Source organism: Astatotilapia calliptera, chromosome 8 (assembly GCF_964374335.1).
Source record: "Astatotilapia calliptera chromosome 8, fAstCal68.1, whole genome shotgun sequence".
Lineage (NCBI taxonomy): Eukaryota > Metazoa > Chordata > Actinopteri > Cichliformes > Cichlidae > Astatotilapia > Astatotilapia calliptera.
The window spans coordinates 4,351,297-4,576,864 of record NC_137429.1 but is presented as its reverse complement, the minus strand read 5'-3'; the positions used below and the strand labels follow the sequence as shown (position 1 = coordinate 4,576,864).

The window sequence follows — 225,568 nt, the reverse complement described above, 5'->3', positions numbered from 1 at the left end:
AAATAAGTCCAGCTAAGACAAAGACTGTTTGCGGAGCGATCGGGGGTGAAAGGAGTTAGAGACGCCTCACTGAAAGCCAAGCCTGGGTGCTTTTGAGCGAAGCGGCGCTAGCTAGCCGAGCTAGCTAGCCGGCTAGCAGCAACATCGTGAGAAATCTGTTGCTAATATGGGATGTTTTGACAAAACGAGCAGATATTTGACGTTTACACACCTACATTCTCACCTGAAAACCGGTCGATCGGCGGCCGCCTCACATGTTTCTTTCCCCACATATGAGGGGAAAGAGACACATACCGGTGGCTAGCTAGCTCCGCGTTAGCCACCACCAAACAACTCAGTTAGTTTTTCCTCATCGACCAGCATCATCGGCCCATATAAACGAAAAATAAATCCAGTGTGAAACAGTCGCTTGGCGAGCGATCGGGTGGTTTAGCGAGTGTCAGCCTCTTAAGTTTAAGACAAGCCCGGCTGCTTTTTAAGCGATGCGGCGCTAGCTACCCAGCTAGCGTCAGTACACAGGAACTACTTCCGGTAGTTATACAAAATAAAAGCGTCCACAGGGACACAGCGGCCGCCTCGCATTACTCCCGACATACCACTAGGGTGAGCCAGCACACCACAAATGAAGTTTTCTTGTTCTCCATTCATTTCAATGGGAAAAAACTTGCATTAAAATATTCATATTTAAAAAACTATAGAAGTAATAAACACCAAAAGTCATAGCAACTCATTCCAGCTCCAGCCGCACACAATGATATATCATATGTGAACCTTGTCTCAAAACTGTGGGGCGAGTTAAGGTCCAAAATTTCAGGCGGAAAAAGAATAATAATAATAATAACTAGAAAGCGAAAATTTCTGAAGAAATTTTAAGTGTGCCTATGCCGCCGCTAATCAGTATAGTTTGCCATTCAAACGGCTACAGAGAGCAAAACTCAGCAGAGCAGCCATTCTCCACCATTAACTATGGTAAAACCAAACACCGCTCGCGCCTCACAGATGACAGCTTACAGTTTTGTGTAAAGATGAGGTGACTTCGTACAGCCCCAATTTGTAGACGCTGTGCGCAGAGGTTCATAAGCAGACGCGACAATGTTTGCATGAACACACTTTGAAGCATTACGTTATGGACCACTTTTCACACATAGTTGCTGTACCCACACACCCGGCTGTAGTTTTTCATCTCACAGCCCGACACATACAAAAAAAAAAAAAAAAAAAAAAGCAGAGAGAGCACAGACTTTACACCTGAGAGGCGTGATTGCAGATATCGCTGAGGTGGGTCCACTTATTTTTAAACAAAACCAATGCAGTTCGCCACTGACAGTGCTTACCTTTGCACATCACAGTAAACACTGAACCAAGATGGCGCCCACGCGAACGAGAAATCTGAACTACGGTGTCCTGCAGAGGACAAATGGTCAAAATTGCTAAAATTTACAACATATATGCAGCTCAACAGCGACACCTTGTGACTTATTCCAGTCACTACCTTAAATATACATAACGTCTTACCTGACATTCAGTTCACCGGACACTCATACCGAATCACCAGCCCATATAAATGAAAAATAAGTCCAGCAGTCAACCAAGAGTCATCACGAAAGACTAGGGGTGACAGGAGAGCGTGAGCGGGCCTGGGTGTCAGCCAGCCCAGCCTGGGTGTCAGCCAGCCCGACCTGGGTGGCAGCCAAGCCGCGCTAGCCAGCTAGCCGGCTAGCTGCCATGCGGCGGTGAAACGAGAGCGTGAGCCGGCCTGGATATCAGTCAGCCCGGCCTGGGTGTCAGCCAAGCCGCCCTAGCCAGCTAGCCGACTAGCTGCCATGCGGCGCTAGCAGTAACATCGTGAGAGATATGGGACTTCTTGATAAAATATGGGACTTCTTGATAAAACGAGCAGATATTTGAAGTTTACACCCCTACATTATCGCCTGAAAATAGGGGAGGCTGTCATAAAGTTCAACATCAGTAACTTAGCGCGCACAGCTGTATAGAAACTCCGTGGTGCTAGCTAGCACGCAGTACAGTTATTGTAACTGTCAGCACAACGAAAATAAACTACACCTAAACTCGGTTTATATCTGACCCAAATAGAGTGCAGTTAATAACGTCTTACCTGAAATTCAGTTCACCAGCCGCCTGCTTCTCCTGCATTGGGTTCCCCTTATCCACGATTGAGCTCCGCGTTAGCCACCACCGGTCGATCGGTGGCCGCCTCGCATGTTTCTTTCCCCGCATACGAGGGGAAGAGACATATACCGGTGGCTAACGCGGAGCTAGCTAGCCACCGGTATATGAACAACTCAGTTATTTTTTCCACATCGACCAGCATCATCGGCCCATATAAACGAAAAATAAGTCCAGCTAATACAAAGACTGTTTGCGGAGCGATCGGGGGTGAAAGGAGTTAGAGACGCCTCACTGAAAGCCAAGCCTGGGTGCTTTTGAGCGAAGCGGCGCTAGCTAGCCGAGCTAGCTAGCCGGCTAGCCGGCCGGCCGAACTAGCTAGCCGGCTAGCAGCAACATCGTGAGAAATCTGTTGCTAATATGGGATGTTTTGACAAAACGAGCAGATATTTGACGTTTACACACCTACATTCTCACCTGAAAACCGGTCGATCGGCGGCCGCCTCGCATGTTTCTTTCCCCACATATGAGGGGAAAGAGACACATACCGGTGGCTAGCTAGCTCCGCGTTAGCCACCACCAAACAACTCAGTTAGTTTTTCCTCATCGACCAGCATCATCGGCCCATATAAGCGAAAAATAAGTCCAGCTAAGACAAAGACTGTTTGCGGAGCTATCGGGGATGAAAGGAGTTAGAGACGCCTCACTGAAAGCCAAACCTGGGTGCTTTTGAGTGAAGCGGCGCAACATCGTGAAAAATCTGTTGCCAATATGGGATGTTTTGACAAAACGAGCAGATATTTGACGTTTACACACCCACATTCTCACCTGAAAATATCTTAAAAGTTTACTTTGTGACCTAGAAACACAAATAAGAGGAATATATTAAACCAAGTGGCAGCCGCCATTGTTTGACTGGTAGAGGCGTGCTTTGAATTGTGGGATATGCAGTTTTCCACCAAGCATACACCCTTGCCGTTACCGTAACTATTCAATGCTTCGTGCAACCTTAAGAATTCCAATGGTTCCTGAAAGCACCGACGCTGTGCGCGCCGTTGATATTGTCGTCATTATGGTAATCCAAATACGGGGACATACCACTAGAGTGAGCCAACACACCACAAATTAAGTGAGTGAGCAAACACACCACAAAGTAAGTTAAGTTTCACTTTCGTTCGTTCCCATTCATTCCAATGGGCAAAAACTTGCATTAAAATATTCATATTTAAAAAACTATAGAAGTAATAAACACCAAAAGGCATAGCAACTCATTCCTGATCCAGCCGCACAAAATGATATAACATATATGAAGCTTGTGTCAAAACTGTGGGATGAGTTACGGTCCAAAATTTCAGGCGGAAAAAGAATAATAATAATAATAAATCCGAGCAATAGTAATAAGTGTGCCTTCGCATAGGCACACTTAATAACTAGAAAGCGAAAATTTCTGAAGAAATTTTAAGTGTGCCTATGCCGCCGCTAATCAGTATAGTTTGCCATTCAAACAGCTACAGAGAGCAAAACTCAGCAGAGCAGCCATTCTCCACCATGAACTATGGTAAAACCAAACACCGCTCGCGCCTCACAGATGACAGCTTACAGTTTTGTGTAAAGATGAGGTGACTTCGTACAGCCCCAATTTGTAGACGCTGTGCGCAGAGGTTCATAAGCAGACCCAACAATGTTTGCATGAACACACTTTGAAGCATTACGTTATGGACCACTTTTCACACATAGTTGCTGTACCCACACAGCCGGCTGTAGCTTTTCATCTCACAGCCCGACACATACACAAAAAAAAAAAAAAAAAAAAAGCAGAGAGAGCACAGACTTTACACCTGAGAGGCGTGATTGCAGATGCCGCTGAGGTGGGTCCACCTCCCCTGCAGCGGCACTGCAGACCACGCCCTGCCACACACATCAAACACCTAAAATAAATATTTATGCACTTTTCATTCACTTTTTGTTTTTTGTTATTTTTACACAGTGTTCTGAATGATTAACAATGGTCTACAGCCAATCTTGTGTATTATTATACAAACTTTGGTTGTAAGATTCAGATAACTATTTAATAAAAGCTAAATATTTTATATGAGAGTAAGAAAGAAAAGTATATCTTTGTCTCATACTCTCATCAGACAATACATGAACCTCTCAATAAACAAAATATATGCTCAGCTTAAATGACAAACCGCTATTTTACACAGTGGAACACTTATTTTTAAACAAAACCAATGCAGTTCGCCACTGACAGTGCTTACCTTTGCACATCACAGTAAACACTGAACCAAGATGGCGCCCACGCGAACGAGAAATCTGAACTACGGTGTCCTGCAGAGGACAAATGGTCAAAATTGCTAAAATTTACAACATATATACAGCTCAACAGCGACACCTTGTGACTTATTCCAGTCACTACCTTACATATACATAACGTCTTACCTGACATTCAGTTCACCGGACACTCATACTGAATCACCAGCCCATATAAATGAAAAATAAGTCCAGCAGCCAACCAAGAGTCATCACGAAAGACTAGGGGTGACACGACAGCGTGAGCGGGCCTGGGTGTCAGCCAGCCCAGCCTGGGTGTCAGCCAGCCCGACCTGGGTGGCAGCCAAGCCGCGCTAGCCAGCTAGCCGGCTAGCTGCCATGCGGCGGTGAAACGAGAGCGTGAGCCGGCCTGGGTATCAGTCAGCCCGGCCTGGGTGTCAGCCAAGCCGCCCTAGCCAGCTAGCCGACTAGCTGCCATGCGGCGCTAGCAGTAACATCGTGAGAGATATGGGACTTCTTGATAAAATATGGGACTTCTTGATAAAACGAGCAGATATTTTAAGTTTACACCCCTACATTATCGCCTGAAAATAGGGGAGGCTGTCATAAAGTTCAACATCAGTAACTTAGCGCGCACAGCTGTATAGAAACTCCGTGGTGCTAGCTAGCACGCAGTACAGTTATTGTAACTGTCAGCACAACGAAAATAAACTACACCTAAACTCGGTTTATATCTGACCCAAATAGAGTGCAGTTAATAACGTCTTACCTGAAATTCAGTTCACCAGCCGCCTGCTTCTCCTGCATTGGGTTCCCCTTATCCACGATTGAGCTCCGCGTTAGCCACCACCGGTCGATCGGTGTTTCTTTCCCCGCATACGAGGGGAAGAGACATATACCGGTGGCTAACGCGGAGCTAGCTAGCCACCGGTATATGAACAACTCAGTTATTTTTTCCACATCGACCAGCATCATCGGCCCATATAAACAAAAAATAAGTCCAGCTAAGACAAAGACTGTTTGCGGAGCGATCGGGGGTGAAAGGAGTTAGAGACGCCTCACTGAAAGCCAAGCCTGGGTGCTTTTGAGCGAAGCGGCGCTAGCTAGCCGAGCTAGCTAGCCGGCTAGCAGCAACATCGTGAGAAATCTGTTGCTAATATGGGATGTTTTGACAAAACGAGCAGATATTTGACGTTTACACACCTACATTCTCACCTGAAAACCGGTTGATCGGCGGCCGCCTCACATGTTTCTTTCCCCACATATGAGGGGAAAGAGACACATACCGGTGGCTAGCTAGCTCCGCGTTAGCCACCACCAAACAACTCAGTTAGTTTTTCCTCATCGACCAGCATCATCGGCCCATATAAACGAAAAATAAGTCCAGTGTGAAACAGTCGCTTGGCGAGCGATCGGGTGGTTTAGCGAGTGTCAGCCTCTTAAGTTTAAGACAAGCCCGGCTGCTTTTTAAGCGACGCGGCGCTAGCTACCCAGCTAGCGTCAGTACATAGGAACTACTTCCGGTAGTTATACAAAATAAAAGCGTCCACAGGGACACAGCGGCCGCCTCGCATTACTCCCGACATACCACTAGAGTGAGCCAGCACACCACAAATGAAGATTTCTTGTTCTCCATTCATTTCAATGGGAAAAAACTTGCATTAAAATATTCATATTTAAAAAACTATAGAAGTAATAAACACCAAAAGTCATAGCAACTCATTCCAGCTCCAGCCGCACACAATGATATATCATATGTGAACCTTGTCTCAAAACTGTGGGGGGAGTTAAGGTCCAAAATTTCAGGCGGAAAAAGAATAATAATAACTAGAAAAATTTGCATTTCCTGCGAAAATGCAGTGTGGATGCTTTAAGCTGAAGCTGTATGCAAAAAGTAGCTGAAAAAGCTGAAAAGTTGCAGAAATTGTAAAAACTTTGCAGAAGCAAAAGAAGTTTGCTAAAATGGAATAACTTAGCAGAACTGCAATATCTTAGAGGAAACATAATACTTGGCAGAAATACAACAGCATAGCAGAACTTAGCAGAAATATTGTAACTTACCAGAAACATAACTTCTCAAAAATACAAGAATTTAGGAGAAATAGTATAAGATAACAGAAAGAATATATTTAGCCAAAAATACTTAAACATTACAGAAACACTATGATTTAGAAAAATAGTACAACAGAGCAGAAATATTGTGATTTACCAGAGACACTGTGATGAACTATGAACATTGTAATTTTAAATTAAGACTATGTTTTAGCACAAATATTATAATTTGGCAGAAATACTATAATTTAGCAGAAATACTATGTTTTAGCACAAATCCTATAAAAAGCAGAAATACTATAATTTAGCAGAAATACTATATTAAGCACAAATCCTATAAAAAGCAGAAATACTATATTAAGCACAAATTCTATAAAAAGCAGAAATACTATATTAAGCACAAATCCTTTAAAAAGCAGAAATAGTATATTAAGCACAAATCCTATAAAAAGCAGAAATACTATATCAAGCACAAATCCTATAAAAAGCAGAAATAGTATATTAAGCACAAATCCTATAAAAAGCAGAAATACTATATTAAGCACAAATCTTATAAAATAGCAGAAATAGTCTGATTTAGCACAATAGTAATAACTTAAACAGAAAAATTGGAAAAGCAAAATGGACAGCTGAAAAAATGCTGAACGTCCTGAAGGTCCCTCAACTATACTTGTTAAATGACAAAAATCTGCAAAAAAATCTATAACAGCCACACAATCACAAATATCTACACATAAGGAAACACACATGCACAGAGAGACACACACACAAGATCAAATTCAGTCACCCAGTCTAAATATATTGAATTTGAATCTTACAATGAGATCATCCCATTAAAAGGCTTTCTCTCTCTCTCTCTCTCTCTCCCTGTCACACACAGACACACACACACACACACACAGGGAGAGAGAAGTAAGTTTCTAGGTCAGCCTGGGAGCTGCTGAATTTGAATCCACCAATCAGAGAGGCTGTGCACTTTTCCCCACCAAAACGGGTGCTTCTGTTTACACACGCAGCACAGAGAGAGACACTGGATTATTGCAGTCTATTTCTCATAGTGACGACTCCCCTCAAACAAATGACCATAATTTCCTAACCGTAGGGGCTAGAACGGTCATTCTTACACCGTTTTGTTCAGAAGAGATGGGGGAATCTTCAAGTGTTAACAATTTATCATTAAAATGTGAATTTTTAGAGATATATGACATGGATGACTTGTTGACTTAGAAGCCACGAATTCCCCAATATGCAAATTTGAATGCCTGAGGCCACATATATGATTGGCTGGCTGGGAAGCTGTGCAGGCCCTGATTTGTGGATTTGAATTCCTCAGCCCTCAGATATGATTGGCTGGCTTAGAAGCCACGAAGGCCCCAATATGCAAATTTGAATGCCTCAGGACACTTATATGATTGGCTGGGAAACCGTGCAGGCCCTGATTTGAAAATTTGAATGTCTCAGTCCTCACAGAGGATTGGCTGCCTGGGGACCTGGCAGAAATATATAGAAATAGTATGATTAAGCATAAATACTACATTTAGTAGAAATACGATGTTTTAGCACAAATACTATAAAAAGCAGAAATACTATAATTTAGCAGAAATACCATATTAAGCACAAATCATATAAAAAGCAGAAATACTATATTAAGCACAAATCTTATGAAATAGCAGAAACAGTATGATTTAGCATAAATACTACATTTAGTAGAAATACTATGTTTTAGCACAAATAGTATAAAAAGCAGAAATATTATAATTTAGCACAAATAGTATAAAAAGCAGAAATATTATAATTTAGCACAAATAGTATAAAAAGCAGAAATACTACATTTAGTAGAAATGCTATGTTTTAGCACAAATACTATAAAAAGCAGAAATGCTATAATTTAGTAGAAATACTATATTAAGCACAAATCCTATAAAAAGCAGAAATACTATATTAGGCACAAATCCTATAAAAAGCAGAAATACTATGTTAGGCACAAATCCTATAAAAAGCAGAAATACTATATTTAGCAGAAATACTATATTAGGCACAAATCCTATGAAAAGCAGAAATATTACTATTCTGCTAAATCATACTAACTTACAAAATTACAAATATGGAGGCATATTGGAACACAAATGCACAGAGGGACACACAAACACAGGCTCTAATCCAGTCAACCAGTCTAACTATATTCAATTTAAATCCTACAATGACATGCTGCCAAATAAGGGCAGGGTCCTCTCTCTCCCACTAAACACACACACACACACACACACACACACACACACACACACACACACACACACACACACACACACACACACACACACACACAGAGGGAGAGAGCTGCCGAATTTAAATCCACCAATCAGAGTGGCTGTTTACGTTTTCCCGCCAAAACAGGTGCATCTTTTTACACACGCAGCAGCACAGAGAGGCACAGGATTATTGCAGCCTATTTCTCATAGTGAGGATTCCCCTCAAACAAATGACCATAATTTCCTAACCATAGGGGCTAGAGCGGTCATTCTTACACCGTTTTGTTCAGAAGAGATGGGGGAATCTTCAAGTGTTGACAATTTATCATTAAAATATGAATTTTTAGAGATATATGACATGGATGACTTGTTGACTTAGAAGCCACGAATTCCCCAATATGCAAATTTGAATACCTGGAGCCCACATACATGATTGGCTGGCTGGGAAGCTGTGCAGGCCCTGATTTGTGGATTTGAATTCCTCAGCCCTCAGATATGATTGGCTGGCTTAGAAGCCATGAAGGCCCCAATATGCAAATTTGAATGCCTCAGGACACATATATGATTGGCTGGGAAGCCGTGCAGGCCCTGATTTGAAAATTTGAATTTCTCAGTCCTCACAGAGGATTGGCTGCCTGGGGACCTGGCAGAAATATATAGAAATACTATGATTAAGCATAAATACTACATTTAGTAGAAATACTATGTTTTAGCACAAATACTATAAAAAGCAGAAATACTATAATTTAGCAGAAATACTATATTAAGCACAAATCCTATAAAAAGCAGAAATAGGATGATTAAGCATAAACACTACATTTAGTAGAAATACTATGCTTGAGCAAAAATCCTATAAAAAGCAGAAATACTATATTAGGCACAAATCCCATAAAAAGCAGAAATAGTATGATTAAGCATAAATACTACATTTAGTAGAAATACTATGTTTTAGCACAAATAGTATAAAAAGCAGAAATATTGTAATTTAGCAGAAATACTATATTAGGCACAAATCTTATAAAATAGCAGAAATAGTATTATTTAGCACAATAGTAATAAGTTAAACAGAAAAACTGGAAAAGCAAAATGGACAGCTGAAAAAATGCTGAACATGCTGAGGGTCCCTCAAATATACTTGTTAAATGAAAAAATCAGCAAAAAAATGCACAGGGAGAGAGAAGTAAGTTTCTAGGTCAGCCTGGGAGCTGCTGAATTTGAATCCACCAATCAGAGAGCCTGTGTACTTTTTCCCGCCAAAACATGTGCCTCTTTTTACACACGCAGCACAGAGAGGCACAGGATTATTGCAGCCTATTTCTCATAGTGAGGACTCCCCTCAAACAAATGACCATAATTTCCAAACCGTAGGGGCTAGAGCGGTCATTCTTACACCGTTTTGTTCAGAAGAGATGGGGGAATCTTCCAGTGTTTACAATTTATCATTAAAATATGAATTATTAAAGATATTTGACTTGTAATGCACCATAACTGAGTAGAGCGAAGCAAAAACTGCCTTGACTTGCCCTCAAACAACGCTTTCTAACTCGAAATCTATTTGGAGTATCGATATCATTCTTTCACCGTAAGAGACAGCAGGCTTTGGTGAACAATCATGGAAATTTTCAGGTCTCTGTGGAAATCCAACAAAAAGTTATGACGAGAGAAAAAAGTGGTTCATTTCCACAGTTTGAAATCTGAAGAAATCTGAGCGAAGGACGAATTTCCTACCCTCAAACAAGTCCAACTCATTTCAGAACGGTAATAGGTGAGAAAGAAATTCTTGAATTGTGAGCGTCAGGGGTGTCTGAAGATATTCGGGGACAAGCCTCATGTCTTAACTTTGCTTCGTTAAGGAGATATGACGATTCGAATATGCCTCTCATTACAGAAATCCAGCGGTGATTTTGAACAAGCTCTCCATTCACTTTATATGGAGAGTTTTCTGACCTTGTGTTAGTCTGAGGAGATTTGCAAAAATTCTATAAATCCCACAACAATGATGGTGACATTTTCTGAAAGCCAGCAAAAATACCTACGTTTTGATGTATAATTTGTGGAAGTTGAGTGAAAATTGAGCAAGTAGCAAGAAGTTGTTCGGACATGAAGTGAAAATTGCAAAACCTTCAGTGACACACTGGAAGCCAAGAGCATAGCAACCATAACAACGCATGTATTTTGTGAAAAATCACAATTGTGCAACTGAAAACTTTAAGAGGCATAAAAGTAAAATGGTAAAAGATTTGAAAAAGCTGAATCATACATCAATAGCCCAATAATTTGTGAACATTTTAAAGTTTGAATGGTTGTTCTAGGTGAAAGTATGAGGAAGTAGTTAAGTTTCAAAAACAAGCAAAATTTAGCAGAATTTTGGAAGTTTCCCATTCATTTCAATGGGACAAATTAAAGGAAAAAAGTGGAATATTTTAAAAAGTATAATAGCAAAAAATAGCAAAAATCATAGCGATCATTAGCAGAAATAGCAGAATAGTTTAAAATTTGAACGGTGAAAATCGGCTGAAAATTGTGGAAGTAGTTAAGTGCCAAAAAGTGTACGGAAGCAACTGGAATAATAAAGTATAAAGAACTAGAAAAATTTGCATTTCCTGCGAAAATGCAGTGTGGATGCTTAAAGCTGAAGCTGTATGCAAAAAGTAGCTGAAAAAGCTGAAAAGTTGCAGAAATTGTAAAAACTTTGCAGAAGCAAAAGAAGTTTGCTAAAATGGAATAACTTAGCAGAACTGCAATATCTTAGAGGAAACATAATACTTGGCAGAAATACAATAGCATAGCAGAATTTAGCAGAAATATTGTAACTTACCAGAAACATGATAACTTCTCAAAAATACAAGAATTTAGGAGAAATAGTATAAGATAACAGAAAGAATATATTTAGCCAAAAATACTTAAACATTACAGAAACACTATGATTTAGAAAAATAGTACAACAGAGCAGAAATATTGTGATTTACCAGAGACACTGTGATGAACTATGAATATTGTAATTTTAAATTAAGACTATGTTTTAGCACAAATATTATAATTTGGCAGAAATACTATAATTTAGCAGAAATACTATATTAAGCACAAATCCTATAAAAAGCAGAAATGGTATGATTAAGCATAAATACTACATTTAGTAGAAATACTTTGTTTTAGCACAAATCCCATAAAAAGCAGAAATAATGTACTATGATTTAGTAGAAAGACTAGAATTAATCAGAAATACTAAATTTAGCAGAAATACTATATTAAGCACAAATCTTATAAAAAGCAGAAATACTATATTAAGCACAAATCCTATAAAAGCAGAAATAGTATATTAAGCACAAATCTTATAAAATAGCAGAAATAGTGTGATTTAGCACAATAGTAATAAGTTTAACAGAAAAATTGGAAAAGCAAAATGGACAGCTGAAAAAATGCTGAACATGCTGAGGTTCCCTCAAATATACTTGTTAAATGACAAAAATCAGCAAAAAAATTTATGACTGCCACACAATTACAAATATGTACACATGAGGAAACACACATGCACAGAGAGACACACACACAAGATCCAATTCAGTCAACCAGTCTAAATATATTGAATTTGAATCTTACAATGGGATCATCCCATTAAAAGGCTTTCTCTCTCTCTCTCTCTCTCTGTCACACACACACACAAACACACACACACACACACACACACACACACACACACACACACACACACACACACACACACACACACACACAGGGAGAGAGAAGTAAGTTTCTAGGTCAGCCTGGGAGCTGGTGAATTTGAATCCACCAATCAGAGAGGCTGTGCACTTTTCCCCACCAAAACAGGTGCATCTGTTTACACACGCAGCAGCACAGAGAGACACAGGATTTTTGCAGTCTATTTCTCATAGTGACGACTCCCCTCAAACAAATGACCGTAATTTCCTAACCGTAGGGGCTAGAACGGTCATTCTTACACCGTTTTGTTCAGAAGAGATGGGGGAATCTTCAAGTGTTGACAATTTAATATTAAAATATGAATTTTTAGAGATATATGACATGGATGACTTGTTGACTTAGAAGCCACGAATTCCCCAATATGCAAATTTGAATGCCTGAGACCACATATGTGATTGGCTGGCTGGGAAGCCGTGTAGGCCCTGATTTGTGGATTTGAATTCCTCAGCCCTCAGATATGATTGGCTGGCTTAGAAGCCACGAAGGCCCCAATATGCAAATTTGAATGCCTCAGGACACTTATTTGATTGGCTGGGAAACTGTGCAGGCCCTGATTTGAAAATTTGAATGTCTCAGTCCTCACAGAGGATTGGCTGCCTGGGGACCTGGCAGAAATATATAGAAATACTATTATTAAGCATAAATACTACATTTAGTAGAAATACTATGTTTTAGCACAAATACTATAAAAAGAAGAAAAACTATAATTTAGCAGAAATACTATATTAAGCACAAATCCTATAAAAAGCAGAAATACTATAATTTAGAACAAATAGTATAAAAAGCAGAAATACTATAATTTAGCAGAAATACTATGTTAGGCACAAATCCTATAAAAAGCAGAAATACTATAATTTAGCAGAAATACTATGTTAGGCACAAATCCTATAAAAAGCAGAAATACTATAATTTAGCAGAAATACTATATTAGGCATAAATCCTATGAAAAGCAGAAATAGGATGATTAAGCATAAACACTATATTTAGCAGAAATACTATGTTTGAGCAAAAATCCTATAAAAAGCAGAAATACTATATTAGGCACAAATCCCATAAAAAGCAGAAATAGTATGATTAAGCATAAATACTACATTTAGTAGAAATACTATGTTTTAGCACAAATAGTATAAAAAGCAGAAATATTGTAATTTAGCAGAAATACTATATTAGGCACAAATCTTATAAAATAGCAGAAATAGTATTATTTAGCACAATAGTAATAAGTTAAACAGAAAAATTGGAAAAGCAAAATGGACAGCTGAAAAAATGCTGAACATGCTGAGGGTCCCTCAAATATACTTGTTAAATGAAAAAATCAGCAAAAAAATGCACAGGGAGAGAGAAGTAAGTTTCTAGGTCAGCCTGGGAGCTGCCGAATTTGAATCCACCAATCAGAGAGCCTGTGTACTTTTTCCCGCCAAAACATGTGCCTCTTTTTACACACGCAGCACAGAGAGGCACAGGATTATTGCAGCCTATTTCTCATAGTGAGGACTCCCCTCAAACAAATGACCATAATTTCCAAACCGTAGGGGCTAGAGCGGTCATTCTTACACCGTTTTGTTCAGAAGAGATGGGGGAATCTTCCAGTGTTTACAATTTATCATTAAAATATGAATTATTAAAGATATTTGACTTGTAATGCACCATAACTGAGTAGAGCGAAGCAAAAACTGCCTTGACTTGCCCTCAAACAACGCTTTCTAACTCTAAATCTATTTGGAGTATCGATATCATTCTTTCACCGTAAGAGACAGCAGGCTTTGGTGAACAATCATGGAAATTTTCAGGTCTCTGTGGAAATCCAACAAAAAGTTATGACGAGAGAAAAAAGTGGTTCATTTCCACAGTTTGAAATCTGAAGAAATCTGAGCGAAGGACGAATTTCCTACCCTCAAACAAGTCCAACTCATTTCAGAACGGTAATAGGTGAGAAAGAAATTCTTGAATTGTGAGCGTCAGGGGTGTCTGAAGATATTCGGGGACAAGCCTCATGTCTTAACTTTGCTTCGTTAAGGAGATATGACGATTCGAATATGCCTCTCATTACAGAAATCCAGCGGTGATTTTGAACAAGCTCTCCATTCACTTTATATGGAGAGTTTTCTGACCTTGTGTTAGTCTGAGGAGATTTGCAAAAATTCTATAAATCCCACAACAATGATGGTGACATTTTCTGAAAGCCAGCAAAAATACCTACGTTTTGATGTATAATTTGTGGAAGTTGAGTGAAAATTGAGCAAGTAGCAGGAAGTTGTTCGGACATGAAGTGAAAATTGCAAAACCTTCAGTGGCACACTGGAAGCCAAGAGCATAGCAACCATAACAACACATGTATTTTGTGAAAAATCACAATTTTGCAACTCAAAACTTTAAGAGGCATAAAAGTAAAACAGTAAAAGATTTGAAAAAGCTGAATCATACCTGAATAGCCCAATAATTTGTGAACATTTTAAAATTTGAATGGTTGTTCTAGGTGAAAATATGAGGAAGTAGTTAAGTTTCAAAAACAAGCAAATTTTAGCAGAATTGCTGAAGTTTCCCATTCATTTCAATGGGACAAATTAAAGGAAAAAAGCTTAATATTTTAAAAAGTATAATAGTTAAAAATACCAAAAGTCATAGCGCACATTAGCAGAAGAAGCAGAATAGTTTAAAATTTGAACGGTGAAAATCGGCTGAAAATTGTGGAAGTAGTTAAGTGCCAAAAAGTGTACGGAAGCAACTAGAATAAAGTATAAAGAATAAAGAGAAACAGGAACTCAATAGTGTGGATGCTTAAAGCATCCACACAATAAAGAGAAACAGGAACTCAATAGTGTGGATGCTTAAAGCATCCACACAACTAGAAAAATTTGCATTTCCTGCGAAAATGCAGTGTGGATGCTTTAAAGCTGAAGCTGTATGCAAAAAGTAGCTGAAAAAGCTGAAAAGTTGCAGAAATTGTAAAAACTTTGCAGAAGCAAAAGAAGTTTGCTAAAATGGAATAACTTAGCAGAACTGCAATATCTTAGAGGAAACATAATACTTGGCAGAAATACAATAGCATAGCAGAATTTAGCAGAAATATTGTAACTTACCAGAAACATGATAACTTCTCAAAAATACAAGAATTTAGGAGAAATAGTATAAGATAACAGAAAGAATATATTTAGCCAAAAATACTTAAACATTACAGAAACACTATGATTTAGAAAAATAGTACAACAGAGCAGAAATATTGTGATTTACCAGAGACACTGTGATGAACTATGAATATTGTAATTTTAAATTGAGACTATGTTTTAGCACAAATATTATAATTTGGCAGAAATACTATAATTTAGCAGAAATACTATATTAAGCACAAATCCTATAAAAAGCAGAAATGGTATGATTAAGCATAAATACTACATTTAGTAGAAATACTTTGTTTTAGCACAAATCCCATAAAAAGCAGAAATACTGTACTATGATTTAGTAGAAAAACTATAATTAATCAGAAATACTAAATTTAGCAGAAATACTATATTAAGCACAAATCCTATGAAAAGCAGAAATAGTATGATTAAGTATAAATACTACATTTAGCAGAAATACTATATTAAGCACAAATCTTATAAAATAGCAGAAATGCTATGATTTAGCACAATAGTAATAAGTTAAACAGAAAAATTGGAAAAGCAAAATGGACAGCTGAAAAAATGCTGAACATGCTGAGGGTCCCTCAAATATACTTGTTAAATGACAAAAATCTGCAAAAAAATTTATTACAGCCACACAATCACAAATATGTACACATGAGGAAACACACATGCACATAGAGACCCACACACAAGATCCAATTCAGTCAACCAGTCTAAATATATTGAATTTAAATCTTAGAATGAGATCATCCCATTAAAAGCCTCTCTCTCTCTCTCTCTCTCTCTCTCTCTCTCTCTCTGTCACAGACACACACACACACACACACACACACACACACACAGGGAGAGAGGACTAAGTTTCTAGGTTAGCCTGGGAACTGCTGAATTTGAATCCACCAATCAGAGAGCCTGTGCACTTTTCCCCACCAAAACAGGTGCATCTGTTTACACACACAGCAGCACAGAGAGACACAGGATTTTTGCAGTCTATTTCTCATAGTGACGACTCCCTCAAACAACTGACCGTAATTTCCTAACCGTAGGGGCTAGAACGGTCATTCTTACACCGTTTTGTTCAGAAGAGGTGGGGGAATCCTCAAGTGTTGACAATTTAATATTAAAATATGAATTTTTAGAGATATATGACATGGATGACTTGTTGACTTAGAAGCCACGAATTCCCCAATATGCAAATTTGAATGCCTGAGACCACATATGTGATTGGCTGGCTGGGAAGCCGTGCAGGCCCTGATTTGTGGATTTGAATTCCTCAGCCCTCAGATATGATTGGCTGGCTTAGAAGCCACGAAGGCCCCAATATGCAAATTTGAATGCCTCAGGACACTTATTTGATTGGCTGGGAAACTGTGCAGGCCCTGATTTGAAAATTTGAATGTCTCAGTCCTCACAGAGGATTGGCTGCCTGGGGACCTGGCAGAAATATATAGAAATACTATTATTAAGCATAAATACTACATTTAGTAGAAATACTATGTTTTAGCACAAATACTATAAAAAGAAGAAAAACTATAATTTAGCAGAAATACTATATTAAGCACAAATCCTATGAAAAGCAGAAATACTATAATTTAGAACAAATAGTATAAAAAGCAGAAATACTATAATTTAGCAGAAATACTATGTTAGGCACAAATCCTATAAAAAGCAGAAATACTATAATTTAGCAGAAATACTATGTTAGGCACAAATCCTATAAAAAGCAGAAATACTATAATTTAGCAGAAATACTATATTAGGCATAAATCCTATGAAAAGCAGAAATACTATGATTTAGCAGAATAGTAATAACTTATTGAAAAAAAAATGCACAGAGGGACACACAAACACAGGCTCTAATCCAGTCAACCAGTCTAACTATGTTCAATTTAAATCCTACAATGACATGCTGCCAAATAAGGGCAGGGTCCTCTCTCTCCCACTAAACACACACACACACACACACACACACACAGGGAGAGAGGACTAAGTTTCTAGGTCAGCCTGGGAACTGCTGAATTTGAATCCACCAATCAGAGAGGCTGTTTACGTTTTCCCGCCAAAACAGGTGCATCTTTTTACACACGCAGCACAGAGACATAGACCTGCTTCTTTCAGTTTATTTCACATAGTGAGGATTCCCCTCAAACAAATGACCATAATTTCCTAACCATAGCGGCTAGAGCGGTCATTCTTACACCGTTTTGTTCAGAAGAGATGGGGGAATCTTCAAGTGTTGACAATTTATCATTAAAATATGAATTTTTAGAGATATATGACATGGATGACTTGTTGACTTAGAAGCCACGAATTCCCCAATATGCAAATTTGAATACCTGGAGCCCACATACATGATTGGCTGGCTGGGAAGCTGTGCAGGCCCTGATTTGTGGATTTGAATTCCTCAGCCCTCAGATATGATTGGCTGGCTTAGAAGCCATGAAGGCCCCAATATGCAAATTTGAATGCCTCAGGACACATATATGATTGGCTGGGAAACCGTGCAGGCCCTGATTTGAAAATTTGAATGTCTAAGTCCTCACAGAGGATTGGCTGCCTGGGGACCTGGCAGAAATATATAGAAATATATAGAAATACTATGATTAAGCATAAATACTACATTTAGTAGAAATACTATGTTTTAGCACAAATACTATAAAAAGCAGAAATACTATAATTTAGCAGAAATACTATATTAAGCACAAATCCTATAAAAAGCAGAAATGGTATGATTAAGCATAAATACTACATTTAGTAGAAATACTTTGTTTTAGCACAAATCCCATAAAAAGCAGAAATACTGTACTATGATTTAGTAGAAAGACTATAATTAATCAGAAATACTAAATTTAGCAGAAATACTATATTAAGCACAAATCCTCTGAAAAGCAGAAATAGTATGATTAAGCATAAATACTACATTTAGCAGAAATACTATATTAAGCACAAATCTTATAAAAAGCAGAAATACTATATTAAGCACAAATCCTATAAAAGCAGAAATAGTATATTAAGCACAAATCTTATAAAATAGCAGAAATAGTGTGATTTAGCACAATAGTAATAACTTAAACAGAAAATTTGGAAAAGCAAAATGGACAGCTGAAAAAATGCTGAACATGCTGAGGTTCCCTCAAATATACTTGTTAAATGACAAAAATCAGCAAAAAAATTTATGACTGCCACACAATTACAAATATGTACACATGAGGAAACACACATGCACAGAGAGACCCACACACAAGATCCAATTCAGTCAACCAGTCTAAATATATTGAATTTGAATCTTACAATGGGATCATCCCATTAAAAGGCTTTCTCTCTCTCTCTCTCTCTCTCTCTGTCACACACAAACACACACACACACACACACACACACACACACACACACACACACAGGGAGAGAGAAGTAAGTTTCTAGGTCAGCCTGGGAGCTGGTGAATTTGAATCCACCAATCAGAGAGGCTGTGCACTTTTCCCCACCAAAACAGGTGCATCTGTTTACACACGCAGCAGCACAGAGAGACACAGGATTTTTGCAGTCTATTTCTCATAGTGACGACTCCCCTCAAACAAATGACCGTAATTTCCTAACCGTAGGGGCTAGAACGGTCATTCTTACACCGTTTTGTTCAGAAGAGATGGGGGAATCTTCAAGTGTTGACAATTTAATATTAAAATATGAATTTTTAGAGATATATGACATGGATGACTTGTTGACTTAGAAGCCACGAATTCCCCAATATGCAAATTTGAATGCCTGAGACCACATATGTGATTGGCTGGCTGGGAAGCCGTGCAGGCCCTGATTTGTGGATTTGAATTCCTCAGCCCTCAGATATGATTGGCTGGCTTAGAAGCCACGAAGGCCCCAATATGCAAATTTGAATGCCTCAGGACACTTATTTGATTGGCTGGGAAACTGTGCAGGCCCTGATTTGAAAATTTGAATGTCTCAGTCCTCACAGAGGATTGGCTGCCTGGGGACCTGGCAGAAATATATAGAAATACTATTATTAAGCATAAATACTACATTTAGTAGAAATACTATGTTTTAGCACAAATACTATAAAAAGCAGAAATACTATAATTTAGCAGAAATACTATATTAAGCACAAATCCTATAAAAAGCAGAAATAGGATGATTAAGCATAAACACTACATTTAGTAGAAATATTATGTTTGAGCAAAAATCCTATAAAAAGCAGAAATACTATATTAGGCACAAATCCCATAAAAAGCAGAAATAGTATGATTAAGCATAAATACTACATTTAGTAGAAATACTATGTTTTAGCACAAATAGTATAAAAAGCAGAAATATTGTAATTTAGCAGAAATACTATATTAGGCACAAATCTTATAAAATAGCAGAAATAGTATTATTTAGCACAATAGTAATAAGTTAAACAGAAAAATTGGAAAAGCAAAATGGACAGCTGAAAAAATGCTGAACATGCTGAGGGTCCCTCAAATATACTTGTTAAATGAAAAAATCAGCAAAAAAATGCACAGGGAGAGAGAAGTAAGTTTCTAGGTCAGCCTGGGAGCTGCTGAATTTGAATCCACCAATCAGAGAGCCTGTGTACTTTTTCCCGCCAAAACATGTGCCTCTTTTTACACACGCAGCACAGAGAGGCACAGGATTATTGCAGCCTATTTCTCATAGTGAGGACTCCCCTCAAACAAATGACCATAATTTCCAAACCGTAGGGGCTAGAGCGGTCATTCTTACACCGTTTTGTTCAGAAGAGATGGGGGAATCTTCCAGTGTTTACAATTTATCATTAAAATATGAATTATTAAAGATATTTGACTTGTAATGCACCATAACTGAGTAGAGCGAAGCAAAAACTGCCTTGACTTGCCCTCAAACAACGCTTTCTAACTCAAAATCTATTTGGAGTATCGATATCATTCTTTCACCGTAAGAGACAGCAGGCTTTGGTGAACAATCATGGAAATTTTCAGGTCTCTGTGGAAATCCAACAAAAAGTTATGACGAGAGAAAAAAGTGGTTCATTTCCACAGTTTGAAATCTGAAGAAATCTGAGCGAAGGACGAATTTCCTACCCTCAAACAAGTCCAACTCATTTCAGAACGGTAATAGGTGAGAAAGAAATTCTTGAATTGTGAGCGTCAGGGGTGTCTGAAGATATTCGGGGACAAGCCTCATGTCTTAACTTTGCTTCGTTAAGGAGATATGACGATTCGAATATGCCTCTCATTACAGAAATCCAGCGGTGATTTTGAACAAGCTCTCCATTCACTTTATATGGAGAGTTTTCTGACCTTGTGTTAGTCTGAGGAGATTTGCAAAAATTCTATAAATCCCACAACAATGATGGTGACATTTTCTGAAAGCCAGCAAAAATACCTACGTTTTGATGTATAATTTGTGGAAGTTGAGTGAAAATTGAGCAAGTAGCAGGAAGTTGTTCGGACATGAAGTGAAAATTGCAAAACCTTCAGTGGCACACTGGAAGCCAAGAGCATAGCAACCATAACAACGCATGTATTTTGTGAAAAATCACAATTTTGCAACTCAAAACTTTAAGAGGCATAAAAGTAAAACAGTAGAAGATTTGAAAAAGCTGAATCATACCTGAATAGCCCAATAATTTGTGAACATTTTAAAATTTGAATGGTTGTTCTAGGTGAAAATATGAGGAAGTAGTTAAGTTTCAAAAACAAGCAAATTTTAGCAGAATTGCTGAAGTTTCCCATTCATTTCAATGGGACAAATTAAAGGAAAAAAGCTTAATATTTTAAAAAGTATAATAGTTAAAAATACCAAAAGTCATAGCGCACATTAGCAGAAGAAGCAGAATAGTTTAAAATTTGAACGGTGAAAATCGGCTGAAAATTGTGGAAGTAGTTAAGTGCCAAAAAGTGTACGGAAGCAACTAGAATAATAATAATAACTAGAAAAATTTGCATTTCCTGCGAAAATGCAGTGTGGATGCTTAAAGCTGAAGCTGTATGCAAAAAGTAGCTGAAAAAGCTAAAAAGTTGCAGAAATTGTAAAAACTTTGCAGAAGCAAAAGAAGTTTGCTAAAATGGAATAACTTAGAAAAACTGCAATATCTTAGAGGAAACATAATACTTGGCAGAAATACAATAGCATAGCAGAATTTAGCAGAAATATTGTAACTTACCAGAAACATGATAACTTCTCAAAAATACAAGAATTTAGGAGAAATAGTATAAGATAACAGAAAGAATATATTTAGCCAAAAATACTTAAACATTACAGAAACACTATGATTTAGAAAAATAGTACAACAGAGCAGAAATATTGTGATTTACCAGAGACACTGTGATGAACTATGAATATTGTAATTTTAAATTAAGACTATGTTTTAGCACAAATATTATAATTTGGCAGAAATACTATAATTTAGCAGAAATACTATATTAAGCACAAATCCTATAAAAAGCAGAAATGGTATGATTAAGCATAAATACTACATTTAGTAGAAATACTTTGTTTTAGCACAAATCCCATAAAAAGCAGAAATACTGTACTATGATTTAGTAGAAAGACTATAATTAATCAGAAATACTAAATTTAGCAGAAATACTATATTAAGCACAAATCCTATGAAAAGCAGAAATAGTATGATTAAGCATAAATACTACATTTAGCAGAAATACTATATTAAGCACAAATCTTATAAAAAGCAGAAATACTATATTAAGCACAAATCCTATAAAAGCAGAAATAGTATATTAAGCACAAATCTTATAAAATAGCAGAAATAGTGTGATTTAGCACAATAGTAATAAGTTAAACAGAAAAATTGGAAATGCAAAATGGACAGCTGAAAAAATGCTGAACATGCTGAGGTTCCCTCAAATATACTTGTTAAATGACAAAAATCAGCAAAAGAATTTATGACTGCCACACAATTACAAATATGTACACATGAGGAAACACACATGCACAGAGAGACACACACACAAGATCCAATTCAGTCAACCAGTCTAAATATATTGAATTTGAATCTTACAATGGGATCATCCCATTAAAAGGCTTTCTCTCTCTCTCTCTCTCTCTCTGTCACACACACACACACACACACACACACACACACACACACACACACACACACACACACACACACACACACACACACACACAGGGAGAGAGAAGTAAGTTTCTAGGTCAGCCTGGGAGCTGGTGAATTTGAATCCACCAATCAGAGAGGCTGTGCACTTTTCCCCACCAAAACAGGTGCATCTGTTTACACACGCAGCAGCACAGAGAGACACAGGATTTTTGCAGTCTATTTCTCATAGTGACGACTCCCCTCAAACAAATGACCATAATTTCCTAACCGTAGGGGCTAGAACGGTCATTCTTACACCGTTTTGTTCAGAAGAGATGGGGGAATCTTCAAGTGTTGACAATTTAATATTAAAATATGAATTTTTAGAGATATATGACATGGATGACTTGTTGACTTAGAAGCCACGAATTCCCCAATATGCAAATTTGAATGCCTGAGACCACATATGTGATTGGCTGGCTGGGAAGCCGTGCAGGCCCTGATTTGTGGATTTGAATTCCTCAGCCCTCAGATATGATTGGCTGGCTTAGAAGCCACGAAGGCCCCAATATGCAAATTTGAATGCCTCAGGACACTTATTTGATTGGCTGGGAAACTGTGCAGGCCCTGATTTGAAAATTTGAATGTCTCAGTCCTCACAGAGGATTGGCTGCCTGGGGACCTGGCAGAAATATATAGAAATACTATTATTAAGCATAAATACTACATTTAGTAGAAATACTATGTTTTAGCACAAATACTATAAAAAGAAGAAAAACTATAATTTAGCAGAAATACTATATTAAGCACAAATCCTATAAAAAGCAGAAATACTATAATTTAGAACAAATAGTATAAAAAGCAGAAATACTATAATTTAGCAGAAATACTATGTTAGGCACAAATCCTATAAAAAGCAGAAATACTATAATTTAGCAGAAATACTATATTAGGCATAAATCCTATGAAAAGCAGAAATAGTATGATTTAGCAGAAATACTGTATTTAGCACAAGTACCGAAAAGTACCAGAAATACTATGATTTAGCAGAATAGTAATAACTTATTGAAACACAAATGCACAGAGGGACACACAAACACAGGCTCTAATCCAGCCAACCAGTCTAACTATATTCAATTTAAATCCTACAATGACATGCTGCCAAATAAGGGCAGGGTCCTCTCTCTCCCACTAAACACACACACACACACACACACACACACACACACACACACACACACACACACACACACACACACACACAGAGGGAGAGAGCTGCCGAATTTAAATCCACCAATCAGAGTGGCTGTTTACGTTTTCCCGCCAAAACAGGTGCATCTTTTTACACACGCAGCAGCACAGAGAGGCACAGGATTATTGCAGCCTATTTCTCATAGTGAGGACTCCCCTCAAACAAATGACCATAATTTCCTAACCGTAGGGGCTAGAGCGGTCATTCTTACACCGTTTTGTTCAGAAGAGATGGGGGAATCTTCCAGTGTTAACAATTTATCATTAAAATGTGAATTTTTAGAGATATATGACATGGATGACTTGTTGACTTAGAAGCCACGAATTCCCCAATATGCAAATATGAATGCCTGAGACCACATATATGATTGGCTGGCTGGGAAGCCGTGCAGGCCCTGATTTGTGGATTTGAATTCCTCAGCCCTCAGATATGATTGGCTGGCTTAGAAGCCATGAAGGCCCCAATATGCAAATTTGAATGCCTCAGGACACATATATGATTGGCTGGGAAGCCGTGCAGGCCCTGATTTGAAAATTTGAATTTCTCAGTCCTCACAGAGGATTGGCTGCCTGGGGACCTGGCAGAAATATATAGAAATGCTATGATTAAGCATGAATACTACATTTAGTAGAAATACTATGTTTTAGCACAAATACTATAAAAAGCAGAAATACTATAATTTAGCAGAAATACTATATTAAGCACAAATCCTATAAAAAGCAGAAATAGGATGATTAAGCATAAACACTACATTTAGTAGAAATACTATGTTTGAGCAAAAATCCTATAAAAAGCAGAAATACTATATTAGGCACAAATCCCATAAAAAGCAGAAATAGTATGATTAAGCATAAATACTACATTTAGTAGAAATACTATGTTTTAGCACAAATAGTATAAAAAGCAGAAATATTGTAATTTAGCAGAAATACTATATTAGGCACAAATCTTATAAAATAGCAGAAATAGTATTATTTAGCACAATAGTAATAAGTTAAACAGAAAAATTGGAAAAGCAAAATGGACAGCTGAAAAAATGCTGAACATGCTGAGGGTCCCTCAAATATACTTGTTAAATGAAAAAATCAGCAAAAAAATGCACAGGGAGAGAGAAGTAAGTTTCTAGGTCAGCCTGGGAGCTGCTGAATTTGAATCCACCAATCAGAGAGCCTGTGTACTTTTTCCCGCCAAAACATGTGCCTCTTTTTACACACGCAGCACAGAGAGGCACAGGATTATTGCAGCCTATTTCTCATAGTGAGGACTCCCCTCAAACAAATGACCATAATTTCCAAACCGTAGGGGCTAGAGCGGTCATTCTTACACCGTTTTGTTCAGAAGAGATGGGGGAATCTTCCAGTGTTAACAATTTATCATTAAAATATGAATTATTAAAGATATTTGACTTGTAATGCACCATAACTGAGTAGAGCGAAGCAAAAACTGCCTTGACTTGCCCTCAAACAACGCTTTCTAACTCGAAATCTATTTGGAGTATCGATATCATTCTTTCACCGTAAGAGACAGCAGGCTTTGGTGAACAATCATGGAAATTTTCAGGTCTCTGTGGAAATCCAACAAAAAGTTATGACGAGAGAAAAAAGTGGTTCATTTCCACAGTTTGAAATCTGAAGAAATCTGAGCGAAGGACGAATTTCCTACCCTCAAACAAGTCCAACTCATTTCAGAACGGTAATAGGTGAGAAAGAAATTCTTGAATTGTGAGCGTCAGGGGTGTCTGAAGATATTCGGGGACAAGCCTCATGTCTTAACTTTGCTTCGTTAAGGAGATATGACGATTCGAATATGCCTCTCATTACAGAAATCCAGCGGTGATTTTGAACAAGCTCTCCATTGACTTTATATGGAGAGTTTTCTGACCTTGTGTTAGTCTGAGGAGATTTGCAAAAATTCTATAAATCCCACAACAATGATGGTGACATTTTCTGAAAGCCAGCAAAAATACCTACGTTTTGATGTATAATTTGTGGAAGTTGAGTGAAAATTGAGCAAGTAGCAGGAAGTTGTTCGGACATGAAGTGAAAATTGCAAAACCTTCAGTGGCACACTGGAAGCCAAGAGCATAGCAACCATAACAACACATGTATTTTGTGAAAAATCACAATTTTGCAACTCAAAACTTTAAGAGGCATAAAAGTAAAACAGTAGAAGATTTGAAAAAGCTGAATCATACCTGAATAGCCCAATAATTTGTGAACATTTTAAAATTTGAATGGTTGTTCTAGGTGAAAATATGAGGAAGTAGTTAAGTTTCAAAAACAAGCAAATTTTAGCAGAATTGCTGAAGTTTCCCATTCATTTCAATGGGACAAATTAAAGGAAAAAAGCTTAATATTTTAAAAAGTATAATAGTTAAAAATACCAAAAGTCATAGCGCACATTAGCAGAAGAAGCAGAATAGTTTAAAATTTGAACGGTGAAAATCGGCTGAAAATTGTGGAAGTAGTTAAGTGCCAAAAAGTGTACGGAAGCAACTAGAATAAAGTATAAAGAATAAAGAGAAACAGGAACTCAATAGTGTGGATGCTTAAAGCATCCACACAACTAGAAAAATTTGCATTTCCTGCGAAAATGCAGTGTGGATGCTTAAAGCTGAAGCTGTATGCAAAAAGTAGCTGAAAAAGCTGAAAAGTTGCAGAAATTGTAAAAACTTTGCAGAAGCAAAAGAAGTTTGCTAAAATGGAATAACTTAGCAGAACTGCAATATCTTAGAGGAAACATAATACTTGGCAGAAATACAATAGCATAGCAGAATTTAGCAGAAATATTGTAACTTACCAGAAACATGATAACTTCTCAAAAATACAAGAATTTAGGAGAAATAGTATAAGATAACAGAAAGAATATATTTAGCCAAAAATACTTAAACATTACAGAAACACTATGATTTAGAAAAATAGTACAACAGAGCAGAAATATTGTGATTTACCAGAGACACTGTGATGAACTATGAATATTGTAATTTTAAATTAAGACTATGTTTTAGCACAAATATTATAATTTGGCAGAAATACTATAATTTAGCAGAAATACTATATTAAGCACAAATCCTATAAAAAGCAGAAATGGCATGATTAAGCACAAATACTACATTTAGTAGAAATACTTTGTTTTAGCACAAATCCCATAAAAAGCAGAAATACTGTACTATGATTTAGTAGAAAAACTATAATTAATCAGAAATACTAAATTTAGCAGAAATACTATATTAAGCACAAATACTATGAAAAGCAGAAATAGTATATTAAGCACAAATCTTATAAAATAGCAGAAATGCTATGATTTAGCACAATAGTAATAAGTTAAACAGAAAAATTGGAAAAGCAAAATGGACAGCTGAAAAAATGCTGAACATGCTGAGGGTCCCTCAAATATACTTGTTAAATGACAAAAATCTGCAAAAAAATTTATTACAGCCACACAATCACAAATATGTACACATGAGGAAACACACATGCACATAGAGACCCACACACAAGATCCAATTCAGTCAACCAGTCTAAATATATTGAATTTAAATCTTAGAATGAGATCATCCCATTAAAAGCCTCTCTCTCTCTCTCTCTCTCTCTCTCTCTCTCTCTCTGTCACAGACACACACACACACACACACACACACACACACACACACACACACACACACACACACACACACACACACACACACACACACACACACACAGGGAGAGAGGACTAAGTTTCTAGGTCAGCCTGGGAACTGCTGAATTTGAATCCACCAATCAGAGAGCCTGTGCACTTTTCCCCACCAAAACAGGTGCATCTGTTTACACACGCAGCAGCACAGAGAGACACAGGATTTTTGCAGTCTATTTCTCATAGTGACGACTCCTCTCAAACAAATGACCGTAATTTCCTAACCGTAGGGGCTAGAACGGTCATTCTTACACCGTTTTGTTCAGAAGAGATGGGGGAATCTTCAAGTGTTGACAATTTAATATTAAAATATGAATTTTTAGAGATATATGACATGGATGACTTGTTGACTTAGAAGCCACGAATTCCCCAATATGCAAATTTGAATGCCTGAGACCACATATGTGATTGGCTGGCTGGGAAGCCGTGCAGGCCCTGATTTGTGGATTTGAATTCCTCAGCCCTCAGATATGATTGGCTGGCTTAGAAGCCACGAAGGCCCCAATATGCAAATTTGAATGCCTCAGGACACTTATTTGATTGGCTGGGAAACTGTGCAGGCCCTGATTTGAAAATTTGAATGTCTCAGTCCTCACAGAGGATTGGCTGCCTGGGGACCTGGCAGAAATATATAGAAATACTATTATTAAGCATAAATACTACATTTAGTAGAAATACTATGTTTTAGCACAAATACTATAAAAAGCAGAAATACTATAATTTAGCAGAAATACTATATTAAGCACAAATCCTATAAAAAGCAGAAATAGGATGATTAAGCATAAACACTACATTTAGTAGAAATATTATGTTTGAGCAAAAATCCTATAAAAAGCAGAAATACTATATTAGGCACAAATCCCATAAAAAGCAGAAATAGTATGATTAAGCATAAATACTACATTTAGTAGAAATACTATGTTTTAGCACAAATACTATAAAAAGCAGAAATACTATAATTTAGCAGAAATACTATATTAGGCACAAATCTTATAAAATAGCAGAAATAGTATTATTTAGCACAATAGTAATAAGTTAAACAGAAAAATTGGAAAAGCAAAATGGACAGCTGAAAAAATGCTGAACATGCTGAGGGTCCCTCAAATATACTTGTTAAATGAAAAAATCAGCAAAAAAATGCACAGGGAGAGAGAAGTAAGTTTCTAGGTCAGCCTGGGAGCTGCTGAATTTGAATCCACCAATCAGAGAGCCTGTGTACTTTTTCCCGCCAAAACATGTGCCTCTTTTTACACACGCAGCACAGAGAGGCACAGGATTATTGCAGCCTATTTCTCATAGTGAGGACTCCCCTCAAACAAATGACCATAATTTCCAAACCGTAGGGGCTAGAGCGGTCATTCTTACACCGTTTTGTTCAGAAGAGATGGGGGAATCTTCCAGTGTTTACAATTTATCATTAAAATATGAATTATTAAAGATATTTGACTTGTAATGCACCATAACTGAGTAGAGCGAAGCAAAAACTGCCTTGACTTGCCCTCAAACAACGCTTTCTAACTCGAAATCTATTTGGAGTATCGATATCATTCTTTCACCGTAAGAGACAGCAGGCTTTGGTGAACAATCATGGAAATTTTCAGGTCTCTGTGGAAATCCAACAAAAAGTTATGACGAGAGAAAAAAGTGGTTCATTTCCACAGTTTGAAATCTGAAGAAATCTGAGCGAAGGACGAATTTCCTACCCTCAAACAAGTCCAACTCATTTCAGAACGGTAATAGGTGAGAAAGAAATTCTTGAATTGTGAGCGTCAGGGGTGTCTGAAGATATTCGGGGACAAGCCTCATGTCTTAACTTTGCTTCGTTAAGGAGATATGACGATTCGAATATGCCTCTCATTACAGAAATCCAGCGGTGATTTTGAACAAGCTCTCCATTCACTTTATATGGAGAGTTTTCTGACCTTGTGTTAGTCTGAGGAGATTTGCAAAAATTCTATAAATCCCACAACAATGATGGTGACATTTTCTGAAAGCCAGCAAAAATACCTACGTTTTGATGTATAATTTGTGGAAGTTGAGTGAAAATTGAGCAAGTAGCAGGAAGTTGTTCGGACATGAAGTGAAAATTGCAAAACCTTCAGTGGCACACTGGAAGCCAAGAGCATAGCAACCATAACAACGCATGTATTTTGTGAAAAATCACAATTTTGCAACTCAAAACTTTAAGAGGCATAAAAGTAAAACAGTAGAAGATTTGAAAAAGCTGAATCATACCTGAATAGCCCAATAATTTGTGAACATTTTAAAATTTGAATGGTTGTTCTAGGTGAAAATATGAGGAAGTAGTTAAGTTTCAAAAACAAGCAAATTTTAGCAGAATTGCTGAAGTTTCCCATTCATTTCAATGGGACAAATTAAAGGAAAAAAGCTTAATATTTTAAAAAGTATAATAGTTAAAAATACCAAAAGTCATAGCGCACATTAGCAGAAGAAGCAGAATAGTTTAAAATTTGAACGGTGAAAATCGGCTGAAAATTGTGGAAGTAGTTAAGTGCCAAAAAGTGTACGGAAGCAACTAGAATAAAGTATAAAGAATAAAGAGAAACAGGAACTCAATAGTGTGGATGCTTAAAGCATCCACACAACTAGAAAGATTTGCATTTCCTGCGAAAATGCAGTGTGGATGCTTTAAAGCTGAAGCTGTATGCAAAAACTAGCTGAAAAAGCTGAAAAGTTGCAGAAATTGTAAAAACTTTGCAGAAGCAAAGGAACTTTGCTAAAATGGAATAACTTAGCAGAACTGCAATATCTTAGAGGAAACATAATACTTGGCAGAAATACAATAGCATAGCAGAACTTAGCAGAAATATTGTAACTTACCAGAAACATGATAACTTCTCAAAAATACAAGAATTTAGGAGAAATAGTATAAGATAACAGAAAGAATATATTTAGCCAAAAATACTTAAGCATTACAGAAACACTATGATTTAGAAAAATAGTACAACAGAGCAGAAATACTGTGATTTACCAGAGACACTGTGATGAACTATGAATATTGTAATTTTAAATCAATACTATGTTTTAGCACAAATACTATAATTTGACAGAAATACTATATTTAGCACAAATCTTATAAAATAGCAGAAATAGTATGATTTAGCACAATAGTAATAACTTAAACAGAAAAATTGGAAAAGCAAAATGGACAGCTGAAAAAATGCTGAACATGCTAAGGGTCCCTCAAATATACTTGTTAAATGAAAAAAATTGGCAAAAAAAAATATAACAGCCACACAATCACAAATATGGACACATATGGAAACACACATGCACAGAGAGAGACACACACAAGATCCAATTCAGTCAACCAGTCTAAATATATTGAATTTGAATCTTACAATGAGATCATCCCATAAAAAGGCTTCCTCTCTCTCTCTCTCTCACACTCACTCACTCACTCACTCACTCACACACACAGAGAGAAGTAAGTTTCTAGCTCAGTCAAGCAGCCTTGGAGCTGCTGAATTTGAATCCACCAATCAGAGAGCCTGTGCACTTTTTCCCGCCAAAACAGGTGCACGCAGCACAGAGAGACACAGGATTTTTGCAGTCTATTTCTCATAATGACGACTCCCCTCAAATAAATGACCATAATTTCCTAACCGTAGGGGCTAGAACGGTCATTCTTACACCGTTTTGTTCAGAAGAGATGGGGGAATCTTAAAGTGTTGACAATTTATCATTAAAATATGAATTATTAAAGATAATTGACTTCTAATGCACCATAACTGAGTAGAGCAAAGCAAAAACTGCCTTGACTTGCCCTCAAACAACGCTTTCTAACTCTAAATCTATTTGGAGTATCAATATCATTCTTTCACCGTAAGAGACAGCAGGCTTTGGTGAACAATCATGGAAATTTTCAGGTCTCTGTGGAAATCCATTAAAAAGATATGACGAGAGAAAAAAGTGGTTCATTTCCAGAGTTTGAAATCTGAAGAAATCTGAGCGAAGGACAAAGTTCCTACCCTCAAACAAGTCTAACTCATTTCAGAACGGTAATAGGTGAGAAAATAATTCTTGAATTGTGAGCGTCAGGAGTGTCTGAAGATATACTGGGACAAGCCTTATGTCTTAACTTTGCTTCGTTAAGGAGATATGACGATTCGAATATGCCTCTCATTACAGAAATCAAGCGGTGATTTTGAACAAGCTCTCCATTGACTTTCTATGGAGAGTTTTGCGACTTTGTGTTGGTCTGAGGAGATTTGCCAAAATTCTATAAATCCCACAACAATGATAGTGACATTTTCGGAAACCCATCAAAAATACCTACGTTTTGATGTATAATTTGTGGAAGTTGAGTGAAGATTGAGCAAGTAGCAAGAAGTTGTTCGGACATGAAGAGAAGACTGCAAAACCTTCAGTGGCACACTGGAAGCCAAGTGCACAGCAACCATAACAACGCATGTATTTTGTGAAAAATCACAATTTTGCAACTCAAAACTTTAAGAGGCATAAAAGTAAAACGGTAAAAGATTTGAAAAAGCTGAATCATACATGAATAGCCCAATAATTTGAGAACATTTTAAAGTTTGAATGGTTGTTCTACGTGAAAATATGAGGAAGTAGTTAAGTTTCAGAAACAAGCAAATTTTAGCAGAATTGCAGAAGTTTCCCATTCATTTCAATGGGACAAATTAAGCTTAATATTTTAAAAAGTATAATAGTGAAAAATACCAAAAGACATAGCAGGAATTAGCAGAAATAGCAGAATATTTTAAAATTTGAACGTTGAAAATCGGCTGAAAATTGTGGAAGTAGTTAAGTGCCAAAAAGTGTACGGAAGTCCCAAGAGGAACTCAATAGTGTGGATGCTTAAAGCATCCACACAATAAAGAATAAAGAGAAACAGGAACTCAATAGTGTGGATGCTTAAAGCATCCACACAATAATAATAATAATAATAAATCCGAGCAATAGTAATAAGTGTGCCTTCGCATAGGCACACTTAATAATAAATCCGAGCAATAGTAATAAGTGTGCCTTCGCATAGGCACACTTAATAAACTCGTGAGAACACAAATCTAACATTCAATAAACATTCCTTTGACAAACTTTAAGGGGATTTTTTTTAATGTATACTGTTACAAACTTGCATGTTCATGTGTTTGTTTTGTGCAGGTGTTATATCTTTTTATGTTAATTCAGCTGTGCCAGGGCCCTGCTCCGATTGGTGCGTGGATACACCACCCCGATGTGACTGGTTCCAGCTGGAGGACCCGCCCATTAAAAGGAGGCTGGAGCGCTACAGCGGAAGAGGTCCTCGCGTTTCTCCTCATAACCAAGCGGTGTTCCTGTGGCAGCCGCTGGCTGCAGTGCGCTTAAAAGTTGTGGAAGTGGAGTGGGTAGCCTCTGTCTTTATTTTTGACTTTGTTTTGGTAAGGTCAGGGGTGCAGGATTTGTGTAGATTTGTTTTGTTTATTGTTTTGGCCTTGGCTCACCCTGAAGTGTTGACACTCCCGTTTTGTTGTTCCTTTTTTCCACATTGTAAATAAATCACATTATAACGACGGATTTGTTTCATGTGGCTGCTTAGGTCTTGGGGGGGGGGGAGAGACTGCCTCACTCATGTTTTTGCCTGGCCCTAGACAGGTCGTAACAATACCATTTATTTTTCAGATAGAGACATCCATAAGTTTAGGAATGAACACACTGTGAATTTGAACCAGTGATTATTATTATGAATGAAAGGTTTTAATAATATAGGCTTTGTTAAAGCCACAACAGCAACAACTGGGAATAAATTTCCACATTCCATGACTGTGTTTTGATTTGATGCATCACTGACATCATCAAAAAAGCCTAGAAGTTTTCTTTATATCTTTTAAAACACAAGCAGTCTTTGTGCATGTTATTCAAACAGGTAACCTGCACAGCAACAAGTAAATCATTGTAAACATGTGAGAAGAAAAACGAACTCCATGGACTCCAAACTGCTCTTTATTTTAAGGGTGAGGGGAGGAAGACGGGACAAAAGACACACTGTGGAAGAGAGCCAGAGATTAAGAATGATTCAATGCAGAGAGGTCTGTTAACACAATGCATCATGGGAATCCCCCAGCAGCCTAGGCCACTTGCAGCATAACTAATGGAGTGTTCAGGGTAAATGGCCTGCATTTGTAGCGCTTTTCTAGTCCATAGGACCCCAAAGCGCTTTACACTACATTCAGTCATTCACCCATTCACACACAGGCGATAGCAAGCTACATTGTAGCCACAGCTGCCCTGGGGCACACTGACAGAGGCGAGGCTGCCGGACACAGGCGCCACCGGGCCCTCTGACCACCACCACCAGTAGTATCTTGCCATGCAGCCAGGATGCAGCCTGGGATTGAACCACCGACCTTCTGATTAGTCGCTGACCTGCTCTGCCACCTGAGCTACAGCCACCTGATCAGCCCTATATGCTTTAGCAAAAAGAAAAGTTTTAAGGCTAATCTTAAAAGTAGAGATAGTATCTGTGTCCTGAATCCAAATTGGAAGCTGGTTCCACAAAAAAGGAGCCTGAAAACAGGGGTGTCCAACTCCAGTCCTTGAGAGCTACTGTATTGCAGCTTTTACGCGCATCCTTGTTCTGACACACCTGAATCAAATGAATACTTGTTATTAGGCTTTTGCCCAACTTGATGGCATGCTGAAGAGGTAATCCAACCATTTTATTCAGCTGTGTTGGAGTAGGGAGGCATCTAAAAATGCAGGACAGTAGCTCTCCAGGACTGGAGTTGGACATTCCTGCTCTAGGAACTACAAGTTGGGGCCTGATTATTCAAGACCTTATATGTGAGGAGCAGGATTTTGAATTTGATTCTAGATTTAAGAGGGAGCCAATGAAGGGAAGCCAATATAGAATAAATCTGCTCTCTCCTTCTAGTCCCTGTATGTACAAGTGCTTCAGCATTTTGGATCAACTGAAGGTTTTCCAGGGATTTTTTAGGGCATCCTGATAATAACAAATTACAGTCGTCCAGCCTAAAAATAAATCCATGAACTATTTTTCTGGAATGACTCTGAGAAAGGATATTGTACGGTTAGGGGTTTTAAAGATATTAGTGATATTGGGAAAATGGAAGAAAGCAATCCTACAGATTTGTTTAATATGTGCATTTAAAAAACATATCCTGGTCAAAAATGGCTCAAAGGTTCACAGTGTGAGAAACCATATCTCCAAGATGTATAGGGCTGAGTACAATAATTAACCTTAATGTGTAAAGAGGACTCTCCATTTACATTAACAAATTGGAGTCTATCAGATAGGTATGATTCAAACCACTGCATTGCAGTACCTTTAATACCTTTAAAATGTCATAATCTAATCTCTGCTCTAATAAAATGTTATGGTTGAAGGTAATGAACACGGCACTGAGGTCAAGCAGGACACGCACAGAGATATGTCCACTGTAAGAAGCCATATGACGATCATTTGTAACCTTCACTAAAGCCGTTTCTGTGCTTTGATGAGCTCTGAAACCTGACTGAAACTCTTCAGTTCCTCTGCAGATGATGAGCTGGCTAAGACAGCTGGGTCAGTGATGGCTATTTAAGTAACAGTTTAACCACTGCCACCTTGAAGGCCTGTGGTACAATTATTAGAGATAGGTTGATAATATTTAAGATTGAAACATTAATTAATGCTCTAAATAAATATCAATGGTACTGAGAGTAGCTGTACATAATGTCACGTCTGTAAAACGATTGTGGTTATTATTGAGCTGATTGGTGGTGTCGTTGGGAAAATGTCTTTATGTTGCAGAAAGACAGGGGTACAAGACCAGGCTTTTCATTTTAAGATGTGAGGTAACCATCTTGAACACATCATATTGAACACAAGGTATTTCTTTCATTTTTTTAAATGATCAATATGACATATGGGCAATTTATCAATGTATTCCTTTAACAAATTGGAGCTTTAGTAGCACGTGGAAGAGCCATACACAGCCACAACAGCCTGGCACCTCCTCCTAATGCTTCCTTTCACCAGCTTGGTCACACGCTGCTGTGGGATGGCATCTGTCGTGTTGTGTTTTGTTGTGAAAAGACAAAAGTGCTCAAAGTATAAGTGTTCAAAATTTATTATTAAATAGTTGTTATTTCAAGTTAATTCTACGATTCCTAAAAAGACCTTTTCTGTCGTTCAAGGAATCCTAGAGACAAATGATGCCGCACCCAAATAGTAAACAGTTTATTATGTGCCATAAAAACTCAATACCAATGTGCTTGGTCAGAAAGTCGAGAGAAGACCGTGGCTTTAGACTTGGCTCCTCCTATTTGTCTTGGATTTTTCCCTCAGGTCATATTACGCCCTGTATGGCGTGAACTTTTCACTGTAATATTAAGGCAACTCTTCCCACTTCACCATGGCAACCATCTCTTGTCCTCTGGTCAGACCTGAGAGAGAGGACTTATATAGGATTTATGGAGGATTTATAGAACACTGGAATAGCAATTGCTGGTAATGTTAATGTTCAGCAATAGTCTGGCAGGATCAACAAGACAATTATGTTGCTATAATGTGCAAAACCAGAGTTACAAATGATTAAGGTATAAAGAAATATTACAAGATCTGACCTAATAAATCAGCTGATGATTAACAGAACTGATATTCATTCCCTGTAGCAAAGGCCATCTGTGGTAAAATTCAAGTAATTTATTTTCTAAGAATTGAAGTTCACTTCTTTAATATATAAGTACAATATTGCAATCTTTAGCTCTAAAGAAAAAAATCAAATCAGGATTTCTAAATTCGTTAAAAACTAATAAGGCACCATTTAAATGTTGCTGATAGATTTCAGTGACAGGGATATTGCTTGAACCAAGGTCCATTGTCACAGTCCTACATTTTGACCCTCCAACATTTACATGCTGTTCTATTGCAATGCATTAAAACAGCAGAAGCCAACATGGGGCTAAGAAATTCACAGTTGCAGGAACCCAAAGTGCAATTATTTCAAAATAAAAAAAAACTGAGGAAAAAATCTGAAAACGCTTTCAGTTCATTCTATTTTGTATATTGACACTTCTTAGAACAATTACACATCACACTCTGATGTTTTTTGTTTTGGGTTTAGTGTCATTAAATCCAGCATTTTAATTTATGTGCATGTTTTCAGTTTCTGTTACTAATATTCTAAGCTTTAAAATAATCTATTAGACTTGCAAGGTTAGATTGCCCCCCCTAGTGTCTAGTCCGAGTCTCAGTCACATTTCCCACCTCAGCACAGTCATGCAGCTCATGTACTTTGGAGGCAGGGCTGGACTGGGACAAAAAATCGGCCCGGGCATTTTGACTAGAGACCGGCCCACCAAAAATGTGCCGTCATTCAGGGGTAAAACCAAAGGATTCTGGGAACTTGTGGCAAGAGGTACTAGCGCATGCAGGCTTTCAATTGAACTCAGTTACACAGCGATAAAAAGAAACACAAAAAATGGCAAGAAGCTGTTGTATTATTAACTGCAATAGCCGGTGTTGTGCCAAAAAGTTATTGCTCGTATTTAAATTGCTATAAGTAACTTGTTGGGCTATAATATGTGAAACATATGTCAAATGCATCCCTCATGGATGACATAAAGTCATCTCTCTCTCCTGCTCTTCTGTCTCCTCTGTCACGGACTTCTCCACTTTAGATGATAAATCAGCCTGGTGCAACATGTAAGGATTGGCACAATTTGTTAAGATTTTGAGGACTTTGAGAAACTAACCTTAGCATAAAATAAAATTTACTATCAGTAACTTCATAGCACCCGCCCAGCAGTATATAAGCTCCGTCATGCTAGCTAGTACGCAGTACCAGTTATTCTAAGCGACTGTAAAAAGTCAGCACAACGAAAACAAACTACAACTAAACTTGGTTTATATCTGACACAGATGGACTGCAGGTCATAACTTCTTGCCTGAAGTTCAGTTCCTCTGCCACTATGACCGGCGGCCGCCTCGGTCTCTCCTCCTCTTGCCTCCCCTTTCCATACCGATGGCCAGTCCAGCTATGTTTGGAGGTCATTCCAGCTGCCATGTTGATCCCTTCTGTTCCATAGATGATGTTTAGCTGCGTCAAAATGCTGGAGACTTTGGTTTTTCTGGAATGTTGCTGATTTTTTTTCCATGTTGTCCCGTCTTGAAATGTACTTCATCAGTACATGTCGTCCTCCCTCCTTTTTTCTGAAAAAGGACAGACTTCATAACACCACTAAAATAATTCAGCATATTCAGGAGAGGCAAGAGCTGCAGCTTGAGCTGGGGCTTTTTTGGTGGTTGTGAAGGAATCTTCATCGTATAGGCTATACAGTACATAAAATCAACCCCATCTGATTTCAATGCCACCCTAGAAAATGTATCTAGATCTGCCCCTGGTTTGCTATACAATGTAGCAATGAGCTGATACAACCTTGAGTTCTGGCATTCCAACTTTGCTACCAACCTAAACATTGTTGCAGACCAAAGTGTTCACACTTCTAGTTGAGGTTGTGGCTTCACTCACCAAACAACTACTCACACCAGCTCTCAAGTGGGTGATCTTTGAACACCCGTTTGTTTGCTGTTAAGGTTTAATGTTAGGGGGAATACCTGCTTTCATTGCAAGGGATAAAGCAGTGCTAAATGGAGTCACTGAATTGAATCTCACCACAGTATTGGCGCTGCTTTCGATAAATATATAATGGCTTCCTGTGTGGTACATAGCATCTAAGAAGTACGTCCAGTATTACAGCACGAATTAGCAGTTATCATATCCACTTATAGTTTATGGATGGAGCTTGATAACCAAACCTCCTAGGCTCAGATGCCACCACAATGATACCACCCATAGGTGAGTGAAGTCCTGTTGTGAAGTCTTAAGGTAACGTTTTTGATCCTGACATCTTGAGCTTTTGGAAGGCTGTGAAACCACAAGCTCATTGACTAACAACTTGATTGGCTAGTTGTTAGACTGGACAATCCTACTTTTTCACACCTGTGATGACCATAATTTGCTAATGAGAAGCTCAATATGACCTGAAACTGGAGACTAACACATGGAAATCATTACAAGGGTATTTACTGAGGTAACAGAGAGGGAGCTGAGGGCAGTTTTCCTGCAACTATAAGGGTCCCTGCTGGTCATTAAATAGAATGCAGGTTTAAGGCACTTCTGTATTGGCTTCATCCATCTTTTGTGCTATATATGGCAGTGATGAGTGAAAATCTAAGCCAGAGGCTTCAACATGCAGACTCCACATATCAAAGGACTGTTGTTAGAGTGTGATGGAAACTCACCACCACGGGACCACTGATCGTGGTTCCACGTCCATACCCAGACTGATTAAAGTGTTTCTAAAGGCACAAAGACCTAGATAATGCTAGTCAGATGGTTTTAATATTGTGGTAGGTCTTAAAGCTTTGTCTCTAGAATTCAAATTTGGCTGCAAACAGACATTTCCAAAACGTATATTTTGTTATGAACTTCACTTTGTTTATTTTTTTTATTCCACACTCAAAGGAACCAACAAATAGTCAGTGAGCCACAATTTAAAACACAGACACATTTTATGAATAAAAACCAGACTGGGTTTTTGTTAAAATTGTTACATGGTAGACAAAATTCAGAAAATATGAAATAAATAAAAGTGAAACAAACAATCAGACAAAATGTTTTGTCGGCTTCCAGACGTTTCTCCACAGTCTCAGTTAACAATATTCACATTTGACATCAATACTGTTGATAAATGAACACAAAGTAAGTTAATAGGTGACATTATCAATACGTCTAAATGAGTGTACAAGTGTGCATGTCCACAAACGCATGCAGGTGTTTACAGGTTAACTGGCAAAATGATCAATCAATTAAAAAAAAAAACTTTTTTTTTAGTTTTGTGTTGACCTGCAGGTCACATAAATGCTATATAAACCAAGGTTATGGGGGTGGAAACGTCTGCAATATCATCAGTAGGGTAATATGTGATTAAAGCTAACTCTTGTTTCTACTTTTAAGATCAACTGACGTGACAATAAAGTACACCTTCTTCTTCTTCTTCTTCAAAGATACAAAAACGACAAAGAAACAGAAGTTGTGAGTAGGCGAATACGTCGACTTGTAGACCAACTGTTCCACTTAAAAAAAATCTACACCTACAAACCACAGAGCCATGCCGTCCCTCTGCTTCCCACCACCATGCATCACATTTAGTTTGCACTAACACAGAGGTCAGACAAAATCCAGTACACGACATCTCTAGTACAATGCATGCTCTCATGTTTTCACGAGTAATTTTTTGCAGATTTGTTAACATTGCATGTTATTTGTTGAGTAACTAGCACAGGTGAACGTAAAAACAAACAAACAAACAAACAACCCCCCCCCCAAAAAAAAAAAAAAAAAAAAAACAACCAACAAAAAACAAAAACAGGTCAAAAGTTGTTTCTCTGTATAAAGAAAATATGGTTTGAAGAAAATATTGAGATAAACACACTGCCAAGTTTAGCTCGGTCAGAGGTTCCCAACTTTTTTGGTTGCATATTTCTACTTTTTAAAAACATTTTAGCTTGTCTGAACAGTTTATTTAATTCCTCAAGAAATAAAACAAAGAGTTAACATCAACACGCTAACACTCTCACAGTGGCTAAACAAAATGCTGACATTATTATTGTAGAGCAGGACAATTTAAAAAATAAATTATTGTATAACATTCTGTTTCATGATGATCGGGTGGTTTTGTTTATTTTCAACTAAATTATATTTAAATTCAGGGGGAAAAAATTAATCTAAAGCTTTGCTAGTTACTACATGAAGATAGTGTGGCTAGCTCGATGCTAACAAGAACTTAAAAGCTAATTAGCTTAACACAGAGGTGACAGTTAACAATAAAATTGATATTTCCAAAAGAATCTTCTGATTGTGTGTTTTTTAAATAAAAATGTGTTAAACCCATTACACTGAATAATTAGAATTCTAACTTTGGCTTTAAAATGCTAATATCTACTAAACAAACTTTCAATTGGCAGTTTTATCATTAAAAATGTTTCTTCTTGTTTCATAAATCCCGTGTATCTTTTTCCTTTATAGCAGTAGCTAGCCCAAACTCCCACCCTACCAGTCTGTGATATATTTAGTTCTATTTACAATATTTTTATATTTTAACTTAGCTGAATTAAAAATTTAATGAATTAAAAGATAAAATTTTGTTGCATTAATGGGAAGCTAACGACACTAGCAAAATATCTGCGATGATGCTTTTTTTTTTTTTTCAGGTTTCTGTACTTGAACGTTTGCCAAGTAATCACCTCTTTTGTCATTTTAAATACCAACATTTCCAGTCTATAAACTGACTGATACTCCTAAGCTCTTGGGCTAAAAGCAACATTGAAAGAAAGTTAAAAAAAAAAAAATCAAGTTGGGAACCACCAAACTGCAACCATGGTGAGACCAAACCGGGGTTCACAAGGGTACGTTAAGTGCTTTAAATATTGGTTACACACACTTAAAAGTGGGGCCATTGTAGGTAGCGTCAGCATGCAGGTCAAGGAGAAAAGAAGCTGCCACAATACAATAAGTTTGACATCAAATTAATTGCCAAGTGCATTTTTGGAGTTTTACTAAGATACGAGCAAAAAAAAAAAAAAAAAAAAAAGGGAAACCAGCTTGGACTGGACTTCCTGTCGTCCACACCACCACAACAGAAATGTAAAACCTCCAGGAGTGTGAGAGATTGTGGTTGGATTGAGCTGGAACGCAATGGCACAAAGAAAGCAGCAATTTGTAAAATTTACATATAATAACGCCAAGGGTAGTGTTTCCGTTTGGTTCGCCTCTTACGGAAACACCAACAATAAAAACCAGGATAAAAAGACCACAGTATACATGATACCTCAGATACGTGCCTCCTGGCTTTTTTAAGGTATGAGAGGCACATTATGATAAGAGGGGAGTACAACTGTGCACAACACAGGTCAAAGGCACAACACTGGACAAAAACGAAGGGAATCAACACCCAAGGTGTTTCGAATGGGCCAAGAAAACCACAAGGGAGGAAACAAAAGTGCTTCTGAATGACATGTTTGGGCATTTTTAGCAGTATTTTTAGCAAGTCTAAGGTACCATTTTTCCCCAATGCAATAAATTATTTTTCCCCATGCTTGGTACAACATAATTGCATCAAATAAATTCTTTATACAAAGGATGGATTACCAAAGGGGTCAATGCCAGTAATAGGTGTCTGCGATAATGACAGAGCGCTCCTCAGCTTTGATTAAAATGTGAACAACATGATTCTCAGTTTTCCTTCTGATATGTGCAAATATGGCTCAAACTTTGCATCAAGTTGCTCACATGAACGAGCTGCATTTACCCCAGATGGTGAAATGATTAGTCACTGACAGAATAAAATAAATATAATAATTAATTAACAAATGTGAGTCACTGATGGAGCAGAAATAGAATATCGCTTTTCAGTGTGAGAATTAGGTGCATTTCTTCATCACCTGTTAGTAAAATTGATTTTCTTGCTCATAAGCAAATGAACGAATACTGGCTGAAGAGTTACTGATTATTTGAGTAAAAAGGATTGAAAATAGGCTCAAAGGTGAGAGGTGGGCCATCTGAAGCCAAAATGTAAGAAGTGAGATGTGTGACCAAGAAGAAGAAAAAGGTATTTTGCTATTTTATTGGATTTTTCTTTTTAAAATAAATGTGACTAATTACCCAATTTTGATAAGGCCCATGAACCCATTTTGAACCATCTGGACTCCAGAAATGTTTTAAAATTTTCATTATGTGATAAACTACAAATTAAGAAAGCACCGATCCAGTTCCAAACCAAACTATATTCAATTTACATAAATATGAAAAAGAAAAAGCAGAAAACTGAAAGATCAGTTGTCCTTTCTGCTTGATAAGTGACTTGATATCCAATTGTCAGATTAAAGGGGACCTACTGTGCTACAGTGGTGGGTTCTATCATCAAGCTGAGTTAAAGTTTCATGAAATGAGGTGAGCTTATGTACAAGTAATCCCAGGGAGCCAAAAGTTCAGTTTGTCTTTACGAGAGGCAGCCAATCAGACTAGAGTCCAGGATCCGGGAGCTAAAGGAGCTTGTTTCAGTTCAATGATGAGCTAAGCAGCTGAACCAAGGCCCAAATGTAGGACAAATAAGGATTAGTCTGAAATGTGACTGATGCAGAGCTCAAGAATAAAACTCTAGAGCTAAAATGGCCAAAACAGATCCCCGTTTATTTTCTGTCAACTGACAAATCACCGTTTTCGCTTTAGTACGAGCCACTTCACTTGCACATGTGCACAGATTAAGGCTTGACTTATACTTCTGCATTACAATTTTGCTAAGCTGTTGTTAGCATTCACAGCTAGTGTGGTTTCTTTCTATGCCACTAATAGTTTACTAAAAAAATTTAAAAAAGCAGGCAACTGACACTGAATTATTCAGGCAGGTTACTTGCTCCTAGATTAGCCCTGTAACCCCCATAACCCCATTATATGCATTACCTTTGCAAAAGTAATATACTCTATTATTCACCACCAAGCAGCTGTTACAGTGTGGAAGTATAAATCAAGCTCACATCCTGGCCTGTGTACAGAAGATTTCTATGTTGTTGCAGTGTTTTTGAAAGTGTCAAAAACAGCACAATAACATATCAACATAATGTTAAGCACAAGAACAACACACATTAGCCAAACTACTAAGGCTTCGCTCTCGAGCTCATGAAAACTGAACTCACTTCCCGGCTGGCAGCGTTGTTTACACAGCGTATAAAACTCAGGTATCTCAGGGCTTTAAGCGGTGAGCGGTACAGTTTAGCTTGCGCCACGGTTGCTACAAGTGCTGCAGAGTGTAAGACAACACAGTCATTTTGGTGTGGCAACAAGAGGCAGCTGCAAAGTGAGTGAATATTGGCAAAGAGAATAGCACGAGGCCCGAGAGGAGAGGGGTGCTTCAGGGTTTTGAGGCAGCATACAGTCTGGCCACAGTCCAACCTCCGCCACGCTTTACTTGGACAAATGACAATGACAGTAGTTTTCCTTATCCCTAATTACAATTTTAAGATATGCAATAGTTTAAAGTTGGATATTTAAGAGAAAACTTACCGGTGTTATCTTCTTTTTTCTTTGAGGAACACTACAGAAAACGTGCAGCTGAAAAACTGGTGATATTTCAGGATGAACAGAAAGCAGAGAGGCACTGCATACACAAATTCACACCCGTGTAAGCGGGTGGGAAAACTGATATTTTCTCCATTGTTTAAATAGACTCAACCACCAGAATATGTAAATATATCACAACTATGATACAGAAATCAATAATTACACCATTTGCATTCAATTTTTCATATAATTTCATCATGTAGCCTATATAGATTTATATAGATTCCTCACATGCCTTGACAAATTGTACACTAGTGTAGGTAAGTCCGTTTTTTAGTCATGTATGTTCTTTTCTTACAGATCAAAAGGAGCCACTGGAGACTTCTTGGTTCGCGGAAAAGATGCCGCTCCAGGTTAGCTCATAATGAGTGATCGGTCCGTGCATCATCCGCCTGCGACTGCTCCGTCTCGGGCTCCACCTGCAGAGGAGTCGATGCTCTCTCGGTCAGTAAGTGGAGTGTTTTCATTCCTTTATGTCCTTTGAGAGTCCTGAGGAGGTTTCTGCTAAATCAACAGAGCCAGATGTGTAAGACAAGAGGAAATATCCCGTCTGATAACGATGATGGAGATCCAGAATCGAGGTGGAGATGGAGACGATGATTCCTGGTAGCTCTGTCCGTCCAACTGAGAACAACAAGAGGCTAATATCAGCGTCGTAGCCTGCGCTCCTGTCACACTGTCCAACAAAAAGCTGCAACGAGGAAAAGCCCTGAACCTGTCGTCTCTCTTCCAAAGTGAAGAAGGAGAGACGAGACGACAAGCCAGGGTCACGTTGCAGCACTGAAGGATTGTGGGGGATGCCAACAGCACCCGCTGTGGAAAGGCACACCAGAGGAGAAGGGAAGGGGCGGATGATCATGATGATGACAGTAAAAGGTGGAAGGGGGTTTATGAAAAGTGAAGAAAATGTTCGACAACAACGTGGTTGTTGCTGATAAACTGTTGTTAAGCTCAGGATCTCTTCACATCCGCGAGCCTCGCTCCTGAAGGATCTGCGAAAGGCAGACAGGAAAAAGACCACTTTCAAACATTTAAACAAGACGTTTAAGAAAAAGCAAGAAAAAAAAACAACACTTTGAATTTTGAGGGTTTTTTGCAATAAAAAGGCAGTGTTAGCAAACCCTTTTTCCAGATGAAGTCACAGGATAAAAGTAATTTAGTACACTAATTAAACTGATATAAAAAGCAGTGGTGTTCAGGTTCCTGCACAGACAGCATTCTCAAATCTTTGCTTTTTCCCTTCAGAAACTATGTGTCACATTTGCTGAGACATTTAGGAGAACAAAGAGAAGGTCAGACAGACTGAAATGTTGTAATCCAGTAAATATTTCAGCAGTCAGTGTGCTGTACTCCACTTTTTACAACTTTCCACTCTCTATGCCATCGCTTTATCCAGTACACTATAGTATTTTTACTGATATATTTAACATATTTTTAAAATAATTTAATCCTCTGTTGAGCCAGTTGTAACAAAATTTCATTCCTTGCATACTTTTTCATAATGAATGCAGATGCAGAATCACTGCTTGGGGTTTTCGTCCAGCTAAAATCTGTCCAAAACAAACAATTAGTCAAAGCAATCTGAGTTTCCTTTTAGCATTAGCTTCCCTTTTTCAGCCAGAGCATAGGAAATTATTTAAATTGTTATTCGCTGAGGGAAAAGCCTGGACACCATAATTATGGATGTGAAACTGAGGATGCAGCACGCCAGTATCCTGATACAGATTTGTAAATCTGAATCATACCCTGCTTTATCACCTATTTTTGTCTAAAACAGGAACTAATTTTCAAAAAAAAGCAGCATGTTGGATTTAATAAAATATGAAACTAATGATTAACAGCATTAGATTACTTGGAAAGTTAGTGGATCAAGTGAGAAGTAGAAATCGTTTCCCGAAAGACTTGTATACAACGTAGACTACAGGAGTGGCCCCCTGCTGGTCATTTGCAAGAGTGCATGTTATAAAAAAAAAGTTTATAATGAATACTTGGTCGATAATGCTTTATAGTTGAGAAAACATGCTTTCATTGATAAATAACATCTGGTAAACCAACTCAGTTCCATAAAAAAAGACACAAGAGGAATGAATGAAATCCGAGTCTTTGCACTGATTTCATGGATATGATCGCATACATGAAAATAATCTTGCAGATCTTGTTAACTCACTGTTAAGCAGGTAAGAACTACGAAGATAAGCGATACCAAATGATTTGAACACAACAGCAGCGGGTCAGTAAAGTTCAGAAGGTTCTTGACTTTTGTGGCATCCTGGCTGCCAGCACACAGACTATTTCTAGCTGAGCTCATCCATACGGTTATATTTAGCTCCTGTATCTGTTGTAGCGTAAGCTTCCACATTAAGTATTTAATACAGCACAATAAACTGAGCTACGGTAAAAGTATAACATGAACTTTCCACCAAGTGAAGGTCTCAAACTTCAGAAAATGCATTTTTCATACAGATGCATTTTGACTTTCAGAGAGGCTGCTTGTGAAAAACACCCAAATGAGCAGAAGCCACATGAGATGGTAAGGTCCACTCTACCCAGTCTTATCCAGCATGGACTGGTTTATGGTCCAACAGTCAAATATTTTCATTAGGAAGGTTCCTCACTGAGTCAAGTAAAATGGAAGTATAATTAAATTCTACAAACACTAAGGAAGGTGCTTCAGTGCTACCTTTATTACCCATGTTGTATCTACTGTAGTTCGGGTTAAGCACTTGAATTGAGAGGGGGAGGATTACACAATTCAGTTGACCAAACCGAAAAATATGAGATTTTACACACTGAACCTAAAATAAAGGCAGAAGTTATACTGGCGCATCTCTTCAGCAGGAAGTGAAAATAAACTATTCAAGTTTTATGTCATGAAACATGTCTAGAATGGATGTTTTAAATTAAGTTCCCAGCACATAACTTTAATCTCTTAGACAACACTGTGAGTAGCTTTTGTCTCTGGGTTTAGTCAAGGATGGTTTCAGGCCTGAAGAGAAAACTGTGGATGTAAAGCGCTACAGACCAAGGTGGAGCAGTGTGGACGTTGTATGTAAACAAGATAATAATTATAAAAATATGTTTCTTATTATTTTGCTGTAGCCAGCTTTTAAAAAAATTATTTCTGTTAGTTCTTAGTTCTGTTACCACAGGATGGGCTAAGAATCTTGCCCTGGTATTGAAAATAGCATCGATTATGGATCATTTTCCAGGGTATCGGAATTAAATTTGAAATTCAAGTATGGACCCTAAACCATCAGGTCACCGTGCTGAGACTGACTGATGTTGACCGAGCCCAGGTTGTTGGCATCCTGGATGCTGGCAGCATGCCGGAGAGAAAAGAATCAACAGCACATCCAGACACCTGTGTAGGCTGTATCTCGCAATAAGTGTCTTGCATACAGCTTTACTGCACTGCCGGTCGTTAACATCCATTTAAAAACACAAACGTATTGTGGGATGCATTTAATTCCACTTAATAAGCTGTTTCACTCCCTGTTCTTTAAGATTACAAACTAGATAATGAAGTAATAATTTTCCACCAGTGATCCTCTTTTATATGAAACATTTCATGGGGTGACGTATCCACGATGCGCTCATTTTTTGCCCATCTTTGGGGCACTGTGGTTTTAACACAGCAGACTCACATCAACAACATCTGGCCACATTATTAAGGAGTCTAGCGTCAGAGCAGTTAGCTTCTCTCTGAGCTCATTAAAACCTCTTCAGATCTTTTAGTGACCTTGTGACATTTTCTATCGAGTCATGGGAAACTTATGGGCAAAAGGAAGTAGGATTTAGTGTTTTGGACGATTCAAGTGCAGCTTTGGTTCCTACACATGGATCCTGTAGCTTCTGTGGCTTATAAACTGGGTTTTAATACACAAACACGGTCCTTCGCTGCAGTTTGCAGGAGATGTTCAGACAGCCTGAACAACGGTATGAAATGTCGACTTACCTTGGCCTTCTCGGTGGGCTCAATGACGATGCCATTAGTGGAGTTGTTGAGTTCCCGGGAAACTACACACAGAAATTCAGCCTGGTCCTCATTGCCATAGTTATATGAGGAGCCGATGCTTATAAGCTGAGGGCGGAGATGGGCAAAGAAACAAAAGATCCGGAGTTAAAAGAGAGCCTACTTTTCCAAGACGTTTCACACTCTGCACCTTTTCAGTCAATAACTTGTGTTTTTTCCATTTAATTTAGTTCTACTATGCTATTTACTTTTGGTTGTTGTCGTTTTAGAGAAACTGTTGAAAATGTCAGAAAAACAACAACAACATAAAAAAAAAAAACAACCCCTAATCAAACAAAGAAATATTCATTATATAAAAAAACAAAACAAAAAAACAACTGAATGATTTTAAGTTTTCCTATTTTGAATACTCAGCCTGAAAAAAGGGATTAGATACAATTAATAAATGACATTTTATTTGCCAATATAGACTTACAGCGATATTTCAGCACATATATCACTGCATTTCTGTAGTCTGTTCATGACCTCTTTCTTTGCCCTACAGCAAGGATGGCCACCCTGCAACTCAGCTCCTGTGACTCACTCTCGCTTTGACAAAAGACTTGATGGATATCATTTTGGAATTTTAACTTTTTATTTATTTAACTTACCCTGGCTACGGTTTCCAAAGATGTTAAAATCACTGGGGAAACTCAAAAACAAAACAAATCAGCAGTCTGTGGACAAGCAGGTGTGCCTTTACAGCCAAAGCCGCTGGCTTATGCTTTGTTTATGGTGACCACATTGGCTTTGTTGAGCACCAACTGTGACATGCCGGTGCTTGAGGGTGGTTGAAGATTAAACATTTGCCCCTAGCAACTGGAGGATGCCAAGGGTTTGCCAATCGGTCTCTAGACGAGTGTGACTGAGGCCTTCAGGTTATTTTTCACAAACATGGATAGAGCTCAAAGTTTCCTGCAGAGCTTCATAGCAACTGCTTCACAGTAGGCCTAAAAGTGCTACTAGTTCTGTCATGTTTGTTGGTAATTTAAAAAAGGCAAATGAGTTGTGTTATTTTAGCTCTTTAAATTTAATAAATGCAACAAATGTGGTATTTTCTATTAAAGTTAAAAGTACCAAATAGTCATAATCAGACCTTTGCGGAGTAGTCACATGTGGCAATGACTAGAATTATTTACAGCTATTACTAATGTCAGGGGTTTAATTCATACTTACTTTCATTATAAGGCTCAAAGATCTTTTTTTTTTTTTTTTTTGTCTTTTGAAGATCAAAAAATTGATACAGGTTCATATTGATAATACATGATTACTAATATAGAGGAAACTACAAGGTGACAGAGTCTGAATGCATACAGATTCAGGTCAAGACCAAATGAAGTACTTTTAGTATCCATTCCTGCTCATGATTAAAACATTTTGTGCCCCAGTCTTTCCTGTGTGGAAATAAATACCTGACAATGTGCTGGCATACATCTCAGGGCAAGCGGAGCTTAAAACTGCAGCGTCGAATCAACTAAAGCGTGAACTAAAAGATGACATATATTTTAAAAGCTGCATTTTCTGCACCTGCTCAAACTTCCAACCGTCCGACATAGTTGAGACCATCTGCGTGAGTTCCTCCTCTTGGCACTGTAGTACTCGATACACATGCTTCACAGGGCCCTGAGGGACACAGCAAAGGCACGCAGAGCATTACTGAAAAAGCATCAACAATCTGCAGGCAGGCACACATTTTGTTTGAACACTTTACAAGTTACCTGGGTTATATTTGCACTGGAAGAAAGTCAGCCACTAAGACTTATTTTGGTTTCGTTTTGTTTACCTGAGATGTCCGGTTCTCGTTGTCCCGTATCCTCTCTTTCACCAGCCTCACCAGGGAAGCAATGTTGTAGAACTCGGCTTCCTCCAGAACGCCTGAAACACAAATCGAATGAATGTGTTATTTGGTGTCTGAGATGCTGCTCACTGACAGCTCTGCATTATGCTTTTGCTTTTTACCTTCTTCTGCCAGATTCTTATCCATAATCAGTTTTCCATGCCGAAGGTAATTCAGGATAGGGCCAAAGTACGTGGGGTCTCTGTCGATTAGATATGCTCCTGTCTCGTCCTGCAAGAATTAACAGGTTCCAAGGAGCAAGTTCCATGTTAACAGAGGAGCAAGTTCCATGTTTTGTTTTGTTTATTTCTATTAAATTTCCATATTTTTTTTCTTTAACGTTGAAGTTCGTTAATGTAAAATTTGCCATTTTTCGTGTAATTTTTTCTCGCAAATGTGGGACTAATTTAGAAAATTTAAATTTTTAAAACTGAAGCGTATCGTCCTTGTGCTTTTACCTGCAGTAGTCTATAAACATTTTGTACAGGGCAGATGGGTACTACTGTGGAAATTGATTTTTCACTTTTTAATTTGTGCTTTTACAGTTTAGTGTTCACGGTTTTTGTGTTCTTGCGTCCCTTTGCTGTGTGAACCTGTGTTGTATGTATTTGTGTTTTTCTGGCGTCCCACTCACCTTGTCAGAGTCCAGGTCCGGGTCTTCCTGACACAGGCGGAACAGGAAAGATTTGGGGTCCCTGCACAGCGTCTGTTTGGTGGTAATGAAGTAGGTACCACCGACGTTAAGCCGGACCCAGCGGGAGCCCGGCTTGTCCACTGGCTCGGACGGGGAGCTGGGATTGCTCTTCACCGGGAACCCAAACACCGACCTTCCGCCGCCGCCGCTACAGCCTGACACCCCACCCGGGCTGAGCTGGCTGCTCCGCGGCGGAACAATGAGGGTGGGCGACGCCAGGCGCACCGAGCCCCGGATGTCGCGGTGCTCGGGCTGCTCTATGGTGCCAGCACCGGTAGGTTCCACAACATGCAGCTCAGCCATGTTTCCTCTCCGTCTGAAGAACCAGTCGCACAGCCGCACGGTGAGCTAACGACACACTGCGGGGAAACAGCCTCCCTGAACCGCCTGGTAAACACACCGAGGATATTTTTCTCCTTCTGACGGGCTGCCTGCTCTCATCGGGGCGTTGCTGCTCGTAGTCGACCGCCTCCACCTCCAGGCCAAGAGATTAGGACACAAAAACGACTATGAGAGGCTGCACAACAGGAGCAGCATCGCGTTTAACCGTTTCTCCAAAAGCTAAATTGGTCATTCTCATCTATTCAAATGTTAACCAGAGAAAAGGCATTTCTTCCGGGTTGTAACGTGATTACTGTTTACTTCCGCCGTGTCACAGCTTTTCAAAATAAAAGCGAATTCAGCATGCAGAATTATCAAATCAAAAATCAAATCAAATCACTTTTATTGTCACATCACATGTGCAGGCACACTGGCACAGCACATGCGAGTGAAATTCTTGTGTGCGAGCCCCACAAGCAACAGAGATGTGCAAACACAACAACACAAACGAGCAAAATACAAGAATGGCCAACCTGAAACTAATAAATATATGTACAATATATAATAGTGTATGCATTTCTGGATGTGTATACTAAATATTTTCCTACGTGTGTGTGTGTGTGTGTGTGTGTGTGTGTGTGTGTATACACATTTTTACAAATTAAATAGTAAAAAAAAAAAAAAAATAATAATAATAATAATAATAATAATAATAATAATAAAATATACAGAGTTGAATATGTGCAAAACAAGTGGCATTTATATACAGTATGGAGTGCATAATGTTAAAGTTCCAGTAGTGAAGCTGAGGTGTCTATGACGTGTTCAGCAGTCTGATGGCCTGGTGGAAGAAGCTGTCTCTCATCTGCTGGTACAGGACCGGATGCTGCAGAACCTCCTTCCTGATGGAAGCAGTCTGAACAGTTTATGGCTGGGGTGACTGGAGTCCTTGATGATCCTCCCCGCTTTCCTCAGGCAGCGCTTCCTGTAGATGTCTTGGAGGGAGGGAAGCTCACCTCCAATTATCCGTTCAGAGCACCGCACTACTCTCTGGAGAGCTTTGCAGTTGTAGGCGGTGCTGTTGCCATACCAGGTGGTGATGCATCCAGTGAGGATGCTCTCAATGGCACAGTGATAGAAGGTCCTGAGGATGCGGGGGCTCATGCCGAATCTTTTCAGTCTCCTGAGAAAGAAGAGGCGCTGCTGCGCCTTCTTCACTGTTTTGTTTGTGTGTACTGACCACGTAAGATCCTCAGCCAGATGTACTCCAAGGAACCGGAAGCTGCTCACTCTCTCCACAGCAGCGCCGTTGATGGTGATGGGGGTGTGTACTTCTCTGCACCTCCGGAAGTCCACTATCAACTCCTTTGTCTTTGCGACGTTGAGGGTGAGATGGTTGTCTTGACACCAGTGGGTCAGGGCGCTGACCTCCTCCCTGTAAGCCGTCTCATCACCGTTGGTGATAAGACCCACCACTGTAGTGTCGTCCGCAAATTATTTATTATTATAGAATTATTAGGCAAATTATTTATTTTCCTTGAACGGGCATAAACAACAGAATATCGCTTTAAATTCTGTTATGTAAAGGAAGGAGACCTTAGCCGTAATTATATACAAACCAATCATATGTGCAAGAATGGGGCTTTTATGAACATTTTTTGCTGCTTTAAAAAGGAGCAATATTAAATATGAAATCTAAGGTTAAACTCGGAAACTATATTTAAATAGTTATGAAACAATCACAAAGTACAAATGAAAGCCCTAAAGAGTTAAATTTTTAACTTGAACCTCTCATTTACTCTCTTAATTGCTATGGAAGCACTAAAGGTGTACTTGGTAAGGTGGAAATAATTAGGATGGGGTGGACAAAAACAATGTGGGAAACTGGAAACAAATACAAATCTTAACATGACATGACTATATACACATACGTGTTATATGTACTATTTTCATTTTATGAACGTTTTTTCTGTAATGATAAGTGGAGTATTTCTGATTCATAGAAGACCAAGGTTTCTTTGTGTAAACACGATGTCAAATTAAACTTGGAGCGCAACTAGAGTCCAAGTCTGTCAAACAAATGAGAGAAAAGGAACTGAAATGGAAAAACCACATGAACCACACAGGATTTGTAATGACCTTTAAGCAACCATTCAGGACTTTTTTTTCTTTCTTTTTTTTTTTTTACAGTAAAACAAAGACATGGCTTGTTTTTTTTTTCTGCTGGGAGTGCTTTTACTGCTCACTCAGCAAACTAGCTTTCATGGGAAAAAAAGGAATTGAGATTATGAGATATGGATGAAGTCCATGGGAGTGAGGGAGAAAGAGGTTCTCATAGTGTTGATGATGGTATTAACTTCGGCTAATCTTGAATGGTATGGGACAAGGGGTGAAATGACTCCTCAACACACTGTTACTACCAGCAAGGCACATATCACAAAAACTCATTTCACATGTAGCTAAAGGCATTTCCTGAAGGTCAAGGAGTGATGCGTCCTCGTCGGGGATTCGAACCCCGATGTCCCGCGTGACAAACGGGGAGAGTCATCACTATACATTTATATAACAGCGCCACAAGACCATAGTGGACAAAAATATATTGCATCCGTAGTGGTTTAGGACTCCCATAGAGAATGAATATGAAACAGTTGAGGGCCGTTTAGTAAATCTAGTGTTAAGTAAACAATTCAAGCGAATATGTCCTAAAGTGTACGTGATGCAGTAAGAAAAAGAACAGCGTCACGTCCATTAGTAGCAGTCCTCGTTAGTATAGTGGTGAGTATCCCCGCCTGTCACGCGGGAGACCGGGGTTCGATTCCCCGACGGGGAGGCATTGCATTTTCGTTCTTGGAAATGTTAAAAGTTAGACTGCACATGATGGGAACGCCCCATATACAGAAAGGCACCATCAAATAAAATGTATTATTATTATTATAAGACATCCTAGATCTGAATGAATGAAATATTCTTATTAAATACTATGTTCTTTATACAGTTGAATGTACTGACAACAAAATCACACAAATCACATTTCCTTTTCACTCTTGGAAATGGTAAAAATTACACTGCACACCATAGGTCGTCAACTATTTTGATGTTTCAGGGGTTCCTTTAAGACGCTAAGGAGTAAAACAATATTAACACTCATGACAGTTACTGATCTTTTCTAAACTCTAAACTTTAATATTCTGGCGCTGTTGAGAGTTTATCTATTATACGTCAATTATGTTTGTTTTGGAGGGTTTGTTTTTACGTTGAGGCGTCTACTCATTGTAGTCTCTTTGCCCGCTGTTATTTACACGTTAAATTCGATACACAGAAACACGCGTGCACAACTTGAAACGTATAGTGGACATTATTGTGGCCACTATTTTATTATTATTATTACCATTATTATTTCTGTCTGGAAATGGACCAGTTTGAAATGATGAATTACAGATGAGTGTAAACGGTTTTATAATGCCCTCAATGACTCTTTTAACCACTTATCATATCAATATCATTACAATCCAACGATTTCTGATTTTGAGGTTTTTTGTTTGTTTTATTTGCTTTTTCGTTGATGGTAGAGAACTCTACGTTGAGGTATCTAGTCATTCTAGTCTCTTTGCCCGCTGTTTACACGTTTGATACACATAAACAGCCGTGCACAACTTAAGGTATCGAAACGGGGAAACAGCGACACTATCCCATAGTGGACATCATTGTGGCCAGGATCGGTACTGCAACATGAAATTCGCTGAGCACCTTCCTCGTTAGTATAGTGGTGAGTATCCCCGCCTGTCACGCGGGAGACCGGGGTTCGATTCCCCGACGGGGAGACATTTCCTTTTCACTCTTGGAAATGGTAAAAATTACACTGCACACCATAGGTCGTCAACTATTTTGATGTTTCAGGGGTTCCTTTAAGACGCTAAGGAGTAAAACAATATTAACACTCATGACAGTTACTGATCTTTTCTAAACTCTAAACTTTAATATTCTGGCGCTGTTGAGAGTTTATCTATTATACGTCAATTATGTTTGTTTTGGAGGGTTTGTTTTTACGTTGAGGCGTCTACTCATTGTAGTCTCTTTGCCCGCTGTTATTTACACGTTAAATTCGATACACAGAAACACGCGTGCACAACTTAAAACGTATAGTGGACATTATTGTGGCCACTATTTTATTATTATTATTACCATTATAATTTCTGTCTGGAAATAGACCAGTTTGAAATGATAAATTACAGATGTGTGTAAACGGTTTTATAATGCCCTCAATGACTCTTTTAACCACTATCATATCAATATCATTACAATCCGACGATTTCTGATTTTGGGGTTTTTTGTTTGTTCTTTTTGCTTTTTTCGTTGATGGTAGAGAACTCTACGTTGAGGTATCTAGTCATTCTAGTCTCTCTGCCCGCTGTTTACACGTTTGATACACATAAACAGCCGTGCACAACTTAAGGTATCAAAACGGGGAAATAGCGACACTATCCCATAGTGGATATTATTGTGGCCAGGATCGATACTGCAACATGAAGAATATTCTGCACCTTCCTCGTTAGTATAGTGGTGAGTATCCCCGCCTGTCACGCGGGAGACCGGGGTTCGATTCCCCGACGGGGAGGCATTTCCTTTTCGTTCTTGGAAATGTTAAAAGTTAGACTGCACATGATGAGAAAGTCCCATATACACTGCTCAAAAAATAAAGGGAACACAAAAATAAGACATCTGAATGAAGGGGAGGCATTGCGTTTTCCTTCTTAGAGATGTTAGTCAGACTGGACACCACTGGAAAGGTTCTCAACTATTTTAATGTTTCAGGGTTTCCTTTAACAGACTAAGTAATAAAATAATATTAACACTCATGACAGTTAGTGATCTTTTCTAAACTGTAGCCTCAAAACTCCTCCTGGACAACGCTTGGAGTGCTCAGGTAGGATAGAAAATTGCTAAGTGCTAAAGAGTCAAAGTAACAGAGCATAAAACACAGAAAAACATGAAGGAGATTTTCCTGGCCTGGTCGTTTTATAGCAGATAACCTTAAAAATATTCTGCAGTAGAACAAAAACTGAAGAAAACCACGAATCAACATATAAACATTATGCTGCTGAAGTGAAGCAGAGCAAAGTTACAGAGGTTTGATTAGAGACACAGCTAAGCATTCTGCAATTTCGCATAATTTTAAAAAGTTTAAATTTCCTCAGTACTGAACAGCAGAACTGAGACTTTCTTGTGGGAAGTCAGTTAAATTAAAAACAAAAACACAGCGGCGGACAGCGCTGTACATAACGGTAGACTTGTGCGTAATAAGCAAGCGAATAATGCAGAAAACAGAGATTTTTAAATGGGGTACACTGAAGTACACTGAGAAAGGAAGAGAGCTGTGCATGAAGCGTCATTTTACCATGGTGGAAGCAAAACAGCAAAGAAGGAATACATGACGATGTCTATGTGAAGCGAAATATGAAGCGTAGTTTGGATCTTCTTTTGCTGCTGGTTCAGTCAAATTTGGTTGGAGAGAGACAAAGCCTACAGCTGCAGAATCTAGCACAAAAAAGATAAACACAAAGCGCGGACCGCCAAAGCAACAGAATCTGTGAGCTGTCGGCTTTCAGCCATGACGGCGTTTGGGTGAGGAATCACTGATTCCGATGCGTAGGCGGTCTGCACTTTGTGTTTGTGTCTTTGTGCAGAATCCATGTACCTGCTCTCATTTCCGTTTTCAGCTGTTTGGTGGTTGTTGAAATGAGTGTAAACGGTTTTATAATGCCCTCAATGACTCTTTTAACCACTTATCATATCAATATCATTACACTCCAACGATTTCTGATTTTGAGGTTTTTTGTTTGTTTTATTTGCTTTTTCGTTGATGGTAGAGAACTCTATGTTGAGGTATCTAGTCATTCTAGTCTCTTTGCCCGCTGTTTACACGTTTGATACACATAAACAGCCGTGCACAACTTAAGGTATCGAAACGGGGAAACAGCGACACTATCCCATAGTGGACATTATTGTGGCCAGGGTCGGTACTGCAACATGAAAGTTGCTGAGCACCTTCCTCGTTAGTATAGTGGTGAGTATCCCCGCCTGTCACGCGGGAGACCGGGGTTCGATTCCCCGACGGGGAGGCATTTCTTTTTCGTTACACTTCACACCATGGGAAAGTCCCATGTACACTCAAAAAATAAAGGGAACACAAAAATAAGACATCCTACATCTGAATGAATGAATGAAATGATCTTACTAAATACTATGTTATTTACATAGTTGAATGTGCTGACAACAAAGTCACACAAAAATTATCAATGAAAATCAAATTTAGCAACCCATGGAGGTCTGGATTAGGAGTAACACTGAAAATTAAAGTGGAAAAACACACTAAAGGCCGGTCCAACTTTGATGTAATGTCCTTAAAACAAGTCAAAATGAGGCTCAGTGGTGTGTGTGTGGCCTACACGTGCTTGTATAGAATTATGTTTCTTTTGGAGGGTTTTTTGCTTCTTTCGTTGATGGCAGAGAACTCTACATCGAGGCTTCAATTTAATACACATAAATAGGTCTGCACAACCTAACGTATCAAAACGGGGAAACAGCGACACTATCCCATAGTGGACATTATTGTGACCAGGATCGGTACTGCAACATATAGATCATTGAACACCTTCCTCGTTAGTGGTGAGTATCCCCCCCTTCACGCAAGAGACCGGGGTTCGATTCCCCGACGGGGAGGCATTACGTTTTTCATTGTTCTGTTTGTTAACGTTTTCGATCATGTAAACAATACACAGGTACATTTAGGAAATTCATCATTTTCCCTTTCTTTATAGTTCAAGAAGGTCATATCTTTATAACTCTTTGTGAACTGCTTTATGTTTGGACATAGCTTCAATTCCATATTCAAACTGTTCCACAGTTTCGCTCCATGCACAGAAACACAAAAGCTTTTTCTGGTAGTTCGTACCTTCACTTTTTTGAAGTTACAAAAACCCCTTAAATTATAACTTACTTCTTTCCAAAAAACATACTCTGAATATTACCTGGCAGTTGGTATTTGTTGCTTTGAATAGAATTTGTTTATTTTTTGCTTTGAATAGAATTTGTGCAGTTTGGAATTTCACTGGATCAGCAAATTTCACCATTTCAGATTGCAAGAATAGTGAGTTTATATGATCCTTATAACCTGCATTGTGGAAGATTTGAACTGCTTTTTTTTTTTGAAGAGTAAAAAGTGAATGTAATGCAGTTTTATAGTTATTGCCCCAGACCTCTGCACAATAGCTTAAGTATGGTGAATCCAGTGAACAGTAGAGAATATGAAGTGATGTCCCGTCTTATACCCGTTTTGCCTTGTTTAGGATTGCAATGCTTCTTGATACTTTGGAATGAATATATCTTACGTGAGCTCTCCAGTTAAGTTTTTCATCTATTATTACCCCCAGAAATTTATTTTCACTGACTCTTTCAATATCAACACCATTTATTTATTTAAACTACTATTTCCAAATAACATAATTTTAGTTTTATTCAAATTTAATGATAGTTTGTTTTTATCAAGCCAGAACTTCACTTTACTTATTTCATTAGTCATATCATCCAATAAATGTTGCAGATCATCACCAGAGCAGAAGATGTTTGTATCGTCAGCAAAGAGTACCATTTTTAATACTTTGGACACTTTACAAATGTCATTAATGTATAAGTTGAAGAATTTTGGGCCCAAAACTGACCATTGTGGTATACCACAAGCAATGTCCATACTAGAGATGGACCGATCCGATATTACATATCGGTATCGGTCCGATACTGACCTAAATTACTGGATCGGATATCGGAGAAAAATAAAAAATGTAATCCGATCCATTAAATATCACGAAAGCAGCTCACATAACTTGCGACACGCCATAACTCACCTCAGAACGTTAGCACGTCGGAGCAGTATGCATCACGTGATAGAGCGGCTGTGGCATGCGGGACTGGTCTGGATAGCATTTGGAGCTTCGCTACCAACCCAGCATTTCATCTCCGACAAAGTTATCCCCGAGAGAAGTAAAGCAAGTGTGTAAGTCCATCTCTGAATGTTTGTAAAGCATTCCTGCGTTAAGCTTAACAAGCGACTGCCTCTTCTTGCTGCTACTTCAATCATGAAACTGCTTAATGATCAGCTGATCGGCTTTTCTGTCGCGAGTCCATCTCTCTTGTTTGTTTTTGGCCCACTTTGCACCAGAAAGAGGAAACCAGCAGCTGAACAACAGCAGCACGTTTAAGCTTGATAAGCTGTTGTTAGAATTTATTTAATATTACTTTCTACACCAGGATCTTTTTCTACGTAGCTGACGCTGGTAACTGTGCAGGGGCGGATCTAGCAAAGTTTAGCCAGGGGGGCCGATAGGGCATTAACAGGGAAAAGGGGGCACAAAGACATACTTTTCTTTCTTATTCTCATTTAAAATGTCTAGCATTTAATAAATAATTATCTGACACCCAAAGTTTTAATTTGATGTAAAATGAATAGAAGTCAATTACTGTATATAGTGACTATTAAGTCTAATATATATACCCTAGTAAGCTATAGTACTTTTTCCTTTGGGAAGGTATCATTTGTGCAGTCTGCAATTTTGTTGAAGAAAGAAGTTGAATCTATTTAATATTTCTTGAAAAATAATTGATTTCTGTGCATTTTTTTTCACACTGCATCAAATTAAGGTTGATTACGTCGATTAAGCATCATGAGGTGGAGCGTGAGGGGTGGTTCCCTATTTTTTTATTTTTTTATTTTTGTTGTTGCTGGGAGTTGGAACCCTATTAGTTAGGTTGCTTAATATTTACGCTAAGTACTCTTTAAAATACCAGAATAGGGAGGATGGTGTAGGTTTAAGTTTATTAGATTGATCAGTATTGCTGAAATATGAAAAAAAAAATTGTAACATACAGGTATAACAGAATAGCTTTAGTGTAGGTGTTGTTTTAAACTTGAGTATGAACTTATACAAAATGCAGCAATCGTGGATATTATTGTGGCCAGGATCGATACTGCAACATAAAGGGTGTCAGGCACCTTCCTCGTTAGTATAGTGGTGAGTATCCCCGCCTGTCACGCGGGAGACCGGGGTTCGATTCCCCGACGGGGAGGCATTACATTTTCATTCTTGGAAAATGTTAAAAGTTAGACTGCACATGATGGGAAAGCCTCATAAACACGGCTCAAAAAACATAAACGGAACATATAAACAAGAACAGATCTTCATCTGCCACTCATCTTGTTGTTCTTTCTGCTTGCCTTATCACTATGGACCACAGAGCTTTCAGTTGCTCTGCTGCTCGGCTCTGGAGCTCACTTCCTTTAGCCTTAAGAAATATAGATTCCCTTCCCTTATTTAAGTCAAAACCTACTTGTTTAAACTGACTTACTCGCTTTAATACAGATTTAACTGTCAAATCGTGTTTTTTTGTTTTTGTTTTGTTTTTGTTTTTTTGTTGTTTGTGGTTGTATTTTCCTGTTTTTTGTATTTTAATTTATTAGAATCTATTTTAATCTACTGTTTTATTGATGTCGTTTTCTCTTTGTAAGGTGACCTTGGGTTTTAGAAAGGCACCCTCAAATAAAATTTATTATTATTATTATTATTATTATTATTATAAGACATCCTAGATCTGAATTAATGAAATATTCTTTTTTTTTCCTTTAATGAAATATTCTTATTAAATACTATGTTCTTTATATAGTTGAATGTGCTGACAACAAAATCACACTAAAAATTGCAATGGAAATCAAATTTAGCAACCCATGGAGGTCTTGATTAGGAGTCACACTCAAAATTAAAGTGGAAAAACACACTACAGGCTGATCCAACTTTGATGTAATGTCCTTAAAACAAGTCAAAATGAGGCTCAGTGATGTGTGTGTGTAGCTTCCACGTGCCTGTATGACCTCCCTACAACACCTGGGCATGCTCCTGATGAGGTGGCGGATGATCTCCTGAAGAGATCTCCTCCCAGACCTGGATTAAAGCATCCGCCAACTCCACCACAGTCTGTGGTCCAACGTGGCGTTGGTGGATGGAGTGAAACATGATGTCCCAGATGTGCTACCTTCATGTTTTTAGGTTTTTTTTTCACAGACTCAAAACTTTTCCAAGAACAGAGCTTTGAGTTTTCAAGTAGAATAGAAAAGTGCTATATAAGAACTAGTCCATTACCATTTACCTTACCCTTTACCATAAACTGTTTCCCATTCATTCTCTATGGGAGTGCTATATTTTTGTCCACTTTAGTCTTCTGGCGCTGTTGTGATTAATAAATGATACGTTAAATATGTTTGGTTTGGAGGGGGTGAGGGGGGTTGCCTCTTTCGTTGATGGCAAAGAACTCTACGTTGAGGCGTCAATTTAATACACACAAATAGGTCTGCACAACCTAACGTATCAAAACGGGGAAACAGCGACAACATCCCATAGTGGACATTATTGTGGCCAGGATCGGTACTGCAACATAAAAGTCGTTGGGCATCTTCCTCGTTAGTATAGTGGTGAGTATCCCCGCCTGTCACGCGGGAGACCGGGGTTCGATTCCCCGACGGGGAGGCATTACATTTTCATTTTCACAAATGTTAGTCAGATTGGACACCATTGAGCAGGTCCTCAACTACCTTGAAAAAGTAGACAATGTTTGTATCCATCTTTCTGTTCAGTATCAATAGTCCTAAACCATTTATGCTGCACTGACCCCTTTCCAAGGTTGGCTCTAGGATTTGGTGGTCCTAAACAAGATTTTATATGTAGCCCCAAAACTCTTCACGCACAGCACTTTGAGTGCTCAGGTAGAATAGAAAAGTGCTATATAAGAACCAGTCCATTTACCATTTAGATCCACCAAATCACGCACACTGCTTTTAACTAGATGAAGACAAACACATACACACAAACTAGAAACAGCAAAGACCCCAGTACCTACCTCTGAAGATACAGTTATGTCGGAGAAAGCTAAAGAAGCCTGTGGTGCCTCAGTATAGTCCTCAGCTATGTTCGGGGAGGGAGTAGATGACTCTGAAGTTTTGGATGATGTCAGCAGTCATGTCAGCTGTGGTAGATGTGCTTGTTGTATCAGAAGAAGGTCCAAAATACTCCAGTAATGACCCTGAGAATTTTATACATTAGATTATTATTTTATACATAGGGTGGATGAAATTAAATAGGTACATTATATGAATTAGGTCTATACTTTAACCACAAAACAAATGCATTTTAATATGCAAATGAGCCATGAATATTAGTATGTTCAAATAGGATCTAAAATTAAATATAGTTAGAAAGTTAATGTTTACCTGGAAGAATTTGTGACAATTTGAGCATTTCATAGGTTTATATGAAATGTAAGTAACAAACAAAAGCTAGCTATTATAAATTATAAATGATGCTGCACTTCTACTTAAGTTGGCAAGAAAATAGCAAGTAAAGCTTGTTCTAATAAAAAACACATTATGAATGAATAATAAACATATAATAAATGCATGACGTTCTAGCCACTGCTTGCAGTTGAAAATTACTGTGGCTATATTTAATTTCATTTGTTCAAAATTAATAGCTTACTCTAAGTTGTAAAACAACACAAACAACAAACGAACAAACATATACACGCACAGACACACATACAAAATAGCTAAGTAAGTAAGTAGCTTACAACTAAAACTAGCCATACAATCAAACAGATTATTTGGTTATTAATTTTGTTTACAATTCCTCTTGGGTAGGCTAGCAAGCTGACAAAAACGAGCATGTTCTCAGAAACAAATGATTCAGACTCTTCAATGATTACGTCAGCAGACCGGGTTCATATTAACTGTGGCAGTTAAATATGTTCAAACATAACTTTGACGTAGGAAACAAAACTGTCAAATTCATTCAGGTAGACTCAAAAATAAATCCATACATACCTTTTTTGTCTATCTCGAAAAAAAAAGAAAGAAAAAATATATATATACATATATATATATATGTGTGTGTGTGTGTTTTCGTCCTTGAGGCCCACTCCTAATTTTTTTAGTAGCCATCTATGAAACTTTGGGCTAATCTGTATCGAGATGTAGAGTTATGATGGCGCTGTTCTGATCTTGCTCAATTACGTAGACGCTAGAGCTAACCGGAAGTTAGTCGGGAGATACTTGGGATTTAAAATCTCCCCATGTAAACTACACAGATATTTAACAGGTGCTGATAGGCTTATTTAGCGTTGTGTGAACTCATCTGACAAGGGCTTAAATGTAGCAGAACTTTTATTTACATGTAAAAGCGCTTCAACCACAGTGCGTGCTAGCAACACAGAAAATCATGCCCCACCTCCTAGTGGTTGTGACCCTAAACAACCACATAGACTGCATTGATGCATGCGCAATTGTCCAGGTAAAGAAATCTCAAAAAACTTGGTTCTGTTCCTATTTGGTTATGACGGTTTGCATATTAATGATCAGGAGACTGACCTCACAGCCCATTGTTCGTCAGTGGTGCTTGTTTCAGTCATTATGCTAATGTATTGTTTATAAGGTTGGGGAAACCTGCATTCAGCTGGATACTGACGAAGTCCCTTGGGTGAGTGACGAAACGTTTCTCCCACTGAAAACAAAACTGCAGATGAACAGAACCAACTTTTGGGGTTTCTTTCAGTAAGTCTCAGAAAATCAGTTTGGTTTCAGGAGAGGTTTCATGTTTCCTTTTTCTGTTATAGACTAAATTTTCCGGAAGAGGCCAAATCAAACAGAAAAACACGAAACTACTGAATCCATGTGCGTGGTTAAAAATTTCTTTGGGACCATAATCTTTTCTTATGAGGGCATACATACGGTCATATCATTCAGCAGAGGTCTGTACAGGATTTTGGCGGATTTGAGGATTAGCACTGCCTTGTGAACTTGTAGGCCTACTTACAGGTTATCAGTTTATGGTAACTTTAAGGTATCAATCCGTTTATCATTTTTTTGCTCCTCATCCACATCAACGTCATGTTTAACGATTAACTGATACTGTGAATGTAAGCGACAGCGATTTACAGCCCGAAAAGTTACATAAATATAAAATAATTACGAATCATGTGATCTTTGCTTAAAGTGGTGATTATTAAGTGATTATTAAAGGCAACGTGTTGCATTTTTCCTCGAGTTTGATTGAGGAGAAATCATCCTTTCAGGACGGCCAGGTGAACCACGCCCTGACAGCGGCGATGAGGATGGTGATGAAGGAATATCTGGTCACACAGCTGGAGCACCTCCAGTGACAGAAGCTCTGGTTCTACATTCAGCCCACAATGCCCATGGTGGAGGAAGTCTCTTTGGTCGTGGATCTCCGCTTCTGCGTGAAAGAAGTACACACGACCCCATGATATTTTAGTGAACTAGAGACCCTAATATTTGATTTACTTCCATTAGTTAAAGAATTAAATTGTTAGTGCGTTTATTAAAATAAATTATGTTTTCTGCTGTTTTCACATTATCATAAACAATAGGTTGATTTATATTAATTTTTCAATAACAGATACTAAAACTAAAGCTAGTTCCTCTTATTTTATTTTAATTAGTTTTTTTTAGTTCACAAAACTTATACATAAGCAGACATCTACCCGGGTTCAAGTACAGTAACAAAAGCAGTATTGTGATTTTAGAGAAAATGCCTGTTTTATGATTGATAGATTTTTGCCAAATTGATTTTTAAAAGTAGTTATTATATTCCTATTTGTATTACAATTTGACTTTCAGCCCCAGCATTAAGATATTATTAACCTATTAACCTAATCTTATTTGAAATATTATTTTTGTAAGATTTTGAAACTTCTGCATTATCAGTGTGATTTTTTTCCTTCCTGACAAACATGAAGGAAGTAATGTTTGAAGAAGTAATGTTTGTTAACTCCTCCCAGAGACATTCATCTCGCACAATACATTTCATAAGCAATACTTTGCACAAAAGAGCCAAAATGTTACAATTTTTAACTAATATATGTGAAATTATATTTAATTTATTCTTTTATTTGTCAGAATATTCAATATACACTCCGGTTTAAATAAATAAATGCATAATTTTCTGGCTATTTTTGTATGGTCAGGCGTCACTGACCTGTAGGGGTCAGTGTGGCGCCGTCACTGCGCTGTTGGAGAAGAAGAAGAATTTGATAGTAGTGGGCGCGTTTGCTATCTGACCCGGTGTACGCTGCAGAAAGGCGAGTGCCAGGTAGAGTGATGACTTCAGACTCTAGTTAAACCTGTAACGGGGCTTCATGTTACTGAGTTACGTTATTGTTTGCTTTTATGGCATTTCATGTTTCATTTGGCTCAGAGAGCTACTAGATACCATCCCCCTCTGTAGCAGGCTAACTAGCCAGCTAGCGTAAACAACTGTTAGCTCTGCATCACCACTGAAAGACAGGATGTCATAAACATACAGCCGTTAAACCCTCAACTAAGCTTCAGCTGATATTTGTCAGTGTGAGCCGGCAGCTCTGATGTTCATATCCATTGTGACCGCCTGAGCTAAATTCTTTCTCTTTCTTTCTGCCCTCTCCTACAAAATAAAACCTCTTTGTCGTTATAGCAGCTGCTGGAGCCATGAGCGAGTTCAGGATCCACCACGACGTGAACGAACTGCTCAGCCTCCTTCATGTGCGAGGCGGCGACGGAGCAGAGGGCTACATAGACCTGCTCCAGAAACACAGGACCCCCTATGTCACCACCACAGTGTCCGCGCACAGTGCCAAGGTGGGCTATACTGTACTCCACTGTGTTTAACTGCAGTGCTTTTCATGGCTCATCAGTTGATAATTTAGTTTTTAATTTGCATCTGTCCTCTTATCAGACACCCAGTCAGACTGTGTTTTTCTGCACTTGGCACCATAGTAATGTTTGTTAACTCCTCCCAGAGACATTCATCTCGCAATTAACTTTAGCAAAATTTCCAAATGCATCATTATGACCAGTAGTCCTTCCAGATTTCACATGTACTAATGAGTACAGGGAGTTTGGTGAGGAGGCAGAAGGAGTACTTTAAGATAATTATGAATGAAGAAAATGAGGAGAGAGAATGATGGGATAGATGGGGGACAGGTAGGAAATCAGGAAGTGCAGAGGATTAGTAAGGAGTAAGTGAAGGCAACAATGGATGGATCAAGGTATGTCATCTGAACCAAGGCTCTTGGTTCAGATGACATACCTGACATCCCAATGACAGAGTATTGAAGTTAATCTTGTAGCGTGAAAGGATGCCTGGGGAATGGAACGTATGGCTTCATACCAAGAAAGAGCAGTACAGATGGGATGCTTGTTTTGAGAATGTTGATGGAGAAGTATAGAGAAGTTCAGAAAGAACTGAACTGTGTGTTTTTGTAGATCTAGAGACCGTATATGATAAGGTACTAAGAGAGAATTTGTGGTAATGCATGAGGAAGTCAGGATTGGTTGAGAAGTCTGTCAGGGATGTAATCCCACCACCACCTTGAGCCCCTTTCTTGTTTGCAGTGGCCATCACTTCATCACTTCCCTAACGCTAAAGTTTTCTAACTTACTCTAAGTAGTTAAATACCCAATGTTCACAACAGATATGTTTCTTTGAATATTTTCTTCATATTGCATGTTGTGTCACTTTCAGGTCAAGTTAGCAGAGTTTTCTAAAACCCCGGAGGATTTCTTGAGGAAATATGAGGAGCTTAAGTCCAAAAATGTTCGGAACCTCGACCCTTTGGTGTATCTGCTCTCCAAACTCTGTGAGGACAAAGAGGTAACGCCTCATTTACATGCTGCTTTTCATCCGGTTCTTTTTGTCATTGAGTCCAAATATTTCTATACTTCCTGATCTAAAATCACAATTATTTCCTTATTATTAATGTTGAAAAGTAGTTTAAAAAATGTAATCTACTCTATGAACTAAGAAACTTGCTGATTTATGTCCCTCCATCAGAGAGTTGGTTGATAAAATACTTGAATCTAATTTTGCATCCCTGCCTTGATATTTTTTTTGCAGACCCTCCAGTTTCTGCAGCAGAATGCTAAAGAGAGGTCGGAGTCTTCAGCAAACACCACCTCAACCACAACAACCAGTTACTCTCTGCCTCAAACCAGCACCAAAATGTCCATGCAGGAGCTGGACGAGCTGCGTAAGAAGCTTGGCAATGTAACAGCGAGCTCCAACGCTCCTCTGGTGAGCATCTCTTACCTTCAGATCATGTTACTGGTCTGAAGGTTAGATTAGCCTGTGAAACTCTACAGGACAGCTTGGAGCTAAAATAAGTTCAGCTAGAAACGTAATCAAGATAGGATGTATTTATTGGTTTATTTTATATGTGGAAACAGGTTCAGACAATTTTTGTTCTTTGGCTCTGTGTGATGTCAAAGAGAGCACAAAGTTCCAACCACCTGCTTGTCAAATAATTTATGAGGGGCAATCACTCAGAGGAAAGTGGGTGTGAAGATGGAGGCGCTAAAACAGTTTGGTTCAAATGGTTAATGAGCTGTGAAGCTGCACAAAGGCCCAGTATAAGATAAAGAAGGCTTATTTTGGACTGTGAGTCATACAAAGCTACTCTCTGGAGTCCTACAATGAAGATGAGTTGGAGGTTCACAGAGATGGTCCTTTTTAAGTTTCAGAATTTTTGTTCATAGAGCTATTCAGGTTTCTTCTTCTTAAAGTAGATCAGATCAGAGATGGCGAATCTCTGGTTAATAAGGGAGATAAAGAGGTTAAAAGAAGCTCTCATTCACATTAGATTCGCAGTGTACTTCACATAGGAGTGATTAGACATGCACAAGATTTGTTTTTGGCCACTTGGGCTCAGCAGAAAGAACATCACAGCTAACTAACCTGAATTTGCCTCATTGCATGTACTTTATTTGTAATGAAAAACTTCATTTCAGGCTTGGTGTGAATCCACCATAAGGATGTGACAGGGAACAAAAACTAAACAGTGAACTAACATCATGAAGCTGTAGATCAGGTATAATAATAACATGTTATCATATAAAGGTTACCTGCAGTATGTCACTGTTTACAGAAACATCTGCTGGCATTTTTTTGTGAATAAAAAGCTGCCTTGATCAATAGTTTAATCTGAAGGTTAGAAGGGCCAGTCTATTGCTATTGATAAAAATTACATTAAATTTCACTCAGTTTACCATCTGCTGCTTTTAAATCCTGAGTTTCTTTGTTTTTGGAATTCGCCTACAGCCGGCTGAAGTCACACGGAAGATGCTGAGGGACAAACACAACAAGAAGAACCCCACCCAGCCCAACCCCGTCTTCCCCAATTGGGTGTATGATCGTCCAGCTCTCATCGGAGACTTCATCACCAGCCCCACCCCTCAAGGAGAACCAGCTGTTCCTGTTGGTAAGTTGGTAAATTTACACATTCACCTGTGCAGCATGGAGTCTGAATATAGTCCCCCTGTGCGTATTGATGTGGTTACTGTCCGTGGTCAGGTACGCTGCCTCTGGGGACGCAGGAACAAGCTCTGGTGGAGGATCTGCTGTTTGTGCTGATTGGAGTCGACGGGCGAGACATCACCGCTCAGCCGGTGCTGGGGCGGCAGAACCGCTCCTTCATCGTTGATCCAACACTGGACATGTCTGTCAAAGAGCTGGTCAACAGAATATTACCGGTCGCTTCGTACTACTCAACTATAACACGGTAAGAGCGTAGACTGTGCCCGGTATGAGCTACTGCTAACAGGCTTAAGTTCACAAATGCACATAATCACTAATGAGTTTTCCAGATGAACTACTGGGACCCTCAAGGTTGATGCAATGCAAAAGAAAAACCCAACAGCATCTCTTGTAACTAAAATATTTATTTCACATCAGCTTTGAGTTTTTAGAATAACCTTGAATGGAAGCTTCAGTTACGTGACTGCAGTTAACAAAGCTGAGTGACTCAGCTGGCACTCAAAAAATCCACACCTCTGACCTTAAGCTTTATTAAACTATAAATGGATATACAAAGAAAAGAGAAGAAAATCATACTGTAAAGTTTTTAGGTTATTACATGAGGAAATTTGCTTTAGAGATCAAACAGTTTTTGTAGCTGTAAAGTTGGGAATTTTAACATTAAAGTCTTTTTTCAGCCCTCCAGATTTCTGCATGGGTAAAATTTCCAAATGTCTTAAAATGTGCTGCAGGCACAGGATAATGCAGATTTTTTTGCATTATCTTTGAAAGGTTTATTTATATATATTATTTAGACATCTGATCCTATGTATGATTTATATGTGCGCCTTAAACACAAAGTATATATTTTAATTGTTTATCTGTTGAAACCTTTTATCTATTTTCTGTTGCTCTTTCGCATTAAATTCATATTTAATGATCGATATCAATGGGAGTCTCAGTGATTTAGAGCTTGAAAAAAGTGACATAAATATCAAATAATTCAGAATCATATGATCTTTGCTTAAAGGGTCTAAAAGAGATTATATGTTATAAGATAATTAAAGGTGACGTGTTGCATTTGCCCTCCAGGTTCATTGAGGAGAAGTCATCCTTCGAGTACGGCCAGGTGAACCACGCCCTGACAGCGGCAATGAGGACGCTGATGAAGGAATATCTCATCCTGGTCACTCAGCTGGAGCATCTCCAGCGGCAGGGCCTGCTGTCCCTGCAGAAGCTCTGGTTCTACATCCAGCCCACCATGCGCACCATGGAGATACTGTCATCAATCGGTAAGAAACTGAAGATAACACATGGTCGTTGTTTGCAGGCATGATGAATTAAAAGTTGTCAAAGAAACATGGAAAGAAGGATGAGTTAGGGGCGCAGTGATCAGGAGTTGCTGGAGTTCTGGCACCATCCTGGTGCAAAAGGAGGACAAAATGCAAACCAGAGGGTGGAGAAAGTCTCTTGAGAATAGAGTGCTACTTCTCCTTTGCCAAAGTGGACTTGATTTAGATTCCTAACTTAAAGTTGTTTATCTCTGCTTCTGCATACCAGCACAGTTTATTGAATTACAAGCCCTAAAATTTCATCTGCTTCTAAACTGTCTTCAGATGTTGTTTAAAATAAGCTTAAAATGTTTAAACATATGTTTAACAAAGCAAATATTAAGAAAAAATGTTGATCTGTTGTAGAGATATAGAGCTGAATTTGCAGATTAGTGGTGAGGAGGAGTTCTGAATGTTTTCACTTTATAAACGTTAGTTTGTGGGTCACAGATCGTAGAAGACGTGCAGTCTAAGCTTCTTTAAATGAGCACCAGAGAGTTAATTTGACTGGAAGGTGATCTGACCCACTTTAGAAGAGAACATGGCACATCAAACTGGGTCTAGATTAACCAACGCTGAACACAAACAACACTGAACACTTTGAAAATGCCTGATTAGTGTGGAATCTCACCTATTATAAAACAGATATTTAGTTAAATTATGCTTTCTGTTGTGTTCACAGCGTCCTCCGTGGACAAAGGAGAGTGTATGGGAGGGTCCACGTTGAGCCTTCTCCATGACAGAACCTTCAATTACACCGGTGACAGCCAGGCTCAGGAGCTGTGTCTGTACCTCACCAAAGCAGCCAGCGTCCCGTACTTTGAGATCCTGGAGAAGTGGATCTACAGGGGCATCATCAAGGATCCGTACAGGTTCAGCTGCTCCCAGAGTTTCAACTCTGAAAAATGTGTGTTGTAAAATGTAAAGCTCATATTTTGTGACTCCACAGTGAGTTCATGGTGGAGGAGCACGAGCTGCAAAAGGAGAAGATTCAGGAAGACTACAATGACAAGTACTGGGATCAGAGATACACCATTGTGCAGCATCGGATTCCCTCCTTTCTACAGAAGATGGCAGACAAAATACTAAGCACAGGTAAAAATAGAACATTTAAGACTTGTTGAACATAAAATGGGAATCCTTTCGGCGATGTTGAGACGTGCTATCGTGCAGGGAAATATCTCAATGTGGTGCGGGAGTGCGGGCGGGACGTGACGTGTCCTGATGCTAAGGAGGTGCTATACACCCTGAAGGAGAGGGCCTACGTGGAGCAGATAGAGAAAGCCTACAATTACGCCAGCAAAGTGCTTCTGGACTTCCTCATGGAAGAGAAGGAGCTGGTCTCACGTCTGAGGTGAATATTTAATGGTTATTGGATATTTTGTGGTGAGAAGATAGGATGAGATGCTGTGTGACCAGTTTGTTCTGTTATATTTGACACACACACACACAATTATTGTCAAGATTAAAACTGTAAATTTTGAAGTCAGCGTCTAGTGTTAGGGCTGGGCTATTTCTGTAGCTTCCAGTGATTATGAAAACAAGATAACTGGGATGAGGCGGTTACTGTTTGCATCCATTTTTGTTTCAAATCGCTTGTTTTGTCTCGTTATAATAACTCAAATATACCTTTTGCCTTCGCCGTGGTGCATTTTCAGCCCAGATTTAGTCACAGTTTAGTTCAGCTTATGCTAAGATGACTAAAACTGATACTTTGGTCAAAAAAAGATCCCTCTAGAAAACACAAGTCTTAAACAGAGGTTCTGCTGGGTCTCTATTGTACTTTGTGTGGTTACTGCAAAGGTTTCTATAGATGCTCAAGTTTTAATGACTTAAAATACAAGTGGTTAGATTTGATCTTAATCTAAATGTAAATAAATTTTCGACTCATTCCTGCTTGCTGCGGATATCACTGCTAGAGCAGATGACTATTATATGCTGCTACTGTCTTTTATTCAATTGCACAATACTATGTCAATTTTTCACTTGTTTTTCACTTTCACTAGTTACTTCATTAGAGTTATTTGATATTATATTCTGCACTATCCTACTGTATATTACTGTATACTACTATTCTTATTGTATATATTGTATATCTTATAACTCTGTTCCTCTGTCCCTCTTGCTGCATTCAGCATGTGTATGACAAAAGAATTTCTTATCTCATCTTTTTATACTGTATATGATTTCAGTAATTTTTACAAATGTACGAGATTTAAGTGTAAACAATTTAAATCTGTCACATTTGTAAAAATGTAAACAAGCAGTTAAGACGGCTTTAATTTAAACCTGCTCTGTAAAACCAACCAGCAGGTGAAAAGTTCACTTTTCTTTATGTTTAAGCTTGTTAAACAGTCTGATGAAGGATTTCTTCCTTCATCATTCATGCGTTTTCTTTACTTGTGGTACCAAGACAAAATTACCATAGTGACATTAACGTTAGTCTGTTTGCTTTTGATGTGAAGTCAAAGCCAGTCGAACTTCCTGATGCACTTTTGTTTTGTGTTTTTTATTTTATGTTATGTTTAAGCCTATGATTATTTTATGAAGTGGTTTGACCATTTTCAAATGTCTGTTCTCTCTTGTGTCAGATCAATCAAGCACTACTTCCTGATGGACAAAGGAGATTTCTTTGTGCACTTCATGGACCTGACGGAGGAGGAGATGAAGAAGCCGGTGGATGACATCGTTCCTCCCAGACTGGAGGCTCTCCTGGAGCTGGCTCTGAGGATGAGCACGGCCAACACGGACCCTTTCAAGGATGACCTGAAGGTGGGGGAAGGCGTGTCTGTTTAGTTTGGATTGTAAAATGTGAACAATTAGCTGGTCTGACCTTCCTCGCCTGTCTCCACAGATCGACTTAATGCCTCACGATGTCATCACTCAGCTGCTGCGAGTGCTGGCCATCGAGACCAAACAAGAGAAGGCCATCATCAACGCTGATCCGCCAGACGTGGCCCTCAGCGGGCTCGAGGCCTTCTCCTTCGACTACATTGTCAAATGGCCGCTCTCGCTCATCATCAACAGGTTCAGAGCTCCAGTGGATCTTACTCTAGATAAATACATCTGAAGATATTTATTAATCTGTGAATTGTGATAAAATATAAAAAAAATACAAGCTGTAAAATAAAAAAAAATAAAAAATGAGATGGTTAAAACAAAAAAAGACAAAAAAAATATTGGTTTTAGTTTGACTAAATTAAATTTGTTAAAAGTGGGAAATCACAAAACCAACCTGTTTATTTAGAAGAGCTAATGTTTGCATTATTTATCCAGGAAAGCACTGACGAGGTACCAGATGTTGTTCAGACACATGTTTTACTGCAAACATGTTGAGCGGCTGCTGTGCAACGTTTGGATCAGCAACAAAGACTTCAGGCAGTACTCCTTACACTCTGCCAAATGGTGAGCCGCCACGAATCTGAGGTGACTTCCTGTAAAAGTTTCAACCAGTAGAACGTTCTTACCTTTTGTTCTTACCACCTGTGTGCAGGTTCGCTACCGCGTTCGCCCTCCGACAGCGAATGCTCAACTTTGTGCAGAACATTCAGTACTACATGATGTTTGAGGTGATGGAGCCCACCTGGCACGTCATGGAGAACAACCTGAAAATGGTGAGTGATTGAAGAAGGACCCCTGAGGAGCACTGAGAAGGAGACGTGCTGGTTTCAGGGAAAATGTGATCTTAAGTTATTTTTCTTTTCTTCTTTCTGCAGGCTTCAAACATCGATGATGTGCTTTGTCATCACACCAGCTTCCTGGACAACTGCCTAAAGGACTGCATGCTGACCAACCCCGAGCTGCTCAGGATCTTCTCCAAGCTCATGTCTGTCTGCGTCATGTTCACAAACTGCATGCAGGTATTTCCACGACTGCATAAAACCAGAGATAATGAAGTCACAGCCTCAATAATGTAGTATTTGATTACAGCACTCTTTAATTTACTTTAGTTTCATGAATCAATGTATTTAAGCTTAAACCCTGCAAAAAACTGCTGCACACACATTTTTAAATTGAAGCGCTCATAGTTTGAATTTCATTCAAAGAGCCACGTCTGCCTTTAAGCTGTTTAGACACGGTGGATAATAAAGTCTGCAGACTTCTGTTAAAATGTGAAGTTTTTGTGTGGGTAAATAGGAGAAGAGATCACTCTTGATCTCGTCAGACTATAACAAATATTCCCACATGCTTTTTGGAGACTTGATGAAACCCAGACATGTGAAGAATATGAGATAGCTTTTTGCAAATCTAGTTTGGGCACCTGCAGCTTTTCTGTGACCATCGACTCAGAGCCTAAAAATCTGGATGCAGAATTGCACAAAAGCCTCAGCAGGCATGTTGCGTTGATAAAAATGTTGTGGTTATTGTGCAGCATTTACGGGACCTACACTGTACTCAGATTGTTGTTCATTTTCATAGTCGGATAAATGTTCATTTTTCCTTTTATTTGAACATCGTTTTACAGCTCTGCTATAACTAAGCCTCGAAAAACCTGAAAATTAAACAAACAGATGTGTTTTTGCCCTTTTTTCTCCTCCTCTGCTGATGAAGCGTTTCACACAGAGCATGAGGCTGGAGCGCCTCTCCATGGAGCAGGGGACGATGGATGAGCCCTCCGCTCAGAGCGAGCAGGCCGACGAGCCAGAGAAAAAGAGGCTGACCACGAAGGTACAAAGCATCCATCACCACAGCCTCCCCTCTGAGAAACACGTACTGAATAGAGAGGCTGTAAACCTTACTAAATCAGGCTTTGTTCATTCATCCTCCTAAAATTTTCATTATATGATTGTTTGTCGTCCTTTCCTCTTGGCTGCTGCTTCAGTTTTTAGCTGATCACGCAGACTCCCTCCAGACCGACGCCAGCTTCGAAGCCACCATCAGCAAGTTTGACAGCAACTTCAGCATGCTGCTGCTGGACCTGCTGGACAAGCTGAGCATCTACAGCACCAACGACTGCGAGCACAGCATGATCAGCATCATTTACAGGTACGCCTGTCAGCATTACAGAGGACGTTTGTAATAGGCTTTAAATTTTTTTCTTCATACCATCACACAGGCTCAAAGCAGTTGCTGCACTATTCATTTGCATGGAAATGAAGCTGAATGTCAATTTTCTCTTTGCATTCACTAACAGTTGTTAACATTTAATAACCAGAACAGTTTTGTAGGTGGCTTTTGTTAAGATAGCATCTTTTAGACTCCTATCCTGCTCCAATGGGGATTAAAAAAATATCCTGCCCATTTAAAAACAAAGGTTCTGGGTCATGTGATCACCTTAAAGGTTCTTATCATAATTTTCTTTAAAAATAGTTAAAAAAAATATTGTATGAACTAACTACAGAGTTTGAAAAGACATCTACTCTGGGTTTATGTCTGTATTGTGTCGAAGAGACATCAGGTGATGTTGCACTTCTTTTGTAATACCACTTTGCACCACAAGATGGTGCAGTGAGTCACCGTTGCCTAGCGTAGTTCTTCGGACACGTACAACTATAATTTGATCTTCAGTGGGCCGGACGACTGAACCTTCCCCTCAGTGTAGAAAAGTTTAAATGTATTTTGAAAGCATGAATCAAACAGAGCTGCTGAGCATAAAACTCAGGTTTCATCTTCCTGCAGAAAAGCTGCTGTTTTAAATCAGTCAGTAAAGGTCCTGGGGTTAACTCTCAAATATATGTGTAATATTACAGGAAGCAGCTCATTATCTGGATTTTTAACAAGAATTAAAAACTTAATTTACTGTGTTTATTTAACTTTCTATCGATTTATTTACTCTGGAAAATGCTAAAGACGGAGTAAAAACAGGATGTTAGAGCACACGCTTATTTAAAAAAATGCAGAATATCGAAAGCTAACAGCAGCACACATCTGAAGGCTCAACAATAATTACAGAAGGTACCTTAAATTTATACTTAAGCTTTCACCACCAGGGGACAGCGTTTACAAATCATAAGATTTGCTTTCTCTGGACCTCGGCTGTAAATATGAATCTGGTTTAAAAAAAAGTTTTTCCTCACTGCAACATCTTCTGATATAAAATCATATTACACAAAAGTTCAGCCCAACACTAGTTCAACTTCAGGTCATGTCTCTTTAACACGATACATAGGGCTTATGAACTTAAAGGCAAAATAGTTATTTCTTTGCATCTTGTTGATATCATCAGTTAAATTTTTAAAAACAGAAATGTACCTTAAAGTACCATTTAAACACTTTTCAGTGATAACATCTGCTTTTTTGAGGAATAGCAAATTTGTTGGACTGTAATAAAATGAATTTTATTTGAAACAAAAGGTGCATCATTACATTTCCTCTGATGACTCCTCAGGCTGGACTTTAACGGCTTCTACACTGAGCGGCTGGAGAGGATGGCCATCGAGCGCAGTCAGAAGGCAGCAGCGTAGCCTGTCGTCGCTTCGTGTGAATATGCAAAAATAAAAGTTTCATCATACCTGCTCATCAGTCCAACCGCCCAGACAGTCACGATTCAAAGAGCTAAGACGTGTATGTTTGTTCATATATATACATGACATTTCTGTATGACCTGTAGAGTCATTCATGTCTGCAGTGTCATTTTAGTGCTTCAGCTCTGAAAATGTGAGTCGTCACTATTTATGGGTAACTTATTGTACCTGTAAATTTATGAAAATGTATGTTTGTATTGAACTTAATTAAAACAAAAATGTACTGAATAATTTTGGTCTCTTGACCCCTGCCTTAACTGGTTTTTATCTGCAGTGAGCAACAAAGAAACCAGTATGAACACTCCTTGATGATGTTAGCCAGAGAAACATGAGTCATACAGGAAGTGTGATAACTTCACAATAAAACCTTCTGTGGAAATTTTTGTTACAAATCTAGAATAGATTTAAAATGTCTGAATAACTCATCATTCAGTGTTTCAAAAAGTCAAAAAACTAGTGTCAAAAAAGTAAAACAAAAAAAAACAGACAATCATTTTTTTTTTCTGATTAACTTTGTGGATCAGAAAAAACACCCTTCAGATGTTTTTGAGCTAAAAACTTTCTTCAGTCAACTCAACATGTTTTCTTACTCTTGGTACGTTATTTGAACTTTTTAATATGTCATACATTAAAAGGTAAAATAAAAATAAATCAGGTGATGTTTAGATTTATGATTGTTGAAGATTTTCTAAGGTTTAGTTAAAAAATTTGACCTTCTTTGCGAAAACCAGGACCAAAACATTATATATATATATATAGATAGATAGATAGATAGATAGATAGATATTATACTTTTAAAACAGTCCTAACTGCATGGGGATTAACAGAAATGTCTGTGAATACAGAGAATATACTGTAAATTTAGAGAATTTTCCATATTGGGGTCGACAGAAATGACTGTAAGGGAAATAATCTCAATTCACTGGTGTCTGAACTTTTTGAAAAGCTTTATTCGGTTTATGCTGACCCAAGTTATTAATCATAGCTTAAAGGTCTCATAGTTTTTATGATAATAAGATTAACATTTTTAGTTTAAATCTTAAGCTGTTGTTTCCACGTATACATGACTCCCACGTGTCATACTACAGTACGATGTATGATTTCTACATCTACACATATTTTGGGTGTTCCCACTGTGCTTGCTCATAGGGAGTTGTCTGGGGATTTCTTACCTTACACCTTAAAGCCACCTGAGGCAACTGCGATTTGGCGACACATAAATAAAATTTGACTTTATTTTTTAAAGCTTTATTACACCGGAAGTGTAGCCACAGTTGGCTTAACGTTGGGTATCCGGTAAGTCTGCGGGGCGGAGATAAGAACGAAGCTCGGGGGAGTCGCTGCCTGGAAGCGGCTGATTCACGACGGAGTAACGGGAGGTGATCGGCTGGGCCCGAGCAGAGCGCATCATGATGGGAGAGGACTTGTTCTTACTGTGGCTCACATGCGGTAAGACTTTTAACTCCAACAAAGTTTTACGAAGAGCAACAGGCTGCCGCTAAATCAGCAGAAAAGTGAATGAAGTCTGGCAGAGAAGCTTCGAACTATTAATAGGCGAGCAGAAGTTTATGTGGTTTAAAAAGGGTTTAAAGTCCCTGTAAAAGAAAACATATGGTTCAGTTTATAACAGTATTTCCCTCTTTATTTACGCAAATGTTGTTTTTCTTTAACCAATTTACTGTTTTATTTACAAGTTATGTTGCTTTACTAATAAATATTAACGCTCTTAAAAGATCTGATGTGCCTTTAAAATACAGAGGAGGAAACATGAAACAATTAGATCATCTGAGGTGATGGATAGGTAGACACGTGTGGTCTTAGATATGTTTGCCCTTTATTTAAGAAGAAATTTGAGATTTAAAATCTATTAGTAAGAAAGTCATGACCAAGAAAAACGATTTGATCAAGCTGAGGCAGGTTTAGTAAAACAACTGCATTAATAAAAACCCCTCGCTAATGTTTCCCTTTCTTTAAGTGTAAAAACAAGTATATTCTAAAAATGTTCAACAGGGGATATTATTTCTAGTTAAATTATTATTATTATTTTATATGAAATTTTATAAAAATCACATAATTATCCTGGCATAAGAAAAAATGCTTTTTAAAAAGAGCAAGTGAATTCAGTTTAAAATACCGGGAGGTCTTCAAAATAAAACACACAGAAGAACATGATAAAAATCAGCACAAAGCAAAAGAAAATCTAAATAATTCTTAAAATATGATCATTAAATAAAATAAGATTTTAATATGATTAAGCCAAAAATATAAATACGTAGGACCTGGAAATTAAGTCAAATAATGGAAATAAAATAACTTCAGTTTTGCCTAATTTTTAGTTGAGAAAAGTTTTTTTGCCATCAGTCGCTGTGAGGTGAGGCAGGTAGATGATACTAAACGTAAATATTGTGCTTCTGAAATGCAAAGACGACAATAGAAGAGGATCTAAAATCGATCCTTGAGGGATGCCACATTTAATGCAACAGTTTCTGTCACAGCTGTGGCATTTTTTGTTTTTAGGATTCAAAGAGCTCGTCTAGATCTGGAAACTATTTTAGCTTTCTATACTTTTTCACTTGTTTGCAGTAAAGCTGGCATCACAACATCAGCTTTTAATGATCTCACTGCAGTTTACACTTTTAAAGACCAATCAGGTCTGGCCCCCAGTTACACATGTATGTGTAATTACATTAAAACAAAAAACAGTCAAATCAAAAATTTCTGATTTGGAAGAAGTGCAACTCATCCACTTAACACACTGTACTGCAATAGCTACACGCTCTTCTTCTTATTCAGCTATTTATCAATAAGTGACTTATATGTATATAAATCATGTATATATTGTATATATTGTCTGTCTATGTTACTGTTTATACTGGAGCACTGTAACCAAAATAATTTCCCCTAGGGATCAATAAAGGATTCTGATTCTGAAATAAATTTTACACCCAGTCCAAGTGTCACAATCTGAAGCCAAAGTCATTGTTTCACTAAACAGATACCTGGATGTTTGATCTGTTTTCAGAATATTCACTGGAGAAAACGTAAAAAAAAAAGGGCACGTTAGGCAATATTTAAAGGGTCCGTTTCTGGGTCATTTCTAACTTTTGGACTGATGGCCTCATATTAAACATAAGCACTGTTGCAGATTTTACTAAAAGCTGCAAAGCAACTCCACGCCCGAACACTTCCGCCACCATGATTATCTTCTCCTGTATGCTCTAGATTTTGTTATGGGGTGACTCCCACAGAGCTCAAATGAGTGAAACCTAGATGCATGCACTGATGCAGTCAGATGTGAGCAGATGTTGCAGACTCTGTATTCTTGAATGCTTCTTTTTACATCAGACAGTCTGTTTTTGGGCTGAATTTGCCTAAATTTGCTTGGCATCTGCACTACTCCTTCATGATCATATACAGACAGTGACTCAGTGTTTGTGGTGTGTAGTTTGTATCGTGCACAGCTCGGGGACGTTGTCTCACGTGGAGCGTTACGAGGTGGTCCGACCTCAGAGACTCCAGGAGAGACACAGGAGGAGCCTTCAGGACCACCCGCAGGTACTGACGCCTCAGCTGCACATCACCGGTGCTCTCTCTAAAATATTTCTCATGTGATTCATTATTAAAAATAGTGGAATCTGCATACGTTACTGAGTATCGTTGTGCTGGTTTTTCCATGTCAGATAGGAATATTCTTCCAATAGTTCTCTGACATCAAGCTGATCTTTATTGTGTTAATGCATATTGTAAGCATCCTTTAATTTTGTGTTTTTAAGTCATTTTGGATGAGATTAGCGACACCCGGGACTGAAAAACCAACCTCTGTGTTCTCAGCATTTCAACATGTTTTCCTAATAACAGCTAATTTATCAGTGCAGTTTCACTAGCTGCTTTGCAGATTAAAAATGTGCAAACTATGTGTTATCATAAATCAGAAGCACATGTTTGGGTGCAGGACTTTTACCTGCACAGGTATTTTCCTTCCTTGCCTTTTTTCCCACAAGTGAAAGATGTTCAGGAGGTTAAACGCCGCCCTGTGACTTGTGCACGTTTCTCTGCAGCTTTATCCTGATACAGTTCGGTACGAGTTGGCCATCGAAGGGAGAAATCACACAATTCTTCTGGAAAAAAACAGGTGAGTTTCATTTCTGCTCAGCAAATGCAAATATTATATATATGTTATTATATATAAATACATGAAAATGAATTTCAATTTTATAGGAACCTTATTGGGAGAGACTACACTGAAACACATTATACTGAAGATGGCAAACGGGTGACAACATCACCGAAACAAGTGCGTTTTAACTTTATTTAAATGATTAAGTAAAATCTTGTTTGTTCAATCTCAAATGATATGTTTTTCACTTTTTGCAACATAAAAAATGTTTAAAAAATTTGACTTATTTATGTAAAATAGCCTCGAGTCCTGTTTTAAAGGAGAAGGAGCTGTTTCAAAAACTTTTTATTGCCCCAGAAATGATAAAAATCGAACATTTTAGACTTCTAATTGTGATTTTTATGGAAGCAAAAACAAAGAATCTCTGCGTGAGCGATGTCTGTACCAGCCGGCCTCACTGACCGATCCGTGTTTTTAGGATCATTGCTACTATCACGGTCACATCGAAGGCATGGATGACTCCTCGGTGAGCGTGGGGATTTGTTCTGGCATGAGGTAAGAGAGCAGCGATAGATATTTTTACAACATAGGACTTCCTGTTTTATCACTTACATCATCTGTAGAGAAAGTTTCTCAGGTTCTTGAGAAACGCCTTGCTTCATATTTAGCAACCTGGTTGTTTTTCTGCTCGTCGCATTGCTGCTCTGTGCCCGGGTACCGCCGTTTCACCCTTAATGCCCCTTAACGACCCATTACGTCTGTTTGAAAGCTTTTATGTTTTTATAAGGATCAAAGTCACATCTCTTCTGTTCTTGGCAGACGAATAAAGTTATTTCTTTAATGTCGATGTGCAGTGGCTTCCTGAGAGCCCGGCAGCAGGTTTACCTGATCGAGCCTCTGGGGCAGACGGACGATGGCGATCATGCCGTTTACAGACAGGAGCACCTGAAAATCAGCGGCAGGCCCAGCTGTGGCTATTCATCCAACACCACCCTACTCTACGACCAGGACCAGGGCCCTCAGGTCGCTGGACTCTTCAGGTCCAGATCATGGGTATGCTCTAGTGCCAGTGTAGTTTTCTTTCACCTTCATATAATACAAAAGTTTTTATAACACTGAAGGAACCACAGCTAGAAGATAGGCACGTTTTCCTCAGTGAATTTTAAGAAAGCAGATCAAACATCCATCCCATGAATGATACTAATGTTCAGATTGGCTGTAAAATCGAAACTTGACCCCGAGGAGGTCAGCTGGGACCTTTCCTTTACTTAGTTTGATTTTTGTGTGCGTGTTTGTGAATTCCAGCCACTGTTCTGTTACATACGATGAGTCAGGGTTCGTCTTGGGACAGAAATGATCGTTCAGACGTCTCCTGATATCGAGAACAGATGAACACACATGTTCATCCTGTGTGTTCATCCCATCTCGAGGATCTTCTCTCGCACAGAGCTTTGCAAACCTTACTTTAAAGTCTGCTCTGCGGATAAGGAAACACGGTCCGTCTCTGCACCGTCAGCTAGCAGCTCAGCTCTGCCTGAGCTCCACCGGGTAGCAGAAACACCATTAATAGTTAGATTTCTCCAAATAGAAGGGGTCACGCCGATGAAGTCAGTTAGAACCTCTGTGTAAATATATTTGGAATGCAGGACTTGAATTCATTCGCTCACATTTTTATTTGCAGAGGAGTGGTCCTCTTTTATTGTCCCCTTGTTCCATTTTAATGTGTGTAGATGTGTAGTAAAAGCACATAAGTGAGTAAATAATCAATAAATAATGAGGTTGATGTGTCATGTTGGCGTGTATTTCACACTTTTTTTTGTGTTTCCTTTCAGAAATCGAATCCCACGCCGGGTCCTCAGAGGTTTGTCGAGCTGTATGTTGTGGTGGACAACGCTGAGGTAATAACGTCTCACTTTAAATAAAACTTCACCCTCATTGCTGAGTAAATCTGACACATTCGCCTCCTTTTCTCCTGCAGTATAAAAAATATGGAAGCAATACTGAATCCCGTATCCTCGGAGTCGTGAATCACATCGATAAGGTGAGTTTGCGTCCAGCTGTTTAAGATGTTTGACGTGTCTTAGCACATCTGTTCCTGACGGTCTCCTCCTCCGCCCGCAGCTGTATCGGCGTCTGAACATCCGCGTCCTGCTGGTGGGGTTGGAGATTTGGTCGAACAAAGACCTCATCGACGTCAGCCACAGTTCAGAAGCCACGCTGGACAAGTTCCTGGCGTGGCGTCAGGACGACCTCCTGCTGAGGGTGAAGCACGACAACGCCCAGTTTGTGACGTGAGGATTGACATTTGTGCAGATGTTTTAATTGCAGTGATGCCGCCGGCTTGACCTGACGGTGCGTTTTTGTCTTTAACAGCTGGAGAGATTTTGACGGAGAAACAGTCGGACTGGCAAATAAGTTCGCCATGTGCACCGGAAACTCAGGAGGCGTGAATCAGGTGGGAGTAATGGCGTCTGACTCTCGTTCATCAGGATGGACGATGGAGGTGATACTGATTCCTTTTTCTCCTTCAGGATCACCATGAAAACCCAATAGGCCTCGCCTCCACTATCGCCCATGAGATGGGACATAACTTTGGCCTTTCCCACGACGCTCCAGACTGCACGTGCGGTTCCACCTTCAGCGGGAAGGATTGTGTCATGGCAGAAAAGCTCAGGTAAAAATGCAGACCAGAGCAGATGTAGAATTTTTTGCATCTGCAAACATTTTCCCATTTGTAAACCGTTAAAATCAGAGCAGGGGTGCGCTGAACCTTAAGCTGAGCCCAGATCTCCTTGTTCCTCCCACAGGGCAGGAAATCAAATGTTCCCGGAGTTGTTCAGCAGCTGCAGTCTTTCTCAGCTCGCTGAATTCCTGGAGCGAGCTCAGCCCAGCTGCCTGCAAAAGCCCACCTCCTCCAGGATCATCGCCGTGGGCCCCCGCTGCGGCAACGGCATGATGGAGCCCGGAGAGGAGTGCGACTGTGGCACGGTGGAGGTAACCCCAGCTACGTTTAAATATGTCCTTTGCTGAAGGGAGATGCTATTTAGGTTCTTCCATTTTATCCCACTGCTGTGGTTTCCTGTCTGAGGTTAGGGCAGGTAGCGTGTGCAGAGCTGCAGCCTTAAAGAGTTCAAATTTAAAATAGCTTTCTAGTGTGCTCACACCTCATCAGAAGGGGGAGAATTCCTGGGTGAGGTCACTGCCTTCATCGCTGCAGCCATGTTTGAGGATCAAGTGTGTGCACAGAAACAAACGTTGTGTGTCTTTGTGTTTTTTGCAGGAATGCAACAATCCCTGCTGCGATGCCTCGACTTGTCGGTTGACTGCAGGATCCCAGTGTGCTCACGGACAGTGCTGTGAGAAGTGTCAGGTACTGAAGCTGCTCTGCTCCCTTCTAATGTGGCTTTATATTAATCTGTACCTACACAGTATAAGACGCCTCATTCCAAAGCACGTTGCATCTAAACAAAGGTGCAGAAAACAACCTAAATTTGAATGTAGATTCAGAGCGTCAGCGTGCTGCGAGGACATTAATACTAATCACAGGTCCAGCTGTGATTAATCGAGTTCTCGATGAAGTTTAAAACTCTCTGGAGACAAAAATACGTTCAGCATGTGTTTTAAATTATTCCCTGACACATTTTTGGAATCTGGCTCTGAAGCCGGTCTGTGATTTGATAACTAACAGAGCTCACATTCACAAAAACATCCGAGTCTCAAATTTAGCGACGTGTTGGCTGAAAACGTCAAACCCCAGACTCTCTTTTCTCCTCAGAGTAATTTCCAAATAAAGCTGTGGGAGATGCTTTTCACTCAGCAATTTCCCGGGCTTTCTCCAGAATTTTAAGAACATTATGTATACAGTTTATCCCAAATATCAATGCAACACACAGCTGTGTGTGTGTGTGTGTGCTGCTAATCTCTGCACACATCAGCTGGATTCTGAACGAAGCTGCTATGTTTTTCTCAACTCCTGCTCTGCCTAATGCAATGACACATTTTGTAAAGCACACCAGAATAAATAATGATAATTCGAGCCATATGTGCAGCTTCTCTGCCATGTGTCACAGATAGTTGCCAACTTTAGTGAGGTAGTGAAAGTTGTCAATGATTTGAACTTCCAGAATCTGTAAAACATGCAGTGCATGGAGCAGCTCAGCCACAGAAACCCACGAAGCTCCCAGCACACCTCTTTTGTGCTGAGCTGGCTCCCACCGGGGACGTTTTATGGAAAAACAGTCATTAACGTCACTGTGTCACAAAAACGATTGCACACACCAGCAGCTAGTTTCTCAGTAGGTGGTTCTGGATGTTGTAATGAGTAAGATTTTTCTCCTGGGAACATTAATCCTCTTATCTACATTGAGTAGATACTGAAATATCTTTTTTATATAACTGAGAAATATTGATGTGCTATATTTTAAAAAAAAAGTCAGGCACTGTCAAAGTATGCCATGTTTTGCAAAAATATTTCAAAAGATATCTTCATGAAGGCCTTGGAGGACGATCAGAGGCTCGCCTTCTGGTAACTGCTGAGATATTTTACTGAAAATTTGCAGGAAAGTCAGCGCGTCACTAAAATAGATCAAGATTAATACTCAGGATTATGAATATTTCAGAATTTTTTGACAATCTGTCCAGTAAATGAAATGAATGCCGATTTTCTGTTGTAGCTGTTGGGATATAACAATCCCCATTCTCTGTGAAGTTCAGGACCTTTCCTAAAGACACACCCCGCCTCTGGCTAATAAATGTAAGGTTACTCTTACACCCGCTGTTCAGCACTAACAGGAAAGGGAGGATAACACCCTGCTGTTTCAGTTTTTTATAACTCACCACATCCTTCCTCAACTGACAGTTTCAAGGCCTGGAACAATGCTACAAAAACCTACAAGCGAATTATTGTCCAGATCTGGTACATACAGAAGGTCAAAACACTAAAATATTATTTTTGTTCAGTTGAAGTCATCTGGGAGCGTGTGCAGGCAGTCAGCCGGGACCTGCGACCTGCCCGAGTTCTGCACCGGACTGTCGTCGGATTGTCCTGAAGACAGCTTCGAGATGAACGGCAAGCCCTGCTACAAAACGCTCCAGGGCAGCGGCACTGTCCAGGGATACTGCTACAACGGCCAGTGTCCCACCCAGGAGCATCACTGCTGGAGGCTTTTTGGACCAGGTACGCTCAGCATGCTGCTATCGAAGACATCAGCTGCTGGTTTGGGAAGTCCCAGTTTGAGGCTCTTTTGCTTTCTTGGCTGATATCTGCACGCTCAGTTAGAAAGGTGCACCTCAGGGTTTGTATATAAAAATGTGACTTTGGTTTTTGGCTGTGCATTTTGAAGCCTCGCTGACCATATCCAGACACGAGGATGGAGCACGAGGTTATCACCTGGTGGTTAGCAAGCTGCACGCTTAAACTGTACAGCTTGTGATTCCATTAAAAAAAGTCCTGAAAGGCTCCAACAGCACAGACACAGAGAACAGGTTGAGCTCAGTGGCTCGGGTTAGCGTAGGTGAGCTCTAACAGGCTGCCTGTGAACCAAAGCACCACACCGCTGACTCTGAGGCTTAACAGCATCCTAATGAATGAGTTATTTAAAAATAATCATCCAGCCTGCAGCTGTTACACCGAAACATGCAAAAATGCTCCAGTAAAGTTGGACATTTTAACAAGGGAAGTCTTTGGGAACTGACTGGCTTTTGGGGCCTCAAGTGGCCATGAGGGGAACTGCAGGCCTTAGCTTGTCCCCCGCCCCACCCTCCGGCGTTACTTCTTGGTTCGTTTAGGGATAAATCAGCACTGTTTTGAGTAGATGAGATAAGCCTCAAGGAGCTTTTAGCCATTGGTCTACAAACATTTAGATTTTACTGTCATGTGGTGGAAATAACTTTAAGATATCTGTCCAACTAAATATTTAATACATTTTGTTATGTAAGCGATTGCAAAGAAAGTCTCATAAGAGGTTTGTAAATACAGTCCATTGATAAAAGGCAAGACTAACACATTAGATCAGTACTTTTCTGGCCATTTTGATGAGTTCAGCAGCGTGCAGTTAAGGCGCCTCGTCACTTTAGTTATATTTAACTCTGACATCGATCCCACTCTGGCATCTCTGGACGCTTAGAATTTAAAAACGCTGCTGAACCCATGTGCTCAGAGGTGCATTAGTATAGCAAACGCAAGGATGTAGAGTCTCAGACCGACAATAAATGACAGATTAACATGAAGCTTTCCTTCTGTGCCTTCTTCCAGGGGCCCAGGTGGCACCAGATTTATGTTTCAACCTGAACCAGCGTGGCGAGGAAGGCGCTAACTGTGGGAAGAACAAATTCGGCTTCATTCGTTGTGCTCCACAGTACGTGTCACCATCTGTCATTCACCCTGAATTCAGAGTGATGAAGAAGCACCACAAAGCTCTGGATTAATGCTTTTGTTTTGTGTAGGGATGTTAAGTGCGGATCGATGTTTTGTGAGGAAGGAGGCGAGTCTATCACAGGGAAACGGGCAAGCTACAACACAATGTACGGCAAAGAGTGCAAACTCGCCGTGGACGACGATAAGAGGAGAAACCTGGACATGGTGCCGAGTGGCACGAAATGTGCGCCGGATAAGGTAAAACTGTCACAGGGAGACACATTGCAGGACGATTAATTTTCTTTGAATATTTTGGCCGTTTTACTCAGAATCAAACGTTTGTGCTCAGGTTTGCCTCAATAACAGATGTGTGGATGTGTCAGCCTACGGGAAGAGGGAGGACTGTGCAAAGAAGTGCAACAACAACGGAGTAAGTTCAAAATCAGAGAACTAACCGTAATTTTCACACCATTAAACATGAACCTTCACCTCATCCCCTCACCTGAAACAACATCTGGTGTTAAACTGAACCCGAGCTCCATGTTTGCCCTGAGTTTAGTCTGTCAGGCGACATACAGGCAGCCATAAACTTAGATGTTTTAATGAGGGATGTAGAAGAAACAGCAGAGAGCAGACGGGGCAGGAACAATAGCAGCTTCAGAGCCAAAAATTATTAAAAAAGAGATGAAAAAGCAGCGAGAGAGAAAGAAAGAGCTGTTATTACCAAATAAGTCAAACTAAAAGTGGTGCTAGGTATGAGAAAAGAGATGAGGAATGCACTGTTTATGTTGTTTTAGCCATCACAGCAGACTAAAACTGGACAAATGCAGCTAGTCTCAAGGAATGTAACAGCCTCCTAACGACGGGGGAAGAAACTATAAATGACTTTAAACACTGACTGAATAAAATGAAGAAACGATCAGATAAAAAACTGCAAACGCCTTTCAAACACGATCCAAACCAGTCGCGTTGAACATGAGCTCCACTTCCACGACTCGTGTTTTTAATCATTTAACTGCTTTTTATCCGCAGGTGTGTAATCACAGGAACGAGTGCCACTGTAATCCCGGCTGGGCTCCTCCCAAATGCAACGTCCAGTACGCGGATTTACCTCAAGGTACAGACGCTGCGGTGCATTTAACGTTCACGATAAACTATGAAGCACGACGTTTAGAGATGTTCATCTGCTGTTGTAATCTACAGGCTCAATGAGACTTTCAGATGAAAACAGGTCACAGCTGCTTGTTGAATCATTTTTCCAGTGAATAAGAAACATGAGTGATTCATTATGAGAGCCTCCCAGCACTGACCCCGTTTGCTCTAATTTAGTTTCAACACTCTTTTGTAGAAGACTTGGTTGTCTCTGCTTCATGTGCAGAATGTATTTACATTCTGCACATGAAGCTTGAACTTGAGTTGCGCCTCATGATTGTGCAACTTTCTGTCCACATAGTACCAAAGAAAAGGGGAAGAAGAGACTCTAAAACACACTTTCCTCTGAACAAAACAAAAAATTTAGTGAAACTAAAGCTAATTAAGAAAATAAGAGGATGACATAACTTCCTCTGAACACTGCTCTTGTTGTTTGTGTGGAAAATTCCTTTTACATAACATTTTCATGTTGCTCTTAGAAAATAACATTTTCAGATTTGATAGTCTAATCGTTCTGCAAAATCAGAAGCTGGTAAGTTGTTAAAACGGGAAAAAGATGCTTCGTATTGAGTTTTTAGCCACAGTTCAAGAGCTTCCTCACGATTTAGTTGTAAAATTTAAACTAAAATCTTCATTTTTATTTGTTACTTAAAAGCCGTGATCAGAAAATTTTGCTCCTGAGGCCAAAGAAAAAGCAAAAACCGCGACTGGTTTAAATTTAGCTTTTAGATAATCTTCAATCGCTTCTTCCAGCGTGGCTGCCGTTTGTAAAACGCTCCGTGGAAATCCTGCTCCGACCACTTTCAGGAGCTCTTTTGTGATTTCACCCTGGGCCACAAACTGTTCGTGTCGAGGATCATTGTTACTCAGAGAGCTGGGAGCAAACAGCTGTTTTCAGAGAGCAAGAACTGTGACCCAAGTGTGGTCGCTGTGGTCGTTCAACATGAAGTTCTGCAGTAATGAAATGAGGGGATTAGGATTCCTGCATCCTCATTCAACCATTAAACCAACCGACATGAAACCCAGACTAAATATTTACTTACTGAACGAGCCAAAGAAAAGCTCGAGTTCAAGTGGAGAGATCAGGACTTAGACGGGGCAAAGACACACAACATAGTGCAGTGGTTTGGTGCAGTCACCTAACTAGCGAAAGATCCATGGTTTGACCCCGGGAGCAGAAACGGATGCCTTTGGGAATCTATCTGGAACAGCATCTGGTGTAAAACCACACCAGATACCCACTGGTGAGGAAGGGAGCAGCCCAAAGTAGCTGGAGAAGTTGGTCCAGAGTGCACAAGGAGCCGACCTTGAAGGGAAGATCGGACAAATATAAATCGGGTCTGGTTTTTGCTTTTAACGAGAGCTCTAGCAGAACTTTAAGACCCTTTGTTAGAGCTTAAATTAAACTGAACAAAATGAAAACGTGACCCAGTTTTATTGCTCAGAAGATGACCAGATTTCATCATCTGACTCAATGACTCCAGGAGCTCTGTGGCTAACGGAGAGAGTCAATATGAGCCAAAGTCTCTGAGGGACGTTTCCAGCACCTTGTTGAATCTATGCCATGAAGGACTAACGCAGTTCTGAAGGCAATGCTGTTCAGAATTTAATTGCACTTAGACATAAAGAGTGCAAAAAAGGACGCATCAGTACTTAAGTGCAGTTTTACGTTTCCTCTGCCTGCAGATCAGGTTGGGCTGATAGCCGGTGTGTGCGCAGCAGTCTCCATCCTGCTGGTCGTCACTCTGCTGATTGCTGGGCTGATGTGCTGTAAGAAGGACGACATGGAGCGCTACATCGCTACAAGGTAGTTTTCCCCCTCTGCGGTCTGGACTCTTCATCTTTTCCTTCTTCTTCCCGGCTAAATAAATAAATGTTGTCTTCACAGGAAAGTGCATTCAGCTGAAGGGAAGCTGAACCCGTCGTTCCAAGAAGGAAGTGGTAAAGAAAGACCTCAGATCAGTCAGCCCACCTTCATGGAGACCACAGCAAAACAGGCCTGCACCCCTCTGATGGGTCGAGTGACCCCCTGCAGACCCGCCCCACAGGTACGCCGAGCAGCCAGGTGTACGCAGGTCTCAGTTTTACTGTGAAATGCTGACAAACCGCTTTTTGTTTTCCAGCCACCGCTGAAACCGTCTTCATCGTCAGTCACGTCGGAAACTGAGCCGGTAAGACTTTTGTTTTTAAAGACATAATGCAAAATGAAGATCGCAGCAACTTGAGCGTCTATTAAAGCTTAAAAATGAAACTATGTTAAATAACATGCATAAAGGAGACCTGCCATCTTTTTTCCTTACTTTCTGCCCTGTGTAATATTATAATGAGATCACCGTGGTTACAAGCTAAAAGCTCAGGCTTCATTTTTTTTGTGTGACTCATTACCTCACTCAATCTTATCTTTATGAGGGGCAGCCAATCAGAAGAAACTGTCAGCTGTTTCTTTGCTGGTATCGTGTAGACTGAGCCCAGCTTTAAACTCAGCTTTTTTGGATGTAGTTTAGTCTACAGTGTTGAGCTGTTTAATGAAAACAGCTTAGGATTGTTGATTTTTGCAGACTTTACTGGAACAGCCAGTCACAGAGGACTGATAAACATCAGTGTAGCTCTGTGGCTTTATGAAATAATGTCATTGTTGATTTTTGGTTTCCATGTGATCAAACTTGGACTTTAATGTTCATTAGGAGCCTGTAAAGTGTCAGCATCTGCTCTAAATCCCAGTTAAATAACAGTCTTCTTCCTTTTCACCACAGATGAAACCTCTACCTCCATCTAAACCTTTACCAACTCTGAATAAAACACAGGTGAGCGCCAAGGCAGAGAATTTTAAACACTTTTCCCCAGGACGTCATATAAAGGTCACTCGTTTTATTTATTTTCATTGATTCATTCATATTTAGATGTTCTTTCTGGGGATCAATAGGGATCAACTGGTCTGCCCAAACATTTTCCAGCTCTACGTTTTTTATTTTTGGACTTACTCGAGTAGCTTTGCATGATTCACAACTCAAAATAATCCTTATGCATGTCACACTGGGCCTTCGTGAAGCTAGAGCTCATCAGCTGTCTCAAACAAACCGATTGGGTGCCTCTTTAAAAACAGAGTTGGAATACGTGACAATATAAGGGATCTCCATGACATCATGCAGAGCCATCATTATTTGAAACTTTAGTTTAACATGAGCATCCACCCCGATGACAGGAAGCAGTGTTGAGGTGCAGAAGTTGCTAATTTGCTTTCATAAATTCACCTAAGAATCATTTTTTGTTTTTCAGAACAAAGCAGTGAAACCAACCCCTCCTCCCGTACCTCCGGTCAAGCCCAGCCCTTCGCCGGCAACCAGAATAAAGCCTTTCGCGCCTCCTCCGCCCCCAGCGAAGCCTCGTGTTCACAGACTCGCATGAAATCCTCATCAAGAGTATCGACTTGTACCAAAGCAGAGACATCCAGGGTGTAGTTTTACTTTTTAAAAGCGAGTGACTCGCCGACGCTCGGCTCTGTGGAAAAGTTTACGCTTCAAAGCCGGTAAAGATGTTGTGCAGACCGAGGCTCCACCAGCTGAGAGTATCTTTAATGACACGAGACCAACAGCTGCACAGCTGCTGTGGAAAAGTCTGATTTTTTTTTTCTTGGCTGTTTTCTGGTGGTGGGGTTCGTTCTAAATTAACTGCTGCTGCAGTTTTCCTCCTGTGTAACGCGTGTAAAGCACTTTTATAAGATATTGTTTTACAGTATTTATTTAATGAGTGTTTAAGGGACTGCATGAAAATGATTAGGCAGTTATCTTTTTCGTGAATGGTAATGTGTTCAGTTTGTAGCTTGTTTGGGACACTCACACACTCTGTGCCTCTACAAGCAGCTCTAATCAGTATTTTTTATAAGATAATGTGAAAAAGTGTCCATGTCAAAGGGTCACTTGTCCTGATACCTGCACAGAACTGAGCTTGCAGCTCCACTGTGATATAAAGAGATCTGAATGTTGCTGGGACTCATTTAGGACGTAATTAAACAGGAGCAAAGCAAAACTAAGCAACTAGTCTGAACATAATAAGAAAGAAAATCCTAATTATATGTCAAAGGTCTCTAAATCATGGGCCACCCTGCATTGTTAAAATTGCACAGGCATAATGTCAGAGTACTTTTAACATTTTTTACAGCATTGGGGAAACTCAAGCTTCAGAGGTGAACATTTATAAGACAGTTTGCCACTTTTTCCAGTCTTTGTGCACAAATTTGCTTGTAGACTTTCTTTTTTGTAAAGTAAAAAATTTATTCTCTTAAATTTGGTACGTTTTCTTGTAAATTTGACTTTTTTTCAACAAATTTTAGTGGCCCTAATACGCCCTGTTAGGTTCATGTCCGTGTGGCCATGCAGAATCAAAGACGGCTGCTGTGTAACACAGTAAATCAGACCGTTGACTGATGGTGTATACTAATACAATACCTGATCACCAACAAATAGAAGTGATCAACTTTCCTATTACTTACCTGATGGAGATTTGTGTGAGACGGCAAACGCCTGTTGCTTACTCAGCAGTAAAAACACAACAAACAAAAGAATCTGTAACTTCATAATGAATGTGAAAACAGCTGCAGCTCCAGTAAAAGAACAATGGGCAGGAGCTCGGGCAGCTCTCAGCCTAACTAGCCTGAGTGTATTCAGCAGTGAAAACTCATCTCAAGCAGACTGCATGTGAGTAAAGAGCTGGAGGCATTTTAGGAGACAGTCAGGAAATGTATGGGAGAATTCTTCAGCAGCAAATATGCCGGCAATGTTTCACTTCCAGTTAAAAAGATTTTTGAAAGTATATTTTAGGGAAAGTTTGCAAAGTTTTAAACTGTTTTTATCAAATTTGATCAGTCGTGTAATTTCTATGTCCTGGTGAGCAAAATGATAGGTTTAGGGAGGAACTCTGAGTCCAGCAGCCTGAAAGAAAAACAAAATAACCTCCAAAATATCAGAAAGAGGTAGAAGAATCTAACTGCGAGTGACAACAGCCAGTCTGTAAACCTGTTACTAATCCCAACATGTTTCTAAGTGGTGTGAAATGTTGATTCGAGTGGTTTTGTAATGCCGTTATTCAAAATTTTAACGATGTGCTACCCTTTATTTTATTTAAATGCTGGACTCAAAACTTTTTGAACCAACCACGAGACAGCGTTCGTCTGCATCCTTAATTGTTCTTATTTAAATTCTTCTTTGGAGACCAGCTTGTAAAAATAGCCAAATGAACAGCTGAGACCAAAAACAGAGCGACTGGTGAGGTTTCACTAATAGCTGCACGCAAACGCAGCCTCAAATGTTTTTTACCTGTTGGTTTGTGATTGTTGTGCCTTTTTTTTCTTTTAAATTAAACAAAGTTCCAGTTGATACTGAGAGATCAATGGGAAACTGTATTTTTTTCCTTCTTTTTTGGATTTTTGACTTTCATGCAGTCCCTACAGTGCCTTCGCAGCCATTTTGTGCCTTCTACAAAGTGTTTTTTTTACATTACTTTGCACTGTACTTGAAGGTACGTCCGTTACGTGGCCTCTGTGTGTTACTGTGGTTCAGCTTTAAACCTTTTTAAGCTCCATTGTTCGTTCAGTCCCACAGAGGTGGGGAATGGGTGGATGTAATGGAGCCTTGAGGAGAAATTACTGTTTTGTTTGTTTTCTCTTAAACTGCACTGATATTTTTCTAGGAAGAGTTGTGAAGGTTTCATATGTTGAACTGCAAAGTAGTCATTAATCCAAAACTACAGCGTATGATTTCACATGATAACGGTCCTCTTTAATTGTAATCAGTTGCGTATGATCAGATGTAAAAACTTGAATTCCCATGAAGCGCTTTCTGTTGCAATGAATAAAGTGCACTTTATTTCGACAGTGTGATCATGTTGCATCAGCTGACTGTGTAATTCATTGGTGTGGTCCAAAACATGAGAGGGAAATTACATCCGTTACATTGGATTTGTTTTCCTTGTGTAACATTTAATTAACTGACCGAGCAGCCTTCTATTGTTCTTCCCCAGCAAACAGTGTCTTTACTGGTCTCTAATGAGCGGCTAAAGGAAGCAGGTCTGAGAGGCAGCTGCGAGGACTCAGACTTTATCGTCTGAGTTTCCTGTTTGGCATCCAGACATTTTTTTTTTTTTTATGTCTTCTGTTAACTGAAATGCTGCTCACTTTTCTTTGGAGAAACAAGAACTTTCACTGTGAATCAATAAAAGGCTCAAGTGACGTCTTACTGCAGCACAGAAAACACAAACATCCATGCTGGACCCCCTCTTCCCTTCTGAACTTCCCTAATTCTTGGAAGCCTTCCTCGGGTTCAATCACCTCCCAGAGGTGCTCTGCTGGACTGAGATCAGGCGACTGGAGGCCATTCAAGTACAGCGAACGATCTGAGGTTCAGGATGCTGCAGTAGCAATCGGAAGACAGGTACACTGCGGTCAGTAAGCTGAGGGGTTTAAATGATGCTCACCATTAAACCAGCAGCATCCTAAACTGTTCATACAATGTATATTATGCTGTTGTCTCATTAGAGTGAGCCTGTGGGAACTGTAGCCTCAGTTTCCTGCTCTTAGCTGACAGGAGTGATGCTCGTGGGGCCTCCTGCTGCTGTAGCCCATCAGCTTCAAGGTCTGATGTGTGCATTCAGAGATGCTCTTCTGCATACACTGACTGTAATGAGTCGTTATTTGAGTTTCTGCCTCCTTCCTATCAGCTCGAAGAAGCCAGGCCATTCTCCACCGGCTTCTGACATCAGCGAGGCTTTTTCTCCCCATAGACCTCCCACACGCTGGACATTTTCCACTTTCAGACCAATTTCTGTAAACTCGGGGATGGTTGTGTGGGAAAATTGCAGCAGATCAGCAGTTTCTGAAATATTTAGGCCACAACGTTTGGCAGCAAGCACTCTTCCCCATTCAGATCCTCAGTTTGAACTTCAGCAAGTTGTCTTGACCGTGTCTACATGCGATATGCGTGCGATTGGCTGATTGCAGGTTTACACGTACAAGCAGAGCAGGACTCAAAAACAAAAACGGAGGGGTAAGTGAGCAGTTCACCCTCTGGATTTTTGTTATGAAAGGGGAAGATATCCATAGAAGCAAACCTAAACGTGCTTATTTCTGCTTTAAACCATTTTAACATGGGAGTCGGCCTCAAGTGGCCATGAAAGGAGCTGGAAGGCGTTTATTCTGTTGAGATCAAACACTGATGTTCTGTGATACCAGCTCTGGCAAAGGTGTTTGATGGAGTTGAGGTCAGGACTCTGACCTCAGGACCTCCACACCAAACCGGCAACCCTCTCGCTTTTGTCCAAACTATCATAGTAGCTGAAGCAGCAAACTGCAGGACGAAGACAAGAGAAGCATAAATATGACTCTCTGCTAGACAAACTCCCACAAATATTTAATGTCAGATGTGTAAATCTCACTGTAAAAAGGGGGGGAAATGTGACTTTAAGCTCTGCTGTAAATCAGATATGGGAGTCGAGCCTGGAGGAATGTGGGACTGAGTAGAGGGGGCGGGTGCTGGTGGTGGTTTCTCTCCGAGAGCTCGTCTGATTCACTCTGATTCACGGCTAATAAAACAACAGTTAACAATGAGCGTGGCTTGTTTGGCAGCAGAACGTTTCGCCTGTGCTTGCTGCCCACTTAACGAGCGCATTCTGCACGAGTTGATACGCGATGACGAAGCCTTCTCTTCAAAGAGATCCGGGCGTCGACTCAACCCTGCAGCCAGCTGTGTGTTTACTCTGCTTTGAGCTCATTTTGCAGGACGAAACCACAACACTTTCTAGGGTAACATACTTCAGAGTGACCTCCGTGTGGTCTCCCAAACCACGTTTACGTTTCCTGCCTATAACTATTTTAAACTCGGGGTAAAATAACAGAATATTACTAATAACAGCGTATTAGTCCTAAACGTTTCAGTGTGCAGAGATAAGATTGTAATCTAAGCCTATCCGGAGGCCGACAGCTGTGACCTGGCATGACTTTTCGTGCTTGTAACACTTCTGACAAATCACTTCCTGACGTGTGCTAAAACAGTTGATGCTGAGCCAGAAACACTTAAACCAGGTCATGAGAAGAAGAGTGAATAAGATGATCATCTGCACTGACTCACTCTTAAAAAACTCAGATAAAATTATTGAATACCCGAGTCAAGTTATCTCGAATGATACCAACTTCCCCTTTTTTGATACCGACCAAAAAAAAAAAGTCCTCTATTGAGTCACGATTACAGAGCAGTGACCGCACTGAGTGCAATCAAACTGTTTGCATTAAGCTTGTTTGTTATGAAGTCCTGAGAAACACCGATAGAACACTAACGTGTACAGGAAGTCCTGTCAGGACGTTTCCTTCCTTTTATCAGTGATGCTGCAATTAGAGAAATGGACAAGCAGTAAAAAGCAGCTCAACTCTCGATGAGTCAAATCTGAGGACAAATTAGTCAGCTTAAACGTAAAAGCACAACATTACAGTTAGTGAGCTACATGCTGTCACAGTGTCACAGCCAATGACCCACTATGACCATGATTACTGTGACTAGAGACTCAAGTTTCAGCACAAACAAATACGATCCGCCCTCCTCCTCGCGGAGGAGCAGCACATCTGGGAAGCATTTTCAGTCCGTGGTTACAAAAAGCAAATAATATGGACGCTGCTACGTCAGCGGGGACCACCAGAAGAATCCCAGCAGTACAAAAAAGGGAAAGAAATTAGCAGGAAATTAAATCCGTACATGTAAAAACAAAAACAGAATAATACAATTGAACACAAAACTAATCAACTGATCCTAAGTCTGGCAGCCAAAGCCCTCAGAGGAAAAAGGCATTGTACATTTCTCGTAAATTCCATATTCATCTTGTTAATATTTTTTAAAGCTGATAAGTTTAAGCCTGTCTACAGTTTGGGACCACCTGCATCATGCTTCTGATTTAATCAGTGTGTCACGTCTGTCGTCACAGATGCACTTTAGGAGTACTCATCGGATTCCCAAAATCCAGCTTGTTTCACTGCTGTGATCGCTGCGTGATGTATTCGAGGGGCGGTTAAGTGAATCGTGTCGAGGTTGGCTGCTCAAAGTGTCTTGAGAGCAGTGCTGTTGTGATTTGGCGCTATAAAGTTGAACTGAATAGATCAGATTAAACCACAAATTGGATGAAATTATAAACCTCTGCAAGAGTGCGAGGCAGAGGAGCTGAGACAAACCCAAACAAATATAAACTACCGCAGATGGAAATAACAACCTTCTTGTTATGTTGGGTTCAGCCCGCAATCAAGTGTTTGGCCGGGCTCCAGCTTTTCCTCACCGAGTAACTGAAAGAAGCATCGACACAGGAATCGTGCCAAAGTGATTTATTTTATTTCCAGGTAAACATTTGATCTTCATACAATTACATTTCTAAAAAGTGAACATACTTAAACCAGCAGACGGAAACAAAACTCAAATGGAAAGAAACAAACGGAGTTATTTAAATACAAAACAAAAAGAAAATATTATTTTAGCCATTGCACTTTAACTTCATAAATACAAGAAAGTTCATTTCTCTCTCTGGCCCAAAGAAACACGACGTACAGCACATTCAACCCATCGCTCACGGGTTCGATCGCTCCGATTAGAGGAAGCCCGACCGCGTTGCACCAACGTTGTTGCATTCCTGTCATTATGGGATGTCAGAGAGAAACGACTCGTGTTTGTGGTGAGAGCTGAAACGATTAGCCGGCTAGTCTTTATTTGTTTTTCAAGCAAATTAGCCCGAGACGTTCTCGGCTTCCTGTTACTCAGATCTGAGAAAGCGGAGAAACAGGAAGCGTTTCTTCAGCACCATCAATATACCGTGTAACATTATAATAATCACTGCTTTACTCATGGATGAATCAATTCTGGACTTTTAAAAAATAAGGACAAAAACCCCTAATTTTTGACAGATTGATTGTTATGAGGGGAAAACTCGAGCTGAGACTCGCAGACAATCCAAACAAACTAAATGCATCCGATTTGTTTTTATTTCCTGAATGACAGACTCTGGCAGATGACATTATTTGTTATCACTGAAAGGCTCCAAATGTAACTTTCTCACTGTCAGTAACTTCAGTCGTGACCTCCTACAGGAACGAATGAAAGTAAGAGCAGCTCTGGTTCTGTTTACACCAGTTTTACCTTTTGGTTCTCAAACTGTGGAGTGGGTCCAACTGGTGGGACGCAGAGCATCAGACTATCCCACTGAGCCGACGGCTAATGAAATAAAATTGAACCTGGATCCTGTTTTCTTTACCTGATAAACGTGTTGAGGTGTGCGATGTGACTCAGTGAAGGCTTGAGCTTTACACATGCAATTATTTAAAAATAGAAGAAATGATTTCCACACTCACCCCTGCAAGCCTGAGCCGGATAAGAGGGTAAGATTACTCATTTGTTTTACATTTCCTCATTTTTTGAATGACAGACTCTGGTGGATGGCACATTTGTTATCACTGACTATCACTCATTGAGAATCCTTAAAAATCTCTCTTAATAAAAAGTCTGAATATAAAACTGTTCAAAAACGGCACTGACATTTGAGATGGTTTTCTTTTTGGCCGTATTTGATAAAGAAAAAGATAAATTATCATCTCAGAGAGATCAGAAACACTTGATTTATTTTCTTTTGAATAAATAATTTGACTTTAATCTGTCAAAAATACACCAACAAGGTTTTAGACTTTCAGATCTTTCAAATCCATAATAAGATGAGCAGAATTACCCAATAAATCATGATGTGCACAAAATATTTGTTTTCAGCCTTGACAGGGAGACAAAGATATCAGATCTGCAGTGAAAAAGATTTTTCATGTTTTTGTTAACCGAGCTTTCACTGGACTCGAGAAAACCTAAACTCCCAGACAGACGGGCATCACGAGGCTTTTGCAGAAAATTAAACGTGTTCACTGATTTGGAGGAATAACGGCAATTTCACTCAGAGATGCAAACACGGCCGCTGTGCTGAAGACGGCCCAGATCATCTTAAAGTGGGAGGTCGGCCAAGTGTAAATCGTGCTATTTATTCTTAATCATCATGAATATGCAATTTATTTTCTGCAACGGTGACTAAATGTGCAAAGGTTCCTGTGCGAACTTTACTGACATGCTGCTCGGCAGGTAACCTCGTCGATATAAATTGCTCTTTGGAAACGTGCACTTTTAGATTTACATTTTAATCTGAAAATCTGAAAAGAACTTCCTCTGGAGCAGCTCATGCGTGCAGCACAAAGCAAGCCTCGCCATCCTTCACCGTCCCATTAAATCTGCCTCCGCCCTGCAGCCCTCTGGTCTCCTAACCCCGTCCTCTTCTTCTGCAGTGGTTTTACGGCACAGTCTGAACACGAGCCCCACCACCTGCTCGTCTTGATGCAGAATTGATTACAGGATTACTCAGATTTCTGTGGAAACTACGGACTGATCGTTTCAGCTCTGCACGACTATGAATTTAGCGTACATTATTTGCACCCGAACGAGACGAGAAAACCCCGCCTTACATCCATGACGGTTAAAAAGACACACATACAATATACACATCGTATTAACATAATGGCCAGCCATGGGATTTCTGCCTGTAACACTTGTTTTTTAAAAACGTACATACAGAGAATTCAACACGCGCCCTCAAACGTTTCTAGTAAATCAATCAAACCGACGCTGACAGTTTCTGCTCGCTTTAAATTCTGCAACATTTTTGGCAGCTGGGAACGTTTCACCTCTTCACAGAGAGGACACATGGGAGTATCAAAGTGCTCTTTGCTTGATTCTTATTTCCTCCCCACACCCGCCTTCCAGCGACCCCCGACACCTTCCTGCGTTTCCCGTTCATGCCACGGGGTCAAACGAGTTCCCACGTTCCTGTCGAACGCTCTCCCACCTGACTGATCCACGTCAAGCCCTCAAATGTGGTGCTATAGTTTGCTCCATTTTTGCAGTGATAGTAAGTGTGATGAATATTGTGCAGCATAAAGAAAAGAAGAGAGAGAGAGACAGCTTCATTGTTTTGTCATAAAAAACAAGCTCAATAATCAAACCTTCCACCATGTGAGACGATGGGAGGAGACGGACGCCGCTGAGCATGCGTGAACTCAGCTTTTTTTTTTTTCTTTAAAGATGAGCAGGAAAGTCGTTTTCACGAGAAAATCCCGAGTCCATGTACAAACTGTACTACTGTACTGTTAGACGCCGCTCAGCCGCGTTATCAGCTCACAGTCCTTAGTGTTACTCAGGCGGGGGGTGGAAGGTGGACTTTACGAATTTTGCTTTTTTAGTTTTGTTGTTAAAGTTTCGTATTTCGTCCAGCTCCAGTCTTGGTCCTTGAAAGATGGAAATGGAGGCGTTAGTAAAAGACAACCGAGAATATGTAACGTGCTGAAGTGCAAATATATCTTAATTTCTGAGTTTTTAATAAGTTTTGGATGTTAGTTGCAAACAGTCTCGTTTTACAGAGTTTTGATAACGCTTCACAACAATCATCATTAATAAAAGATAATATGACACCTTAGTTTACAGTTAAATATTATTATAATTAAAAACCTAATATTTGTTAACAATTAATGGTCTAACATTTTGACTTTACAGTCTTTGATAAAACTTTACTAAAAATGGTTAAAAAAAAAATCACTGCTAACATAAGTTGGAAGTGGCAACTTTAAAGAGAGATGCACCATGTTGGGTGTGCTCTGTCCCAATTGTTGCAAGGCTTCAGATCACACCTGGAGCATTTTAGAGTGAGGTCTTTTATTTTGAAAAGCTTTTCTCTGTGTGACCTGCTCTATTGAACTTCAAACAACTTCTGTTGAGAAGCTGCCACTGGAGTGTTTCTGAAACACGCGGCAGCACATTAGTTAGAATTGCCGGCATTAATGCGAGTTGGCGGGATAAGCTTCAGCGCCTGCGTTAGAGCTGAAATGCGACCCAGCGGCGCCCCGTGCAATCTCACGGTTAGGCGTGAGACCAGTCGGACTATAAACGCTACATGTGTTTCATGGAACTGACGCTAAAGGAAACCTGAAGCATAACTTGCAGTACTGTGTTGAGAGTGCCGTTTAGAGTGACCCCGTGAAATGCACGGCTCACTGCACGCATTCATGACCATGACCGGCTTCCACCTGGTGCACTGCGGTGCGTTTCAGAAGCAGCGTTCTGTACTGCATCTCTGAAAATAACCTCAGATCTCAAGATGCATACAGAAACTACAGAGAGAATTTCAAAATAAAAGACCCCTGCTTCCAAAATGCTCCTGGTGTGACGTGAAGACCAGTGAAGAACGGAAGAACACCTGGTGAAGTGCATCATGTTGTGCTCAAACTGAGCTGTTTGTGATGAGCTTGGAACAAAAGTGACTTTTACTGAAAGACGTTATTAAAGTATTGATCAAATTTTGGAGTCAAATGTCAGATTTATGAGTATAAATCAAGCATTATGGCTTCGAATGAACAGCAGTACTTGGTAATGAGAACAGCCTCAAATAATTGATTATCAGCTAGGATAACTCAATATATAACTAAAACATGAAGACATGAATAAATATGATTAATAGCATCCCTACCGTTTAAATAACTATCAATTTAACTATGATTTGTTTTTAAATGTTGGTTATTATAAAGTGTTAGCTTGTCATCATCTTTAATAACTGATAAAAATATAATTCAAAATGTATAATATATATTTATCACGCTAATAAATATTACTATATAATATACAGGAAACTGAAAACTCTGTGTGATTCTGTTTTCTTATCACATCTGCAAGCTTAAAAGAAACAAAAAGTTCCTTCCTTCATGACAAGACTAAAAAAAATAAATAAATAAAAATAAAAAAATAAAAAAAAGAACAGCGAGGTCCTGTCCTGTTCTCCTAAATTAGATTAAAGACATGCTGACAGGCCTCAGGTCCTTCACAGATGCAGATAGGAGACGCCTAGTGCGTCTAGTTTCCCAAAGGGAAAATAAAAATAAATTAAGACTTTATGGCTGATTTAAATGCAGCCCTCTCCAATAACAAACAAACCTTAAAAGCAGCAGATAAAAAGCAGCAAACTCACCACTATGCTGTTGGCCTGTTCGTCAGCAGCTTCCTGCATCAGGCTGGTCAGCTGACTGAGGTACTTCTGGTTCTCCTGCAGGAGTCGTGGGGCAGCATCACTGAAGGAAACGCACACAATTCAGACACAATTCAGTCACATGACGCCTCCTTCATATGCACAATGTGTTTACTATCTTGCAACAGAAAGAAGAACGCCCAAGGGCAAAACACAAAGCACTGGCCTACAAACTATATATATGGCAGTATGTTCATGCTTCAGTCATGTGCACAGTTATTATTATACTAACAGTTTAGCTAACACAGGCTGGAAATGTAATGAAGAGAACAGGCTGAAATAATATTTAGAAAAATGAAAAAGATAATGTACCAACTACGAGCATTCTGAAAACACTTTTCCAAATGCAATGCTCCAATGCACAGGATCTTCCTCAGGCATGCGTCTTTTTTAATGCTTCATAAAAACAAAACTATTATGACTCAATTATTGTGCATATTCCAGGTCCCAAAAACTAAGTCCAGCTTTTGCCTGCAGTCCAGCTTGTACAGCTCCCTGCTGGTGAGCTCTCCTCCCAGGTCTGGCAGGTGCTGCAGCTCTGTTTTTTGAGTCATGTGGGTCATTTGAATCATTCTTCATCTTTCTTTGAAGATTATCTGGGAAAAGCCAGCTGGGTGGAGACCTCAGACCTCTAATAAAGGTAGACCTAGGAATAACTCAGGATCGCCCCAGGTGGAATTGGAAAATGTTGCTGGGGAAAAGAACCTCTGGCAGGAATACATGCTTAGTCAGCTGCCAACAAGCCCAAACTTTAAAAGCAGAAGGAAAAAAAAGAAGGATGGAGGGATTTCATGACACACGAGTCATTCCTGGAACTGTGACAGACATATGACAGGAACAAAGATTGCCTGTGGCGTCTTAACTCCTGGGAATCTTCTGTTGCATTGCACAGCTAGTCACAACCTTTAGAGTGTCGCGTTTTTAGAGCTTTTCCAACGCTTCAAAATGACCTGGTGTGCCAAATAAGTGCCAAAACGATCCATTAATAAACAGTTCATAGGGCTTAAAGACCTGAAACAACCATGACCCCCAACCAGCCAGCAACTGGTAAGAGAGACTGAATAAAGCTTCAGTCTCTCTGGAACATCAACAGGGAGTTGATGCACCAGTTAGGAAGGATTCACACGTTCACTTTGGACTAGAGATGGCACGATACCACTTTTTTATGTCCGATACCGATACCGATATCATAAATTTGGATATCTGCCGATACCGATATGAATCCGATATAGTGTTTTTTAATCAACAAAACTGTTTTTTAAAATATCTTGCTGCATTTTGCAAGTCTGCAAGTTCATACTCAAGTTTAAAACAACAACTACACTAAAGCTATTCTGTTATACCTGTATACAAAAAAAATATTTCATAGTTCAGCAATACTGATCAATCTAAAAAACTTAGACCTACACCATCCTCCCTATTCTGGTATTTTAAAGAGTACTTAGCGTAAATATTAAGCAACCTAACTAATAGGGTTCCAACTCCCAGCAACAACAAAAATAAATAAATAAAAAATAGGGAACCACCCCTCACGCGCCACCTCATGATGCTTAATCGACGTAATCAACCTTAATTTGATGCAGTGTGAAAAAAAATGCACAGAAATCAATTATTTTTCAAGAAATATTAAATAGATTCAACATCTTTCTTCAACAAAATTGCAGACTGCACAGATGGTACCTTCCCAAAGGAAAAAGTACTGTAGCTTACTAGGGTATATATATTAGACTTAATAGTCACTATATACAGTAATTGACTTCTATTCATTTTACATCAGATTAAAACTTTGGGTGTAAGATTCAGATAAATATTAAATAATTAAAAGCGAGACATTTTAAATGAGAATAAGAAAAAAGTATGTCTTTGTGCCCCCTTTTCCCTGTTAATGCCCTATCGGCCCCCCTGGCTAAACTTTGCTAGATGCGCCCCTGCACAGTTACCAGCGTCAGCTACGTAGAAAAAGATCCTCGAGTAGAAAGTAATATTAAATACATTCTAACAACAGCTTATCAAGCTTAAACGTGCTGCTGTTGTTCAGCCGCTGGTTTCCTCTTTCTGGTGCAAAGTGGGCCAAAAACAAAGACGGACTCGCGACAGAAAAGCCGATCAGCTGATCATTTAAGCAGTTTCACGATTGAAGTAGCAGCCGGAGAGCGAGAGGCAGTCGCTCGTTAAGCTTAACGCAGGAATGCTTTACAAACATTCAGAGATGGACTTACACACTTGCTTTACTTCTCTCGGGGATAACTTTGTCGGAGATGAAATGCCGGGTTGCTAGCGAAGCTCCAAATGCTATCCAGACCACCGACAGGTCCCGCATGCCACAGCCGCTCTATCACGTGATGCATACTGCTCTGACATGCTAACGTTCTGAGGTGAGTTACGGCGTGTTGCAAGTTTTGTGAGGTGCTTTCGTGATATTTAATGGATCGGATTACATTTTTTATTTTTCTCCGATATCCGATCCAGTCATTTAGGTCAGTATCGGACCGATACCGATACGTAATATCGGATCGGTCCATCTCTACTTTGGACATGGCGATCTGATCGACTGCATTGATTCAAGCTCCAGCACCACAGCTGGTTAGCTTCAGGTTACTTTAGCTGTACCCATGGGCAGATATGACCTGCACTCAGCGAGTCATCCATCCTCAAATGCAGTTAAAAAAATAAAAAATAAAAAATCAGACAACAATATGAGACATAATGAGGAAAACATACCAACATCATGTAGGAAATGAAAGATATGATTAATAGCTACTGGAACAAAGCTGTTTGTATCGTTCTCTTCTCAGTTTGAGACCGACCGAGTCCAGCTGTGGCTCAACAATCAGCCCGTCAGACCACTCAACAATTTGGCTGAGTGAGTCAAATCATGACCATTTGTCGAGAGAGGAAGATGTCTGTGAAGTCTTTTGTTTTATGTGAGATTTCCTGTATATGAACAGGAAATTACTAAGCTGTTTTTATTCACATATACACATCCACATTCACAAACAGGTACCTCACCGTGTCGACACTTCCTTAGTAATTTGGCACCAAGTGAAATAAACTACCAGCTGTTATCAATGCTGAAGGTGCTTCTGCTGAATTCTATGTTAAAGGAGTGTGAACATCTCACTTGTAGAGCTGACCCCAGTCCCAACACGGCTGAGTGGACGTTACCTGTCATTTGGCCCTGGTAGGGAGGTCAGGGGGTGCGGGGAGCTGACGGGCTGTGCCGACTGGGACCACTGAGAAACCTGCAGCAGGTTGGACGACTCGGGACTGGCTGCTATCGAGCTCCGTGACGAGTTCTGAGCCTGAAGGAGAGACAGAAACACACCGTTACAGGCAGCAGTAAAAAACACACCTCCCCTCTCCTACAGCAGGAATGCAGGCGGCACACCCTACCGCTCACTCTGTGTTTGGTACTTTATAGCAGCTGAGTCTGAGGAGATCACAGAAAGTACAACAAAGCTCACCACCACTGGGTCTGACAACTGCAGAAAAGGGAATCAGAAAATGAATAAGTGAACTTAACCTATTCCAGGATATTACCAGGATCCAGCTCCAGCAATTAGAGGACTTCCTTTTTTCTTTTCTTATACACCAGTACACTAAATTTATCTGAGCTGGATGCTGATCAGACAAAACTTCTGATATTCTGTAGAATCAGAGAAAAGCTGATGACATTTTATTCTTAGTTGTACATAAATAGTTTTATCCAGCAGTTACACAACTTCCCCCACTTCTTTGCATCATGCCCCACACTACATTTCAAAGACAAATGAAGTCACAAACTTGGAAAAAGTAGACCGGGCTGCTAACGACTGATGTAGATTTACTCACGCAGGCGATCTTAAGTAAGTGCCAGAACTCCCTCTGTCTCTTGATCTGCATCTGCATCACGGTGTTGTCAGCGTCCTTGATGTTCTCCAGAGTTTTGTCAATCCGGGGAAACAAGTCAATGATCTTCTGTTTGCTGATCAGGATTTTACTGTTGGGGTGAGACAAATCAGGGAAAACATAAATGATGTTTTCCACCGTCACTGTGACTCTTTAGACAGACTCAGTGTAGACCTCACACCGGGGATGGATTCAAGTTCTGGAGTAATTTATGCTCCAAAAGTTTCCTCCTCAGCAGGGAGGGAGTAACTGAAAATTCAGGGGGTAAAGTCTGCAGCTTAAACTTTCCTTAATACCAGCAGACGTTTTATGTGTTTAAGAGCCGTCACTTCTTTATAAATCAGTGGGTTAATCTAGGCCCTGTCCTCACATACACGGGATTTTCATCTACACATAAACATTATTTCATGTCACTGAACTTTAGATAAACTCCTTCCAGGGTCAAGATTTCTATAATCTCTATTTCTGTGCTTACTTGTGGGCGAGGAACATGAAGACTTTTCTTGCAATATCAAGGGTGTGCACTGTGTTGTTGTTTGCAGGCTTTTGACTGGTCAACATGAATCTATGAATTGGGGTTATAGTGTCACCTTTTGCTTTGGCGGCACTTGATACTGTTATTTGCATTTTCATGTGGATGGAGATGAGTAGGAAAACATCTGAACCTGTGGATTCAGCATTAACCTGCCCTGAGAGAACATATAAGTTCCTCGAGATAGGTTAAAAAAATAAAATAAAAAATAAAAAAAGTACTACAAATATGCATTACTAGTACCGTGGCACTTAAGAACAAATAAAAGTGTATGAGACCACAGATAATTAACAGTAATCAGAGGTGTAAAGCTCAGGGTGAAATCAAACTGTCAAGCATGGGTGGACCCTCACCTGAGGTGTGTGAACAGATCTTTGAGGACTTTGTCTTGGTTCTGGACTGTCTGGATGATGGCCTTCACCATCTCAGAGCTGTCGCAGCTCACATCAGAGTCAGGTACTAACCAAAGGGGGTGGGGGGGGGAGTTTAAACAACACCTCAGTTTAAAGAATGGATTAATTTCTCTTCTGATTTCAGAGTTTTAAATGATCCATTCAACGTTTCTTACCTTTGCATTTCATCTTCAGTTGCTTGTAAAGTTCGATTGCCTTTTCTTCCCTGCAAAAAATTATTTCATCACATTAAAATGTTCTTCTTTGAATTCTGAAGCTAAGCTCATGATCAGATTACTCTCTGAAGTTGCATGTTTAAAAACACCACTGGTATCCTCTCCATATGTGTTGAAGACAGGCACTGGTCAGAACTTTCACAGCAGCACCAAGGACGGTTTTTAATTTAAAGTGGCACGCTTTCAATCCAGTGCATGACGTGACAGCAATTCACAGGATTTACAAAAGAAAAAGTAGTAAACTTTTACCCAACAGCAAACTAGTTTGATCGACTAAAATGTAGAGCAAAGTCTTTTCCCTGTGGAGTGAAGCAAGATGCATACATCCAGGTGAGGTTACACCAACACTTCAGCACTTCATTAAGCTGTATGAAACTTCAGCCACATCCCTTATCTTCACTGCGATTATGTTTCTTTATTAACTTGGTGATATGTTGAGGTCTGGCCTACATGGGGGTTTCTGCTGTATCATTTACTGAAGGAGGACAGCGAGGCTGTGGTGAACCGGGTCTTTAGACCCTATGTTACTAAAAAGAGGAAGAGCACCGAGCCTATCATTATGTCTCTACTGTCAACAGTCAACACCAGGATCAGAAACTTTCCCACAGAGCCAAGGCTAACCTGGTGAAAACACATTTTTTAAAGAAGGGGCACTTTAAGCTTTCACTGTGCACAGCTGCACATAACTGCAATGACCCCAGTTAGAGTTCAGCTGGGGCTCGTTACTGCATCTGGTACTTCCTAACGTGCGTTCAGACCAAATGTGTTCAAAACACACAAATATTTCCTTCCCACAGTCGACAGGAGAACAAGGAGGAGTACAACCAACGGCTGGAATCAAGTTACAGTCACATATTTTCAGCAGTTACCACAAAATGCAATAATTTCACTCACTTTTCTCCAAAGCAATCTCCTTTTTCCTTTTCCCTGCTACTATCTTATAAAAAAAATTCGAATAACACAGCTCTGTCCACAAATGGAGCCAACAAGCTTGGCCTTCGTTTATTATCAGCAATGGCGTCTGGAGAATCTACAGACACGATTACACTCATGTACAGAAGGAAAAGACAATGAGAGGGCTTGGAGGAAAATAAATGAAATCCTAGGACTTCATGCTTATTCCCACTGAGTCAGGAGAGTCCACTCTGTGAGAGATTCTGAGGTGGCAGGCTTTGATGACACAGCATGAAGTGGATTTTTCACTGAAGTTGGATATTTGAGCTGTGGATGGGGATTTGCCTCCATTTACATCACCTGACATGTATTCTCATTAACGTTGCTACAGACTTTGTAGTCCTGCATAAACTTCACTTTATGTTTGGCTGAACATGGTTGAAATGATGATGTTATCTCCGGGTTAACCTGTTTTAATTAATTTATTTGTTTATTTTTAGTATAAATAAAAGATTTTAAGCCAATTTTAAACACTGCCTCTCTGCTCCCGACCTCATCTTTATAAATTTTGATGTGACAAGCTTAGTGTCTTCGCATCAGCAAAGCTTTTATTTTGGAGGCATTTTTCCAACCGTAGAGAAACGTCCGCCAGCTGATGGTCAGTCAACATCGAACTGTTTGCTGTACCTTTTCTCTGCGCGTGTTCTCAAGATCTCAAAGTAAATGAACTTTTTCACTGACAAAAATCTGCCAAGCTCATGGTGGCGTGGTTAAAGGTCTAAAGTTGCCTCACAGCAAGAAGGTTCGTGACTCAAACTTCCTGGTCAGCTTCTCATTCTTCACCTTCTTGCCTTTTTAAGTGCTGTTTACACATTTTCCCTGTGCCTGCATGCTTTTTCTCCACAGTCCAAGTTTATTAGTGTTTTCTTTTACTGGACTTGGGTGTAGACCGTGGAGCTCACGTGCCCCCTTTATATGAGTCAGCACAGCTTTTTTTACTGAGATAAAGTCTCACATCATGACTGGCTCTAAAACTCTGAAGTCTAAGGAGCTTGGAAAGAAAAGCGACTGGATTTATTTAAAGGAGAAATAAAAGAAGTCCTTAAATTACCATGGTGATGACTGAGAACTTACACAGTGATCTAAAGTCAAAACTTTAATTTATACTGCTTTGAATCGCTACAGAGTCTTTGTAAAGTGATCCTTTGTCATTTCTGCATGTAGATGTGCATTTTCTCTCTTTAGAGATGCAACATGTGGTTACATCTCTACGAAGGTGGATGTAAGGTTACAGTGTAAGTTATAGCACAGGACATCAGAACAGGTTGTGGTTACAATATACCTACAGTACAGATTTAACGCAGACGTAAAAATTTGCTTGTAAATAGTCTGACTTTTAATACATTGCTGTTAGGAAATACTGTCATCATGGGGTTCGTTTAGATTAACACGTCACCGTCTTTTGCTGCCTATGAGGAAATTCCAAGCTAGTATAAAGTCACAAGCTTTACACAAACTTTTGTGGAATGACTAAAACTTCCTAAAACGAAATAAAACGAATAAAAGTTGCCGCAATGACAAAGACCGGGAAACTTCCACTAACTAGATAAAGGTAATGAACGTATGCAGGGCTTTTGTTTTTCCCCAGTTATTTCGTCAGTTATAAGCGCACAGCTCAGAAACAAACGTGCATGTTGATAGAGGATTTTTAGAGACAAAAAAATCGGAGTAAACACGTTAAAAAAGTTACTGGGGAAAAAAAAGGAGAACACATAAAAATATGAAGATTTCTGTATAATTAAATATAGATGTCAGTTTCCTTTATGATCACTGTGGTAAGGCAATTGGGAGCATCGCACTGAAATAAAACATATTTGTCCTTCACGTGTTAAATGCCTTTCAGCATTAGTAATGTGTCCCATATTCTTTCACACAATTGTCCTCTTTGTCCCACATTTATTTGTTGCGATCTCGACCTCTTAGTCATGAAGGAAGGTTTTTTCTTCCCTCAATGTTATACATCTGTTTGTTCGTCCAAACAGAGCTGGAAACCTTCTGGAAAAATTCTCCATCATGACATTTATGCACACCACACAACCATCCTTACAAACTGGTGACTGAGTGGACTGTAAACAGGCAAGAAGCCGGGAGTCAAATTTAGATGCATTTCCATGTGCTCTGTACACAAGTCCAAAGCATGTTGCAAACATTCAAAGTACATCAGTATACAGTCAAAGTGTGTGTCATATTTGAAATATTTAGTGTGCATGTAAATGTATTCATGATGTAGGATTGTTTTTGGCACCGTCCGGTCATTTCCTCAGGTGAAGCGGGGACAACCAAAGTGTCAAAATCATCTGTAGACACCATTATGCACACCAACCAAAAAGAATCAAAGGCCAACAAGTGACTGTTACTTATGTCTTTTAAATTAGGTGAAATGTGGGATTTAGATGGCTCTTGATAAATGTCCACAGATTAAATCATCTCAGGTTAAACCCTTTTAATACTCACAGCTGCTCCATCTTGTCTCCTTGGCGTCGGGCATATGGGCTCCTCTGTAGTTCTACTATCTCAGAGTGCAGAGCCATGATCTCATCATCCAAATGGCTCACCTCTGCCACCTGCAGGACAGACAACGGATCAACCAAAGGCTGCTTTCGGAAGCCTTTGCACTGGTAAACATCACAGTGATTCCTACACGTGTTCTTTATTAAACTGAATTTAATACATTTATCCAGGCAAATGTTTTCATTAGCAAAGTGCTTCGAACTGAGCCTCCTCAGTGACTGTGATCCTGCAGATGAACATCAACTCCACCATCTTGGACTGCAGTAGGTGAAGGTAGTCCTTGTTCTGGTCTGCAGCCCTCACTGTAGGTCAGGGGATCACCTAAGAAGTGACTTTGGAACCAGAAGAACTACTCTCACCAGCTGCAGTCCAAAATGAGAGCAACCTGGTAAACCTACTGCAGTAAACCAGTAGGAAAAAACAAAAAACATGAAAGAGCCTGGACTAGCTGGTTAGCAACTACCAGTCTGTATCTTATTTTTAAGAGATGAGTTACCTGAGCAAAAGCTGCAGCTCTTTCTTCGTTCTCCTGCCAGGCTTTCAGCATCTTTTCTGAGGCTTTGGACAAATCAGACAAATGTGAGCTCACCGAGCACCCTACAACATGTTTACTGAAACAAAGAGCAAACAGCTGCCAGCAAACACTCACATATGCCATAATGCATCTGATCGCTGTATTTTTCCAAGTCATATTGGATGCTACTCTTGAAGAAATCCAGCTTAGCTTTGAGCTGCTGCGAGAAGCCGAACATGCTGTTTTTACACCTGGTCAGGTTGGTGTTGTAGCGGAGGAGGCTCAACCTTGAGGGGGAAGGAGGAGATGGTAAAATCAGAAAGCTCCAAGAGGAAGGCGGAGGACTGAAGAAGACAGGCTGACAGTCCAGCCACAGCTAAAGCTTCCAGAGGAGCAACAGTCACAAGCACCAGAGTGTGAGGAGCAACACAACAGAAAGTTGAATTCAAACTAGGACTCGGGAAGAATTACACTGGAAAATAAGCAGAGCTGAAGGGTGTGTACGACACTACAACTATATTCAGCTGACAACTAAATCATTGCTCTAAATATTCAACCAACAGTTAAATGTTGGAATAAAATTTACAGAAAATGTTTAGATGGGTTTCTTCAGGGCTCAACTTTAAGGCTTCGAGGTAAAAATAATAAAACCTGGACCAACAAATGCAATTACTAAAACTATTAAATGTTTTTTTTTTGTTTACAAAAACTTGCAGATAAATAAGGAGATGCTGGGATTCCTAGCTACTAAGCAGAAGTCGTGAGTGTAACAAAGAGAAATGATTTAAATAGCATAAACAGAATTGAGAACTGGTTTCAGTTTTGAACCCGTTTTAAGTGAGCCACCGTGCTGAGACTCGGTGCCCAGCGCCTTATCACTTTCTTTCATAAATGTTGGTGTGTCACATTTCAAAACAATGATGTCAGCCTAATAACAGTTGGCTTTTTGTACACATGAGTCACCAGGAAGTTAATTTCTTTCCTGCTCCATTTCTACACTTTGTCCACACTCAGAAAATAATGCAGGTATCTAAAGCCTGTGTAAGTGTGCTGCTGGATAAGAGCAGAAATCATAATCTATTTTATTTTGGTTAATCTTGATTAGTAATTAGGATTACTTCATAACTTAGTCCACAAAAATATCTTTTTAAAGGAGATTTCTTGGAACTCAATTTAAATAATAATAAAAAAACACCACATAAAAACCATAATTTTGACCGTACGGCCCATCCTTTGAGGGCAACCACCGACAGACGGGAGCAACATGTGGCCCAAACGGCAGTAGGCTCACGTGCACTGAAAAACCAACATAGTAGCCACATTGAGAGAAACAAGGAACCAAGAGTCAACCAATACCTCACACAGCACGTACAGAAGTGGATTATGCAAGAGTAAAAGGAATCTGGATGCAACCATTAATGGTCCACTCACACGTTCACGCACAGTACCCTTATACCACTTTCAGTTCTTCTGCTTCTGCTTTTTTGTTCTGGCTGGTGCTGAACATAATTGTTTAAAATTATGAACTAAAATTAAAGTCTAATATAAACAGAGCTACTGATGCACTACTGATACTGATGAAGTATGGTGTCTTTTCATCCGTAGCAAACACAGAGTATTATTTCCTCCTCAGAAAAGAAAAACTAATATTATTAATTTGATATGAAACTAATATCGGTCGTTTTATTTCTGTGTTTGACAATAACTATTCTTCACCAAAACCACAACATCTGGTTGTACGCTGCTAGGATGTAACATAAAACACTCTTAATGAAAAAGCTCAACTTACACTGTTTAATATTTAAATAGCACAGACGCATAAAGCTGATGTTATTTCTGAATCCTGTCATGGATTCACATTGTAAACCATGATCTGGGCTAAAGCACATCACACACGATTGTTATGGGACTCACATGGCAGCTCTCTGCCCCTGGAAAAGTCTGCTGTAGTCATCTTTCAGGCCACAGATGTAGCTCACAGCTTCACCCCACACCTTCTTCATCACCACCAAAGGCAGCTGCGTCTTGGCATCTTGCACTGGGAAAATAAAAACCATGAAAGTTTTTATACAGAGCAGAAGAGAGCCAACACTGTCATGTAACAGTCCTTTTCATTTCAGAAACTGGAGTCACTTCATATGAACTCACCAATGGTGTTGACTTTCTCAGGCAGACGTCTGGCACTGAAGGGGCCGGTGTACTTGGTGATGCTCTTATCAAACAGGTAGACAATGTAGCTGTCCCACCCTCTCTACACAGGAGGAAAGAAAACCATTACAAAGATCTCAAGTAGTGTTTTTACAACTCAAGAGAGTGACTTCAAGTCTCTCAGAATAGATGCAGTTAGAGGAAAATGAGTCATGATTATTGATAGATGTAGATTTTTCTAAACACCGTTGCTTGATGTTGTATATGCTCCAATAAGCAAACCAAAACATAGCACAGGTTGTTTTTTGCTTTTTTTTTTTTGCAGGTAACAGAACGTAATCATGCATGGGTAAAACAAACAATCAAGATTTTCAGCCCTGTGATTTGTGACAGATCGAACTGATTTACAGGTGCTGAAGCAGACACTTATAGGTGTCATATAGTGACGTAAACAAAACCCTAGCAAACCCCACAGTGATTCAAGACTACATCATGTGATATTTATATATTCATGTTGCTGTGATCGTATGGATTATTTATTTATTTAATTAAAAAAAACTTTCGTAAAGCCACTGGTGTCACAGGCCTGAAATACTTTCAGTTTAGTGACCCTCCACCACTGGTACTGCTGTTGGTGCACAGATAAAACACAGCTACATAACATTAAGTGAACAGATGGACAACACGGCCCTTTGTCACGGACACCCGATGTAGGAGAGACAGGATCAGGCCAATGGATGTATCCCAAAATATAAAGACAGCATGGCCAGGGATAACAATCAGTGAGGAACACCGCCAATAAGCTGCAACTTTAGCTCCTTGGATAACAAGATGAAGATGATGATGATTTTTTAATTCATCAAAAAACTCAAAGCTGTTATGTATGATTATTTTAATAATAAGTTATTGTACATCATCACGTGTGATTTTAGATTTAAAATCCTTTCATTCATCTAAACAGTGGTTAAATCAACGCACCACTCCATCCAGGACACACTGTGCAGCGGGCTTCCTGGGGTCCAGTGACACTCCCGTCTCCTGCAGCAGTTCCTGGTTCACCACCTCGATCTTGGTCTCAGCTTCGATGCGCTTCTGCAGACTGTGGAGACTCTCGTCAGGAGTTAGCTGGAAGGAGTGGACCTGCGCTGTGGTCATGTTCAGGATGTGGACGACCTGAAAACAGAAAACCCGTCAGTATAAACTAAACTACTTCGTGATCTATCATTTTCTGCAGTATGTATCGCGGTACATGGGCCAGCAGAGGGCTGCAAGAATCTAATTATTCTTAATATTGATTAACTGCTGCCTCACCAAAGAGCTGGAATTAATTTATTACTAAAAACTGGCAGATGGGGAGGGCTGTGACAGCCAAGGCCAGCCAGTTCATTTTTATAAAGATTTCAAGTTGTTAAATGTTATGTTTGGTGAAAGCTCTAATGTGTAGCATAAACTGGAAATACTGGAATTCTTATTAACAACCCTCACTCATCCCAACACACTTACACCACTTTCCCACAAGAAGACAAAAGAAACCAGAACATGGATTTGGAGAATTGCTACACAAACAGTACAATACATGTGTGTGCTTGTGTTTTGACAGCATTACTCCACTGAGACTTTTGGCCTCTGTTATGTCACAGAGAAGATGCTTTTAAATGAGGTGGGATTACAGGATTGTGTCAGATATGGGGAAGAATATAAAATCTCCACAGCACTGAAACATTCGAGATTTTGTTGCAAAACCAAACTGAACAAGAACCCAGTGGTCACTGTGAATGAGGCCTGGAGCTCCTTTGCGTAGAAGCAGCTCATCACTAATCACATATTTACGGTAGAGTAGCGAGAAGGAAACCAGAACAAGTGAAATCCTCTGGTCTGGTTTATCTACCTGCACAGTTTATAATGACGTTTGTGAAGGACAATGTACAGACTCTGCATCACCTCATCAATACTGTTCCTAAGTCAGTTTTTCCCTATTACAGGAACTGAGACACTAAGTGGGAGAAAGTAAAGGATGGGTATATAAAAATATGGGTAATCCTGAGCACAGAAAAACAAAAACAAACATTTCCCCATTGGCAAAAAAACAAAAAACAAACAAACAATCAAGGTTTCTATTTCAATATTTCTAACAAGACAACAGAAGTTTCCAGACCAAACTCCCTTAAAAAAGGTTGGCATAGAGTTAATCCCAAGAAGATCCGAGTCCTCAAGTATGGGTCTAAATATGTACATCACAAGTTTGCAAGCTTTACTATCAACATTTATCGCCACAAATCTGTAAAGACCTGTAAAACATATTCAAATGACTAAATAACCTTTGAACATGACTTGTACTTCTATATCTATAATAAGTTTTTCTGGAATTTGAAACATCATCAATAATCAATATTGTTTAGTTTTAAAATTATTTCTGATACTAACAAAACAGAAAAAAATGTGACAGATTTTTAAAAAACGCTGCGTATCTCTTAGCATGTTTAGGCCTCCTTTAAATGTCACTTTGGATTTTACCTGTGTTTGTGTAAACTGCAAAAACCTGCCGTGTGGGTGGTGACCGTTAAGTTACGTACAGGTGACCCATGTTGAATGTGACGTGCGGAACAAATGCAAACAGAGAGCATAACAATAAAAAGAATTTCGATTTATAATAAATCTTAAAAAGAAAAATAGATGACAATAATTCCTGTATGAGTGACAATGATGGTGCACAGCTTCTTTCTTTCAGATTGGCCCACCAAACATACAAACGCTACAATCAGTCCAGTGAGATTAGCAGTAAAATGCCTAAAAGTAGTGAAAGCTTCGGTGGCAGCTTTAGTATTGCTTGTCTTTATAATTTTAAGATGAGAAAAATAAAACACTAAAACTTTCTAGGGCACTGCGTGTCATTGCAAATTACTGACTGAAGAGCCAGCTCTTCCAGTGCCTCACCTTCATAATCAGTATCTGATCAAGGAGTTCAAAGCACAGGGGTTTCTTGGTTTCATGGTTCACTTGGCCTCCTCTGTGCACTGGATCCCACTTTAACATCAGCTGAAGCAGCGCCTCCATCGGCTCCAACAGCGTCCTGTACAAAACCGGTTAAAACATTTAAAACAGGTCTTCAGGGAGGGTAATTAACAACAACCACAGTTCACATGCTCTCGGCTATTTTGCGTTCCATTTAAATTACTATAGCACAACACCATGAAGAAACTAATTTGTCCTCACAGGAGACAAACAGCTCAATAAAATAAGGAAATGTCTCAGTAAAAATGATTGCAGCTGACCTGCTGAGATTGTTGGGGTAGGGGAGATGTGTGGAGAACTTGACTTCTCCGTTTAGTTCTTCTACTGCCATGATGTCTTTTGGACCTTTATTCCTCACTTTGCTGGCCCTGAAGACAAGATCAGAAAGGATCAATACCAAATTCTTTCAATACAAAGTACTAGAAGTACTTAGAAGATGCAGTTCTCAATGTACCTCAGTCGAATTAAAGCACAAACATGTGATGTAGAATAAAATCTGACGTGAGAACAGAGCTGGGCTCCTGCATACTCTACTCAGACATCTGACTCATCTAATTTCCAGTAGCGCATACATTAGTGACACAGACTAGGATCAACTTACCACTGCACAGGTTGCAGGTTGTGTAGGAATGGACGGAAACCGCAACTGCACTCGAAGATCATTGTTCCGAAGCTCCAATAGTCCACAGTCACAGTGTACGGTTTATTCTCAAAGAGCTCAGGAGCCTGGAGAGAGGAAAAAAAACAACAACAGTGTTTCGTGTTTTCATAAAACACGAAGTGATCTTTTTTAAAGACTTATTTGGCATTTCCATCCTTTATGTGACAGTAGAGTCGACAGGAGAGTAGAAAAGGGTGGAAGGAATGACCCACAAGAAATGATCTCAACGTGAATCCACGGCCCTGCAGCAGCCGTGGGTCAGCCACTCATCCAGGTAAACTGTAGTGGAGCCCAGAACCTGCAAATTGGCTATTTTTTTTAATATATATATTAATACAGTCATTTTTATGTATTTAATGAAGCCATCCAAAGTGTTATCTTTTGTATTTACACCCTCAATATTATTTCAGAGTTACAGGCTGACTTTGTACGTAGGGGTGAGTTGAAATGTTACCATTTTTATTAGTTTTTAACTTTTTGAGCCTTCATGACATCTTTTTCAGAGAAAGAAACAAGATGTAAAAATATACATAAAAAATAAAATAAATAAACTGCCACTATATCAGGTTAACATCTGATCCAAGTATCACAATCTATAATGCTACAATCTTGGTTTTTTTTCCATAGCCACCTTTGAGCATCAGTATCATGAGATGCCATCATATCTGTAAGAAAACTGCACCAATTCAATGTTTATGACACAGACAAGAGACGAGCATTGCCACCCTGGATGTATGTTATGTTTTCTGATAGTTCACTGGAGAAAAATGAGTTTTTTAAGGGTTATATCACCATGTGGTTGGTCAACAAGTTACATCATATGACAGGTCTGCTTTTTCACCTACAGGCTTGTCTTCTAGCCATGATGTGTTCTAAGTCAAGATAATTTTCTGATATAGTCATATTCAATTATTTAACACTCCTGAATGTAGCCCGTGGCTATGAGCTGAAAAAAAAAACAATACAGGTGTTCACATTTTTAATTTATTAAAAAACTTTTAGTCCTAAAAAGGTTTTTCACAATTCTTTCAGCAAATCAAAGGGCCTAAAATTATAGAGCTAGTGTCTCGAGATCAATATACTGATGTTATTACAGAAATCAAGCTGCCTATAAAGAGGTGAGGTGGGAGGCACAGATTGATTTTTCAGAATGACCCTGTTCAGTCATTTCTATAAAAAGGTAGAAAGTAAAGTCAAGGATTTAAAATCTATAATTACTATAACACATAGCACATAACATACACTATCTGAGGATAAATAAATGTTTGCTTTAAGTGTTTACCAGGTACTGAAGTGTGCCAACGAATGAAGTGCACAGACTCCCCTGGTCCAGGTCTTTAGCATAGCCCAAGTCGATAATCTTGTGAACCAACTGCAGAATAAAAAAATAAATTAAAAAAAGAGTATATTTCAGATGAGCAGTCAAACAGAGCGGGCTGTGAATGAGAGGGAGACGGGTCTTAATGTGGACATACAAGGAGCAAAGATAGTGAAGGTAGAGGAGTTTAAATACCTGGGGTCAACCATCCAAGAAAAACACACAGTGCACAAGAGAGGTGAAGAAGAGAATGGAGTGGGTGGAGATGGGTGTCAGGGAGGGTTTGTTTACAAGATGGTAGTGAGACCTGCTGTGATGTCTCAAGACTGTGACACTGACAAAAAGACAGGAGGGCGAGGCGAAGATGTTAAGAGCGACCAGGATAGACAGGATTAGAAACAAGTACATCAGAGGACAGCTCAGAGTTTGAGAGGCAAGGCTGACAAGGGATAGTAGATATATTGGATAAAGGATCCTGAAGATGGAGCTGCCAGGCAGGAGGAAAAGAGGAGGACGTCAGACAAGATTCATGGATGTGGTGAAGGAGGACATGTAGAGGGTTGGTGTGACAGGAGAAGATGCTAAAGATGATATGGAGGCAGATCTTCAGTGGCGACTCTTAAAGAGAGCAGCTGAAAGAAGAAGTAGTCAAACAGAGCAGTCAAAAAAAGGGAAGAGTAGCTGGTTTACCTTCCCGTTGATGTCTTGTAGCACAATGTTTTCCGGTTTAAGATCTCTGTGTATGATCTTGTTTTCATGGAGATACTGGATACCGGATCCTGGAGCAGAAGTCAGACTTAATCAAAGCCAATGACATGTTAAAAGAAGAAATGTCTGAATGAATAAGCCGAACAATGCACATACCAACATCATTAAGTAATGAAAGCACTTCACTTTCTTTCAGACCGCAGCAGTTTTCAGGTTTGCTCAGCACCTGCAAATCAGGAAAAAGAAATCCTATCAGAGCTGCGGTATTTTTTAGAACATGTGACCAAAGGGTGAGAAATGTTCTGAAATTAAGAAGTCTGATATGATGTGCTTATTTTCAAATTCTATTTATCTTTGTGTGTGTACTTAATGAAATGTATGTCTTATATAACTCACTTTAAACAATCTTGTTGAAAAGTGCTATATAGATAACATCAGCTAACTTCCCACTATCACTCCATATATTACCTTCTATATATTGGTCACTGTGTGCAGTGGCCTCTATATTTCACACTTTTGATTTTACTTTATGTGAAATTCAGGAGTGGGACCACACTCCAAACACTACCTGCCTCACACACCTGTTTATCATCCTCTTTTATAGGTGCCAGGCTCTGGTCTTGCTCACTGTTTCTCATTAATCTGTTGCCTTTGTTATCTTTAAACATTTTTTTTTTCATTATATTTTGAGTTGTGGTCAGGGCTTGTGAAATATGACCCTGGTCAGTGACTTAAATCCACATACCAATAAAGGCTTCTGATCCTTACTTTTAGCCTGAATTTATTCACATTTTGTCACACTGGAGCCACAGAAAGCACGCTGAATTTCCTACTAAAAGCTTGTTCGCTGTGCACCCATGACTCCCCACAAAACTATCATTGGACAGAAAATATTACAGCTCTCTGGCAAAGTCTGCTGCATATTTTTTCTGATTTCTAAACTCTCCAAATAATATCAATCCCATCTAAATGACCCCCCCCCCCTCACCTTCCTCAGGTCTCCTCTGGAGCAGTACTCCATGGCCAGCAGTGGAAGATCATTTAAGGCTATGGGCTCCACCTCCTCTGGGACCTCCTGGGCTGTCACGATATTGATATGATTTAACCTGAGTGAGAGATATGGAACCACATTACTTTTTAAAGACATCCAGACAGACTTCTGCACAGTCATCCACTGTCTGCATAACAGTGCAACTCATTCTTGCATCTGCAAGCCTGTGGGTTTCACAAATTGATTAATAACTACCAATAACTGTGAAGAAGATCACACTGTATAAAGCCAGAGTTCTCAGAAGGCCCACAACAAGGAACAAGGAAAGAAAGCTCTAGTGCAAACTTAATTTTATCTGTTCACACATTGTGTCATGCTGTCTGCTTGTTAAGTCTAACGTCATTCACCATTTCCTTGTGTAAAACTTCCTTCAGCTCCAGATTGCTCCAGCTACAGATTAGTTAGGCTAATATAAGCACATTATCACCATGGAGATGTCAGATGAGGGTTGAATCACTTTTGTTTGTTGCCAGATCAAAGCGGACATCTCAAATGATTTAATATTCTTGGTAATAAATATCCTAAAAGCAGACTTATTAATTTTTCAATCTGCACTCTTCTTCTTTCGGCTGCTCCCATTAGGGATCAACACAGCAGATCATCTGTCTCTATCTAAAACTATCCCTCATCTTTTTCTCTCACACCAACCGTCTGCACGTCTTCCTTCATTACATCCATATCTCTCTGTGGTCTTGCTCTTTTCCTCCTGCCTGGCAGCTCCACCTTCAACATCCTTTTTTCCAATATATCCTCTATCCCTCCTCTGCACATGTCCAATCCATCTCAGCCTCGCCTCTAACTTTGTCTTCAAACTGCTCAACCTGAGCTGTCCCTCTGATGTACTCTACTCTAATCCTGCCTTTAACATCTTCCTGTCTTTGCTTTGTTAGCTGTAATTCCTTCAGTGTAAAACAGACTTGGAAGCAAATGAGGATCAGGCTACATCAACAACACAATACATTTAAATTCCTTTGATGCACAGCTTGAGCTGCTGTAAATACTGCACACCTTCATCCTGCAGTGTTAACGAAAACCAGCTTAGCAGGTTTCATATCCAAAAGGTGATCCTCAGCAAAGAATCTGTATCACACTTGGAGCGTACTGCAATTACATGAATCAGACAAAATGTGGTGCTTAAAGTGAATTATACACCAAAACTTTGAGCATAACCTGATATGGAAGCCAAAAAATTAGTCCAGCCAGCTTTGCAAGGTGTGTCGCGTTCACTGTCGCAAAGCTGGCTCTCTTTTTACCTGGTTAGATCACCATGGTAACAATGCTCACTATGGTTATAAGCTGAACATATACCCTTGAGTTTCGGTTTAAAACTCAGCTTACAGCACCACATTTTCACAGATTTTCCAATTTTCAATATGATGAGTATGATACAGATTAGTTTTAGAGTATTAGTATGCAACTTGCTGAGCTGTATTTCATTGACATCACTGAAAAAAAATAGCATGTATTTATTTGATGATGGAGATAATGCATAAATATATTTTTATGCTTTATAAACATCTGCTCATACATCTGTTTTACAATTCAAGAACACAGATTATTCTATTTTACTTTAATGTTGACACAAAATAAAATAATTTCCACAACAGCCGTGACTGTTATGAACACCCTCATTTTGCAATAATGTGTTTTTAACCTTCTAAGACCTAAAGTGCACATTAGAAATATGTGCGCAAAGAAAGGCTCTTGCAGACACTCCACAGGTCAGGCTTGGTAGTCATGATTTGCAAGTGACTTGGATTAAAGTAAGGATGTGAGCGCCTCACTGTCTCGGATGAGCCCACCCTGGATCCAGTGTAGGACATAGTCAGAACAACTGGAGATACACCAGAATGCAGGAGGGCCAAAACCCCATTCTAGATATTCTGCCAGGGTTTACTTCCCTTGCCTCTTGGGAGCAGTGCCATTTATCCACAACTGGGGTAATATATATTAACTTCTCTCTTGTCCTATTTGCACAACCAGTGATGCATTTTGCCACTTTATTTTTAGTATTCTTTCTAGATCTTTATCCCACACTCATCTAACAACATCTGACTTTAGTAGCCATCGCTTCATTGGTCAAGAGGAATGAAATTTATTCTGGCTAAATCATCACTGCGATCTTCATTATCTCTGACTGGGTTTTCAGGTTTTGTCAAGCCAGGTAACAAGAAAGCTGAACTTGATTCAAATGGCACTTTTGTGTCACCTTTATGACACTAAGAAGTGTTACATACAGATGTGACACGTTTAAATAAAAGCCACTAAGGAAGGAAAATAATAAAAAATAAATACCAACTTTTTCATGATCTGGATCTCTCTGCCCCATCTGTCCCTATTCCTTGGTGTAAGCTCCAGGCGACACATTTTTATAGCCAGTTTTTCGTGTGTTTGCTGCAAAACAGACAGCAGACATCACATTATTATACAAATACAGTCAAGGAAAAGCAGGTGGTGATTACTTCAAAACAGGCCATTTCAATTTCCAGCACCCATATCCTCCTTTCCTAAGTTACGTATAGGGTTAGGAACTCTCCTGGCTGGACACTCACCATATGCTGATAGAGGTAAACATGGGCAAAGCCTCCCATGCCCAGCCTCTCTTTCAGTTCCCAGTCCCCCAAGTTCTGGTTCTGCCTGAAGGGAGGTCTCTCCATTGTTGTTCACGCAGCCTGTACCGGAGTGTGGGAATTATATTTGAGTCACGCGACAGAAACACAGCAGACCCTGTCAGTTTATTAAGTGACTGCGCTGTTTGGATTATCACATAAACCTATCAAACAAAGGGGCAGGGCTACATACTGGAATGGCTGCTAGGCTAATGTCAGCGCGATGATTTAGCAGGAAAAACGCTACCACTGACGTTTTGTGGCAGTGTGACACAAGTGGGCTGCCTACTCATAGACAAGACATACCCAACTCAATATACCAGACAACAAGATACACATTTGTTTTTCATATTTGTCAACAAACAAGCAGCTAGCTAACAGCATAGCCAGCCAGCCAGCCAACGGTAGCCCTACTAGGAAATAGACGGAGCCGGCTATTAGCTTCCTTGCGTTAGAATATGAAGGCTTCTCGGCGCTTTTTGACACTTACCTGTGGTTTCTATGGAAGTGTCATGAGCCGTGTGCAGTAGAAAGGTGTAACTGGAGTGTGTCTTGTTTTCAGGTCAACGCAGCACCGCGACACTGGACTTCCCCACATAAACGTCACCAGAAAGCCCGGCTGTGTCTCTTGAAAATGAAACGAGGGTGCGTTCAAAAACACAACGCCCACTGCGTTCAAAACACTGTCAAGACTGTGTAAAAGCGGCATTGTGTTTATTTTAAGTCGTGTGTTTTTATTCTGGGGTCCAATAGAGTTTTGTTGATTCATAGTTAAACAAAATACATATTTATACTGCCCCAGAGTCTGCTATGCAGCTCCCCCTGTCCAGCATCTCCCCGAACAGCTCCTGGCTCTTAAAGCCCGCCCCATTAATGCCCACTTTTTCCTGATTGGCAGATTTTGCGGAAGCCTACAGTGGAGTGCTTGTGAAATTACTTTTAAAATAATACTGCCATATTGGTCATTCTTCCAGTTATATTAGCTGACTACTGATACATGTGCAAGGTGTTCATTAGTCTGATCTCAAATTATCTGTGACCAAAATCTCTGAGTTACGTTTTTTAGCACTAGAAAGGTGTCTGGTAAGAATATACAACCAATGAAGGTTGGATGGACAGAAACATTGTGATTTAATAAATATTCCAGCTGTAAGTGAGACAGTTGTTTTATGAGGCTTACACCTGGTGCCAGAACTAAAACCTGACATAAACCCAGGCAGGTCCAGCTGTGGCTGTGTGACCAGTCTTATTCTACCAGCCGTTCTTTGGACCACACATGAAGGACGGTTTTCTTTATTTTGTTTTATTTTTGTGTATATGAGGATTTTTTGTTTGTTTTTTGCGTATGTTACTGGGCCAGACCCAATCTGCTTTGTGAGTAAGCTGAGGACACTCAGATTCCTCAGCTGCAGAATTAAAACATTAATTTGAATCTTGTGCATTAGAGTGGAACTTGGACCAAAATGGCAAACTCCCCCAAGAGCCCCAAATGTGTACTTTGTGACCAGCTGGTTTTAATAACACTTAAACCCCTGTGAAAAGAGGGGTTGCATAGACTGTTAATAAAAGATGGCAACTGGCTAGATTTTTCAGTCATTTTCCCCTGGAGATGTGTTAATAGAGGCAAAAAACAGTACATTTTAGCTGATAACAGTATAATCAGCTCCTTGTGCACACCAGCGATGGATCTAATACCATAATTAAGATAAAAAGTACATCAACATAAACTCTACTCATTGTGTAAAAGAATCACCTGTTTTAGTGCTGTATTATATTAATGGGTCATTCAAACTCATATATTAACATGTACGCTGTCTTTTAATACTGCAGCTGGTCAAGGTGGAGCAAATTTTTAAAGCACTCTATTTTATAAGCACATGTTTTTGAAGTCTCACATGTGAAATTTGTACAGAAGCATTCAACTAATGCACACGACTAAAGCGCTTAAGTACGGCACTTTACATTCCACGCAATGATGTTCACACGTGCAGTAAACCTTTCAAAACACTTTTATTTTATCTCCTATGCTTCTCAAAGTGAGAAGCTCACAAACAACATTTCCTTGGTGAGTTATAACAAGGCAGTGACACATGTAGCTCACTGTATGTATAGCATAAAATGAACATCGCCTTATCTGCACCAGTCTAAAAAACACTGAGACGGATCAGACCAGACCTCTACATGTAAAAAGATTCGTATGAGCTGGCTCAAGTCTCTAAAACACGACAGCATACAACAGCATTAAATATAGCCATTCCCTTCATTCACATTGATTAAAAACAAAAAGAGAGAAATGACCATGAGCTCAAGGACAGGAAAAAATGCTGACCTACCTTATATATTAAGCCTTCTTTTAATACTCTAATCATAATATAAATGAAAGCAGGCCGTAATATCTCATGCTTTATTTACATTCAGAAATGAGGCTGTGATGTACAAGTGCACGCTGAAGAGACAGTTTGAGCTGCAGATATCCTACGTCTGTGAACACGGTGCAACACTTTGACATGAGTATCACGCAGGCGTCATCAAGGGGAACCAGGCATTTCTATGCTAACCAGTGCCATGGAGGACCAGCTGCTGCTCTGTGATGTATGTGAGTGGTGAGAACACATGGAGAGAGGCGGTGGGAAGGGGAAAACTTTGAGATACAGTGAAGACTCTAAACTTCTTTAAATCTGTACTGCATATAAAGCCACAGACGATTAAGTGACTGCTCTCGCTGTTGTTGGTTTGGCTTTGGCACTTTATGGATCGCACTTCAGTGCAGCTCTTTATATCCCCCAAACAGTCGGTTAATAAATGGTGAAACTGATCTGGCCACAGAGTTGGCAATAGTATGGAGGCTATGTGCACCGATAACTGCATTAACGATAGCAAAACACAGCAGCTGATAGAGGAGTTCGACCTCAGTAAAGTAACATTGAGCTAATATTTGAGGTCAAAGCTGGCCTAGGACACTCTTGTGAAAGAGATTTTATGAGTTTAAGATTCACCACCAACCGGTTGCAGCAGATAGCCGCCCCTCCCTATGCTCTTCTCCCTCTAAGTTTCTTCCTGTTAAAAGGGAGTTTTTCCTTGCCACGTTTGCCAGTTTTTCCTTTCCACTGTTGTTGTGATTTGGTACTATATAACTAACATTGAATCAAACCGAGTTTAATTCTTAGTTACCTTTCAACTATTAAACTCTTTTGAATGTCAGCACTGTTTTTGTTGATTGAATGAAAGGCTGCCCGGGTTAAGGCATCAGATGAGGCATGCAGCTGATATGTTGCTTGGTTAAGGGTTAATTTTGGTTTAAATCTGGTGCCAGAACCAGTTTAGGATCAGTTGGGTGACCGCCCAGGGCCCTGCTGCTCTAACAGGTCAAATCATGTTGTCATTTATATTTAAAAATATAAATGTTTTTGCATCGAGTCTGTGGAGCCCTAAAACTTGAAAAAGATGATATTTATTGTTATGTTGTGCAGACAGCAGTGCTGGATTACCAAAATTAGGTTGAATGGGCCACTGCCCCAAGAGTCCCCAAACCCACGAGCTTCCAGGTGTTTCATTATTATACTCATATATTGGAGAATTTGCACCATTAACAGGGTAATCTGGCCTCTAAGCAAAAAATGGAGAGCTTCTGATTGAATTTCTGATCAACCATTTGAGGGCATATCATAAAATATTAGCATAAAGGTACGAAAAAGCTATTGAAAACTCTTCCCTCTAAAACCCAAAGAGATTTCCAAAGCAGAAAATCCTCACATTTAAAAAGTGAAATTTCCTTCAGCTCTCCTGTTATTTGAGCCTAGACATCAGAAGCAGCAGTTGACAGAGAAAACAGAAATTTGAATACATCTTTATAAAAATAGCACAAAATTCATGTGCAGTTTGGCTGCTTGTTATGAGACACGTACGATGTCAACACAGACTCACACACAAAAAACATTTACTTTTAGGGTAACATAGATAACAGTTTCTTGTGTATGCAATAACAAGAGATGTAGGTTTTCAAGATAAAATCTGACAAGTGTTTTCACATTTTATCTGTGTAGACCTATTATGCTTTTCCTTAATTTACTGTTATTTATATTCTGTTTGAATGATAGATGCTCATATCAAACACGGACATAGTTTCAAAATATTTCGGCCATTATTTGTATAAATCAACCAAATCCAAAGTGGCTGCTGATACTCTTAACTCTGTGATTCCTAATGAGGTGATCTGAGCACAGAAGCCCCGCCCACCTGCTGTGGCATAAAGTGTTACGACAGGCAACCAATAAGGAGGAAGGTATCCTCTGTCTAAAACTGTTTTATTTTCAGACAGAAGATGCCTTCCTCCCCAAGGGCCCAGTATCAGCTAAACCAGGATTATTGTTGAGCTCTGGATCATGCAAAGCTACGCTAGTTAAGTCTAAGACTGAAGATATATAGCTTTAAATGAGCAGAATAGGTCAGTGTTAAGGTACTCATTGTAAGTCTGGCTGCTTATTGACAGTTTGGCCACATAACAGACAGCAAACATTACTAATAACACACAAGTATAAAGTCTGTAAAGTTACACGAAATGTACAGGAGGTCAGTTATGGCAACAATATACACATAAAACCTTTTAATACCACCAGCGCGCAAAGGTGCAGACAAGAGAAGCAGGCAATGAGCTTTAAATGAAATAAGCTGCTGAAAATTGGGCATAAATGTCTTTAAACTGCTTCTTCTGTCTTACAAAAAGCCCCCAAAGCAAGTAAAAGTGTCACATAAGACAAAGAAAAGACATAAAGGCTGATGACTTCTGGGGAGGATGCTGCCTTAAAATGACTCACATGACAGTCAATAACCAAAAATTCTGGGTAGATTCAGCTTTACGCTGCAGGTATCTACATGATTAACAGACTTACACCGTGACACGCTCAGGTTTTCTGAACTATTTAACTTCTGAATAGCCTGAATATTCAATCATCTGTTCTAGAAACTGTACAGCTTTAAACAACACATTTGGCGCTGGATAAAAGTCAGATGGTCTGGAAGGCTCTCTGCAGCCTTTCACATAAGCACACACTCCCAAAACACACTCAGACTTGACATCCGTAGTTACAATACAAACAGGTCCTATCTCATTTAGCCCTGCAATACCCGCCCCCACCAACCTGCTCAGGCGAGCGGGTGACGCCGTGCATATTCACTGCAGGTGCAGCAGGTGTGATTATGGCTGAAAGAACATGGGTGAATGCTGACAGCTCTCCCTGCTGGTTGGACGCTGGCACTGCAGCTGCTCAAGGTGTCGTTTTAAAGCCTGAGTAATAAATGGCTGTGCATTAATAATGCTATGAAGTGTATATGGCTACCAAACATTATGTGGTTCCATAATTAGATCAGTCCGCCCACACACAAACACATAATCACACTCACTCCTGAATAAGGAGTTTCTTTGTCTTCTTCTTTTTTACATTCTGTTTTCATTCTTTTTTCCATGCATCTTTTACAACAGTATCAGCCCTGATCCAGTTTGAATCGTGCCATTAGCTCATGGCAAACAATGAGACATTATAAGAGAGAGAAGCCGTGGCACTCAGAGTCCCCGGAGAGATACGAGCCAATCGTTTTGTTGCATCACACATATTAACGGTAAAGTTTTGCTGCTGTTTCAGCTGTATCCTGGCAGGAGGTTTATCTTCTATGTATTGTAGAAAAATGTGTGAGCACTTGCAGTGCTATTCAGTGCTCTGTTAGGATAATCAAAGACTTTTGTTTTTGTTTTTGCACTTTTGGATTGAGCCCTTTTTGAAGTGAAGTGTAAAGTCGCCAAACTTTTGAAGCATTTTTTCAAAATGAGATTTGACTAAATATCCAGTTTTTCTGTCTCTGTGACGCAATTATTAAATTTAAAGCCCTTTATCCTTTCATTTAGATTGCAGAGCTGATCTGGGGGAGTTATTCCACTTTCTGTTAATACTCCTGTAGAGAAATTTGATGCGATTCAGGAAGGAATGCAGAAGGGGCACTCTTGAGAAAGTCCTTAATGAATTAGAGGTAAAATTAATATGTACACTTGCTTCTAGACAAAGGAAAATACAAAACACACTTCTTTTAGTTTTTAGAAATATAGTACAGATAACATGTCTGCAAATAAAATATGCTTCCAATTTATTTTTCCAGAAAGACTAAAACTGTCAATTAACTGCTGATATTTTGCTAACGCATGCTGATTGGTGGGACAAGGATTCACCACAGGCACGCTGCAGTCACTCTAGTCTGACGGCACCCATTTTAGAGGCTTCCTGTTTGAAATCAAATTCACAGATTCCATAAAGTGACTCAGGGTAGTTTTTACATCTCTAATAAAAAATAATAATAAGATAAAAATAGTAAAAAACTGAACTATAGATTAATCTCTTCTTTCAAAAACATAACAATAACAAATGTTTACACCACAAAATTTGCTGTTTTGGCCTCCGTAGATCCCCAATCATCATGGATTATCTCACAAGTGCCCCTATGAAACAGGAAGTGCAGAGACTATGAGTTCAAGTATTTAGAAGATCTTTGGATCTGCAAAATTTCATCGGTGTTGTGGCGAGTTTATCTACCGTACTCTTCATCGTAGAAAAGAGGAGAGTACTTTTCTTGGCTTATGGTATTGACAGCGTAAGTCTATGGTGGGTTAAACAGAGATGTTAACAGTGTTGGGTAGAAGGAGTGTAACTGTTAAACCTAATATTTTGACTGGTTTCTTTAAAAGTCCAGTTGATGCGTCTCAGAGACCACTAAATCAGAGTTAAGGCTCTCTCCCTAATTCATTTTATTTGGGGGGATTAATTAAACTGCCCGGGGGGGTGTTACCAAGCTGGCTGCTGACTCTCAAAGAACCTCGAGCATGATCTGTCTTTGGAGTAGTTCCCACTGGAGATTAAATCCTCACAAGAATTTTCTTTTTACACTAAAATCCTGCAAAAAACTCCCCCTTACTAATCTTTGATAGACTTATTTTGATAATATTCATAAAGTTTGTAAGAAAAAATAAAATAATGTGATTACCAAGTAGCGATTTCCAGACTTGTGTGTGTGTATACCCAATGCAGCTTCTCATGAGTGTGCTGAATATATTGTAAATATACTGTCATATATACTACAATATATGGTGCGTTATATACAACATATCCTGGATGTTTACAAAGAGATATTTCATCATACACTTGACATACACATGAAGTTCAACACCAACAAATGACTGTAAAATACTGTAAAAATATCGAAAAACAAAGAACATTCAGGGTCTGTCCAGTGAGTCGGGTTTATAAGTACAGATGAAGATTACACGTGTTGGGTATGGCACTGGCATGAGGAGAGTGACTGAACGAACCTGCTCCCCACCCCTCACCGAGAGCAGCTTCTCCGCTCTCAGATTTTTGCCTTCAAAGTAGTAAAAAGCCCTAAAAGAAGCAGTGCTGGATGCAGGCATGCGGATCACTGCAGAAAACAACATTCGGCCAAGAAAGAGAACATAAGCACATCACAGGACAGAAGCAAAAAGCAAGAGATGCTCGAGTTCAAGTAGAGCAAAAAAAAAAGAAAAAGACCTCTTTCTCTTTGTGTCATGCAGTGTTTGGCTGCATATCAGGAGGACTGTGAACTCCTGCTGACGTCGTCACCTCTAGTTGGCCGTCAGCGGCTAGAGAAAGGAGGAAAGACGAGCTGTACGCAGCGGCCACGTCGCATACTGCAGCCACACACTTATTTAACTGGAAACCACCTTCAGCGAAACATACAGGAGCTGAAAGCTGGAATTTGCAGCTCCTGTGTGGAATGTGAACACACCGTGGTGGAAAAAAAAGGAGCTGGAATGTAATGGCTCCGTAGACCTGGTGATGTTTCCTAAGTTTTTTGTTTTTTTTAATTATTATTACAGCGCTTCACCTCAAGAGCAGCGGCAGAAATTCAACAGAAATCAAATCATCAGTCGTCTATAATGTGATGACAATTCAAAGTGTGTGTAAACATGTTTGGTCCCAAAAAACGGAGTGTAAGGTCAAGAAAAAAGGTGTGAGAACGCGGCCGGAGGTGCCTTGAAAGAACAAAAGGGGAAGAAAAAAGGAAAGGATGCTGGATGTAGGTCCCTGTGCGCTGCCCCGTCCGATCCGTAAGCAGCCTCTCTGCCTCACAGTCTGCTGCGGCACCCAGCGTACGTTCTCAAAGACACCTCGTCTGCAGATCCGTGACCTCCCAGCGCTCCCTCCCACCTCCTGCACTAGCCTGTCTGCCAGTCACAGGATCTGCACCTCCTCGGTTAGATGAGAAGATTGGGGTGCCGGGTAGGGCCTCGTGTTTTGGGGGAAGGCGTGGGTTAGACCCTCACTCCTGCTCCCCCCTTCAAGCAGAGCTCCAAACAAAACCTCTGCAGGGAGACAGCCTGCCGCTGGCAGTGCAACGCCGTGCCGCTCCCGGCGCCCCCGCCTCGTCTCACTTCTTGACGGCCTGTCGGTAGCTGTGTCTCTGGCCTTCCTGCCGCTGCTTGCTGCTGCAGCCGCTGGCTTTGCTGCTGTTGCCGCCGTCCCTGGTGCTGCTGGCCAGGCTGGCCTGGCTGCTGTCCTGCAGCGTGGGGCTGGAGTGAGCCCTCTGCAGCCCGTTGTCCTCCAGAAGCTGAGACTCGAATACAGACAGGTCTTCCTCGCCGCTTCGGATTTTAGCTCGCAGCAACATGACGTAGGTCCCGTACCGCGTTTTCTATAAAAAAAGAAAAGAAGAAAATCTAAATTTAAGGCGAGACAGTTTCATGTAAATACTCGATTCCTCATTCGTGAATCCAGCTCACCTCAAAGTCCAGGTACTCATCTCGCTGGCGGTATTCTTCCAGCTCGCGTCCTTTCACCTTGCGGTCAGGTGGATAAGAGCGCAGCTCAGCCAGTTCAGTGGAGATGGCTCTGAATCGAGCTTCATGGGACCTGACCTGCTCCTCCTGAGAGCACAGAGTTAAAACCAAGATTATGAGAGGAAAAACTTAAAACCCTGACCCAGAGGTGGAACTGATTTCCTGGTTGAGCATTTTATTGGCATGGTTTGGGTCTACTTGTATTTTTTTCTATTGCCACCGTAAAACAAGGGAAGTGCTTTCATACCCCTGTTGTTTCTCACAGACAGTAATTATAAAGTTACGTTTTCCACCTGTGAAAGGTGAAGACAGCGTACAGTCTGCTCCTGTATTTGTGAACTAAGGTTTAACTAAGAGACCATGTGACTCCACGTGGAGTTCTTAAGCTTTTGTACAATCAGACTTTTCTTTTTCTACAACTTCAAGAGTCGCCCCCTGCTGGTCATTAATGGAGGCTTAGGCCACTTTAAACCACTTAAACAGAAGCTACGCCCATCTTTTATTTACTTTGATATACTCAGAGTGGAATCAGCCACCTGTCAGACTCATTAAAGTTAGGATACCTCGGACAGTTTCGACATCGTCCCCGGCAGGAGTGGCCGGCTGAACTTCTTCTGCGAGCCGATGGCTGCTGGAAAAGGAGGAGATGAGAACATGGCGGCCACTGTGTTGATCCGTGTGATCCAAGACTGCATCTGCTCCGCGTTCCTGAGATGATTAACACAGACGCACACACACGATTAATTACAAACTCCAAAACACATACAGTACAAATGCTTCTCCTCTGCGATGCCCGCTCACATCCGCTCATGGCTGGTTTACAACATCAAAGGGATAATTATCAGAGAAAGCAGCGCTGCTGTTAACAAAGAAATTATTTTGGAGCCAATTAACAGATGAGAGAGAGAAAAAAGTCCTGTTTTACATTAACAGGCCCATTAAGAGCCCGAGTAATATCAGATCGAATCAGACAGCATCGCTTAAATCATCAGGGAGAGACGGGCGGAGAGAGAGACGAGGAGAGGAGAAAGGCGCAGAGAGGGGTACAGTATCTGGGACAAATGCAAGCTGCAACTGGAGCACAGAGCCGGTCCTCCTGGGGCCTGAAACATGTGGCCAATCATGTGCCACTTCCTGGATCCTGCTAAGACACACACACACAGACACACACCTTCACCTTCATCGCGCATCCTCTCCATGTATCACTAATCTGTAAGCACATGAGTGCTGCTGAGGGTGGACATTCAGCTGTTATCAGCAGCACTATATGGCCAGAAATATGTGGACACCATAGTATTGTGAACCGAAACAGCCTCTACTCATGCCATCGGTTCAATAACCCCAAATCCCAGCTTTGGTTTTGTAGGATGGTTGGATTTTACTGATTAATTTTAAAGTGCATCTGGGTCAGAGCAGAAATGTTGACTCCTTTTAAGCCAGTGCACAGCCTTATTCTTCAGGTGGATCTTTCTGTCTGTTCCAAAAGGCTGGGCAAGGGTGTAATCAGGGTCCCCGGCTTTAAAAGGACCTACCTGAGGAGCAAAGGCTTGAAGAATGATTTGCCTCATAAAACACACCTTTACTGACTTCTATTTTATGTGATACTGCATTTGAGTTTCCTTTTAATCATGTTTTATAGCCCTTTTTACCATTTATGTATTGTTTTCGATTGGCACTTATCTTCACTGTGCAGGGTTTGCGACACCTCTCGCACTATGGTAGCTGGAATAGACTCCAGAATTAATCACGTAAGTTCATGACTTTATGCAGTTCAGATTTCCACGTGACATGAAGTGAAACAGAACAAAGGCTGAAAGCAAGTTCAGGCTTGCAGCTTGAGCTGTGCTGTGTCACATACCAAACCTCCTCCCCCCTCTGGAATATCAGCGCAGCTCTTTGCTTGCATCGCTTCCTGCAGAGTCAACCCCTCCACCACCCCAACATCCACCAGTATCTGTTCATGTGGGCTCATGTAGTTAAAAACAGGGGTGTCCACATACTTTTGATTGTTCAGTGTAACATTGCCAGAGACGGCAAGTCAGCACTAAGAGAAGAGTGGAATAAAACATGGGTGTTTCTTATTTGTTCTTTTTTTTAGCTGTCTGAATTTTCTGCTCTGCTGCAGATGTTGCACAGCTGTCCACGCTGCTCAGCGTGGGAGCTATAAATCGTACAGCGTGTGCGTTTGTTCAAGCTCAGCGAGAAGAGCATAAAGAGACTCACGGCGCTTGGAAGAGATACACCCTCCAGTCCGCCGTCCGCAGGTAAAACACGTTGGGTCTCTTGCTGTAGTCTGAAGCTTTCATTGCCAGAGAGTGATGGATGGACACGGCGTTCTTCAGGTCCTCATCAGAGAGCTGCTTATCGGGCCTGTACTCCCCCTGGAACGACAGGTATAAAGGAGAATGGTGTGTTGCAGTGCAAACGCTCATTAAAGATGCTGACTATGATCATATTTTATTGGAGGAGTGGGTGACGCTTATACACATTTACATGAAGCAACTGATATTGCTCTGAATGTGAGCTCTGTAGGCGTCTCTCATCAGGTTTTTTTTTAAATTTTAGAATAGAATAGAATAGAATAGAATAGCCTTTATTGTCATTGTACAGAGTACAACGAAATTGGAGTGCCACTCCCTTGGTGCAAGTTTCAATAATAAATATAAATGTAAAATATAAAAAGTACAAAAAAAACAATCGTAAGTACTCAAACAATAGTATGTACAATATATACAGGATAGCAGCATTAATATGATGACAGTATGAATAGCAGCATAATATAATGACAGTGACGATATGGAATAGGTTCAGTTTTATTAGTTTTATTATTTTATTAGTTTTATTAATTTTGAATTTTTAGTCTAGTTTTAATTAGTTCCTTATTATTATTTATTTCCTACATATTTTTATTTATTATGGTTAGTTTTGCATGTACACAATCACCATTCGATTTAGTTTTGATTTTCTTTAAAGGTCTAGTTTTCTTTTCTTTTCTTTTTAAATTTCTGGTAAACAATATGTGTTTTAACTTTTAGTTTTAATTTTTTAAGTTTAGTTAATTATTAAAAAATCGTTCAACAGTAAGAATAAAAATATAAAATATATATTTGATACCTTATTTGAGTTGAAGATATTTTGGTTTCATGACAGACGTATACGTTTTCGTTAAGGAAGAACAAAGCTGTGGACATAAACTTCTCAAATTATTTTTAATTTGATAAAAAAAAGTTATTTTTTAAATATTACTTGACTCATACCTCAGCTAACTTTAAAGGCTTGAGTTTTGACAGTTCTCATATCTAAAGTGAAGCACTAGTGGAAGATTTTTTTACCACGACAAAGTCTGAAACAATTTAATTTAACTTAAAAACATCTAAATTAATTATTTTGATTCGAATGCATACGTCTACAAATCACAGGGTAATCAATAACCAAAATATACTGACAAAGTGTCACGTTCTCCATTAAGTTTTTATTTGATAAAGCGGATCTCACAAAGGTTTATTAGATGTTATTGTATTTATTTATGCTCACATTCACCCCTACAGCCAACATTTACCCACCAATTAAGCTAACATCCATGTTTCTAGGAGAACAAACAAACTCAATACCTGGCTGCTGGATTTGAGCCTGAAATCTTCTTGCTGTGGGTTTGAACCACCGCACCGCCCTAGGCCTAAACGTGCTAATGGATATTATTCCTCCACATCACATATGTGACCTTTATAAAAAGTAAATATTTCCACACTTTTAGTTCTATAACAATGGCATGAAAACATAATTAATAGCTCTGCATATAGCATAATTAGTCACATGTCAAAAAAGTGTTTAATTACAAGTTTATGTTATTGTCTAAAAAAATAATAACTCTATAAAGCATTATTATCACTTTGACCTTCAAATTAGTCTATTGATCTTGAAGGAGAGGTCAAAGGTCACTGTAAATCCTTACACAGGACTTGTGTTGACGACACACACCACAAGAATCATGAGCCTTGAATTAACCTTGAAGACCTTAGTGAAAAAACCTCCGTAAAAATAAAGTTCAGTTATTATTTTAGAGAACAGAGCCACAGCATCCCTACAGGCACAATTTTCTCTGCATTCAGGGGGAATTTGGAGCAGCAGTGGCCTGTTATGTTGGCAGAGGTTACCCAGGCCCACCGCCGCTCCGTATGGGTCCTCTGCACGGTGCCAAGGCCCGGCCTGCACGAGGACATTATGTCACAGCAACATGTATTCGTGTAAACAGGAAGTAGGCACCAAAACGTGACTCTAAAGGACAGATTGCTTCTTGAGCTGTCAGTGCAAAGCTGCTGCTTTTTTCATTGCTGATATTTTGCTTAAATAAATCAATAAATCATCTTAAGAGCTCGTTTGCAGGCAGGCAGGTAACATTTGGTGCAGAACTTTTTTGTTGTTGTTGGGTTTCTAAAGAGACGTTCACCGCAGGGATAAAGATCCACCTTCTGTTAAAAATCTGCTGCTGGCATGAAAGTAAGACAGGATGTTTATGGAGATGCAGTCAACCGTTCTTTAAAAGGTTGAATAATGAATATCAAACAGTGGCTGTTGCAAATTGTTTCTCACTCAGCCCTTTAGATTTTATTTATTTATTTAGTTAGTTTTTATAACTAAACATATGTCTACTGTGTGAAACTTACTTTTTGCAGGTAGAGGATTAGCCCTTTAAGGATGGCATAGAAAGTCTTCCACCCTCTCTTCCCTCTCGGTGCTGCGAGGAGCAGAAAACATTAAATGTTAATTACAGACTTCCAGTCATAGATACAAAGTTACATCGTGCTCTTAGCTTTGCAGCACTAAGTCAGAGGTGCATCCAGGAAACCTTCAATCAAAACTGCACATGTAACCCAGTGTCGTCTGCTCCCAGATAGTCCACACATTAGGGTATAATCTGGGCCACTTATGGCACTTGATTTTGTTTCGTTGTTTGGGCTAGCTGTGGCCTAAAGGTCATGAGGTGGGCTCGACTTGAGTTACAGGAACTTTTGGGGAGAGCTGACACACCTAACATTTAACCCTTATACTGTGAACACACAACACAGAAAACTGCCAGTCTGGGGCACACTTGTTGCTATCTGTGTTGTAGTGGCTGTCCGCATAATTAAATCCAACACACAGACTTCCCTGCCAGAACATCACAGTTATCAGTCTCACATTCATCTGGTCTATTACTGACATATTTGAAAATCTTGTTTGTGCCACTCTCATAAACATCTTTATGACTGCGTGCTACAAAGTGCTTCATGCAACACGCCTCATTCACACCCATTCATGCAAGCCCGTTTTTCCATGCCTTTTCTTACTTGGTGATTTCTATCTAACATTCACACACATTGACACTCTGATGGATGCATCGGAGAGCATCCATCAGGGGTTATTATCCAGTCTGCGTGCCAAAGGATACTTGGCACGCAGACTGGAGCAGCCTGGGATTGAACCACAGCTCCAGCCACCCCACATTACCCACACTTAGCTGAAAGTAATGCACTCTAATCACTAATCTGTGATTTCCCTCAACTAAATCTGGTGTATAATTTATATATTATATTGTATTTTTGGTGTTTTTCACTGTAGTGAGAGGCCCCAGTCCTATCTCATCTCATATGGATTTGATTTGTGTTTTGAGGGCCCACCCATATTTGATTTGACCTATTTATCTAGTTTTAAATATTTTTTACCTTTATTTAACCAGAAAGTGACTGACCGAGTGCTCAGTGTTGAAATAGGTGGCATTACGCTAGCATATTATTAAATGGTGGGAGTAAGCAGAGATCCAGGAGAAAACCCAGGTAAACATAAAAGCCTCCTGCCGAGGCAAAGGTGCAAACTGCTGATATGTTGACATGTTTTAGTGCCTAGACCTAACCAATATCAGGTGCCTTCAACACAATTCAGAGAAGTTGATAGGGATGCAGGTGGACACAGCCATGACCTGCCGGATCACTGACAACTGTGATCTGACAGACATCTGCATCACCCGCAGAAATTCTCAGACTCTGTGGGGTGTGTCAACAGGGGTGAGGAGACTGGAAACTGGTGAACTCCACTGTTTTCGAGTGGTGCAGTAATAACAACCTCCTCCTGAAACGTAGCCTATATTAAAGAGATATGCCTCCAAAAATCTGCCACTAAGCTCTGCCAGATCCCTGCACTGAAAATGTAGCAGACTCTACTTTTTGAGGAAGCTTAGATGTTTTAATGTATGCAGTAAATTGTCATCAAACTGAGTGTTTTCAGCAGCAGGCTCATTCAACTCAGTAAGGTACAAAAAGACTAGTGTCTGTCCAGGTGGAGGACGCTTGCACTGGACAACGCACACCCTAATTCTCATGTTCATACTCTTCCCTACAGGGAGAGCCTAAACCTAACCAACTGGTTTTGGAGTGAAAACCTATCTAATGTGGAACCTGGTGCATCAAGGCACCAGCACCAACGACTAGCAGCAAAGTACATGCTTTGGGGGGAAATCGCACTTAAACGGAGGTCAATATTGGTTACTTTTTATGTATATATATTCATAATATGTGCAAATGATTTCATCTGATTGTGACTCATTAATGAAGCGAATAACGGAGGTCTTTGCTTTCTGTATTTCCTCAGATCAATTCATTGTTTTAAATTCAAATACCAGCCTAAATGTTGTTGAATAATAAAGCTTATTTTAAAGACATTTGAGTGATTAATGTGACATTTAATGCTGGTTGTTTTTCTTGGAATTAAAGCATTAAAATCCCAAATCCTCAGCATGTGTTAGTCTGTGCCGTTGAAGAAAAACCATCTCGCTTTGGAGTACAAACACTCCACACAGGATGTGCTCTACATGACATGACCTACAGTTTCACTTATGATGCTCTGGGCAGCAGCCAAATGTTTCAAAGCATTGTCTAAATCTGAACTTTGTAACTCGTACTTCTCTTTCCGTCTGAGTCGGCGTGGACTTTGCGAACCAGGAATCCGTTCTTGTACAGCAGCATTCCGGTGGGCTGCAACTCATCCGACAGGGGCTTCCCGCTGCTGCCTACCCTCTTCATCGATCTGGAGGAGTTGGAGTCACACAGGCTGTCCCCGAGCTCTGAAAACGACTTCCGCAGCTCTTCCTCATCCCTATGAGGAGAAAAAAAACAGTTCAGACTCCATGGTGATCAACACTTATGTGTCATGTCTCATTAGCATCGCGAATAAACACATCATCATGCATCCTGTCCATTTGCCTCACACTCAGCACAGGACATGAGGTCCGGAGATTTCACACACGTACACATGAGTAATATCGCTGTCCGCTGCTGGTGTCTTGGCACAGCTTCTGCTCTTCAAGACATTTACAAAGCATCATCTTGCTGGGGGAAACCAGAGCGAACAAAGTTTTCTTCAAAGCTTTAATTGTGTGTTTTCCTCTCGCGTTCTCGCTGTGCTCCTGTTCTCCTCAGAACAGAAGTCCACTCTCCTTGATCAAAAAATACCACAGGAAAAGAGTGACACCATCTATCTTGCTCCTGCTTTGAGGTGAAAAACAGGGGCATCTTTACCCAGAGGGACAGCTGCTCTCAGAGATGCCGACACATCACACAGAGGATGCTACAAAACGCTGAGGCTTTAAAGGCTCCTCAAAAAGCTAAGAAAGCATAAACCCTTATTCTGTTTTTAAAATGTAAAAATCTCATCAAGCTGCAAAGTCATTCAAATTCAAGATTGAGCATCAAAGATTTTTTTACACTTAATCTCTGGAAGACTGCATCTTTGTTCTTAAAAAAAAAAGATTTTCATTCAGTTTTTGCTGTTTAGTATTATTCATATCACCCTATTGTTTGGCTGAAAACACCCTTAAATAACAGATTTCTTTTCAATCAGTTAAAAATAAATGTTAGTGCAAAATATTTAACAAATAATTACGTTAAGAAACTGAAGTTTCCTTGCTATACAAGTCTGAGAACAATTTTTCTGTTACTAAAAATAAAATTCCAATTGTATCATTCTTCTTCTTCTTTTTCAAACTGTATATAAAAGATGACCCTAGTGGTGTCACTCACTGATGTCAGCAACTTCAAGTCTCAGCATCAGCATTTTACCTGCTGCCAAGCTGAAGTTGGAGCTAATTAGCTTGCTTTTCAAATTGCATCCATGAACTGTAAAACAAAGAGGGAAGAAATATCTGGTATTTTTGTCACAGACCAAAAAAACTACACATATGCACTCATTAAAATGAGAATACAGACTTTTTGGACTGATCTCTGCCACACAGCAGCCATATTTCTTGTTAGATAACTGCTATAAAACTGTTAGATATGTTGGGTTTTCTCTTTCATCCCTCCCTTGTGTCCCTTTGCATGTTTTTCTTCCTCCTCTCGCTGCACAGATCAGCTGTTTTCCTACTAAGTCACACACAACTTTCCTCTAAGATCGTGGGCTGTTTGTTATCTTTGCACTCCCTCTCACCCACAACCCCTTTCCAATTAGTTTTCTTTCTTTTTTACTGCTTCTGCACCTTCTGTCATTACACAATCATTATTTCATCTGCACGATCACGCAGATACGCACTACAGCCTCACAGTGCACACAGACATAAAGGACTCACACACACACACACACACACACACACACACAGGTGTGCACATATAATAATATCGCTCATATAAGTTAATGTGCACACGTGATCACACAACACCAAGCACCACTCGGATCTATGTATTTGCACTTTAATGGAAACTCTCACCACACACTTTCTTACACCCAATGGAAGTGTGTTTTTTCTCATTCACACACAGCGCTCAACATTAGCTACACACACACACACACAACTATGGGCACACTAAGGTTTATCACATGGAATGTGCATGGTGCTGGCTCCATGTGACCTCAGGCAGATATTATTTTATTACAAGAGACTCATAGACCTGTCACAGCTACAGATGTGCTCTCAGCCTGCTATAACCCCAGGCAAAGGGGAGGAGCAATTTTAATACATAAAAATGCTAATTTTACAATCACAGGGTAGATTTCTAATAGTTACATCATTTATAGGTAGCAAAAAGTTTTGTTCTGTCAGTGTATATGGCCCAAATGTTCATGACCCCTCGTTCTTCCACGCTTTTTTTAGTGCACTCTCTGAATACCAAGGTTGCTCATTTGTTCTCAGGGCCGACCTCAATTTTGGACTAAATGAAGAAATGCAGGAACAGCTCTGTTGGCAATCCACAAATATAATTAAACAGTACGTGTGCGATTTCGGACTTTGAGATGCATGGTGTTTCCTTCATCCTTCACCGTAAGGAATATACTTTCTACTCTCGTCTTGATTATTTCCTAGTCAGCAGCTCACTGCTGAGTGACACTTCAGGCACTGAGATAAACCCTATAGCTGTCAGAGATCATGCTCCTGTGTTTTTTTTTAATTCAAATAAATAAAGAGGTCACCAAGTAAAAACTAGAGATTTAAAGATGAAGGTTTTATTAAATATTTTTAAAAAGAGTGGGCTTTATATTTAGACTGCCTGGATCATGAGCATCTGTTCTCTGGGAAACAGGGGAAGCTGTGATGAGAGGTAAAATAATTTCATTCACATCATAAAAAAGAAAAGAGAAAACAAATATATTCAGGAATGAAAAGAAATCATCAAATCCTTAGAAGAAGCATACGTGTTGTCGCAAAATATGTAAAGCAACACTAACTTAAATGAAATTTCTAGCTAACCAGTTAAAACTAAAGAAAGATTGAATAAAGACTTAAACTGGGTCTGGGAAAACAGTATATGTGTCACGGTCCTGGGTCGTTTAACCCAGTGCTTTGAGCTTTCTTATATTTTGATATTCATTGTTTATGTTTAAGTCTTAGTTATCTTAAGCTTGTTTTATTTTGCCTGGGTTGCCCTGTTATAGATCATTGTTTATTAGATTCCCCGTGTTTAAGTCTCCCTCACCTTTCATGTGTCATCAGGTTCGCGATGCCATGTCTGCATCTCGTTATGTTTCCTGTTTTATTTTGAAGAGGCTGGTTGTCCCATGTTCATTGTGTTTAGTTTCACTTCCCCTGTGGCGTCATTATGTTCATTCCAGTCAGTCTGCTTCCCCGTGTGTTTCCACTTCCCCTGATCACCTCCTGTGTGTATTTAGTCTGTGTGTTTTCATTCATTCCTTGTCTGGTCGTCTGCTATGTTCATGTCATGTTTCTGGGTTTTTCCCCATGTATCCGTGCCAGATGTTCACTTTAAGGTTATTTTTCCATGTTTAATCTTAGTTCACCCAGTCTAGGTTATTGTTTAGTTTCGCCTTTGCCCTTTTATTTTTGTATTGTTCAACCAGCCTTAAATAAGCAGCTCGTACTTAGTTAAATCAAAGTTTCCTTTTGCGTGTCTGCACTCAGGTCCTCCTTCTCGCTCCACATAGTCAGCCAGACTGTAACAATGTGACCCTGAAACAATAAACAGCACTTTCAGGGACATTTACAAATCTTTATATTCACCAGAGATAAAGCCACCTAAAAACGAAATCGATCACTTTCTCGACAACATAACGCTTCTGAAATCATCAGATCAAACGCTAGCATTGGATTCACTGCTGACATCAGGTGAACTCCAGGAAGCCCTGAAAAGTATGCCCAATAATAAGGCTCCAGGTGCAGATGGATTTCTAGCAGAGGTCTATTCTGGACAATTCTGGCAGCAGTATTCTGAAGAACATCGCAGGAAATCAAGGAACATGGCGGACTACCACCAAATATGAATTCTGCCAACACTAGTCTCCTGCTAAAACCAGGCAAAGACCCTGTATTTCCCACCAGCTGTCGCCCAAACCCTTTATTAACGTTGACCTTAAAAGAGTCTGGACAGCACTCTCAAAGAGATTAGAGACATAACCCCCCTCATAATATATCCTGACCAAACCGGTTTCATAAAAGGTAGGCACTTATCAACAAGTACACCTAGATTACTTAATCTGATAGACTATTCATGTAGTAAAAACACTGAAACTACAATATTGTCTCTAGATGCAGAACATCCTCCAGCTTCTGTCTTCAAAGGGGCACCAGGGTCTGCTTCACTGTTAGCATAAAATGCAAGAACGTAGATAAGTAATAATAAATCTATATTTGGATGATGTGTTACTTTTTCTTCAGGATTCACAAACCACTTTCTCTGAGAAAATGACATTAATAAACTCTTTCTAAAGAGTTTCAGATTATTCGATGAATTAAACATTGAGGGGCTGTGCTGACGGCAGCTGTGGGTCGTCTGCACCATGCCGCCGCCCCTCACTTTGCCCTTTTTCCGTCCCCCGGTCTTGTCCGTTACGGTTGTAATAATACAAAGTACAAAATCCTATTAAAGTTCCAATAAAATATGACAATTATAACAAATGCCAGGCTTGTAAACATATTTATTTCTGCTGTAAATTTGGGCCCTTTAACACTGGAGTCTATAGAGACTTCCTACAGGAACCAGCCTGAGCTGCAGGTTTTGGTGCTTAGAGGTTTGGTCCATATTTCTCTAGTCCACATTACTATATGTTTATTATTGCCAAGGATGAAAGCAAAGGGTCTCTTGCCTCTTGCTGCCCTACAGAACTCACTGAAGCCCATTGGGGTATACACATACTCATAGAACTGGGGTTACATCAGTAACAACGACTTTTCTAGCGGCACTTTTATGCAGAATATTTTCCCATGGCCGTCATTCCCAAATGGACAGCTTATAATATCTCAAGCACACATTTAAATTGGAACCATTTTCCATATAAATAACCCGTCTTTTCATTTAACTGCTCATGTTACTTTAATGAAGTTTTAATAATTATTATTATTTAATAATAATTTTCATCCAAACCTTTAGAAACACCTCAAATGTAGACCAAATTTATTGTAAAACTGGAAGCACTGTGTTGTCTCAGAGTGTTGTATCATACACCAGGCTTACTCCACCCTTTATTAAAATGAGTTTATGGGCTCGGAGTGTTTTTGGTGGATTTGAAGTTTTGGTGCAGGGTGCACATCGCTCATTAGGAACAGGCCTTGAGGAGCCATCTCTGTAAATGAGAAACCTGAGAAGCTGCTGAGTCGTCGACTGCAGCTTCATTTCTTTCTAACTACCCTCGTGTGAAATGTGTTTCTGAGCACTGAACTTCCCAGAAAAAAAAGAGTCTCAGTCTGATTAACAACTGAACTCTTCACCCAAAAAGATCAGGTCTGTTTACTACCCACCAACCTTTTTTAAAATGTGTTATTTGGTTTTCTTTTACTGCTTTAAGACATTTTTCTGTTTCATTTTATTTTCTAATCTACTTTTTTCATGTATACCTCTTTTCTTTTAAACATACTGTATTTATGTTTGTATTTACTTATGTTCCAGTTAAACAAATAGTATATAGTCTGTATCGTCTTTCCTATATTTAAAAAAAAAAATTTATTCAAAAAGGGCTAGAAGTTATCCAAATAAAATACTTAAAAAATGTAATTCAACCCTTTTTTGAACAAAAACAATAATTTTATTTTCTTTTTAAAAATATTTTTATATACACATTTTATTTTATTTTGAACAGAATTCCTACAGTTTGCCTCTCGTCTTGTGTGTCATTTGTTTCTAATTCTAATACAATTTATTTTGAATTTTCCTATTTTTAATTCCTCATTTGACAGGTTAGAATATTTTTTGCCAGTATGAAAAAAACTAACTTTTTATGGTCATATTCACTTTTGTTGTTGTTATTTTTTTTGTTTATCGTTGTTCATGACAGACAATTACTATTTTCTAAATATTCAGTTTGTAAACAAACCCAACAATGCATGTTGCTACAGCAGCGATAATCCCATTCTCTTCTAAATAATCCTTGACAATGCACTGCATGCATCTTTTGGTGTTTTAAGTGGATTTGTCACATTAAAGAGATGATAGATGCTTTAGGCTGCAGCAGTGAGCCTCTCTGCATCCACCCAGCAAGGTAATATGGCAATTCCACTTGTTACCTCACCAGGCGGCACCCATGCAAAAGTTCAGCCTGAAAATAGAAAATGGCTGTGTGCCGAACCCCCCCGAGACCACGCTATGAGTAACCAACAGTACATAACAGCAGTTAACCCCATGCAGGAGCCGGAGAGAGAAAGAGAAGCAGAGACGGAGCCAATGAGCATGTAGCCTGTTGCCTGGTAACTGCTGGCCTGCCTGAATCCGTCTCCACACAGAGACAAAGTGGAAAGATGGAGAGAGAGAGGTGGAGGGGGGTGGATGAGTGGAGGAGAAAGATAGAGGAGTGACAGAGACGGAGGGGGGAGAAAAGACAAAGCTGATCGTTCTCAGATGGCAGAACATTTAACATGAGTGAGAAAGAAGGTGAGAAAGAAGAGAGGAGAGGAAAAGATGAAAGGGAAAACGGGAGACAAAGGATAGGGCTGAGGGCAGAGATGAAAGGAAAGAAACACAACAGAAGGTAAAAAGATGACAAGAAGAGGAATTCTGGCGAAGAATGGAAAATTTAAGGAAACAAAGCAAATATAGTAATAACAGTGAAGGAAAAAGAAGTCCAGGAGAGGAGGTGAGGAACAGAGAGGGTAAGAAAAAAAGGAAATACAGCAGTACTGTATTTAAGAAGGAAAATACAACAGAGGTCAGCAAAGGAAGGACAAAAGAAGGGCAACATGAAAGATGAATGAATGAAGACAGAAACAAAAACAAAGGGAAAGAACAAAAGGCAGAGATGAAGAGATGACAAGAAACGGAACAGGAAAACTGAAGAAAGGAAAATAAATAAAAAACTATAACAAAGGGAAAAAAGTCTAAAAGGAGGAGGAGTCAGAGGTAAAGGGAAGACATGAAATTAGAAAGGGAAGGAAGGAAAAGGAAAGAGATCTGCTGTGTTTCACTGACTATGAGTCACTGTACCAAAACACTCCAAACACAGTCAAGTGAAAAAGGACAATAATTCATAAAAAACACTCTTATAGACGGCAAAGCATTTCCTCATTCACACAGGCTTTAAATTACCTGTGCAATACCCTCAGACAAAGTCTTATTTTGAAAAGATGGGACTGACCATAAATGAGTTTTTGTAGCCTCTTCATTCTTTTCTACTTTGACAGACAGACATTGACAGACACATGCAGTCCTTCCTGCAGCGCCCCCGGTGTGTGGATGTCTGCATTTACAGCTTGTTTACATTTTTTTTAAATAAAAAAAATTAAGTGGTAGGTATTCCCCACTCCAGATGGGACAAATACATGAAATGAGTTGGAGATAAAACGACTTTTTGCATTAATAAAAGTGTATTATACTCCCCAATTCAAATTCAAGGCCTTTAAAAAGTTTTATTCCACTACCAAAAAGTCTTCACTTTCATGCAAGAGAAGCTTTTTTTTAAGTGTATAAAAGGAAAAAGCGGGAGGAGACAAAGGCTTTCTCAGGTTCTGAGCCTAAACTGTTAGAGTAAACAAGACGCCTGGAATTACAGACATATTTCATTCAGTATCACAGCATCAGGTGTATGCAGGTGAGCGGTGACGGCTGCAGACAATAATAAGACACGATGATTAGAGCCAGCGAGGACATAGGAAAGCTGAGATTAACAGAATAAAAGGAATAATAGAACAGGAAGGTCTCATCTCCCTGCCTCACTTCATGTACAGCATGCTTCATTCCCCCGGCTCATTATATCCTACTATCCTGCCATTCTTTTCTATCCAGGGATCCACTTCCCCCCATATCTCCGACTTGTTGCGTCTCCCTTTCACAGCACAATGCCCACCGCCTCTCCCTCTGCTCTCTATCCACCCCCGCTACTGAATGAGGAACCATGTGTATACGTCTGTGTTGTATCTGTGAGCGAGCGAGTGAAGAACATGTGGGTGCATCCAACTGCACCGCTGAGAGTGGCCATGTGCACGTCTCTCTCTGCGGGGGTGTGAAATAACATCCATTGCAAAAGAAAAGAAAAACAGAATAGAGCACAAACACACACCTGTGATGGGACACTAGATTTCACATAATCGCAGCGAGTGGTTTGTTTTAGAGTGTGAATATCACGCGCAGAGAAGGGTTTTATTTTAAAATAAGGGAGTAAATTAGTAAATCGATACTGGAACAAGCTAAATATAGAAAAGAACTGCAAACACACAAACCAGCCTGTATAAGAACAAACAGGAACAAGGTTCTGCCCCCAGGGCTCGATCATTACGCTGTGAGCTCAGTAAGCAGCTTTAAAAGGTGTCACTGTAGCTCAGGAGGTCATCTGCTTATTGGAAGGTTGGTGGTTCGATACCTGGCTGCTCCGGTCTGCGTGCCAAAGTATCCTTGGGCAAGATACTAAACCCAAGTTGCTCTCTGATGCATCCATCCGAGAGTGAATGTTAGAAAGCACTTAGGTAGAAAAAGAATGGGAAATGTGTTTATATAAATGAGGCATATTTACAGGTAGAAAAGCACTATATAAGAACCAGTCCATTTATCAAAAGCACAGAGATAATCGGATATAATCCTAATTCGGACACACCCATGGCTCATGAGCTAGTTTTATCCTAAAAGTGTGTTAACAGAAATTCCAAATCTTTCCAGGGATGGCAGGTTGGGAAACTTTGATGTTATTTATGTTATTTTTATTTGTGTTGTTGCGGGTCCAGCGACAAACTCTCCACAAAAGATGGTCTGATTGTGAAGCTAGTGATGGTGTGCTTTAAGCCTGCATTCTTTCTAATGGCCAGCAGGGGGCTCTCAGCTTTGTCAATCAGTGACCTCAGGAAACACTTTCCTGATGAGTTTATGATATTAGTCACTATTTTTAAGAATTAGCAAGTAAAACATGCTTTTGATGTTGCTCCTTGTCACACCTGGTTTAAAAAATGCTGACCATGTTTATATGAAAAGGTCATTTCATGCCCGTCTTATGCAGTTGTGGTCACAAGTCCATGATTATGAATGTCATGGTAGTTTTGGGCTTTTAATGATTTCTTGGAGTGCTTGTATGGCAGAGTTTAAAAAAACAAGAACTGGGTGCATGAGTTTGAATTCATTTTTGATTTTGTCTAATCTACACAGGCTCAAATATATACGTGGAGGCCCAGTAACATGTGGCTAAATGTCCCTTAGCAACAGCATTCATGTCCATTATGAGTGGATGTAAACTTCTGTATGTATTGATAGGTCTGTGCAGGAGCACAGAGATTCACAGATGGTGCAGAGGGAGATTGCTGCAAACATTTAGAAAAGATCCATGAATATTAAGTTTCTTGCTTCGCTTTCTTCTGTTTGCATTCAAGGGTTAAAGAGGCAATTTTTCTTTTATTTTTGATCAGCGACACTTTTATCATTTAGGACAAGACTGCAGCGACTTCAGCTCACCTTAAGTATAATGCTTGAGTTCCCAGAAATGTAAATAAGCACACAGCCACACGGACCTTAACATCTGCAACACATCTGTTTGGCCCTAATATGTGATGTAAACAGAGTATACTGATTAGAATGAGGGTAATGCTCAGTGAAAGTAAATGTGATTCTATCCAGCTTGCTGATTATGCTAATGCAACAGCTAGTATTCCTGTGCAGACATGTGGCTTTTTCTTCATTTTTATAGCGCTGACAATCTCGGTCTGTTGTGAAGGCTTCTCCTCTTCCTGCCTTTGAGGAAGAGTTGTTAAATATCTATTAGACCCAAGTTCAACATGAACAACTCAGTTGCATTTGTGACCGCAGAGCAATGCAGACACACCAGCTTACAATGACATGGATTCAGAGCTGTAAAATAAATAAAAATTTGGTTAATTTTAAGTTTAACCGCAGTTTGAAGGTTACCAATCAATGAGCCAGGCTCCGAGAAAGATTCCTGAATATTAAGGCGGATGAATCTTGTCCATAAGTGTCAGAATTCCAAAGCAGATTCCATTGCAAAGATCTCTGCCGGCTAAAGCATTAAAAATGAACAACAGACTTCTGTGGGCTGAATCTCTTCATCTGTAACCGGTTTTGTTTGGAGGTGGATTCTCCTTCGCTCTGTGGTGTTTACGTGTCTAAAAATGACATCTCTTCTATCCCAGCGAGGCCTCCTGTGCGGTGGCAGTGTTTAAATAGCTGTCTATATGTCAGCGGAGATGTTTGAACTGGATTGCCTGCCTCTCTGCGGATCTCCTCCGCAATCTGCTCCTCTGACCACTTTTGTTCGGCTGCTTCGGGAGCGCTGCAGCTGCTATTTTTGGAAAGGTAGTGGGAGGCTGTGGTCGCACCTTTGTACAGGATGCAGGTAAAGAGACGTTGAAATGGAGCTGCCTTGTTCTCGTTCTCTTTTGAATTTTTTTTCTTTTGCTTTTCATGCATCCAAAATGCAACATGTTCACAAGCATACATGTGATTTCTGCCTATACATGGTAAATGGTAAATGGCCTGCATTTGTATAGCGCTTTTCTAGTCCATAGGACCCCAAAGCGCTTTACACTACATTCAGTCATCCACCCATTCACACACACATTCACACACTGGCGATAGCAAGCTACATTGTAGCCACAGCTGCCCTGGGGCGCACTGACAGAGGCGAGGCTGCCGGACACAGGCGCCACCGGGCCCTCTGACCACCACCAGTAGGCAAACACGGGGTTAGTATCTTGCCCAAGGATATTTGGCATGCAGCCAGGATGCAGCCTGGGATCGAACCACCGACCTTCTGATTAGTGGCTGACCTGCTCTGCAACCTGAGCTACAGCCACCCCACACATACACTAATGTGTGCATTTTATCTGCCTGTCACTGTGTGTGTTTGCTGCCGAGAGAATGCAGGGAGGAAAGAGCATCGTGGTAGCTATGGAGTCGTATCCATGGTGCCGTAACTATGGCAACAAAGCTTGGAAAGCTGGCGACTTAATTGGCATCTCTGAGGCGCCGTGGAGCTGTGATCCAGAATAGCAACCCTTGACACACTAATGTTTCCTTCACATGCCAAACAACACTAGCGTCATCACTGAGGATGCAAACAAGTTGATCAATATCCCGTATTGTTTCCTGCCCTCCAGTCTGTGTGTGAGAATAAAAAGCACAGAATGTATGGAAGACTCAAACTACCAAAATCGAAATTGGAAAAGCCAATAAATAAAGAATAAAAATAAAAAACAAAAGAAGTTGTTAATTCATTTTAAAAACATGGAATAAATTCATATTAATTTTGTGTCTTAAATTAGATTTTTTCCACATTTGTTTTTATCATTTCAATTTTATTAATACAAATATTTTTGTAACTTTCTAAACGTAATTATTTTCTGTCTTTCCATTATTTTCTCCAAATTGATTTATCTATGAATTTCCTTTGTTTCTTTTTTGTTTTGAGGCCTTGTATGGAGGCCCAGTATGGGGGCCTAAAGCTGCCAATATGAAAAAAATAAACAACTACATAAATGGTTATTTGTAAACAAAATAAGAAAAGAAATGAAGATGTGAGTTAAAAATAAGACTCTACTTTATTTATTCATTAGTATTTAGCTCAAAGATAAATGACTTACTAAAAAAATGACAGGCCATTACATGTATCAGAAACAATAAACAAAACAAATTATACATGATAATATTATTATTGATTTATATTGATTTATATTTTTGTATTAAAAATATAAGCTAAAAGGATATCTTTAAAATAGTTTAAATAAATAAACTAATGTTCAATTTATTCAATTTATCAACACAATAATAAAGTTAATAATAAGGTCATTTGTTTTTAAAAAATGATTATTTTTTTATATTATTTATTATTTTATTATTCTTTCATGCATTTACATCTGCACAGAAGACATCACCGACAGCTTAGCTCCCCATTTGAGGCAACCAATAAATAAATAGGTAATTATAAAAAAATTGCACATCAGTAAATTTAATCATATCAATTCCAAATATACTGAAATACTGAATGATTTATTAACCAATTTATATATTTCTTTATTTTTTAAAAATTGGGTACATTTGGTCCTCCACAGATGGGAAACCATAATGAATTAAAAACAGCTTAAGATAATAATATTTACATTAGGTCAATTTAAAAAGACTTACAATGTCCACTGCAGCTTCTGGTTCTTGATTGAGTTGTAGAGAGCCTGTAGAGGAAACAAGAAAATCACATTTAGGAAAAATATTAGCAGTGTACAGGTGGACAATTGATCAGATAATGCAGCGCGCGAGTAAAACACATAGGCAGGTTTGTGGTGGTTTTCTGTGAAAACTGCACAGTAAGCAAGCTGGCTTTATTCAATAAACTGTGGTCAGAGAAATGGCATCCCTTTTCATGCTGCTCAAACTTCCCTTTGCATGAGCTTTACTCATTTTCTTAGCCACACAATCCATCGATCATCCAATCAGTCAGCCACCATCACCACTGCATCAGTAACAAAGCCATTATTCGCCAAGCACCCAGGCCTTTCAATGAATGGACGGGCAAATCAATCAGCCAATAAATAATTTAGACATATGCATCGACCCACATGGAGGAAATTTAAGTTACAGTCTGGGAGCAAAAAGCATAACAAAGACATTAGATCACCGCAACTAACCAGGCCTTCAGTATTTGTAATGTGATGAGTGGAATTTCTCTTTTTATTGGAAAGAGTTTGTACCAAACTCAACATAATGAAACTTGTTGGGAAAGAGGAGCATAGGCAATGCGAACAAATAAAATCCAATAAACCCAAATAAATTATAAGCACATATTTCAAATGTTTACTGGTTACAATTTTTCTTATTTTTTTATTGTTGTAAAAAACAAAATTCTTGACTAAATAATTTTATTTACTCACATAATAAGTGACACGCAAACTCTTTCTACACAAACAGGAGTTGAGCACAGGTATTTTAACTGTAATGACATCACATCAAGTAACCAACTATCAATGGGCCAAAATGACTCATTTGTAGGATTTATGCACCTGTAACACCTTATATAAGCATGGCATCAATTTAACTAATTTATATCCACTAAGTGTTCATCATGATACATCATTATCCATAATGAAGGTGCCTAGCAACCATCTAACAATGAGCTAAAATCACAGACAAACAGTACCCTAGCAGGGACTCACACTTCTGATTTGCACTGGGGATGTGTCATGGGTTTGAAATGTGGTTATGTTTATTTTTCATTCTGCTCCCTCTACCCTGTTATCAGTTTTACTTCCCGTCTCTGCTTTTATCTTTTATTGTCGCTCCTTTTTTCAATTAGTCAGTGTAAATACACAAACTGTGTAGCTCTTCCCATTTTCTTCCCCAGTCTTTATTCATAGTTCCTTCAGGAAGACTTTCATTAGCTTACTTTCTTATTTTAATGGGCTCCTAAAATAAGGGCAGGAATTTTAACATGTCTTATTTAATCCATTTTAGGTATCTAGTGAATGTATGCGAGTACGCGTTAAAATAGAGAAATGTTATTAAAGCTTGGTGTTACTCAAAAAAGGCTTCTAGGTTTTCTCAAATTTGTCAGACCTTTGACGCCCCTGCTAACTGTTTATCTGAAAACTTCTGTTTCTTCCTGATTACATTTTTGGGTTTAGGATTTTACATTTCCTGGATTTAGGTCCTTTTCCTTCCTGATAAATGTGATAAATCAAAGCAAAAATTGTAGAGAAAAAAAATCCAGAGAAGTGTTTTGTATCCGTTTGCTTGCTGATTCTCCACATCCTTTGCACCAGTTATCATTTTTAGGTCATTACTTCCTCTCACAGCAAACACAGTCTTTTACTTATATTATCATCATGATCAGCACAAGATGAAAACAAAAAACAGAGGCAAAGATGGGTTTTAATGAGGGATGCGGTCAGCTGCTGCTTCTCTGATCTGAGAGTCGGCACATTTGGCTTTAGTTTCCTCAAAATCTGTAGTGACAGTCAGGACCATTAGACACTTCTCCTTCAGCTCCCCACACACCTCAATGACATCGGCCTCGGCCAGCTGAATGTGACACATAGCAGCTTAGTTTCACAGCCGGGCTGCTGCAGAGGAGCGGGGTCAGAGGAGGCAGCAGGAGGCCATCGGGCTGTAGAGTTTAAGGCAGTGAGTGCAGCTGAAAGACAGATGTGCCGGCTGAGGTGATGGAGAGGACACTTACGGGCAGTTCATCTCTGAATTCCTCGTGGATCAATACCACGCGTCTTCTTAAGAAACCTCAAACTAAAACCAGTTTCATTACACATATTAAGCCGCTGGTTGTCACTCACGTTTTAGACTTTCAACCTAAACCGACTTAATGATGGTGTTTGATTCAGTGATCTAATCAGATTCATTCGCAGCTTTGAAACTGGGCCTAATCACAAATACTTCCAGAGTGCCATGAATATTGATGACCACCCAGAGGAGACCGTTACAGATTTAGGTCTGTTTTGCTCCTGCTGCTGTAAAACTCTCGAGTTATGTTTCAAACTTAACTGCGCTCATGCATTTTAATAATCACGACAGACAGGGAAGATCTTCCTGGGATGCCCGAGTAGGAGACAAACTGCTACGGTAGCAAAAATCCGACCAACATCAAATATTAACAGTGAATTTGTAAGCAGTAAAAGTGCAGTGATGTGACTGCAGAAGTTTACGTGTACAACTGAGGAAAACTGCTTGTTTTCAAAAGATTCAAAATGCTGACAACAAAAGGACATGCATGTGTCATTCCCATGGTTACAAAATACTAAAAATTAGAGGTTTCAATCACTCAACAAAGAGTTTTGTTGGTTTTGTCCTTAGCCAGTAATAGAGCCAGGTTTGGACTTTCTTATTAAAAAGTAAAATGATTCTGTTTTTCTCAAAGATCTGGATCAGAGGTATTTCATATCAATATTTCACTTCTGATGAGCTTTTAAATCTTATTCAGTAACATATAAGGCTGTTATCTACCCTCTCATTTGGTTCTGAATAAGTGTAGTATGGTGAAAAGGAGATTTGAAAGTATTTTTCATTATAATATCCCAAGATTTCTCATTTAGGGTCACGCTTGTAGAACTTTTAGTGAGTAAATCTGAAGAAATTTCAAAAATAGCCTGGAGCTTCAAGTATGCGTAATATTCTACATTTGCCTCCACTTCAGCATAGCTCTGATTTGCATGCTGCATGTGCAGAAACTGTGTCACAGCTGAGTCTATTTGGTGAGTTATTTCTGAAGAATATGTTTTATTTGTATTTCCCCTGATTGTAAATCCTGAGGGATCGACGGTGTTGAGAGTCATTGAGTCTGAAGGCTTACTCAGACAAAGATGGATGCTCGTCACCTTCACCTACTTGCTCCATCAACGTCACCAAGTGGCAACAGATGAGAGCCATTAGCCTTGAGTGATGGCGTTAAGCGGCGCCCTGTACTGAGCCATGCTATACGTGCTGTCGGGTCTGGCAGAAATCCAGCCGCCTTCATCAACCGCTCTGCACTCCACATGTATACAAGCAGCACAGGTGGTAAATCAAACAGTAAACACACGCTCTCTCAGATATAGGGGTACAATAAAAGGCCGTTTCTGTCCCTACAGGTGCAATCTGCATAAATATACACACTCTGTAGGTAATTGCCAGACCTTCTCAGGGCAAAAAAAGGACACACACATATTTCTTACCATTTCAAGTACATATTTGAACACTTTGCTTTAGATTTAAAGGTGTAATATCAGGAGGCGACGTATAGAAATAGGCATAAAATCCTTGATATCTATTTGGATAACTTCTAGTACAGTTTGAGCTGTCTGTACGACTAAAAAAAGTCGTATGCAACTAAAAGTTTATGAATGAATAAGAACAAAAATATATCTAAAAAAAAATAATAGGAATCCCTGGGCCAAATGCAGTCCATCCTTTAATCCATCCATTAAGGTACAAACCACAAGGGTACAAGTAAGTACGCCAGTCAAGGGTGCAATGGGAGTATCTTAGAGGCTATAGCGAAGTTTTACCCCGTCAGATATACAATTAGCTAGGCTTTTATCAGCTTTCATAAACTGGATTTTTTCATCCAGCTCATATATCATGAGAAAAACAGAAAAAATACTTGAAATAATAAATAAAGACATACATTCCTGGGTACCCACGTGCCCAATTTTGGACATCAAGGTGCAAAACTGTCATCAAAAGTTCAGGATTTCTGTGAGTTCCAAACAATCTGGGTACAGTTAAATAAGCTGCTGTGCTCGAAATGTATAATCAGCAAGGCTGCTATAAACTAGCCAGTGTTCGTCTATCGGCCCTGATTGAGCTTCCTGTCATCGACTTTCTGAGAAAATTAGACTTCATTTTAGATTGTTATTAACCCCAGATAGAGTAAATAATTTCTTTCTGAGAACAGTTTAATAGAACAAAAGTTATATATTCGAATTGTCTGAACTGACGGTTAGGATTGAGGTCTTGGACCATCAAGTATAATTACATACGAAGCCCTACATAGCCAAGCTCTTGTTTATATAATATACCTGCTGAGACCTTATTCCAGCGACCTCTCTAACAGCTGATTGGGGCCCTTTAAATGTTTCACTTTCTTACTTTAAATCGAGCTTTTGCAGCTGCAGAATTAATCAGATTTCAAACAACTGCTTAAAATGTATTTTATAGGTTAACTGTAACGACTCCCACTTTCAGACCATTTCTTCTGCTTAAACATGTGTGTGCATGTACTCTATGTTCACATCCTTAATGTGTTTTCTCAAATCTGCTATGTTTGAAAGACAAATAAAGTTATTACCGATATTTGCTGTACAGTGCAGGTTTAGGCTGTAAACAGATGTGTGGCTTTGAATGGCACTGAGCACTTGTGACATGAGCATGAAATGGAAAAATGATTCATCTCTTTTGTGCTGCAGAATACATCATTTTAAATGAACAGCATGGTTTTAAGTACCTTCCTCCTCTTTCTGGCCTGTGGGTGGTTCTGTCCGTCCTGAGCTTTGCCCAACAGGTCTGGGAATACCAGGGGTTTGAGTGAACGCGAGCGCGGGGTTCTGGGATACCGGAACGGGTCCATCATCCGGAAGTCCCTGCCGTATCGCACGGTGCAAAGAGAGCGTGAGCGCAGGCGCCCCGCCGAGTGCAAGCTGTTGACACCAATCATGGTGACGGATTACACAGAAGTGTCTGAAGATCAGTAGAAACCAACCCAGATGATTCAATTCTTATTTTTAAGTCTTGCAGAAACCACGCTTCTTAAAAAATAAAAAGAGTAAAAAAGTTGATCCGAGTGTGAAATGAGGTGCTGGATGGAGTCCAGTAGACGCCGCGAGTGCCAACAGACAGCTGGGAGCGAATTCAGCTATTACAGATAGCAGCCGGCGATCAGCAGAGGCCGCGGAGGGAGGCAACACATCATCAAGCTGCTGTCAAGTGAGTCAACAGCATCGGCAGACCGTGCTCTCAGCAGGCATCAAGCCCCAACGGTCTCATCCCTGGATGTCTTGATCAACACTCGCCAGGCCCACCTGATGCTGAATTATTGATAAGACAGCCATGTATTATATATCCTGTGAGGAGGAAACCAGGCTCCCTGATGCAGGTGAGAAGCAGTCACAACTTTTACCTGGATTGTCTTTTAAAGATTGAAGGGAAAGCTGCACCAAGGACATAAAGTGCCTCTCTCTGCAGCAAACAAGACAGTGGCAGCAGGTTACAGGCATGAATCCTTAAACATGCACTCAAAAAACAAAACAAAAAAAACCACACACACAAAAGAAACCAAAGCTGACACTCTCACAGATGGCAGAGGTGAGAACGGACAGCCAGCGTGAAACAGATGGGCGCAAAATGTGGAAAATGTGGAGGTAGAAAACACACGAGGAGCTCTTTCTGCTCACGGGAACGCAAACACACTACAACAGAGGGAGACAGAGAGGGATGCGAGGGAGGGAGAGGGGGGGACGGCCGCCCTCGGACTTCAGAGCAGGGATTCCAAAGAGAGCCCTCGATTTCGTCACAAGTCCGGAGAAGCGATACAAACAGAATAAAATTCAGAATTCAGAATCGAGGGGCAGAAACGCAGCGGGGAGAAGACGGCACGGTCCTGTTGCTCCCGCTGTAAAATGGATACCGTCGGTTCAACAGTCACAGTGCCGACTCTCAGGTTTTCTCTCACTTCTTCCTCCTGCTCTGTCCATGAGTAGAGGTCCGCTGTCATCCTTTACTCCTTCATCCCCCCCTCCCCTCCAACTCTGCCGTCTGCGATCCACTTCTCTCAGTCAGTATTTTCTTTCACACTCTCTTCGCGCTGGTTTTAGCCTCTTCCCACCGCACATTCGGCGGGTGTGGGTGTCTGAGTGGAAAAAAACGCAGCTCTCCTGCTGCTGATGTCTTTCATGCCTTCCTTATCTTTCTTTGTTGAGTCCCAATTTTAGTCCTTTTCATCCAATGCTTTCCTTCTTCCCTTCTCCCCGCTGCTGCTGCCGCTGCTGCCACTGCCGCTGGAGGAGGTGGAGGAGGAGGAGGAGAGGAAGGCTGGCTGCCTGAATCGCAGAGCGAAAAAGACACTGATAGGGACAGTGCTCTCTCTCTCTCTCTCTCTCTGCCTCTCCCTCGCTCTTGCTTCATCAATGCGTACCTCCCTCCCTCCTTCTCTCAGTCATCACCAGCAAATCACAGTCTTCCTACTGCCTCTTCCATGCGTACACGCTAGCAGGCGAGGTCATACACAAAGACACCTTTTTAAAAATATGTTTGGTCTGGCAATTAGTATGCAGTGGTGGTAAGGTGAGAGAAAAGAGGAACAGGTGCACAAAACAGTGAGGAGTTCAGGATTTTTAAGAAAAATAATTATTTGGCTCCGCGTCCTTGAAATCAGCATTAATAACAGGGGATTCGAGCATCACGACCTCTGCCTTTGAAAGCTGCTCAATCCACAAAGCACCAGACCTCCTCAGCTCCTCCTACAGGTGCTGCGCCCACAGGAAAATCAGTTAAGGCTCGGCCACCATGCGCTCCAACGAGCCTGGCTCCCGGTGTCTTGGTATGCACCAGGCTTCTTGAATCCTTGTTCACAAGTGTTCCCTTGAATCCTGGGAACACTTGTGTACGCCCTCCACCATGTTAAGCTTGTGATTCATTGATACTGAGGAGCTGGGCACTCAAGTAGTAGTAGTGCTACCTTTCCTCTTCAAAAACAGCGAATGGAGATGGTTCAACATCTGAACGTGACGCCTCCTGCATGCCTCCCAGATAAGGTGCCGGTCCTAGATCAGGAGTGGGGGGAACTCTCGGCCTCAAGGGCCGGTGTGCTGCAGGTTTTAGATATAACCCTAGGTGAGAACACCTCAATCAAATGATTAATTCATTACCAGGCCTCTGGAGGGCTTCAAGACATGTTGAGGAGGTCATTTAGCCATTTAAATCAGCTGTGTTGGATCAAGGACACATCTAAAACCTGCAGAACACCGGCCCTTGAGGCCTGGAGTTCCCCCACCCCTGTCCTAAATGGAGGAGACCCAGGGTATGCCGACGGTATGCCTCGGAAGATTATGTCTTGGCTTCAGTGTCCCAGAAGAGCATCAGCTTAGACCGGTTAGCAAAATAGCAGGAAACTGATGGATGGATAGAAATACTTCTTTTATGTCTATCCATGAACATCAAGAACCCCACAGAACAGACTTTCTCTGATATATAAATAATAAGAGTTACTCAAACTTTATCATGGCCAAAGTTCCAATAATGAGGTCAGTGAATGTATAAACAATCCCTGCAAATCAGGTACGTTCTTATATATATATATATATATATATATATATATATATATATCAGATATTAAGCCATCATCGTGTTGCCTAGCAACCACCTACCAATGAGCTAAATGGGCTCATTTTTAACATTTATGCACCTGCAACACTCGTTCACTTGGATCCAGTGTTCCTCACTTCACCTGTCAGTGGTCGTAATGTTATTCCTGATGCTGGTTCAGCATTTCGAAGTCATTGTCACAGTTAACTGCCAAACGTCCCTGCTTTCAGGAAAACTAACCTCAGCTAACATAAAATATTTAAAGCAACCAAACATAACCTTTGCAGTAACCCCAAAAGTGCCACATCAGGAGGCAAGTGACAACTACAAGTGATCTCCGAAGGCCTAAAAAAGACAAACATAAACCATACTGTTTTTAGGCCAAGTGAAAGTAGAAAAGAAAAAGGAGGTGACACAGAAAACTGAGGATCTGACTAAAACCTTTGCTTAAAAGACAAATTAATTAAGCGCTTCCTAAAGACAGATTTGTCAACTGAAGTACGCACTTCAAACAGGGAACAGGGAAACAAAGGGGAAGATGACGCCGACATTAGCATAAGGAAACTAAGCACAAATATAACCATATGTTACAATTTACAGTAAGACAGTTTTCATGCAACCGAACTTCAATGTGAGTATTTTTTTTGCCTCTTTATCATTCAACCTAAATTCATCCCTGGCCTTACTCAGTCAAGGGCACAGAGCGGGCTAGCAGGCAGAATACTGGGTCAGTAATTACCTTTTTACAGGTTGTCATCTGGCTTACATACGGCCCGATCTGCTAGATTTATTGTGGTGATTGCAGCCTGATTCAGGTAACTAAGCAGCCAAAACAGTTGGGATTGAGGGCGTCCACTGTTGGAGTGAGGTTTTACAAAAGACTGTACAATAGTCAAGATATGGAAGCAGAATGGGTGAGAGAGTGGGTCCCATGCCTGGGAAGAGGGATGTGGAGTCAGATTGGGATGATCCCCATTCATGGGGATTACAGAAACCCCGACAAATGGGTGCAAAATCTCTGGTATGGAGACAAATGCTTGCCAGCATAGAAAGTAAACCCAAGAATTGCACCTGATAAAAAAAAAAAGAGCTGCCATTGGTTCGGTAACATTAGACGATGTGCAAATATCCATCTGTTTTCTTCTGCTTATCCAATTGAGGGTCGTGGGGGGCGGGGCTTATTATAGCTCCCATAGGGTGAGAGGTGGTATGACCTGGACTGGTTGCTTTCCTGTCGCAGAGTCAACAAAGACAGACAGACAATCACTTGCACCCAGATAGACACCTATGAGAATTTAAAATCACCAGTTAACCTAACCCCACTATCTGCATGTCTTTGGATTACGGGAGAAAGCCAGAGTACTCGGAGAGAACCCACCCAAACATGGAGAGAACATGAAAACTTGCACAGACTCCAGACAAACTCCTGGACGAATCCATGGTGGATTCGAACCCAGGATTTTCTTGTTGTGTAGGTCAGACGCCATGCTGCCCAGATTGTAAATAAACAGGAAAAATGAGCTTCCTGTAAAGAATGGCTGAGCTCACAGTTAGGATAAGGAGCTCAGAGATTCAGAGGGATACAGATGAGCTGGTTCAAAAATCTCCTGGACGCTCAACTGGAAGGAGGCCCTGAGAACTGGAAGTGCTGCTGGGCAGAAGGACGACTGGAATATCTGCTTAGTGTGCTGCCACTGTGACTTCACATAAACCAAAGATAATCAATGGATGAATGCATGAATGGATGGCTGATTTGCTGGGTTGAACGTACCCTAGGACTAGATTTTTTAGGCAGTGGTCACAGCCCTAATCTATTTGTGTTTTAGATTATTACTGAGTTTGAGAAGACTGGAGCATCTGGCACAACAGATTAGCACCACCGTGCTTCACATCGCAACAGTCAGGTATACAAACTTAGGTTCTGATGGACAGGTTTGTTAGACAGCTTGCATTCGCCGCCAGAAAGACAGGTAAGAAAATATTGGATGAAACGGTTGTGTTTGTTGTTTTAAATACTTAATGCGCTGTGTCCTCCTGCCCTTCTCTACCTCATGCTCTCTGTTAAATTTAAAATTTTACAATAAAACTCTTACTTTTGCTGTGGTTGTTTCTCTTCTTATACCAAGCATGAACAAAGATGGACACAAATAAAAAAAGACTGTTCCTCTCTCATGACCAGCATCTGTCTTTTGACATCAGGGTGGACATTTTGGTGAGCTGAGATGTGAGTGGTGTCCCTCGGGCGCCTGCAGCTCGATCAGGAGGAAGAGGAATGGTAGGAGCTCCGGGGGAGCAGAGCTAACCTTTGCCTGCAGAAAGCAAGCACCCTGCATCAAAACAACAGCCTGCTGCAGGAGGAGGTAAAAGCTTCTATATTTTCTCTTTGCAGACCTCCTTCTGACTATTATCCATTCTTTTTGCTGTATATGGTTGGGAGCAACTTGAGAAAACCATCAACCTTGAATTACTCCAGTGAAGGCGGGTCTTGTCAGGTGACTTTACGCTAAAGAAGAAGGGAACGCCTGCTTACCGAAAGCAAACCAAACTGTGTAAACATCTAAACAAATGTGGTATTTTTAGTTACCTTATCCCCTCCTCACCGTTTCTCCTGCCTGCTGTCAGTCTCCCCCTCTCCTTCTCTCCTTCTCTCACTCAATATTTCACATCCTGTCTAAATCTCTCCTTCTGTCCCTCACGGAGAGTCCAGACAGCTCAGGGAGAGGGGGAGCGCTTCCTCAGCCACATGCCTCCTCTGACCTAAGCAGCTGTCTCTTCTTTACACTCTGCCTTTCTTTTTTCCCACTTCATCTTTCTCTACCCCTTTTCCCTCAGCAGCGCTACATTTCAAAGTTATTTTTGGAGTAAAAACTGTGAGAGATTTGTACCGATCAGTGTGTCTTTGCTGTCGAATGTGAGGCTGAGTGTGGCAGGTGTTGGCAAAAGGAACATTCGTTTATCCCGGACGTTACGAGCTTGAAAACATTGTCTTGTTTTTCTTGATTTACCAGGGGGGGTTGACAAATATCCGTAAGATTACAAGAGATCTATTCAGCTCATTTCCAGCGATATATTTTTATTTTTGGACCCGACAAGCTGTTTTCACTCATATCCTTTTAAGCCAACTGTCTCCTGATTGGCTGCCCCTCACAAACAGAAGAACAGCAGGTGGGGTGGGGCTTCTGAGATCCAATAAACTGTGCAAAGCTAAGTGTTTGTAGCAGTCTGAAGCCCGAGCTTTTGCCTCACATGGACTACTTGCACACACGCAGACCTCAGTGGAAGCTTTGGTCGTGTTTAATTTGAATATGAGCCATAACAGAAGTATGTATATGACAGATAAATAAGCTCAGCAGAGCCAGTTAAATATACAGAACCTGTCCAGTAGTGGATTTTTGTTCAGTTTCCGAAACCAAATATCAGAAAGAGAAAATGATTGCATGCACAATTTACCATGAAAATGCTGCTTAACTCCACTGTCTGCTGAGCTGTGATGCTATTCTGCACCACAAACTATGTGACAGCAGCATTTCTAATCAAATTACCCCACATTCTTTTTCTGCACAATGCTGCTCACTGGAAGCTGTTGTCTTCGCTCTTCTGTCTAAAGCCTGTAATGAAAGTGGAACAAGGGTTCCCTCCTCGTGAAATCAGCTGCAAAATCAACTAAATGAATTAATTTAGTTGATTTTAAGCGATCTGGGGGCTGCAAATGTTCTGCCCGAACAATAATGCCTGCTTGGCCTGACATGAGTGTGATGGGTGTCATGGAGTATAAGTTTAAGTTGTACTTTGCTGTTTATCTCAGCTGATACACTCTTGCAAAAGAGGGTTATTTTTAACATCAAGAGTCGCTGTTTCCTGCTTAAATAAAGGTGAAAATTTTAATTAATCTTAATTAATGTTGCTTTATATTTAACAAAATAAGAAATGAAACTGACCCACACCTGGCTAATAGCAAAAAGCAGATGTGCTTCTCTGTTATTCTTGATTGACCTTCCAAATCCCCCTTAAAATCACAGTCAAATCATAAATCATGTGATCATGTGGTCGTAAGTTAAGTTTTCATAAGCTTATATTTTCTGTCATATGTTTTTTAAATTACCAGAATATAAGATTATATTGTATTTAGCAGGTTTCAGGTAAATATCTGTTGCACAGGTATACAGTGGCTTGCAAAAGTATTCGGCCACCTTGAACTTTTCCACATTTTGTCACATTACAGCTACAAACATGAATCTATTTTATTGGAATTCCAGGTGAAAGACCAACACAAAGTGGTGCACACGTGAGAAGTGGAACGGAAATCATACATGATTCCAAACATTTTTTACAAATAAATAACTGCAAAGTGGGGTGTGCGTAATTATTCAGCCCCCTGAGTCAATACTTTATTGAACCACCTTTTGCTGCAATTCCAGCTGCCAGTCTTTTAGGGTCTGTCTCTACCAGCTTCGCACATCTACAGACTGAAATCTTTGCCCATTCTTCTTTGCAAAACAGCTCCAGCTCAGTCAGATTAGATGCACAGCGTTTGTGAACAGCAGTTTTCAGATCTTGCCACAGATTCTCGACTGGATTTAGATCTGGACTTTGACTGGGCCGTTCTAACACATGGATATGTTTTGTTTTAAACCGTTCCATTGTTGCCCTGGCTTTATGTTTAGGGTCGTTGTCCTGCTGGAAGGTGAACCTCCGCCCCAGTCTCAAGTCTTTTGCAGACTCCAAGAGGTTTTCTTCCAAGATTGTCCTGTATTTGGCTCCATCCATCTTCCCATCAACTCTGACCAGCTTCCCTGTCCCTGCTGAAGAGAAGCCCCCCCAGAGCATGATGCTGCCACCACCATATTTGACAGTGGGGATGGTGTGTTCAGAGTGATGTGCAGTGTTAGTTTTCCGCCACACATAGCATTTTGCATTGAGGACAAAAAGTTCCATTTTGGTCTCATCTGACCAGAGCAGCTTCTTCCACATATTTGCTGTGTCCCCCACATGGCTTGTGGCAAACTGCAAACGGGACTTCTTATGGTTTTCTTTCTTATGGTTTTCTGTTAACAATGGCTTTCTTCTTGCCACTCTTCCATAAAGGCCAACATAGTTGTCCTATGGACAGATTCCCCCACCTGAGCTGTAGATCTTTGCAGAGACCGGCAGCTGGAATTGCAGCAAAAGCTGGTTCTACAAAGTATTGACTCAGGGGGCTGAATAATTACACACACCCCACTTTGCAGTTATTTATTTGTAAAAAATGTTTGGAATCATGTATGATTTTCATTCCACTTCTCACGTGTGCACCACTTTGTGTTGGTCTTTCACGTGGAATTCCAATAAAATAGATTCATGTTTGTAGCTGTAATGTGACAAAATGTGGAAAAGTTCAAGGGGGCTGAATACTTTTGCAAGCCACTGTATCTTGTCAATAACATAAGCTAAGGTCAACTGTTTGCAATCTTGCTATATGTACAGCAGGTATGTTAGTAACTGCGATTCTTGCCATCTTGGCTGACTGCTCGCACTCACACTTGCTAAACTGTATTCCTTCCTTTTTCTCTTCACATTGATGCTGTTGGTTAATCTCCTTCAGTTTATCTGTATTCAATAAGAATAAATGTGCAGACTGCTTTTGTTTCTACTCGTCCTGCTCGGGCGCAGCACCTACATATGTCTGTTTACAGACTAGAAAAAGACAGCTGCATTATTTTCCTTGCAGCTGATCTATTAGCAATGAAAAGTAAAAATAGTGCAGCGCTAAGCACCGAACACAAGGGTCTCAAACTACTGACTGCAAGCAAATTTCTAAGGCTTCCCACAGGCTTTTCTTGGAGCAGGGCTGCAGAGATGGAGCCATTAAAATAAGATTAGTTCACATTAAAAAGAGACGACCGACAATATTTTATGTGTTTGTTCTTGCAAACAAAGTCCAAAACCAGTCAGTATGTCTCAAAGTCAGCTGCTGATTTCTGCCACAACTTTGGACCCAATCTGTCACCAACTGAGAGAAACCTGAAATTCTTTGCATCTGACACATCGAAATGCTAAATAAGAAAGCAAACAACATCAGTGTGTCAGTGACACTGGCGTGGTTAAATTCTCAACATGCAACTCCACCAGATGTGCTGCATCAGAGCTGAAGCACAGCACGGCTGCATTCATTTTAATCACAGTGAAACCATGTGGCCTGTCACTTACAGTGTGCATCACTTGGAAACCTTCCTTAAAACAGCAGTAGGCTGCATTTTTAATAAGAGAGACAGCGTGATGTTGATACAGAGATATGATAAAAGTCTTTAAAAAGTAATATGTACTATATAAATTGCAAAATAATACAAAAAAAAAAGACAAATGTGTGCACCATAGCGTTTCTTTCCACTGTGTGTTTGAGACAGCAGGATGGTGCATGAGTCAAAATAAACAGCAGCAGATTTAGTGAGTTTTAGTCTGACGACAGCAGCACAGATTATCAGAAAATGTATCATTTAAAGTTTTACTTTAACCTTTATTATGAGCTAACTGTTGTTTCCACAACTGGACAATTCTTTCTGCCTCTGAGTATAAATTCCTCTGAAAATAAAGACTCGATGATGCAACAAAGAGAAGCAAATTCACCAAAAGCTTTTTTCCCTCCTGTTTGCTATAAGTAACTTTATCCAGGTAGTTAAAACAGAAAACAGTGTCCTGTTGCCAGGAGATAAAAAGAAAGCAAAGACATAAGATGATAGAAACTGAATGAAGAGCACTCTGGGACCAGCGTCAGTGCCAGAGCAATGGACTGGACTGGAAACCACCTTTGACAGAGATTTCAACTTACTTTGCGATTTGCTTAAAAAAATAAAATAAAATAAAAAATGCAGACACCTTTACAGCCTACACAAATTCAACATGAATAACTGCAACATGAACCCTTATGCATATAACCCTATATCTAAAATTGCCCAACTCTGGAGGACTAAACATTAAATGTTTTTGCACAGACAGAAGAGGGAGGCTGCACATGCATAGCTCTGCACACAAGGGAGACAAAGACACTCCAGGGACTCGTCACTTCCAGCCTAGAGAAAATAACTTCTGTATTCATATATAATGATTTAGCCTATTTATCTATCTATAAACAATGTAGTTGTTCTTTTAGAGTAATGCAACATGAATGGAACAAAGCCTGTGAGCTGATTCAGGCAGATAACTCGAGCTTTTCCTCGTATTACACACAGAGCAAAGACCAAAGTGTGCCGAACACACCCTCCAACATTTGTCGGTCTCTCTCTCTGACATGTCATCCATAGACAATATAAAAGATGGATGTAGCCACCGTGACGCCATCAGCTGGTTTGTGTAGTCCTGTGTGGAAGCTTCAGGCTTTTCCCTGAAACCGCAGATGATGAGCTACGGTTTCATGCTTACCGCTTGGATAACTCTCCAGCTAATTGGGTTTCTGACACTAATTGTGATCAAAATTTACAAAATAAACTTAATGTTTTATTCAGTATAATCAGAAACGGGCAATTTAGCCCATGAAATCCATCTATAATGATAGACTTTTATAAACCTGCGAATCCTTTCGCAGCCTGAGCAGTCGCCCCCTGCTGGTCATTAGAAATAATGCAGGTTTGAGATACTTTCAGACCTGAAAGCTGCATCTATTTTTCATACTGTCCATCACTCAGAGTAGATATTTACTCATCCTTCTCCATCAGCTATGTGTGCCATATTTGCAGGAAGTGATGAGGTTGGAGATGCCAGATTCTAACTGTATCCTGCTGCCATAATGAATCCTCCGAGTCCGACTGAAATCTAATAAACATGCAGGGAGTATGTGGAAAATAAGAGGGCAAGCGTTAGGGGTTGCTCATCCTTGAAGGGTGTGTAGTTAAAAATAGAAGAGGACAACCTGCTCCAAAGTTACACAGGTTTGAAATTCTTGACAGCTTTTACAAAATCACATGTGTTGCAATTTCAAAACTGCTGTTTTCTCTCCGTGCACCCTGTCCAGACGTGTAGTTGCACATGCAAACAGCAGCATCTGTCCTCAGAAAGGACTTGTTTGTCTTCGCCAGGCTGGCTCAGCCGCCGAGCGCCGGCACTACGGCGCTCCTGTGCAGATTTCAGACACATTTATCCATGAGCCAGACCGACAGCGGGGACATGTGAGAAAGATTTCTTCTCCCTCATTTACAAAAACAAATAAACCATCCATCTTTCCTCCCCGCAATCGATGCTTCCATGCAATCGATAACATCAGTGTACCTAATTACTGTTTGAAGAGCGTGGCTCGCTGCATGATTGAGCTCTACAACATTTTCATTTCAGCAGAATTTGTAAGCCACTGTATCTGCGGGCTGGTAACCTACTTCAGTGCATCATTAGCTCCCACTTCAAGCTTTGCGCCCTGAGCAGTGTTGAGAAGAGAGAGAGACTTAGAGGGAGTGCAAACCTATGTATCTCTGAGCCTCACAATAAAGGAAGAAAGCTTCCTCTGAAGCACAAGCTTGGGCCAGTAGCCAGAGCTTCAAAATCTGCAGGGAGCTACAGTAGCTACAGAGCCGCTATGCTTCCATGCAGGCTAGTATAGAGGGAACATGGAGTTCTCACTGTGGCACTCAGAGCACAAGTCTTAATCATTTCTTTTTGTGTTAATGGGCCAAATACAAACCACTTATCAGTCACGAGCACAAGTAGTCCAAATACTGCAGAACTGCAAAAACAACAACAAAGGCAAAAGATTCAACAGAGATGAGTCTTCTTCTTCTTTCAGCTGTTCCCTTAAGGCGACTCTGCAGCGGATCATCTGTCTCCATCTCACCCTATTCCTAGCATCCTCCTCCGTCACATCAGTCCTCCTTCACTGTTTTCCTCCTTTGTCCAATACATCCACTATAGCTCTCTGCACACATCCAAACCACCTTAGCCTTGCCTCAGCATGAGTTGTGATATATATAATCTCATATACTCGTGTTTAATCTTGTCTCCCCTGATCAAAACGAGTAAATTAATTAGGTGTAAATGTGAACAAATTATACCAATACGAAGGAGCCAAAATATATAGTTCAATTTTTAGGTAAAGCAATGATTTGTTATTTGCTGTTGGTCATTAATGAGACTACAGGCAATAGCTGGTTAGCTTAGCATCAACCCTGTTGGCTTTAACAGAAAGAAACAGGTGTTTTCCAGGAGGATCCCTTCACAGGGAAAATGTTTTGCTCTCCTATTTTAGCCTATTTCACAGCTCAAAACACAAGAAACTCCGGCCTGTTGGTGTGTTTCCTCAAAAATGTTTACTGCAAGTCATTTTGCAACATTTTAGCTCAACTGAAGTCCGATTGATTTGACCGTTCCCAAACATCACCTTCATTCTTCTTTCTGACCGTTCGTTGGTAAAGCATCTTTTTGATTTGACAACTGTTCTTTTCAGGTTTTATTTCGGTTTTAACAAAAACATTTCTGATATTTCCTTTAAAATATGTATGCATAATTCAGAATGAATTCATCAATCAATGATTAAAAAAATCAGAAATCATCCCTTTAATTACCATGTTCACAGAGGAGACAGGCTATTAAACAAAATGCTGCTCATTTATCCTAAAAAGTTCTGTTTTGGTATCTGTTAAAAAAAAGTCTATATATGAACTTTACCTAATTACACACTGGCTGCTGTGTTGTTTTGGAGAGCAGTGGTTTCTCGTTGCAGCCCTGCCATGCGCTCCATAGCTGCTGCTGATGGTGGACTCCCCACTGGACTCGCAAACAAGTACATCAGACTTTTACTGGCCTACAAAAATGTAACTGCTAGGTTCATCTTTAAATATGTAGCACAATTTATTAGTAAATTTAAATGGAGCTATGAACAGCCAACTTTATGATGTTTATTGGTATTTTAAGGGGAAAGCACTTATTATAGGTGTCAGCCAGTTTGCTTCACGGTGAATTGATTGGCGGAAAAAACATCATTGACCCGAATGAAGCCTGAAGCTGGCCAATCAGTTTGTTCAACAATAAATTGACTTCCATTTACATTGAAGCCTTTCTTTGGAAGCTGCGCCGAGCTCCTTTGTGACCTTCGCGGACTCTGACCTTGCTCTTGTGAAAACCTTTGTTGGTCGACCCTTTCCGTGGAATTCCCTTCAATTGTACAGTCAGTCTAACTGTTGCCTGGTGAACTCTAAACTCTCTTTTTCCTCACCAATCGACTTGACTCACACCATTATTCCCATCCTCAAACAACACCGGATCGTTATCTCACTGATCAGAAACACCTCATTCTACTTTCACTTTAAATTTACTGTTAATCCTGCAGTTTGTCATTTTCCCCCCACAGAGAACGATATCAGTTAATTTAGGGAAAAGTATAATATGTTTTATTATTTATGCAAAAGAATAAATATATATGATATATTTAATGTATATGAAATATATATGATATGTTACATATAATATAATAATATTATACAGAATGTCCAAGTTTTTCCTGCAACTACATGTGATAAAAAATTTATTCGTAACACTGCTGACTAAATTGACCGGCCTCTGTGCTCGAGCTGCGAGCACCCTGTCAAGCTGTCACATGCCCGCTGACTGATAGCACAGCGCGGGCAACTCGGCGAGGAAATATCCTCTGGACTACATTTAGATAGTTTATGGGCTCATTACGAATCCCAGAACAAGACCACAATGATTGAGACAAATGAGCACCAGCTCTGCAATAGAAGCGTGTGCTGAAGCTGAATGCATTCATCCACCGTGTCACATGTTGGATCTAATAACGTGTGCGCATCAACATATTACCAGAGATCGTATCGACCAAACATTTAACTCAGCCTTTTACTCTTTTACTCTATCAGATTGCACAGACATACGGCCTGCAAACCAATACATGAATTACTGCTGCTCTGCTTAAGGCCTCAACCAATCAAAACAATAATAATAATAAAAAAATACAGTAAATGCTAAAAAAAACCCCAACCTAACGATGTGATATTTGCCTGAAGCCTTTTAACATTCAAAAGGATTGGCTCATGTTTCCATTATACTTTTAAATGCTGTAAAAGCACTGAAATCAACCAAAGTAAGCAGCTTATTTAATGCAGGAATAGATATTTATATGTTCATTAAAACCTTGCATTACATTTGTCTGGGAGCTTTACTCGTGCCACTGATAGTCACTGCAGTTTGGGAACACCACCCCCTGATTTTATACCTGGTTAATGCCTTTGTTTCACGTAATCTCCTTCTTTATCTCGCCTCTTTCTGTGTCATTATTACTGTTGAAATGCAATAAAAATAAAATATCTTGACATAAAAAGGCTTTCGGGGAGTTATTGGTGTGCTGGAAAGTGTAAGGGCGGGCAGTGGAGCTGAGGCTTCGCACACTCACTTCAGGAGATTGCTCTATTCTGCTCCTCTATTGTGGTGGTAATGAGGAAACATATCATAGGGTTTAATCAAACGAGAGAAAGCGAGGGAGGGTCGAGAGGAGTAATTGAGAGAGAGAGGGAGAATCTGCGACAGTTACTGGGGAAGGCAGAGCCACAAAACAAGACAAAGAAAGAAAATAGAGGAAGAAATGAGTTAATTGACGATGAAAGAGGGAGTGTAGTCTACCTGAGGGAGAGAGGTGGAAAGAGGTGTCAGGGGGATGCAAAGCCTCACTCATTATTTTCCAGTCCACCAGGCAGCTGATTTCTGTTTCAGCCACAGGGCTAAAGTGGCTCAGTGCCACGTCAGTGTTTCTGCCCCTCGGAGTAAAGCTGCGACATATGGCACCATTTTAAAGAGTCACACTGTACTGCTCTTTATGAAGGCTCTCTTTTTGCTTATATTTCCCAACATATCTAAAATGTGTATGCCACTGCCTAAAAGTAATTAAAGGTACAAAATTCAGCTCTTTGTGCTAAAAAAAGAATATTGATCTCTGTGAGGTGACAGTATTTCTTATTGGAAAGCTGTTTAAATGATGATAAAGAGACACAATGTGACAAATGACAAAATATCTGTGCAAAGGTTGCTTTAAGTTGTAGTTTAAGATCCAACAGCTGTGGTAGCTGGCAGCTAGGTACTTCCATATTCACTGCACAAAGTACTGTGGAATCAGGATGAGATTTGCATATAATATGCACAAAGTATATTAATGACTATAGGATTCATTCTTGCTGAATTTCAGAACTCAGTAACATCTAAAAGTTTTAAACATATTTATGCAATTTGTAATTTATCACCTACATTTTTTGGCACTCTGCATCTTTAGCCGTGTTAGTTTTCTACAGCTGACCATTTTTTGACAAGAAATGGTTAAAGGTCTGGCCCCTGTACATTTTTGCTCACAGCTTTTTCCTTCTTATCCCTGTGAGTTTTCATGGTGCAGATGCCTATAAACTTGTGGTTGGGGTACTTCAGCATGCAGCTAGCCCTACAGAAAAGAAGTGAGAGTAAAATTAGACATGAGATTAAAATTAAGGCAGCGTGGATTACAATGACTTACCAAGTTCTACTTTTGATACCAGCTTTATATTGACTTGAGGTTGAAATTTAGCCACAGTAGCTTGCACAAAATCTGCTTAAATATTCCTGAATTCTATTGGCTAAATCCACAAAGAGCAGCAAATCTCTGGTCACAACCTATACACACAGAATACTATATATACTGCAGCTCACTATACAAATGATTGTGACTTATTTCTAAGTAATTTTTCCTCCGCACTGCACTGCTACATCCCATCTACTGGCTTCCCCACCTGCCAAATTCCACTTTAACCTTCAGATGAGAGGGTGGAGTGATAAGTTATCAGCAAAAGTAAGCAAGCCTGGTTAGAAAGGTGCATCCATAAATTGACCCGGTGCAACACACAGTAACAGATTTTTTGCTATTAAATGCTAAGAAACAAAACTAACAAACAATTTTATGGAAAAACCAGTTAAACCTGACGATACAGCAAGGAAAGGTGGGCTCAAAAGGAGAAAAAGATGCCAGGAAAATAAAAAACTGTGGAAAAATAGAAACAAGCTCTGACCCTAGAACACCAAATGGAATACAGCACGTGTGCATGCTGAAAATTAAACTGAATGAGGGGTATCTCCAGCTGTGTTCTAATGTATTTACAGCAAATACAAACACGAGCACCAGGCACAAATGGGGAAATGGGAAAATAAGAAAATAAACGGAGGAAATGAGGAACACAGAGATGGTGGTGGGGAGGGAGAGGGAAGGTCATTTTGTACCAGGAAATGATGGTGCGATAACAGAGAAAAAGGGAGGACAGGAAAAAACAAGAAAGGAATGAGAGGCTACCGGGAACAGATACAGTAACTGTTTGTGAGCAAAACCTGAACGAGTTACAGTGTTTATTTAGTAAGAGATGCACTGACTAAAAAAAAATCGGTGGCACCAAAATTAAGACCTCCAATGGTGTTTCTTATTTTACGTGATACACAGTGTACTGTGGTGAATGCTCTTATTAAACATGGCTACATTTTTAATTCATGAGGTCAGCCTATGCACCAGTAGTCCCTGTGAGCCAAAAGCACAGACTTCAGACGGCTCTAATAACTCTGTTTCAGACTGGCTTTTCTAATCTTGGATTTGTATGATGTCATTGAGAGGGGTAACCCCCATAATGGTCATCTACGGCTCACCCACCTGATGTTCAAATAAACAATTTAAGAGCAGTGGCCAACCAGAGGAACGTTTGGTCAGTGGGACGAGGAAAAGGAGCAAAGATGTCCCAGTGTAAGAAAAAGAAGGATTAGTTTGAAGTGTGAATTATGCAAAGCTGCTAGATTCAAAATACTGTGGAGGAAGCTGATTGGCTGAATATTATTGATTATTTTTGAGGACAGAAAGCGATTACACCTCCTCCTGTTGAGCTTTTTGTACATTTTATACATATATTTTATCATCATCATGGGAAGTCGCCAGCAGGCTAGGCCTCTTGCAGCATAACTAAGGGAGGATTCGGGGTCACCTGATCCAGCCCTAACTATAAGCTTTATCAAAAAGGAAAGTTTGAAGCCTAATCCTAAAAGTAGAGATAGTGTCTGTGCTGAATCCAAACTGGGAGCCACAGAAGAGGGGCCTGAAAGCTGAAGGCTCTGCCTCCCATTCTACTGTTAAATACCACAAGTAAGCCTGCGGTCTGAGAGTGAAGTGCTCTAATGGAGTCATATGGTGCTATAGATCATTAAGATAAAATGGGGCCTGATTTTTCAAGACCTTGTATGTGAGGAGCAGGATTATAAATTCACTTCTGGATTTAACAGGGAGCCAATGAAGGGAAGCCAGTATAGGAGAAATCTGCTCTCTCTTTCTAGTCCCTGTAAGGACTTTTCTGCAGCATTTTAACTGAAGGCTTTTCAGGGAGGCTTTTTAGGACATCCTGATAATAATCAATTACAGTAGTCCAGCCTGGAAGTAATAAATGCACATACTTTTCCAACATCACACTGAGACAGGACAGGACCTTTAGAGATATTGTGCAAGTGCAAGAAAGCAGTCCTACATGTTTGTTTAATATGTGGATTTAGGGACATAGAATAACTCCAAGATTCCCCACAGTGTTACCTTAGGCCAAAGTAATGCCATCCAGATAAATATTTGTTTAGACTCCATATTTCTAAGTTTTTAAGGCCGAGTACAATAACCTCAGTTATATCTCAATTTAGAAGCAGGAAATTAGACGTCATCCAGGTTTTAAGTCTTTATAAAGTTATTACTAGTTGATTTATATCATCTGGCTTCACTCTCAGATAAAGTTGGGTGTCATCTGCATAGCAGTGGAAATGTATGCTTTGCCTTCTAATGATACTATTTAAGGGAAGCATGTATAATGTAAAAAGTAAAGTCTCTTGAGGGAATGGGGTTTGGTGCAAAAAGAAATATAAGCTAAAAGAGCAGCTTTGAATTTTAGTTCTAGATTTCATTAACTTCAGCAGATATAAATGCTTGGTCTGATCAAGGCAAACTACTGAATTAGTTTGCAATACACTTTGCAAAGAAGAAGCACGGTGAAATATCTCTTAACCCTAACCTGCATCTTTTTATGGTTACAGAGAATGATAGTTGTTGAGTTGGAATTTGAAATGGTAAAATTATAGGTAACAATGACATAAACCAGAAGAGAACAAATGCAGAGATGACCGGTCAGGGGAGGCAAGAAAACAGAGCAGAACAGGATGGAGGTGAAAGCGAGCAGATAAAGGTGGCAGTGAGACTCAGTCTAGAGGCAGAGATTAAACTGCACGGGAGCTAAACGGAGCTGAGATAAGGAGCAGGGCAGTGAGCGGGCAGGCAGAACATTTAGAGAGTCAGAGGATGGGAGGCAGAGGCTTCAGGGTAAAAAAAAAGTCTCATTGAGAGAGAAAGAGAATAAAAGAAGCTGTGGAAAGTGGAATGCATGATTAAAAAGACAGTTCCTGGATTTCCACAAGCATAAATAAAAGAGATAATGCATGACTGGTTTTGTTGCAGTCACAAGCCCTCAGCGTGGATACTATCTTCCCTTAATAACAGGCTCGGCTTTTCATTTCAGGGTTCCCGCCAGTTCAGCAGAAGGACTTGCTCCCTCATGCATTATTAATACTGCAATGCAACTTGTTGACTCGCACTAAGGGGCCCCGTGGCATGCTGATGGACCGCTCTGCAGACAAAACTATATCAACAGCATCATCATTATGAGCACCATTGGACAAGCAACCAGCTCTGATTGGATTATTTCCCCCTGTCATGTGGCCTGCAGGCCTCTGTCTGACAGGCCGAGCTCAACTTGGTTAAGCTAACAGGCTAATCTAATGCTGCTGTAGTCACACACACACACAGATGCCTCGAGGTCGGCTGTGTGTCACTCTCTTCGTCTCCAGACCACGAAACAATTAGTTGTCAAGCCCCAAGGTTCCAAGCCGGAGCATACCGGGAAGTGGCGGGCCTGGGGTTGCCTTCTGATTGGATGCCCCTGGAGATGAGGTGAATGCCAGCTGGCAACAAGCGCGAGCCAGACAGCCAGGCTCAGTCGCGCAGTATTTGAGGGACAATACAGCGCTGGCAGAGGCAGCCCGCTCACTTTCATCTGGGATGTGTGTTTGCGTATGACAGCATGTGCGTTTGTGCTATTTCAGACTGGCTTACTTTGAGCAGTTCTTTGGGAAAATCCTGGCCATCGTTCAGTCCTTCCAGGTTGCCAATGAATTGTGTGCATGACATCCTCTTGCCAATGTTCTGGAAAAAACAATAGACATTTAATATTTATTATTTCATGCTAACACACATTCCTTACCTCTTTATTTCACACAAAGTGCCTTCAACTTAATTAATGTCAATTTTTATTGTAAGTGTCCCTCTGACTATGAAAAGTTATGGAGAAGCTGTCAATGCAAAAAGCATTAAATCACTGGTCAGGTGTCAAAATTATTAACGCTGCTGAGTTAGTGTTTGATGAGATAGCTTCTCATTTAAATGGTTACTTTTTAGATACTTTTCAGGCAAAGTCTCTCTGACAGTTCAGTGAATAGACCGTATTTATAGTCGTGGCCAGAGTCTTACATCCGCTCATTCTCGGGTTTAAATAATTTCTTTTGTTTCTTTCGCTCAGGATGAAATGGTTGTACATTATACATGTTTAATGAGTTTAAAAAAAACAAGATGCACAAGTATAAACTTATTTTGTAATTTCTCTAACCCATACAGGCTCAAATATATACATACATCCCCACTAATATTTAGTTAGATGTCCCCTAATTTTTTGGCCACATGCTCGTGGTAGCCACCAATGAGCCTCAGGCATAATACTGGCTGGATATGTGTCCACTCTTCTTGGCAGACATGGTAGAGTTTGTTTAATTTGGTTGGTTGGTCAGGGTGTCACACAAAACTAGCTTTTAATCATAATCCACAGGTTTTCACTACGTTCAAGGTCCACAATCTTTGTCTTGTCTGATGATAAAGCTTTTCTCCAGAAGGCATCTGGGTTGTCCATGTGGGAAGATGTAAATTCCAGTCACTTGAAGGTGTTGAAGTTTTACATCACTTCACAGTCCATGGGGATGTAAAACTGGCTTTACTGTGGACAGTGATTAAGCCTTGGTGGTTACTGAACTCAGCAAAGTGGTGACGCGTCCTAATAACCTGTACTTAGAAACAATAATGTGAATTGATGCTCTTGGAATCTGCAGACATTTGGGAACATCTCCCAGAGACCTTCCCAACTCTGTGGTTCTCCTTATTAGTTCTCTGGACTTTCCCATTCTTTTGAGTGTTGGTCGATCCAGTGAGTGCTCTCAAACAAATCCTTTTTATTCCAGTAAAAAGAAACTACCAGTTGTAGTCAATCATGATCACTAATGAGAAGTTAACAGGCCTCGGGCTTGCCAGGTTAAAAGACATTTATAGAACCGTCATCATCATTTATTCAAAGATTTAAGTGAGTGTGTACTTCTGACTCTATGTTGATTTGGAAAAATCCAAAATAAATTAAAACTTGTGCACCCGACCTGCCAATCAAAACCAAATCCAATTATAATCACTATTAGAGGGTATTTATAGAAAAGAACCGCCAATATTAACAGGTAGAGTCGCAAAAAAGTTAACAGTTAAATTTGTTAAAATATGTAGAGACTTTCCTGATGTGCTCTTCCATGGAAGAGCCGCTCCCTGATCCTGTCACCTCGCAGCCACTTTAATTAATCATTCATCCACTGAGCTGCACTATCACACAGAAGAGCCACCAATGGCCCAGATTTCCAAAGGAAGGCTCTGATTATAAAAGCAGCAGATTAATGATGGAGAAAGGAGCTCAGCAGGCAGACCTGCAGACCCAGATGAGATGGTGATCAAACCGAGTCTTATACTAAAAAAAAACAAACTCCGCACAGCTAATCCAAAGGGCCTCTGAGGAGAACGCAGCTCTTAAACAGCTCTCTTTCTTTGTTTATCATGTGAGCACCTACACACTTGCTGCACACTTCCAGCTTCACTGAAACACACTCGAGCATTATACCTACCTGACCATGCAGATCAGTGTTAAGCAGCATCAGGGCACAGGTGAGAGTGTGAACTGCATCTAAAACGTGGAAACACTGCGTTAGCTTTCTCTGCAAAATGACTCATCTGCGATTATGAAACTAGTTTTACTGGGAACTTGCATAAATACAAGTGCATCCTTCTAATGTGGTTTTAAGGCGAACAATACTGCTTTCATATATGCTGTTAATTTTTACTAGCCTGCCACTGCAGTCATTACACAAAACAAACACCACAGGTACTACAGTTAGTCCTGTTTATGTAGTAATCATTAACTGAATAAATGCATATTAATTTACCAGCTGCTGTGAGAAATGAAATGATCTTACTTGGTTATTACACCTGCTAAATTACCTTAAAAGGACCCATTATGCTATTGATCTACTGATTTCTTCTCATTTATTTATGCTGCGACTATTTAAATCTATAGGAAGCAAAAACAAACAACAACCCATAGACACATATATACATAAATAAATTTATACCAGCATTCACCTTCTGATGGTATCACTTTTGGGTTGCAGTCCAAGTAACGCCTGGAAAAGTGTGACAGCACCCTCTCCCTCTCCTGCGTCTCCCCCATCAGCGCAAACTGCCTGAGGAAAGTCCTGCAGCACAAACACAAAGTCAGCAGATGGTTGCTAAACACCAAAATGGTTACAGATGACCTGTTTTAAACTGTTTTACCATTAAAGTGCAGTAAAATAACAGATGTAGTGTTACATTACTATTAAATTTATTAGACTCTTTTTTTTTTTTAAACACGATAGTTGTACTTCTAGCTTTAGTGTTTCCATGAAAAAAACAACATTGCAGGGAAAAACAAAGTCATTTAAAGCTTCATCATTGTTTTCAGCAACTGAAGGTACTAATTCAAGCATGAAGTAAAATAAGATTAAATATAATTGGATTTTTTATATTTTAAGTATTTTCTTTTAAACCGTAGTCATCTCATGTATTTTTGGAGTCTAATTTTAGACTTTTGTTGTCCTTTATTAGAAGTGTTGAAATTAAATAATCAAATTCTTTTTTCTTTTGTTTTTAAATCGGACGCTTTATGTTCCTGAAATTCATCATTTTCATGTTCCACCACATCACCAAAATATATTAACACATGAAAATGCTGGAATGACTGAGTCACATGCTTCTGAAGTAGATTTTGTCCTTTTGAACATTTTAATTCATTTTCTCTGATTGAAAATGATTGGTGAGTTTATTTTCTCTTACTTCATGTTTCTGAATGTTTATTACGTACTTCCTGTTTTAATTTGATAGTGTGTGTCTGCTGTGCCTTTACTGTAGTTTTACTTCCTGTTTGTCATTTGATGACCTTCGCCTGTGCCACAGTTTTTCCCAGCTGTGTTCACTTACCAGATTACCCTGTGTGTGTGTGTGTGTGTGTGTGTGTGTGTGTGTGTGTGTGTGTGTGTGTGTGTGTGTGTGTGTGTGTGTGTGTGTGTATCATAGAGTTGTCTTCATTTAGTTGTAATGTCTGTTAACCTGTGCTGGTATCGTGTCTGTTGGATTTGGTTCAAGTTTTGCCTGCAGACTCTTCAGTGAACTTTGGATAATCTATAATCAAAGGCTTTTTCTTACGCAGCCTGTCTTTGTGTTTGTATCCTGAAAGCCAAACATACAATGACGCCACACTCTCACTCAAGAAACAGAAAAATGTTCTTTAATTACATTTTTTAAATCTTAGTGTAAAATCCTCTTACATTTACTTAAATACAAAGTACAAAGTCATGTGACAATTTAAAAACTGACTTAAAATAATCCTAATGTCTTTTTTAAGTTTAAAAAATACCATACATACTTTCATATGTTCATAATATTTCCAAGAGATTTAACACCAGGATGTTCTTGCTTTTAATGTTTCAATTAAGATATTAGTCCCTGAGCCTGGAAATTATGTTTTATTGCAGGTCTGACATATTTAATATGCTTTTGTTTGTCTTGAATCAAACATTGCCTTAATATTTCAGGCAATCCAGATAGGTTAAATGAATGAGTCATTTCTGGCACATAAATTGTTATTATTGTGCCGTGTTGGGAGCAGCTAGTTATCTCCCATCATGCCTTGGGGATATGTGTGGCTGTTTAAGATGTTTATTGTTTATGGTTACATGACTCTAACTGTTCTTGTTGATGCTGCAGAATAAATTCAGCGACAGTTATTGTTGATGGAAAGAATGTAGTACCATGAGTGAGCTCAGGCGACCCTCTGAAGCACAGTGTAGTATAGCTTCAGTAAATTCAATAAAGAGCTCCCCCTATCTGTTTGGAGTAGAACAACAGGCTCAATCTCTGTGTGGCTTCTCTGTTGTTAAGACTTCTCAGTTTGCCACATTTCTTATGCCAATTATTATTATGCAGATTAATTAAAGCAACACTATGTAAAACATTGAACTTCCTTAAAACAGGGGTGTTGAAAGATTAGAAGCTTAAATGTTAAAGAGTTAAAGTCCCAGCTTTTGTATATGTAATGTACAAGGAGTTTGTACAGAGAGTAATCTGTTTGACTTTTTTCTTGAATGGAACATTTTTACACAGTAAAAATGTTACACTGATTTTAAATCCTGTAGATTATTACTTTTTCTTGAGCAAAGTTCATAAAGAAAAAAAAACAACAAAAAACCTCACAGTATTGGTTGTTTTTCAGTTTATGCCCAGAATGAATAAATCTAATAAATAAAGATAACAAACATAAACCTCTTTAACAGCATGCATGTTTATGCTGTCAATAGTCTTTCACTGCAATTTCACAGCTGGCCTCTAGAGAGCAGTGTTTACCAGAGGAGGGCAACCACAAAAGAAAACAAAGACATCAAATGTGCGTTTTTCTCTCTAACTGGGATCAGCATCACAGAGAGAGAAGAGGTTTACACCAATAATCAAATGCTTTGTTGATTTTAGGGGAACTCTTGGCCATTTTTCAGTAATCTAACATCAGGCGTCTCTGTCAAAGTAAAAACTGGTTTAACTGTGATTTCTTACCGCAGCGCCTGGTCCAGAGTTAGGCCTGTGAAATTGAAGAAACTCAAATACTCTTCTGCAACCATGCGACTGAAGTCATTGCTGCAAATAAGCAAACAGAGACACAGTAGAATTATACGCAGGTTTATTAGGAGAGAAAATAACCGCGGGAAGAAGCAAAGAAACTACAGCGATCATTAAAACTCAGAGTGTCAGTCAAACACTCGGATGGCAGCTTTCTCAGCTCGGTGAATGGGCTCAGTTTGGGCTGTCAGTCAGTCGGCGTGCACTGGCACAGTCAGATTGAGATGCAGACCGGAGGCCAGAAACACAGAGAAGAAAAAGGGAGGAGATTCCCAGGGTGCAGCTGTCAGAAGACGAGAAAACCCTTTAATCCCAAATTCTTTCTCATCAGCACGAGCAAAGCAGCTGACAGACTGACGGGCTGATCGAGCAGCGGAGGAATGCAGATCTGCTGTAACAGGGGAGCAGAGTAATAAATGTGCAGGAAACTGAATTTACATGGGTCACAGTTTAATGGCTTTCATTAAATAAAAATAAGATGCTGCAGGAAGGAGATTTTTACATTCATCTTACAGTATGATGACACGCAGTAACCTCTTATTGTTATTTTTGATTTTTTAGTGGCAGTAGTAATACTGTAGAGGTTGATTTTGTTGAATTATTATTAATAATTCATGATGCATATGAATATAACATAAATGCTTGGTGCATTGCATTGAACTATCTTAATTAAACTACAATGGATTAGTTTGATTGCCTTGCAGCCCAACCTTGGCCTCCAATCATGTTTGACCAGGGTATGTATGCCTTCTTCCATCTCAGGATCACTAAAATTAGACACATCCTGTCTTAGAATGATGCTGAAAAACTAGTTTATGCACTTATTACTTCTTGGCTGGACTACTGTAATTAAACATCATCATCATTATTATTAGTTTGTACTAAGAGCTCCATAAGAAGCCTTTTAGTTGATCCAAAGTGCTGCAGGTGAAGGCTGATAGAGCCTTGTGGCTGAATGCAGCAGCTTACTTCTTGCTGAGGTGACGCGCTACATCCGACTTCCTGAAGCCGTCCAAGTTGAAGAGACGTTTGGCCAGGCGTTTGGCCGCTGCCACATCGGCACGATGGCTGCCGTTGGTCAGGGTGTCACTGCTGCCCAGGCCCAGCCTGTCGCTGAGGTCCTGGTCCAGCTCGGAGTCGGTCGCTAGACGGGCCTTCTCCCTGCTAAGGGGTAAGATGGGAAGGTGGTGGTGTAAGACAAAGTGGAAAGAGTTATTAAAATCAGGTGCTGAGAAGGAAATAAAGAACATTATGGTTAACAGAAATGGTGAATAATTCAAAGGGACAGTGCAAAAAAGGATAAAAGGGGGAACAAAGAATGACGCTGATATAATAAACCCCATAAATCCAGTTTATCAATAATTTAATGATATTAATGTTTCCTGTGTAAGTAAAGAAAACGAGACCAGATAAAAGAGAGATGAAAACAGCGAGCCTGATCGGGGAAAAGCAGCAAAAAAAATGTAAAAATGTGAAATAAAATAAGAGTAAAGACACGTGATGAATCCTGAATGTGCTGGAAACAACCGAATAAACAAGCTGAGCATCACATACATCAGAACATATGCAGATCTTTAATTTTATATTCAAACACAGCATGCCGTATGATTATGTAGTTTATCAACTGCATTCAGAATCTCCTCTTTTGCCAGCTTTCCCACTTTTGTTATCACATCCTAATTAAGCCCCTTCAAAGCATTAGCCAGTTCAGAAGTGTGAAACTTATTACATCTGAATTATTCCTGTGATAATAATTTAAGCATGTTATGTCACACTGAGCTAAAAGAGAACTACTTTTCCATCCTCTGCTTAAAGATGAATGAGGTCTCTGAGTTCACTTGCCGAAAACTCAACATGACTTTGGCTTTTTTGTTTTTTGTCTGTGCCATCTAGAGCTGCGTGGCCATTCTGGTCACGCCAGAGAAAACAAAGACAGTCCAGCAGCCCAGAGATGTAATCCAAAAAGAAAGAAAGAAAGAACGAAAACACTTCCTGAATAAGGCGAGCTCTCACTTGGATCTCTCGGCATGAGGAGCGAGCCAAGAAAACCCACAGGCTTCGCTTCGCTCATTCACACATTCTCATACTGTACATGAGTCAGGCAAATCACACCAGAGCAAACAGGGATTAAAAACAGAAAGCCACAAGGGTTCAAAGGTCAACTGTGGTTTCACAAAGCACACAGAGGATCAGCCGGTAAAATGTTTACTGAGACTGAGTCTGAGGTCCTTGTGTTAGCATGCTAATTTGCAGTAAACACAGTGCAGTTTGGCAGATGGGCACCTTTATTTTGAAAATATTTTTATTTTGAGTTTTAAAAAAAACAAGATAATGGAGAAGTGTGCATTTTTACTAGATTGTGATCCAAGATGAAAGTGGAAGGATGACTACAAGTGGGAGGAGTGAATGCCTTATTATTTCATTACTTTTAAAATAGAAAGAATTTCCCAAATCTGGAATAAAGTGTGTCTTTTATTATTATTTATCATTACCTCTATTTTAACAGGAAGTCCAACTGAGATCTCTTTTACATTAAAGACCTAACCAAGATAGGAGCCATAAAAGCTGAAACGTCTAAAAAAATGCTACAAATACAACATAAAATATTTAAATTATTTCATGTTCGAAGTGCAACCGCTCAGAGGAGCGTAGCTGGTAACTGTTGGTACTGGAAAGAGAATAAATGGGTTTATAGAGGAAAATATACCATTTGTGTTTTCTTTGAGCGGTCAGTGATGACCAGTCCACCAGATCTCTTGTTGTTTTGTAAATTCTACAGCAATGGAGTCAATAGATGTTGAGAAAATGAACAGAATCAGCCCATCGCCGTAGAAAAATGTGAAGTAGTGGCTGAAAAGTAACCCCATCTGTGGTCATAACTCAAACTTGGATCTCTGATGTGCTCTGCTCCGACCTCTAAATGTGGACAAGAATCAGTGCATATGAGGGCAGACAGGGACGGGGTCATAAAAATCACAAGAATGATCAATAGATTTGTGACACTGTGTTGGATAAAATACAGAGTGAATCTAACCCTAATGGAAAAAAAAGAAACTAGGCCACCATCTCCCAGCAAAACTGATTTTTTTTACTGTTTAATTTTCCATCTGTTAACTGCAGAAATTTGTGCACCAATGCTTCAAACAGATACTCTGATGTGGCCTGCTGGTACAGGCTGCTAGAGGAAAAGTCGGGGGGTCTCTTAAATAATATGAGTTCAACAGCTGTTAAGACAATCCACTAAAAGCCAAAACATGTCAGCCTGCTGCTAGCTTTAGATACAAGGTCAGGGGATCAACAGGAATCGTGGGCATTCACGACCCGGGACCATGAATGTCCCAGAAGATGCTGAAATAGTAAAAGAAGTGATGACCTGCTGGTGGTGCTAGAGCTGAGGAAGAGTGAAGTCCTCTCTCACTAGACTTCAGACTCCACGATGTCTGAAGTGCATGTATCCACAAAACATCGAGTAATTTATGGGAAAGTTTAAATAAAAATCCAAACGTGAACCCAACAACTCAAAATCCCTACAAGAAATGGATATTACAATCTAAACCGATTTTTTTAAAAGCTCATTTAAAGCTAATTTACCAAACAAATAAGGATATTTCTTTATTTGATTGCAGCTATTTTTTATTTTTAAAAAGTCTATTTTGTATTTGTGTTAACTACAATGTTTTTTTTTCACAGCTAGATTTAGTTAACTATAATACCTTAGTCCACACCACATTTTCATATAACAGTCTCTTCACAAGGCACCAACATATTTTCATCAATACCAAAAACATCAACCGAGGTTTTAACCTCAGGAATGTCTACACCCATAAACATCCGATAAAAAGTGCAAATGTGAACCCAACAATTGATCAACTGAAGCAAAAGTGGAAAGAAATATGTATTTTTTAACTGAAAGTTAATTAACATTTAGTTTAGATTTATTTAAACAATTAAATAAGAATGAAGTTCACTAACGGTTGAATAGATGTTTTTAAAACAAGATGCAGTGTTCTAATACTTTTTATGGCACATATAAGTAAGCCTCTCCCTGGGCCTTCAGCTTTCTTCCTGTTAAAACTGAGTTTTTTGTTTCCACTGTGCTGATATAACATCTGGGAGTCGTGACTGTTCAAAGCCTGATGGTAATGGATGTCTGGAACTTTATAGCCCTCCATGCCAGAAATTTACAATGACATAAAGTTCTGAACCATCCCGCGATCAGCCGTCATCACTAACTTGAAATTAAAAGTCCAAAGCGAAGGAAAAAGTTGGGCAAACGTCTCGATGTTCACGAGAGCTACATGGGCAGTCAGACAATTTTCCCAGAATTACTGTTATCTGCATATCTGCACGTCTGTTCCACAAACATGATATTCAAATGTTCACATATACACGACAGACAGGTGAGACAGGTTCCTGGGTGTTGACCTACCTGTGGCAAGACCGCCTATTTTCTAAGTACCTCTCCTCCCCGGCTGCAGACGAGCCCTGACAACAGAAGACGGCCGGCGTCCTCGCTGGCGTCACATGGCCGGCGCCTCTCCTCTGACCGCTCGCCCGACTGAACCTTCTTCTCCCCCTCGCCTCGTACCCTGAACGCATCGCCGTGCACTTGGCAGGCCTAATGGAGGAGAACACCTGCACTCTCTCCCAGGAGGCCAGCAGGCTTTGACGCTCCTCTCCCGGGTTTCGAGGCTGACTGAGACTTCATGGGTGCCTCCTTTCTTTCCGTCCACTTTCTCACTCTCCCCCCGTGTTTGCTGTCATTTGATCCTCTCAGCAAGCCTCCTCTCTCCCCCCCAAAGTAAAAGAGCTGTTTGTCCTGCAATGCCTCTCGGACTCTATCTTTTCCCCTCTGAGTCTGTTTGCTGTTGTTTCTCTTCCCTCTTTTCACTCCTCCCTCTCTCTTTCTCCCTCCCTGTTCCACTGTGTAAACTCTCACTGTCCCCTACTGACCTTGGATTCAAAGCATGGCATGAGACTTGGCTTGTCTTTTCCCTAAAAAAAAAAAATCACCCTCCTGCATTCATTCCTCTCTCCGTCTACACGCATCTCCAATTACACGCACTTGGCATGTCCATCCTTTGAGTGTTGTTCAAATTGTAGTTTACCTTGTTTGTGATGTAAGCTTTTTTTTCACACACCTACACAGAACACCAAAAGTGTGAAGTGTCAGGTTTAAACTGCTGGGTGTGTGTGCCCAAACGGTTTGCTCTGCTGCCTCGGGCAAAGAAAAGGTGGCCTTTTGTCTACATCTGTTTACAGCATACGCTTCATCTGGGCCTGCAGGAGTGTTCATAATTATGAGATTACGCCAGCACTGTAGCTTAGGCTCTGCCACCTGTTAGCATTGTCCCATCGAGAGCCAGCACAATGCCGAGAGGGCCTGAGAGAATTCCCAGTGTCAACCTCTGCTTTAACGGTGTCCACGGATAATTGAACCCCCTCTCAGTCCACTGGGCAGCTCGACACAATGAGCCACTGTCTAATGGTACAGAGCATCTGAAAAGGGTGATGTGAGGGAAGGAGGAAGAGGAGGAGTAGGAGGAGAGGGAGGAGGGGAGCGAAATTCCAACTTTTATCAAAGTATGGACAAGCCTTCAGGGATATTTGCCTGGCCGTCTCACTCCTGGATTCCACAGCTTCAGGCCAGCAAGAGTGCGATAAGATCAGCACTTAGCAAACATTTGCCTTCACTGTTTAGTTCATCAGGAAAAAATCTGAAACTAAAGTACGAGTTCAGGTTTACAAAATGAGACAAAATGAAGCTGCTTTGTTTTGTAAGATTTTGACTATGAATCCGCTGAAACTTGAGACCGATTCCTTCCTTGGACACACAAACACACTAAAACACACACTGTGATCGGGCTGCAAGTCACACACCTGCAACATATTACGCTCACTCTTTCCAAACAGCACTCAGCAGCAAGACTGCTGTCCTCTTACGCCATCTTGTGGCGAAAGCAGCAGCAGTGCGCTCACTCCACCTCTGCAGTGCTGTCACACTAAGTTAGGGTGACATTCACAAAGCAGTCACACATAAGCAGAGTTGGAGACACCGAAAAGCAGAAACAGGTGGAATCTGTCACATATACCGGCATGTGCGTGTCAGGGCTATCTGCATTCAGATAAACACTCTGCAGAGAGACAAAATGAAGTCTTTGGGACAGTCAAGGTGAGTCTCTCGCTGCTGCAGCCGCCATCTGCTGTGCATCACACTTCACGCACACACAAACCCAAAGAAAAGGGTGCATGTGCATGCACAAACACACGCACAGACAGATGGATACACCCATACACGGCTGGCAGACAGCAGAGGGACCACAGGCGGCCTTCTAACGACCTTCACTTTAGCATACTCGACTCTCCAGAATAGCACTGCTGCAGTGCTCTGTGCAGGGAGACAGACAGAGGCAGAGACGCTCGTTAGTCTGGAACCTGACAACAGTCCATTAACAGGGCTCTGACCTCAGATAGGAGACAATCAACGCTGCATTAGAACTGAATCTACTTCAGAAACTCTGTGATTTAAAACTCCATTCAGAGAGAACAACTCTGACTTTTCATCCACATAAGACAACAGTGGCGGATGATCGCAGAATCATTTCCATGGTAAAGAGAAACCCCTTCACAGCAGCCAACCAAGTGAATAATACTCTCCAGGTGGTAGGCATATCAATATCCAAGTCTACCATGAAGAGAAGACTACATGAAAGTAAATACAGAAGGTTCACTGTAAGGTGCAAGCCACCCATAAACCTCAAGAATAGAAAGGCTAGATGGGACTTCGCTTAAAAAAAAAAAAACATCTAAAAAAAAAGTTCTGGAGAAACATTCTCTGTACAAATGAAACCAAGATCAACCTCTACCAGAGTGATGGTAAGAAAAAAGTATGAAGAAAGTGTGGAACAGCTCGTGATCCAAAGGATACCACATCATCTGTAAAACATGGCAGACACACAGTGTGATGGCTTGGGTGTGCATGGCTGCCAGCGGCACTGGGACACTAGTGTTTACTGGTGATTCGACACAGGACAGAAACAGCTGAATGAATTCTGAGGTGTTCAGAGACTTACTGTCTACTCAAAGCTAAAAGCAGTCAAATGGATTGAGAGGCGTTTCATAATACAGATGGACAATGACCCAAAACATACAGCTAAAGCAACCCAGGAGTTTATTTAAGCAAAGAAGTGGAACATTCTTACATGGCCAAGTCGGACACCTGATATATATGTATGTATGTATGTATGTGTATATATATATATATATATATATATTAGGGGTGCAACGATACACAAAATTCACGGTTCGGTTCGGTTCTTTGGTGTCACGGTTCGATATTTTTTCGATACAAAAAAAATGTTCATGCCTTCTTAATTTGTCATTTATTAAAATTATAAATATATATTTTAACTCAAAAGTACAGTTTTTAAATTTAACCCTAACCCTTGTACGTGTTTTTTATTTTGACAGCGAATGCGCACCTGCGGACCACTTATGTGCAGCCCTGGTTATTTAGCTCATCATATTGCAGCCACAGAAATTCTTTTGTCCATGAAACCATAAAGCTGCACTTTCTTTTTGCCTTATAGTCTGATTTGTCATAACTTCTCCGTTTTGTGGTAAGCTTTTCTTTGGCTGTCACTTCTTCACCCTGACCTGTCTTATTTGGCTCAGCAGAACTGAAATGCTTTTACACGCTCACTCACATAAGCTCAGCGATTCTCTGCGCGATCAACCTCTCACATGTTTAAGCTGCGGGAGATTTCACTTGTCATGTTTGCATAGTAAGCTAACGATTAATAAGACGATGTCAGAGGAATTGGTGCGCAAATTATCATCACTCACAGATCAGTGCTGTCGCTCTCTATACACAGTTCACACGATTGCAAAGTGAAAGCAAAAAAACAAGCGCAAATTCAAACGCGATTTCAATATGTCACATATTGACAGTGGCTCACCGATGCCAATGACATAATTACCCAGCTACATTTCCGAAAGAATGCAAAAGCATTGACATATATTTTTCTTCCTACAATAGCCCGACTGGAAAAATCGCTAGCTCCGGGAGGTCGGGCTAGCGATATTGCAAGCCCTGTATCTGATTGAGGAATCACTCATCTTTGGAAAAGAGAGTTTATTACAGAGAAATGTCTCTTTCCAAAATAAAAGCTATACTATCCGCTTCTTCTGGGCTATATTCTCAGCAGCATAAGGAGAATCATGTGCTAACAGCTGTCTAAATGACTCGGCTAAAGTTAGTAGCATGCTTGTTGTTTTTGTCTTTGCACTAGGATGATGTTGGTGTAAATGTGCAGTCATATTCGTTGTGTTCCCACTAGTGCTTTCAGGTTAATCTCGTTGAAATGACCTTAACGCCACAACACGGCCAACACGTTAACGAGCTAACTGTGCTAACACACTAGTTCCCACCCATGTAATTGAGCATTGTGTGGCACATCCAACATACTGTTTTACTTTAGTCCATGACTCGCTTACCTTCAGGGTCATATGCCACATGAAAACCAAAATAATTCCAAACACCAGATCTGAATGAGGGTGGGGGAGGTGCCCTGCGCTCTTCCTTCTGACGATGCTGTCTGTGTTGAGCGCTCAGTGGATCTGCGCTCGACAGTGCAGCCTAGGCAGAGTAGTCGAACTGAGCGCTCAACACAGACAGCATCGTCAGAAGGAAAGTTGATAAAATAAATTACAAATGTTGTATTGTTCGATACATATGCCTACCGAACCGAAAGCACTGTATCTAACGGTTCAATATCGATACGAATATCGTTGCACCCCTAATATATATATATATATATATATATATATATATATATATATATATATATATATATATATATATATATATATATATATATAAACGCATTTTATATTTATGATATTTTATGTTTCATATCTGTGGCACATCACACACCATCTAAGGTTGCTGTAACTGTCATTTTATTGTGTGACAATAAAGGTTCTTGATTTTGAACTTCCAGACATGTGAAGTGCATGTTAGAAATGTAAATGTCTGCTATAACCTGACAGCCCCCTCTTAAACTCAGTGTGATGTCCTATTGTGCCGATGTGCGAATGAGCTGCTCAGCTAATAGTGTGGTGTGTTGACCTTTTACTTTTATGTGAACTATTTCCTGCTGTGTGATACAAGTTTTACAAAAACTGTAAAATATCTGGATCTGATTCTCCTGAAATAATCAGAATCTGTCCGTGTGGGAAAACAGCTTATGACCGTTGGAACATCTCCTTCCAAAAACCCAGATTAATCTCCTGCTGGAGCAGCCTCCCCTGCCTTCTGGTTTCAGGCTCTCTGCCAGATCCTGGCTTCAGGGACTTTCCGCCGTTCAGCCACAGGAGCGTTAGTGAGGTCCGGCACTGATGTTGGCTCATAATGCCAGGCTGGGTGGCAGGTCGGGGTTCGACTCAGTGAAAAAGTCAACTTTAAGCATATTAGACGGACCTGGATTTGTTTGTTGTGTGTTGTAGAATTAGTATTTAAAGGGAAAAGGATTCAGAAATACAAAAGATAAGGTCCTGTTTACATACTGTAGCTTTGCCTGTCCAGAGAGGTTTATATGATTATTATTTCTCAAGTGTAGTATATATATATATATGCTCTGCATAATGTCATAGAAAGAGGGATCCCTCCCTGATACAGTAAGTTGGCTTATAAGAAGATGGAAAGAACGCTACAACAGCTTATTTCAGGTAGAAGATGAACTGATGGGCTGTACTAAGCCCACTATATGATAAATTAGGCTTTGAACTACAAAGTTGATGCAGCAGAGTGAAAGAATTAAGATACAGAGATGCAATGGAGCACTTTTAGTATCACTATGCTGACATATTAACTCTGTTTGCACTTGTTACATGTTGTGCGGGCGGATCGTAAATGGACACTGGAGACACGTCAACGTTTACAGCTGTGTGTCCAAGGAGTCTCCTTGTGTTCAGATTTCATTACGGTATGTGTCACTTCTTCTCATAAAAAAATGGCCTTCGACCGGCGAATTTATCGCCAGTCAAGAGCGAGAGCTAAATTTAAAGCTTTTGCTCATGTTGACATTGGAAGGTGAGGTCATTTCAGAGAAGCAAAAAGGAGCACGAACAGATGAAAATCGGCCCCCACACCCTGTGACGATGGTGTATTTTCCCCTTACGGCTCCTTCAGGACACATTGACCTTAACATGTGAAATAGATCCTTCCCCCTTTTCATCAGACCCTGATCTCAAAGAGAAACGGCGATAAGCCTAATCGTTATCAAGTTTCTGTTCTCTGTTTGTGGGTTTGTGACGTGCTCTGTTAGTCAGAATAAGGTTGATGTTTTGGGGGATTGTATTTCCCGCTCTTCTGATGTGTTTTACATGTGTTTCCTGGAAATCAGCTGATAATAATGGCAGTGAAGACAAGTTTGGATGATTATTTCCTGAGTAGTAATGGCCTGGAGCACAGTAGCAGTGCAGGAGAAAATGAAAGGGGTTTTCTGTAACCACTGGCACTGTTTGAATGACCGGTTCTTAAACAGCACTTTTCTCCTCTACTTGAGCACCAAAGCACTTTATACTTCATGCCTCATTTACCTACTCACACACATTGATACAAACACTTTTTCTGCATCTAAGTGTTTTATATCTAACATTCATGCATCAGGAGCAACTGTGTTTGGTATCTTCCCCAAGGATCATTTGGTATGAAGACTGGAGCGATCGAACCACCAAACCTGCTCTACCTCCTGAGCCACAGCCCCCAGCTGTACTTTTTATACTCTGATTAAGCGTTAGACCCAGTGAGGAGGTGGCATCTTGTTGTGAAGCTGTTTTCTGTAGTTTAGAGTAATTTTCTCCCTAGTTTGGTTTAATCAATAGCTTTTTTTGCACCTCTCCTCCTCTTAAGATCCCATTGAAAGTGATGCAGAATTTTTCAGAATCCTCCCCCAGATTTTTATACGTAAATAACATCTCAGACTCACCAAAAATACTAATCAGTGAACTTTCCACCTGACAGGTGATCTCACCTGGGTAAGGAGAAGGAGGGGTTGCTGTACCAGCTGCTCCCCAGCTGTGAACGCTCCTGCCCTCTGGGCGGGGTATCATCTGATCCGCTGCTCAGCCTCTCGCTGGAGGGAGCTCGGGTGGCATCCGAGTCCCCCGTCACAGTAAAGATAGAGTCAGACAGACTGGGCCTCTCATCGTGCGCCAGCGGGGCGAAGCTGAGCTGGACGATCTGCCTGGCGCTCTGGCACACGGGGCCGTGGATAGCGGGTGTTAGTGTGGGCAGGTCAAAGGTCAGGACAGTGTGGGTGCTGGAGGTGAGCAGCTCCTCGCTGTCCAGGCTGTTGTACGACGTCCCTTTGGCTCGGTGCGACTCCATGATGCTCTCAAAGTGGCGGCTGAAGGTGTCCTCTGTGGCGAGGCGGGGTCCGGATACCAAGATGGGGGATTTCAAGGCTGGATGGTGGTTGTCGAAAAAGGTTTCCACTGGTCTGAACAGACAGGATAGAAAATAAAGAAAAAGAGACTTTTGATAAGATTTTTTTTTTCTTTTGCCAGAACGTAATTTACTGAACTGTTTAAAGGTGTGACTTTTACTTCCTGATTATGACCAACTTGAAAAGTAGGTTAGGGATGAGATCCCTACATTTAGGTCAGGGGAACATCCCGCATCACCAGAATTCTCCTGTTTGTGTTTACAGCTTCACACAAGGCGTCTGCTCACCTCTTCAGAAGGTGTCCAAACACCTCAGGCTCCTCCTCAGCTGCACACTGCTGCTTCCTGCTGTCTCCCTGCATCCTCACACTTGCCCAGCTCACCATTTCTTCCTCTTCTTCCTCTTCCTCCTCATCGTCTTCTCCTTCTTCCTCCACAGCTCTTCCTTCCCTCATCGCCTCCTCCTCCCCATCTGTTCTCCCATAAGCCAGCCCTCCCAGAGGGCTGCTGCCCGTCCCTGAGGTTCCCTGCACGCTGCGGTTGCTCCCAAATGCAGAGTCGGCGTCTTCCTGCTCGGCCAGCAGCACCTCGTCTATGTCCGTCTCACGGTAGCATCGAAGCGGGACAGCGTCCAGGTCAGTTTCTGAATACTTGAGTGTCCTGCGAATGATGCCCGTTTTGGGCGATGTTCCTATGACGGCTGGGGGAGGGGTCACCAGCTCTACCTCCACGTGCTGCACCTCGTGGTTGGCTGAAAGCAGAGGCAGGGAGGATGGCGGAGTAGGGGTGGGAGACTCACTGGAGTTACCACTAGGAGGAGCTGTGGAGGTTCCCTCTGGAGAATCTGCAGAGGAAGAAAATCAATTATGATCACTTAAAAGGCATATGTGGTTTCTGAGGACAATGTAGAGGTGATTAGCAGTGTGCCACTCCCCTGCTTACAAAGACTGGGTCATATAGAAGTCTATGGAAAAACAGCCCAGAAGCGCCTTTATTTGCGACCTCAGTAACACTTTCCTCATAAGTTTAAAGCCTTAATCGTTATGACTGAATGAATTTTTATGACTGCAATGACCAAAAGTCTGTTCTTCCCCTTTTCAATATACACTGAACAAAAATATAAACGCAACACCTTTGTTTTTGCTCCCATTCCCCATGGGATGGACGTAGACACCTAAAATTCATTCCAGATACACAATATAACCATCCCTCCCAAACAGTGGTCACAAATCAGTCCAAATGTGTGGTAGTGGGCACATCTGCTATATTGAGATAATCCATCCCACCTCACAGGTGTGCCACATCAGGATGCTGATCTGACATCATGAGTAGTGCACAGGTGTACCTCAGACTGCCCACAACAAAAGGCCACCCTGGAATGTGCAGTTTTTTGCGCTATTGGGGGACCCAGAACCGGTCAGTATCTGGTGTGACCACCATTTGCCTCATGCAGTGCAACACATCGTCGCATGGAGTCTATCAGATTGTCAATTGTGGCCTGTGGAATGTTGGTCCACTCCACTTCAATGGCTGTGCGAGGTTGTTGGATATTCGTGGGAACTGGTACACGCTGTCGTATACGCCGGTCAAGCACATCCCGAACATGCTCAATGGGTGACATGTCCGGTGAGTATGCTGGCCATGCAAGAACTGGGACATTCTCAGCTGCCATCTGCCCTGAACAATGTGAACCATGATTCATCCGTGAAGCGCACACCTCTCCAACGTGCCAGACGCCATCGAATGTGAGCATTTGCCCACACAAGTCTGTTACGGCGACGAGCTGGAGTCAGGTCAAGACCCCGATGAGGACGACGGGCATGCAGTTGAGCGTCCCTGAGACGGTTTCTGACAGTTTGTGCAGAAATTGTTTGGTTGTGCAAACCAATTGTTCCAGCAGCTGTCTGGGTGGCTGGTCTCAGACGATCTTGGAGGTGAACCTGCTGGATGTGGAGGTCCTGGGCTGGTGTGGTTACACGAGGTCTGCGGTTGTGAGGCCGGTTGGATGTGCTGCCATATTCTCTGAAACGCCTGTGGAGACGGCTTATGGTTGAGAAATGAACATTCAATGCACGGGCGACAGATCTGGTTGACATTCCTGCTGTCAGCATGCCAATTGCACGCTCCCTCATTGCTTGTGGCATCTGTGGCATTTTGCTGTGAGACAAAACTGCACATTCCAGGGTGGCCTTTTGTTGTGGGCAGTCTGAGGTACACCTGTGCACTACTCATGATGTCAGATCAGCATCCTGATGTGGCACACCTGTGAGGTGGGATGGATTATCTCAATATAGCAGATGTGCCCACTACCACACATTTGGACTGATTTGTGATCACTGTTTGGGAGGGATGGTTATATTGTGTATCTGGAATGAATTTTAGGTCTCTACGTCCATCCCATGGGGAATGGGAGCAAAAACAAAAGTGTTGCGTTTATATTTTTGTTCAGTGTATAACATCAGAATATTTACAGCATCAAATTTGTATTCTATTACTGTCAATTTATATACCTTTGATTGATCAAGTTACATGTTAAATTGATGATCCATCCATCCACTTATCCCTTTCAGGGTCACGGGGGGCACTGGAGCCTATCCCAGCTGTTATAGGGCGAGAGGCGGGGTACACCCTGGACAGGTCGCCAGTCTGGCAGGGCTATAGGGCTACTAGCTCTTAGCATAGCTTTGCAGCTGATCATATGTCTGAAGCAAGCTATTTTTGCTCCTCCCCCTTTAAGACCATCCTTCGTTTAAGCAAGCTTTCTTCTGATTGGTTCCCCTTTGTAAATGGTAGGGAGTAGAACACTGCCTTCTTGCATCGTGCTGCCAAACACAGTTTTCTCAAATTGTGAATGTTATGGTTTACTTTGCAAGTTCGGTAAAAAAAATTCTTTTTTTTTTTACTTTTTTCAAATATTTCTATGATGATAACAATAAATAAAATTCACAGATATCCTTGTTGAAACTAAAATGTTTACAATAAATGGGAGAATTATATTAGGAAGCGCCCTGATTTTATTTTCCTTAGTTAAACAGAAAAGCTTTTGTGAAGAAATCCCTGCTGCTGTTCCTGTATCAGCTGACACATCACACCTGAGTATGTTTCCCTGAGCGACAAACTGCGACATTGAAAGCAGTACTGCTACTTCACTAGCTTCTCTATCTCTGTGTGAAATGTTCCCATGAGAGGAAGGAAGAACATGAAGGCAGAACGTGCAGAAACTCAATATAAGTAAGACAGAAATGCTCTCACGTTTCTCCCCCCTGCCAGCAGCCTCCTCAGCAGGGGTCCCGAATAAAAACTCCCACTTAGCACGAGCGATCTTCTGACAGTGCAGCGAGGGCACGGGCGCTGCACATCCACTGTCCGTCTGCAAGAGACACACACTAGCTTAGAGGCTAACTCTGCAGTGCAGCATTAATGGGCAGGAGGGGAAAAGGTGGTTAGCATACAGTCAAAAATCCAAGTATGCCTTCCTTCCTTCTTTTTTGTTATCAGCAGAACCCACCTGTATTCCTGAGGTGGCAGCCCCGGTCTCATTGCTCTGGTGACTGGACTGGCTGGACTCTGGGGACACACAGTCCCTGTCTCCCAAGCTCCCCGTCACCCCGCTGGAGCTCCGTGAAGACGACCCTCCCATAACGCCATTCTGCTCCCCCTCAGGAGGCTCTTCGGCCCTTCGAGAACGAGGCTGCAGTGCTGCACCATATCCCTCCCTCTCGTTACCTTGCTCTTCCTCATCACAGCCCTCATCCTCCTCTCCAGAGTCCAGCACCACAGGACCCAGAAGAAGGATCTCCCTCCTCCTCTGCTCAGCCCGCTTCTGCTGTGCTGTCGGGCTGAGAGGCCTGCGGCGCTGCCTGGATTGTTGATCAGATGTTTGGACCCTTTTAGACTGTAATACGGGGTCGGGGCTTGGCTTGGGGCTGTTTTCCACGCCATTCCCCCACTCCTGCCTGGAAGTCCAGCTGACCGGCGCCTCCTCAACACTTTGATTGATAAAGAGTCTGCGAGCGAGCTCTGTGCAGTCCCCTTTCTCGAAACAGCTTGGATCTCCTCTCCTGTCCAGGCCTGGGGACCAGGAGTCTCCAGTGTACTGTGGCGGCTGACGGCGATGCAGGGTGGGGGTATCTGGCGGTCGGAGCTCAGCTTGGAATAGCCTCGGGTCCCTAATGGGTGAGCTGAGCTCTGTGGGAGGATGAGAGGGACGAAGGACACGTGAAGGAAGGGCGGGGGAATTCTGAGTGGCTGATAAGATGGAGCTCTGCTGCATTGTGTCATGATTAGTGTGACAGTTTGTCTCTTGTGATCGTGAGTTTTCAGGCTGGTGTGAGTCTGTGTTGTCGGTTGCTGGCGTGTGTTGTTGGTCGTTTAAAGGGATGTTCATTCTGAGCGTTTGCTTAAACTGTTGTGCATTTGGAGCGGGTTCTCCAGAGTTTGAGCTGCTTGTGAGCTCTCCTAAAGGATTGTGCAACGAGGACCTCCTCGCCTCTGTGAGAACTGAAGATGCTTTGGTGGCCTCTTCAGGACTGTGAGCTGGAGAGGAAGATTTGCTGTTGCTTAACTGGTTCAAACCGTCGACTCCATTATTGCCAAGTTGGAGGATTGCGCCCTGCGGTGAAGTGCTCATATTGCAGGTCCTCTTAATGTGTCTGTTGACAGCTGGACTTCCAGTCAGAAGAGGGCTTTGGGGCTCAGGGGGCCCAGATCTCTCAAGCGAGGACTGCTTGGACTGCGAGGATAGCTGGTCTGAGGCTGGGCTCCAAGGCAGCCCACATGGAGCCAGATCTTTGGGGTTTACGCTGATGTTCTGACGCTGAACGGGAGATCCAGCCCAGGACTGACAGCGCGGTTGTTGGTAGTAGCATGAAGCTGAGGTGTGCTCAAGTGCGTGGGCCAGTTTAATCCTCAATAAGGGGGATCCAAACTCCTCTACAGCCCTCTTGGTAGCTGCCCTGCCGATGGGGTCAAAGTGTGGCTTGCAAAGGCCGGGGGAGAACGTCTGCTGGTGACTTCCTGGACTCTGGAAAGTCAGCTTGGGACTGGAGCTGCACGATGAATCGGGACTCCCAAACCAAACTGGGTCGCTGAGGCGTTTTCGAAAGCTGGAAGACGTGGACCATTCCTCTTTGGCTTGTCTCTCGCACACAGAGTTGCGTGGACTCTCCACTTTCTTCACATTTGACTTCTCGACGTAACTGAAGGTGACCACACTCCGCTTCCCGTCGCTGACTTCCTCTTCATTAAGTCTCTTGCGAATAGGAGGGGTGTGAGGGACACTGACTTTTCCCGAAGAGGTCGCTGGTGAAGAGTGCAGGGGTGAGCTCCAACGCTTGCTGATCGTAGGTGAGCTGCTGGTTTGCTGGAGCTGAAAGCTAACGGTGTTTCGAGAGGGAGACTGGCCGTGCGTGCAGTCCTGAGCCAGGTGGCGAGCCGTGGAGGCTTTGCTGACGATCTGGCGTGTCGTCTGGCTCGTTAGCTGAGAGAGGAGCTCCGCGGGACTGTCCTGAACCGAATGCCCCTGAGCAATCCCTTCTTCACTCTCCCTCTTTCCTCCATTCTGATCTGGGGCAGACCTCACTTCCACATACAGATGAAGGACTTTTCCAGACTGGGACATGACCTCCTCTCAGCACGTAATGAGGACACAGAAACAGAAATGGAGCAGAGAAAGAGGCAGACAGGGTGGAAAGAGGGCTCTTCTTTGCTCTTTTTCTCTGTTTTTGTCAGTTTGGATGTTGTTTTCCTGCTGGTGGTGGGTGTCAGTTTATTTTTAGACGGTCTTTCTTCTCCCTCCTGTGTGCACAGCAGAGACACACAGGCTGAACGGCCAGAGGACAAACATGCCCGCGCGACGACTCCAGCAGCTCCCTATTCTTCATACCTGTGAATGAAAGAGAGGAGCTGTTGTTATCTTTATGCATCCTCAGATGACTCCCGATACACACTGGATGATTCAGTATTTACGATGCCCAAAGGGACCAAGCATCAGCTTACTCTCTGGAAACCTACTCACACGTTTCGGAAGTCTCAATTTGTCAGCTGTGTTCGATGCTTTCTGTAACCGCCATCTAGACACAGTTCACTCCTAAACTGTGTCAGCTATTTCTGTCATTATTCATGTAAACACTGGAGCAAGTATAATGAGTATCTTCCATGAGTGCCCTGTTTTCTCTACAAATTCCCACGATATTGTGCCTCTCCTGTGTTAATGGTGGCCAGCTTTTTCCCCTCCTGCTTCCAGTGTGATTTCATCCACGTTTTAATTTGCTGCTTCTTTCTGAACATTTTTTTTTCATTCCCAATTATTTTAAAAACTATATGTTAAAACACTGAATGACCTAAAAGAGACTCTTCAAAGTCAGTGATGTTATGTGGTGCAATTACAGAGTTAGGTCCAGAAGTTTAAGACAACAAAATGAAACAAATTCCTTTTTTTTTTTTCGTGGAGTTTGAAAGAGTTAAGATGTGACTGAAGTACAGACTTTGAACTTTGATTCAAGGGTTTTAATAAAAACATTGTAGCTATACAAAGTACCCAATTTACAGAGGCTCTAAAGTAACTGGGGAAAATAAGTCTAGAACCAATGGAGAACACCAGCTGCTGCATATCTTCCTTTGAGACTAAAGCCACCTTCAGCTGCTGATTGTTTGTGGGTCTCTATACTTTCTTGGCCATCTTAGGTTGTTTATGCAGTTTGGTTTGGGTCATTATCCATTTGCACTGTGAAGCTCTGTCCTTCAGGATTCATCCTGCTGCTGTTTCTATCAGCAGTCACGTCATCAATAAACAGTAGTGACCTGCTTCCACTGTCACAATCAATCAATATGAAGCAACAACTCTGAGTAAAATGAAACAAATATGAAAAACTATAACAAATTAAATGTTTATTAATTAATAATTAACCATTAAGGAAAATGTGCCTGTAAACAGACAATTTGATCAGATTCAATTCATTGTAACATTTTACACTGTAGTTAAAATGTTACAAAACAAAACTACATGGAAAATGCATGTATGCATTTTGTTTCAGTTTAATGAGTCTGTCTGTGGCTCTCTTTGGTGAAGGCCTGTGAACGTAATCAATTAAAAACGGGCAAACCGAGAACCATTAACTACCTGGATAAAATCTAAATACACACACACACACACACACACACACACACACACACACACACACACACACACACACAGAGAGAAATAACAAACTGTTGTTCTGATGCCGAACAGTATAGACACAGCTTGGCAGTATTTTAGCTGCTGAAGTTATACAGTGAACAAAAAGGGGAGAAATGTACTCTGTGTACAACAAACTACTGTTGCTGTGGTAATGGCACCTTAAAATAGTTTCCACTGTATGACGCACAAGTGCACACAACTAAGTCTCCCAGATAGTTTTAGTGACTGCATCGGTTCATATAAAGTCAATACAAATAATATGTTTAAAGTGTGCACACTCGTTTCCTAAACACGTGCTTCATGAACAAGAGAGTTGAAGAAGAGAGTGCATGTGGGGTGGTGTGGGTGGTGGAAACCAGCGTCAGAGGTGATTTGTGACAGAAGGTTTCCAAGATGGCAGTGAGACCTGCTATGATGTAAGGTTTGGAGATGCTGACACTGACAAAAACACATGAGGCCGAGCTGAAGATGTTAAGATTTTCATTGGGAGTGAGCAGACTGGGATTAGTAATGATGAGTACATCAGAGGGACAGCTCAGGTTGTTATTTAGAAACAAATGTACAGCAGCAAGGCTGAGATGCTTTGGGCATGTGCAAAGGAAAGACAGTGGATTCAGTGGACAAAGGATGCTGGATATGGAGCTGCAAGGCAGGAGGAAAAGAGGAAGACCTCAGAGAAGATTCATGGTGTAGTGACGGAGGACATGCGGAGGGTTAGTGTGACAGAGGAGGATCCTGGGTACAGGGTGAGACGGACACAGATAATCTGCTGTGCTGTGAACAGGATCAGTCGAAGAAGAAATGTATGGTGTGTGTGTTAAAAACACCGAAATACCTCAAATTTAGCACAATGTGGGGATGCAGAAATATAAAATGTAAAGCTCAGTGAAAAGGAAGAAAGGAAAACTACAGCAAGGTGTGATAGTCAACCTGAAGACTGTATGTGGCTCCATGAGCTCACACTCCTGCAATAAACCAAAGTTCTCTGATGGTTAAGTGGAAAGAAACGATGGAGTCTCCTCATGATCAGGTCCTCATCATCTCCCTTCTCCACTCCAACCGTTCACGGCAGATGGCTGCCCCTCCCTGAGCCTGGTTCTGCAGGAGCTTTCTTCCTGTTAAGAGGGAGTTTTTTCTTCCTGCTGTTGCCAAGATTGTTGAGGTTTCTATATATTATTGTGGGGTCTTTACCTTACAATATAAAGCACCTTGAGGTGACTGATGTTTTGATTTGGTGTTACATGAATTAGTTGAACTTTATCTTCAGTGGACACTTTGATGATATTAACGCTGCAGGATTTATTTGCTAACTTTGTTCCCTTTACACTTTGTCGCTCTGCTTTTATTGTTACATCAAGCTTTCCACCTCAGGCAGTTGTGTTTTTCTTTTCTTTTTCAAATATTTTCTTTTTTTATGCAATTGATTTTTATTGTAAATATGCATAAAACAATGCCATGGTTCCTGGGTTGTTTTGGAGGCAGAGCTTGTATGACTGTACGGTGCAGCTGCACTGCTAAAATCTCAGCCAAAGAAAAAGGCAAATAAATAAATCAAATTTTCAATTGGAGACAAATGATAGAAATCAAAATCAAAATCAAAGGCCTCTGTTATTTCCAATGACAGATACTAATAAAAAGTAAATAATGCAGCTTTTTTATGATGTCAGAGAGAAAATGAGCTCATCCTGTAGAGGAAGCAGGAAATCATCCCACCATGTCCTCTCCCACTCTCTGAAAAGAGCCGGTGACGGGGATCGATTTACATTCTGAATAAAACAATTAAAGGTTCTGGACTCACGGGAAAAATGAGAAAATGAGGCAGGTTCAAATGATTCATGGAAACTCTAATCGGATTAGCGTGATCAGATTTTATTCAGGAATCACCATGACACTGATGCAGCGATGATGAAGAGGACTTTCTCTGTGCAAAGATATTGAATTAAGTAATGTTTAGTTCCTGTCTGTTCACTGACAAGTCCACCATCAGATCCAGCTGGCTGCTCAGCCATAACATGCACATGAAGCTAAACCCTAAGCACAGAAATCTCTTTGTTATTCTCTTTGTTATAGTCCACGTTTTGTCTTTCGAGCTAAATCTCCTGGCGGTTACTCATCTTGGCCGAGCTGACTTCTTTCCAGTCGTCTCCATTCTGTTTAACGTTGATGCAGAACGACTTTCCACGCCAGTGACGACGCAGACAACAGAACTCTTGTTTAAAAAAAAAAAAAAGAAGTCACTCAAATGAGGACGGTGAGCTGCCAGCAGTGACAGATTGGAGCTGCCTTATGGTAGCAGTGGGAGAGAACGTGCACGCTCATAACTGAAGCCGACAGAACAAAGAGAACTTGTAAGTTGGCACGCCGAGCGACCAAACTTTCCCTCCCTTAACCCCAACTCATCATTCTGCCCTCACTTCAAAGACATCAGTCTCACCGAGCTGACAAATTCTCCCTGTGACGTTTAATTATTTCTGCATGCAACATTTGTTTGGATGTTTGCAGCAGGTTTGAGCCCTTATGTGCAATATTTGATAAATCCTTTACTATTTGTTGCGGATGGCAGCATGAAGCTTCATCCACAATAAAACGTCTCTGTCTTCGTGCATTTCACTGCCTCTGCATTAGTCACATTATCTGTCATTTTCACACTTTGCAGCTAGTCTTCCCACAGCTACACTACTCACCGCCAACAACTGGCCTTTGTCCAGTTGTTGGTAGCTCCCCAGGGGCCTCTGTAAAAAGGTGTGAGGAAGACAAAGTGGCTCCTTAGCTCTAAATATGACAGAACTGGCTGAGACTAAGGCTACGTCCACACTAATGTTTCATTTGAAAACGCATCGTTTTCTCTCCGTTTTGGCCTCCCGTCCACACTGAGACGGCATTTTCCCCGAAGGAAAACGTTTCAATGTGGACACACAACTCTGTGAATACAACTGAAAACGTTAGTGTGGATGCGGAGTGTTTTCAGACGAAAACGCCATTTTCAAATCTATCCGGGCTAGTGTGGACGTAGCCTAAGGTGGAAGAACCTTATCCTTGAGGGCTAAAGCCTAGAGACTGGTCTGCAACCATCTGGCAACCACCAGTCATGGGGGAAATTTGTTTTGGACAATTGGTTGCAAGTGGTTGCCACAGGCTGATGGCAGTTGTTGGGAAAATAATTCCTAAAGTCTCAGTCACTCACACCTACAGATTGCTCAGTGAGCCCCTGGCAAAATGTGTATTCTCCAACCAGTTGGCAAAAACCTCAGCCCGCCTGCTTTGGTCTCTAGCACTTAAACACGAAAAATTGCAATCAATTGCAAACAAAGCAATTCCTATGACAGTTCACATAATGAGAGTCAGCAACCTGCAGGAACCACTGACAACCAGCTGGAAATTATTGCTCCCGAGAAACCAGTAGCTGTATCACATCAGTGTGGCGGACAACTATCACACATGATAAACCTCATTAAACAGATTTTCAGTAACTAACACATAAAAATGCTGAGCTCTTTTTTAATGTAAATATCCGTTTGAGGCACAGATCCTCAGAGATCATCTGTGCTTATGATTTGTCATCACGAAGAGGTTGAAGTATGCCAGTCAGTATTGATTCAGAGAGAGCGCAGATGAGCATGAACTTAATTTGGACCTCTTTCATCCAGTTATTCGTCAGCTGACTGAGGCGGGAGCTGATGGAAGCGAGTGAGATGAAGTCGGGCGATGAGAGAAAGACCACAAGAGATAGATAAATAGATAAAAGACAGAAGGAGGAGGGAGTCGTGTAAGTGAAGGAGAGAGCTCTGCTGGCAGCAAACCAGAGTGATGGGAGTGTAGAGTTACAGGAAGGCCAGAGTTAAAAGCAGTAACACAACTGCTAATGTAACACAACCCCACTTTTCTTCTGCCAGAAAACACAAAGACAAACACTGCTTGGCTACTTTCCACCCACCAACTCCTGCTGGCATCTAGTCATACAGATAGCTAGTGGAGATTTACTTTAATAAAACCTTCCACAATCACAGTGTCACAATCATATAGGAACATTACAGCTGAACCTAATTACAAACACCGCATCATTCATCATGAGTCCCAAAAAGCAGCTTTAACCTAAGCTTAACCAACCGTGTCTGGATGCCAGCATCAAAATCTTTAACAACTTGTAAGCTACGCATATCAGCTCAAATGTAATAAAAAACAACAATAAAAAAGATGTGTGAAAAAAATGTGACTTCCCAATTTTAATGTTGAGATAAGAAGAAATAAATACTACACAGTAAACAGTGGTTTAGTTATTACAGATCTTCCTGTATCCAGACTGTAATGTTAAATCCTGGATGCAGCAGTGCTGTTCTCGAGTGCGCCGGTTCCTTTCAGCTGTCCAGCTTGCCAGTAATTCTGGACAATTTGGCATGAAGTCTGGTGGGAGCGCCACTGCTGTGCCAGAAGTTACAAGAGGAACAATCCATTTACCAGCTCCTGCCACACTCAGTCTTATTTGCTTTGCATGTTTCCTATCATTTCAACTTCTAGATTAGCATGTAAAAAAAACAGATTTCATGCATCGATTGGTTAAACTTCTGATAAAAACTCATCTAGCTTGACAAGAAGCCATCCATCAACCACAAGCTAAAAATGGAAAAGCTGGCAGCATCACTGAGGGGTAAGTTTCACTGGCCAACTGATTGCACCCAGAGAGTACGTGTGGATGCACTATGTGGGGTTTTTGCTTCATAGCTAAGAGGTTTGTAGGACGAGTGCTTGGGGCAAAGTACTGTGTTGTTTATTTGCAGATTATTTGCATCAGAAACTATTCGATAAACTACATCATTTTTATTTTTAAGCTTTTACATCTAAAGGTTTCTGACCTCTTCAACAGTCACATGAGATTTGTTCCACAATTTAGTTTTATTAATTACTTTTATAGCCAAACTTTTTTATCCAGTAGCTATTTCAGCAATTCAGACTTAACCATTGCTTTGTCTGTTACTGGAATGCATTTAGGTTGGGAATCAGCTGTGTCCCAGCAAAATCTCAAGCTACTGCATTTAGTACTGGCTAAATTTAGATTGATATTAATCGAATTTTTTTCTACCCACAATGTTAAAACATTTTAAGCCCAAATACAAGCTCAGGTGTGCATTTTGCAGGCGTGTCTGGACATGCAGCATGCACAGCAATTTTTTACTGACTGAGTCATCGTTACTGACAGTTTGGCTAAAAAGCAAAACAGAGAAATCTGATTTGGTTTTGGTCAATAGAGACATGTTTTACTTTTAGATTGTGTACTAGGAACACACTGTTTAAAATTATTTTTAATCTATTTACCACTACTACATTTTGAAATTCAGAAGAATGCAAATGTGCAGCAAGCCTGTTTTAAATAATTAATTTTTATTATTTGCATGAATCACTTTTACACCTTAAAACATATTTGAGATTCAAAATGTGGACTGAAATAAAACATTTTGACAAACGTTTCTTATTGTTAGTTTTTTAGCATTAGCTGTAGTCATGTCAGTGTCACACATTGCACTATGATAAAGCCAAAAATATTAGACCAAGCGATGAGAGTTCTTGCAGGACGCCTGAATGTGCGATCGGAGTGAGTCTGTCCAAACATGTCCCTGATGTTTGCCATTTTCTACTTTTTGGCTAAATATCTCAAGCTATTATTATTATGACTATCAAGCTATTTCCACTTATCCAAATGAAAAAGTCATTTTTAGCTACATTCTGATTTTCTAAAAAATTTAGCCAAGCATTATTCATCCCATTTTACGGTTTATCTTTAGTAGATATGTCACTTGGCTGATTCACTTTTAGCTAACTATATCAGTTTTAATATGGTAGTATCACTATTCATGTGAAGCAGATAGCTAGGTTTTAAAAAACCGAGGGTGTACACTGTTCTATGAAACAGTGACTGGACACAGTGGACAGTTTGCAAACCTTGCAGGTTACAGGTGTGGCCACCTTTCGCCCTAATTCTTTGTAAATATACGGCTAAACAGCTGCTGCAGATTTGTCAGCTGTACAACAAGCAAATCACCTGTTCCACCTCCCAAAGGCGCTCTACTGCATTGAGATCTGGTGACTGTGGAGGTCATCTGAGAACATTAATTAGTTGATTAAATCTTTGTAACCAGTGTTGGGTGTAACAGTGTAACGTTGGGTGTAAGTAATGCAGTGCATGACTACTATTATGTAGTTACTTGTTCTTTAGTTATGATACAAATAAATAACAATGTCAGACAAACACACCTTTTTCTTCCAGCACACCTGCGCCACAATCAGCTGATTTCAGTTTGTATGTCAGGAGGAGGAAAATGGTGGAGTGAGACAACTTTGGCTATTTGTAAGCACCTGCCCAGGGGGCATGCTAACGCTAAGCTAGCCAAGACCCCAGAGTGATGATAAAGCTGAGCGTGTGCTGACCCCAGCCCGGCAGCCAGAGCCTGAACTTCAGCAGCTGATAAAGACAGTGATGAACAGTCAGGCTTGCAGCACCGCCTCCTTTCTTCCTGTACATGTTTCCAAAGTACAATCACCACTTTAAAGTCTTAACCCTTTAAGACCTACCATAGAGCCAAGTCCGCCAGAGCTTATATTATATTTTTACATGCTGTAGTGCCATTTTTGGGAGCATTTCAAGTTGATATACATCAATACAACCATTATAGCCCAAATTTTAATAATATGTCTGCATTAAGTGCATAGTAATTACATAAATTGCAAAAAAGTGCAATAAACTACAAAAAAATTTAAAATCATTTTTGTTTTTTAACATATATTTCTAGTTAGTGAAATTTAAGAGGCTTATCCCTCAAAACTGTAAATACAAAAAAGTTGCACAAAATAGTTTCCCACCACAGGAAATTTATTTTGAGTGTCTTCATAGTTTTATTTTTGAAATACACCAATTTCTATACACTGCAGGAAAAACGAAAATAAATATTATAATGCAAATTTGCAAAAAGAACTCATATTGTACTGCATCAAAATAAACTATTTCCAGCAGTGCAATATGAGTCCTAAGCATCCCAGAAACAACACAGAAAGTCATAAAGTCAAACATAACTTTTAAAAACACAAGTATAGGCTCATAAGGCCCTGATGGTAAAAAACTACATTTCCGCAAAATGACGTCACTTCCGGTTTCGGGCAGGACATGGCGGACATGCGATAGAAAGTGTTACGAACAGCTGATTGGATCGGCAAAGCGTGTTTCTGGAATATTATGTTTTTGTTGCTGCAAGTGCTTTTCATGCAGTTTTTGCAAAGCTATATGTGGAAGGAAACTGTGACCTAGGACAAGCTGATGGCATAAGATTTAAGTACAACTCCTCCGGTTGTATATGCAAAACAATTTATTGCGCTAGCTTATGTGGTTGCAGTGCTACCTGCATTTAAAAATAGTTACGCAAAACGGAGCGTGCCCACTCCGACCGACTTTAAAGGGTTAATAGACTGATTTTCCATTTTTGCTTTGTGTTCATAATAAGGACTTTTGTTGATAAAATTACTTTTAAGAAAGGTAACAATAATGTGTAATAGATTACTTTTTTTTTCTTACTGACAACCTCAAAACAGTTTGTGACCTAGCATATTATCTTGCATGGTCAGTAACTATACTCAGCGGTGTTGTGATGCTGAATTTGTACCGATGGGCTCAACCACCACCAGCAGCCTGAACCTTTGAGACGAGGCAGGATGGCGCCGTGTTTTGATGCTGTTTCATGCCACTGTTAATGTGCCAGCATGGTCTTCTGCTGCCGTCCATCTGCTTCAAGGCTGGATGTGTTGTACATTCATAGATGCTCTTCTGCATACCCTGACTGTAGCGAGCGTTTAGTGAGATAGTCCTCCCTTCCTATCAGCTCAAATTCTCCTCAGACTGATACTGAGAAATACTCAGACCAGCCGAGCTGGCACTAATAGCCATGCTACGTTCAAAGTCACTTAAATCACCTTTATTCCCCATTCTGATGCTCAGTTTGAACGTCAGATCATATCAGTCACGTCTACTTGCTCAAACACACTGAGTTGCTGCTTTTTGTTAAAAAGCAGTTGTATGGAACAAAGTGGCCAAAGACAGCACATTACATTTAAAGTTTATGATGTCGATGCTTCAGCTATACCTTTTCAGAAACAGCTGGTTAAGTTCATAAACAATATTTACAGTTTAAAAGCTGTACGTGTGATAAGGCCCCTGATTAAACCTGTGACTATATGTGCAGGATGAGCTGTTGGAAATGTGCTATAAAAAATAAACTTGACCTTGACCTTAAGCCTTCATTAGTGGTTGCTGCTTGATTGGACTGTGCTTAAAATACAAATAAATAAAAATATTAGCATACTTTGAATTGCTTTTCACAGGTAGAGTAACAGGTAGGTCACAAAATAACTACCAGTAAATACTGAAAACAACAATGGCAGCAAAAAGAATGCAAAGAATTCAGCAAATCACAGACATATCTATCCATCTCTACTGAAAATCTTTGAGTGTATTTTTGATGTCAACAGCTTTTATTCACTGTCATACTCTTTTTTTTTTTTTCAATACTTGTTTGGCGAAGGCTGTTTATATTCTTTGCTTTTAAAAATAGCGACAGACTCGATGGGGAACCTGAAGGATGGCGCACCTTTGATCAAACCTCAATAAACAGAAAGCCACAGCCGCTCAATCAAGATGACTCATCTTCTTGTTGTTCCTGTGGGTTATAATGCTGACACAAGGGACACACACACACACACGGATAAACTCCTCTGGGTCCTTGGACCAGGCTTTCATGAGTCAAATCACGCAGGTAATTAAACCCAAGCCAAAGAGTGCAGCTCTAATATTAGCTCCCTGCACATGATGGGGGAGCTGGTGCTAATATTAGCTCTCAGCTTGCTTGTTGCCGGCGCTGTGCACTAGCAGCTATGATTTCAGCAACATGACAGGTTGTGCACATTAAAAACCCGAGGGGAGATTTGGAGGTTTGTGTTAAGTTAATGGATGGATATTCAGAGGCATTCACACTGCAACGCGAAGCACCCTTATCATTCTCTCACTCATGGACTATCGATTTATCCGCATGTACTATTATGTTACATCATGTACTGTATCTGGCAGAACTGCCTACTCTTATAAATTCCCAAGAAATGGCTGAAAGCTCACCGTCACACCACAAACGTGTCGCTTAAACCCTGTGAACTCTGCTGAATCATAATTAACCAAGCAGCGACTGAAGAGGATGAACCAAAATGAAAGAAAGCTGTGCCAGAGCTTTCTTCGAAGCACGACTTTGTTGTTTGCACTCGATACAAGGCCGGATCGCTTCCTTTCCTTCTCACGGTGCCTTCAAAGGCATTTTCAGACAAAAGCTGATTGGTCCTCTGACTCATGCAGAGGCAGCAGCAGTGCGTATGAGGAGATGCAGAGAGGCTTATTGGTAAAGAAAAGAAGGGGGAGACATTCAATCAGCACCACGTTGGCCGTGACCTTGCTGCTGCTACAACTCCTCCACTCACTACCTTGACTCAGTGAATGAAGAACCACACTTAGACCAAAACACTAAACAAGTAACGAGACAACAAACTGTTCTTTCCTCGAATCGCAGGAAAGTACGATGTTGCGTTATGCAACAGTGACAGAAATGGAGTGCCGCTTTCACCTGCTCATGTCTCATATAGCTGCATATTTGCTGCAACCTCTCAGGTAAGAGAAATGAAGGAAAAATGCACAAGTGTAGAAAAACTGCAGTTGTTCTTGTGGCCACCTGAGTCAGTGCCCACAGACTCCCCCAGTGACTGTCAAAATGCCCAAGCGCACTGCAAAATAAACATTTTTATAGCCTGGTTTTGTTTTCTATGGATGTTTATTTCTATGAACCCGTTTAGCTTAAATTACCAACATGTCAGCTAGGCCTCATCTCTGCCAATTTCAGTAATTGAACTGGACTTTGCTAACGTGTTAGTGGCGCTTTGAAGCATTTTCAAAGAATTCTCTGACAAAAAAATATTGCCGCTTTAATGAGTAAAAGTCTGATACTTTGATGAATCTGTTCTTTAGAATTAATGAGCACCAGCACAGTGTGTGGACTCAGCTTTCTAACTAAGTTTGCTAGAGTAAGCTGACAACACCCATCCATCTTCTTACATCGCAGTGGTGCTGGAGCCTAACCCATTTGTCATAGGGCAAGAGGATGGCTAACACAGAGAGAATCACCAATTAACCTAACGACCCTCAGCTTTTAGACTGTGGGAGGAAGCAGGAGTACTCAGAAAGAACCAGCAGACAGATCATGGATTCAAACTCAACGCTACACTACAACAGCATTCAATCTATGCAAGCAATCTATGGATTGCATGCATAGATTAAACAAGATCACTATTCCACTAACAGTTACCGCATGCAACATCATATGTTTGGTTAACACAACCACTGTGTGCTGTCACCAGTTTCTGAACTTTTTGATTATCTCACCTTGATTTGCTCATTGGTATCAAAAGTAATAACGGTAAATGAAACTTTATGGGCTTGCAGAAGTGATTAAAAATCAACTTGAAACAGAAAAAACACCTGCAAAGCTCACACTAATCCATGCAAATGTTTTAGAGCAATTTTACAAGACAACCTCCCAGAGACATTAGAGAGTAAATGGATCCATCTACCACATTCATGACTATTTATGACAAGATATTTTGCCTAGAGACTATCAGAGCCGTATTAGCATCTGCAAAGCCAGCGTGGTTTAAAAGTGTAGTACTCATGTATTGATCCAAACAGCATTATGGGTATTAATAGAATTTCATGCCTGTGGGGATCGCAGACCCATCAGTTTGAAGCTGCTCCTCAGTCAGTCATGTCTGTCGTGCCCATCTCTGAGCTCACTGTGGTTTTTATGAAATGTGTTTTCAGATGCATTTTCGAGCCACCAACTTCTTTGAAATCTCACAAAACAACTCCCACATCAAAGCTAATCCAAAGCCAATTTTGCCAGTGTTCAACCTTGCACGCTCTGCCCCGCTGAGGAGTCATTTTCCATCTAATGGTTAAATGTACCAGACTTTAGAGAGGGCAGCAGCTCGGTCAAAAGCATTTTTTCATATCAAAGAGATTTAAACCATTTTCTAGATAAACCAAAACTACCCATGCCAACCAACGGACTTGGGAGGACTGCACATCCATAGTGAGAGGTTAAGATGAAAGCAAACTTTGACTGCAAACCTCCAGACAATAAAAAGGTCTCATGTCTACAGGAAGGAACAGTGGACAATGTGCACACATCTGGGGCAACATTAGCATTTATTTGGAGTCGGGCTTTTCGCCATCAGACGACGATCACTTTTTTTAGCTCTCCACAGCAGATCCCTCTGCATGTTTGACTTTTGTCTCTGGCTGAAATCAAATCAGTGACCTTTCATTTACCAAGCAAACATGTTAACCACTAGGCTATGGAGACACACTGGGGTAGATGGAGCTTGTTTCCAAAAGTAAACAGTTCAAACTGAATGAAACTGTGAGAGACTTTTAACTTTCAAGGAGGTGTGAAAGCGTACTGGGTAAGAGACGTTTGTCCCTGAACATGAGTTTTTATCTGTTCGATCTAAGTGTGCATAAAATAATAAAAAAAACACTCACTCAGAAGAACTCAGAAGTTTGAGACCTGTAGGTCACTCACTTTAAACTTATTTAAAATATAATTTTTACCTTTTTTTTAATTTTTTTATAAAGCTCTGTTTTCATTCTGACATGAATATGGAGAAAAGTCCCTTTTTCATGACTATCTCGCTTTTCTCGCACTGGCAGTAAATGCAGCGTATTCTCACTTTGGTGCAATTCGACATCGCTGCATTCCTTTTAAGTTTGAAGTCAGATAATGGATGACTGCTATGTTCTAGTAGTAGTATTTCTCTTCTCAGCCCCAACTGGCTGCAACTCAACCCGCCTGTTTGGTTTTTTACATTAAAAATACCACTGCAGCGCCTTCATTCATAGAGCCCGGCCTGTTTTGTGAGTCACAAATGCACAACAGTTCTGCAGTTTTGCTCATGTTTACAAGTGCTGCTGCCATCTTGAATTATGAAGTCTGGGTTGGTGTGGAAAGTCTGATTTGAGGGGGCGTTCCCATTGAAATCTCCATCTGGGAACTGGGAAATTACAACTTCACACTTTACAGCTGCACGTGTAATGCAGCTCTTGCACTTGGGAGCTGCCAGACTAAAAAGCAGCTAATGCACTGGATATCCACATCCCTCGGTGGAAAGAAAGTTGCAGAGATATGGTGCGTGTGTGAAAAATGGCTAATAATGCTGATTTGAGCAGCAGAGAGAGGCGATACCTTTGGGTTTCTCCAATATTAATAATATTAATTTGCAACACTAAAAAATATTTATCCATTATGATGCAAGTTAAAGCAAAGCACAGCAGAGAAGGGCTCTTTAACAGTCTAAAAATGTCACAACTTCTTTAAGTATTTAGGTCTTCTATCCATGTTCGACAACATTTAAATTTATTTTGTATTAATTAACTTTTAAAAAACTGACAACAGTGTAATGATAAGTGCACTTGACCACATTCAAAATTTTACAGCTAGAAAATGATTATATCGTGAATATATGATTTATAAGTAACTACTTACCCTGAACGGTCGCCATGCTTTAGAGTACAGCAGCTCAGTAATGGTATACACGAGTCCAGGAGGGGCTGCACGCATTGACATGCCCACACAAACTGATTATACAAAAATATGCAGTCCCTCTTCTCACACATGTAATGTCATTCATGGTTTCACACTTACCCTCTCATCCACCCACACAAACACACACAATATAGTGTAGAGCGCCACTTTTTCCCGTGCATTAGTCATCTGTCTGCAAGTCTTACAGCATGACATGCACATCTGTATTATCGGCATCATTGTGCAGGGCTGCCAGCTGCCTCAGTAGTGGCTCTTTATCACCCTGCGCTGTCAGCAGAAACCTGAGACACTCACAGCTACATTTGTACTACAGAGACTCACAAAATCTTGCCTCTCCTCTCCACTGTCCTCCTCCCCCCTCCATCTCAATCTCACACTCACCTCTCCTCCTCTCACAGCCATTTCATCCATACAGGATTTACACCTCCCACATGGTTTATCTCGTCTCATCCTTTCTCCTCTCTCCTCTTCACCTCCTTCCTTCCTTCCTTCTCTCCAGCTGAGCAGTTAGTGCAGACCTGTCCAACCAGCACAACCAGCTACATGCTCACACTCAGCCAATTAGCACACTCATAAACACCCACAGTCCTGCCCCTTTCCCGCCCCTCTGCCTGTCACACACATGCTGAGTCAGTGTGGAGTGTTTTTATGGAGCTTGGGAGGTGCTGCGAGGAGGAACGTGCAAGACGGCGGGGGCGTGAAGTGTTTAAAGGCACTGCTACAACCACCCCCACCTCCACGTAGGAAGCAGTTCAAAATAAAAGTGGCAGATGTAAGAGGTTGAAAAGATGCAAGGGCATGCGGTATCCTCTGCAGGGTAGTGACATCACGAGCAGGTGTGAACCTCTCCTCTGAAACAATATGGTGGTAAATGGAAAAGATCCACTGACGTCACAACATTAGACACATAAAACATTTTAAAGATAAATCAAAGTGAGATTATTCACAAAAAGATGGAAATAGCTCATGTATAACACCTTGGATTTTGAGACTACAAGCGTTTTATATATTCTAATGAGAAAAGATACATTTTATACATATAAAGCAGCTTCTGTGGTACATTTTTCTGGATGTGTCTGTAGTGGTTAATGCATTTGCCTAAAATGTTAAAAATCCTCAGTTTGAGACCAGATTTCTAAAAATCCTTTGTTCAAAACAAACGTTGTCATCTTTTATTCACATAAAACTATTCTGCTGCTAACCTGTAATTATATAGTGGCGCCACAGACTGTATATAAAAGATGGACCTAGCTGCTGGAATGTCACTCACAGGTAAAGACATCCTGTTATGAAGTCTTCTGCTGAGATCTTCGTATTTTGGCATGATGGTTGTCTAAAAGCTTTTAAACCAATTAGCACAGTGGTTCTTAACCTTGTTGGAGGTACCGAACCCCACCAGCTTCATATGCGCATTCACTGAACCCCTCTTTAGTGAAAAATAAAATGTGATTTTTTTACTGGTGCACAAAATGAGCCATGGCGAAGGCTCTGCCGAACCCCTGAGACCGACTCACCGAACCCCTAGGGTTCGATCGAACCCAGGTTAAGAACCACTGAATTAGCATATCTTGGATAATTCTCATTTGTGACTCTAATAAAGAATAGCAGAGAATGGAATAGAATAGAATAGAACTTTATTAAGCCCTTGGGGAGGTCCCCTTAGGGAAATGATGGTTCTAGCAGCACAATAACAGTTCCTTACCCTAAACACCTTAAATACAAATAAGAAAAAAAAAATTACCAAGCAGGTGCAAATAATTAAGAATAGCATATTAAGACTAAAATTAATGTAATGTTTTACTCAGTATGAGCTGAAACTAGTGACTTAGCCCATTAACATATGTAAACTGTTTACCGAGGTCAGGTCTGAGGGACAAATGCAGGTTTAAGACACGTCGGTGTTGGATTCACGTTTCAGTATGTCCTTGTGCACAGTCTTTTTTTCTTATCCTTAGGTGAGACAGACAGGACTGCGCCTAAGTGCAGCTCTGCTCATAGGAGCAGACATTAGGAGCGACAACAGGGAGTTTTAATTCCCACTTCAGGCATCCTATATAAAAACCAGCAGGAGAGCACTGACTTATATTTAACCTCCTTTAAATACATCCACCAAATTTTAACCCACCTTTATGAAAGGAAAAGTATCAGGTGAACAGGTGAGGCTTCAGTTACACAGGCCTAGAGACCGTTCAGTGACTCGGTTGCTAGGAGTTGTTGGCTGACACCACATGGTGCTCCATCAAAATCCTCCCTGCAATTGCTTTGGTTGCTAGCATATTGCTGTCATCATCAATAGTTTGTATGGAAGACGCCAACCTGTCTGCAAACACTCACTTTACCCTCCAAGCTGTGGTGAAGCTCCAAAGTGCAGCATTGTCTACGTCTTTGCAACCAATATGACACCAGTGACTGCCAGCAACTTGCACAACCCCTCAATGAAATACACCTTTTCCTGGCAACTGTAACAATAAGTCTAATTAGACATCTCCCTCACCCAGCTGAACAGAGAGATTCATAAAAAGCTAAAAAAAGCTAAGTTGCTAAGGCTATAGCAGGGTTTAGAGTCAGCTACAAACCAGCAGCCTCGGTATGAGCAAAGGAGCAAAGCAGTTATAAGGAAAACTATGAAGAAGAGTGGAAGTTATAAATATACTGAAAAGTTATGTAAGTAACTGACATTTGTTTTGTTATATAAATCTGGTGCATCTGGCTTTGGTTATTAAGATAAAATATGTCAGGTAAAGGTGGGTGTATAAAAGCTAATTTTCAGTTAAGTATTTGTCTCTTCACTAGCTGGATCCTTTACTTTTAGTTGTTTAGTTTTGTTCTATTATGCCACCCAGCAGCATCCTTCATGTTTTACTTCAAATTTGAGAAAAGTTAGTCCTTGAGACAGGCCTAATTTTGTGGCACAAACGGTCACTTTTGCTTCTAGTTGCTAAAAGTTGCCAAATGTCATTAATTTTCCACATCTATGGTCCCTACATCTCTTCCTTTGTGCATACCCCGTTACTCCACATTCACTGGATAACAATAGGTGATTAAAATATGAACACTGACTGGTTTATCTTTCTTTCTGACTATTAAGGACAGATAAACATGCTTTATTCAGTACGATGTGTAAATAGCAATTGAGTCCATAAACCCATCAAGAAAAGAGTTACGCCCCCTGCTGGCTATTAAAAAGAATGCACTGTCCTCCAACTTTTATATACAGTCTATGAGGACAGTACAACTCATCTAATTTTCTCCACAGTTACTTCATAACAAGCTGAAAAATTCACATTTATACTTAATATTTAGCTAATCTGGGTCGTGTTATCTAACAGCTTGTATATTTGGAACATACAGCAATACCAGCATTTTCTTTTATTTTGCAGCAGCTTTTAAATAATTCAGTGACCACAAAACAGATGCTGCTGGAGAAGACTTATTGGATGCTGACACTATACAACAGATGTTCAATAATTTATGTGACATGAAGGAAGTTGAATGACACGTGAGCTCTTAAATCAGTCCTCTCATGTGAGCTGAACACATCAGAGATATAAAAGCAGGTAAAAGTACGCTCTCATTCCCCTGAAATATTTAAGAGAAAAAGCATTTTTCACTTTTTTTCCTCCCCACACAAACATGACTCTTTCTATACAAACATTTAAGTGCATTCCTTTAATAATATCAGACACCTAATCCACGAGCAAAATCTGCTTTTTAACAAGCAGATCGAGTTATTGTTGAATATTATATCACTGGGCCATAAAAAGCGTTCCCATCAGCACAAAGTGAGATGTCACAGAGAGCTTTCCATGTATAGCAGGAACCAGACTCGCCACCTCCACATGTAACAGGTACAAGAAAAAACACGTTTCCATCTGCAGAGACTCATTTGATGATATCATGTTTGTGGGTCTTTAAACCTTTTAAATCTTTACTTAGAAATTTGCATATGATGGTTAATTAGTTATGTGTACAAAAACTCTTCCTGAGTTGAGTCCACAGCACAATATTATATATGACAACAGTGTAACAACATGCAAAGAATTACAAAATAAAACAGGAACTGGTCAAACAGATGTTCTTAAATTTACACACAGTATATAATAACATGCTGCACTGGGTGGACATTTATTGTGACATTCACTTTATTTTCTTACAAATATTTTAGATAAATTGATTAACTTTACAACAATAAGGAAATATAATACGAGAACACTTTTGGTGGGCTAAATTAACAATAAATGATCATGCACAATCCCCGACGTCATTTAAGTCAGCTCTGGGTCATGAGAATCAATTTTATCCCGACTAACAGCGACAGCATTGATCCTGCCGGGTCGTCATCAGACAGTCAATACATCAAAGTCGTAACATACACTGCATGATATTTGATTCAGACTCAAAAGCGAATAATGTTTGCAGTTGTGTCTGACCTGTTTGTCTCTCTGTGATGTTTAATGCCAGTGCGACTGACACACAACATTTCAGATTTACACTGTGGCATTCTCAACTAAGACTTTGTCCTTCTCCGGTCTTCTCAGATGGTCTCTGGACAGCTCGTAAGCACAAAAGACGCTCAAATGAAAGTTTAACTCATCAAAGTGAGTTTAAAAGTTTCTAAGCTGAGATGGAGTGTGAAATATTAGTAGTGTCTACATATCAAAAGTACACTGTTTAGAAAAATAAACACTGCTGGATGTCTATACTGGACTGGGTATCAAGCCACAAAGGGCTGAATTGGGACATGCTCCTAATGAGACGACAGATCGTGTTCTGGGGGAACGCAGGTCTGGACCAGGACATCACTCAGTGGCATCAATTTCTTCATCCTGCAGGAACGTCTTGCATAGTCTCACCACATGAGACGGGCAGTGTGGTTCACCAAGACAAACCCAGAGCCCACTGCACCAGCATAAGGTCCAACACTGGGTCCAAGGATTTAATCGCAATACCTAATGGCAGTCAGGGTGTCATTGCCTTGTCTGTAGAGGACTGTGTCTGTGTCACTCACCCACCACCAAACCAGTCATGCCAAACAATGTTACAGGCAGAATAATGTTCTCCACGGCTTCTCCAGACCCTTTCAAGTCTGTCACATGTCCTCAGGGTGAACCTGCTCTCATCTGTGAAAAGCACCAAACCAGTAGTGGGCCTGCCAATTCTGGTATTTTATGGCAAATGCCAGTTAGGCTCCACAGTGTCAGGCAGTGAGCACAGAGGATGTTGGGTCCTCAAACCACCCTCATGAAGTCATGTTTCTGATTGTTTGGACAGAGACATTCCCATCACTTCTGTAGTTATGACAGTGCTCATCCTGTTCCTCCTTGGACAAAGGAAGACACAGCAAACCTTCTGGCAATGGCATCCTGGAGAAGTTGGACTACCTGTGCAACCTTAGCAGGGTCCAGGTATCACTTCACGCAACCAGTAGAGACACTGACCCTAGCCAAATGCAAAACTAGTGAAAAGCAGCCAGGAAAGATGAAAAGGGAAGAAAACTTGTAAAACTAGCACTCCTGTTGTAATTTCATTAAACACAGAGGTATTTTATGCTTTGACATCTAGTTTAGCCCTCGAAGCAGACTCATCGTTTATGTAGATAAAGCTCCACAGCTCTATGAAACGTCAGCACAGTCAATATGCATCCTCCTCCACCAAGCACAAGGATCATGTCTGGTTCTGAGTAACAATACCGGCTAATCCAGTCCTCTAAGAAGACAAACTTGGAGCTAAAGCAGCTTAAATGTATTAATACCTCAAAAAGTTTGGAGATGTTTGCAAGTGACGTACCTCTGACATCATGGTGTTATTCCTTCTGGAAAATCTAGAGACTTCACTTGGTTTCCTCTGAGGTGAGACAGGTGAAAATGACAGGCAGAAATCAGCACCAGCCCACCTCATCCTCTCTCTCTCTTTCCCTCTATGTCTCTTTCTCTCTCTGCAGACTGCACCAGCCAACACCAAGCCAGCTTTCGCCCTCCAGCAGCGTCAGCACTCCTGAGGCAGATGCGGATGAGAGTTTTGAAAAGCGGCGAGCCTGCAGGAAAGCAACAGCTCTCTCGTGTTTGACCGCTGTCCTAATTTAGACAAATAATGTTAAGGACAATCAAATTAAAAGATTATGTCGACTGTCTCCACCGGCCAGTGACGATCTTTGAGGGTGATCTTGGGAACAACGGCACTCATTGATCGATGGGGTTGTAAAAATAAACTCCTTGTTGTGACAAGCAGAGGATCAACACTGGATGTCCTTGACTCCAGAATTTGCTTTCCTATTATTTTCGCAGTGTAATGCAGTTTTAAGACATCTTCTTCTGCTCTGGGAAACCGTGACTGACTATTTTAAATACTTTGCACCTGTTTGCATCTGTGACTTCTTCTGCTTATTAAATGATGAAAGGAAATGAAAATCACCAAGACAACATACACTAAGGCAAGCTGCTTAATCCAAACAATACATCACTTTTAATGCTCATCTCTGAGTCTGTCTCAGAGCTAATTTAACATACTTAGACTAGAGCATGCTCATTATCATCCTTCACTGTCGGCCATGCAGAGATCCAAGCTCCCCCTCTGTAACACACCTGACTTCCAGTTGGCTTGTAACTTAAATAATCAAATGACTTTCCTAGACAAATGTTAATGGACTGCATTCTAAACCCTGTTTTAAAGATGCTTTCAAGTTATTGTGTGCGTGGGGGGGGAATTTCTTTTTAGACCATGAAACTGTTTATAAATAGATGGATTTAGCTTCCGTCCCATCCAGCTACCCTGGAGTAGGCTTCATACTCAGACTCCTTTACTCTGTGGATTCCTTAGAGTAAAGATCAAGGAAATCAACTGTAAAAGTACAATTTTTGGAATTCTAAAGACCTGTGTGCACAAAACAAATAAATAAATAGACATAGGTTTGTCTCATAGGAATTAGACCCAGTGTTTCAGTGTTTTTCACTTTATCTGTCTTTCAAAGGCAAGCGTCGGTTCCTGTGGGAGATAGCAAGCAACGACAGACCCAAGTGTTAGTGGACTTGGAAATTCATACAGTAGCCATGTAGGGAGTGAGGGAAAGTCAGCAGTTACACAACAGCTGAAAGAGGACTGGGTCAGAAACTCCAAGTCCAGAAATAAAGACAGCAGAAACCACTAATGATCTCTAGAACTCCAGAGAGAACTTCTGGACCAAAGGCTGTCTCTTTCGTTCATACTGGCACGAGCTGAACTAAACTGTAAGTCTCCAAAAGTTGATTCTGTTCATCTGGACGTAGCGTTTTGTGGGAGAAACGTTTCGTCACTCATCCAAGTGACTTCTTCAGTCTCAGCTGACTGCAGGTTTCCCCAATCTTATAAACAGTACATTTGCATAATGACTGAAACCAGCCCACTGAAGGAAGAATGGGCTGGGAGGTCAGTTCCTTAATCATAATTATGCAAATTCTCATGACCAGGAAATGGTCATGATATTTACCTTCCTGGATGATTGAGAATGCATCAAGACGTAAACTGTAAGTCAGTCTAAGGGTGTTTTTCCACCTGTGGTGTTTAGTCTGTTTAAACTGAACTGTGGTTTGTTTTTCCCCCAGTGGGGTTCATTTGTGTAGATGTGAATGCAGTAATCGCACTCGGATGTGGACCAAAACAACCGCACCGAAACCACCTCCTTCAAAAGGTCTATTAACTGCAGAGAAGTTTGTTCATGGCATGAATGTGACCTTGATCTTAACCAACTACCAGATGTACACTGTGTATGGTTTGTATTCAGGAATGTGGCAAGCTACTATAGATGTACAAAGGTATGCACGTTCTCTGTTTGTTTTTGTTTCTCCCACCTGGGACACATCTGGGGGTAAGTGACATTCTCCGTTGTGACATATTTTGGTTCACTTGGATTTTTCCCTGTGTGAAAAGAAACTAAACCACAGTTTACAAACTCATTAACTGATTCGTGCCAGAGTAATCGAACTGTAGGTGTGAAAACACCCTAAAATTGCAGGGAGGGGCAATCGTGTACCATTGTGAAGGTAGGAGGTGCACTTTGTAGCCAGGTCTGTCTCTGAGTGATTGTGTGAGGCATCTGTCTTTTGCACAGCTGCAGCACCGTGCAGTCAAACACAAACACAGATACCTTGGTCTTAGTAACAAAGAAACTAAATGTTCAAGCGTGTGGAGACATCTCACTGGAGTGTATGCTGATAAGACTCATTGCTACAGGTGCAACAAGTTGTTTTTCATGCAAATATTAATGCACACACATACAACATGTCCAGGTTTCTAAATACTCCACCAAAACTTCCAGGGGCAGTCAGGTGATACAGAAGAGTGTGTGCTGGATCCTCCAAATGCAATGGGGAAATTAAGAGGTTTCTCACACTGCTTGAAAAATAAAAACTGTAATTATAATAAATATTTGCAGGAAATTCAAGTCACAGTTTGTTTGCCTTTAAGTGATGCACGTAATGCAAAACTCCCTGTGAGTTCGCTACATTTTATGCAAAATATTTACTGAAATCATTATGTACACTGTACAGGAAATAAAATCTTCTAGAAAATAAAAGCAGCCTTGTAAAACAGATTCCTTACAATCAAGTGCACTATAAAAACTTGAGTATACGGACAATCAAAACAGTGTGTAACGGAGCTTGTGATATATGCAACTGTACTGCTCAATTAAGCCCCTTAGAATCAGATAAACAGCAATATCACTTGCCACCGGACACTTTAGCAGGGTGCTGTGGGCTATCAAGCATCAGGAAAAATCAATTACTGGCAGTGAAATGTGACCAAACAGCCAAGAATGATCCCCACACTCATATTGCACCGTTACTTAGTGGCCAGCATGACACAAACAAGGAGGCGTTTCAGCATGTAACAAGCCGAAAGCAACTCTACAACAGATTTGCATTTCATTAATCACACAGGATCCAGGACACTGCAAAGCGCTCGATCTGCACCGGAGCCAACATCCAGAAAAAGCTATAGAGATTGGAGGGGTGAGCAGCACATGACCAGTCATTACAGGGAAACACAGCAGGAATGTAAAATGCTAATACTCTCCATCATCACACAAGCCTGCTGCTATCCAAATGCTAAAAAGCCCCTTGCATTGCCAGCACTGTCGCCTCTGAAATACTCCCACTAGTACCACACCTCCAAAACGTATTCCTGGGCCTGTTATGAGTAGAAAATACACCTTACGGCTCTTCATAACAGTTACTTCAAGGGTGGACGTACTTACTGCTCATTCGTTGAAAGAAAAGAAAGAAAAGACACATTAGTAACCATGGGCTGGAGAGAGCAAGGAGTGGGAGAGTGTAGGAAGAAATAAAAACAGACGTGGGAAGGAGAAAAAACTGTAATTCAAGACTGCTCTTGTCCCTAATGCTATTTTCTCAGCACCATTAACAGCATGAGAACAGCAACAGGGCTGACCAGTTCAATCTTCCAATAAGAACTGATGGGAACACAAACATTGTTAGCGTTAACTACTTTGTTATCGTGGCTCACACACAGGCCACCGAGGCATCAATATAACCTGTTATCCACTAACCGAAGCACCGAGCTGTTATTAATTATATTTTTTGCTAACTGTCAGCAAATATGAGCCGTACTGAACAACATGTTCCATAAATATAGCCTGAATCCCTGCCTGCATCTCTTTTTCACAGAGTGTGTCTGATGTTCTGTGCTTGAAATGAAAAACAAACAGGATGAGATTGACTTTGCTGATCAACTAGAGAGAGTAATAACTACGGAACAGTTATTCTGGCTTGACTTTTGCAAAACTACAACAATTTTCTGTTCAGAAGAAATTCTAAAATCGATTTAGTGTTTTGTGAGCAAAAACGTAGGAAAGGAATGTAGGAAATTGTAAATGCAGCTCTAGCAGCTAGAAAAATGTCAAAAATGTGAATTCTACAGTTACTTTGTAATTAAGATTCTTTTCTTTTACTGGATTTGAGAATAATACATTTTTACTTCATACAGCCTGAAATCAGAGACTGTATATGAAAGATGGACGTGGCCACCATGACATCACACGTTGGTCTTGGAGTTGGCCTCAAGTGGCCATTACAGGAACTGCAGTTTCTGGCACTTCCAGTTTAATGTCTGACAATATTTTCACGGATCAGCCATTAAGGTGTGGCGGATAAATACAAGAGAATAAAATGATACGACCAAGACAAAAATTGTGGTATTTTGTAAATATAATAATAAACGCAAATTCACTGTGTAATTGTGTAACTTTATTAGAGCGTCCTCCTGAAATGCACCAACAACATTGAGAGTAACATCCTCCTCTCTGCCTCTTAATGCTCTCTGGTCGCTATGGTAATGTTTCTTTCAAAATAAGACACACAACTACAACATGGGAAAAGACCCGGTTAACGATAAACCCCCTGAAAACCATAAATTTCACACCTGAGCCTCGACTCTCACGGCCCGGTACCAAAAGACTCACGGACCAGTACCGGTCCATGGCCCGGGGGTTGGGGACCACTGTTTTAGCTCAAAGTTTTAAGTCAAACTACCGTAACTCTTGAACCCCCAACAATTGATTGTGTTTATCTGGATGTAGCGTTTTCAGTGGGAGAAACGTTTCATCACTCAGATGCCTGACGTAATGTGACCTCAGTCTTGACGTCTTTGATCAAGACTACGTTCAGATGAACAGAATCAACGTTTTGGGATTTCCTTACCCGGATGATTGAGCAACTCTTGAACCAATATCGCAATCGCACAATTCCAAAGGTTCCTGAAAGCAGCAACTCTGTGCTTTTCAGAGATATTAGGGTCTTGAGGACACCTACACAAAAACTCAGTTCGCAGTTGGAAATTTTTCATGGAACACCCCCTCAACTTGGATTTCCTACTCAGAAAGTTGGAGCCGTCCAACATAGCCAGAGTTAGCAATCCAAGATAGCAGCAATGAATATGAACACTAAAAAAACTAAACTTTTAACCTCCACTGCCACTGCTGTGCATTTTTGACTCACTAAATACCAGACCAGTCTCTATCAGTTGCTAAAAAACACAACAGCAAGGCCAAAATTTGGTGACTTTAAAGGCTTCGTTTGAACTAATTTTGCAGCTGGAAGACATTTAAATGAAAATATGCATCATAACTGAAGGTGTAGTTACTTTAGAGTTTTTGTTAAGAGATAAGATCGACCTTCACATGCAGTTACAGATTCAACAAAGCAGACAGATGGTATTTATCAGGATATCGTCTATGTCTTTATTTATTTATGTGCAGCAGGTACATCATGATTGTTTGTGGTTTTTGAAATATTTTATTAATATTTTCAATAAAACGTACATGTATTGAAAACATTTAGAAGATATTGTTTCCTACTACTTGGTGATAAGAGGAAGAATAAAAAGTTGGGCTTATTTATCACCTTACATTTCTATTTTTCCACATTTTAGAAGTAAATATCCAGTGTGTTAATTCCACTGTTTTATTTTACAGATTTGGATAATCAATATATAATACTATCATCAAATTCACCTGACAACAGTAGCTAAAATTAGAATTAAGGAACCAATAGTCACAATAACACACCACTCTGCAGGTTATTTATTTATTTATTTATTGTCATTAATGCTACTTATGTTTAGGACGTCCTGGATGCTCCTCTGCTGTCTCTCTTCAGCAGGTATGTCTTTTAAAGCTTTAGAACTTTTTTCATACTGCTGTTTAAAGAAAATAAATCCAAACAGTAAAACAAAATTGTCCTTTAGTTTGAATTTAAAGGGCAGGTTGTTCCATATACTGTGCTGCATATAGTTGAAGTCTGTATTGATCTGCAAAAAATAGTCCCCAACAAATACTTTATTTATGTTTCCTATAGTAAAGTCTGCAGAAAAGTGCTGTTGCAGGAAATTACTGAGCTCTTTTTTTTAGTATTTTTGAACTTGGGGCTTGCACACCGTGGTGCAGACTGCATAGAAAGTTCTGGAAATCCTGGAAATCCTTGTCTTTATACTATAATTAGCCCTTTGCCCTTGTAAGGGCATTCAGCAGCTTCTAATACCTGAAATAAAGTGATATGAAATTATGGGGCTGCAGGGTAACATACACCAGCAGCTCCAGCCTCCTCAGAGAGACGCACTGACTAACAGTCCTGCACACATGATGGAGTAGCTGTGCGTTTATGTGCGTTTTACTCCTCCTGGAAACCAGGAAAGATGGGAAGAATAGTCTTTTTCTACCCCCACCATCCACTCCCTAAAACCCAGAAGCTGGGTCTAGACTGAGCCCCACACAGGGGATTTATAAACTGCAACAAATGAAGACAAAATGCTTCCAGCTGCCCTTAGTGGAGGGATTGGATCTGCTCTTGGGACTTTACAGAGGGACGTTTGACAGGGTCTCTGACTGGTCACACAGCTTTGTCCTTTCTGAACAGCAGAGCAGACGACATTATTTTTCTGCAGCGTAATTTATCAGGAGCGAAGAAATTTCTGCAAATTCTGCAGATATTAAAATGCAGTCTCACAGCAGCATGCATGTGACACAGCTGAAAGCTTTTCTAATCTATTTGTTCTTGTGTGTACTGATATGTGTTCATGCTCATAACATTTTGAAGGGTGACAAAATTCCACATTTGGATTGGTTGATGATGGCGTGAATCCATCACATCAAAGACTTCTGCACTTCAGTTGTAATTTTTTGATTTGAAAAACACTTGCCACTTTTTTTTAAAGCTTACTTGGTTGCCACAGTAACGCCTCCCCGCAGTGTCTGGATAACATACATGCTGCAGGCATGAAATATACTTCCTACTGAAGTACAGCGAGCAGCTAGAATCCTCCATCAGACAAGGATGGGACGACCTTCCTCTCCCAAACGTCCAACAGCTGTTCTGCTCAGTTCCCAGATGTTTACAGGCTGTTGTTAAAAGCAGATGCTAGTGGTGGCAAACGTGGCCCTGTACCAGCTTTTTTGACACATGACCTAGTATTTTTCTTAAAATGGACCATGTTTACAGATTGAACAGGATTGGAGTTAGGCCTTGGTGCATGGTTTGATGGTGTTTCCACGTCCAAATCATTGGCAACACAATAACCTGATTGGTCACCTGCAATGTTGAACCTGGACCTACATTAGTTTTGATGATCCAGGAACAACACCAACATGGCGACATCACATCGTGCCACGAGTCTTCTTACACCTAGAGGAGTCGCCCCCTGCTGGCCATTAATAAAATGCGGGTTTAAGCACTTGTGCGTTTTCCTTTATGTCAGACCAGGAAGCTAGATTCATCTTTTATAGGATCTCCGTGCAGTACATAAAATGTATACACAGCCTACTGGACTGAGGCATTGTACTGTAAAGTGCAAGTTCTTACTCTATTGTAAAATTACATTTGTTTTTTTACTGTAAAAGTGAAATTAAGAAAATCAGAATTTAAAACAATCTGAAATCTGTTTCAATGATTAATGATTGCACCACACAAACGTTGAGTAATCATTACGGATTAAGCTGTTGCTGTTACATCTCAGTGTTTTTAGCTTTTTAAATCTTAGATCTGGGGGAATATTCATGGCTGGGCGGAAAGATGCATATCCAAACAAATCACCTCATCCTTTCATCTGCCTGAAATCGGGACCAAGGTGCATTCGCCTGCGTGTCTCCAGGTGCAGACCAACTTATCTGGAATCCTCTCACGTCCACACTCACCTTAGCTAAAACAGTGCAGCGCCAACTTTTCGTGCCAAGGGCAAAACTTGGCTGGAGCTGTGAATGGCACGCACATATGCGTCAATGACACAGGTATCAGTGCGCTGTTGTGACCTTTCTCCGGCGGTTCCGTATCCTACAGGTCGATGTGCCAGTGATGCAGTGCCTCAACTTATGTGTGCACGCACACACACAGCAGGGCTGAGAGCTGCTCCGTATCCTGCACGAAGGTGAGACATAGCCGACAGGAAAGCGTCTACTCACCAGGAAACGTGCTCCGGAGCAGCTTCTTGTCTACCCGGTCCAGGAGATGATGAGACGCTGTTGCATCGCTGTCTGCGGCAGGCGGCACGCTGAGAGTGCCACTGCGGTCCACATTTATCCGCTCTGTGTGCGCGCGCTCGCGTGTGCGTGTGTGTGTCGCGTGAAGAGAAGAGAGGCTCGGTGTGTTTCACGTCAGGTGGAAACTGACGCGTTGCTGTGAAATGAGCATCTCCTCCTCGTCGGGATTTTTCTGTCAGACATCTCAACTCTTCCACTCTCTGCCTCTCTCTTCGTCTTTGCGAGGCAGCCTCCTCTCCTCTCCCTCCCCTTCAGGCTGGGCATGCCCAGTCTGTGCCTCTTCGTGAGCACCAACTTATGACTTGCAAGCTGTGGTGGAAGAAGAAGCACTTACATCCTAAAAGTGGCCAGTTCAAAAATAAATAACCCAGCGCAAATGCAGTTGTTTTTGTTTTTTTGTATTTGTAGAATACAAAATCTGAACTTTTTATGCAGCTTTAACAGTAGTACGGTGTGACTGGTAAAGTTACATTTTAAGTATATGACATCATTAATGGGGGAGTTACGCACATTCTCCAGCTCCATATTTGTATTTTTGAGTTCTGCTATAGAAGCTTTGCATGATTCACAGTTCATGATAATCCTTGTTTATCAAATACTCAGTTTTGAAGCAGCTCCTCAGTTCATCCTCCACCATTGAGACCACCTTGCCTTTAAGCCTGCTCTCTGATTGGTTGGTCCTTGAAAAAGGATTTCGTGGGTGGGACCTCTGAGATTACCATATTAGGGACATCCTCTCTTCATGACGTCACACAGAGCCAAAGACAGAAAAAAACCCTTTTGTGCACTTTTGGCTCACAGGCAATAGTTTTGCATACACTATTTTATAATTTTGTTAAGAGTCTTTAATAGTGCTTATTTTCTGTCATATCTGCACTGTTACAGAGGTGGATTCTTATTAAATATGGTCAAAATTTCAAATAAAGAGGACAGAGTTTGTATCTCTGTGAACCAAAGGCCAAGGCTTCATACAGTTTTCCTCTTCTGCTGTTGGTTAATATGGTTTTAACAGTAACGATAATATACTTGGCTTCCCTAATATATTTCTCTGGCACACAACTGTAAGCACAGACATTTCATCAACCTGTTGGTCAAACCTTTTGTTTTCTTTGAGATAACCACACATTAAAGGTTGGCTTAACTGCAGCTAAAATGTGTTTTTTTTTTTTTATTCAGCCCATCAGATAAAAGCTGCAGTTCCCCTAATGACCACTTCAGGCTGGCTGGGAATCAGTAACCACAGATGCCTAAATTAAAATGTCCAACTTTGCAGAATTTAAGTTTCAACCCTGGTGCAAAGAGACAGATTTTGCAATTATGGATAGTTTTGTCCTTCATTGCAACTGTCCCGTTGTTGTTGTTGTTGTTGTTGTTAATCGTTCACCTGTTGCTTGCTGACCAAACGTTTTCTTGCTCACTTATAATTTGCCACTCACCCATCTTGTCCAAAACAGTCACCTCATGTTCGAGGCTATATAAATAAAATTTATTTGAACTGAAAAAAGTGCAAAGTCTTCAACGTATTGAATACAGAGGTCTGCAATAAAAGTAAAAAAGCAGGATTTTGTCTTATCCATGTAACTTCAGGATTACCTGGATAAGATGCCACAGTAGCTTATGCTGCAAACCTAACCTGCTCTGGAACAGATTATGTTCAACAAGTATAAAATCACCACC

The 225,568-nt window shown here is 40.3% G+C and overlaps 5 protein-coding genes and 6 non-coding genes across 13 annotated transcripts; 8 read left to right on the top strand and 3 right to left on the bottom strand.

Annotated features, from left to right (window-relative positions):
• Nucleotides 1–38,969: 38,969 nt before the first annotated feature.
• Nucleotides 38,970–50,913, bottom strand: kctd2 (potassium channel tetramerization domain containing 2). The gene is made up of 6 exons (XM_026178008.2): nt 50,155–50,913; nt 49,643–49,751; nt 49,467–49,558; nt 49,211–49,306; nt 47,627–47,752; nt 38,970–44,663 (listed from the first exon to the last, which is right to left on the bottom strand). The coding sequence occupies exons 1-6, from the start codon at nt 50,515–50,517 to the stop codon at nt 44,634–44,636; spliced, it is 816 nt and encodes a 271-aa protein (XP_026033793.1). The 5' UTR covers nt 50,518–50,913; the 3' UTR covers nt 38,970–44,633.
• Nucleotides 50,914–53,293: 2,380 nt separating this feature from the next.
• Nucleotides 53,294–53,365, top strand: trnad-guc (transfer RNA aspartic acid (anticodon GUC)). Its single transcript has one exon. It is a non-coding gene; the product is annotated as a tRNA-Asp (tRNA).
• Nucleotides 53,366–54,284: 919 nt separating this feature from the next.
• Nucleotides 54,285–54,356, top strand: trnad-guc (transfer RNA aspartic acid (anticodon GUC)). Its single transcript has one exon. It is a non-coding gene; the product is annotated as a tRNA-Asp (tRNA).
• Nucleotides 54,357–55,078: 722 nt separating this feature from the next.
• Nucleotides 55,079–55,150, top strand: trnad-guc (transfer RNA aspartic acid (anticodon GUC)). Its single transcript has one exon. It is a non-coding gene; the product is annotated as a tRNA-Asp (tRNA).
• A 1,432-nt stretch (nt 55,151–56,582) lies between these two features.
• On the top strand, nt 56,583–56,654 carry trnad-guc (transfer RNA aspartic acid (anticodon GUC)). Its single transcript has one exon. It is a non-coding gene; the product is annotated as a tRNA-Asp (tRNA).
• Nucleotides 56,655–59,583: 2,929 nt separating this feature from the next.
• Nucleotides 59,584–59,655, top strand: trnad-guc (transfer RNA aspartic acid (anticodon GUC)). The gene has a single exon. It is a non-coding gene; the product is annotated as a tRNA-Asp (tRNA).
• Nucleotides 59,656–61,034: 1,379 nt separating this feature from the next.
• trnad-guc (transfer RNA aspartic acid (anticodon GUC)) lies at nt 61,035–61,106 on the top strand. Its single transcript has one exon. It is a non-coding gene; the product is annotated as a tRNA-Asp (tRNA).
• A 3,505-nt stretch (nt 61,107–64,611) lies between these two features.
• On the top strand, nt 64,612–75,939 carry tubgcp2 (tubulin gamma complex component 2). 2 transcript variants are annotated; one of them, XM_026178001.2, is made up of 18 exons: nt 64,612–64,739; nt 65,100–65,263; nt 66,150–66,278; nt 66,522–66,698; nt 67,722–67,881; nt 67,974–68,181; nt 69,009–69,208; nt 69,930–70,119; nt 70,197–70,342; nt 70,421–70,601; nt 71,839–72,019; nt 72,102–72,274; nt 72,524–72,652; nt 72,741–72,861; nt 72,964–73,107; nt 73,799–73,915; nt 74,070–74,233; nt 75,576–75,939. In XM_026178001.2, the coding sequence occupies exons 2-18, from the start codon at nt 65,114–65,116 to the stop codon at nt 75,649–75,651; spliced, it is 2,646 nt and encodes an 881-aa protein (XP_026033786.1). In that variant the 5' UTR covers nt 64,612–64,739; nt 65,100–65,113; the 3' UTR covers nt 75,652–75,939. The 2 variants fall into 2 exon arrangements, with proteins under 2 accessions (XP_026033786.1, XP_026033787.1); XM_026178002.2 differs by having other exon boundaries at nt 64,616–64,739; nt 65,103–65,263.
• A 1,078-nt stretch (nt 75,940–77,017) lies between these two features.
• On the top strand, nt 77,018–90,883 carry adam8b (ADAM metallopeptidase domain 8b). Its single transcript, XM_026178006.2, has 23 exons — nt 77,018–77,160; nt 79,157–79,266; nt 79,770–79,843; nt 79,930–80,005; nt 80,307–80,383; nt 80,683–80,881; nt 81,661–81,726; nt 81,807–81,869; nt 81,950–82,119; nt 82,202–82,283; nt 82,360–82,502; nt 82,636–82,822; nt 83,109–83,198; nt 84,788–85,004; nt 86,082–86,184; nt 86,273–86,441; nt 86,533–86,613; nt 87,216–87,300; nt 89,022–89,142; nt 89,224–89,383; nt 89,459–89,506; nt 90,089–90,139; nt 90,612–90,883. The coding sequence occupies exons 1-23, from the start codon at nt 77,121–77,123 to the stop codon at nt 90,738–90,740; spliced, it is 2,541 nt and encodes an 846-aa protein (XP_026033791.1). The 5' UTR covers nt 77,018–77,120; the 3' UTR covers nt 90,741–90,883.
• A 5,789-nt stretch (nt 90,884–96,672) lies between these two features.
• LOC113028042 (inhibitor of nuclear factor kappa-B kinase subunit alpha-like) lies at nt 96,673–122,829 on the bottom strand. Its single transcript, XM_026178007.2, has 22 exons — nt 122,478–122,829; nt 121,931–122,050; nt 121,678–121,772; nt 119,316–119,433; nt 118,484–118,553; nt 118,310–118,398; nt 117,584–117,673; nt 116,242–116,366; nt 115,901–116,008; nt 115,563–115,698; nt 113,607–113,801; nt 112,629–112,731; nt 112,395–112,518; nt 110,616–110,767; nt 110,463–110,524; nt 109,910–110,019; nt 106,442–106,491; nt 106,227–106,332; nt 105,285–105,432; nt 104,619–104,755; nt 101,397–101,496; nt 96,673–99,666 (listed from the first exon to the last, which is right to left on the bottom strand). Exons 2-22 carry the CDS (start codon nt 122,033–122,035, stop codon nt 99,601–99,603), a joined length of 2,289 nt encoding a protein of 762 aa, XP_026033792.1. The 5' UTR covers nt 122,036–122,050; nt 122,478–122,829; the 3' UTR covers nt 96,673–99,600.
• A 1,149-nt stretch (nt 122,830–123,978) lies between these two features.
• Nucleotides 123,979–224,121, bottom strand: LOC113028038 (uncharacterized). 2 transcript variants are annotated; one of them, XM_026177998.2, is made up of 17 exons: nt 223,814–224,121; nt 193,526–195,901; nt 193,270–193,387; nt 190,306–190,861; nt 189,605–190,072; nt 179,538–179,732; nt 178,506–178,586; nt 176,004–176,116; nt 175,490–175,548; nt 173,619–173,708; nt 149,864–149,907; nt 137,779–137,972; nt 135,509–135,579; nt 133,068–133,225; nt 131,408–131,552; nt 130,788–130,931; nt 123,979–130,699 (listed from the first exon to the last, which is right to left on the bottom strand). In XM_026177998.2, the coding sequence occupies exons 2-17, from the start codon at nt 195,635–195,637 to the stop codon at nt 130,436–130,438; spliced, it is 4,812 nt and encodes a 1,603-aa protein (XP_026033783.1). In that variant the 5' UTR covers nt 195,638–195,901; nt 223,814–224,121; the 3' UTR covers nt 123,979–130,435. The 2 variants fall into 2 exon arrangements, with proteins under 2 accessions (XP_026033783.1, XP_026033782.1); XM_026177997.2 differs by lacking the exon at nt 223,814–224,121 and adding an exon at nt 210,253–210,391.
• Nucleotides 224,122–225,568: the final 1,447 nt, after the last annotated feature.

Bases quoted from the DNA above. Each gene is read 5' to 3' on its own strand.
- tubgcp2 (XM_026178001.2), top strand. From the start codon at position 65,114: ATGAGCGAGTTCAGGATCCACCACGACGTGAACGAACTGCTCAGCCTC. The intron at 66,699-67,721 runs GTGAGCATCTCT...ATTCGCCTACAG, and splicing joins CGAGCTCCAACGCTCCTCTG to CCGGCTGAAGTCACACGGAA. The intron at 67,882-67,973 runs GTAAGTTGGTAA...GTCCGTGGTCAG, and splicing joins AGAACCAGCTGTTCCTGTTG to GTACGCTGCCTCTGGGGACG.
- kctd2 (XM_026178008.2), bottom strand. From the start codon at position 50,517: ATGGCTGAGCTGCATGTTGTGGAACCTACCGGTGCTGGCACCATAGAG. The intron at 49,559-49,642 runs GTAAAAAGCAAA...TTTGTGTTTCAG, and splicing joins TAAGAATCTGGCAGAAGAAG to GCGTTCTGGAGGAAGCCGAG. The intron at 49,307-49,466 runs GTAAACAAAACG...TGTGTCCCTCAG, and splicing joins ACGAGAACCGGACATCTCAG to GGCCCTGTGAAGCATGTGTA.
- adam8b (XM_026178006.2), top strand. From the start codon at position 77,121: ATGATGGGAGAGGACTTGTTCTTACTGTGGCTCACATGCG. The intron at 82,823-83,108 runs GTAACCCCAGCT...TGTTTTTTGCAG, and splicing joins GCGACTGTGGCACGGTGGAG to GAATGCAACAATCCCTGCTG. The intron at 85,005-86,081 runs GTACGCTCAGCA...GCCTTCTTCCAG, and splicing joins CTGGAGGCTTTTTGGACCAG to GGGCCCAGGTGGCACCAGAT.
- LOC113028042 (XM_026178007.2), bottom strand. From the start codon at position 122,035: ATGGAGAGACCTCCCTTCAGGCAGAACCAGAACTTGGGGGACTGGGAA. The intron at 116,367-117,583 runs GTAAACACTTAA...TCCTCTCTCCAG, and splicing joins TTGGCACACTTCAGTACCTG to GCTCCTGAGCTCTTTGAGAA. The intron at 106,333-106,441 runs GTAAGAAACGTT...CCCTTTGGTTAG, and splicing joins ACTGAAGATGAAATGCAAAG to TACCTGACTCTGATGTGAGC.
- LOC113028038 (XM_026177998.2), bottom strand. From the start codon at position 195,637: ATGTCCCAGTCTGGAAAAGTCCTTCATCTGTATGTGGAAGTGAGGTCT. The intron at 193,388-193,525 runs GTGGGTTCTGCT...TGTCTCTTGCAG, and splicing joins CTGCCACCTCAGGAATACAG to ACGGACAGTGGATGTGCAGC. The intron at 178,587-179,537 runs GTAAGCTGCTGC...GCTTATTTGCAG, and splicing joins GCGCGTCACCTCAGCAAGAA to CAATGACTTCAGTCGCATGG.